General features: G+C 41.9%; 7 protein-coding genes and 1 long non-coding RNA gene across 19 annotated transcripts in view; 5 read left to right on the forward strand and 3 right to left on the reverse strand.

The window, feature by feature from the left end:
* Positions 1–8,796, forward strand: part of C10H6orf62 (chromosome 10 C6orf62 homolog) — a 15,231-nt gene extending 6,435 nt beyond the window's left edge. For both annotated transcript variants that reach the window (XM_067006668.1, XM_059077591.2), the window contains exons 4-5: positions 3,069–3,203; positions 7,395–8,796. In XM_067006668.1, coding sequence (XP_066862769.1) covers positions 3,069–3,203; positions 7,395–7,520 — 261 coding nt within the window. In that variant the 3' untranslated portion in view covers positions 7,521–8,796. The remainder of the gene's footprint in view (positions 1–3,068; positions 3,204–7,394) is intronic.
* A 2,145-nt stretch (positions 8,797–10,941) lies between these two features.
* ACOT13 (acyl-CoA thioesterase 13) lies at positions 10,942–24,376 on the reverse strand. Its single transcript, XM_059077595.2, has 3 exons — positions 24,123–24,376; positions 12,864–13,048; positions 10,942–11,195 (listed from the first exon to the last, which is right to left on the reverse strand). The coding sequence occupies exons 1-3, from the start codon at positions 24,201–24,203 to the stop codon at positions 11,039–11,041; spliced, it is 423 nt and encodes a 140-aa protein (XP_058933578.1). The 5' UTR covers positions 24,204–24,376; the 3' UTR covers positions 10,942–11,038.
* An 83-nt stretch (positions 24,377–24,459) lies between these two features.
* On the forward strand, positions 24,460–37,479 carry TDP2 (tyrosyl-DNA phosphodiesterase 2). The gene is made up of 7 exons (XM_059077587.2): positions 24,460–24,779; positions 24,866–24,951; positions 29,408–29,581; positions 30,313–30,404; positions 32,388–32,515; positions 34,077–34,247; positions 36,530–37,479. The coding sequence occupies exons 1-7, from the start codon at positions 24,615–24,617 to the stop codon at positions 36,809–36,811; spliced, it is 1,098 nt and encodes a 365-aa protein (XP_058933570.1). The 5' UTR covers positions 24,460–24,614; the 3' UTR covers positions 36,812–37,479.
* A 2,941-nt stretch (positions 37,480–40,420) lies between these two features.
* Positions 40,421–116,162, forward strand: KIAA0319 (KIAA0319 ortholog). Its single transcript, XM_067006651.1, has 21 exons — positions 40,421–40,603; positions 65,082–65,241; positions 70,438–71,192; positions 74,376–74,568; positions 77,193–77,291; positions 78,692–78,789; positions 79,670–79,757; positions 80,731–80,823; positions 82,159–82,291; positions 89,915–90,143; positions 93,793–93,916; positions 94,801–94,933; positions 95,933–96,081; positions 97,527–97,678; positions 99,323–99,461; positions 100,145–100,304; positions 104,570–104,712; positions 106,642–106,764; positions 108,013–108,103; positions 110,626–110,717; positions 113,247–116,162. Exons 2-21 carry the CDS (start codon positions 65,187–65,189, stop codon positions 113,423–113,425), a joined length of 3,228 nt encoding a protein of 1,075 aa, XP_066862752.1. The 5' UTR covers positions 40,421–40,603; positions 65,082–65,186; the 3' UTR covers positions 113,426–116,162.
* On the reverse strand, positions 106,047–150,029 carry ALDH5A1 (aldehyde dehydrogenase 5 family member A1). 8 transcript variants are annotated; one of them, XM_067006662.1, is made up of 11 exons: positions 149,547–150,024; positions 143,454–143,537; positions 141,082–141,252; positions 139,554–139,670; positions 137,779–137,922; positions 133,801–133,944; positions 131,644–131,802; positions 127,763–127,932; positions 125,269–125,327; positions 123,139–123,319; positions 106,047–106,239 (listed from the first exon to the last, which is right to left on the reverse strand). In XM_067006662.1, exons 1-11 carry the CDS (start codon positions 149,871–149,873, stop codon positions 106,062–106,064), a joined length of 1,734 nt encoding a protein of 577 aa, XP_066862763.1. In that variant the 5' UTR covers positions 149,874–150,024; the 3' UTR covers positions 106,047–106,061. The 8 variants fall into 8 exon arrangements, with proteins under 8 accessions (XP_066862763.1, XP_066862764.1, XP_066862765.1 ...); XM_067006663.1 differs by lacking the exon at positions 106,047–106,239 and adding an exon at positions 117,427–118,364; XM_067006665.1 differs by lacking the exon at positions 106,047–106,239 and adding an exon at positions 120,845–122,536.
* On the forward strand, positions 118,197–127,016 carry LOC131764426 (uncharacterized). 2 transcript variants are annotated; one of them, XR_009337820.2, is made up of 3 exons: positions 118,197–118,346; positions 122,126–122,205; positions 126,858–127,016. It is a non-coding gene; the product is annotated as an uncharacterized lncRNA (long non-coding RNA). The 2 variants fall into 2 exon arrangements; XR_010835136.1 differs by lacking the exon at positions 126,858–127,016 and adding an exon at positions 123,102–124,440 and having other exon boundaries at positions 118,207–118,346.
* A 4,364-nt stretch (positions 150,030–154,393) lies between the features above and the next one.
* On the forward strand, positions 154,394–205,273 carry GPLD1 (glycosylphosphatidylinositol specific phospholipase D1). Of its 3 annotated transcripts, none has more exons than XM_067006660.1 (26): positions 154,394–154,541; positions 154,978–155,060; positions 157,798–157,853; positions 166,212–166,290; positions 170,124–170,221; positions 170,914–171,024; positions 171,808–171,856; positions 172,498–172,552; positions 178,112–178,219; positions 178,672–178,699; positions 178,803–178,942; positions 181,787–181,852; positions 183,452–183,572; positions 185,589–185,725; positions 187,816–188,002; positions 191,321–191,431; positions 193,009–193,083; positions 193,183–193,339; positions 194,007–194,148; positions 194,948–195,053; positions 195,142–195,235; positions 197,935–198,111; positions 198,450–198,610; positions 199,791–199,817; positions 200,191–200,241; positions 202,886–205,271. In XM_067006660.1, the coding sequence occupies exons 1-26, from the start codon at positions 154,516–154,518 to the stop codon at positions 202,970–202,972; spliced, it is 2,532 nt and encodes an 843-aa protein (XP_066862761.1). In that variant the 5' UTR covers positions 154,394–154,515; the 3' UTR covers positions 202,973–205,271. The 3 variants fall into 3 exon arrangements, with proteins under 3 accessions (XP_066862761.1, XP_058933580.2, XP_066862762.1); XM_059077597.2 differs by having other exon boundaries at positions 154,440–154,541; positions 183,449–183,572; XM_067006661.1 differs by lacking the exon at positions 154,394–154,541 and having other exon boundaries at positions 154,888–155,060; positions 202,886–205,273.
* On the reverse strand, positions 204,940–236,480 carry MRS2 (magnesium transporter MRS2). The gene is made up of 11 exons (XM_059077585.2): positions 236,133–236,480; positions 234,230–234,303; positions 231,725–231,761; positions 230,062–230,174; positions 227,725–227,898; positions 225,762–225,892; positions 224,641–224,757; positions 216,649–216,801; positions 216,281–216,398; positions 208,107–208,220; positions 204,940–207,562 (listed from the first exon to the last, which is right to left on the reverse strand). Exons 1-11 carry the CDS (start codon positions 236,320–236,322, stop codon positions 207,452–207,454), a joined length of 1,332 nt encoding a protein of 443 aa, XP_058933568.1. The 5' UTR covers positions 236,323–236,480; the 3' UTR covers positions 204,940–207,451.
* Positions 236,481–243,793: the final 7,313 nt, after the last annotated feature.

Raw genomic sequence — 243,793 nt, forward strand, 5'->3', positions numbered from 1 at the left:
ATTACATTTATTTAAAGACTCAACTAAGCTAAGTATTAGAAGGCTTATTTTAAGCTAATTGCTTAGGAATATGAAAATTGTCATTGAAAAAATTTTGCATTTATCCATTACTACGAAGTATCTTTATAGTGCTTTTGGGTGTGATAGGCAAATGGGTATACTCCTCGTGTCCCCATGGTAATGTTGCTACACATTAGCCCAAATTATCATTCCTTTTTCTAAGATTCATTTGACGGTAGTAAGTTGTAAAGATAATGCATAGGCTAAATAGAGGTGAACATATTATATATTTGTGTCTTTTGATAGATGACATCTGACTAACATGAATGTACTGGAGAATTTAAGTTGAATATAAAAGGCAGGAAGACGGGAATGGAGAAGGCATGTTTACATATAGTTATCAGGGCATGTCTTACACATCATCCGTAACTGCTCTCCAGAAGCACTGCTAGGATTATTATCATTATTATTATTATTTTAGTTCAGAATTTCCCATTGGAAAAATTTAGGTCCACCTATCACAGTATATTTTTGAATTTCTCGTACCCTGTCTTTTCCTCTGAGACCTTTTTAAAAGAATCATTGTATGAAAATAGTCTTGTCTCAAGTAACTTTTCTTTGAAATCATGGCTGTTATATTGAGTGTTGACTGTGCTAGGCTGTCTCTTAAATATATACATTGAATCTTAGTCCTTACAATAAACTAGGTAGATAAGGGACCTCCTTTTGCAAAGAAACTGAGTTAGAGATTAGGTAAATAATCCAAGGTCATGCAGTTAAGTGGCAGTCAAGACGTTAAGTCTAGACTGACTGTAAAGCTTATGCTCTTAATTCGCTACCCTGTACTGTGGAAAGCTCCCCGAATGATAAAACCTTAACTTACAGACTGAATATAAGCAGTAGGATATAGGTAATAGCTTTATAATTTCAGAATTCTACTGCAGTAAATAAGGTAACAATGTAAAAACAAATACACTTCTCTGAAGTAATTTACTACACATAAATATCCTGAATGAGAAGCTTTATATAAAAATAATATAGTTTTTTCTCTCAAGATAGATGAGAAAAGGAAAAGTAAACTTTAACTCACTCACTTTTTTTTTTTTGACTCGAAGCAGTTTAAAATCTGAATACATCAGTCGTGAGATTTAATAGGAACCAGAGTAAAGATTGTTTTAAAATATCCAGTTCTACTGTATTCATAGTGCTGTGAAGTACAGATAAGTACTAGTAAAGTAGATCTCTTCTTTCCTCTTCATCCTTCATGCTGTTGCTTTAGGTTAGCTCTTCATCACACTATTAAAACATTCATGACTTTTCTTCCAGGAATTATTTCTTACATGGTACCTATGAGAGTTTTCTTTTCAGTGTGGACCATTTCTTCCCAAATCTTTGGATATTCAAATAGGATAGAATTGAAGTGCCATAGAAATACAGGCAAGGCCTTTTCCAGTCTCACTCACATCTCTTTTCAGTGTGATACTCTACTGGCCTCTTCCATCCACCCTGATATTTGCCATATTGAAACACTTGAGGCTTGCTTTGTTGAGCAGTGTCTTGATCTTGACACTTGTGTTTGTGTAGGTTCTGTTTCCTAGAACGGCATTTTCCAAATTACTTAACCATTACTGTTTTCCCCAAGGAAAATTACTGTCATCTTTCAAGGCCCAATCCAAAATCACCTCCTAATATTGCATTCATTGTCTACTCTGTTAATTATTCCTTCTTTCTTCCCATAGCACTTTAACAGTAAGAACCCATTTTAGGTTTTTTTTTTTTTTACAAATAACCACGTCTTATTCAGGGAAAGATTGGAAGCATGTTAGGTTTTATATTTCTATGTGCTTTTCCTCTTCAGCAGTATGTGAGTCCTTTAAGGTTGAGATAGTCTTATTCATATTTTTCAGTATCTAATAACATGCTTTTTGTATTCTGAGTTCAATAAATATTTGAAGTGTGCAGAGGTACAATTCAGTATATTATCCTTTACATACAGTAGTACATAGGGGGTACCATGTCATCTTTTGTGTTATGGTTTATGAGAAAAACTACTGTGTAGTAAAATCCTAGATAGCAGGAACTGATGTTTTTTCCATGTTAGTATTTTCTGCCTTGACATAATAGAATAAAGATTGTTTGAACTGAATGGACTAATAATTATTTTTACAGTTCACTATCTAAATATCAGATTAAGGTTTCCAGGTTTCTTGAACTCCCGTTAGCCTGGTGTTGTCACCTAGCATTTGGCCTCTTCACAGACATTTTGTGGGAGGATTGTGTGAATCTTCTTTATGTTAAAAGAGTAAAAGAATATTATGACTGACTTGATAACTGTTATTCATAACATAAAAAAAATTTTTTTAATCATCTGAAAAAATACATATAAAATTTTTTTAAAATTTGAGGGGTTCCTGTATCCTCAGATGCTCATACTTGTGAGGATTGGAAGCATATTTCAGGTGTGGGCTTTACATTTCGTTTACTCCTCTTAACTGATGGGTTAGAGCCCTGTTTTAAGTCTAAAAAAGTTATGGGATTTGCACAGGTCGTTTAAGTAGTGAGATGTGCAGCTGGGATTGGAATATAAATAGATTTCTTTCCAAGAACCATCTACAGTGTTCCTTATATGTTATAATAGGAAGAAGGGATGTGTCATTGGGCTTAAAGTACTAAGGTAAGGAGTCTTGAGCTGAGTGGGTTTGAAAATCTGATTTTATGATATTTGGCTTAAAATCATTGAGTATTAGGATTTAGTCAATTTGGTATAGTTTTTCTTGAAGGTCAAATTATGAAGTGCTATCCAGTAGAACTTTCTGTGATGAAGGAAATCTGTATCTCAAGAGACTGTTTAGAATGGAGGCCACAAGCCACATGAGACTATTGATCATATTGATATGTGGCTAGTACTACTAAAGAACTGAATTTTAAATTGCATTTAATTAATATAAATTTAGCCTCTATTGGTTACCATACTGCACAGCACAACTCTATGCATATGAGTGCAGTTGATGTTTCAGGTGGTATAACATGTTTGTGGTTACACATAAACATTTATATTTCTTAATTAGGCCAAATTTGAGTTTCATCATGGTGACTATGAAAAACAGTTTCTGCACGTACTGAGCCGAAAGGACAAGACTGGAATTGTTGTCAACAATCCTAACCAGTCAGTGTTTCTCTTCATTGACAGACAGCACTTGCAGGTAAGCTGTTTTTTAGAGTTTTTTTTTTTTAAACTACATAAGGGCTCATTTTAAAAGCTTATTGGTTAGCAAACTGTTTTCTATATGTTACTTAATTCTGTTTTGCTCCTTCAACATGGCATTAATTTTGAAGTTACTTAAAAACCAAGAAACAGACGTCCTGACCTTAACCTAGAACAATGGTTCCCAAACTTTGCTGCATATTAGAACTACCTAGGGAGCTTTTAAAAGTCATGATTCCAGTGTGCAATAATCAGACTCTTTACTTTGAATAAAATCCTCAAGTGATTGATAACACATTATGTTTTGAGAAGCACTGGCCTAGTAGACCTTTTAAATAAATATCTGAAAGGATGAGGCACATCTGTTTTTAAAAGGTCCACATGTGTTTTAAATAAGTACTTCCAATTTAAATAGCAATCCAGGTATTCCAAATTGATTTTTATTCTGTAAAATGTTTATTCTTAGTAATCTAAGCCTAAATATCATCACTTAGAATTTATAGTAGATAATACTTTGTTATTAACCTTTAAAAATGGCATCATTTTAATTCATTTAGCATTCATTCAACAAATGAGCGCTAAGTGCCAGGCACTGTACAGCAATGAACAAGTTAGAAATTCCTTTGGGGTTGACATTCCATTGTGGGAGACCTAGAAGTAGATAAGCAAAATATATAGTTAGATAGTGATAAGTGCTAAGAGAAAAGGGGGAATTACATAAACTGTTGGGTGTGAATTCTTAGGTGGTGTCACCAGAGAAGGCCTCATTGAGAAGGTGATTTAAATTAAGACATTTTAAAAGTACACTATTAATTGCATTGTAGAACATTTTTGTTTTTATTTAAGAGCAAGTCTATGCAAAAGGTACTAGAAAAATAGAAATGGGAATCATACTGCTACCGTCAAGGAGCTGATAGACTGACTGCTTGGGAAGATTGTACATTTTCCATCTTGTAAAAAGTTTAGTAATTATGGTGTAGGTACAAATAAAAAACTGGGAATTAAGAAGAAGGTTAATTTCACTGGAAGCATCTGATAAAACTGATGGAAAAACCATACAATTTAGGTGGGGTGTTTTTGGTTTTGACCTTTTTGTTCTCAGTTTCTTCACCTCAGCTCTCCTTTGGTGAATACTTTTTAGTTGACTCTTTTTTCTTTTTTAATCGCCTGTAGTGTACTTTGAGTTACTTGTTGAGAAAATACTGTATAGCAGGGTATTGACTTATATTGTGGAATCCACAACAGAGATTTTTAGTCATAGAAGATTAAATAATAACATACACTAGTGTAGCAACTTCATTTTCACGTGAATATATATGAGATCAGTAATACTATATAGAAATAACTAGTGAATTGAAGGAGTTTCTTGGCTAAGTTAACGAATTATCTCTTTTTATGTATCGAGGTCAGATATTCTTAATGTTTTAGGAAGCAAACAGCTTGAATCCTTTTAATGAAAAGAAAATGATAAGCTCAGAAGCTAAATTTGTGTTGTAGGTAGGGTGTGACCAGTAGTCTCAGTTTGTCTGGAATGTCCTGGTTTTAATACTGTGAAGTCCCAAGTCCTAGAAACCCCTCAGTCAGTCCTGGGCAAACTGGGATCACTGGTATCCCCTAGTTGTAGATGAATTTGTTCTCAGTGCTCTTAGTCCTCTTCTTCTACTCAGGTTCTGTTCTCGATCTTCATAAGCTGGAGACGTGTTGCTGTATTTGCATTATATGGAAGAATCAGCCTCCACTAGTTCATGAGGGAATTGCTATAATAGTGGTGGCCACCACTTATAGTATACAGTTGATGCTTGAACAGTTCAGGGGTTAAGGGTGCCAACCCCTGTACAGTTTACATATGACTTTTGACTCCACATGAACTTTTAACTAGTCTACTGTTGACTGGAAGCCTTACTAATAATGTAGGTCGATTAACACGTATTTTGTATGTTATGTGTATTATATATTGTATTCTTAATAAAGCCGAACAGAAGATGTTAAGAAAATCATAAGAGAAAATACTTAAAGTACTGTCCTGTATTTACTGATACTTGTTTATGAATTTTATTTACAAGATGAATTGTCAGTAACTACAATATTTTATATGATACAAAACACTAGGTGTTATATTAGTAACATCTACTAATTATATTAGTAACATTAGGCATCAAAAAGGATAATGTGAAAAAAAATTCATATTTATTTACAGGTATAATGATCCATATATTGATAATGAAGAAGTGCAGTATGGTTGCTTTGTGGCAGCCTAGTGTAATTGATATGATTGCTTCTTGGTAGCCTACCTGTCCACTAACGAATGCTAATGAATGAATCGTTATGAAAGTTTTATGGCATACAGTATTATAGTCATATTCATAATACAGTATTAGAAACATTGTAACTTTTTTTTTTTTTTTTGGTGGTACGTGGGCCTCTCACTGTTGTGGCCTCTCCTATTGGGGAACACAGGCTCAGCGGCCATGGCTCATGGGCCCAGCCGCTCCGCGGCATGTGGGATCCTCCCAGATGGGGGCACAAACCCACGTCCCCTGCAACAGCAGGCGGACTCAACCACTGCACCTCCAGGGAAGCCCTGTAACATTTTTTTTAAAAGCCACTTACAGGCTATGTCATTTCTCCAGTTGTGAGAGAGGCATACTGTATGGTAATGTAATCCTTTGAAAGCAAAGCAATAAAACAGGTAGGAAACTAACACATTAATTATATATTAAATGTCACTCACCTTATGCCTATGTAAGGATAGACTAGGGTCTGCAGTTGACCCTTGAATGACACAGGTTAGAGCTGCACTGGTCCACTTAATACACGAAGTTTTTTCAATAAATATATACTACGGTACTGCACAATCTGCAGTTGATTGAATTCATGGTTGGTTGAATCTGCTGATCTGGAACCGTGTATATGGAGGGAAGACTAAACTATATGCAGATTTTCAACTGCAGGTAGGGTCGGTGCCCCACCCCCCGTGTTGTTCAAGGGTCATCTGTACATATATTTTATGCATTCATGACACACTTAACTTTTTTTGATATTTCTAGTCTCTTGTTTGTCTGTTTTTTTCAAATTATCACAGATCTCCAAAATTTTTCCAGTATATTTATTGGAAAACATTTGCATATAAGTGGACCTGAGCAGCCCAAACCCACGTTGTTCAAGGGTCAACTATATTATGTACCAGACTCTCTATTAAGAGCTTTATGTATATGAGCTCATTTAATCCTCACAACGGTCTTCTGAGGTGTAGATCTTACTTCTCCCATTTTATAGCTAAGGAAATCAAGAAATTAAGAAATTTGATAAAAATCATCTAGCAGAGATCTTCTGCCCTTTATATCCTAATATACATGATAAGGGCTAGAGCAAAAAAGAATTTTGAATGCGCAGTGGTATAGAGGCACATGCCTAGAGTCTGAATGGTCAGTCATAGGTTGTTTTAAAAGTTAAAATAAAAAATATATATGTATAGGTTCATTTACATATGTAGGTAGCTAGTCTGCTTCAGACATTGGCAAAGGCAGTCTTTCACCTTTTTTTTTTAAGAGGTGCTATAGTGAAAAGATGCAAAACTTTGAAGGCAAGTTCTGGGTTCAGCTTTCGTCTTTCACTTACTAGCAGTGGTTATTTGTGAAAGCACCTAGCACTTGTTTATCAGATGTTAGATGTTAAAATGGTAACTGCTTCTTAAAAACTACTTAGAGTTTGATTTAACTGTTAATACTTTGGTCTTCTAGTGCTTTCCCCCAGGATATGCTTAAATCTTTACCTATTTCTAATCTCTCTGCTGTCTTCTCTCACCACATCTGCTGTCTTTCTGTGATTGCAAACCTCTATTCAAATCTGTCTCCATGAAATGCTTTTAACCCTAATTTCTTTTAGCAAGTAGTCTGTGTTTGACTTTCCTAACTTTCAGTTTTTTATTCTGCATAAACTCTGTAAACATTTAGTTTATAATCATGTTTACTCTGTTTTCTTTATATTTTGTATGGCAAGGTTCTGTCCTATTTAGGCTAAGGTCCCTATGGATGGGAACCATAATTTTTTCCCTTACTCTATATGCTTTGTTACTGTGTCCATAAGTGCTTAATAAATTGTGGGAGATGGACTTCATGTGATAATCAGTCATTTATGTTAAAGTTTATTAAGTTTATTAAGAATATTAAAAAAATTTTTCCCCTTCCAGACTCCAAAAAACAAAGCTACAATCTTCAAGTTATGCAGCATCTGCCTCTACCTGCCACAGGAGCAGCTTACCCACTGGGCAGTTGGCACCATAGAGGATCACCTCCATCCTTATATGCCAGAATAGAGTGCTGACCAGCAAAATGGAGATCAGAGAGTGCAGCAGCAGTTTTTTTTCTTTTTTTCTTACCACTTTATTCTTTCAGAGTTTAAAGAAAATGGACTCATGCACAGAACACTATGCATTTTGAAACTTGTTCATCCTGGATTTTTTTTTTTTAATCATTTGTATCTCAGAACTTAAATTAGATGTCTTCTGCACAGACTGTGTGAAAGAAGATGCTTTGCATATTTGCTGCACTGCATCAGCATCTTACTAAAAATGTGAAATGAAAGGACTATTGTACACTGAAATGCTTAAATGTATCTGAAAGCACAAGGTGATACTCATTTTTGATAGTCTTTCCATTTGTGCTGGTTTTTGCCTCTTTGACATCTGTCATCAGTATTTGGAGGGTGAGAAGTGAATGTAACAGGTATAAATAACATTTTAAAAACTTACAGCTTTGCTATAATCACATTGTTCCAGAGCACTGTCAGATTCATTCTAATGACCAGAAGTGGTTGTTTAAAAAAAAAAAGAAAAAGAAAATACAACCATGGGAAAGAAATCTTAAATGAAAAAAGCATCTCATTGTAGGCATTCTTGCCTCATATATTACTGGGCCATGTTTGTTTCCTGGTACTCATAAATATATGTATTTTATTTCCAGATCTCTTTCCCCAAGTTGCTGTTATGAAAGAGCATTCTGCTGAGTGTGGATACAGTTATACACATTAAAGCAGATCTGGAGTCTGAAGTAGCTAAGCAGCTATAAAACTGAGAAATACATTCATAGCTGCAGAAACTATAATAGGTAGCAGACTTTCCTTTTGGTTTTTGTTTTGTTTTTTGGTTTTAAAAAGAGATTTTTATTATAAAGGAAAAAATTCCAGTGAATTGTGCAGAAATACTGGTTTTTACAACACCCTAAAGGAAAACTTAGGGTTTTTTGAAGTAGAAAAGTTACTAAAGTTGGGATCTTAAATTGTGAAAACATACAAAAACACCATTGAGTGTCAAAGTTCTAAAAGGAGAACTCATTTTGTGCAATGAACATAAGGAAAGACTACTGTATAGTTTTTTTTGTTTTTTGGTTTTATTTTTCTTTTAAATGAAGAAAAGCTTTGCTTAAGGGTTGCATACTTTTATCGGAGTAAATCTGAATGATCCTACTCCTTTGGAGTAAAACTTAGTGCTTACCAGTTTCCAATTGTATTTAGCTTCTGGTTGGAATTTGAATAAATGAAAACCTAAATAAAATAGGTGAAAGTTCCCTGACTATTCAGGTGAATACACAAAACTCGAAGTGGTAACTTTTCTTCTAAGTCGCTTGGGTACCCGTTATTGATGACCTTAGGAGGGTTTATAAACATGGCTAAACAGTAAACTCAGAAGAGAAGTTGGGTTTATAATTTAAACAGGTATGGGAATCGACATTTTGTCAGCTTTTAACAGTTATCATCCTGGCCTTATGCCTGGCTTCATGGAAAAGAAAAAAATATTAATTTCAGAATAATTTTTCACATGTTTTCTGATCAATTTAAAATTAGAATCTATTTGAAATTAACACTTTCTCATGGCTGGGTACTGTTCTAAGTTCTTATCTTAACCTAACAACCCTGAGGGCATCTAGATGATGCAGAGGTTTAGGAACTTGTCCACACTCATTGTGAGTAGGAGAAGATTTAAAACCTGGCTGTCTGGCTCTGTAGAGTTAAAGTTTTTATTTTAGAATAATTTTAATTGGGAAAGTTATAAGTAATACAGAAAGCTCCTGTATAAACTTCACCCACAAAATGACTCTTGACATTTTGACATTTTGTCTTTCTCCATATATTTATATGTTTTCTGAATCATTCGGGAGTTTGATCCCTTCCCTCTCGGTACTACATATATCCCAAGTACAAGGATATTCTTATTCCTACAGTAAAATTATCAAACTCAAATGTAATGCTGATATACTTTAATTTACCATCCATATTTCAGTTTTGTTGATTGTCTTCCTATCTTCGATTATGTGTTTTTTTTTTTAAATATCCCTATAGTTAGTACAGGATCATTGCATTCAGTTGTCATGTTTCTAGTCTCCTTTAATCTTGAACAGTTCCTCAGCTTTTGTTCAATGACCTTGACAGTTTTGAAGAGTACAGGCCAATTTTTTAAAACACAGTGTCCTTATTTTACATTTGAGTGATGTTCCTTCATGGTTAGATTTGGATTATGTAACCTGGCCAATGCCCAATGTAAGTACCTTATGCCCCCTAAAGTTAATATCCAGAAACACACTGTCAGTGTACACTGTTGATTTTCATTTTAATTGGTCAACGTGATATCCTATTTCCCCATTTTATAGTTATTATTTTATATATCTACCCCTCCACATTTACCAGCATTCTGTTACAAGGAAGAGCTCTCTTGTCTCTGCTGTTTATTCAATATTATTACCTAAACAGTATGGACTCCCTTTTCAATGCTGTATAATTTTCATGCCTCATCATTTTCTTGAGCACTTCCTTACTTTCAAAGCACAAGATATGTTCATCTTGTAATTTCCCTATCTCAGCCCCCAGCTCAGAAATCAGGTATTTCTCCAAGGAGCCCAAGTTACTTTAGTGGGAAATACTAGATTGGGTTTCCTCTGTGCTCACTGCTACTATCAAGTCAGCTTCTGTCCTTTCAGCAGACAGATAAGCATGTATTCTAATACAACCAAAGGATAATCAACCTTTAACTGTTGACTGTGTTTCCAGTTTCCAAAGTTGCTTTGGAACTTTGATCTTCAGTCATGAAATGTTAACTAAGACCCCCTGATGGCAGAAACCAACTACTATGAATGCCATGGTCAGTAAAACTTCGAGAAATGGACTAAACAATTTGTGAATTTGGTCTTTGCAGTACTGCAGATTGGGAGATTCAAGATCTGCATGGTTTTATCCTAGGTACGAGAAAAGGGGCTAATATGCTCCCCCACCACTATAAAATATGCCAATCCTGTAATAAATTCTCAATCAGAGAAAAGCAGTGCACCCACTGGACTATTTATCACTAATGTGCTTAACTTTGTTGAGGACTACTCGGTCTATTTTATTTTCCAATGTGGCCTATGGTTCATCTATTGTGAAGCTCCATAATCTTAAAATTGGGTTAAAAAAATGTAACATTTTAGAGCTGAGAAGGACCTACAATTTGTTAAGGATTAATCGTTAATTTGTATTCCTCCTTTATCTTAATATTGAATTTTAGTTTCAAGGTAATCTTATCTCAAAATGGCCCTGCTAGCTTTGCTTTACCTGTTTTCAAAACACTCTGAGCTAAGAATGTTTTCATCCAAGTATCATGTATGATTATAAACTAAAACTAAAGAGGCTTGGAATACAGACAACTCTATCCTGTATTTCGCTTGATCTCTATGGCATTTTCCCCAAAGAAAATATTTCTTAACCACTTCTGGTTGTGCTGATTTATTTTGAAAATTATATTTGTTCAAGTCAGATTTACTCTGGACATTCATTGTTGAGTTTCTTTAGGTCACCCTGCTGTTCTCAGTTTCCCAGGTGTTTTGTGTGTCTGCCTTGTGCTATTAATTTTCCCGTGGCCTTGTTCGTCAGATCCACAGAAAGAAATGCAAGTGTTTTTCCTTGCTTCAGAACATGTGCTGTAATCACTATATCTTCTCCCATTTTAGCAGGTGACATGTACCTTGAAAAGAAATATTTAAATTTAGTTAACAGCAAATAGTTTTTAAAAGAGTTGTGTGCATCGCATAACAGTCTTATGTTACTTATTTACTCCTAAATAGTTTAAGAATAATATCCTTTCTAATTTGAATGGCTGGTCCTGACCGAGTTATATCTTACTGATTCCTTATGCACACAAATTTCTTTTCCCAAAAATATAGGAAGGGATTTTCAACTGCCCCCGCCCCCCCCCCCACTGCCCATTTTTTTTCTTTAGTTTCCCACTTCATATGTATTTGGGGCTAGAGATTTCCTTGAGCCTTCACTTAATTGGCTTAACTTTCTAGGTGAAGTAACACTTAGTGTTAATATCTTGTCATATCAATATGTAGAATTTATTCAACTCTAAAATGATGTAATAAGAACTGTAAGGAATTAATATGAGGCCCTTTTGAATCTCAGGCACCTCTTGATGGTGGCCAATACTTTGGCAACACACACTTTGAAAGGCCAAAATTATGTCTGGCTTATTAAAAAATCCTTTAGGATTGTAGCAGCAGTATCTTAGATGATCATGAAATGCAGTGCTAGGTTAGAACATCTCTCTGCTCATAATAGAGGGTTTTAAGGCAAAGCAGAGTCATCAAGTCTTACCCTCATCATGTGCAATAAGGTAAGGACTGCTGAACAGGCTCACCAGTGCCCAAGCAGATCCTTCTTTTTGTACGTCTTAATTTCAAAACACCATTTGCATCTCGTCCTGTGATTTGCTTACTGCACTCAATTTATTTCCATAGCAGAGAGGGACTGAAAGTTAAGTTAGCCTAAGAAAAGATTTAAATTGTTTAAAAACCTGATAACTGACATTATTTCCATTGCCCTTGTGATATATCACATTGGCTTTCCCACCCTAACCCCTCCCTGCCTCCCCTTCCAACAAAAATCTTTCTTCTCTTGCTTAGGTGGAAAAATCAATTGTCTTGAAACTAAATCGCCGGGCCCTGCACTCTAGTGAGTGGGACACTGGCAACAGTACTAGTTAATGTGGGAATTTAATGTTTTGCATCTGGAAGTGTTTGACCCCTGCAGGCATTTTCACAACAGTGAGTGACAAACCTGACATCTGGGGTTCTGCTTCCTTATCATGAGAGCACGTCTGTGCAGTTGCAGGAAAACGTGAAGTACTGCAAAACTGGACATTTGTGTTCACCTTGTTACAAGGCAATGGCGATGTATACGGGAAGGTTTCCTCAACTTTTCTTTTTCTTCTAGCTTTTCTCTATAGGTACTCAGTACAACCTTCATGAGACATCTGTACAAGTGGCACTTTTAAGGATTGTATGAAAAACAGTTACAAACCGTGAGTTTGTGATGATGTTTTTCCCCACCAGTATGCGTATTAGAAGCTGAATGTTTGCCTTTTTGAGTGTTTAGATCATTCCCCATTTATTACTGGTTATATTACCGATTACTTATTATTACTGATCTATATTGTACTTGGAAATTAATTCCTCTAGTTCTAGATTCTAAAACCATGGAATATTTTAAGGCAAATCTATAGCTGCATTTAAGGATGACCAGCTGAGGGCACCTCATGCTTTATTTATGTTACAAATGTGTTTAGTCTCGGTTGTTGGAAATGAGTTACCACATTAGAAAGGGTTATTCGGGGTACAGTTTGGATACGTACGTTATGTTCATGTCGACACTGACTCCGGGTGCTCCCCTTTCTGTGCACAGCAGAGCATATGTTGATACGACATCCACTAAGGTGGCTGTCATGCCACCGTGGAGGGTGCCCATTTTATTGGTATGCTGCTCTTCTACTTTCACTTCACAAATCACTTTCCCAGGGACAGCAGAAACAACCGTCACCTAAGTGTTAAAAAAAAAGAATTTTGAATATTTGGTGGTATTAGAAAAGCCCAAACAGCCTAATAAGAACTATCACTGGATTAAACCAAGTCACCCCAAAAAAGTTGATTCAAAAATTGAAAATCAAGTTACCCAATCTCTCTCTGATAGAAATTAGCTCTGATGTAAACTGTTTTGAAATAAAAAGGAATATTTAGGGAAAAAACAGGAGTAGTTTTTCTTAATCTCCACTCCTCTGCAGAAATCAAACATTCCGTCTGAGCTTTTCAGCCTTATGTACAACAACCTGGCATCTCTTAATGTCTCCTTAGAAATTTTGCACCAACAAAGCCAGCTGGTCCTTGTGATCTGTTAACCCATTATAGCTTTAATTTGGATGTTCCCTAGTTTTTGCACAAAGTAGTTTTTTAGAATGACTTCCTAATGAATGGTTTAAAACCATTTACTGGAAGAAATTGAGTAATTCAATGCATTACTAGAATTAATAAGCTTACACCACAAACCTATTTTAATATTAAAAAAGTTTGACAGAATCCAGCAAAGTTAAATTGCTGCTTTTAAGGTCCTGCCCCATTTATAGTATCATAATGAAAAAATTATATGAAAGATAAAATGTGGAACAATGAATTTAAAATGTTATATCAAACATCTTTAGAAAGGAAACTTAAAGAAAAATAATAGAAATGTTTCTTATATCCTATCTAAATTACTAGGAAAAAACATCATAGATAATATTTAGAAGCTGGAACTAAACTGTGAATGGAATGTGCTGCATCCAGCAACGTAATTCTCACCGTCACTAGAAGTGTTCACGCAGAATATGGATGGATATTTGATGTGTCTGTAGATAGAGGAAAGGATGTCTCAAGCATTAAATGGTTTAATTCTAGATAACTACCATTTATTGAGCACTTTCATGTCAGGCACTGTGCCAGAGTCTTTCCCTATGCTATATAACAAGGAAGGGATTATTTCCAGTTTGCGTAACTTAAATTCAGAGTGGTTTACTCTCAAGGTCACCCACGATGTGACAGAACTGAGATTCAGATCTAGGTCTGTCCACCTCCAAGTCCCCTAGTTGCTAACTATAGAATCTCTAGGTATTCAGCGGCTTTTATGCTCCCACCAGGAAGACATTTCGGCATTTCACAAACTATGAATTTAGTTGTTTGCTGTTGTTTATCCCCTAGAAGGCTCTGATGTAAAACACAAACAGAACTATAAAATATGAACCATCCTAAATAATGTGTCATGTTTTGCTTAATGGGTAAATCAATGGAAAAGTAAACGTTAGAACGGGATCAAGTCTATTTATACAATAAATGACCTAGCCACAAGATGTCCTCATAAACTAATAATACACACCAAGCAAGCTCAAGGTGTAAACTCACCTTATTGGGGGCATTTACCTGAGTCTATCAAGCACTGCAATCTAAAGATGATCGAAAAAATAAATAAAAAGATGAACGAGATCAAGTCCCTGCTTTTAAGGGGTTCCCAGTCTAAAAGAATAGAGACACATGCACACTGCAGTAGAGCGAATTACTGCAGACAGGATAAATACAGGTTGCTGGAAGTAAGATCTTACTTATCAAAGTATGTTTTCAGGGAAGAGACATTAGGAAAGGCATCCTGGGGAATTATTTGTGGATTGAAGGACGGGCGGGAAGGAGTCAGGCAGGTGAAGACAGGAAAAAGCCAGGCAGTTCAAGAAATAGAATCTAATAGGAAAGCATCACAGTCACCAAAGGCAGTTTAGTATAATTTTAAGGTATGGTGTGTTTAGTAGAGGTAAGTTCTTAAAGTTCCATTTTATTATCTAACTTTGGCTGGGATGACAAAAGGTAAAAAAATGTCAATTGGATTTTCTACTGCAGGCTGCTGACTTTGTTTTTTGGTTTTTTTGGCTGCATCAGGTCTTAATTGCAGCATGAGGGATCTTCGTTGCAGCGTGTGGCCTCTTGCAGCACACGGGCTTAGTTGCCCCACAGCATGTGCGATTTCAGTTCCCTGACCAGGGATCAAACCCATGTCCCCTGTGTTGGAAGGCGGATTCTTAACCACTGGACCACCAGGGAAGTCCCCCCAAATACGGATTTTAATTTGTATCTTTTCCTACAACTTGAAAGGACAAATGACAAACTAAGATACAAAACTGGTTGAAAAGGTATGTTGGAATAGAGATACTTTTGTACTGGTCAGCCAGATATGGCAGAGAAATGCTTTTATATGTTGTCAATTGTTTTTGGTTTTTTTGGTTGGGCTGCATGGCTTGTGGGATCCTAGATCCCTGACCAGGGACTGATCCCGGGGCCCTCAGCAGTGAAAAGTGTGGAGTCCTAACCACTGGACTGCCAGGGAATTCCCTGTGTTGCCAATTCTTGTCTCCCTCGGTGAAAATAAGTAAACCAATGGAAGACAACAATGAAGGGATGTCCTACCCAACCTCCCAGGACTAAGAAACAGTCTTGCGGTGGAAGAAACCAATGGAGAGCTACCTGTCTGATGAAGAATGGGGCTGGGGAAGGACACTATTTAAAAAAAAAAAAAAAAAAAAAAGATCTCAGTCAAGATATAGGCTGTAGAGAGCACACGTGTTTATTTGGTTGTTGACTATGGCTAACCTTGTGCTTACAGACCATGCTCAGAAAGAAATGTACGTGCATTGTCTTACAGGCATTGAGACCCTGTCTCGATCCTCACAAATCTTTGAAGTAGACAGTGTTATCTCCATCGGACCCACGTGTCTCTGGCTTAACCACTATGCAAAACTGCCTCCCCTCACATCTCACCTGGACTGCTGCAGACAACTAGGACCTCATGCATCGGGAGGAAGATGGGTGTGTAGGCTTTTACGATGCCACGGCATCAGAAATATAGCTGCCATGGCCCCAATGATCCTGCAGGTTGGATGACTGCAATAGATTGGCAAGAACTTTTATGGCTCAGCCCAGTCTGACACAACAGACTCCTCAGTTGAGCGTAAAAATGGTCTTAAATGGACATGCGCTCATTTAATCATCTGCCCCTTTTCTGTATGGCTTGCAGTGTTCTGTCTCTTCCCTGCACCTCAGGCATTTACATGAGTTTATATGACTCATGCTACTACAGCATCCCCCCTGCCACCCCTGACCTGCAGGCTCAAATTCCATCACAGAGAGAGATGCTTCAGGTGACGAACACAGGCTCGCCTTTCCTCACTTAGCTTTTCAGTAAAGACGTTGAGAAGGGATCCCTAATAGTCAACAGCAATGAAGGGGACACTCCCTAAAAGGAAGCTCTGCCCAGACCCCAGAATTATTCTTAGGCCTTGAGGTTTCCAGTCTTTCTGGTCTTTAAGAGTCACCGCCTCCTTGGGACTGCTGCTGATGCTGAGCAGCACACACAGGGCCTCTGCTAATGCATAAAGAAACATATGTCTCTGGCTCTGTAAGGGTGTCTCTAACGGGCCTCAAGGAGTGTGGCACGTGGCTTGAGAAAACCTGCACGCGTGTAAAAATGTGAGTCAGCCAAGGAGATGGAATGCGAAAGACCACGTGTATGCACAAAAGCACAGAGAACAGCTAATATTAGTGGATGAGAATTTTGTGTATTTGTAAAGGAGGCTGTTTTCAAAGCAAGTTGCCCTGATGATGGACACGGCTGATTTCATATGTGACACAGTGCAGATACCAGAGGAAGTGTGTCTGAGGATAATGTAAAAATGCACCTGCATATAAGCAGGAAAAGAGGTAAAGAGTAAGATAGAAGGTGGCAGTGTGATGGGGTGGCAGCGGCAAGAAAAATAGTTGGAAATTATGTTAAGGGGCCATAAAAGGGCATAAGCTATTCAAGAATTGTGGTTCAGCCATGCTGCTGTATCAGCCCAACATTTCAGTTTTATTTCAGTTTTATAATAGATCTATGTTTTAGTAGCTTAATTACACAGGTGACTAGACCAATAGTTAAGAGTACTAGCTCTGGAGCCAGACTTAGAGGCAAGATCCTTTTTTTAAAAAATTGTTTTTGGCTGCCTTGGGTCTTTGTTGCTGTGCGGGCTTTCTCTAGTTGCAGGGAGTGTGGGCTTCTCTTCTGTTGCGGTGCGCGGGCTTCTCATAGCAGTGGCTTCTCTTGCTGCGGAGCACGGGCTGTAGACGTGTGGGCTCAGTAGTTGTGGCGCATGGGCTTAGTCGCACGAGCTTAGTCGCTCCGCGGCATGTGGGATCTTCCCGGACCAGGGCTCGAGCCCGTGTCCCCGGAATTAGCAGACAGATTCTTAACCACTGCACCACCAGGGAAGCCCCGTAGGCAAGATCCTTAACTGAGGTTTCCTTAGCTGTAAAGTGGAGATGATAGCACTACTCTCCTAGAGTTTTATAAAGATGAAGATAAAATTCAAATTAAGTTAGAACGGGGCCTGGCATATCATAGGTGATTAAAACATTTTAATTCTCATCCTTATCAAAGTTGTGACTCAAACACAACCATTAAACTGAAAGTTGGTTTGGATAGTTTCACACGGATTTGCTTAAAACTGCCCAGTTGGAATTGTTTCTGTTGCCAAGATCAAGGATGACTTAATTACTAAATTCACTGGATGCTTTTCAGCCTGTCCCTTACTTGACCTCTCAGCATTCTGCAACATCTAAACCGTTTTCTGGCCTTTCCTGAACTCCCAGTTCACACCTCCGGATTCTTTTCCTTCTCCACTAGCCACTCCACATCCCCTTTGCTGGCTCTTATTCTGCAATGCCCGCCAGGAGTCAGAGGGTCAACTAATCATTCAGACTCACAAGCCCACCAAAGGCTACACTTGGTGCCAGTTTCACTCAGGATACAGGACAGTTTCTCTAAGGTTAGGTACTATAATACAATGTTAACACACAGGCGGGGAGTGACGACTTGGGTTTAGATCCCCCTTACTAGCTGTGAGGCCTTAGAAGAGTTAAGCTTCTATTTTCTCATGTGTAAAATGGGGATAATAACAGTACCTGCCTCATCAGGTTGTCGTGAGGATTAAATGAAATAATGTAGGTAAAATGTTTAGTGCAGCATCTGGCTTAGAGTGCTCAATAAATGTTAGTTATCACGGAAAAGGCCAGAACCATGAAGATGACTCCAGCCCGCTTGCTTCTCAGAACTTTCCCTCGGCTTCTTTTTAGAGGCCTGAACAACCCTGAAGGTGCTTTTCTGGAGGTGAATATGATCCTTTCTCTGCAGTTCAGTTCCTTTCTCAGCATGCCCCAATGCACCTGACTCATTGTAAAAGTCCCAGCTACCAGATAAACAGCAAAGTCCCCTGATATGAGTGCTCGAGATGTATGTAGCAACTCTGCAAGATGGGAATAGTAATAAATCTAATGAGTGATGTAAGCCATGACCAATTTAAGGTAGTTAGATAAAAGGCCTGCTCAGGGCAAATACCCCGGTATATAGAACTGCCCCAAACCTTGGAGTCAGCACTCCTCTTTCCCTCCTATCTCACTATCCAACTCATCAGCAAAGCCTGTCAGCTCTAGCTTCAGACAAATCCTGAACGCCAATCACTTTCCCAGCCCCCATCACCTACTCATTATACTTCCACCTGAATCCAAGCCATCATTCCTCTCCAGCTGTTACAGAAGCCTCCCAAATTATTTCCCTACTTCTGCCCTTGCCCGCCTTTTGTCCATTCTCAGTCTTAGCAACAAGAGTGCTCCTTTTAAAATGCAAGTCAGGTTATATGACTCTTCTGTTCAAAACTCTCTAAGGGAACTCCAGTCCCCTCAGAGTAAAAACCGAAGTCCTTGCACAGTGAAGCCATACGTGGTTAGCTCATCTCCAAATCATCCCTTCCTAGTCTCCTTGGGAATCCTCTTGAAACGCTGCAAGCAGACAGTGTGGTAAAGTCCCAGGGCCTTTATATTTGCTGTTCCCCTGCCTGGATCAGTCTTCCCCTTGGAGTATCTATTACGTGCTCAGATCTTTACTATTTCAGTGACATCTTCCAAGATGACAGTATTTAAAACTGAACTTTCAAAAACATAATTCCACAGGAATATATATATTGCAGGGAAAAATACTCTCCTGTCCCAATATTGCCTATCATTGCTCTCTGCTTTATTTTCTTTTATAGCACTTATTACCATCTAACATACTATATATTTTATTTATTTATTTTGTTCAGTGTTTGATTTACCACAATACAACATAACTTCCACGAGTGGTAGGGTTTTTGTCAGTTTTGTTCATTGGTATATCCCTGGTGCCGAGAATGGTGCCTGGCACATAGTAGGTACTCAAACGTTTGTTGAATGAATGAATACATTCAAATCTGAAGGTCAACTAAGAGCATTCTACAACAATATGCCCAACATTTAGTAGCTTCAGCAACTGATTGAACAAACCCGTAGGGAGTATCTTCTATGTGAAAGGCATTCTTACTAGGCACTGACAAGTGCTTATTAAGCATCTGCTATGGACTTGTTCCCAAAGAGCTCTCAGTGAGGAGAGGGAAGACAGAAAAAGCAACAGATATTTTCAATAATGTATAGTAAGTCCTATGATAAAAGTTAGCCAAGGTATAGAAGTGAATCAGAGGAAGACAGTTGGAGATGCCAGGGAAGTCTTTCTAGGGACAGTGGGTGCTATTTGAAAAGGACACTGAAAGATAAAAGTAAAAATGGGGGCCAATTGGGTCAAAGGTAGAGGATCCAAAAATAGAGAGTGTACGAACCAGTAGAGCTATAAGAGAAAACCAAAAATAAAAGTTAGCAAATGGGTGCCATGGGAGGCAAAACAAAGCCCTAGGGAAGAGCTACGAGGAATTTTATTAAATACTCCCTGAGGATTTAGCCAGCTGAACAACTACTCTTCTTCACTGGAGTGGTGGTGATGGCGAGAGATGTGCTAAGAGTCCCTGTATTTTGTCCCAAAGGCTGGCAAATGGCAGATCTTATCAAATTATTCTAGAATGCCTATAAAGGTGGATGCTGTGAAGGCCTCTGTCACATCAATCACATTGGCAAGATTTCTCTCAAAGACAACTTCTCTGCTGCCTTGAACCTGGAAAAGAGGGGCTAATAGAGAAGGAACTTCCTCACCACCTACAGACTCAGGACTGGGGCCATCCACTCCTCCAGATCTCCTCTCAAGAGGGAAAGCACAAACTTGGGTAGAATTTTTGCAGCTGATCTAGTTTGGAATGTAGTACCTGAATAGAGTCATTCCCAGGAAGGAATTATGCCCTGCAGGAATGTAAATATGGTGAGCCAGTTATGATAAAGCCACAAGTCAAACAGCAACAAAGAAGTTTAAATAATCTCTCTTCACTGAGGAACAGTATTCCAGAAATATCTATTGGCATATCGTGTTGATAAATTTTAAATAATATTACTGTCCTTTTGTGGTAGATCCAAAGCCTCAAAGTTTTTCTAGTAAGTATAAGGTCAATTCTTACCTTCCTAATCATTTCTATAGTCTTCAAAGGCTCCTTATCTTTCTCAACCCTGTATGTCCTCAAGGTTCAGTCCTAAATCCTTAATGCTTCTCTCTAGTCTGTGTTCTTCCTTTTGAGACATCTCATTCACCTACACATCTTCACCTCTCATTTCCACAAGGATGACTCTACACAATTGTACCTTGCTTCGGAACTGCCCTCCCTTATTTCTTTGTGTGTTGGATTCCACATGGTGTTTCCAGATCTCACCCGAGATATGTTCTTCCACATGTGTTATTGTGGGGGAAGGAGTTCCACTGGCAAGTAACTTAAACATAATAAGGTTAAACATGTTTATCACAGAACTAGTCAAAAGTTTTAAGACATAAAAGGGATATAATGGCTCCACTCAGAGGAGATAACATAGTGTAGCCAAATTCAGAGAGACAGACTGTAGATGAGGGCCAGGGCTCGGGAAAAAAAGGGAATGAGAAGTTATTGTTTAATGGGTAGAGTTCCAGTTTTGCAAGATGTAACTCTGCTATGGACTTGCTCCCAAAGAGCTCTCAGTGAGGAGAGGGAAGACAGAAAAAGCAACAGATATTTTCAATAATGAATAGTAAGCCCTATGATAAAAGTTATCATAGGAAAGTTCTGGAGATGGATGGTGGTGATGGTTGTAAACCATGTGAATGCAATAATTACTACTGAATTGAATAATACGGTTAAGATGGTGAACTTTATGTTATGTGTATTTTACTACAATTTTAAAAAGGGGGTATACAACATCAATGTTTTCTGAAATTATTTATTCATAGGACTCTTTTTTCTCAGGGCACATCTGATGGGACTGTTCCTTGGAACCCACTTTTCTCCTCTCCGAGATGATAAACTCCTAGAGGGCGAGGAATTGTGATTGGCATTTCTTTATAACCGACAGTACTTAGTTTGTTGACTGATTTAAAAGTGATCTTATAGCAAGAACAGGACACTTTCTTTTTCTGGCTTAAAACAAAGTCATTTATTAGATTTTGATTCTGTCAGTTGGCAATTTAGGCTGGGCTCAGCCAGCCAGTTCTTCTGTCAGGCTTGCCTGGACTCTTGTTTCTACAGGCAGCTGGCAGATTGCTAGGAGCTGGTTGACTTAGATGGCATAATTCACATGTATGGTGCTTGGTGCTGGCAGTTGGCTGGAGTGATGGGAGTGACAGACCACATGTAGGACATTTATTTTGCATGTTAGTTTTTCTGTATCAGTGTTTTATAAAAGATAGGTTTTGTGGGTATTTATAAACACTGATAAAACAGAGGTTTTAAAAAGAGAACAGGCTTAAATAAAGAAGTTCTAATGTAGGATCTCATGCACTGACTTGACATCTGTACCAGGACTAATTTTGCAATTTGCCTTTTTCAACAGATCATTTTTAGAGGAACAGAAAGTCACCAACATTTATGATTCTATATGCCAGGTCAAAACATCTGTCCAAAAATCAAAATCCCCACTGGAATATTATCAGCCAAATTTTCAAGTGTTATTCTACTTGATTCATTGACTTTGTGGGAGTGGGTGATGGAGCAGCCTTGACACAATAGTACTGTACATCTCACTTGCTTCTTACACCCAGAAACATTATTCCTTCTCACCTTTGCAAAAGCAATGAGGTATAGAGAACAAGTGTGTCTGAGAGACCATATACATCTTTACTCCAATTTAGTTTTAACAATATTCTTGCATTTTAAAATCCTGCACTTAAAAGTGAGCATTTCTTGCCTTGAAAAATCTCTGGTGTCATATTTAAATCACCAAAGGGACAATTCTTTGACATAAAATAATTATGTCAGTCAAGGTCCAGTGAGGCGCAAAAACCACACTAGTTATATTAAGAGACTTGAAAGAATTGTTGGGACTTCCCTGGTGGCGCAGTGGTTAAGAATCCGCCTGCCAAAGCAGGGTACACGGGTTCGAGCCCTGGTCCGCGAAGATCCCACATGCCGCGGGGCAACTAAGGCCATGCGCCACAACTACTGAGCCTGTGCTCTAGAGCCCGTGAGCCACAACTACTGAGCCCGCGTGCCACAACTACTGAAGCCCGCGCACCTAGAGCCCGTGCTCCGCAACGGGAAGCCACTGCAATGAGAAACCCGTGCACCGCAAAACGAAGAGTAGCCCCTGCTCACTGCAACTTAGAGACCCAGTGCAGCCAAAAAATAAACTAATTAATTTAAAAAGAATTATTAACCAGAGATTTAGAGAAAGACCACATTCTGTTCCATGCCAACACATGTAGAAATCGCATGATTTGAACAACCAACTCAAACTTCAGTGCAAAGATATGGTTTATATATTCTTATAAAGAACAACAATGTAGCAATTTATCTAGTTTTGACCTAGGACAAAATGAATGATAAGAGGATGGTTTAAGTGTTCAAAACCTCAGCACTGTTGACGTTTGGAGTGGGTGATTCTCTGTCGTGGGGACTGGGGAGGGAACCTGTGCAGTGCGGGATGTTCAGCAGCATCCCTGGCCAATAGCCAGTAGATGCCAGTCCCACCCCTCCCGCCACACTCCAGTTGTGATGATCAAAAATGTCTCCAGACACTGTCAGATGTCCCATGCGGAGCAAAACTACCCTCAAATGAGAACCACTGGTCTAGATCACGTTACCTTAAAATTTATGGTAAAAGAAACCATGTTCACGACTGGATTTATAGATCACTAAGCATAAACCTGTACTTTAGCCTGAGCAACTCTTCCCACACGAAAAGTAGACAACTACAAAATCCATTTTTGATAAAATTAACAAATACAGAGCACCTACTATGATACTAACCTGTGCAGTTAACATGGTAGCCACTAGTTAGTTACCTGTCAGTATTGAGCACTTGAAACATGGCTAGTATGAATTGAGATGTGCTGTAAGTGTAAAATTCACACGGGATTTCAAAAATTAAGTACAAAAAGTTAGTACTCTTTCCTACTGATTACATGTTAAATATTTTGGATACAATGAATTACTTAAAATATTTTACTAAGATTAATTTCACTTCTTTTAAAAATGTTTATAATATTGTAATAATTATATAATGTTACGATTATAAAATTATTATTATAAAATACCTCATTCAAAATGGAGTTGGGAAGCCCTAAAGGGGGAACTTTCCCCCACTTACCACTCCTCCCAGCTTACTTTATAAACCCCAGCAGGAAAAAGGAAGATTTTTCTTGTTGTTGTCCAACAACAACCCAGCTGCTGAGAAACCTCCGCAACTCAACCAATGAGACGACCACAGCCCCAGCTCTCCTCTCCTCCAGCGAACTTGTTTAAAACAGCTCCTCTCAACTTTGTCCTCTCCTCCCTATAAAAGAACAGTTGAGGACCTGCCTATGGTTGGCCACAGTTTGCATGGCCCAAAGTGCAATTCCTCTGCTATTTTTGCTGGCTAAGCCATTTTGCTGGCTAAGCCACTTACGTTTTCGTTTTAAAGACTGACAGATCAATGTAGGCACACCTAGCACATAACTGTGATCCATTAAAGCAGTAATTATTATTACTACGGTGAATTTAGGGACGCAGTCCAACAGAATCTAGCCAGAGACAATTTATTCAGCGCTCACCACGAACCAAGTATGGTGCTTTCTTTCCCTTCATTAGAAACCGCGCCTTCGCCTCTAATACCTTTTCCAAACTTCTGTCAAAACCGAGAGCCTTGCCTGAGAACTTTATCGCCTCCAGCAGACTCTTTGCCTTACAGCTCATCGTGGACCGTTCGCCGGCTCCCAGGCCCCACTCAAGAATGATTCTTGGAAGAGCAGTGAAGCCCGGAAATTCGCAAAAGAACAAGGACAGAAAGGGCGAAGGGTTTGCAGCCTTCTGGGTCCGCGACGCGCTCCAAGTCCGCACTCGCGCGCACCCCCGGCCACGGTGCCACCGCGCTCGCGCACTGACGTTCCGCACCTCTTTGTGACCTCCCGCGCACGCGCTGTTTAGCCCTCGCCCACCCGGGCCCGCTTTCCTGTTGCGCAGGCGCGCTGTCGTCCTCCGAAAGCGGAGCGCGTTTCCGCACGAGGCGGTTGATGCGCGAGCGCTGGGGCGCTGGGCGCCTGCGCAGAGCCCCAGGCGTCTCCCAGCTCGGCCCGGGTTAAAGGGAGGTGAGCTGGCGGGGATACCATGGAGCAGAAGGGCGGTCCGGACGGTGCACCGGAGGCTGAGCGGGAGGAGGGAGAGCCCGAGGTGAAGAAGCGGAGACTTCTGTGTGTGGAGTTTGCCTCGGTCGCGAGTTGCGACGCCGCCGTGGCTCAGTGCTACCTGGCCGAGAACGACTGGGAGATGGAAGTACGCTTTCGCTGCTTCTCTATTTCCCGCTCTTTACTTTGGTCCGTGCAGCGCACACGTCCCATCCCTGTGTCTTTGTTTTGCAGAGAGCGCTGGACTCCTACTTCGAGCCGGCCGTGGAGGAGAGCGCTTTAAAAAGCCATCTTGAGAACACCTCTGAACCCGAGTCCTGGTGAGTGATGACGGGGCGGGGACCACTTCGGGTGGAGGCAGTTTGTACCGGGTTGCGTTGGGCATCCTGGGACGTGCCGTCCAGTTGGACGGGCGGGTTTGAGTAGAGGCACGTCTCGCCTCTGAATAGCGGGAGGCGGAGGGTTTTTGTTGGTGCGTGGGATGGAGACGCGTCCCAGCAGCGGGGCTGACACTTCTCTCCCGAAGTCCAGGCTGTCACTTCGAAGGTACTTTGGAGTCGGGGGGTGGGGGAATATCTGAAATGTAATTTTTTGACTCCAATTTTAGGGAATATGTAAGCAAGAGTTTCGAAACCAATGAATGAGGCAAAATCCTCTACTGAGGAATGGTAACTTGGAAGTCTTCTTGCTTCTTATATTGTTGTTGTTTATTTACTCTCTGCCGCCCGGCCAGGATAATAGTTTTTATAAACTGTACTTCTGCCCCTGTTATTCCAGTGCTCCCTCCCCAATTCATGCACTTCTGCTCTTCAAGTCCAGGTGCCTTACAGGTTCCTCCACGGTTTGACCATATTTCTGGGTTCGTTTCCTTTCACATTCTCTTTCCTACCCTACAAAACTTCCAGGCATACCAAACTTTCCCTTTCTCCAGTGGGCCATTTTTTCTTGCCTTTCAACCTTTGTAAAGATGTTTATTATCTCTGCTTAGAACGCTTTTCTTCCTCTTTCCTTGCTAAGTAACATTTATCTTAAAAGTCTAGCTTAGACATGACTTGTCTTCAAGAAGCTTTCCCTGATTTCCCAAGTCTGGGTAAGGTTCTCCTCTTAAGTAATTCTGTATAGCATCATGCGTGACAACTTAGTTCATATTATAATCGCTATTTAGTATTTTATATCTCCCACTAGACTACACATTTGGTGAAGACAGTATCTGTTTCATACATTGTTGATTTCCCACAGTCTCACACAATATTTGGCATGTAATAAGCTCTCAATAAGTATGAATTGAATATATAAAGTTCTCCCAGCTGTATGGGCAGCCTCTGCAGTGAACTGTTCATAGTAGATACTCTTTTCTCCCTGTGATTTTTTCAGCTGCACTGTCTTTTAGATGTGATAAGATCATTTCATTAGGCTCCTTTCTCCGTCTGCCTGGCCTGTTGTTGGGGAATTGTCTACCCATCCACAGTGACATATCTCTGGCTCCCATGTTGTATTAGCTAGAGCCAGTTAGATTAGTAGGTGTTCACCTAGCCCGTGCTAGCCAGTCAGATCCTCTCTCCTGGGATTAGGATCAAGAGTGTTTAGTGAATCTTCTTGTCAAGCTGGGACTGTACATGTTAACTCAGTACCTGTGGGGGACCCATACCCATACTCTTTTGTGCATGGGGAAGCTGAGAATGCTAGTCTGCAGAGAGGGAGTGAAACCGAGGGAAGCTGAGTAGGATTGAGAGAGAGCCTTGATCGAACTTCCATAGGCATAGCTGTGTTCCTGTACTTGGCTCTGGGACATGATTGTTTCCTTGTGAATCCTTTTGTTTTACTCAGACTAGCCTGTGTTAGTGTCTGTTAGTTGTATCCTAAATTGTAGTCAGTAAAGAAATTGGAACAAAGGAGGTGGAGTTCCTGAAATCGTCCCTCAAAAAAAAAAAACGTGGGTGGAGCTGAGTAATGGTGGGGTAGAGGACGGATAGGAGTCCCCTAGCCCAGAATCATGAATTGGCAGAAAACAGGCAAAGTGACAGATGAGGCTGTGGTCTGTTGTCTCTTGGAACTCAGATCAAATGCCAGTGAGAGTGAGGCTTTATCTATAGAATAGAATAAGAATCCACACTGATATAAATACCTTTGTCCAGAGAGGGTGATGCAAGAGGGAAGAGATATGGGAACATATGTATATGTATAACTGATTCACTTTGTTGTAAAGAAAAAACTAACACACTATTGTAAAACAGTTATACTCCAATAAAGATGTTAATAAATAAATAAATAAATAGAATAAATAAAATGCATTGCAAAATAAATAAATACCTTTGTCCAGGAGTGAAGGGAACACTTTCCCTCACAGTAGAATTCCAACTACTAAATGTTGCAGGCATGTGAGAGTTAGAAAAAAAATCACCATTTGGGAACTATCTTGATAGTAATTATCTCAGACAGGAATCATCAATGGACACTAAAACTAAGGGACTTGCCTGGTGGCACAGTGGTTAAGAATCCATGTGCCAATGCAGGGGACACGGGTTTGATCCCTGGTCCAGGAAGATCCCACATCCCACCGAGCAACTAATCCCGTGCACTACAACTACTGAGCTTGCTTGCTGCAACTACTGAGCCCATGTGCTGCAACTACTGAAGCCCGCACGCCTAGAGCCCATGCTCCCCAACAAGAGAGGCCATTGCAATGAGAAGCCCACGCACCACAACAGAGTAGCCCCTGCTTGCCGCAACTAGAGAAAGCCTGCGCGCAGCATTGAAGACCCAACACAGCCAAAAAACTTTTTTTAAATAAAATAAAATTAAAAAAACTAATAGGTAAAAGTTGATGAGAAACAAGACATTTACATAGTCTCCAAGTACCTACCCACAAAATACTTATTACATGGGAGGAAATCATAACTCTGCAGTGGAGAAACCAAGGGATCAAAGTTAACGTGACCAGTACTGGAGACAAATCCAATACTGTTGGATCAGGCCTCCTGACCTGATGCACTGAGGAGGACACCCTATCACTTCTGTGTCATTCCTGCCAAAAAATACACATCCTCAGAAAACATCAGACAAACCCAACCTGAAGGACATTCTACAAAATAAATGGCCTGCATTCTTCAAAAACATCAAGGTCAGGAGAGACAAAGACCGAAGAACTCTTCTGGATCAAAGGAGCTTGAAAGAAACATGCCATCTCAATACAACATGTGATCCTGGATTAGGACATTACTGGCACAATTGGCAAAGTTTGAATAGATCTTTAAATTATAACATTGTATCAATGATAATTTTCTGATTTTTGATAATTGTACTAGGGTATGTATGTATGTCCTTATTTTTAGGAAATGCATTCAAAAGTATTTATGCAAATGTTTCAGAATAAAAAGAGTAAAGCAAGTAAATGTTAAGTAAAATGTTAACATTTATCTGGATGAGTGGTGAGTAGAATTCTTTTAACTGTTTTCTGAGAGTCTAAAATTATTTCAAAAAAAGTTTAAAAGTTAACTAGACTTACGGTGATCATTTTGCAGTGTATACAAATATTTAATCATTATATTGTGTACCTGAAACTAGTATAACATTATCTGTTAATTATACCTCAATAAAAAAAATTTTTTAGGAGTTTCCTGGCGGTCCAGTGGTTAGGACTTGGCTCTTTCACTGCTGTGGCCCGGGTTCAATTCCTGGTTGGGGAACTAAGATCCCAAAACCTGCGTGGCATGGCCCCCAAATTTTTTTTTAATTCAAAAATAAATTTTTAAAAAATAAGTTAAAATATTGGCACTACATTTATTAAAATTATAAATACAAAACCCTAGTTCTTAAATTTGTGTGTATTTTATAAATGCTTAGCAGTTGCTTTTTAATAATGTTTGTCCCTCCACTCAGATGTCTGGGCCTTGGTGGGAAAGGTGGGGTCAGGCAGACCTGTGGGCTGGAGCCCTTACACACGGTCTCTCCAGCATGACAGAGTAGTCAGATTTCTCATGTAGCAGCTCAGGGTTCTTGTTGCACAGAGTGTTCCAAAAGGCTTGAGTGAAAGGTACAAGGCTTCTTATGGCCAAGCCTCAGAAATCCCAGAATAATCCTTCTCACTATATTCTATTGGTCAAGCAAGTCACTAAGGTCCAGATTCAAGGGGAGGGGTATTAGTTGGACTTCACCTCTCAGTGAGGGGAATAACAAAGAATTGCAGCCCTTATTTATCTGGCACAGTGAGATCTTATTTCAAATGTGATTTAAAATGAATCCAGATAGGGGGCTTCCCTGGTGGCACAGTGGTTGAGAGTCCACCTGCCGATGCAGGGGACACGGGTTCGTGCCCCGGTCTGGGAAGATCCCACATGCCGCAGAGCGGCTGGGCCTGTGAGCCGTGGCCGCTGAGCCTGCGCGTCCGCGTCCGGAGCCTGTGCTCTGCAATAGGAGGGGCGACAACAGTGAGAGGCCCGCATACAGCAAAAAAAAAAAAAAAAAAAAAAAAAAAGAATAATCCAGATAAATGTGGAAATCTTACATTACTCAGTCTGATTTGGGGTCATAGTTTATCAAATCATTTTAATGACCTATGTCATTGAGGGATATTGAGTTGGTTCTAAGTGAGCAGACATTTGGATAATCTATTTTTCCTCACTCATCAGATGATTGCTCTTCTATAGGGAGATACTTTTAGGACTCTTAAAATTTATTTACCTGTCAAATGAGGGCTACAGAGAGTCACAAAATATTTTTTAAATCAGTCAGTTTATAGATTATTTGCAAAGTTGTGTTTCATTCTTATCTTGCCAGTGTTGACCTAACCAAGGAAGAAACAAGTGATTCCATTAGTTCTAAAACCAGCACATCTGAAAATGTTCAGCAAGAAGATGGCAGCATGTTCTCTTTCATCACCTGGAATATTGATGGATTGGACCTAAACAGTCTGCCAGAGAGGGCTCGAGGGGTGTGTTCCTATTTAACTTTGTAAGTATTATTACATCTGTTTCATGGTAACGTGATAATGTGTCTTACCTGCCTACAAGGAGGGTAACAGTTCAAGGTTATGGGCTTTGGTATCGTTCCTGACTTCAGAGTCCAGCTCTCAGAGGAAACATCTGAAGGAATTGGGAGTGACTGCCTCTGGGAGCAGGATTGTGGCTTGGGATACAGAGGGAACACTAATTTTTGTTCATAGCCTTCTAGTACTGTTTTATTTACTAAACTTTGTGTATAATTATAGCTATGAAAAGAAAATTACCCAAAGGATTCGTATCTGCCACACACTAGCTCTGTGACCTTGTCGAACTATTTGTAAGCCACTTCAGTTCTCCAGAGCTCAATTTTCTTCATCATGGATAATAACTGTTTCAGGAGGATTGAAGAAAATAACACTTAAAGCATCTGTTAAGAGTGAGGACCATTGTAGGCTCTTAATATTATTAGTTTCTAGTGTCAGTGATTCCTGTTCTTCTAACTTTGAAGGGTTGTCATGTATATGTTTTTTAAAAAAAATTTATCTTTACAGTATTATGTGTTAAATAGCACAGGTCTTTCTCATTTTATAGTTATCAAAGGTCAGCATAAATATTGAATATTAGGTGTCCTCGAGGACTATAATTTTGTGTTTCTTTTATGCTGTGGCATTTTCCCAATCCAGGTAGCTGCAAGTGAAATGGTATACCTTATATTTTTCATAACTTGATGTGTTTAATTAGGTACAGCCCAGATGTGGTATTTCTACAGGAAGTTATTCCCCCATATTTTGCCTACCTAAAGAAGAAAGCAAGTAGTTACGAGATTATTACAGGTAACAGTTTTCCTGTTACTTAACTTGTCTTTTTCTTTGAAAAACAAGGTGAGAGATAAACCAAAGTTAGACAATTGGAACATAGGAAAAAGCACAAATAAAGTAAGTTTGAGAAAAAGAAGTCAGACACAGGATACTAAAAAAATCATAGGAGAATATGTTACATATGTGGAAAAATGGTTGAAATGGATGATTTTTCAGGAAAATATAAATTGCTAAAATTTGAGGCACTAAGTAGCTTTTTGGTGAAATCAGATTGTTAGAAAATGTTTAAGTGTGGTGATTGCATTGTGGTTATGCTTTTTCAAAAACCCTTTATTTATTTCTTTTTATTTATTTTGTTCTTTTTCTACCTTTTTGCCCTGAATATTTTAGTTTTTGATTTTTCATCTATTTTGTTTTTACTAAGTGCATTTAATATACCACTTTGACTTCATTTCATGACTTTTGGCTAAATCTCATGTTTTCTTTGACTTCCACTTTTACCTAGTGTATGATTTTAATTTTGATTTACTATTTTTTTTTTTTTTTTTTGGTGGTACGCGGGCCTTTCACTGTTGTGGCCTCTCCCGTTGTGTGGAGCGCAGGCTCCGGACGCGCAGGCTCAGTGGCTATGGCTCATGGGTCTAGCCACTCCGCGGCATGTGGGCTCTTCCCGGACCGGGGCACGAACCCGTGTCTCCTGCATCGGCAGGCGGACTCTCAACCACTGCGCCACCAGGGAAGCCCTTGATTTACTTTTTAATCCAAAATTGCTTAAGGGAGGGTTCTCTCTATCTGCCTTTCTCTCTCTCTCTCTGCAGGACAACTTTTCTGCATTCTCTTGGGGATTCCTTTTGCCTGTCTTCTGTTTTGGTTATCTTGTTTTCTGAATCCCATGCTTTCTTCCTTGTTTTACTTCCTCATTTTATTGGAGCACATTCTCTGGTCACTTTCTAAGAAGTAACACATGGGGAGTCAAGTTTTTGAATCCCAGCCTATTTGGAAATGCCAATGTTTTATTCTCATAGTTCCTTGATAGTTTGGCTGGACAAAGATTTCTAGGTAGAAATTCATTTTCCCACAGAATTTTGAAGGCATGATTTCATTGTTTTCTAGTTTCCGTTATTGATGATTAGCAGTCTGATGCCATTCTGATTCTTGATCTTTCCTCCCCCCCCCTTCCCGCTCTGGAAGCTTTGAGGCTCTTCTTTTTAACTCCAGTGTTTTGGGGGTCTTTTTTTCATTTATTATGCCAAACAATTGGTAGGACCTTTCAATCTGGAGATTTGTGACCTTCAGTTCTGGAAAATTCTTTTTTCTGTCTCTGTCTTCTTTCCTCCTTCCCTCTCCATCCTTCTCCTTCCTCTCCATCTCCTCCTCCTTTCTTCCTGCTGGACTCCCCACCTGCCATCTTTCTAGTCTGCTGCCCTCCTCCCTGCCCCTCCCTTTCCCATTCTTCCTCCCTTCTCTCCCTGTTCCCCCTCCATTCTGATAAACCAGTTATGACTTTTCCACCTACTCTGTTCTCTGAAAAACTTGGAAGCTTTCATTCATTGTCCCTCCATTTCTGTTCTTCTTGCAAGTTTATACCTTTCTAAATTTTTTATTCACTTACCGGGATTTTTCTGGTTCTTCCCGAGTGAAAAGTAACTGCATGTCAAGTTGCTTCAGTTTAAGTCTCATCTCTGAGATGAGACTGCCTTTCAGAAATTTTTCAAATTTTTATGTTTGGTATTAGCACTGTTAACTGTTTTGGGCACTTATGTAAATTCATTTTTACATATGTATTTTCTTCCATACTTCCAGTTACACTTTTATATTTCTTCCATACTTACAGAGGGACTTGGTTGGCCATCTTCAACTGTTTTGAAATAATAGTTTACTTTTAAGATTTATATCCATTTAAATATCTATACCTGCTTGTTATAAAATTTTCAGTAGGGGAGCTTGGGATAAACTGCAGATACCCCTGATCTCTCAGCCTAAATTCTTTTCTGCAAGCATTTGAAGGTCATGAAGAAGGATATTTCACAGCTATAATGTTGAAGAAATCGAGATTGAAATTTAAAAGCCAAGAGATTATTCCTTTTCCAAATACAGAAATGATGAGAAACCTTTTGTGTGTGCATGTAAGTAATTTTTTTTAATTGACTGTTTTTTTTAAAAAAAGAATTAACTATTTTTTTCATAGTTCCATGATGGTGTCCTTTTTAAAAAACCATTGTCTTTAGAAAAATATTTACTCCTCACTTATAGGTTCTTTTATATAGTCTTAAAGAACTTTATAAATTAAATTTTTCATACATTTCAAATATAGACAAACTGTAAAAATAAAATCCTTGATTCATTAGATGTTTTCTTTATATATAAGAGTTTGCTAACATTCCACAGTTGCTTCCTAAAGTAGTGTTTTTTTTTTTTTATTAAATGCACTGTACTTGGTACTGTGTTGTACTCTGTGAGTCTTACAAAAATGAGTCACATAGATCTTGGTCTCATAGAGCTCATAGATTAGCAGGGGAGAGATTGTATGTATAGTGCGAAAAATAAACGAAAGGCATAAATGCCATGGGAGAGGTATAATGATATGCCATGGAAGTTTAGAGAAAGGAAAAATGATTTTCAGCTACATTGTTTAGTGAAAGCTTCATGATGGAAGTTGTGTTTGAATTGGGCCCTGAAAAATATGTAAAATGTAGACATTAAGAACAGTGCAGGGCTTCCCTGGTGGCACAGTGGTTGAGAATCCGCCTGCCTATGCAGGAGACACGGGTTCGTGCCCGGGTCCGGGAAGATCCCACATGCCGCGGAGCGGCTGGGCCCGTGAGCCATGGCCTCTGAGCCTGCGCGTCGGGAGCCTGTGCTCCGCAACGGGAGAGGCCACAGCAGTGAGAGGCCCGCGTACCACAAAAAAAAAAAAAAAAAAAAAAAAAAAAAAGAACAGTGCAGGTAGCAGAACCACCGTGAGCAAACTTTTGCAAATTGCAAATAGCAGGGTATGTATATATGAAAGAGGGCATGTATAGCTATAAACGAGCCTTCTATTCAGTGAGATGTAGAGGGCACAAAGAGGGTAGTATGACAACAGGTTGGTAAAGTAGGTTGGATCCAGATTATAGGAGATCATGAATGCCCAATGTGAAGAATTTTAACTGGACTCTGCAGGCAATTCGTTTAAATAATGACAGATCTTACATCGTTGGTATCTTAATTGCAAATGGTAAGTGATTCTCATTCATTCATTTAACTGACATTATTTTGAGTTACCTATGTGCCAGGCTCTCGGTGACATAGTAATAAATAAAAGAGCCATCTTTACTTTCAATTGACTCAGGGCTTTGTAGGAGAGAGATAATTGTGCTGCAGTTCGATCTAGGGGACTTTATAAACAGTCTACACAGCGTGCTGTAGGATAGGGGAGGGAGCCACTGATGCCTGGGATGCTGGGGAAGGGCTCACAGTGGAGTTGACGTTCGAGGGAGGTTTTGAAGTATTAGTGGGTACTTGCTCAGTGTTCTTTGGGAGTATTCTTTGACCTTTAAGGATAAGCACGGTGCTGATTATGTAGTTTCACTTTAGTAAATATTGATAAATACTAATCAGTTGAATAATCACTGATTCCGTTAACAAAGTTCAGTGTTAATTGTTAGTGGATCATTTTAACAACTCTGATTATTTATCTTGTTGCAGGTGAGTGTGTCAGGAAATGAACTTTGCCTTATGACTTCTCATTTGGAGAGCACCAGAAGACATGCTAAGGAACGAATGAATCAGTTGAAAATGGTTTTAAAGAAAATGCAAGAGGCTCCAGAGTCAGCTACAGTTATATTTGCAGGAGATACAAATTTAAGGGATCAAGAAGTGAGTGATGAAGTCATTTCAGTGTTTATGGGAAGATTGTTGCTGTGGAAGCTAATTTAGGTTTCTTTTGACTAAAGCTATTAAAGTAGGACTTTCATCTGTTCATAATGTATAAGTGACCTTGCGGATGCAATTCAGCAAATGATTATTTAGCCTGTGCTACTTGCCTAGCACAGGGGAAGCAGAGGCAGAAGGGGCTGTTACATTATTGGGTGAAAACATATATATGGTATATGAAACAGACAACACAAAACAGTATATATTGACTAACAAGAGGGGTATAGAGAAAATGATGATTAGAAGAATTTAGAAAAGGTCGTTTATTTGCAGTTTCTTAGCTGTAAGGTAAGAAGAACAGAAAGATTTGACCAACATAGCTGTCCCTAACTCTTTTCCTTCTGGATTTTCTTTTTTCAACCTTTTTACCTTCATGACATTGGATTTGGCAGTGATTTCTTGGCTATGACACCAGAAGCACAGACAACAAAAGAAAAAATAGATAAGGTAGACTTCATCAAAATTAAAAACTTTTGTGCATCAAAGGGTATTATCAATGGAGTGAAAAGGCAACCCATGGAATGGTAGAAAATATTCGCAAATCATATCTGATGAGATATTCAGAAAATACAAAGACCTCCTACAATTTAAAAAAAAACGCAGGAAAAAAAAAAACCACCTCATTATAAACTGGGCAGGGGACTTCCCTGGTGTTCCAGTGGTTAAGAATCTGCCTTCCAATGCAGGGGATGCAGGTTCCATCCCTGGTCAGGGAACTAAGATCCCACATGCAGCAGGGCAACTAAGCCCACACACTGCAACTACTGAGCCCACGTGCTGTGGAGCCCACACACCACAGCTAGAGAGAAGCCAGCACACTGTAATGAAAGATCCCGTGTGCCACAACTAAGACCCAATGCAGCCCAAAATAAATAAATACAATTTTTAAAAAAAAGGGCAAAAGATTTAGACACTTCTCGAAAGAAGATATACAAATGGCTAGTAAGTTCATGAAAAGATGTTTAACATCATTGGCCATTAGAGAAATGCAAATCAAAACCATGAAGAAGTACCACTTCACATCCATTAGTATGACTGTTATAAAAAAACAAAACAGAAAATAACGTGTTGGCAAGGATATGGAGAAATTGGAACCCTTGTGCACTGCTTCTGGGAATGTAAAATGGTGCAGCTGCTGGGGAACATGGTGTAAGGATTCCTCCAAAACTTAAACAGACTTTCCATATGATCCAGCAAGTCCACTTCTGGGTGAATACGAGCAAGTAAAAGCAGAGCCTCAAAGGGATAGTTGTGCACTTGTGTTGGTAGCATTATTCACAGTAGCTAAAATATGGAAACAACCTAAGTGTAAGTGTCCATTGACAGATGAATAAACAAAATGCATATATTGATACATGAAATAGAGTATTATTCAGCCTTAAAAAGGAAGGCAATGTTGTTGACACATGCTGTAATGTGAATGAACCCTGAAGACATTATGCTAAGTGAAAGAAGCCAGTAACAAAAGGACAGATGTTCATGACTCCTCTTATATGAGTTTCCTAAAGTAGTCAAATTCATACATACAGGAAGGAGAATGGTGGTTGCCAGGGGCTGGGGGGAGGGTGGAATGGGGAGTTCGTGTTTAATGGGTAGTTTCAGTTTGGGACATTGAAGAGGTTCTGGAGCTGGATGGTGGTGATGGTGGCACAATCGTGTGACTGGCTGCACATCATTAACTGTAATGTTAAAGCCGTAAATTTTATGTATACTTTACCACGATAAAAAAAATTTTTAAATCCTAGAGTGAATGGGGGGAAAAGTTAATGTTGTTAGTAAATTTCAAATAAAACTGAAGGCCTTTGACATTATTGGATCGTATAAGTGGTATACTTCTCAATTTATAGATTAGAGTAACAGTTTTGCCTTCTTTACACTTAATGTTCATTTTTTTAAAACTACTAATAGCAATAACTGAGTCCATGGATTTTCAGTCTTCTGAGTTTTATCTGACTCCCAAAGTTAGGAAGCTACTTGTGGCAGAAGAGAAGGGGCAAATTTCAGACCTCTCTGTCTGTCTGGATATTTTTATATTACCTAATTATTATCATGCAGTGAGATAATTTTATAATATATCTAGTTCTATCTAGTTTTGCATTTGTGCATTAGTGAATAATCTGTGGCATTCTGATTTGAAAAGTAGCACTTAGATGTGGTAATGGTAAAGACCTTTTTAATATAAGGGAAAAAAGACTGAAAAGAGTTTTCTTTCTTTTTCTTTTTAGGTTACCAAATGTGGTGGTTTACCCAACAACATTTTGGATGTCTGGGAGTTTTTGGGCAAACCTAAGCATTGCCAGTATACATGGGATACACAGATGAACTCGAATCTTGGAATAGCTGCTACCTGTAAGCTTCGTTTTGATAGGATATTTTTTAGAGCAGCCACAGAAGGCGGCCACATTATTCCCCGAAGTTTGGACCTCCTTGGGTTGGAGAAACTGGACTGTGGTAGATTTCCTAGTGACCACTGGGGTCTTCTGTGCAACTTAGATGTGATATTGTGAGCTACTTTTCAAATACGGGTTTTAAATGCTCTGAGCAATTTTGTTCTGTTTTGCAAATACACTTGCTACCTGTCTGCAGAGGTAGTTTAATATGGAGGAATTAATATACTGGATCATTGTAACAAAAGAAAAAACGACTGATCTTATTTTGTGTATTGTGTCCTCAGATTTCAGAACTAAATCTTAGTGTTTATTTAAACGAAAGCATACCTGTGTTCAGAACGTGAGCCCTCTGAATGAACGGTCACAAGGGCTGTTCAGCTCCTACAAGCTCTGGCTTGGAATAGTGCTCACAGCTGCTGGCGGGATCTGCATTTAAATAGATGGCAGCTATCCTACATCCGACTTTTGGTCAGCTAACAGTGCCTAATTGGTAAGCTAGAAATGATTTTAAATCCCTTAATTTTTAAAAATTCATGTTTGTAGTTATGTCACCAACAGAGGCAAAGTTAGGCTTGATAATGATTTAAGTCAGTTTCATAGAGACATTGGACTTTTTTTCTAAGTGAAAAATAAATGTGTAAAAAGAATTAGGCTTTTAGTTTTGCTACTTGTAAAACTGAATTTTTTTCAAGACGTGAATGAGGAGCACTTCTACATGTGCTTTAAGGAAACATTTTTTTCCCATAAGAGAATGTACTTTAAATAAAGAATTCTGCTTGTTTATAGTTTGTTTTAGTATGTTTTTGTGCTCATGATGGGATTGAAGTTTTTACCTGCTTCCTGTTTCTGGCTCCACTGCTACTGTTTCACCTTTGTGTGGAAGAAAACAGCTTTCCACGTTGCTTCTCACTCTGCCAAGTATTGCCAAGAATATATCGACTTCCTCAGTATATAAAAATGACAACTGGCGGTAATAATTAGAATGAGAAGTGGCAGAAACTTATTTTCATCAGGGGTGTCAAAATTAACAACTAAAACACCTTAAAAAAGACAAGCTGGGCTTTCCTGGTGGCGCAGTGGTTGAGAGTCCGCCTGCCGATGCAGGGGACGCGGGTTCGTGCCCCGGTCCGGGAGGATCCCACGTGCCGCGGAGCGGCTGGGCCCGTGAGCCATGGCCGCTGAGCCTGCGCGTCCGGAGCCTGTGCTTCGCAACGAGAGAGGCTACAACAGTGAGAGGCCCGCGTACCACAAAAAACAAAAAAAAAAAGGACAAGCTGAATTTATATATAACATATGGTTTGTCGTAATGGAAAAGTTTTATATGTTAATCATAATTTTAATCATTTAAAATGAGTATTAAGGCTAATATTTTAGCATGTATTACAGAAGCAATAGTTCATTTTTGTGGGAAAAGGATGTTTTTGGCATAAATTGCTTATTCACTTGGGAAACATTAAGTTAGAACTCTACCACACTTCAAATTACAAAAAAAAAAATCTAAAAGTGAAAAGCTAAATATAAAATATGTAGTGTGTATTAGATTAAATAATTATCAAATTGTTTTAAAACTGGAAGGAGTATCATTTTCTTTTTATGACTCAGCATCCAAGTGAAATACCTTCCCATTTACTCCTTATAGTGACAAAATCTAAGAAACAAATTCTAAGTGAAGGGAATAGGAACAAAACTACTTTTGGTCTGCTTTCAATGGGCAATAGTTCTCAAATAATGCAAGAATTAAGAAACTACTAATATGCAGTATCTAGACCTTTTACTTTGAATCTCAAGTTTTCTCAGTATAGTAGCTTTGTGTACCTTACCCCCCTTCTTGGTGAAATTCCAAATCAGAATGTTATGTATCAATATATATCAATATATTGTTATATATCAATGTTATATATATGCTAAGCACCATCTTTGCCACTGATACAGAATGTACTTGAATCTTGCTAGGCCTGTTTCTCCCACCTTTTCAAAAAAAGATAGTTCCTTGTCTTTTATTGTGCAGTTTATTAAGAACAAATGTCCCAACCAACAACATATAAAAAGCAGACGAAGTCAGAAAGGCTGTACTAAAAATACATCATTGTATCCTTAGTATTTACTATAGTGTCTGGCATGTAGCAGGAGCTCAGTAAATGCTGAAATGAAAGACAGTGCCCTTACATTTGTGTCCTAGGGAGGCAGACTAACATTTTCATAAGTCAGTACCAAAATAGATATTATATGTATTATATATATCAAAATAGATATTCATTGTAATGGCTCTGAATTTAGAAGTCTAGGCTAAGCTTATATGTTTGTAAGTATGTATATATGTAAAGACTTTAAGCCCATGTATTAATGATTTAATTTTTATTTAAAGACTCCTGGGAACGGGCTTGTTGTCTGAGTACATCAGATTTATTGATGTGGTGAGAAAGGTCACTCTGGGGGTACAGTGGAATGCCACTGTGAGAAGAGAAAGGATGGAAGTGTCTTGTAAGGTTCGGGTTCCCTTTGAAGGAGGGTCTTGGAATCAGATTGGTACTGTTGCTTACTCTTTCAGAGACAGGTTAGGAGAAGCAAGGACTAACTATGGACTGGGTGCTGTCAGGAGGCAAGGAGAATTCAGCAGCGGGGTATCACCAGTTACGGATGAAAGCAGCGCAAAGCAAAGGGGGCATCCGTGGTAGGAAAGCAGTAGTCATTCAAAGAGGGGGTTGTTACGTCATTTTACAACTGCTGCACGTCTTTGGGGGAAATATTTCCTGTTAATTTTGCTTCTGGCTTAAAATCTGTGCCTGTCCTCCCAGCCCGATAATTGGCAGGGTTGCCTTTTTCTTTTTAGTCCAAACTGATTTTGACTCTTTCAGTCGCAGGCGGTTTTTATTCTTTAAACGTGCATTTTCTTTTAATCCCCACAATCATCCTAAAGGAATGCTATTACCATCTCTGTTTTTTATAACTGACAAAACAGGTTTAGCAAGTAACTCATCCAAGGCCCAGCCCTAGCCAGGCAGTAGCCTAGTAGGGGCTTGTTTATCAGGTCTAAGCACCGTACTGTAGTCATGGGGATGTGCAAGGAATGCTTCAGGAATGCCCTGGCTTCCTTTTGTGCCCTGTGTTACCATACCTAGGTGCATGACTCTTTCTTACAAGAAAACAGTATAAATACAAGGAAGAGTCTTCCACATGAGTTTTCTATTGTTCAGATGATCACCTTCCCATAGATGCAAATGTAATCTAAATACTTTGGGCACCTGGTTAACCTATAAAGCGTGGGGTTGATCTGGGCCCCTCCTAACACCTGTTTCCATCCTCATTCAGAAAGCAACACGTGCTCAAAACATAGTAGGGCCTAAAGAGGCTCCCGCCGGAGCAGTGGGACTTGTGCGTGTGGGGAGACTTTGCTTCGGGGGAGACATTTGCAAAGGGGTTTTGACCCAAGTGGTGTGCTCGCGCCTCCCTAGAGCCACCCTGGCCCGCGGCATTTGGAAGAGGCACTCATCCCCCAGGCCGTTTTGACGGCCACGGTGGCCGTCAAAGTGTTGGTGAAGGAAAGGAGGTGGGGCATGCAGGCCGCCCTGCTGCACCGAAAGCCTTCTGCTTGGTCGCCTGCGGGGTGGGAGTCCGTCATCTGGGTACCCATCTTTAGAGCCCGAGCTGGGAGTCGGGAGCTAGGCGAGGACTGCTGCCCGCCCATCCCTGGGGGCGCGTGTGCGCGTGCGCGTGCGTCGCCGTGGTAACGGCGCAGCGGAAAGGCGCTGAATCACGGGCGCGCGCTTTCCCAGCTCTAGCAGAAGCTGATGCGGGGGGCGGACGGGGCTGCCCTTCTGGTTGCATCCTGACTAGACCGGGGCTGACCCCGGCGGGCCTGGCAGGCCTGGCGCAGAGGAGCGGTGCCCAGGATCCCTGTCACTACTGGAGGTAAGAGCGCAGCAGTAGCCTCATTCTGTCGCCGGTTTGGGCAAGAGTCTCTCCTCGGGGGCTATATCCTGGGGAAGAGAAAGCGTTTGGGTTTGGCTTGGATGGGGCGGTACCTCCTCACAGATGCGCCTGCCAGTGTGTAAAGTGTGTGTGTGTGCGTGCGCGCGTGTGTGTGTGTGTAGGGCCGGGAGACGAAGAAGAGGAGCAGGTGGGACGGCAGGTAATGCTCCTAGCCAGCTGCATCGAATAGAGCTAGTTTTAGTGCGTCCAGCGGCGCCTCGATGCAGGATGCCACTTCCCAGCCCGTCTGGCGATTGATGGGAAGGGAGGGCAGCAAGTAGGCAGGTTGTGCCAAAGAAAAATAAAATCAAGAGGCCCTGAGTTAGAAGGTGACTTTCTTAAGGTTCTTCTGAACATCTAGGAAAGGGCTTTTCTTGATTGCTGCAATGATTGATTGTTTCTTAGTAGGGTGGAGTCGAGGAAATTTGCATATTTTCCCAGTCTCATAAATTGCATTTCTTAGACCTGTAGAATCGGTTTTCTTTAAACTTCGTATGTGATCTTTGCTATTATTTGCTAAATTCATTTTGTCTCTGTATCTTACCATAATCTGAAGCTTGAAACCTTTGAATGGCTTTTTTTTCTCTTTCCCTTTGAACTTCCTCCACAGAATGGATATGAATCACGGTATTATTAGTCAAGAGCATAAACCTAAGATTATGAAAGTCATCATTTTTTCGATCATTCATTCTCTTATGTATATGGAGAGAGAAAAGAATATGATATACCCACTCATATCCATTTTTATTGTTAGATTTCTCATCTAAACATTTTTGTTTGTGGGTTAAATGTTAGTGGTTTTTCCAGTGCTTAAATAGAAAAATTGAATGATATTTTTGATGATAATAATAGAAAAAGTAAATTTTAGACAACCCCCCCAAAAAAAGAACAAGAATTTTTATTAGTGTTTATTTCTTTATTCCTGAAATGCATGTTAAATGTCCATATCTTTCAAATTGTTTATTATAAGAAGACCACAATCATTGAGACTCCAGAGATTATGCCAAATGTAAAATTTCATTTTGTGCTTATCATTTTACATAATTTTTCGTACAGATGAGGAAATCTGGAAATATCAGTTCAGCTATAGACTTAGGCGTCATACAGAAAGCTGAATTCCTCTGTAATTTGAAAAAGAAAAATATATAAAGACTTTTTAGAACCACAGGTGATAGAAAGATTCATCACACCTTTGCCATATAAAATGCCAAGTCAGGGAATTCATTTCCTTTCAGAATAACAAAAATAATTCAGCCAAACTCTTTATGTATTAAAGGTAGTCAAAAGAGAGCTTCAGTAATTTATTAATGTGCAAGAATGGATTTGCTGTTAAATTTTCTTGACTTAATCTTTTTCCTAGCCAAACAGATAAAGCAGCATTCTCTTTAAATAAATCTGTAGGACCAGGCATGACTGTTTCTGGGGCCATGATGTATTCATAGATTGCCAGGTCAGATGGCCTGGGTTTGGCCATGGCTCTGCCACTTAATGGCTGTGTCACATTTGGCAAATTCCTTAATTCCTCTTAGCCTCAGTTTTTTCATCTGTAAAACAGGGATAATAATAGGACCAACTTAATGAAATTCCTGTAAGAACTAAATAAAACAATATGTATAAGAGCTCTTTGCTCATTGCCTGGTATGCAACTAACTTCAATAAAAGTTAGTTGGGGGCTTCCCTGGTGGCGCAGTGGTTGAGAATCCGCCTGCCGATGCAGGGGACACGGGTTCGTGCCCTGGTCCGGGAAGATCCCACATGCCGCGGAGCAGCTGGGCCCGTGAGCCATGGCCACTGAGCCTGTGCTCCTCAACGGGAGAGGCCACAACAGTGAGAGGCTCGCGTATCACATAAATAAATAAATAAAAAATAAAAGTTAGTTGTTATTGTTATTCTTTTTAAAAATAAATATATTTATTTATTGGCTGCATTTGGTCTTCATTGCTGCAGGGGCTACTCTTCATTCCCGTGGGCAGGCTTCTCATTACAGTGGCTTCTCGTTGCGGAGCACGGACTCTAGGCACGTACACTTCAGTAGTTGTGGCACGCGGGCTCAGTAGTTGTGTCTTGTGGGCTCTAGAGCGCAGGCTCGGTAGTTGTGGTGCACGGGCTTAGTTGCTCCACAACATGTAGGATCTTCCCGGACCAGGGATGGAACCCGAGTCCTCTGAATTGGCAGGCAGATTCTTAACCACTGCGCCACCAGAGAAGTCCCATTATTGTTATTCTTGATGTAAGTTTTCTTTTAAGGAAATGTTTTCTATGTCTTCAAAATAATTTCTCACTAAAAATACAATTATTTTGATGTGACCAAAACTTGTTCTGGTTTATGTCAAATCATCATAAAATGCATAAATTTTTCCTTGTAGCATCTTTGCAACAACAATAATAAATATAATAATTACAATCTTAGAGGCACGTCAATTCCAGGTAATTATATTTGATACCCTAAGGAAGGAACTTTGCTTTAGTAGGCCTGGAATAATTGCTGGGTTATTGTTTTATTTGTTTTTTAAAATCTGTATTTTTAGATACTATTTATGTGAATTCCATAGTGAGAAACTTTCTTATTTATTTCTATTAAGCAGTAAATATGGTTGGACCAAAATATCTATTTTTGCATCATTTGACAGAGTCTTTTAACCAGAGGTGTTTGAATTTCAAAGTAAGTCTTCTTAAATGACACACAGGTGGATAAAGATATGGTATTGGAGTTTTAACTCTAATCCCTTCCAAATAACCTTGGTAGAATATGTTATCTGTTGGAAAATGTTACTATGTCCAACCTGCTGTGCAGTCTATTCCTTAAGTTCAAATAAGCAAGGGATCCTAGTAAACTAAACGATGTAGCTATAGTAACAGGATAACTCCAACCTCAAAATGAATTTTCAGAGTTGGTTTTATTGCATGCTATAATGTAAAGCACCAGAATTATTAAGTATCGAGGGCAAATTAACTCCAGTGTGCCACCTACAAATTTTACTACTTTTTTAAAAATATATAAATTTATTTATTTATATTTGGCTGCATTGGGTCTTCATTGCTGTGTGCGGGAGCGAGCGGGGGCTACTCTTTGTTGTGGTGCGTAGGCTTCTCATTGCGGTGGCTTCTCTTGTTGCGGAGCACGGGCTCTAGGCGCGTGGGCTTCAGTAGTTGTGGCGCACGGGCTTAGTTGCACCACGGCATGTGGGAAACTTCCCGGACCAGGGCTCGAACCTGTGTCCCCTGCATTGGCAGGCAGATTCTTAACCACTATGCCACCAGGGAAGTCCCGCCACCTACAAACTTTAAATGTTACAGTGTGTAGAATGTTTTTTCATGTGGTGGTGGGGAAGTAGGGCTTGCTCCTCTCTAGGATAACAATCCTGTTATTCTAACATTGTGATTATCAGCATGTCTTACCTTTTTTTTTTTTTTTTCTATCCTCATTAAAATGAAGTGTAGGATGTCTTCTGGTCAATATAACATAGTTGCCTGTCTTCAAAATTTTTTCAAAAGAATCTCTTAAGATGACTTATCTTCAATAAAATTATTGGCTTTACCATCTCTTTCAGTATGTTTGTACTTATCAGGAGGTTGAAATATTTTATTAATTTAGTATCTTCAGGCTCCTTGTCTTAAAGCTTCAAGACATTCAAACTCTAGGTGCCAAATGCTCAACACTTTATTGTTGTGTGGGAAAAGCTTCTTTCCAGACACATATGTGTTTAATGCTGCTAGCAGCTAACTAGTCTTCACTCGTTTATATCAGGCTTTCCTAACTACTCCTGTGCAGCAACCGCTCCTCCCCAAATCAGGAGAAACTTTTTCTGACCTCATTTTACTAGACCTCTTCCACCCAGTTGACCATTCTCACTTTCCTGAAACAAGAACTTCTCTTGCTTCACAAGTTCCATCCTTCATTCCCCTCCTAGGGTTACTCTGTAAAGCAGATATATGAACATGTCACACCTCTGCTTCAAAAATCTTCAATGTCATGTCCATCAGTGGATGAATGGATAAACAAAATGTGGTCCTTCAGTCAGGAAAATGAAGGACATTGTAACACATGTTACAACATGAATGAATCGTGAAGATGTCATGCTAAGTGATATAAGCCAAATACAAAAGGACAACATTGTATGACTCTACTTATATGAAGCATCTAGAATAGTCAAATTCATAAAGATAGAAAGTAGAATAGTGATTACCAGGAACTGCCAGAGCAGGTAATGTTATGGTTCAGTGGGTACAGAGTTTCAGTTTGGAATGGTGAAAAGTTCTGGAGATAAACAGTGGTGGTGATGGTTGTGCAAGAATGAATGTACTGAGTGCCACTGAATTATACACTTAAACATGGTTAAAGTGGCAGATTTTATGTTATATATATTTTATCACAATAACAAAAAAAATTTTTTTAATCTTCAATGTCTCCCCACTGCCTACTAAATGAAGTGCCGACTTCTTAGTGTGACCTGGACAGTATTTACTATTCCTTCTTGGTTCACGTTTTCATCCTCTTATCTACATATTCTACATTCGCACATATTCTACATTCCAGCCATATGGAACCACTCAAAATATGCCATCCCTTGCAGGATCCCATGCTTTCTCTGTGTAGTCAGTCCCTACAGCCTAGAATGCCTTTCTTTCTTCGAGAAGCAACCACTCATCCCCCAGGATAGAGCTTACATGTAATGTTTCTGAAGTCTTCCCTCGAGTCCTCAGTTCCTCTTGCTTTGATGGTAGTCTAGCTTGTGGCTATGCCTCCACAATGTCCCTTATCCCATTACTGTATCCTATGAGCTTCTATAGAGCAGGGACGTTTTATTTTTTAAATGCATATTTTCTTTAAAAGAAAAACAGGGCTTCCCTGGTGGCGCAGTGGTTGAGAATCCGCCTGCCGATGCAGGGGACATGGGTTCGTGTCCCGGTCCGGGAAGATCCCACATGCTGCAGAGCGGCTGGGCTCGTGAGCCATGGCCGCTGAGCCTGCGCATCCGGAGCCTGTGCTCCACAACGGGAGAGGCCACAACAGTGAGAGGCCCGCGTACCCGGAAAAAAAAAAAAAGAAAAACAAAACTGAAGTTAATGTTTCCATTCTTCTCCAGAACTACATAAGACCTTAGTATACTTTAATCTGCCCCTCATCTTTCACTTCACTATTGTTTAGCATTTAGTTTTGGGGTAATATTTTTATTATTATTTCCAACACTGTTAGTCAATTTCTACCTTACTGATGCTTCTTCTGTCCATCTGTGCAGTTTTCCTTTCATAGCTCTTTTAGTGAGGATCTATAGGTAGGTATACTCTGTGTTTATGTAAAAAAAAAAAAAAAAAAAAACCACCCTTATTTTATTGTTACTCTTGAATGACAGTTTAGTGAGTATAAAGTTCTAGGTTGGCAGTTTTTGTCCTTCAGGACTTTTGAAGATGCTATTTCTGTTATCTTCTGGCATCTATTTTTTGCTGATAAATCATGTTGTCAGTTTAATTCTTGCCCCTGTTAAGATAATCTGTCTCTTGTCTCTGGTTCTTTATAAAATGGAATCTTTGTCTTTGTAATCTTTGTCTGCAGTTTCATTTCAGTGAGAATAGGAATAGAATTATTATTTTAACCTGCTCAGTACTTCTTGTACTTCCTGGATATGAAGATTTTTGTCTTTCATTGGTTCTAGAAACTGCTTGGCCATTATCTCTTTACATTTTGTCTCTTCCCGGTTCTTTTTACTTTTTCCTTTTGGAGTCATCAGAAAATGTATATTGGACCAGTTTTTACTTCAGGACTCTTATTCCTGCCTCTGTTTTGTCAATTTTTTATTTCTTTGAATTGCATTTTGGGTTACTTCCTCATACAATATAGCTTTCATTTCAGTTCACTGATTTTTTTTTTTTTAAGTTCATTGAATTTTAAAATCCAGTGGCTTTATTTCTAACTACACAACTTCTGATTTGGATCTTTTAAACTATGCCCATAAAAAAATCTTACTAGGGCTTCCCTGGTGGCGCAGTGGTTAAGGATCCCCTTGAGCCCTGGTCCGGGAAGATCCCACATGCCGCAGAGTAGCTTAGCCCGTGAGCCACAGCTGCTGAGCCTGCGCTGTAGAGCTTGCAAGCCACAACTACTGAAGCCTGCATGCCTAGAGCCTGTGCTCTGCACCAAGAGCAGCCACTGCAATGAGAAGCCAGCACACTGCAACAAAGAGTAGCCCCTGCTCACTGCAACTAGAGAAGAGCCCACGTGCAGCAACGAAGACCCAACACAGCCATAAATAAATAAATAAATATCTTACTGTACTGTTACTTTATTATGATTTTTGTCTCCTCTCTTCACCTTAATGTGTTTCACCACTTCAAACATACTTATTTTGTAGTGTCTCTTAGGTGTACTTTTACTTCTTTCTTTTTTCTTGCTCCAATTTATTACATCTGCCACCTCTCCTTTGTACTGGTTTGCTCCCTAGCTTGTATTACTTTTGTTTTTAGGGTGGTTCATCTTCAGTGGGGATTGTTTTTCTGGTGGAGTTCTATGTGCTCTGTGTTGACTGTCCTTCTAGACAGATTTTGCATTGCTTCTGCATAAGAGCTTAGCTATGTGTTAATAAAAAAAAAAAAAGTTTTGTTGTTGTTGTTATATATACATATGCTCCATTTAGCCTGGAAATGGAAGTTATAAATTAGTTCTGTAAGGGTTGTTAAAAGAAAGTCCCCGTAAAGAGGCATATCTTGGCAATCCTTCCTCTTTTTGCTTTCAGTCTCATCATGACATGCCTCTGGTTTCTTCTAGCCCCTCTTGTAGGATGCATTAGTCCTTCTAGGCTGCAGTGGTCTTTGTGAGGCTCCTCATAATATTTTATAATGTCAATAGATGTTCAGCTACTTTCCCTCTGCATTAGTCTTTGATAATATCTAATTCCTTAATTGACCCAAATTATTTTTGTCCCTGCGTTTGAAACTAATATTGTATTTTCCCTCCTTCTCTTTCTGTTTTATAACCATTCCCATTTGGTTTTTGTCTTTTGAACATTCAAGTAGATTTTCCTTCTAGTTAGGAATATATAGTTATCATAATGGCATTTCTTAAAAAGTAATTCCCATCCTTTGTTTTGTTACTCCTAGTTTGTTACAGAGTAAGGCCTAATAAAAAGTCAATTTGTTACCGAGTCCAAGCTCGCTCTGCTCGTTTGCGGCAAGACAGGCCAATAAATCGGAGACAAGGTGCTGAAGCAAGGAATACGACTTTATTCGGAAAGCGGGCAGACCGAGAAATGGCCGACTAACGTCTCAAAATAGCCATCTTATCTGGGTTTGGATGCCAGTTACTTTTATAGCACAGAGATGGGGAGGAGACGAGGAAGTAAAGTAAAAAGGCCGTACGTTTTGCAAATATCTTCTGGAATGGCCAGACTCCTGGAGGGGATGTGTTAATTTCTTCTTTCTTGTAGCCATTCACAGGTGGACAGGGTCCGGATATTTCCCTGAACAAAGGCACTTTGGTTTAACATTCAAGCAGAGGGTCAGGGTTCCCCAGGCAGGCCATTATGGACAGACAGTATCCTTTTAGTGAACAAAAGCAGCGGAAAGCAAGTTAAAGTAAAAGAAACAGATGCAACATGTAGTCAGATTTGGTTCTTCCCTGTTACAATTTTAGTTTATATATTTTAGATGATTTTTGCTTTATAATGAGTATGAGAATCTTCCATTGTCTTTTCTTCTCATTCCCCAAATATCCTTGTATATTTCTGCCTGTTTAGTTTTTGCAAATGGATATTGTTAAGTACTTTAAAGCATTCTGTTGAGTTTTAATTCATTTTGTTTCTTTGTTAACCTAATATATTATTATCTTAATTTAATACCTATTGTCTTTCCAGGTTATACAAGGTTTCCCTCCCCAATTATTCGTATCTCCCATTATCTCTCCCAGTGCAGTTTTATTATTGTATTTAAAGATATTCTCTGCCACATTGTAAGTCTTTTTGCATATTTGTAATGCTTCTGGCCAGGCCTAGGAATGGGATCTCTCTCATTAGTGCTCTTTCTGTCTGTATATCTGTCTGTTTTGTACAGAGATGCTGTTGCTTCAAAGAACTTTGCTGATCTTCACCAGCCTGCTTGTATTAATCCTAGTGCTGATGTTTCTTTCGTTAATTTGATGAGTTTAATGATAAGGAAACATCTGGTGTTACTCCTTCCACCATCTCCTAAATCATCTGATTCTTTTATTTTATTTTATTTTTTGGCTGCACCACACAACATGTGCGATCTTAGTTCCCTGACCAGGGATCGAACCCATGCCCCCTGCATTGAAAGCGCGGCGTCTTAACCACTGGACGGCAAGGGAAGTCCGATATAATCTGATTCTTAGAACATTATTAAAGGAGGGATTTGACACTTTTTTTTTTTTTGCGCTTGTATTTTCTCCTATTTGTTCCCTGGTCTGCCCTTTGGAGCTTCACAGAATCTGTTCACTCCCCATTCCACATGAATCCCCTTCCTGTGTTTAAAAATCAATGCTGGATCATGTTTCCCTTAATTCTGCTTGATCTCCTAATAGGAAGTCATCTTATACTGTAATTGTAAGGCATTATCTCTGTTGTCAGTAAATTCCTGGGTAATCCTCTGTGTTGATTAGCACATGTTTTCTAGAACTTATTTTACTTTATCAGCTTCCAGTGGAGAAATTCAGAGCATAGATTTCACTACTGAAAAATTGCCAAGTTTTTACCTTCTTGGCGAGGCATCTAACTACATGTATTGTCTGAGTTTCCTCTGCCTTACCTCCTTGTTTTGTTGGTGAGGATTTGGGGGCTTGAGAGCCCCTTGTAGATGCAGGAGCAGTGGGTCTACACCTCTTCTACAGGTACTTTCTCAGCTGCTTTCTTTTCAAGACTACTCTCCAGGCTCAGGCAGGTCAGGGGTGAAGGAGTGTGACTCATGAAGAGTTTATCAATTGCCTTGGCAAGGGAAAGCCCTGAAAGTGAGAAAGATCAGGAGAAAGCAATCCTGACTCAGTTTCATCCTTTATATTCCTTACCCACTGAAACTTAGAGGCTTGTTGTAGAGAAACCGGAAACTAACTTCTGATTAGTGAACCGCAGAATTTCAACGGATTCAACCAGAATATTCTGTGTACCTGTTGGGGATGACACATATCTATCTTACCTCTCAGATTCTTCATGGGAGCTTCAGATAATATGAAGTATGTAAAATTGCCTTGTGAATAAAAGGGCTATTATAAATGGCTATTATGTTGATGAATATTACAAACCATTTTTCAAATGTTCTTGTTACTAATAGGATAGATTATTAACTGACAATATTCTACCTTCTTTCATTTTGTCCCTTTTCTTTCATAGGGAATAAGTGAATAATCATTTCTTTAATGTCAGAAAGTTAAAATTCTAAAGGTGAACTCTTTTTTTTTTAATTGAAGTATAGTTGATTTACAATGTTGTGTAAGTTTAAGGTGTACAGCAAAGTGGTTCAGATCTTTTTTTTTCAGTTCTTTTCCATTATAGTTTAATACAAGATATTGAATATAGTTCCCTGTGCTATACAGTAAATCTTTGTTGTTTAAAGGAGAGCTCTTTGACCAGCTAATCATAGGCCTGCTGATAAATGAAACTGAAAGATTGAACAGTCTCAGAATTGATAAACAGTTTGCCTGATTCAGAAGTTTGGTAATCACCAGCTGTCTTCAGAATTTGATGCAAAGCAGATTCACTGTCATTGACACCCAGGACGTCTGGCATCTGAACTTGGACATCACAGAGCACAAACTGGGTTTTCCCCCAAAGCCTCTGGCAGACGGTGTCTGCACTGTCTCTGGCCTTTCCCTGTGCATGTTTTCTAAAGGTGATGGTTTAGTTATTAGAGCACAGGACAAAGCATTTATTTAGGTAGCAGTGTTGGCCCCATTAGTAAGAATTAAATTTAAGGAGAAGGAAAAGTGCTGAGCCGATTGAAAGCTGAGCTACTCCCATAATTAGGGAGACTGTTTAAAGCCCCATGATGTGTACACTTAAGGTTTCACCTTCTGAAAATTTTCCTCTTAGTTTAGGAACAGTATCTCCAGGAATATAAAACTCTGGTGTTATTTATAATACAAGGACCGTGAGACAGTGTGTTCATTTGCAGCAGTTTAGAAAAGATGGTAAAGTGTATATCCTAGGAATCAGTACATAAAGAAAATAAATATAAATGTCTCTTACCTTTTCTTCCTCCTCACATACGACCTTTCACTGAATGCTGTCCACCCGACCTTTGAGTTGTTCTCTTACCTGTTTCCTCCAGTTACTACTTGCAGAAAATCACCACTTCCTTTCTAACACTGCTTTGACTCTCCTGGAGTGCAGGGTGCACAGATGGTAACCCATGGCCTGCAGCCACCCCTGCGGTTAAAGGCTGCCTCAGCAAAGACAGTTTTTGTCACAGTAGTGGCTGATAAAGCAAGGAATGAAGGGTAATAAAAGACAAGAGAACACTCCGGCAGCCCCCAGGGGCTAAGCTGAAATAGCAAAATACAGCTCATCTTGTTTGAGTTCACTGGCTCTGAAAAGCAGCAGTTTACCAACCAAGTTTTGTTAGCCAGTAAACCACAAACAGGACAAATTATAAACACAGTCTGTTCTGAGTTGCCTGCAGGAAAATGCTGTCCAGAAGATCCATTGGGATCTTTGAAATGAGGCCCCCCTTTGAGCTGTTTTCATTTACCTCAGACAGGCAAGCTGCAACTTGCTTTTTTTCTGAGCCCGTAGAAGCATTTCACTGCAGCATTATTGATAAAAGCCAAATATCAGAAACAACCTAATGGCCTAGCAATTCGGGAATGGTGAAGTCAGTTATAATAATCACCTCAATGGGATGTTGCAAAATAACAAGAAGGAATAATGAAGAAGAAAGTATCAATAGCAGTGAAGGATACTTTTGTAATAGAATGTTAAATGAAAACGGGACCCTGTTTCTCTAAGAGGGTAGCTTTGCTGAAGTATACTGGCTGGTTTACTGGCTAACAAAACTTGGTTGGTGAACCCCTGCTTTTCAGAGCCATTGAACATGCTTTATAGCTGTTCCCACTAGCTATCTAGTATGATTTCATCGTAATGTTTTTAGTGTACATTTTTGATATTCTAGTTAAAGAACAAGTTATTTCATTCACTGAACCTCCATCCGGCCAGTGTGCCGGAGCTTGGGGCACAAACGACAACCAATAAAAGGCAGTTCTTCTGAGGTTTTGCACTATATCATTTTAAAAATCATACTTTTCCCCTTGATCAGAAATGTTATTGCAGAAATAATGCAGCACCTGAGGAACAGCAGAGTTTCATCACGAAGTTCATCCTTCATAGCTCATTCTGGCTTTTCATTTCAAAAACTAGCAGCAGCCACAGTAAACCATCACCATTCAACGTCTATAACTTCTGGCTACAGCGTACCTTGTTGTGGATTGGAGGTTTCAAATATTCTGAAGTCCTTTGTCACTAATTCTACCTTGGTTCTGACTTGGCTGGTTTCCTTTGGGCCGAGGTGAAAGAAAATCCCGTGTCTGAAGACCTGAGTTATTCTTTCTTCTCACTGTAAAATGGTTGGCTTTTTTTTTTTTTTTTTAATCCTTAAACTTAGAGAATGCTTTCTGTTTTAGGTACTCCACAGAGTCAATAATGGGACAAGGTGGGAAAATTTCAGAAAGCCCTTCTGTTGAAAAATATAAAGGATGATGTTATGGGTTGCGTGTGTCCTCCCCAGAAGATATGGTGAAGTACTAGCTCCTGGGACCAGTGAGTGGGACATTATTTGGAAATAGGGTCTTTGCAGGTGTAATTGAGTTGAGCTGAGGCCTTTAATCCAATATGACCAGTGTCCTCATAAGAAGAGGGGAATTTGGACACAGAGGCAGCCAGGGAGAATGTCACGTGACAACAGAGGCAGAGACTGGAGTGATGCAGCTGCGAGCCAAGGAATGTCAATGACCGAGGCAAAGAAGGATTCTACCCGGAGTTTCAGGGGGAGCGTAGCCCTGCTGACACCTTGACTTCAGACATCTGTCCTCTAGAGCTGTGAGAGAATAAATTTCTAATGTTTTAAGCCACCCAGTTTGCTGTGCTTTGTTATAGCAGCCCTAGGAAACTAACACAGATGGTAAAAGCAAGGATTATATTCCATATTTTTTTAAATTTATTTTTATTTTTAAAGCTATTTCTATTTATTTATTTGGCTGCATCGGGTCTTAGTTGCAGCATGCAGGCTGTTCGTTGTGGTGCACGGGCTTCTCTCTCGTCGTCTGGCTCGGGCTCCAGAACGCGTGGGCTCTTTAGGTTGCAGCACACAGGCTCAGTAGTTGCGGCGTGTGGGCTTAGTTGCCCAGCGGCATGTGGGATCTTAGTTCCCCGACCAGGGCTCAAACCCACGTCCTCTGCATTGGAAGGTGGATCCTTCACCCCTGGACCACCAGGGAAGTCCCAGGATTATATTCAATAAGAAAGCACTTGGATGAGCGCCTGAGGGAGCATAGAAATGGATAAGGCATTGTGGACCTGTTCATGCTTTTAAGACCCTAGAGGACAATGATGCTTCAGAACTTTTGTATGAGTCAAACACAACATATTAAAATTAAAACAATTTAAAGAAGAGAACTTACAGGCTAGAAAATAGGAACACATAAGGTTACTTAGAAAACTTTTTGCATTGAAAGCAAAAGAATTTAAAAGTGGGAAAATTCAGAAAATATTTGATGATTAAGTATGTTTGTACATTTTAAGTGCTAAAAACAACCTGGGCCTGGCAAATAGGAAGCACTCAATATATATTACCTGTTAGTATCATCAGCTGTTATTTCACCTGTTCATTCAGTTTTTTTGTTTGTTTGTTGGGGTTTTTTTTTGCGGTACGCGGGCCTCTCACTGTTGTGGCCTCTCCCGTTGCGGAGCACAGGCTCCGGACGCGCAGGCTCAGCGGCCACGGCTCACGGGCCCAGCCGCTCCGCGGCACGTGGGATCCTCCCGGACTGGGGCACGAACCCGTGTCCCCTGCATCAGCAGGTGGACTCGCAACCACTGCGCCACCAGGGAAGCCCCGTTGTGTTGTATTTTCTTCCATCTGTTCATATGTCCTGCCTAGCTTTCTCCTTTATTTATTTTATTTATTTTTAATATTTATTTATTCGGTTGCACCAGGTCTTAGTTGAGGCACGCAGGCTCTTTAGTTGTGGCATGCAGGCTCTTTAGTTGTAGCATGCAGACTCTTAGTTGCATGTGGCATCTAGTTCCCTGACCAGGAATCGAACCCAGGCCCCCTGAATTGGGAGCATGGAGTCTTAAACACTGCACCACCAGGGAAGTCCCTCCCCTTTATTTTAATTTTTTATTTTTCAATGGGAACATAGGAAAGAGAGGAAATAGATGTATTGATATGTCCAGTCTGCCATCTTGAACTAGAAGGTTTTCTTTTTATTCTCAGCTTGCCAAAGTCCTATTAATGAAGCTCATTTCCCCCCAGGAAGATTAATGTGAATATATTTCCTGTGCAGGCTGGGTCTCTGGGCAGTCCTTGGAATAATGGTGACCCTTGTCTCCAGGATCTGCCTATTTAGAGAACTCAACTGCTTCGAACAGCAAGGATGGAACCATCCCCCTTTAAGGAACACCTAGGGACTTGGTCTATTACTATAGCATCCTGCTTATCTCAAGCTTTGAGGATAAAGTAGGTGTGTTAAGTAGCTATGATTAGAGAACCATAAGACAAGCACCTACCCCAAAATATCTACTATACTGCCATCTGTCAAAAGTACCTAAAATAGCCTTTGGTCATCAGGAATCTCTGTGCGACAATGCTAGCATCCTCATAAAGAATACAAGCTTAAGGCTTAAACAAGTAATAACAGCCAACATCTTTGCCTGGAAGCTTGGGTTTATAGAAACCTGAAGGGAGGGGATTGATGGACGGGAAGGGGAGAACCGGACCAAGACTCCCTAAAAGGGGAGAGAAGCCTAATTATGTGCTTCTTCATTGTCCTGTGTGCCCACGCTGGCTGATCTCATGTTGCTTCTGTTTCTTGCTTTGGAATGAAATACTGAAGAGAATTGGCAGCAGGAAGGTAAGGCCTTTGCCTGCACAGGCACAAGGGACAGCAGTTCTTTAGGGATAGGTTGAGGATAGAAAAACACAATTATAGATTGTCAGCATTCCCTTCAGGGCAAAAACCGAAGAGGCCCTCATGTTTGGAATCTTCCTAGCTAAGATGAAAGCCAAGCTCTGAAGGGCTGCAGCCCTGCTTACAAAAATTGACTTTTAGAAAATTTCTGAAGTAAAATTGCATATTTTTTCGTGTCTCAATGTCAAGTTCAAGAAGCCTGACTCTCCTACTCCCCTCCAATGTTGATACAATATATTGAAAATAAATTTCTAATTTTTCCCCCAGTGGTAACTTATTAACCAAGGATATACAGAACAGGATTTTAAATCAATTAATCTGGTAGTGTTCCAATGAGCAGCAATCAGAATCCACTTAATTACAGTTTTTGTCAGTTGAGCCTTTTAATCAGTCCGGAGCTATATTTGGTTTGCCCTGGCTGAAGCAGCCAGGGAGTTGCTACTGTGTGATTTGCACCCCTGCTGACAGCAAAATGTGGCACTGTCAAGATCAGAAGGCCTCCCTGCGGGTCCATCTGACTAGATGAGAGCTGTTGTTTATGGAACCGTTTGAAGATGGGCCAATCCCTGCACATACACACATCTCCCTTCTCCTACTCAAGTTCGCCACTCGGGCAATTCTTAACCCTCTTCTCTTTCCTTTATACTGCCTCCCTTGGCGTTTAAGCAGTTCTGTGGCTTTCAATACCAACTCTATGGCTCCCCATTTATACCTCCAGCTCCTGCCTCCTCTGAACTCCAGACATGTTTATCTGGTGCCCCGTTCAACACTCCACTTGGATGTCTTGGGTTGGTGCCATTTCAGGTCATGGCAACCCCATTCTTCCAGCTGCTCGGTCATCCTGATCACTTGTCTTGGTCTCATACCCTACATCCCATCCAACAGCAAATCGTCAGGCTCTCCCTGCAAAATAAATCAGGAATCTGACTCCTTCTCAAGACCTTCACTGTTACCACCTCGGGGCAAGACGCCATGCCCCCACCCACATAACTGCACGGCTTCTAACTTAGCTCTCTGCCTTCTACACGCTGTTCAACACAGAAGCCAGCAGCTGAGGGAGCTAATCCTGCAACACTTCCCATCTCAGAGGCAAAGCCAAAGGTCCCTCGTATTGACCTACAAAGCAGCGTGGCCTCCATTGCCTCCGTAACATTGCCTCCTGGTGCCTTCCCATTTTCTAGCCATGCTGACCTTCTTGCTGTTCCTGGAACACAGGGCACATTCCCTCCTCCAAGCCTTTGCATTTCGTGTCCCCTCTGCCTGGAACTCTTCTTTCAGACATCCACGTGTTTCATTCTCTCATCTCTTTTAAGACTTGGCTCAAATAGGACCTTCTAAGCTAATGAATTCTTCAGCTGTGTCTCTTCTGCTCTTTAACACATCTGTTGAGCTTTTGATAAGCAAAAAATGTTATCTTGTTATTTTTATACCTGCGCTTGGTTATTTTTCAAATCTGCCAGGGTCTGTGTGTGTGTGTGTGTGCACATCTTATACCTTACTTTTTCTTTTCTTTCTTTAAATTTTTTTTTTTTTTTTTTTTTTTGTGGTACACGGGCCTCTCACTGTTGTGGCCTCTCCCGTTGCGGAGCACAGGCTCCGGACGCGCAGGCTCAGCGGCCACGGCTCACGGGCCCAGCCGCTCCGCGGCATGTGGGATCTTCCCGGACCGGGGCACGAACCCGTGTCCCCTGCAAAGGCAGGCGGACTCTCAACCACTGCGCCACCAGGGAAGCCCTCTTTAAATATTTTAAGCATCTTATTTTATATTTGTATGCCATGATTTCATTATTTGAAAAGCTCGGGGACCTGATCCTCTTGTCTTTCTTTTATATTACCTTTCTTCATGGTGCCTGTGTATTTTGTAATTTGGAATTCTAAGCTCATGTTTGTCTGGGTTCGCTCCAGGGGTTGAGGAGAGTTCTTCCAGAAAGGATTTATCATTGCCTCTGCCAGGTATGTGTGGGAATTACCAACCCAGGACCACTTAAAGGTAATTTCTCCCCTTGAGATTAATTGGACTAAACTTGTAATGAAAAATGGAGCAAACCTGTGGTTGTCAATTCTCAAAGGAGAATTATTTCTTTCCAGAGAGCACAGTGGCCGGATTTTTTTTTTTCTAGTTCATCCTTTCACCCACAAGGATGCATCTCTTAAAGGTTCCTGGTTTTATGAGGCACCTTAGTTCCAACACCTCATCTCGAATGCACCCAAGGCTCTAACTTCTGTCTGTGTTGTAGCCATGAAACTCGTGTCTCTAGGTTCTAGAGATCAGATAGCTCATGCAGCTGCTGCTTCAGCATCGGCTTTCCAGCTTTCTGTTTGTTTTCAGCCTTGGGGGATTTCGCTTATATTCTTGTGAATGCAGTTATATATTTAAAAGGTGTTTGTTATATTTTCCCCGGTAATTTCAATATTTTGCTGTGTTGCCATTTTGCTAGACATAGAAATCCAGACTTTCCCCATGCATGTGTAATACTGTTTTCTTTTTAAAATCTGCATCTTTCATGTAATACTGGACCATAGACTTCATAGTAATAATACATGGATGTTATACATCCATGGGATGTACAATAATATTAAGTTATACCCTAAGATTGGATATTATTGCTTTTATAAATTAGAAGAAAACCCAATTAGCTTTTTTTTTTTTCTTTTAATGGAGAGAGACACATAAGGCAGTACAGAATAGTGGAAAGAACATGTTCTCTGGTGTCAGACATACCTGGATTGGGTTCCAGTTCTTGGACATTTTAGCTTTTCTGAGCCTCGGTTTCATAATCTATAAAATGGAATAATATGCAATTGGAGGGGTTACAGAGGATTAAAATGAGTGCATGTAAAGTGCCAGGGACATTATGAAATAAATGGAATTTTTACAAATGTTAATGTACTTTTCATACAATGTTATATTTGTGGTGATAATGTAGCCTTGGGATGTGTCCCGAGGGGACGGAGCAATGACTGAAGCTTGGAGGTTATGTTTGGGAAGCTGAGGAAGGCTTCTTAGAACTGGCTTTTGAGCTGGCTATAGGCAGGGTAGGGGAGGCTGGTCGATGCTGGAAAGAGGACTGGGAAGAGGGGAACATGGAGAGTCATGTGATGAGTTTGCTCTCCTTTCTCAAGGTGTCCTGGCATATTTCAGGGATTTATACTACTGCCTCCAGTCGTCATCTGAACCATCTGTGTAAGATGCACGCAGTCACCGTAGTTCCAGGAGGCCTGCCTGGGGCCACGGGATGCTTCCTACTTGGTTGACCTGAGTTTATTGGTCACAGCTACTACAGTGACTTTTTCTTTGTTTTTTTTAAAAATAAATTTATGTTTTAAATTTTTGGCTGCATTGGGTCTTCGTTGCCGTGCGTGGGCTTTCTCTAGCTGCGGCGAGCAGGGGCTACTCTTCGTCGTGGTGCACAGCTTTCTCATTGTGGTGACTTCTCTTGTTGCAGAGCATGGGCTGTAGGCGCGCAGGTTCAATAATTGTGGTTCACGGGCTCTAGAGCACAGGCTCAGTAGCTGTGGCGCACAGGCTTAGGTCGCTCCGTGGCATGTGGGATCTTCCCGAACTCAACCACATGACCCCACTATGCTGTAGGGGGTGTTGGGAAATGTAGTCTTTTAGCTAAGTACCCTGGTGCCCCAAATAATTATCTGAATCTTATTACTAAGGAATAAGGGGAGGACACTCACTGAATAGACACCAGCAGTCTTTGAGCCTCACTTTTCCTGCATATCCTTGACCCTCACCCCTTTCTTGTCCAGGACAAGATGTGCGCCATCATTCCTTGTTGAATACATTTCTGTGCCTTGCTCTTCTCTGAGCTCAGCCCATTCCTAGGGCTCATTTCCTCTCTAACACCATCCCTGAGCCTTACGTCATCTCTGAGTCAGTGATGTCATCACCATCATCCAAAGAGAAAGAACAGTCGGGGTGAGGCTTCCAGGATGGTCACAGATGACAGTAAGCTCAGAGATGGGGTGATGTTCAAGAACATGATTAGGCCAGAAATATCAGGAATCCGAAATAACCATTTTACATACGGCTTGGTCATTTTTTTTTTTATTTTTTAAATGCTCTGTTAGAACAACCATGGCAAAATACCTAAGCCTTCTTTAAAAATGAAAATATAATTGTATTTTATTAATACAAAGGTAAGATGTATTCATTGTATTAAAATAGAAAATACAGATAAGAGAGGAAGGAAAAAAGGAAGAGAAAAGAAATCATCAGAAGGGAGAAAAAAATTACTTTCACCTTGGGAAGGGCATTTCTTTCAGATCTTCACGTGTATGAAGTTGATCCATGCAGAGTTTATGTAAGGATCTTTGCATCTGTACTATTTATAACGTTTTGAACTTGTTAAGCCCTATTTTACCGCTCAGATTCTGCTCTTTGACTGAAATTTTTAGGAAGCTAGTGAGGCTTTCTTTGTGAATTCTTTAATATTTTTCTTTCCCTTTAATGAGAACATGAAACAACGGGAAGGGAGGCGGAGGCAAGCAGCAGGAGAGGGCATGATTCTATCAAGAGAGTCAGGCAATTCCGAGATTGAATAATAAGGAAAGAGGGGAGGTCTTCTTAAGTAACCCAGAGCACAATGTTCTTACTTCCGAGAACCATAGAGGAGGACTGGGGCAGCTCCAGGGCAAGTCTGAGGTCCAGAGTCTCAAGACTGACTCTAAAACTCAGTTTCCTTTTGTGTAAAATGGGAATAATAAGAACCCCTACCTCAGAGAGAGTTATTATCAGGATCAGAAGGGAGAATATATGTCAAAGCATGATTTAACTCATGAGGTACTCTGTATCAGCGATCCGCAACCTTTTCGGCACCAGAGACTGGTTTTGTGGAAGACGGTTTTTCCACGGATGGGCGGGGGATGGTGGATGGTTCAGGCGGTAATGCGAGCGGAGGGGAGTGAACGGAACCGAACGGAACCGGCAGATGAAGCTAACCTCGCTCGCCTGCCGCTCACCACCTGCTGTGCAGCCCGGTTCCTAACAGCCTGCCAACCGCTACCAGTCCACGGCCTGGGGTTTGGGGACCCCCTGCTCTATATGTATTAAAAAAAAAAAAAAAAAAAAACCTAGGGACTTCCCTGGTGGTCCTGTGGTTGGGACTTCACCTTCCAATGCCGGGGGTGTGGGTTCGACCCGTGGTCGGGGAGCTGGGATCCCACATGCCTTGCGGCCAAAGAGCCAAAACATAAAGCAGAGGCAATGTTGTGACAAATTCGATAAACGCTCGAAACATGGTCCATGTCAAAAAAAAATATTAAAAAAAATACAAAAAACCCTGTAGGGCTTCCCTGGTGGCGCAGTGGTTGAGAGTCCGCCTGCCGATGCAGGGGACACGGGTTCGTGCCCCGGTCCGGGAGGATCCCACGTGCCGCGGAGCGGCTGGGCCCGTGAGCCATGGCCGCTGAGCCTGCGCGTCCGGAGCCTGTGCTCCGCAACGGGAGAGGCCACGGCAGTGAGAGGCCCGCGTACTGCAAAAAAAAAAGCCCCTGTAAACTTAGAGCTAAAAAGATTTTTGATAACATGAAGTCCATAAGCCTTTTAATGTTGAGGAAATGGAGATGCATTGTTTGCTTATATTAATGTACTGAATAAAGGAACCTTACAGATGATGTTGAGAATAGGAAATGCTTTTGTTGCTGAGCACTGTAAGTTTGCACTAAGATAACTGCTTTCCAGAGCTTTCCGGGTTACAATATGTTTGTGAAGGTACATTGCACAAGGGCGTCTGCCAAAGGGTCAAGGGTTTGGAAATCTGGCCGACAGCCCATTTGCCAGGCTGTGTGCCTTTGGAGCAGTGTCTGCCCAGAGATGCACCTTTTATTAATTCGGCTGAAGGTACCCTATGGTATGGCAGGGGCCCAGTCCTTATCCGTGGGGTTCCTGACCAACTGCCCCTAACTGACAGCACCTTTGCTACCGTGGGCAGTGTCTTGGCAGCTGGCTGAAAGCCATCACGGGAGGGCCAGTTGCTGTTCTCCTGCCTTTTAGGTAGGGCATGGTCAATTACTGCAGACAGGAGATGGCCAATCTTTTCTTCTATCCACTTCCCATCCCAAACCACACTTTCCTTGCTGCAGGGCGAGGAAGTTATTAGTGGCAAACTGTTTGCACCAGGAGGCGGTCTCTCTCTGGGTTGTTAGGCATGAAGCTTATGGGAAGCTTACTGAACGTTCACATTCTCCCCTTCGCCTTATTGGAAGCTCATGTTCTGATGACCCCTGTTATCCTGACACAGAGAAACGTTATTCCCGCCTCCTGAACTTACCTTCGGTCACCTGCACTCTGGTTCCTTTCCAGTCTCTTGACCTAACTCGGCTCGGTAACACAGAACCCCTGGAGGCCTCTTTTGACCTCCGCCGGGCACTGGCCAGTGATGCTTGCAGGCTGGGCAAGCAACCTTGTTCCAAGTGGTCAATGACAGAGCCGTCAGCACAGTTCAGTGGGAGGCCTTCTTGTGATTTGAGTTGTTTCTTGAGGAAGACTCAAAGCAAGGTCCAGCAGTTCCCAAGCCCTCCTTCTACAGGATGCTGGGTTTGCCTGTTTTAATAGGCTCCTTGTTCTTTCTGGTTGCCTCTGATAAAGTTAATTCATATATCAGGACCTTCAAAGTGGAAGCTGCCCCGGTGGCCCGGTCCACATTCACAAATCTAAACCACAGTCAGCCTGATCTCAGGTGGCCTTGGTCAGCAGCGGCTTGAAGCGGGATCTCAGTTCCCCGACCAGAGATTGAAGCCAGGCTGTGGCAGTGAGAGCACTGAATCCTAACCACTGGACCATGAGGGCCAGTGGCTAGTGACAAGGCCCTGGCTTGTCTACTTTGTAGAAATGCATTTCAACAAAGAGATGGAAAGTAGTGAAACAAGTAAAGTGTTTATTAGGAGGGAAAAAATAAAAGTACATGTGAATAGACACACATGGGCAGGCTCAGAGAGACAGTTGTGCCTTCGTGGTAGTTTAAATCACTTATATGGGGTGTTTCTTCTGGGTTTCCTCTGGCCAGTCATCTTGCGTTGCCTGGCTCTGAGTCCACAGTTGGTTATAACTCAGGGTCCTCCCCTGTGTGCATCTGCATCTCTTAGCCAAGTTGGATTCCAGCTCGGAGGCCTGTGGAAAGGTTGACATCACCTATTATGGGGTGACGACCCCTCCCTTTTGCTCCCCCCGCCCAGGAGGCTTTCTGCACAGGTGTAGTCAGGAAGGTCTTGACCTCCAGAATGAGGAATATGTGGTCTTTTTATCTCTTATCTGGGCAGGACTGAGCTCCTCTCTGCTCCAGCTATTATCTTTGTCTTGGAGTTTCTGTCCACAGGCGACAGACAGACTCCAGCTTCTCAGCCTGGGGCCCATCTATCTCCTGCCTCAAGCTGCACTTCTGGGAAATGCCTGTCAAGGAACCCTCAGATACACCAATCGCAAGCCTCCAGCTCAGCTTAGCTAGCTCACCTTACCCTAGAAAGTAGGACCTGCTTGCCTTGTAAGGAAATCCCCGACCTCCTAGCCAGTCATGCCCTGTTTCCACGTTGCCACTTCTAATGTTCTATAAAACTCACTCTTGCCCAAAATCCCTCAGGAAGTGGTCCAGCGCTTATGACGTCCTGTACTCTCCCAATCCGGGGATTGTTTCCCCTTGAATAAAGGACACAGCCAACTCATCACTAAGTAGTTTGTTTTGTCATTTGATACCCCTCGCCTCCCCTAGATGACCACATCATTTTTTCCCCCCAATTTTGTGTCTTTTAATAACATATATATAGAAAAATACACAATATATTGGTAAAGAGGAAAAAAAATCACCCAAACTTCAATGTATGAACCTAAGTACTGTTCAGTGTGTGAACCCAAGATTGAGTTCCTTCCAGTCTTTCTCCAGTGATCATAGTTTTTCTGGTTGTAACCATAGCAAAATGTAAATCTATGTCTCTGGTGGATCTTTGTCATTGTGCTTGAACACAGGGTATCCAAAAAAAAAAAAAAAACTGGCTAATTTCTGCAATATAAGGAATTTATTTAAGCAACATTAGTTTCTGGGAAACTGGGGAAAAAAGGCTGGAAACTACACAGCCAGGAATGTGACAGACCTAGTGCAAGGAAGATGCTACTCTGTTGTCACCGGGCACAGAAATCTCACCTGCATGGCCAGCAGTGCTAATGCTGGGGTCTCAACCCAAGGCTGGAATCACTGCTGCTGCTCTGGAAATTAAATACCACTGTAGGACCCTTCCACCACCGCCCCCCCTGGGTGGAATCGTGCACTCCCTGTAACCTCGAGTCACCAGTTTCTGAGGGTGTCTGGTTGTTCCAGGACAGCACTTTGGGTTCAGAGGACGTCATGAAAGCAAGGATGTGGCATTTTCAACTACTATAATGGGAGGAAGACCCTGTCTGTTATGGAATTCTCCACGTCATTCTTAAATGACTAGTTGGGAGGCCTCTGCTGGGGTGTCCCACTCTTTGTCATTCCTAGATCACGTGTAAATTTCTAAATGTACTGAGATGCTTCTGGAAAGGGGGCGGGAAGCAGGAAGGTGATGAGTCTTGTTCTCTCCTAAAAGAACAAGTGTAAGCTGTGTGGGTGGGGAGGGAACAGGAATGGGCGGGGAGAGGGCGGTGTGCACTAGGACTCGACTCTAGTTTACCATCACATACCAGCTTGTAACTCACAGCAAGGCTCTGGCACACCCGAGGAAGCCCTTATCTAGGTGTGCTTACTCCTGGAAGCCTTGTTACATATTTGAAATAACAAATACTTGGAGTCCAGACCTCCTCCTACTGGTTCTTCTTCAGCCTTGAGCAAATCAGTGAACTTTTTTGAGCGTCAGTTTCATCATCTTCGGACTATCGAAAGCATAGATTATAATATTGCCTGGGTTGTTGTGAAGATCACATTGAAGAAAGTGCCAGGCAAAAATAAAATGCTAATATTACTCTAGTTCATTGAATCTAAGATGCGGACGATTGGAAGAGCCATCATTATTGTAAATACCAGGAAGGAAGAAAGAAATCCTGTCAGTTATACCACAGCACATCACTTTCTTATCCTGTAAACTATTTCTACACATTGAAAGAGATTTTGGCGGGTTGCTTCGGCAGATTTTTATCCTGAGTCTTTCTTGTGCATATATAAAAAGGAAATATAAGTGAATATACATTAAGGTATTTTTAAATTTCCTGACAATATTTGTCCATTTCTGCTGAGTCACTCGTCAAAGCACTTAGTGAGGTCTGTGTGTTTTCTGCACAATTTTGCCTCTGTGTCGTCCTGAGCACTGGGGATGCAGCATTTCTGAAAAGAGTGCTTCACATTGCCTCCCTTCAAGCCTCTGACACCAGTTCTGCATAGTCCACGTGTGTGTACAAGCAATGGCATTATCCTCTGCCCAGTTTTTGGCCAACTTAAGACATCCCAATTTCAGAGATGGTAAAGCATGAAAATATTTACGTGTTAGAATTGATGAAATATAGTAGTATGATTGACTCTATTGCATTCCCTAGGTTTGGCTTATAAAGGGAGAAAGCATAAGAAACCCTTTGCCCCTTCTTAGGAACTGTACTTGCTATTTGAACAAACTTCAGTGGATGGTTTGCCTGAGATATGGTTGTCAGGGTGGGGAAAATTTCCCCCTTCCCCTCTTGGTCCTTTTGGCTGGTCAAATAATTAAAACGACATAAGGCAGATTAACAAGAGAAAACCAAATTTAATTGCTTATGAACAGGAAATCCACATAATGTGAGAGATTCCAGGTAAAATGAGGTATATATGTCATCCTGGACCAAGGAGAAGGGGGTAGGGGTCTGGGACTTCAAAGGGAAGGAAGGCAATTCACAGGAAGATGAAAAAGAGCACGTGTGGTAAACACATGTTTGCTGCATCATACAGAGACAGAAGAACACAGAGAGGAATCTTAACAAACAGACTTTGCTAGGTTCTTCCCTGTCTACCACACCTAGTTCACATTATAAATAAATATATATATTTATTTATGGTGAGCGGTCCCTTCCTGGAACAGGTCTTCTATCTAAATCCTTTTGGGCAGTTAGGGGGAAGGTCAAAGATTCTTCCTGAATCCTTCAGACCTTGACTGGTTCCAGCTTGAAGTAATCCACATGCCAAAGTGGCACATCTTGGCGTGTCCTGCCCTGAACCCCACTATGGCCCTGGGATGTAAACAAGACAGGCTTCCCATTGCCATGAATAAATAATAGAAATAGCTTTGTATGTTTCTGCATTTACCTGTTCTTTTCTTCCTTCCTGTCTCTTTTCTGTTTTTCCTTTGAAGTTCTTGAGGCCGACTCTGGTTCCTAAGAAACATCAAAGGAAGCCTGCACCAAAGACCCCTCAGGGCCGACTCTGAAGCCTGCTTCCACCCACCGTGTGAGGCAAAATGGCTCCCCCCACAGGTGCGCTTTCTTCATTGCTGCTGCTGGTGACCCTTACAGGTAGGAAACCGTTACCCAGGAGACACCACCAGACATCACACTTGGACCTCCTATCTTTGGCTTAAGTAACTCAGATCAACCTGAGGAGGTGAAGGTGCTGTGTGTTTGCTTTCCAGTAGACTTATTTCACGTATAAAAAGGCAGACCTCATGCATAAGTGGTTTCTGGAAACAGGCATTTAAATTTTTTAGCATGACTATTTTGGGGAAAATAAAATCACATTTCATATATACTAGGAAAACTTCATGTATTTATTTAAAAGAATTGCATAGTAGATCTTTCTTGGAAAGCAAATGACAGACTTTTATCGAAAATCTTTATTTTCATATAGTCTGTTTGCTTATTGTGGACACACCATGGCATAAAATCATTGGTGAGCATCAACTCTGATGATTCATGGCCCAACTAGGCCAGCCAAGCCAGCCAAGCCCCTTTGAACTTACCAAAGATTGTGGATGGAGATGTGGCCAGGGAAACTGGTTTTATATCGGGGGTTTGTCCAAGTATGGTAAAACCATGCTGAGGCTTCCCTGAGAATGACCCTTGTTAAAATGTGGTTTCCTGGGCCCCATCCAGACCTACTGAATCAGAACTTCTAGTGGGTGTGACCCAGGAGTCGGAAGCATCTAAATTTTTATAAGCACAGTTTTAGATCATACAAGGGCCACTTCAGGAAATATTACAATTGGGAAAGCCCTATCATTTCCTGCAGATTACTCTCCCCACTTCATCTGTCCATCTTATTAAACTCACCACTTCTTAGTATGCAAGGCCAGATGTTCCTTTATTCCATACTTAGTGTACTCTATACTCTGGAAAATGCTGTCGTTAATGTTTGAGCCCTCTTCTCTCTCTCTCTCAAATCCCCACCTTTTCACTGCTTTTTGTCTTTTTCTTTTGAGGTGTTTTGCATTAATTCAAAGTTCCTGAGTTACTGAGCCCAAATAATGTTATTTAGGGTTTGTCTGTCTTTTCTCTCTATCCTCATTACCTTTGACAAGATGCTAACCGATGATTTTATTGATTTATCAACAATCATGGAGTGCCTACTGTGTTCATGGATTGGGCTGGCAATTTGTAGAGGGGACAAACATGTGAGTGTTTCCGGTCTCTTCAAGAACGTTCTTTGAGTGAGTCTAATAGATTCTAAAGTTATTATGGCAACTTGGCCCAAAGGGAGAATGGTTTAGTTGTTGGGAAACCCACCTTTTCAAACTTCTTTCTTTAGCGTTCAGATCTCTGCTTAAGGTATGTATATCTAAACAGTCCATTCAGGTGATTTTTTGCAGAACAAAATGATGATCTTCCCAGAGGTATTGGGTTGGCCAAAAAGTTCCTTTGGATTTTAAGTAAAAATAAAAGACACATTTTTCATTTTCACCAAGAACTTTATTGAACAACGTATTCACCATTTTGTTCCACTACATTTTGCCATTTTTCAGGCAACTTCATAATTCCATCTTCCCAAAACTTTTTATTTTTTTGAGCAAAGAACTGTTCTAGGTGCCTTTTACAGTCTTCCAGGGAATTGAAATTTTTTCTGTTAAGAGAATTTTGTAAAGAATGAAATAAATGGAAATCCGAAGTTGCAATGTCTGGTGAATATGGTGGATGAGTCGGAACTTTCCAGGTAAGCTGTAACAGTTTTTGCCTGGTCATCCAAGAAACATGAGGTCTTGTGTTACCCTCATGGAAGATTATGCATTTTCTGTTGACTAATTCCAGACTCTTTCATGGAGTGCTGCTTTCAGTTGGTCTAATTGGGAGCAGTACTTGTTGGAATTAATCGTTTGGTTTTCCGGAAGGAGCTCATAATAGAGGACTCACTTCCAATCCCACCATATACACATCACCCACTTTGGATGAAGACCGGCCTTTGGTGGGGTTGGTGGTGGTTCATTTTGCTTGCCCCATGATCTCTTCTGTTCCACATTATTGTACAGTATCCACTTCTCATCATCTGTCACAATTTGTTTTAAAACTGGAATGTTTACGTTACATTTCAGTAGAGAATCACATGCAGAAATATGGTCAAGAAGGTTTTTTTCACTTAACTTCTGTGGAACCCAAACATCAAAGCGATGGACATAACCAGGCTGGTACAAATGATTTTCAACGCTTGATTTGGAAATTTTGAGTATGTCGGCTATGTCCTGCGTGGTATAACATTGATTGTTCTCAATTAATGTCTTAATTTGATTGCTATCAACTTCAGCTGGTCTACTGGACCATGGAGCATTGTCCAGTGAGAAATCTCTAGCACAAAACTTAGCAAACCACTTTTGACACGCTCGATCAGTCACAGCACCTTCTCCATACACTGCACAAATCTTTTTTTGTGTTTCAGTTGCATTTTTACCTTTCTTGAAATAATAAAGCATAATATGCCGAAAATGTTGCTTTTCTCTTCCATCTTCAATATTAAAATGGCTACACAAAAATTCACCAATTTTGATAAGATTTTTAAAAATGCACGCTGATATGACAGCTGTCACAACTGAATCTAACAAAATTGTTTCCAATGAAGTCAAAGACAACTAAGTGCTACTACAGCCGTCTTATGGAAAAAAACCAAACGAACTTTTTGGCCAACCCAATAAATGGCGATCTCCACCTTCAACCTGATGGAAAACTGCTTTAAGCTTTGTGTTGAAGGTTCCTGCCATGCTTCTCACCCACGTGTAACAATTTGCTTATTCCAGGATCACAGCCTTTTCCCTGTATAATGGTTTCTGTGACACAGTTTTATAAGTTGGCTTTTAAGCTTCTGGTGGCCAGAGCCAGAAATGAAACATGATAGTTCTTATGAATCATATTACCCAATAGGAGAGGACCCAACAGTTGTTCAAGGGAAATAAAATATATCCTGCCATTTGTGTTTGAAAGAAATTTCTAGTTTGAGTCTTCATTTAAAGGCCCCTTCATTTAAAGGAATGTAGTGATATCTTTACAAAAAAGGACACTATTTGTGAAAGTAGAGCTGGGAGTTGGAGATTACCTGCCTATTTTCATCATCTCTTGACCTTAATTAGAAATGCTATTTTGTTATGTTCAGCAGAATTATTTTCTTTCCCTCTCTCTGTATCTGAGACTAAGCTTTTCTTTAGAAAATAAAAGGCTAAAACTATTGAGGTGATTTTTTTTTTTTTTAAAGTAGATTTGGCTTGAGAAAATGTCATTTCAATTGAATTAAAGTGGTTTGTTGCTAGCTTATTCATTGGGAAAGATGTATATTTATTATATCTAAATCTTATTGAGGGCTTCCCTGGTGGCGCAGTGGTTGAGAGTCCGCCTGCCGATGCAGGAGACACGGGTTCGTGCCCTGGTCCGGGAGGATCCCACATGCCGCGGAGCAGCTAAGCCCGTGAGCCATGGCCACTAGGCCTGCGTGTCCGGAGCCTGTGCTCCGCAACGGGAGAGGCCACAACAGTGAGAGGCCCGCATACCGCAAAAAAAAACAAAAACAAACAAACAAACAAAAAAACATAAATCTTATTGAATTGGACCAATTAGACTTTCCTGTAGAGTCAGTTGTTAGTCACTGAATGATTCTCAAAAATGTATAACAATGATGATATGTATACAGGTGAAAAAAATTAAGATGATTGTTATACTGTATTTAACCATTTCTCTTGCCTCCAGTTAGAAGTAATCTGTCATTATGAAAAATGTAACAGTTATTAAGAGAATGATCAGTGAGGAGCCCTCACTAGAAAAGAGAGCCTTTGCTGTCCTGAGTTCTGCAGCAGAACAGTTGCTCATCAAACTATATGTGGTGAGGGACCAATTTGTTTTTATTTCCAATCTACCACCCGACAGATTCTTTGGTAAAAAAAAAAAATCAACAAACAATTTCTACTGAAAGAAAAATGCACAGTGTAAAAGTTGTGGGTTTCAGTTTTATTCAGGGACTTTCCTGAAGACTATAGCCCAGGAAACAGTCTCTCAGTAGCTCTAAGGGAACTGTTCTGAAGAGATAGGAGGAGAAGCCCATATATATATGATTTGGGGCTAGAGAATACGTGCAGTCAGGCACACATTTTAGTAAACGATTACTGCTAGTCACAAGGAACAGGTATCTCAGCTGGTGATTTTAGTGCTTTTCTATGTCTGGGAAGATGCAAGAATCTGGGCTTATTAAAATTCTTCCTAAGATATGCATCTAAGTATGTATGGGGCCTGTTTGTCCCAAGCACAGAGCGCCTCATCCTGTTTCTCATCCTGAATTCACTTCTGGGTGCACTGTCAGTGACTGCAGTGGGTAATGACTTTATCCTTGTAGAACTGGACGCTGGGCAGCATTCTTTGTTTTACAAAGTAAACAAAAAAGCAGAAAAGTGATTTTTGTCCTTGGATGTCAGGGAATGACAAATTGCTACAGAGGTTTCTAAATGCCCCAGTTGCCCTTATTCTTTATGGACTGGTCACAGAGTTTGTGACCTGCTCCACTGTGTCTGCAGATCACACTTCCGTAGCACTACTCTCCTGCCTGCTGTATTTGCCAACTGGCAACATTTGTAGTTCATGCTTCAGAATGTGCTTAAAGCTAGTTGTTATAGACCTATATTTAGGACAAGTTTTTCTCTCCTTTGATATGTCATCAGAATTGATCTGTCAGCAGAATAACCTGAGATGTTTAAAAATTCAATTCACGGGCTTCCCTGGTGGCGCAGTGGTTGAGAGTCCGCCTGCCGATGCAGGAGACACGGGTTCGTGCCCTGGTCCGGGAAGATCCCACATGCCGCGGAGCGGCTAAGCCCGTGAGCCATGGCCGCTGAGCCAGTGCGTCCGGAGCCTGTGCTCCGCAATGGGAGAGGCCACAACAGTGAGAGGCCCGCATACCGCAAAAAAAAAAAAAAAAAGAAATTCAATTCACAACATGACATTGTTCCTAAAGTAAACCTTTATAGCTGGGTTTTGGGTGAGGAGCAAAATATTATCGTGTAAAAGCAATCCACACGTAGAAAAGAATGCCTCTCTTCGCCAAGTGGAGTAACATCATATAAAGAGAGAGGATGGACAGTTGGATGGACAGGTGGGAGAATCTATGGATGGGTGGATGGGGGTGAAAGGATGGAGGGGGCTGTTGATGGATGGGCTCTAAAGCAGTGGACTTTCTATAGGAGGTGCTGGTGGTTTATTTGCTTACCAGAAGTGATATGCCTCGCTTCCTCACTGGAGACTGCGTGTTTGTAGGTTGTGCCTGTACGCAGTGCAGTGAGGGGAGGACGTACTCCAACGCCATCATTTCTCCTCACTTGGAAACTAGCAAAATCATGCCAGTGCCTCAAAGCACCCCCGTGGTAGACTGCACATCTGCCTGCTGTGACCTGCACAGCTGTGACCTGGCCTGGTGGTTTGAGGGCCGCTGCTACCTGGTGAGCTGCCCTCACAAAGAGAACTGCGAACCCAGAAAGATGGGCTCCATCAGGTCTTACCTGACCTTTGTGCTCAGGCCCGCCGAGAGGCCCGCACAGCTGCTGGACCACGGGGAGGTGATGCTGAGCAGGGGTTCCCCGTCCGGAATCTGGGGGGACTCACCTGAGGATATCAGAAAGGACCTGGCCTTCCTGGGCAAAGGTCGGGGCCTGGAGGAGACGTCTGAGTACTCAGACGGCTACCGGGAGCTGGAGCAGAGCCTCTTCCCGCCCATCAGCGAGCAGGAGCCCCGAGGGAGCGCCGAGTACACGGACTGGGGCTTGCCGGCCGGTGGCAAGGGAGGTTTCAACTCCTCTGCTGGAGACAGCCCAGCAACCTCAGCGGCGAAGCAGCAGGAGGACCCGGACCCGGTGCACCCTAAGCTGAATGAGTCGGCATGGACCCCGGCGCCGAAACCCTCCCCCGGAGGAAGCTTTTTGCTTCCCTTGGTCACTACTCCACCTTCCGGAAAGGAACTGCCGGGAGAGACGTTTCAGCTCCAGGAGCAATCCAGCAACAGCTCTGGAGAAGAGGTGGGTGTGGCTGGTGTGTGTAGGAGAGGGTGGGAGGGGCTGAGTTCACTTTCAGAGCCCGGCCCTCATTAGGACACACGTCACGCGAAGCTTCCTTTTGGGGGCACCTAGTAAGGTATCATCTAAAAAGATGACTCTCAGAACCTTCCGAACAAAACATCCTCTTCCTCTGTTGTGCACTCGTGACCAGACTGTTTAAAAGAGCAGCTATTTCCTCTGCCTTCACAAGTCAGCCACCTAATGATGATTTAGTGCTTCTCCTTAGAGATGACTCTACTGGTATCTCAGATGAATGAGGTTTTATAGAAGTTTCTGGAGCCAGCCCATATACACAGCGCGTGTAGCCAGAGGCTTTGCAGATCTCTCGTGGTAGGTTTTGTAGGAGCAGAAAAAAAATTTTTCTCCTTTCCTTCTGAGTTTTTTGGTTGGGGTAATAATTAAATTGACGTAAAATAGGTTAACAGGAGAAAAACAAATTGAGTTTTGTATGTATTGGAGACCCCATAAAAATATGAGCGGTGACCAAAGCAGGAAGGCTTTGTATCTTTTAAACAAAGAAACAATCAGTCTGTGAAGAATTGACAAGCCAAAGAGGATTAGGCTTGGGGTAATAAATTGGTGACAAAGTATCTGTTAAAGATAAGTATCTGAAGCATATTAACATTTTTAAGAGTTTGAGCAAAAATGCATTCAAATCAGGCAGCATCCAGTATAGCAGATATAGAGGAGCTCCGAGGAGCTGTACAAAATGAAAAACTTTTTTAGGCAGGAGTGAAAAAAAGGAATATAAGGCAAAAATGTGGGTTGGTTATTATAAGCTTACTTTCCTTTAAGGGGTAGTAGGGGTTTATCAAGCAGATTACCTCAATTACCTTATTCCTGATTGACTGGTTTAAGATTCCATTTCTGGGAGAGCTGAAACTGTAATTAAGTCTTGGTTTGGGGGCTTAACATAAACGACTCTATTTGGGGCCTGTTGCTTTAACACGGGGTTTGTTTCTACAGCTTTCTCAGCCCTAAATTTCCTCTCTGTGGCGATAAGGATACCTTCTATTCCTCCTGGTACAGTGTTTTATTTTCCACGAAAGTACATATTTTCCCCTATAGTCACAATTAAATTTTTTTGAGCTGCATTAAGTTGTAGATAATCCTTGAAAGGAAGGGTACCTTTTGCATGGGAGATTTGTCTCCTGCTTTCAGGGGGGACAAAGGAGGGTCAGAGTGTCCTTCTTGCCCTGGCTGTTGCTCAAGTACCTTTCATTCAGAATAATCAGCATGCCAAAGTGCTATATTTTATTTTATTTTTTTTTAAATTTGTTTTGTTTTGTTTTTGTTTTTGTTTTGTGGTACGCGGGCCTCTCACTGTTGTGGCCTCTCCCGTTGCGGAGCACAGGCTCCGGACGCGCAGGCTCAGCGGCCATGGCTCACGGGCCCAGCCGCTCCGCGGCATGTGGGATCTTCCCGGACCGGGGCACGAACCCGTGTCCCCTGCATCGGCAGGCGGACTCTCAACCACTGCGCCACCAGGGAAGCCCAAAGTGCTATATCTTAGAGTGACATTCTGACCCCCTACAGTTTCTTCAAGACCCAACAGGTTCTGAGGTTGCTGGAAACTCACCAGTGATAAGAATCAGTTGGATAGGAGGAGCAAGATACTAAGGAGAGAACATAAGTTGTACAGAACTTTCCATGAAAAACACAGGTGAAAAGAATGGGAGCCTTTGGGAGAGCAGACATACCCAAAACAGAGGGAAGGTTCACGTGCTAACAGCAGCAGGTCTGGGAGATAGAGAAGGAGGCTGCACTGTGGGGAAAGTAGCTGGGAGCTCAGAGACTGCTCATTTGGGAAATACCAGGACAAGCTGAGGCTGTAGTGTGTGGATCAGGAGAAGCCGAATGCAGTGGCAGTAAAGTGACCAAAGGACAGGTCATGGGAGAATTTAATGTATTTCAAGATACAAGAGAGCAAATCAGAATGTAAAGGGACATAAACCAATTAAGATTTTTTTTTTTTAAAAAAGGAAAATATTATTTAAGATATCAGTGCTTAGGTTAGAATAAGTGAAGAAAGCTGGATTGAATTGACTAGACATTATTATCTCAACCATTAACACTTGCTAAACATTCTTTTAAGCAGTGAGATTATCAGCTTTTTTCCTGCTTTGATATGTATTTCGTTTCAAAGTTTTCATATTTTTCTGTCCTTGTACTTGTCTTAAACATTCTTAAGACTTTCAATTAAAAAATAAAGTAGCAAAGATTAACGGTGTTCTTTTCCCCCATCCCTGAGTATTAACACATTTTACCTTCTTTTATGTAGCTAAGTGAACTGCAGAAAAGAGTAGCTGTGTTTTCAGTAAATATCAGCGCCCCCCTCTCTAGATAACATTTGAGTTACAGCTTTTCTTTCTGTGGATCTCACACTTCAGCTGCCCCTTTGGGTCTCCTATCTTCTTAGCCTGAGTCTTACTTACCTGGCTCCATTGAGCCACTGGCAGTTGAAGCTCAGAAGAGCATTTTAGGGCTTTCCTGGTGGCGCAGTGGTTGAGAGTCCGCCTGCCGATGCAGGGGACACGGGTTCGTGCCCCGGTCCGGGAAGATCCCACATGCCGCGGAGCGGCTGGGCCCGTGAGCCATGGCTGCTGAGCCTGCGCTCCGCAATGGGAGAGGCCACAGCAGTGAGAGGCCCGCGTACCAAAAAAAAAAAAAAAAAAAAAAAGGAGATCATTTTATTATCATGTTGTGAGATTTTCCCCCGGCACATAATTTTAAAACTTTAAGTTGGATAACCCTATAACCATAATCTTAAATTATAAATTATATACAATGGATGATATGAATAGACATCATTTACTGTAGAAACCTGTTCATTGTTGAATTATCTGATTGTCTTCAATTATTGCTACTCTAAGTATTTTCTCTCTTTTTATCTTCAGTGTTTTCTGTATGTGTATGTTTGCCTATAATAATTCTCCAACCCAGAGTTGCCTTACATTTTTAGCAGGCAGCAGAGAATATTTAAAAGAGATGGTCTAGAGTTCCAGTGGTTTGCAATGTTAGACGTGGTTTTTCAAATGCTACTGAATCTAATTTTTGAAAAAGTCAATGACATGGTGTTGTCTTAAAGAGTGCCACCTTTGTTTTTTCCCCCATAACAACTTATCCTTGTAATCGATCTCCTAGGTCCTAATGCCTTCCCATAACCCTTCTCCAACCAGCCTGGAGTCCAGCCCGGCCGCCATGGAGAAAAGCCCAGTTCTCACGGTCACCCCGTGGAGCACAGAGCATGGCATTTCACCCCTTCGCACTAGCACCCTCCCCACTGAGTCCACCCCGTCTCAGCAACCTGTATCTGCTCCTCCTGCCCCCAGGACAGGTAATTTAAAACACAGAACTGGCAGAAATATACTGAAGACATGCGGTAGAATATAGTAGTGACAACTTGGAAAGTTTACTCATTCCCTCCGGGCACGTTTTTGAGCATCTGTTGTGCGCCAGAAATGATGCTAGGCTCTGGGAATAAAAAGATGAAAAGATGTTGTCTTTTCCCTCCTGGACTCTATAGTCTAGAGGATGAGGCTGACAGACAAATAGACGCTTTGATACAGTACAGTAAGTACTTTGAGAGGCTGCTACAGGAGCAGAAAAGGAGCAGCCCAGCTGACCGGCTCAGAGGGGCCACACAGAGGCCTTTCCAGAGGTGGTAACGCTAGGATAGATGAGCCAGCAAAAGTGGAGTCAGCATGCTGTTCAGGTCGAGGGAGCGACACGTGTAATAACAAGAATGATAATGACATTTACTGAGCACTTACCCAGGGCCAGGCACCACGCGTGGCATTTCCCGCCCATCCTCTCATTCACTGCCTGTGCCAGGGACCAGGGGGACAAGAGCTCAAGTGGCATTTTGGGAAGAATTATAAGGGGTTCAGTATGGCTGACACTGATCATGTAAATGGAGTGGAAATGGCAAGGTCTGAGTCTAGAGTGGTGAGCAGGGCAGTATTTTGAAGGATCCTGTGTTCTGTGCTAAGGAATCTGTGCTTTACTGGATGAGTAGAGAGAATCGCTGAATGATTTGAAACAGGAGAGTGAAATGATCAGACTGATATCAAGAAAATAGTATGGGGTTGACCTGAAGCAAGAGGATCCACTAAAAAAAAAAACTGTAGTTAGTGGTTGCAGGGATGGAGGGAAGGAACCAGATGCAAGCGATATCAGAAGGGCAGAATCATTCGAATTTGGTAAGTGGTTGAAGGTCACGATGAGGGTAAAAGGACTCTAAGATCTAGGAACACATGGAACTGAAAATTAGATGAGTGTTGGGCTGAAGATAAAGGACTAGGTGGCCTCAGGTGTAGAGGTGATAGTTGAAGGCCCTCCAGGGAGAGCCTCGGGCTGGGCTGGGGAGAGGCCCGAGGGGTGGAACTTTGGAGCTGTCATTGTATTAGGAGCCGGGAGAGTAGGAGGAACCTATAGAGCTGACTGAGTGGCGGTGACAGAGAGGTAGAGAAAGAGGAGAGCGTGGACTGAGAGAAGGAGAGAGGAGAGGGTTCCACGCTGGAAGAAGTGATGAAGGGGCCGTGTGTTACAGGAGGATTGAAAAGCTCCCATTAGATTTACTACTAAAGAAGTTACTAGAGACTTTCGTCATGTTTCCTGAGCCTTTCTGTGGGTAATGTACTTTGAGGATTACCCTCTCTTCTTTGGTTATTTACTTTGATCCTGAGCTTCAGTAGAGAGAAGGATAATGGTGGAGGAACTGTACAGTAGATGGAAAAGGAAACTGGCCTGGGAATTAGCATCCTTGAGTTCTAGTAGTACCTATTGCATAGAGTAGTTAGAGGATGAAATGAATTGATAATCTTCACGTCCTTGGAACAGAGCCTATCAGAGTTTAATCTTGTAGATAAGTGGCTGTTGAAATAAATACAGTTTAACTTAGTTAGATATTGGTGGAGCTATTGCTAATGATCCACATAGCCTCAAGCAACTTATATTGCCTCTCCAGGGCTCAGTTTCTTTATCTGTAAAATGATGGGTTTGGACCAATATCCTTTTTAGGTCCACAATTGCTGATTTTTCTTGAAAAGAGTCGGTAAAGTGACAGAGAAGAAGAGCCAGAGAGGGCGGCGAAGCCTCTGCAGCTGGTCCAGGAAGGCACTCGAGGGACCGAGCACAGACTGAGAGGAGTAGAGTTAAATGAGCCACATCTCCATCTAACATCTCCAGGCAGCTAGGACCTCTAGAGAGCACTCAGCTTTTTAAAAAATCTTTGCTTTTCTCTATGTGATATCTTGACGTATCTCAATTGTACTGTACAAGGGAGACTAATGTCCAGTTGAGTTAAGCCAATTGAACGTATCAATATAATCCTGGTTATAGAGCAAGGAAACAAGCTTTGTTCTGAATGCTGATTTAGTGACTAAGTGCTTCTGATGAGAGTGGATGTGCCTGCTGCTTGATTTAAAATAGGCTTTTTATATCGAGGTTCACTGGCTTTTCTCTTGGAAAGGTTCCAAGAGCAAGACCATTGCAGTAATTCACGGGGTTACTATCAGAACTGAGTGGCCTGTGATTAACGATACAGAAACACTTATGATTACACTCCATCTTTTTAAGACTAAAAATAGCACATACCAGGGGGTCAGGCAAAGCTGGAAGCAAGAGAGAAAATAGACCCAATCCGCAGTACACTACCTGTTTTCACGCAACTCTTGTCACCGACACCTTGCTCAGTCGATCTGAAGCATTATTTTCTCCACAGTGCCTACTCACGTTGACAGTTTTAAATTTATGTAATCTACCCTGCAACATAATATAGGGCACAGTTCAGTTACTAGCCAGAGGGAAAAAAGTATCTTCGATAAAATCTCATGAAGAACTATTACAAAAATATGTGTTATTTTATTTTGTGGATACTAAAACCAAATCTATCATAGGGCAGTAATTTAACATCATTGCAGTATGTGATGAAATGTACTATTTCTGATTAACTTTTAGTGAAAGAACTCATGGTGTCTGCTGGTGATAACCTAATAATAACTTTGCCGGAAAATGAAGTTGAACTGAAGGCGTCTGTTGTGGCAGCGCCACCTGCAGGTGAGAGTTTGACTTTCCTCTGGGACCAGTAGGGGCCCATTAGGTGTGGCCTTAAGGTGTCTTTACTGGTTATTTACAACTTTGATTCATTTTCACAACATAGTGAATGTCACTCTCGAGTGGATGACAAGGCTTTGATGATCATAAGCTTTAAAGTTTATTGAAATAGTTTAAAATGGAGTGAGAGGAGAGGAATTAGATACAGCACATTTCCTTTAAGTGGTCAGGATAGAAAGTCATACATATCTGATGATGCAAACAGAGTGACATCTTAGAACAGGAGAGGTTTCCTTGTAATAACCCACAGAGCCTGGGAGAATTCCACTGTCAGGTGAGGGAGGTAGCACGTGCACAAAGGTTGTTCGCAGATATTGTAGCGGCGGCACGTCTCTCAGGTTCTCAGGATCCTCACACCGGTGGTTCAAAAAAACGTTTAAAACTCTTTCTTCTGCTGACCCAGCACTCTGCTCTTCAGCAAACGTTTGACCTATTCCTGTGACCTGTCAAATGCATTCTTTCTTAAAGTATATTCTTTTTTTTTTTTTTTTTTTTTTTTTTTTTTTTTTTTGCGGTATGCGGGCCTCTCACTGTTGTGGCCTCTCCCGTTGCGGAGCACAGGCTCCGGACGCGCAGGCCTAGTGGCCATGGCTCACGGGCTTAGTTGCTCCGCGGCACGTGGGATCTTCCCGGACCAGGGCACGAACCCGTGTCTCCTGCATCGGCAGGCGGATTCTCAACCGCTGCGCCACCAGGGAAGCCCAAAGTATATTCATTTTTAAGGTGTTTGAATATTTCGCATTCAGGTTAGTTCCTTTATTCATTTTTCCCTATCACACACGGATCAAAATTTAAGCATAGATGTTAATATTTGGCATCTGTCATTTACTCCTTTCAGCTGAGGGTAACTCGTGCTTTTTAACTATTACTAGAATCACAAGGTGGAAGACAGCTTCATCTTAACATAAAGAGATTTAATCTGTTCTTACGGCCTTATATAAACCCCTACGACAGATGGAATGAATTTAAATCTCCTTGCCTTTTATTAAAAGGAGAAACGTACAGTGGATTATACTGTGTTAAAATTTATACGTATAGTCAGGTGTAGCAGTCTGGAAGGAAAGTCATCAAATGCTAACAATGAAATTAGGGCAATTTTTTAAAAACTTTCTATATTTTCTAAATTTTTATAAGTTGTATGTTCTTATAATAACAAAGAAATTTTACATTAAAAAGATGTAGATACTTTACTGTTCCTTACTTGGATGATAGTTGAAAAGTTGAGTGCCGTATATCTAAATTAATTTCTGCTAGTAGATTGAAGACTGTAATTTTCCTCCCTCTACCCAGATTGTAGTGACTTCTAAGAGTTTATAACTACTCATATTTTTCTTTCCTCTCAGAAACAACCTACAACTATGAATGGAGTTTAATAAGCTACCCTGAACACTACCAAGGTGAAATAAAACAAAGACACACGCAAACTCTTAATGTCTCTCAGGTAAGTAACTGGTAACCGGTAGTAACGGACAGTGTACCTTAGAATTCAGGTAACACCTTCTTAGATGTTGAACCTAGAAGTCTCTCTTACGATTAAGATGAAAAGAAGAGTATAAATGAATCAAGTTTCAAGCATGTAGGTAGACAGGTAGATTTAAATAAAGGGGCTTTCGGGATCTTTTCCTTATTTGACTTACTTGGCATATCGGCCCAGGGAAGAGAGGCTGGCCCAGGCTGGTATGGGTCTCTGTAGTGAGGTTAAAGCCGGTGTTCCAACTCTCGCTCCCTTTGCAGTGTTAGAGACCTTCTGGTCATCTCTGATTCTTAGTTTTTTTTCTAGGATTGCCAAAAATTCCATTCCAGTTCACATATGGTTTGACTACCAAATATCGCTCCAAGATATAAGCCCTCCCAAGAAGAAATGTTCCCTCTTCTTGGCCCATAGATGATGATCTTCTCTTCATTTCTGATACTGCACAGCTACTGGTGCAACATGAGTTAGCATCACCCCCATGCCACCAAGCGCTGTTTCTCGAAGTCTGGTACCCAGACCATTGACAGCTGACCCACCAGAGCTACTTGGTGAAAATGCAAGATTGCCATACACTCAAGTTTGAGAACTGCTGCCCTCGGTTGGTCCATGTCACCTATGCCTCTGTAAGGCCCGTGAACATCTGTAACTAAGCTGAAGGCCTTCCTGGGTGACCTTCGGTGTTCCAGAGTATAGGCTTCAGACATGTGGCAGTGTGTCCACAGGTCCTGAGCCCCTTCTCTATGCTGATTCCAGGAGAACGGCTTCTGGAATATTTAAGGATTTTCTAGGCAGTGGGCCCATCCTGTTGTTTGCATGTTTATCAGTATAACTTTTCTTTATCTTGCAGTTGTCAGTAGGACTTTATGCCTTCAAAGTAGCCGTTTCTAGTGAAAATGCCTTTGGAGAGGGATTTGTAAATGTCACCGTTAAGCCAGGTAAGCCTGTGTAAGAGGACAGCCTCCTGTTGTACAGGTTTATCTCAATTTTGGGTGCCTGAATTACATGGTAATATATTGTTTTAGTTTTACATTAGGCTCCATTGTAGAGAAAACATGCAAAGATTATGGGGTGTCTTTCTTTCTTCTTTCTGTATAATTCTTAGTACTTGCTTGACACTGCTGGGTAAGGTTGCAAGGTTATTGCTTGCTGTTCTTAGGTGTGTCGGTAGCCTCCTCCGCCTGGCATTTGCTGTGTTCAGCCTTCTACCTCCATTCCCCGTGACTCAGCTTGTCCTTAGGTGAAGGGAGCAACTCAGGGGTCAAGGGAAATGTATGCCATGGGCTTTCAAGCCCACCGGTCCTTTCACGCCACCACTAGTCCATAGGTCAGTGCACTGGTGTGAATTAGAAATAGCGGCCCTTTGTCTGGGTGGGCACAGCCCTAGCCCAGTGCATGGAGCATGGGCCTTGAGCCTCTGCCACCCCCTCCTCTGGGCACAAGGGATGTGGGCCAGCTCAGTGCCAACCTCCCCTCCAGCCTCTTCCCCAGGGGCTGACAGCTCCCCATTTTGCACATTCTGCCTGGTTATTCTGAGAGCTAAACGTGGTTGGCGGGGGTGGGGCCGGGGGGCGGGGCTCCAAAGAGTCAGGAGCCAGCTAATCGTAGGAGCTGGAACCATACTCCGTTGCTCCTCTTTTGCAGTTGCTGCTCAGGTTCTGTGACCCACCCCTTGCTTGTTACTACATGTGTTCATTGAGCCTGGGCTTTCATACAAAAGCCTAAACCTGCAGACATGCTCCTAAAATGTATAGGGAGGCTCCAAAACATTAAAAGTACTTTCCATAGTTGAGGCCTGCAGGATAAACACCTTCCGGACAGGATATTTATAACCAGTTTTTGAAAATCAGATGGTTTATTTGGGTGGTGCCAACTTGGGCTCAGCCCATGTCCTTTTTTTCTGTCACGCAGCTGGAAGAGTCAACCTGCCTCCCGTGGCAGTTGTTTCTCCCGAGAGACAGGAGCTCACTCTGCCTCTGACGTCGGCCCTCATCGATGGCAGCCGTGGGTATCCTGCCATCCTCCAGGGGGCTTTGCCCTCTGCACTGTGAGACGTAATGGGAGGTCTCTATGGAGGCTGTGAGGACTTATGGGCTAACTCACCAATAGAGGAGCATCTATCTGTATCTTCAAGTGCTTCAGCTCCTTTAGCACAACTTCTCTGTCTTAGGCTGAATTTCCCTTCAGTTATGTCTCATTTGTCTATGAAAAAATTCTTTAGGGTCTAGCTATTTGATCGGAATTAAAGCGATTATTAAAGAATCTCCTTTCGAGGCAGTATATGTGATGAGCAGTTGGAAGTCACTTTTTTTTTAAAATTATTATTTATTTTATCTATTTATTTTTTTTGGCTGCGTTGGGTCTTTGTTGCTGCACACGGGCTTTCTCTAGTTGCGGCGAGCGGGGGCTACTCTTTGTTGCAGTGCACAGGCTTCTCATTGCGGTGGATTCTCTTGTTGTGGAGCCCGGGCTCCAGGTGCGCAGCCTTCAGTAGTTGTGGCACGAGGATTCAGTAGTTAGTTGTGGCTCGCGGGCTCTAGAGCGCAGGCTCAGTAGTTGTGGCGCACGGGCTTAGTTGCTCTGCGGCATGTGGGATCTTCCTGGACCATGTCCCCTGAGCTGGCAGGTGGATTCTTAACCACTGCACCACCAGGAAAGTCCCTAAAGCCTGTTTTAAATGAAAATATTTACATGAGAAAATACATTACATTTTGATTCCTCTAATTCAGTGCGATTTAGTTACAGGAAACTGTTCAGGATTATTAATCTGTTGCATGAACTTTTCTTTCCTTAAATGAATTAGATGAAACTGGCTCCCTTCCAGGTCTAAACGTCTGTGATTCTACTTAGTACATTTTGTTTGCTGTCTTTTAAAGTAGAAATAGGAGGTTTTCATGTAGGGTACTACCTTTATCTGGATTTACACTTAATGATTAGGGTAGTAAAAGGTGTTCTGTAATTATACAGAAGCATCTCAATTCTTTATGAATCTGTCAGTTCAGATACCTATTTGAATTATCAGTAAGATATCGTGTGCTGTAGTTGAAGTGAGTTTTTAAAAAAAAGCAGTAGTGTCTGTCACTTTGCTTTTTAAATTCACACCTGAGTCGAAACACCCTCACTCAAATCTGGTGGAAATCCAGGAGAAAAATCATAATGATAATTTAGAGAGAAGAAGTAATCCTCCTTCTAACACATAATATATGGCCATTGAAATCTGTGCAATTATATAATTTCATATAAAATCAAATGTAAACCCCAATAATGTAAATTACAAAATTTATGTTTTAATATTCTTGTATTTAATTCTAGTTTTCATTTATTTGTCAATCTTTCTAGACAGTACAGATGATACTAAAATAGTGAGTTATCACTGGGAAGAAGTTAATGGGCCCTTCCAAGAGGAGAAGACCTCAGCTGATACCCCCGTCTTACATCTGTCTAACCTTGTTCCTGGAAACTATACTTTCAGGCAAGTGGGTTCGCTTTCCAGCACTGATAGTTTGACTATTTCCGATAGATGCCGATAGAACATTGTGCTTCTTTTCATTCTGATCAGAGGCAGATTTCGTTTCCTCTGGGGTTTTGGTTGTCAGCCACTTTATACTCTGATCCCATCATCAATAATATAAATTACAAGTGTGTATTTATTGGAAACCTTTGGATTTGGTTGTCAGGAATAGTATGGGATGGCATCTATTTTGCTGTGTTGAGATATGTGACAGAAAGTTGCTATCTTCAGAGTGAAAGTGAGGCAGATATATATGATTTACCTGTTTCTTTATCTTTTTACAACTTTTAAAGATATAACTGAAATGTAATAAACTGAACATATTTAAGGTATAACATTTGATGAGTTTTGACATTTGCATACACCTGTCACACCATTGTCACAGTCAAGATAATAAACACTTCCATCATCCCCAAAAGTTTTCTCATGCCCCCTTGCAATCCAAACCTCTCTCTATGCCTGTCCTTGGGCAACCACTGACCTGCTTTCCCCCACTTTAAATTATCTTGCACTTTCTAGAATTTCACATAAATGGAATTGTACAGTATGTGCTCCTTTTTGCCTTCTTTCACTCATTTGCTTCTTTCACTCAGCAAATGATTTTTGAGATTCATTCATGGTGTCTCTATTGATGGTATGTTCCTTTTTGTTGCTGAGTACTATTCCAATGTATGGATATACCACAATTTATCCTTTCATCTAGTATGGACATTGGGTTGTTTACAACTTTGAACTATTACAAATAAAGCTGCCATGAACATTTGTGTACAAGTCTGTGTGGACATGTATTTTCATTTTTGTGGAGTAAATACCCAAGAGTGGAAAGGCTAGGTTCTATGGTGAGCTTATGTATAACATTTTAAGAAATTGCCAAACTCTTTTGCAAAATGGGTGTATTATTTTATATTCCCACCTGTAGTGGATGAGAGTTCCAGAACTCACCAACACTCGGTATAATCAGTCTTTTTAATTGTATCTAATTTGATGGGTGGTTTTATCTCATTACAGTTTTAACTTGCATTTTCCTGTTGACTAATGATATTGAGCATATTTTAGGTGTTTACTGGCCATTCATATAACTTCTTTTGTGAAGTCTCCATTCAGATCTTTTGCCTGTTTGAAAAATTACATCTTACTTAGTTGTAAGACTTTTATACATTCTGAAACAAGTTCTTTATCTTATATATGTGTTGTGGTTATTTCCCAGTATATGACGTTTTGTTCTCTTAATGGTATCTTTTAAAGAGCAAAAGTTTTAAATTTTGATTGTCTGATTTATCAAATGTTTCTTTTATGTTTCATGCTTTTTGTGTTCTATCTAAGTAACCTTTGTTAAATCCCAAGATTGCAAAGATCCTGTTTTTTTGCTAAGTTTTATAGGTCTAGGTTTTATTTTTAGATCTGTGATCTATTTTGAGTTATTTTTATGTATTGTGTGAGATTTTTTTTTTTTTTTTTTTTTTTGCGGTACACGGGCCTCTCACTGTTGTGGCCTCTCCCATTGTGGAGCACAGGCTCTGGACAGGCTCAGCAGCCATGGCTCACGGGCCTAGCCGCTCTGCGGCATGTGGGATCTTCCCGGACCGGGGCACGAACCCGTGTCCCCTGCATCGGCAGGCGGACTCTCACCCACTGCGCCACCAGGGAAGGCCTTGTGTGACATTTTTGAATGTTAAATCAACCTTGCATTCATGGGATAAACCCTATTTGATCATGGTATTCTTTTTAGGTAGCATGGGGTTCAACTTGATAATATTTTTGTCAGGATTTTTATGTCTGTCTTCATGAAAGGTTTGGTCTGTGCCTTCTCTCTTTCTTTCTCTCTGCATTGTCACAAGGTTTTGATATGAGGATTATACTGGCCTAATAAAACAAGTTGACCAGTGATCCATCCTCCCTTATTTTCTGAAATACTTATGAACAAGTGGTGGTATATCTTCCTTGCAAGTTTTATAGAATTCACCAGTAAAATCATCTGGGCCTGGAATTTTCTTTCGGGGAAAGTTTTGATAACAAATTCAATTTCTTTAATAGATGTAAGCCTATTTAGATTTTCTGTTATTTTTTTAAATTTTTCTTTTTAATTTAATTTAATTTATTTTTATTTTATATTGGAGTATAGTTATTAACGATGATGATTTTTAATAAGTTGTATTTTTCAAGAAATTCATCCATTCCTTCTAAATTATCAATTTTTTTGGCATAAAGTTGTTCATAGTATTTTCATATTATCCTTTCATGTCTGTAGGAGCTGTACTGATAACCTCTTTTTCATTTCCAATATTGGTGATTTGTGTTCTTTTTCTCTTGGTAAGTCTAATTAAGGGGGTTGTTAATTTTGTTTATCTTCTCAAGGAACCCTAACTAGAAGTGTTTTAATTATATTTACCTGTTTTCTAATTTGTTCTTTTCTGCTCTTTACTATTTCCTTACTTCTGTTTGCTCTCGATTACTTTGTTCTTTTTCTTCTAACTTCTTAGAGTAGAATCTTGGTTCATTCATATTGGAGCTTCCTTAAAAGCTTATAAATCTTTCACAGGTATAATTTTCCTCTAAGTGCTGCTTAGCTGTACCCCACACATTTTAGCTTATTATATTTTTAAGACCTCATATACTGCTTTAAGAATCTGATGATTTCAGAGAAGGAGCCCATACATATGTATTTATGAATCCTCAGAAGTCTAGCCAGGTTAAGAAACTCTCAAGCATCTGACTGGATTCATCTTTGACTAAAAAGTCCACAGAGGTGCTCTAAAGTGCTTTAGATTTTACACATGTCGTAAAAACTTCTGTTTTGGTTTATTGGACATCTCAGCTTAAGAAGCAGGTTACTCCATTAGGATAGCTATTATTTAAAAAATGGAAAATAACAAGTGTTGGTGAGGCTGTGGAGAAATGGGAATCCTTGTGCATTGCTGGTAGGGATGGAAAATGGTAGAGCTTCTGTGGAAAACAGCAATTCCTCAAAAAGTTAAACATAGAATTGCCATATCTGCAATCTCACTTTAGATATATACCTCATAGAACTGAGAGCAGAGACCCAAATAGATGCTTGTACACTATCTTCGTCCATTCAGGCTACTGTAACAAAAACAACCATAGACTGGGTGGCTTTTAAATTATTATGACAGAAATTTATTTCTCCTACCTCTGGAAGCTGGGAAGTCCAAGATCAAGGTGCTGGTAGATTTGGTCTGTGGTGAAGGCGCTCTTCACATGGTTTATAGACAGCCATCTTTTCACTGTGTCCTCCCATGGCAGAAGGGGTAAGGGAGCTCTCCGAGGTCTCTTTTGTAAGAGTACTAATCCCATTCAGGAGGCCTCTGCCCTCATGACCTAATCACCGGCGGAAGGCCCCACCTCCAAATACCAGTCGCATTAGGGTTTAGGTTTCAACATGAGTTTTGGGGGAACAGAAAACATTCAGTCTCTAGCATACTCCAGTGTTAATAGAACAACACAAATGTCCATCAACCGATGAATGCGTAAACAAAATGAGGTATGTACATACAAAGAGATATTATTCAGCCTTAAAAAATTGAACTTCTGAGGCATGCTACAGCATGGGTGAACTTTGAAGACATTTGGTTAACTGAATGAAGCCACCTACAGAAGGTCAAATATTGTATGATTCCACTTAGGTAAGGTGTCTAGAGTAGTCAAATTCATAGAGATAGAAAGCAGAATAGTGATCGCCATGGGGTGGTGGTAGGGGGGAAATATGGGGAGTTAGTGTTTAATGGGTACAAAGTTTCCGTCTGGGTTGATGAAGCAGTTCTGGAGATGGATAGTGGTAATGGTTATACAATAATGTGAATGTACTTAACGTCGCCGAATTGTGCACTTAAAAATGCTTAAAATGGTAAGTTATATATACTTTACCCAATAAAAAAAAAAAAAGAAATTTACCTAGCTCTGAAAGCTTATTTTATTATTGAGTGGATTTCTGGGAATCTATAGGCCTTGTAGAGTGAGTAGCCACATGGGACATCCAGTGCTCATGTGTGGGTTTTTCTTTTTAAAACTTTATTTTTTTAAGAGCAGTTTGAGGTTTACAATAAAATTGAAAGATACAGAAATTCCCCGTATGTCCCCTGCTCCCCACATGCTCAGTCTCCCTGTTATCAACAGCACTCACCAGAATGGTTCATTTTTTACCAAGGATTAACCTACATTGACACATCATAACCACCCAAAGTCTGTAGTTTACCTTAGGGTTCATTCTTGGTGTACATTCTATATGTTTGGGCAAATGTATCATGACAGATGTCTATCATTATAGTATCATACAGAGTATTTTCAGTGCCCTAAAAGTCCTCTGTGCTCTGCCTATTCATACCTCTCCTTTTCTCCCTCCTCTGGTAACAACTGACCTTTTTACTGTCTTCATAGTTTGGCCTCTTTCAGAGTATCATACAGTTGGAAGTATATAGTAAGTGGCCTTCTCAGATTGGCTTCTTTCATGTAGTAATATGCATTTAAGATTTTTCCGTGTCTTTTTACGGCTTGATAGCTCATTTCTTTATGGTGGTGAGTAATATTCCATGGTCTGCATGCACCACAGTTTATTTATTCATTCACCTACTGAGGGACCTCTTGCTTGCTTCCAAGTTTTGGCATTTGTCAGTAAAGCTGCCATAAACATTCATGTGCAGATTTTTGTGTGGACAGAAGGTTTCAACCCCTTTGCGTAGATACCAAGAAGCATGATTTTATGGTAAGAGGATGCTTGGGTTTTTTGTTTGTTTGTTTGTTTTTTTGGTGGCCTGTTTTGTGGCTTATTAAACATACATTGTACATTTGGTTTGGCCATTGAGGAGGAGAATGCATTTAAAAATCAAAATAAAGTAGCTTTTGTTTGTTTGTCCAAGGTAAAACTAGGTGGCCATTGTGGGCGTGACTTCAGACACATTGGTGTATTGCTGAGGACTTGAATTTTCTGAACTTTATGGGATCTAAGGACACCACCAGTCATTCTCAAAACAGTATCTGCTAGTAGCTTCCAGCTGCAACCTTATTGTCTGAAAGTCATCACCTCTTATAGAGTATGTTTAGTTTTGTAAGAAATTGCCAGACTGTCTTCCAAAGTGGCTGTACCATTTTGCATTCCCACCAGTAATGAGTGAGCGTTCCTGTTGTTCCACATCCTCACCAGCATTTGGTGTTGCCAGAGTTTCAGATTTTGGCCATAGTATAGGTGTGTAGTGGTATCTCATTGTTGTTTTAATTTGCATTTCCCTGATAACTGTATGATGTGGAGCATCTTTTCATATGCTTATCTGCCATATTCTTTGCTGAGTATGTATTTATACTAGTTTGATCCCTGGTTGGGGAACTAAAAAAACGTGTCATGTATTTATTTTTAGTTTACCACACTGGCCTCCATTTCTTCTTCCTCCAGAAGAAATATAGGTTTCAAGAGACAAGTAACATTGCAGGTGTTTAAAAAAATGATATTTTCTTCTTATAATAAGAATAATGCATGTTTGCTATAAAAATAAAAAACAGAATGTATCTAGAAGCAGAAAGAAGGAAATTAAATACCTCCCATAATTCCACTACCTAGGAATAAACATCCTTAAGAGTATAGTACTTATATTTATGGTCCTTTTTCTATACACATAAACTTAAAACTTTTGTTCTTACTTGGATCAAAATGTGTAAGATGGGGCTTCCCTGGTGGCGCAGTGGTTGAGAGTCCGCCTGCCGATGCAGGGGACGCGGGTTCGTGCCCCGGCCTGGGAAGATGCCACATGCCGCGGAGCGGCTGGGCCCGTGAGCCATGGCCGCTGAGCCTGCGCGTCCGGAGCCTGTGCTCCGCAACGGGAGAGGCCACAACAGTGAGAGGCCCGCGTACTGCGAAAAAGAAAAAAAAAAAAAAATGTGTAAGATGTTTTACAAGCTACCTTCTATATTTTCTTCTAAAATTTAAAAATTTTGTCTTTCATGTTTAAATTTTATCCATCTAGAATTGATTGCATGTCTACCGTGGTTAGATCCAATTTTATTTGTTCCCACATGGATAATTGGCCTGTTGTCCCATTACTGTTTATTGTCTGTCCTTTCCCAATCTGCAAGACCACATCTCTTCTCTATCAAATTGTCATGTATGAGTGGATCTGATTTTGGATTCCCATTAATTATGGATATCTGTGTCATTAAATATTCTGCAACATCATGTTTGATGCTGATACATTTTAGAAAATTAATTTAGCCCCATTATTCAATGTTTGGGGGAACATTCTTACAGTTAAATTTTGGAGTGCAAGTAAAATTTCTGGGTCAGAGGCCTGTATGTTCTTAAGGAGTTTGATATATGTTGCCAAATTATTGTCGACTTCTTATCCGAGGGTTTTGCTAAGGTAAACTTGTGGAAACTTTATGACATAAAAGTCTAAGGGGACTTCAAAAGTTATTTTTAAAAGTCTTTCTATAACACTTTACTTATTTATTGGGGTAAAATTTATATACAGTGAAATGCCACTTTATGAGGTTCTTTTGATTAATTTTAATTTAATGACTCTTTACCCGTCTCATAGAGACAGGCCTACTTTTTGTTATTTTTTGGTTGTTTGTTTGTTTGTTTTAGTTCCCCAACAAGGGATCAAACCTGTGCCCCCTGCATTGGGAGCACGGAGTCTTAACCACTGGACCGCCAGGGAAGTCCCAAGGCAGGCCTACTGCTAACCCCATTTTACTAGGAAGAAATTCCCTTAGAGGCCCAGAATGTGTCCTGACTCAGCCTGGTTGAGGAGGAAGGACCTTAGGTGTTTGGTTTGCTGTCAGAGCGAGAACTGGAGTTTGCACCTTGGTTGTATGGAGTATGTGGGATAGAGGCCCAGACTGTGGGGGCCCCCTGTACAGGTACCTTACCTACAAATGAGGCCTGTGTTCTTTCCAGAGCTTCCTTCTCATATTCCTGTTTACACCTGTTACACATGCATCGCTGCTCCAAACTAAATCTTAGTCCCAGGAGAATGAAGTGACCTTATTTCACTGATCCAGTTGCCACGTCACCAGTGAGTTTACTACAGGAGGGTCAGTGCAGCTCTCTGTGTTGTTTGTGTTGGCAGAGTATCGTTTGTACTTCAAAGTGCTTAATCCTAAAATTGCTTTGCAAGGAGTGTCCTCAAAACACTTAATATTAAGTCCTCTGTAAAAGAATGAGAAAATTAAAACGCTTTGTAGCTGAAAATTCTGGAGTGATTTGCCCGTCTCTACATGCTCAGGCCTGAAGGCAGGACCTAAAGCCGATACATTTTGAGTCACAGGTGGTAGAGAGAGGCTTCTGTGTTGGCTGAGGATGGTTTCTTCATCCAGCATCTCAAAGAATAATGCGAAACCCATATAAAATAAAACTCTATCATGTGAATATATTACTAGCTAAAAATAAAGTAAATCAACAGCAGCAAAGAAAAAAATATAGCCTCAGGTCTCTCTTCTTTCCTCAGCTTCATCCTCAAATTTCTATTTACACCTGCTCTCAGTTGTTCTGAGAAAGGTACCATAGGCAGACTAAATTGACCACTTGCCTTGAGATTTGGCATGTTCATGCAGTGTAATAGCTTCCTCTCCTTTTCATAGATTGACAGTTACAGACTCAGATGGAGCCATTAGCTCCACAACAGCAGCCCTAATGGTCAACAGTGCTGTGGACCATCCACCAGTTGCCAATGCGGGACCGAATCAGACCATAACTTTGCCCCAAAACTCCATCACTTTGAATGGAAACCAGAGCAGTGATGATCACCAGATTGTCCTCTATGAGTGGTCCCTGGGGCCCGGGAGTGAGAGCAAAGAGGTGGCCATGCAGGTGAGTTCTCCGTCCTGCCTTCAGACTTTTATTTGTCTGTCTGTGTGTTCATCTGTCCATCCATCCATCCATCCATCCATCCATCTCTCTATCTAAAATATTGGTACAAGGGGGCAGCTAAATTCAGAAAATATGTTTTATAAAGTTGTCTGATATATTACAACTATTAGAAGAACAGCTAAACTCACAAATCTTCCAAATTTATGTCACTTTCCTTCACCCACTCTATATAAGCCCAGGATAGCAACTAAGCAGCTCCTATACAGACAACTTGACCTTGAGGTTAGTTTGGGAAAAGTCTGACCCAACATTTGCTACAGAAATATTATTTTAATATTAGGATAAACCTTAGGAATAATCTAATCTAAACCTCATTATAAGAAAATTCCCTTTTATTTTGTTTCTCCTATTTTTAGAAACTGCATGCTACCTTTTCTGGATCCAGTGGTCTCTTGTTAAGATGTTTTTGTATTTACCTTTTGATTTGTTCAGATTGTGAATATATCTGTCTAAAGTCATAATAACCTTGAAACATTGCTGTATCTGTATGCATGAGTATGTGTGAGCTGTTCGCTTATTCTACTTCTGGTGATGGCCAGAACTAACCAGCTTGGTATTTTTGAAGTTATGTTATTATTTAAGAGTTTAATGGAAGAAAGATAGTACCTTACATTACCACCTTCCTCTTCTCCTTCAAACTCCATCTCACCAGTCCAAGACAAATTTCTCATTAGTGTTTATGGTGAAGTCAGACATTCCATGAAAACTGACCTCCTTTACGTTTTGATATTTCTGGAAAGTGCTTTGTGATTGTGATGAATTAAAAATGCTTGGTTGGATGCATGGGTCTTGAAAGAGCCGTGAGTCCTCTAGATACCCTTGGAGAACACTTGGTACAGAGTTCATCTCTACCTAAAAGTTGCGGCAAATGCTATGTTTGCTTCTGTTGGGTTTAAGAATTCGCATTTGGTGGGCTTTGGATACAAACAGGAAGATGGGTATTTTGTATTTTCTCAGTTAAAAAATATTCCAAATTTTCTTTCCCTAATTGCTGGGAAGTATGTGCCCAGAGCTAATGCCTCAGTACATCCAAGTCTAATGAACATGTATCCAAAGGAAGTCACTAGTGCTGGGCTGCAGACCTAGCCTCGCTGCTCTGAACACCTGCCCATCTGCTGCAGACACTCTCAGATTATCCACAGTAACAATGTCACTGCCTTGTGATTGATTGATAAGATGTCAAAAGGGGTGATGCTTTTTATGAATTGGGGCAATCGCAAAGATCAGCTCTTAAAGCAGCCTCTCTTACACTAGTCTAAAAATCACCAAGGCAAGCTGCAGAGGCTGTGCTTTGCTCTGGGGAGGGCACAGAAGGTCACTGAAGCCTGTGCAGCTACCTGAATCATAGGCTGCTTTGAGGGCTCTCAGTGAACTAGTCTGCTCAGTTCGCATTTGCCACAAGATTCCTTTGTATTGTGTGCGTAAGCATTCATGTAACCATATTAATTTTGAGGCACATATTATTAGGAAATTATACTTTATAGAGCTCTTCAGAAAAAAAGTACTTTGCTCTATTGAGTCATAGTAGGGAAAAGCCCTTTTTTTAAGTTCTTAAAAGAACGCATTTCAAATTTCAGAAGTTCCCCTTGTGATAACACACTTGATTTTCTATCCATTTTTTGCCCATTTTTTCCACTAAAACTCTAAAACACACACACACAGGGACTTCCCAGGTGACACAGTGGTTAAGAATCCGCCTGCCAATGCAGGGGACACGGGTTCGGGCCCCTGGTCCGGGAAGATCCCACATGCCGCGGAGCAACTAAGCCCGTGAGCCACAACTACTGAGCCTGTGCTCTGGAGCCCCCGTGCCACAACTACTGAGCCTGCATGCCACAACTACTGAAGCCTGCACCCCTAGAGCCCGTGCTCTGCAACAAGAGAAACCACTGCAATGAGAAGCCCACACACGGCAATGAAGAGTAGCCCCGACTCACCACAACTAGAGAAAGCCTGCGCACAGCAACAAAAACCCAACGCAGCCAAAAAGAAATAAATAAAACAGATACATTTATCTTTAGACAATCTTGGGATCTGTGAAAATAAATAAATTATAATAGGACTTAAAGTTAAAAATCCTTTTCAGGATGCCATGAACTTCAAACATAGGCAATAACTGGAAATATTACCAACAACACAGCAGCAACAAAATGAAAGGGTATTAACCTGTAGGCGATAAGTAGCTAGCTACTATATACTCAATTGAAAAAATGCCTTATTGAAAATTTTTGTTGTCGTAGAATTTTAAAATTTTATTTTTACAGCAAGGACTTACTGTATAGCACAAGGAACTATATTCAATATCTTGTAATAACCTATAATTGAAAAGAATATGAAAAAGAATATATATATATACACATATATATAACTTAATCACTTTGCTATATACTTGAAACATTTTAAATCAACTATATACTTCAGTAAAAATTTTTAAAAAAGAAATACATGCAAAAAATTCAGTTCAAAAGATGACAATAAATGGAGAAAAATAACAAAATTTATTTATTTATTAATTTACTAATTTTATTTATTTTTGGCTGCACTGGGTCTTTGTTGCTGCGCGTGGGCTTTCTCTAGCTGTGGCGAGCGGGGGCTACTCTGCGGTGCATGGGCTTCTCATTGCGGTGGCTTCTCTTGTTGCGGAGCACCGGCTCTAGGCACGCGGGCTTCAGTCGTTGTGGCACGTGGGCTCTAGAGTGCAGGCTCAGTAGTTGTGGTGCACGGGTTTACTTGCTCTGCAGCATGTGGGATCCTCCAGGGCCAGGGCTCGAACCCGTGTCCCCTGCATTGGCAGGTGGATTCTTAACCACTGCGCCACCAAGGAAGCCCACAAAATTTATTTTTGGTTATAAAAGTAATACATTAATTACCTCCTGTGGTTAAAAACAAACTCCAATTCTGATAAAGTGAAAATACACCTTGACCTCATCCAAGTCTCTTTACTCAAGATAATTACTTTTATGAGTTTAATGTGTGTGCATACAGAATCTCCTTTATGTGTTTGCATACATGTATATGTGCATGTAGCAAATATCCATCATGCTGTATCCATTGTTTCACAGCTTTCTTTTTTTGCTTCATAATATGTGTTTGACATCTTTCCACTTTATTCTTTATAAATCTACTTTATTCTTTTAAACTTTTTTTTCAATTAGCATCCCACAGTGTATTGTGGTGGGTTTGGCCATTCCTCTGTTGGTGATTGTTTAGAACGTTTCCATTTTTTTTTGGTGTCACAGGCAATGCCTCAGTCAGCACCTATGGGCGAGTCTCCATAATTATACACGTGGGCATTTCTCTAGTGTAGATACTCAATAGAAATGCTGGGTTGAAGGGCATGTTCTTTTAACATTTGAATGGATGCTGCCAGATTGGCTTCCCAAAAGGCCACATTAGCTTATATTCTTTCAACAGCATCTGAGGATATACAATGGACTTTAGATTCCATTTTCCTGGGACATTCACTTTTTTTTTAAAGCAGGATCTCTGCATTTAGTAAAATCACTAGTTTTTCATTATGTCATGCTAATTACTTGTGCTTCTTTAATATTGTTTTTTCTTTTTCATTGTTGTATTTGCTGTTACTTAGGGAGTAGAGACACCGTACCTTCATTTGTCTGCAATGAAGGAAGGAGATTATACATTTCAGCTGATGGTAACAGATTCTTCAAGGCAGCAGTCCACAGCTGTGGTCACTGTGACTGTCCAGCCTGGTAGGTGAGATGGGAAAGGGATTTAGCCCCAGAGATTAAAACAGAAATGACGTCTGGGCTTCTGGGCTTCAGACCAGCCAAATTTGGTACAAATTCTCTAGATCTTTGAACTATCAAGAAATCAGGGCTGCAGGAGCTGAATCTTAATATCAAGGCAATTTGCTCTTGTGGTTCTGAATTATGTCCTGGCTGAGTCTCAAAACCATGGCATGAGAGACAGAATGAGAGCTATCTCCAGAGTCACTTTGGGCTCTGATGCCATGCCCCACTCTGCTGCAAAGTTCTAGGGCATTCTTGAAGAGGCTGGTAGTTACGTGTGACTTGATACTCAGAGGGCTTGTGGCCAGACATGGGGGAATTAACTACAGTTCCACTCCATGACTTTTAAGGTATTTTTAAAGAAACCAAAGGTGTACATATTAGGGAACAGTATTTCTTGCTGCCTGTAACCCCCATCTCAAACTTACAATTTTTAACTCTTGGGTCAGCTAGGAGACTGCAGTGCTTCACCCCAGGATTCCCAAAGGACAGGGCATGCTCTAGGAGCTGCCTGAGCTGAGTATGAGTAATTTGCTTAAATCAAGAAATCGGGGGGGGGGGGCTTCCCTGGTGGCGCAAGTGCTTGAGAGTCCGCCTGCCGATGCAGGGGACGCGGGTTCGTGCCCCGGTCCGGGAAGATCCCACGTGCCGCCGAGCGGCTGGGCCCGTGAACCATGGCCGCTGAGCCTGCGCATCCGGAGCCTGTGCCCCGCAACAGGAGAGGCCACAGCAGGGGGAGGCCCGCGTACCGCAAAAAAAAAAAAAAAAAAAAAAGAGAGAAATCAGGGGATGGCAGACTTAATGCAAAGAGATAATCTTTCTTCACACCGTTTCTATAATTCTAGAACACAACAGGCCTCCAATGGCTGTTGCCGGCCCGGACCAGGAGCTGGTCTTCCCAGTGGAAAGCACCACCCTGGACGGCAGCAGGAGCAGTGATGACCACGGCGTGGTTTTCTACCACTGGGAGCATGTCAGGTAGTCAGCCCCTCTCATCGCTGAGCGCTGCGTTCACTCCCTGGAGGGGTGCTCATATCACCCCTGCTCTGGAGGGTCTAAATTAAACAGTCAGCTTGAGATTGTTGAGGAGTCAGTATTTAAGCACATTTCTAGAAGTGGCCAGGGAACTGTTGATTGGATTCTGCATCAGGCGTGGATAGGCAAGATGGACAGTCGTTGACAGTGGAGAGAGGTGGAGCTGGGGCAGGTGGACAGGGTAGTCTTGGTGTGAGGTGAGCTTCGTGACAGAAGAGGTGCAGGAGAACCTGGGTGGGGTCCCCACTCAAACCACGTGCAGTGACTGTAGACAACGGAAGGGCAGAGTTTAAGGGGATTCCTTTAGCCTCCAACATCTTCTGTGCTGTACATGCTTAATCTCATGGAATCCTAGGTCAGTTCTTAAGAGGTAAATGATAATATTATTCCCATTTTAAAGGTGAAGAAACTGAGGCTTGCAGAGATGAGTGAGTCACAGGGTCCCCGGTTGCCCAGATAGTAAGAGCAAGAGCCGAGGCTCAATCCTGGGTCTTCCTGGCGACAAAGCCCACGATTTCACGACTCCACTGTAGTGAATAATTCCTCTTGAGCCGGGAGATCAATCACCTGGCTCCCTCTCTCCTCCTCCACGCTCTCTCGAACGATACCTGAGGATTTCAGATGATTTTATTCAAAGGAGAAACAGGGATAGTTTATAAGGCTCCATTGTGATCATTTCACTGACAGTTCAATTTTAAAAAACCGGAGACTCCAAAATCCTCTTCCCAGGAATCCAGCAGCCTCTGTCTGAAATAGGCTTTCACTTGTGACTCTTACATAGAACTAGAGAATCTAGGTGAATACAAAATTATCTTAGAATTCTCTAGATGGTATATTATTATTGCTGTGAAAAGAAGCATTTATAAGGACACAAACAACATACCTGCCGTCGTCAGAATCCTATGCCCCCTGCCTTTTGTTAATGACTGTCCTGTTTCACAGAGGCCCCAGCGCAGTGGAGATGGAAAACATCGACAAAGCCATAGCCACAGTAAGCGGTCTTCAGGTGGGTACCTACCACTTCCGTTTAGCGGTGAAAGACCAGCAGGGACTGAGCAGCACGACCACCCTCAGCGTGACCGTGAGGAAGGGTGAGTCAAGGCAGAGGGCGCCTTCTCGGAGGAGGTTGGGCTATTCAGTCCCACAGACCCGAAGCCAGGCCATGGTCATCCGGAAACGTTAGTGTTTGCTTATTGGCCGTAGCAGATACCGAACTCTGCTTGGCCAAGCAAAGGTCACTCTTCTTCTGTCCACGTGCACAGCATTTCCTTTTGTTGGTGGAGCGTGTGTCCTAATAGCTTCATTCTCCTTCTGCGATTACTGGCAACTAAAGCCCCATGTCCTGGTGACCACATGATGCTTTGCTTTCTCTCTTCCTTGGAAATCTAAGAGCAGAGATGGTTTCAAATTCCATGTTGTTTCTTAACATGAAATGTGTGGTCCAGTCTTATGACATCCTGCTTTATGTACTTGTCCCTTTTTTCTTTTCCACTTGACCGTGAGCTGGTTGAAGCCCTTTGTTTCACATATTTCTGTCTCTTCCATGTGGCACAGTGCTAGACTCATGGCAAAGCAAAGATGTTGGTTACTTCAGTGAATGAATAAATGATTATGATGTATGGAAGATCAGAGGTGTAAAAGAGCATGGCTGGATGGGAAAATCCATTCACCAGTATTATGGACCAGCAAGAGTGTCAGTTCATTGGGGAGGGTGACTGAGACAAAGGCAGAAGCTCAGCCTTGAGGTATCGTATGTGTCATGTGTCACGCTGAGGAGTTTGGACTTTATTTGCTGGGCAGTTGGGAAAGGATGAAACAGTTTTATCAGCACGGTGACATCGATTTGAGTTTTTTTCAAACGTCTTATTATGGAAGTTTTCAGCCATATATAATAGTAGAGTATGGGGACACGTGCATAAAAGGGGGTGGTTGTCTTAAGTTCCAGTTTTGAAGCTCAATAGGATCTAGAGATTGTTTTTTATAGAAGGATTTTAGGGCTTACTCATTTTACTGCCGGTCTATTTCTATTCTTTCTAGCCTTTTTCCCTGTTAGCGACAATGGAATTAAGCCTCCTCAGTGCCAGATTCTCCCCACTGCCCTGAATCCTCCCTCTTCAATTTACTTAGACAAGCAAGATTTGGCACTGTTAGAAACAAAACTATTTCTGTGGCCAGATAGTGTGGACCAGTACAAAATAATCCATAGCATATTCTAAACCAAAACATTTTCATTCTGCAGACCCTGAACATAAGTAAGATCATGATTTCTCTTTTTTAAAAAGAGAAAAAACTGTAATGATAATAGAAAACTGTCCAGCATATAGGCTGCCAAATTACAACTAGCTAAGTGCAAAAAGAACTTTAAGAAGGGCTGTATATTATCTAATGGGTATTTGGGGCAGGAAATGATGCTTTCTGGATATTTTAAATGTACATATCTGCAAGGTGGAATAGTCATGGATAGTTTGTGATACACTTCTATCACAAGTGTTTTAAATCAATTTCTTTGCTTTCATTTCTGCTATATTTGACTTAGAAAATAATAGTCCTCCCAGAGCCCAGGCTGGTGGCAGACATGTTCTTGTGCTTCCCAATAACTCCATTACTTTGGATGGTTCAAGGTCTACTGATGACCAAGGAATTGTGTCCTATCTGTGGATCCGGGACGGCCAGAGTCCAGCAGCTGGAGTGAGTACTTGGAAGAGAATTGCCCCTGGACCACTAATCACTATGTCTGTATTAGTTTGCTAGGGCTGCATAGCAAAATAGCATAGACGGGGTGGCTTAAACAACAGGTATTTGTGTTCTTCCATTTCTGGAGGCTGCGAAGTCCAAGATCAAGGTGCTAGCCAGTTTGGTTCCAGATGAGAGCTCTCTTCCTGGTTCTCAGACAGCTGCCTTCTTGCCGTGTCCTCACAGGAGTGGGGTGAGGGTTGGGGGCGGGGGAGAGAGAGAGGAGAGAGGGGAGGGGAGGGGGAGAGAGAGAGGGCTCTTGGGTGTTTCTTCTCATAAGGACACTAATCCTATGGGATCAGGACCCCACCCTATGACCTTATTGAACCTTAATTACTTCTTAACAGACCTTATCTCAAATAGAGCCACACTGGGGGATTAGGGCTTCAACAGATGAGGGAACACAGCTCCATAGCAATGTCTCTGTTATGACCTCATCTCCCTTTCCGTGGTCCCCACTAAGGTGTTTATGCGTCTAGGTTTCTTCTGAGGGCTGGAGGCAGCAGGCTGCTGTTCAGTTTAAACAAATCTGAAGTCCCTTCCGACTTTTTCCTTGCCCAGACTTTGCGTAGGGTCAGAAACCATACCCCGGAGGGACCTGGAAACCATGTCTTCTCATGGGACTCATTTCTGCTCCTTAGCTTCCCCATTGTTCCTATTTTGGTCCAAATGGATTCTTTCCTTTTCCTCAACATTGTACCAGATAGGTCAGTAGATCGAGGATTGCTATTCCCATTCCCTAAGTACAGAGAATGAGATGCAGGGATGGAAAGTGACTTGGCCAAGGTCAACTAACTCATCCTTAGTCAAACCAGATAGACCTAGGTATTTAGCTCCTGGCAGGCCTTTTTCCCCATTAGATCACTCTGCCTCTTAGGCTGTAAATTTAGGTACATCTTCATTCCTGCTGTTGCTAAGGACTTGAGAGATGCAAATTTACTCTTGGAGATGTACTGAAGGAGTGGTCCCAGGGAAAGAACTGAAAATGCTTTATAATTTCTGAAGTAGCTCTGGAATGAATACTGTTCAGCCAGATGGTGGGTTAGCTTCTAAGTGTAATTATAACAGCTCTCTGATCAGAGCCCTTGTTACCACCCTCTTCCGTTAGCAAGTTCAGAGCGAGGGTCTGGGAGATTCTTCTCGAATTCTTTGAGCAGAGATGTTGCTCCTCAGGCTCTTGGGTCATTTGAGAAGGTGAACCTGATACACCATGAGGAAACCCAAGATGAGAGCACTGTAAAACTATCTTTGAAAATAAGACCCAGAAAACTCTTCAAAGAGAGTGCTTCACCCTCCAGGTCTCTGCCCTAATTTCGGTGGTTTCCCCCTCTGTAGGGTAGAATTTGGTAATCCCTAGAGAGCCCTTGGGAAGCAGCTCAGCTCACAAAGTCCTGTCTGCGGATTGTGCCTCCTGGTGCTTTAAAAGTGGAAGAGACGCTGAGGATTACCCGAACCTTCACTAACCCACCACCTTGCTTCCTCTTCACCCTGCCCCTTAGAATCATGCATGCGTGACAAAGACGGGACCCCGAGGTTTGGGATCAACAGAGGCCCAGGTTGGGAGCTGACTATTGAATCGTGAACTGGGTTATTTCTCAGGATGTCATGGATGGCTCTGACCACAGCACGGCCCTGCAGCTCACCAACCTGGTGGAGGGGGTCTACACTTTCCACCTGCGAGTCGCTGACAGTCAGGGCGCCTCAGACGTGGACACTGCCACCGTGGAAGTGCGGCCAGGTGCGCTCACAGGCTTCCGGGCCTGGGTTTGTGAGGCTGGTCCGTGAGCGGGGCGCGGCAGGGAGGGGTCAGCCTTTGGGGCTCCTTGCAGGTGACAGTGGAACCCAGTGTGGGAAGCTGGGCCCATGTGGAGGTTTTCTCTGCCTGTGGTTATCTATCCCCAAACAGATCCAGCCTGCTAACTCATTAGGGAGAATTGGATCTGGCAGCAGGACTCCCTGGTCACTTTGGTTTTCCTGCCAGAAGACAAAGACCTAATGTGAGGTGAACACGAGGCCTTTATTCCTGGGAGCGTGAAGAGGGCAGCCCCAGCAAGGTGGCCACACCGACCCCCAGCATAAACTGGGCCGGGCCTGCAGTGCTCAGAGAGATAGTTCTCTTACCAGGCGCGAGGAGGTGTGTGAGGTCCCAAACTTTCACGTGAGGCCAGAGGCAGACTAGGCACACCTCCTTATCACCTGGAGAGAAATTAATAGACAGCAAGCTGATATAAAAGAAGGAAGAAGTACTCTCGGATAGTGGCCCCTGTGGTACTTGGAAGAACTGACCTGAGCCCTAGAACCTAAGCGTAGAAATTACACAGGGGTCATTTAAAGCTCTTTAACTATTATGCAGGCCTTGCTCGTCCTATTATCAAGCCTGGGGTTTCCAAGTGGAAAGCCCATGTCTTCTCATTTCCCCAGACCCGAAGAAGAGCGGCCTGGTGGAGCTGATCCTGCAGGTTGGCGTTGGGCAGCTGACGGAACAGCGGAAGGACACGCTTGTGAGGCAGCTGGCGGTGCTGCTGAATGTGCCGGACTCGGACATCGAGGTTCAGAAGATTCAGGCCCACTCGGATCTCAGGTACGAACTGCACAGGCCAGCCTGGAGCTCGTCAGTTCCTCTCTCGTTCTGTGTCTTTGCAAGCACGTTTATCCCATTCATATTCTTTTTTTTTTCTCAAAGGGAAGCAGTAAGGACAACATCATTATAGGTCCTTCCCACAAGTCTCGGTAAATGTTTGTTGATTGAGAACGTTCTGGATGAAGGCATATAGGTGTCATCAGAGGGCGTGCACATGGTCTCGGGCACGCACGGGGGATGCCTCACAGCCAGACTGCATCCCTGCCCCGTGTTTAGGGGCTGAGACTTCTCTCAGTGTGAGAGGATTATGGGTTACCGTTGCTGTCTTCTGAGGGTCTAGAATGTTCAACCTCTTCCTTGATTTCTTATGAGATTTACAATTTTAATTGAGTTTTTAAAAAACTCTTGGGCTTCCCTGGTGGCGCAGTGGTTGAGAGTCCGCCTGCCGATGCAGGGGACATGGGTTCGTGCCCCGGTCCGGGAAGATCCCACATGCTGTGGAGCGGCTGGGCCCGTGAGCCATGGCCACTGAACCTGCGCGTCCAGAGCCTGTGCTCCGCAACGGGAGAGGCCACAGCAGCGAGAGGCCCGCTTGCCGCAAAAAAAAAAAAAAAAAAAAAAAAAAAAAAAACTCTTATCCAACCTATGAACAGTGAAGTGGGATGGGGAGAGAGAGAGACAGACAGACAGAATATGGGAATAAAAACCTACTATTCATAGCAAACCCACCTGCCAGTTTTTGTCAGCTATTCTGTTTAGGTTTGCTTTGCAGATAACTGAAATTTACTTAGAAAAATAATAATTTAAAAATATTAGGTTTTTTTTTTTTATGGAACTCTTTCTAAAATGGATCATACATTTCCCTTTCTTATATCAAACACTGAACCAAACACATCTGAAAATCAATAAAACCAAAAGTTGTGCCTTTGAAAGATCAGCAAAATCGATAAAGCTTTAGCTAGAATGACCATGAAAAAGAGAGAAGACTCAAACTGCTGAAATCTGGAATGAAAAGGGACATCACTACCAACCTTATAGAAATGAAAAGGATTATACTATGAACAACTATATGTCAACAAATTAGTTAACCTCAATTAAATGGACAAAATTCTAGAAAATCACAACTATGAAAACTGGCTCAAGAAGAAATAATACATTTTAATAGACCTATAACAAGTGAAGAGATTGAATCAAAAAACTTCCCACAAAAACTAGGACCAGATGACTTCACTAGTGAATTCTACAAAATGTTTAAAGATTTAATACCACGGTCACAAACTCTTCCAAAACATAGAAGAGGAGGGAACACTTCCCAACTCATTCTATGAGGCCAGTTTTACTCTGATAGCAAAACTAGACAAAGATATCTCTCTCTTTCTCTCTCTCTCTCTCTCTCTCTCTCTCTCTCTCACACACACACACACACACACACACACACACACACACAATTAACAGACCAATATGCCTTATGAATATAGAAGCAAAAAACTTCAAAATATTATCTGCATCCAGCAACATATTATTTATTTATTTATTTTACTGAGCTATAATTGACATATAACATTGTGTAAATTTAAGGTGTACAACATGTTGATTTTGTACACTTATTTATTGCAATTGATTACCACCTAGAGTTAGCTAACACCTCTATCATGTCACAAAATTATCATTTCTTTTTTGTGGTGGGATCTAGTGTGTGTGCAAGAGATCTAGTCTCTTAGCAACTTTGATTTTATAATACAGTATTGTTGTCTATAATCACTATTGCTGTACATTAGATCTCCAGGACTTATTTATATATTGGTTGCAAGTTTCTACCCTTAAACATCTCCCCAGTTCCTCACCCCCTACCCTCAGCCCTGGCAACCACCATTCTACTCTCTGTTTTTATGAGTTCGGCTTATTTAGATTCCACATATAACTGATATACAGTGTTTGTCTTTTTCTGTCTGGCTTATCTCACTTAGCATAATGCCCTCAAGGTCCATTCATGTTGTTGCAAATGGCTAGATTTCCTTCTTTCTCATGGCTGAATAATATTCCATTATGTATATATACCACATTTTCCTTATACATTCATCCACTGATGGACATTTAGGTTATTTCCATATCTTGGCTATTGTGAATAATGCTGCACTAAACATGGGAGTGCATATCTCTCTTCAATATCCTGTTTTCGTTTCCTTCGGACATATGTCCAGGAGTGGAATTGCTGTATCCATCCAGAAATATTTAAAAGGATTATGCACTCTGGCCAAGTGGGATTTATCCCAGCACTGCAAGGGTGAGTAAACACATGAAAATCAGTACATATAGTAAACCATATTAATAAAGGACAAAAACCGTATGATCATCCTAATAGACATGAAAAGGCATTTGACAAATTTTTTTTTGAAAAAAACACTTGTAGGTTGAATGGTGTCTCCCAAAAAGATATGTTCCACCCTAACCCCTAGGACCTGTGAATGTGTCCTTATTTGAAATAGTCGTTGCAGATGGAATTAGTTAAGATGAGGTCATACCAGAGTAGGGTGGACCCTTAATCCAACATGACTGTGTCCTTATAAGAAAAGAAACACAGAGACAGACACACAGGGAGCCTGCCATGTGATACTGGAGGTAGAGATTGGAGTGATGTGTCTACAAGCCACAGAATGCCAAGGATTGCCAGCAACAGCAGAAACTAAGAGAAAGGCATGGAGCAGATTCTCCCCTAGAGCCTTCACAGAAGATGGTCCTACCAACACCTTGATTTTGGAATTGTAGCCTCTAACACTGTGGGAGAATAAATTTCTGTTGTGTTAAGCCACCCAGTTTGTGGTACATTTTTATGGCAACATTTGGAAACGAATACAGATTTGAATAAAATCTCTCCAAAGAAAATATACAAATGCCAATAAGCACGTGAAAAGATGCTCAACATCACTAGCTATTAGGGAAATGCAAATCAAAATCACATTGAGATACCACCTCACACCCACCAGGATGGCTGTAATCCGGAAGACAGACCATAACAAATGTTGGCAAGTATATGGAAAAATTGGAACACTCATACGTAGCTGATGGGAATGTAAACGGTGTAGCCACTGGGGAAAACAGTTTGTCAGTTCCTCAAAGTGCTAAACGCAGAGCTACCACACGACCCAGTAATTCTGCTCCCAAGAGAAATGATAAACATATGTCTGTATGAAATCTGGCACGTGGGAGTCTCAGGAGGGAGGAGATATGGGGATATATGTATATGTATAGCTGATTCACTTTGTCATAAAGCAGAAACTAACACACCATTGTAAAGCAATTATACTCCAATAAAGATGTTTAAAATAAAAAAGAAATCTGGCACGTGAACATTCACAGTGGCGTTATTCATATAGCCAAAAAGTAGATACAATCCAAATGTCATCAGCTGATGAGTGGATAAATAAAATGAGATATATTCATACAATGGAATAATATTTGGCAATTCAGAGGAGGGGGAAATACTGGTATATGCTGCAACTTGGATGAGCTTTGAGAACATCATGCTAAATGAAAGAAGCCAGATACAAAATGCCTCATATATGTTCCATTTATATCAAAAGCCCAGAATAATTAAACCTACAGAGACAGAAAGTAGATTAGTGTTTGGCAGGAACTGGGGGGCGGCATGGGAGTGGCTGTTAATGGGTGTGGAGTTCCTGTGATGATGGAAATGTTCTGGAATTAGATGGTGGTGTTGGTTGCACAACTTTGTGAATATACTAAAGGCCACTGAATTGTACACTTGAGAAGGGTGACTTTGGGGAGTTCCCTGGTGGCCTAGTGGTGAGGATTCTGGGCTTTCACTGCCTTGGCCCCAGGTTCAATCACTGGTCTGGGAACTGAGATTCTGCAAGCTGCACAGCACCGCCAAAAAAAAAAAAAAGGGGGGGGTGACTTTTTATTGTAAGTGTATTATTATATCTGAACAAAAAGGTAAAAATGAAGATGTGTCTGAAATTTCTCATCCTGTGTGTGGTTATGTCTGTTTGCACACACATATACATTGTGCCTTTTATCCAAAGGTCTCTCTATCCTCAGCTGAACTCTGGGACCAAAGAGCCTTTATTTGTGAATAGAAACCGATAAATCCCTTGGCCCTCAGAATACACCCCTATGTCCTTGCCAAGCGGCACAGCTGTGGCCGTCTGTCTTCTCAACCCCACAGGTCGGATGGCTGGAATGGACGTGTCACATTGGTCACTGCATAACCGTGTGGCTGGCCTCTCTCTCTGTCTCCTCTGCAGCACCGTGATTGTGTTTTGTGTACAGACTGGGCCACCTTTCAAGGTCCTCAAAGCTGCGGAAGTGGCCCGAAATCTGCACAGGCGGCTCTCAAAGGAAAAGGCTGATTTCTTGCTTTTCAAAGTCTTGAGGATTGACACAGCAGGTATGTCCGCATCAGAAATATTCTTTTTTATTTTTAGTTTTAAAGTTCAAGTAATGTAAACACCTAATTGTTGTATATTCAAAATTGGATTCCACTGGACTAGACATCCCATCCAATTAAATGCAATGGGAGTCTTATAGAAACATAAGTAACTACCCAGGTTAAAGGAAAAGATTTTTCGGAGGAGGTGAAATATGATTTGGTTCCTATATGGTGGGACAGTAGCCAGGTCTCATAGTCTTTTTTGACTTAAGTAGGAATGAAGTTCAGTATTTTATTATCTTTCCAATTTCTCCATGTCAACCCCTACGGGAATATTCTAAAAGAATCAGATTTGCTGATCATGGCTATGTTTTACTGGCACAGAAAGAGGACATGTGGACATCTTTGCTTTAGCATCCAGGGATTTGTTTTGCATTTATTTCTCCAGCTGGTTTCCTGCAACATACGTTTGCCAACTATGCTTTCTTTGTCTTTGAGGGAAACTGGAGGAAAACAACGGTTATGGTCTGTTTTTAAAACCATACTCTTTCATACTGGTCATTGTCAGAGATTTCATACTTAGTTGGTCAGAACAGTATTAAAAGACAGATAAGTGTTATTGGTTGGAAAAGCCATGTTTATATAATTTATTGACCTGGGACATCGTGCCTGAGGTTGTGAACATGGTGTTATGTAGACTCTTGGAAATTTAAGATAGCTTTTAAGTGCCTTCCAGTGGTACCTCTTTTCTTAGTGGCTTGCCTTCCGCCTCTTCCTGGCACCAAACTCATTCATATGTGTGGATGGAAATGTGGTCTTTATCTCTGTCCAGATCTCTGTCCCCACCTTCCAAGGAACATGAATCCCTTATTATGTTAAAGGGGTCATTTCAATAGACACTGGGGACTGTGATACCATTTGGGGAGTAAAATGTAATTTGTTTCAGATGTATACCTATCCACAATTGACTTTCTTTGTAATATGGAGTAAATTAATTTTTTAAGAACTTTTTTTCTAGCTACAAAAGTAATGTTTATTTATTGTAGGAAATTTGGAATATCCAAGATGACAAAAAAAATTAGAATAATCCTTTAGATTCTAGAGTCTAGAATTCCCACCATCCAAAGATAACTTTTGTTAATATTTTGATGTTTTTCCTTCTAGTTCCCCCATCTCTAGAAACACGTAATACAATCAGGATAATTTGATATATAATTTTTTAGCCTGGTATTTAACTTCAAATCATATTATGATCATTTTCTCAAATCTTGTAAAATTCATCCCTCAATAGCATATTCATGACCTCACAGTACTCCATCCTAGATATGTTCCACAACTTATACAACCAATCCTCTACTCACAGACCGTCAGGTTGATTTTAAATAATGCTGCAATGGGGCTTCCCTGGTGGCGCAGTGGTTGAGAATCCGCCTGCCGATGCAGGAGACACGGGTTCGTGCCCTGGTCCGGGAGGATCCCACATGCCGCGGAGCGGCTGGGCCCGTGAGCCATGGCCGCTGGGCCTGCGCGTCCGGAGCCTGTGCTCTGCAACGGGAGAGGCCACAACAGTGAGAGGCCCGCATACCGCGCAAAAAAAAAAAATAATAATAATAATGCTGCAATGTAGATAAATCTTTGTGCTCATCCCCAGTCATTTCCACTGGGTAAATTCTTAGAATTTCTCTTTCTTAAGCCAAAGGGTGCTACGTTTCTGCTACATGATTAAGGCTTTTGTTTCACAGCGCAGGTGTTGGCATATTTCTGCCATTTGCTTCCAGATGAGATTGTCGACTCGAGAGACTTTCCCTGGGACCCCTGTTCATACTGTAGGAGTCTCTTGATTCAACGAGATGCCTCTGTTCAGGGTCTATGCTATGAAAAGACACAGCTGAAGCCAGGGAGCCCCTTTTCTCCATGGTGACCTCTGCCCCACTCGCCTCCTTGCAGGGTGCCTCCTGAAGTGTTCTGGCCATGGTCACTGTGACCCCATCACAAAGCGCTGCATTTGCTCTCAGTTGTGGATGGAGAACCTGATCCAGCGTTATATCCAGGATGGGGAAAGCAACTGTGGTGAGTCCTGGTGTGGTGGTGGCTTTGGGTGAGGAGCCTTCAGACGAATCATTCTGAACTGTCAGAAAGACCTGCCTAGCTTTGCAGCTGTAAATTTCAACCCTTTTCTCACCCAAAGCCAAGCGGACGAGCTCACGTGGTGATGGGTTAAGATCCTCCCACAGTTCACCTTGGAGGTGTGTCTAAGGCTTTTCGTAAAACTTCCAGATGAGGAGATTCACCTTGGCGGAGCAGATTTGGCTAACCATCGCTGGCATTGCTGAGAAGGTTGCTTCGGGCTACATGGTCCCCATTTCCAGATTGCACCTGCCTTGACTTGAGCTTGAGAGTGACCTACTGGTGAAGTGGTCCCTGGTGTGGACCTGGCTGGAATCAGATGAACAAGAAAATTGGCCCATTCTTCCAGGCTGTCTGCCCAAGCAGGCACCAGAAATTGGAACCACTGCCTCAGCTGGCCAAGCTGGTGCCCTTAAGTCTCTTCTGAGGAGGGAACTGTATTTCAATGCCAGTCTGTTCCTAAGAGTAATTTTGTTTTCTTGGGGATGTAGATGGACATAACTGGCTGAAAAATTAGGACGAGCTGACTGCCAAATTTTGTTCCCACTCTCTACTACATAAAAATTTGAAAATAGCCAGCCCTTGGATTGTTATTCCAAGGAGCATATATAACATTTAATAGAGGTAAACCTTTTGTCTTTGCTCCATTGGTTTCTCTCTTCCTGCGTTGCTGGTGCAGAACTTTTTACCCTGAATTTCCACAAGGATGTGGGGGAAGTGAAGATCAGGTAGCTTCTGATTGGCTGTCTGGCTCTGTGAAAAGCATCTTCATGTCATAGGTGACCATACAAATACTTTATTTGCTTTATTCAAACCAGGCCAGAACTAGTTTTGAAGTTCTGTGATTCTGGAATGAATATTTTGATGTGACTTTCATGGGTGTTTAAGAGGCCTTATTACTTCTTAACTGATGAATTTATTTTTTTCAGATTATTCTGTTCTCAGGTCAGTGTGAAATATGTGCTCCATGAGGTCCCTGAACCAGTTGGATGAAAGTCGGGTGGTTTTAAGTTGTTCTTGACTTATTTGTATTTCACCTTGCTTAGGCTCTCGACGAGCCTGGCGAGGTGGTAGCAGCACCACAGATGGCTTTGCTTGTAAGGGCTCAGAAATATTCATTGTGTGTCATTGAAATAAAGCTGTTTTGCAAATGGTATGTAACATGTCCACTCTGGCTTTCTTGTTTTTCAGAGTGGAGTGTGTTCTATGTGACAACATTGACTCTAACTCTTGTCGTGCTAACAGGGGGTTTAACTTGGCTTTGCATCTGCTGCTGCAAGAGGTACCTGGCACGCTTACTTATGTCTCTTTTTTTTTTTTTGCACTTTATTGATTTACTTATATATTTTTTCACCCATTTGTTTAGTATGTTGTTTATTATTGATTTGTAGGAGCTGTTAACATATCAAGGATCATAACTCTTTCTCCCTCATACATTTTGCTAAATCTTTTCCAAGTTTATCATTTAAATAATACCAATATTGTTTTTATTGGGTTTTCTATATGGATTTCTTTTATTTCTAGGTACTCAATTTTCTATGATATTTATGGTTCCTGGCCTTGGTATTATACTGAAAAATATTTCTTTACACAATCCAAAAGTCTTTTTAATATTCTCTTTTAATTCACTTGTATTTTTATATTTACATTTAAAATTTCTGGAGCATTTCAGTACACAGCATGAAGCATATGTATGAGATTATTTTAGTTTTGTTTTTCCAAACTTTCCCAACACAATTAATTGAATGATTTCTCCACTGATTAAAGTCACTTCTATGATGAAATTGTTTATGGATTCCCTATTCTACCCAATTTTTAATCTAACGGTCCATGTACCATGTGTCCAGTCCTGCACATTTTATAACTACTTATGACTATATTTTATTAAAAATAATAGAATATTTTGATGAGTGGTAAGAAAAACATTCCCTCACTTTTTCACTCTGAGATCACTTTTTAAAAAATAAATTTATTTACTTTATTTGATTTATTCTTACTTACGTCTTTGAAATGAAGACGCAACATGGAAGGTGATATGACAGTTTTAGCAGCTTTTGCTCGGGTTTGTGGAGCTGCTGAACTGTTTGACAGTCACTCTTTTTATGAAGAGAAACTCGACCTTAAAAGTACTTTATAATGCATTCTTTCCCACGAGGCTTATGTGCCTAGTTAAATAGAATAATACTAGAGATGGCTTTTTTTCATTGCAGCTCTCATATTTTCTAGAAGATTCAGTGATTCTGTATCAAATCTAATGCTCTTTTCTATCAGTCTCGCATTATGTTCACTAGAACAGTACCTAAGTGGCCTGACTAATCCATCCTAGGTAGAGAAAGGAGTTGTAGAAGTAGACTGATCCAAATGCTAGATTTACATTATTTTACGTATGTGAAGCAACAATCTAATCTACCTGAATTCTGTTTCATAAATGCAAAACTTTAAGCGAAGTGAATACTATCACCAAAGAGAGGTTTTGCTTTAGATTTTTCCTTCTTCTTTTTTCCCATGGAGCTGACCTCTGAGAAGCCCCAGAGCTGCCTAATTGTCCGAACCTTCCCTAACCCCATGCTTGACCCTCTATAAGGAGATTTGTAGGAACAGTGATTACTCAAGTCCTTAGAAGACAGCATTGGGTCCACTTTCCTATATGGAACTCTATAAATTCTCTCCAAAGAAGACATGATAAAAAGAAATAATGGTTATACCATAATAATAGTTATTTTTCAGAGATCACTTATCAATTTTTTTAGTTTTATTTGTGGTTTTATTTTCCCAAAGGTAGGACTGGTGAAAGAGAGCACAGGCACTTAGAGGCCTCCATCCCATTAAGTTTTCCCAGAACCATCTGGGATGATGGTCACCGTGCTGTGCTTGGCTTTAAAAATTCTGCAGCTTTGTGACATTTGTATCAAGTAGATGAGGATGATGTTGATGAGACTGATTGACTGTGAGCATTTATTAAGTATTTGCCATTGTGATGAGTGGTTCTAAGTGCTTTTTGTGTATTATCTTATTTAGTCCTCCTATCAACCATATGAGAAAGGGACTATTCTTACTCCCATTTTACAGGTGGGAACATGGAATCACAGAGGTAACAAAAAATGATCTCAAAGACACCCCGATAGTAAACCCAGGGTTAGAGGCCCATGCTGTTAATCACCAAAGCTATCAGAAAATTGCCTTTGTTTGTTCTCTACATATCTTACCATAGTGTTGATGTGTATTTTCAAATTATCCCCTGAAGCATAGGATGAGGTACATAGGATCAGCCCAGTTGTTTTTATGTGTTGACTGAGTTATTGCTTATTCCTTTGGGGGAGTTTATTATAATTTCTGTTGGTTTTTATTTCCGACTGCCAGTTACATCATCTTTTCATTCCTGCATCTTTGGACATCTCAGGATAGTATAGGTTCAGGGGAAAACTTACTAATCCAGGTTTTTATGAGGAAGGAATGACTCATGGAGAAAATGTTGCTAGGCCAACACACAGGTATTGAGAGTTTCTGGAAAGGTCCCTGGCACCTCAGCCTGAGGATTAGGTGGGAGCCTGCAGTTAGGAGAGTGATAGCAGTATGGCCGTTCTTACTCTGACATGTGTTTCTTCAAGATGAATGTTGTACCTCAGACTCACCAAACTCAGATCTGGCTGTGTATGCATATCCTTAATAAAAGATGCCAATTAATAGAATGTTATAAATTCTAAAGGCAAAACATTTCCTTTGGTGTCCTCCATGTGTTTTAAATCCTGGATCCTAGTTACCCTTTCTGAGAATCTGAGTTGACCTTTTCTTTGTTCTTTTCAGACGAAAAAGGACTAAAATAAGGAAAAAAACAAAGTACACAATCCTGGATAACATGGATGACCAGGAAAGAATGGAGCTGAGGCCCAAATATGGTAAGGCAGCCTCCAAGATGATTTCCTGGTGCCTTTCCATTATTGGATCCAGGTGTCTGAGTGTCACCGTAGGTGAAGGGAGAACAGCAGGCTGGAGTGGGCACTTTAACCGGAGAGGAAGTTCAAGGCTGGGATTCTGTGAAGAAAATCAACCTACTTCAATCCCGGGGTTATGCTACCTGGGAGGCGATAGTTGTATTATGCATGTAATGAAATCTTGGCAAAGTGCTCTGAGGCATGAATGGGTGAGGGATAGGAAATGCCTATTATTGGTCGAACCAAATGACCCCAGGAATAAGACTGCTTTTCAAACAGGTGTCCCCAGTGCCTGGCTTTTCTCTACTCGTGGTTGGAGGGTGGGGCCTGTGATGCGGTTTCACCCTGGCTCATCTCTGAATGCTGTTCCCTTTAGGTCTGCCACACACAAAATGCCACAAAATAACATTTGGACTTCAAAACCAAACATTTTTCAGCATCTGCATTAGCTAATCAGCCATGTGTATAGATGGACACAAAAGCTTTTACAAATAATTGACTTTGTTCACTGCATGAATTGATCCCCATGCTGAGAACTACCTCTTGCCCACCTCAGTTAACTCTCTGATTCTCACTTATGAACTCTTGGAGACTAAAGGAACCTTCTCTGGCCCTCTGAGGCTGCTTAGCACTGATTCTATGGACTTGTCATAATTCTGGATTGATGACTAAGTTGATTCTTACAGAGGGCCATAATCACTTTCGAAGTTGTGAGATGCAGAAAGTTGTCCACGGCAAATGTCATGTATCTACCCTCTGCACAGACCCTGAGTTAGGCCCTGGAGATGGGGAGGAGAATGAAGCACAGGGCCTGCCTTGGGGCGCTCAGAGCCCAGGGGAGGATAATTACACCAGAATCAGGGTCCTACAGAAGCCGGACGATGCCCTGTAGGAACATAGGGGCCAGGATGACTGAGCACGTATGGAGAGTGTGGTTCGGGCCTTTGGCAGGGGAAGCTTCTCAGGAAACCCACATAGCGTGCATTTATCAAGCGCTCACCCTCTGTATTACATAATTAATATCAGAGGTGTTATAAAGAGACTTTGTACCTAAGAGCTCAAAGCGCTTGTGGGTGCGCTGTCTCACCCACCTGTCTCCTACGGTGCACTCCCCCTTCTGACAGGCCTGTTTCTACTCACAGTCCCCCTGTGCTCCTCATTACCAGGCTCTAAACCTCAGACACTGGGGCTTGGTCCAGGATGCCTGGTCCCCACTCCAGCCACTCCACCTTACCTAATCTCTTGCCCTCTTTCCTCATCGTTCTCACCACCACCCTAGTTCAGACCCTTGTGATCTCACCTGTGGACTAATAGTAACAGCAGTAATAGTTAGCAGGTACTTAATGTGTAGGAGGTACCATTCTACGCACTCCACCACTGGATTCCAATCCTGCCAACAGCTCTATGATTATCCCCATTTTACAGAAAGGGAAACTGAGGCACAGAAAAGTTTAGCAACTTGCCCAAGTAACAGAGCTAGTAGGCGCCAAAGGCAGGTGGGACGGGCCGTCTGCTCCAGAGCCTGGGCTCCCTTCCTCCATGCTGTGCTGCTCCGTGTGTGTGGCTGGCTCTCCAGTTACTCCTCTTTCTCCCTTCTGTCCTGCCACTGGGTTTTAGTAATATCTTAAAACAACATTTTAATCGTGTCACTCCTTTACTAGTAGGACAAAATCCAAGCTTCATGGCTTCCCTTGGATTCATGTGCTTTTCTGTGAGGTCCCAGCCTCTTTTTTGTGCGTGTGCATTTCCTACGTGAATCATTTGCTCCAGACTGCTTTCTGCGAATATTTCTGGATGCCTCCGCATACTCCACGCTCCTCCACTGTCCTCCGGTCCAAACCCTTCACTCTCTTCAAATCCCATCCTGTGTAAACCATCCCTGAAGCTTATAAGTGTGTGCTTATCTCTTCTTGATTCATGTAAAATTTATTTTTAAAACTGTCTTGCCTGTCATGAACCCTCATCTCGTCTTTGTCTTACATCCTTAGCTAGACACTATAAATTCTTTGAGAGCAGGGGTCACATACCTGTCTCTTCTCTTATTTTAACTCCCAGCAATCAAATATTCTACTAAAAATATTTGATGGGAACAAGTGGTAAAATCATAATGGTTTTCATTTATTGAGTGCTTACTAAGTGGTAAATGCCGGCAAGAGCTTTACATGCACGAGTTCACTTAACCCTCCCCATAAACCTGTGGAGTAGATGCTTTGTTATCTCCTAATTTAATAGACGAGGAGACTGAAAGCCCAGAGAGGTTAGGTACCTTGCACAGGGTCACACAGCTGGCGAGTGACAAAGCTTGGGCTCAAGCTCAGCAGTGATTCCAAAGCCCCTGTTAATACTCACTAGGAAACCCCAACCACCTGCTGCGTTGTGAGTGATCGTTTTGCGTGTGCAGCACGCATGGCTCCGTGCATGGGACCAGAATGATGGACAGCTGGGAGGGAAAATGCCCTTCCCCCCAAGATGCATCTGTCTGCTTCTCCCTAGGTATTAAGCACCGAAGCACAGAACACAACTCCAGCCTGATGGTGTCTGAGTCTGAGTTCGACAGTGATCAGGACACAATCTTCAGCCGAGAGAGGATGGAGCGAGGGAATCCAAAGGTTTCCATGAATGGATCCATCAGAAACGGAGCTTCCTTCAGCTGTTGCTCAAAGGACAGATAATGGGGCGGTTGTGAAATGGAAGGATGCCACAGGAATCCTGTAATCCAGGACAGTCAGTGGGCGTTAAAAACAAAACGAACTCTTGTTAGAATAGCGTGTTCCCATCCTTTCACACTGGGCTGGAGGTGTGTCCCCGTATTTTAAAAGACCTGTCTTCCTGGGGTTTTTGAGACACAAACCAAAACAAAAACATTGCTCTTTTAACTGAGATGCTTGTCAATGGGAATAAAGGTTGGGTAAGACGCTAAGGTATATACTTAAAAGAGTTTTGTGTTTCTGTAGCTGGCACACTGTTATGTCCCTATGTTAAGAGAAGGATTAACCTGTTTCTATCTGCAGACCCTTGTGGAAGGTGAGTTCAACATGATGTAAAGAGGGCCAGTTTCTCTTAGGAGCTGTGACTGCCTTTAAAGATGACTTTCCAAGCGTAGTTTCTGTCGTAGGACCCTTGGAGTCCGAGGGCTGGTGTCTATATATATATATATAAAAGATACTTTATCTGAGGAATGGATTGTCCTCTATCCAGCAAGTTTTCTGTGCTGAAGAGACACCCATACAGAGCCCAGCTCTTCTGTTTTCGCTGCTTCCCTACGACCAACCGCCATTTCTGTGCTCTCTCTAGAGAGCAGCTCTTGGAAGTTCAAGAGCTAAATAAGAATTGTATTCTGAGGACTGGAGGCAACAGAGCGGGAGGTGGGGTTTGCTGACTTGTAGGTTGAAGGTTGAAGGTAGCATTTTAGCATGTTTCACCTTTTCTTTCTCTGAGAAAAACAAGCCACACCGAGGCCTCTCTCAGCCCCAGTTTACATGAAACACAAGAAAAGTGATTATTAATTCCTTAGACATTTACTGAGAATGTGCTATAGGCCATGCATTTGGACCTCTATCAGTAGGAATAAAGACTCAGCAACTTTGTAATATATACAGTCGGGCCTCTGTGTCCATGGATGCAGGACGCGTAGAGATGTGGGCCCCGTGGATGCAGAGGTGGGAGGGTGGGGGAGGGCCGACTGTATTCCCAAACTCTGAAATACGATCAGTCTTCATGAGGATGGTGTGCGTATGATACTCGGCCCCTACAGATACTTTCCCTAATAACTTGACATAGATATCTACTTCATATGTTTAAAAATATATTAAACCATTTTCTACTAAATATCTTATTTTAAATATATGAAAAAAAAAAAATTAAAGCATCCCCAACCACAGAGCAGCACCTCAGAGCAAGGACTTGGAGTTAATTGCAGCCTGACAAGTTGGTTCGCTGCTGATCGTTCCCCATCCGCCCCGTGGTCCTGAGGCTGGGGGCCTGGGTGGTGCCCTTGGCATTCTTTGTGGAGAGATTAGAATGAGAGGTGGGGCCCGTCACAGACAAGCGTGACCACACCTAAGCAATATTCTGTTGCACAAGCTTCTGTCACACGAGGGGAAAACTAGGATTGCTTTGCTATGACTAAGTGGAGAAGCAAAGTGATTAAACTGTCAGGTTTAAATCATCAGGACAGGACAATAGAGAAAACAGTTCCTATGGGCCTTTGAAAAAAATTAAGCTTTCCAGTGCTTTTGTTCTTGCTGCTAATATTCATCCTCATGAGACCGTCTTATTTTTAATTATTCTGCTTTATAGGGAATGGCCAAAAAAAAGGTAAAAAGCACAGGAGTGTGATTTTATTTTTAAAATAATTTCTCTGTTTATGTCTACACTTTCTGTATATCCAGCCAGTTCAATACTATCGATGGTGTTAGAAGGAAAATGTGATGCTTTTTACATGAATATTTAGCTTCATACACTTAAAATCTGCCCTACCCAGTGGCCAGGGTTATATTATTTTTGTGCACAACTGGAAATTTCTGGCACAGAGGATGGCAGCCTAAGTATGAGGTCAGTAGAACACAGCGATGGAGAAGGGAGTGATCATCTGTTAAGTGCTATGTACATAATACATGTATTTTACATACTCCATTGACCCTTACAGTCATTCTGGGAAAGTAGGTATTCTTCTCCTGTTGCACCTAATGAAGGCCCAGAGAGTTTAAGTAACTTGCTCAAGGTCACGGCCAATTAGTGGTCGATCTAGGAATCGAATGCAAATTTTGTAAGCTGCAAAGTCCATGCTTTCCACCCTCCTCCCCTACGCAAAGAACTCCCACCTCCAACTACTGGAGGGCAAATTCTGGTGGACCTTTTGGACCACTTGGAAGTTCTGTTCCTAGGACCAAGGATTCCCTTTGTGAAGAAATCAAAAGACAAAGGGAGAGAAGCCTGCCTCATCTGTTATGTTGGATCACCCCCAGGGCCACCCCTCCAGGTCACTCCTCCTTTTCTGTCTCCAGCCCGGCTGGTCTGATCTTTCCACCACAGATGAATCTTGAATCTATGGTGGAGCAGAAATAAAGACCACACCAGTGATCAGAAAGTGGGTCCTCTCTTGTTATCAGAGGAGCAGAGCGTGAGGTGGAATGGCAGCCAACATTCTTCTCTCGTGCACTTTGCATTAAGGGCCTTGGGAAGATGAAGCTTACTAGGAGCTCAGGATAGATGAGAAAAGCAGGGCCCGAGAATGTGGGAGGGGGCATCGGTAGGGCTCACAGGCTGACAAGATTCTTAGCTGCTTTGGCTGAAGTCTTGGTTTTATTTTTTTAATGTTATCTTTCTCCCATGTATTGACAACGTATTATTTCCAATTTAACACTATTAAACATATATGCTAATCTGAATAAAGGTGTCTGTATTCTCTGTAATGCCTCCTTGTTGTTGTGGAAGATGGGAATACTTATTCTTCATGCTTCTGTGTGGAGGGATTTCTCTGGAGTTGGAGGCAGCAGGCTGGCCCACGACCTGTTTTTGTGCAGCTGGTGAGCTAAGAATGGTTTTTACATTTTCAAATGGTTGAAAAAAAAATATTGTGTGACACGTGAAACTCACATGGAATTCAGATGTCAGTGTCCATAAATAAAGTCTTACTGGAACACAGGCACACTCATTCATTCCTTTGTGCTACAACAATAGAGGTGAGTAGTTTCAATAGAGCTGTGTCCCAAGCCTAAAATATCTACTATCTGAACGCTTACAGAAAAAATTTGCTGGAGCCTAGAGCAGCACCCCTGGCTCCCTCCTCCCCATGGGGGACAGGATTCAGGGAGGCACTGAGAGTGCTCAGTGCCGCCTGTCTTCTCTCCCCTGCTTAGATTCGGCTGCCTGCCGGCTGCCAAAAGAATACATTCCCCTGGTTTCTCTGACAGTAATGGGTAATCTACCCTTTGCTGGAAAATGCCTAAGTTGGGGGAGGTGCAAATTAGATTAAGGGGTGTGTGTGCTTAAACTACATCCCCTAATCTAGTTTCCATCGTCCGTGTGACTCTTGCGTGGAAAAATTGGTATAAAGATCGTATGAACGGTATGTATTTCCTGGTTTTGAGACTGTGTTAGTTATATAAGATGTTAAGCTCTGGGGGAAGCTAGGTGCAACTTCCTGTGAAGTTATAATTACACTGTGCCCTCTGTATCCGCAGATGCAGAACCGCGGATTCGAAGGGCCGACTGTACAGTGCTATTTTGCATCAGGGACTTGAGCATGGGTGGATTTGGGGATCCATGGGGGTACTGGAACCAATCTCACACGGATACTGAGGGACGACCGTATTTAAAAATAAAAAGTCAGAAGAGTTCGAGGGGAAACATACAGATTCATGATTAATCGCGAAACACTAGAAGCGTTTCCATTAGTCGGGAACAAGTTTGTTGTTGTTTTTTGCTTTTTTTTCGGTACGTGGGCCTCTCTCTGTTGTGGCCTCTCCCGTTGCGGGTCACAGGCTCCGGACGCGCAGGCTCAGCGGCCATGGCTCACGGGCCCAGCTCCGCGGCATGTGGGATCCTCCCAGACCGGGGCACGAACCCGTGTCCCCCGCATCAGCAGGCGGACTCGCAACCACTGCGCCACCAGTGAAGCCCGGGAGCAAGTTTTTTAAAAAGGCAAAACCATCATTTCTCCTACTAAATGGTCCATAAAGCCTCTTTTGAGATGAGCTTAGCGAACAGCCGAGCTTCCTTTATTTGAAGCCTACATGGTGAGAGTTACGACCTCTGTTCTCCTGAAGATGAGCCCAGAGTTGCAGTGCTGAGTCTTAGCACAACAGGAAAAAGCACATAGCCTTATATAATCTGACAGAGCATCTGAAAAAAACATCCTTGTCCACGAAACCACCGGGACAGTGCTGCTGTCTGTGGTCTAAATTGTGGCTACTCCTTCCTGGTTAGCTGATAAAATGGATGGATTATAGGTAAATTTACAGACCACCAATTTCCAAATCCATTTCCACTCATTTATAAATAGCGCACAAATAGAATATCCCTGTAGCCTTTCAACACTTAGACCTTGCAGGACCTGTTCTTTTTCCAGACAGGTTTCCCACACTTGATAAATGAAAACCACATTAATTTGCTTTTTAAATTTGTTGCAAGCTAAATCAGAGATAAAGCAGCTGTAACAGGTGGAAATTTCCTGTTAGAAATAGTAGGAAGATGAAAATACACTTGCTTCTAAGCAGAGGACTAGGCCAAGCATTGAACAAACCCACAAATTGAGAGTATAAAAAATAAACAGAAACTTCAAGTAAATAGAGTCGGGCGACCAGAAGGGGGAGCTCTCACACCCTGTGATGATAGTAAAGCCCAACAGGAAGAAGGAAGACTTCTCTTTCCTGGTAAGGACTCAGCCAATGAAAAGTCATGAAGTTTTTAATTATAACCCTCCCAACTTCCCTTCCCTCCGTGTAAAAGTGTTCTTCCCTTGCTGGGCAGGGGCTTGCAAGCGGCTCCCCGTGGCTGCAGGCGCTGTGTTGCAATTCTCTGCCGAGACCGAATAAACCCATCTTTGCTGCAGAAATATCTGGGAGTCTGTTTGTTTCAGGTCAACAAGAGGTAAGTGGATCGTTTCTCCTGGTAACAAAGTAATTTTAAAAATCAAAAGCAGGTTTAAGAGAAATGCCTGCAATAAATGGAATGACAAAGGAAGATGTGTGTTTTTTCTTCCAGAGAAAACCTTACCTTTGTTCACGGCCTACTGATAGATACAATTTGGATTCAATGAGGCCACGTGAAATTTCTTAGAATATAAATGAATACTGGATGAAAATATAAGATATGCTGTTTAAATAATTAACAGTGATTATACCTGAATGGCAGGGTTTCAGAAATGTCTTCCTCATACATTTCTGTATCCAAAAAACCCGACCTTTGAAAAAAGTACATAATGGATAACAGTGGCACATGTAGAGGAGAGAAGCTGGTGAATTTGAGAAAGCTGGAGGCTACTCCTTTCTTAGGCAACCACGCCTGCAAACCAGGTAAATTCTCAATTTAGTTCAGCAAACATTTAATGAGCGCGAACCATACGACAGGCCTGTTACCAAGTTTAAGTTTGTACTGCTCACTGCACGACAGGCCAATAATCAAGAGACAAGGAATAACGACTTTATTCGGAAAGCCAGCAAACCGAGAACATGCCCCAAAGAACCATCTTGCCTGAGTTAGAATGCAGGCTTCTTTTATAGTAAAAGGGGAGGGAGTGAGGTCAAACATTTCCTGGTTCGGGTCGGCCTCTGTAGGAGAGGTGTTCATTTCTTCCTCCCCGCAGTCATTCGCAGGTGGGCCTGGTCAAGATGTTTCTTGTGAGCTAAACAAAGGTATGTTAGCTTCATGCTCATTACTTGGGAAGCAGGGTTCCCAGAGATGGGCCGTTATGATAGTTTAGGCTTATAGGCAACATCTCTTTAGTGATTAACTTGTAATAGAATGCAAAATGTTCTTCCCAGTTAACAGGCCGTCCTGTAGGAAGGTACTAGGGTACCAAATTTCACAGGTGGGTTTCCTGCCCAAGAGATTCATACACTAGTCAAGGGAGTACCATTTATACATGTAGGAGAGGAAAAATAATTTTCCGTCTACCTTTCTGAGTTCTTGGCTGAGACCACTGCAATGAAAGATTAACAAGAGAAGGACATATTAACATGTATATCTCATGTAAACATGGGACACACTCAGGGAGAAATGCGTAACTAACTCGAACAGGTGGCTTAAAACTTCAGCTGACACAGCATTTCAACAAAGAACAATAAATCTCTGGAGAAATGACAGAGGAAAGCAGCTGTAGGCTTTCAAGGGCGGAGAGAAACGCTAGTTAGTAAAATTTGTTATTTAGATTCCAGGCTGATTGGGCCTGAAGTTGTCTCTGGGAATTAACCTTTGTCCTTCCCTACGAGGGGAGCACCTTTAGAAATCTGTATCGTGCTTTTAGGCAAATGGAGGGGGAAGGAAAGAGAGAGGGCTTTTCTTGTATCTGCTTCTTAATTGCCTTCAGCTCACAAAAAACCTACGCCAAAGTGGCATCTTTTGGGGTGGCATGTCCTGAACTCCTACAGTCATATTTTGGGGTGGCATACATATCCAAACTGGTCTAACAATCTCCAAAGTAAACTCAAATGATGAACTGGCAAGAAAAAAACCCACAAACCAGAAACCTTGACATAAAAAGAGGAAATTCTGTTAATTCAACCTTTATTAATTACACACACACAACTCAGCTGACAAGACATTGACACACACATACAATTATCAAAAACTGGAAAAATGAATTATGTGCACGTTTAAAAAATAAAATATTTCCACACTTCCAACCACACTTATTCCCAAGTTTTATCCCATAAAATACAGCACGAAAAAAATCACAGCATAAATATCATTCAAGTAAAATGCTATCTACCATAGCTGCTCGTGAACAATTAAAACCCTGGGCTCCAGCCTTCCGAGAAGGCAGTCATGTGGCACAGTTTAAAGTTCATGATACAAGTTTACAATAAAATAGATTTATTTGCATTGTGCTTCTGATCTTTACTTTCACTGAGTCTTTCCATAAAAATAAAGGTAGATGAACCAGCGCTTGACATAAAATTGTTATTTAAAAGCTACTCAAATGGATAAAGGTAATAGGTACAGAGGAGCTTTTTAAATGAGAATCCCTGCATAGCTGGGGAAAGTAAATTGAGAAGTGTTTTCTTCAAGGCCAATAGTAGACTCCCATTCTCTGGGTAATTTCATATGAGTTATGTGATAATTGCTGGGAAGTTCTTGGTGAGCATTCACTGGAGCAAGGCCCAGAAAAGTACTTTTTACACAGTAGGTGTTCAGTAAAATGATATAATGCCTCATAAATGAGGGAAGGTCAATATCTGAGCCTCTTGGTTTAGATCGGGGTTGGCAAATTATTTCTGTAAAAAGCCAAAGAGGGTTGGCAAATTATTTCTGTAAAAAGCCAAAGAGTAAATACTTTAGGCTTTGTGGGCAATACTCTCAGTGCTGCAGATACTCAGCTTTGCCAAGAAAGTAGCCATAAATCATATGGTAAATGAATGGATGTGGCTGGGTTCCAATAAAATTTTATTTCTGGACACTGAAATCTGAATATCACAAAATTTTCACATGTCATGAAATACTACTCTTTTGATTTTTTTCCCCCAACCACTCCTTTGGGAATATAAAAACCATACTTAGCTCTGGGTTGTACAAAAGCAGATGGCAGGCCAGATTTGGGCTGTGAGCCAACCCCTGGTTTAATGGTCCTTTTCTATTTCTAAAAAATCCATCACATATGGTTAACTTATTGAAAAATAGCGCCTAGAATGTTCATTTAAAAATACTTCTCTGTTTTCCCCACCACCCAGAACAATTTTACTAAACAGTAAGCTATTTCCTTTTCAAATTATTTTAATTCCACAATTAATCAAAGATATTGGAATGAGTGTCTGGCCCTCAATTTATGTACCTGGTGAGCCAAATATACTAGAAAACTCAAAATCTGCCACCCAGCCAAGACATTCACTGATTTACAAAGTTACAAATGTATTTGAATGTATTCCTCCAAACATTTCAAGCACCAGTATTCCAGACTTCTAAAAACTAGTGTTAGAGCATTTTTATTGTTCATAGAAAACAGATGGACACACCCAAATATTAAGTAATTAGGGTGTTACATAAAACAACCCTAAAACTAAAAAGTAGAAATTCACAGTCAATACGTTGTGTACGTGATTCCGGACAGGGTGTGAGCAATGCACGTTACCAGGAGGTGGACTTCAGCTCTTTCCTTACTGGGCCTTAGGGGCGATGGCTGATGTAACCCAGGGCAAACACAAGGCAGCTCCAGGACTAGCCGTGGTACTTTTGTGCACAGGGACCTCTCAGACCTTTAGCTGTTCAGCTCCCCATGGCTCAGTGGGGGACGCTACATCCCAGCTGGGTCCAGGAGTGACTGCCTCTAGCACTACTTTCATTCACGTTTTCCTTCTACTCCCCAGAATGTCAGCGAAGTGAGCACACAGAGAGAGTGGAAAAGGAGGCGCTTCATCCTGGTCTTTTCCACCAGGAACAGCTTTTATTCCCTTTCCTTGTAGATCAGGACAGACGGAGACAGGATACAGAAAAGCCTAGCGTGTTTTTAGTCAGAGTTTTCCTTTCAGAGTGACAGGAAACAGTGGTCATAGGGGGTTTGTTTTTGTTTTTGTTTTTTAATGGTGAACTATAAAAAGTCTTACTGGATAAAAGGTGGCTGAGGGCAAAACCTCATGCCCCTTCCAGTTGGCAATGACGGAAATTCTTTTTCCTTTTGGGATTATTGTCATGAAAGTGCTTTTGCTCTTTTGCAGGTGAAGGAGCAGCACTTCATAAGAACAGAAATAGCAGGCTACAGGTGACAAGCCCTCACTCAGGCTCAGGTGCTGGGCAGGTGGGTACCAACCTCCGCTCACCTTGGCAAAGCCACTGCCGGACACCCAGGCGGGGCTGGGAGGTGCTGCTCATAATAATGACGACTCCTGCACTTACACTGAATTTTTACTTCTTGGCAAACACTTGCACTTTCTCTGAGGCTCCAAGTAGCCCATGGATGACCTAAATAAGGCATGGATAGAGTCTCCACTGTCCTGAGGGGTCGGCGTGGGGGCGGGGAGCGGGGAGGGGTTGAATGGCACATGCATGGGGACAAAGCCAGGCCGTTACTTGTGGGCCATCCATCCCACCAAGCTGCTGCTGCTGCGCTTTATGTTCAGGCTCATTTCCTAACGGAAACAACATGACATGGAAAACAGCACAGAAGTGAAAAAAACCTTTAAGCAGTTCATTTAGGACAATGGAGACTTCAATTTAAAAAATGGTCGAAAAAGGGAGAGGGGTTCCTTCATGTCGCAAAGAAACACAGGCAATTCCGTGCCATTTCTGAAGTCTTAAAACGTGAGTGGTTCAGCCTCTGCGGCAACACCCCGGAATACCCAGCAAGTGTCTTTAGTGCGCCCAGGCAGTGATGCAGCCGTGACCGTGGGGCTGCAGGGGCCGGCTGGCCTCACGCCGCGCTTTGCTCTGAGGCAGACGGGCTCGTGATGGGGTCCAGGGCTTCGTTCTGTAAACCCTACGCTGCTTCTCGGGGAGTCTGCGGCCTCAGGCGCATGGCATATATTGGTCCCTAGTCAGGTAGGGGGAGGGGGAGGATTTGCATCTGCTGAAGATTATGAGGATTAGATGAGCTTTAAAAAATTCCTAATTCAGATACCCTATGGGCTTATTTAAAATAATGGATGGCGTGTCCCCATACGTGTAGGGAAGCTTCCTTTTTTTATTTTTTTAAAGAACTAAAGAATCCTATAAGCCTCCAAAGCACACGTACTTGAGCTCCAGGTACTCATCGATGCCATACTTGGAGCCCTCTCGCCCAAGGCCAGACTGCTTCACCCCACCGAAAGGGCACTCCACGGAGGAGATCAACCCGTCGTTAACGCCAACCATGCCGACTTCTAGCCGCTCCGCCACCCTCCAGATCTGGGCTGGGTCTTGGGAGTAAAAATAACCTGTCATGGGGATAAAGGACATGGATGTAGAATAGTCATTAAAGCCAGCGGTCCTCAACCTCTTTGGCACTGGGGACTGGTTTCATGGAAGACAGTTTCTCCGTGGACAGCAGGGGGAGACGGTTCAGGCAGTAATGCGAGCGGTGGGGAGTGACGGGAACCGGCAGATGAAGCTTCCCTCGCTCGCCCGTCGCTCACCACCTGCTGTGCGGCCCGGTTCCTAATGGCCCGCGGACCCCTGATTAAAGACATGTCTACAGCTGAGGATGCCACGGGAGCGTCTGCCTAGTCGCGCGGGCCTGGAACCCTCCCTGCTCCCACGTGGAGCCCCGAGTTGGTCCTGTGCACGTCTTCGTCTCCCAACCTTTGGAAATCATCTTCCTGCTGCTTTTCCACTCTTGCTAGCGCTCTCACCATCTGCTATCAGGACCGTAATAGTCACCAACGCAGCTCCTGTGGCCTCCTGTTCAATGCATCCTGCACACGTCTGTTAGATTATCCACGTGATATTTTTAATCCCAAACTTTCCAGTGACTCCTTGTTACCTATAAATAAGGTTAAATTTCTGGTGGGTGTTTGAACTCTCCCTAATGTGGTTTCAGACAACGTTTTCAGCTTTATCTTCCATTACTGTGGGCACCAACCATTGTCACCAGACTTGTCCACCCAATCCTCTTTGTCCTATTTGACTTCACTTCTTAACACCCTTGGTCCCCCTCTGCCCAGAATCTCTCTCCTCCGATCTCTGCACAACCGGAATCCTGCCCATCTTTGATGACCTGGTTCGGAGTGTGGCTTCCTCCAACATCCATCCCATCGAGAAGGGACGAAAGGAATACCAGACTCAGCGTTACGGAGGCACTTGTGCGCACCTTACTCCGGCGTTAGGCTCTTTGAGTAGGGGCAGACTCGGTCTCAGCAGCAGAGTAAGGGACCCTACAGTGTGTACGTCCTTCCTCTGGTTATCAAGAGTTCTCTTCCACCCAGCGGGGAAGCTCCAGTAGAGCACAGCTGTATCTTGTATCTTCGTCAGCACTTCATTCACTCTGGATGCTAAATACACATAGGTTGAGTGCGTTTTTTTAATGCCTTATTTTTTTTTTAATAAAGTCATTATTTATTTTTGGCTGTGTTGGGTCTTCATTGCTGCACGTGGGCTTTCTGTAGTTGTGGCGAGCGGGGACTACTCTTCGTTGCAGTGCGTGGGCTTCTCATTGCGGTTGCTTCTCTTGTTGCGGAGCACGGGCTCTAGGTGCGTGGGCTTCAGTAGCTGTGGCACGCGGGCTCAGCAGTTGTGGCTCGCGGGCTCAGTAGTTGTGGCGCACAGGCTTAGTTGCTCTGCAGCATGTGGGGTCTTCCCAGACCAGGGCTCGAACCCGTGTCCCCTGCGTTGGCACGCAGACTGTTAACCAGTGCGCCACCAGGGAAGCCCTTGTTGAGTGCATTTATGCACATATAATTTTGTCAGGGTCATAGGGTACGTTCTGTGGCCACCTTGTCCATGTCAAGAACGGCAGCTACTCTGTGAGGCTCCGTGTGCTGCCTTCGCTTCCGTCATTGCCCCTGATGCTCTCTGTGAGGTCGGGCGCTCTTTTGTTCAGGCTTCCAGGAGCCACACAAAATGGGAGGAAAAGCCCTTGGAATTTCCAGGCATCGAGCCTCTGGGAACATGGGACTTACAGGGTGCGAGTGATTCTCCACCTGAAACATGGCACTGCTTCTTCTCCCACGACCATACCCAGCTCCAATCAGGGAGCCCCCATCCTGCATCCGGGAATGAGGCAAAAGAACACGGACTTGCACAAGCCCACCCTCGCCCCTGGGAAAGCAATGAAACACATGCTCCAATGAAGTTGCCTTCTCAAAACCCAGGGTGACGTTTAAAAGGCCACCGTGGCATCAGCTGGAGAAGTGATTGTGACAGCTACCGAGCGAGGATGGACGCCTACCTGCCAGCCCGACGTCGGCCACGTTAGCGATCGCCACCGCCTCCTCCTCTGTATCAAACCTGCCAAAGTCAAGATGGGTCATCAGCAAAATCCCTAAGGGGAGAGTAAGGAAAACCAGCTGATTTCCTCGTTTCCCAAATAAGGGCGAGGGGTTAATCAGAGCTTTGCAGAGAGTACAGAGGAAAACACCATCACTCACTGCAGCTGTGCAGAGTTCAAGGCTAGCGAGCTCAGATCAACACCAGTTCATCTCTAGGAGATCGGGAGACACACAGGGAACTGCGGAGTATTCAGAATGTCGAACAAAATGCCTTAAGAAAGAATTACGTCTCTTGCTGCCTACTAAGAAGAAAAACATGTACCGATCAGACTTCCCTGGTGGTCGGGACTCAATGCTTTCACTGCTGTGGCCCCGGATTCAATCCCTGGTTGGGGAACTGGGACACCGCAAGCCACAAGGCGGGGCCGAAAAAAGAAAAAAGAAAGAAATGTACCGATCATAACAACTACTTTAGAAGCAGCCATAATGTAGGAGAAGGAAAACATCCAGAGGCCACTGGGGCCCAGGGCTGTAGTGTCGGCCCCACCACTTATGCTCTGAACAGTGTGACGGTGCTGGGGGTCTGTTCCCCTTGGAAATGAGACTGCTAGTATGGAAGCCTTATGCAGTCTCTTCCAGCTTTATCATCGTATTTCTGGAACAACATTTCAGAGGCCTTTTTCTGTTGCCCCAGAACTGTAACTGGGGGCAAAACGTTGTCTGCATCCCAGTTCCTCAATTCAGAGGTCCAGCAGCAGTGGCAGCCAGCCAGCCAGCCCTCTGAAGGCACTGGGCAGAGCTGGCAGACCCCAGCCAATGCAAGAGGACAACTGGGAGAGAAGAGAGCACTCTGGGGGAGGGCAGGCCAAGGAGGGTGACCCCAAGAGAATTATTTGTTCCGAGGATGACCAGCTGTGTCTCCCAGGGCTTGGCTCTCCACCTGTAGAGAGCAAGCCATTCTATCCGCCAGAGAACAGTAAACAGGGCATCACCTATGTCCTCACTGCCCACCTGTCCCTCGAAAATGCAGTCATCGGGACTTCCCTGGTGGCACAGTGGATAAGACTCTGAGCTCCCAATGCAGGGGGCCCGGGTTCGAGCCCTGGTCAGGGAACAAGATCCCATATGCGTGCCGCAACTAAGGAGCCCGCCTGCTGCAACTAAGGAGCCCGCCTGCTGCAACTAAGGAGCCCACGTGCCGCAACTAAGGAGCCCTGGAGCCACTAAGACCCAGTGCAACCAAATAAATAAATAAATAAATAAAAAGAAAATGCAGTCATCACATCATCAGTTGTGACATCCTTAAGGATTTTCACCTTTCTGTGCTAACGTGGGTGGTGCTTCCACCACCCTGTGTCCCAGAAGAAGTGTGAGACTGGAGACCCCTAGTAACAACTGTGTCCCCCTCCCTGACCTAATGCTTTATTTACACAACAGCAACCATAATGATATCAGGCAGTGTGCTAAGTGCTTTACGTACATTATGTCATTTAACGCTTACAACTGTCCTGTGAGGCAGGTACTAGTTTTTATTCCTTTTCCCATCAAGGACCCTGAGGCTCAGAGAAGTTAACTTGTTCAAGGGGACACAGGTATGAAGTAGCGAAGCCTGAATCTACACCCAACTCAACTCCAAAGCCTGCATTCCTAACCACTGCATCCTTTTGGAAAATGCCAAGTTCATACTCCAGGTAAAAAAATTTTTGTTAAAACAAAGAAGGTGAAAGTTCTCCAAGTGGTTCATTTCCCCAATGTCAGATTAATCTATACATGTCATTAGCAATGGAAGAGAGAGAAATATTTGGAGAAATAATGACCAAGAATTTCCCAGGACTAAACAAACACTTTAGACATGAAAAAAAGACATTAGGACCTCCGACTGAAAAAGCTCACAGTGTGCCATACCCAAGCTACCATGGTAAAATTTAAGAATGTCAAAGGCCGTGAGAAATTTTAAAAGTCTCTAAAGAGAAAAAGCATATCCCTTCACCGGAGTAAGAACCAGGTGTCAGCTTTCTCAGTGACAACCCTGAAAGTAAGTAGACCAAGGTGTGACATCTTAAAAGTGTTGAAGCTGAATTTTATGCAGGTAAATTATTATTTACTTGTGACTGTGAGATAAAAGGTCACATAAGAACACAGAGTTCATTTCCCACAGACACCCTTGAAAGAACTCTTAAAGTATGTACTTCATTACAAAGAAAAATGAGTTCAGCAGAAAGCAAGAGAGCAAAGTAGAGAATTTGGTAAATTTTGTGGTCTAAAGAGGCAATAATAGAAACAACGTTTTTTAAATGTTACATTGAACTTAGTGCTTCCACTGATACAACCCTGCTCTCTACTTCAGCCCATGCCCCACCCAGGCCTCAAACGACACATGAACTGGATTTCTCTCCGGGTTTCCTTTTCCTTTCCTATCCTTTCTCCTGTCTTCCGACCGCTGGATGACCTTACTTGATAACGGGTGCCACAGGCCCGAAAGTCTCTTCCTGAGAGCAGAGCATGTCTCGGGTGACGTCGCTGAGCAGGGTGGGCTCGAAGAAATTTTTTCCAACTTGATGTCGCTTCCCGCCTGTCACAACGGTGGCCCCTTTGGAAATGGCATCACTCACATGTTTCTCTACCTGTGTGAAGAGAAGAAGAAGAGCCCTTGGGAAAGGTGGTCGAGGATACTTGGGAAACGTTTAAACTTCAGAAAACTGTAACTGGGTTTCTTTCTTTTTCCAATAGGTTAATGTACCCTGGTCCCTTCTGGGTAGAAAGAACCAAATACACAGAGGTACAGAGGCAAGAGGGCACATGGTGTGTACCATGCTGTCTCCTCCCAGCTCTGTGATTTTTCTGGCTGTTTGCTCTTACAGTTTGTCTAACGGTCTAATATACATATGCCCATGTCTTTGCAGGCCTGATGCTCAGCTGTCTTCCTGGGATTTGTTCTCATCTCCTTCCTGGGTTAGTTCCAGGCTCCTGCATCCCATGTTGTTCTCCCTGGATTTCACTTTCATTTTGTTCTAATACATTCTGCTCGAGTAGTTGTTTCAAAAAAGGTGCACTGAAAATGGTTTACCTTCAGAGTTTTCTGACACTGCATGTCTGGTGTTTTACCTTGCATTGGTTGGTGATGGAATTTGGACCCAAAGTAATTTTCCTTCAGAACGTTGAGTGCAGGTTTGATCCCGGATCAGGGAACTTAGATCCCACGTGCCAGCAGTGTAGCCAAAAAAAAAAAAAAAAAGTCCTCACTCCTTTGTGGGTTTGTGGTAGCTTTTCCCGCCTCTGGAAGCTTCTTGAATATTCTGGTATGTTCCTGACATTCTAAAATTTTAATGAAACATATCTGGGTTTTTCTTTTTATTATTCTTCTTGGCAATTGACGCAGTCTTTCAATTTCTAAGAATCGTTATATTCCCCTAGCGCTAAGTTTTCCTCTAGTATTTGATAATCCTGTTTCTTCCATCTCACGTGTTTCTTTCTAGAGTTCCTATTACTAAAATGGATACACCCCTCACCTCAGATCAATTTCTTTGTGCATTCCTGCCATATTTTTCATCTCTTTGTCTTTTGCTTTAAATTCTAAGAGCTCTCCTCGATTTTGTCTTCCATCTTCATTACTGAGTTTTAAAAAGATTTTGACCACCATGTTTTCAATTTCTAAAAACATTCTTTCTAGGAGTTCCCTGGTGGCCTAGTGGTTAGGATTCCAGGCCTTCACTGCTGTGGCCCGGGTTCAATCCCTGGTCAGAGAATTGAGATCCCACAAGCTGCATGGCACAGCCACATAGATAAATAAAAACGTTCTTTCTTGTTCTCGTTGCTTCGTTTTTCATAGAACCTGCTTCTCTTTTGTACTATCTTCTCAGAACTCTTGGAGGACAATACTATGAGATTCCTAGAAAAACTGCTGTCTGTTCACAGAGTCATCTACTTCCTTGAGGGTCAACTGTTCTGTTTGTTCTTCTTGACCCTCTGATGTGCTATGGGTTTTCCTCTAGGGCTGTCATGATTCTTGGTTGTTCATCTTTCTAATGAAGGATGGGGTTGGTTAATTTCAGTGGGTGACATGGGTGACCTCTGCTGTTTCCAGTCTCTTCCCCGAACGAGAGGGACAACGGCAAGCTTGGGTTTATATCACTCGGAAGGCTTCACTTTAGGGGTGGCCCCACCAAGCAAAGGGCAAAGGCAGGGGAGCTCCTCTTTGGCGTGCCTACCCTCACTCTTCAAGCTCTACTCCCCCCTAGGCTGGCTGCTCTATTTCTTCAGAGGCATTTTCCTGCCCAGAGCAAATGCCTCTGTTACGTTGTCTGTATTGGTGGTGGGTGGAGGGAAATGACCCAGAAAACTGTGCAGAAGTAGAACCAATTAGCACTATTTCTCCCCTCCTCCCACTGCTACCCTCTACCCCAGCCATTTCTAGAAAAGCTCCATCCTAGAAATGACACCCATTTCCTCTGCAGGCTTCCCCTGGGCCTGTCTCATCTGCTTTGACTTTTCTGTTAGCACGATCCCTGCTGCCTTCCAGAAGCTCATCACAATCCATGGTCCACTGGAGTCTCCCCTGCCTCCCACTCTCAGCGGAATATGCTGTAGGATTTCAGAAGAGATAAATGTAGGCGTGGGCACAGTCTGCCATCGAGATTCACCCTTTTGAAATCCTCACCCCTTCTAATGCTCTAATAGGCCACTGTCTGCAACAGGTCCCCATTAGCTTACTTTCTATGATTTATATCTCTAAAAATACCTCTCTTTAACATACTTAACAAGGCCCCATTCTATCTGACCTCAAATAGAATATGCTCTGTCCTCCTCCTGTCACATTAAAAGTGATGTGCACTTCTTCCCCCCAGGTATTTACCCTGTGACTGTATGTACACTAAAGCCAGCACAATGGATTGTTTTCAGACAAGATGTTTTCTGCTAAACTCCCAGAGGAAAAAAAAACAAAAACAAAAAAAACCCTTCAACTGTAGTTGCTTGAGGTCCTAGGAGACAGCGTCCTCTAGAGAGCAATGTCTATACAATCACTTTGGCAAGAATAACAACAAAATCTCCAGACAGGTTTCCCAGTCTGCAAACTAGCAATGACTAGGGCACTAAATGCCTGGGCCCTACTCCAGACAAATTCACTCCCAATCTCCTCAAGTAGGACCGAGGCATCTGTAGTTGTTAAAGGTACTGGGTGGGTTAAGAACGAGCCCTCTGGGACTTGAACCACAGCTGGTACAGAGTCAAATTTTCTTCACTGGCTGAGTGCCCAGGGTCCAAAGCCATCTCAAAAATGCAGGTGGTACCCATGTAAACTTTAATGTATGTTCTTTATCTAGAGGTAGAGAATCCCAAGGCAATAACTAGAAATGTTATCAGAGTTCTGTAAAACCCCAGTCCTTCCTTGGTGTCTACTGGGGAAGGCACCAGACATGATCTTCAGCCAAGCAGACTGCCTACTGGGTCAGGGCAGCCATGCCGGGGCTTGGTCCTCAGGGGGCCGATGAACAGCGATAGGGCTGTGCTTCCCACCTGGATGCTGACCTGGCTCTAACTTGATTTTGGTTCCTCAGGTGACCCAGGAGGCTGGCTGTGCCCCCTTTTTTCCCCCACATACAACCTCCAGCCTCCATTTTCTACTAAAATTCTATTGAAATCCTTTCTACCAAGTAAGGACTTAACCTAGGGAGCATACTGGATGTTTGGTATTATAAGAAACCTCCTTGTAAGTAACTCGAAAGAGGATTATTTTTTTTAAACAGTAGCACAAGAAGAGAAAACTCACCTCGCTAGTAGTCAAGATAGTGACATTATTTGAACAAACAAATCCTTGCTTAAGGAGTTTCCCTTTCTAGCCATCTCTAAATCTTAAACATGATTTCTGTGGCTCTACATCTCCTGCCAGGATGTTTTCGCCAAGGATTCTTCTGCAAGGGCGTTTTGTTTTCCATGTTTTCAGCCAGCAGTTCAGCTGAAACATAAACGATCTCAAAAACAAAGCCTCTTTCCTTTCCTTTAGGTGTTCCAAAAATTAAAGAACTTTGTATTTCAGGATCTTAATTCCTAAGGCAGCAGGAGAAAGAATTATCACCACTGTCAAAGAAAATTTAGGGAGGGCAGTAGGAGAACAGAAGTGACAGATCTCGTGGACACTCAGTGAAATGACGGAGGTGGAAAAGCTTATAACCACGTGGTGCCACTCAGTTTATACAAATTGGCAGAAAATCAGTTGTTTTCCCGATTTCTCCATTGTTTCCAAAACCACCTTGCTGGGTACGTTACCAGAGTGGTTTTGCTAGTTAATCTTCTGATACTGAAACCATGACATTGAACAGACAATAAAACGAACTTACCTTTTCTACAGCTTTCTCATTAATTAACGGGCCTTGAGTAGTTCTCTCCTCAAATCCATTACCCACATGCAGGTTTGTTTTAATTGCCTCGGCAAATTTTTTCACAAAGGAATCGTGGATACCCCTTTGCACCAAGAAACGGTTTGAGCAAACACAAGTCTAGACAAAAAGAAACAAACTCACGCTGACAGTTTGTTGGAAGCTATTGACCCAACCAATAACCGTGTGACTGCTGCTACCTCTGAATGTGAATGTACTTTCCCAGGTGATTCCTGTCCTGTGTTCTAGCTGCTGTGTTCCTCCCCACGTGGGCTTGGCCCTAAAGACAAACGTGCTGAGTGCATGTACTTCTCCAAGCCCCGCTACAGCCGCCACATCTCTGTGGTTAAACAGGTAAGCGAGGAAAAATATCTGTGCACAAAAAAACAAAAAGCCACCTAACCCAGGTTTTTTTGAATGGCTCCTATTGGAAAGAATAAAACCAACACAAGAAACTGTAACTCCCTGAGACAGTGATGCTGCAGTGACAGCAGAGCTAGAAGGAAAGGGATTCAAAGGCTAACTAACATCCACTTATTAAACCTTTCAAATGCTTGGTGGAATCCGAGATTTTGAAAATGGACGCAAGACCATTCTTCCGTGTCAGCCAAAATTATTGAAAAGCCCTTTGCTTAGTATTTTTTCTAATTAGACCTAGTATTTAAAAATTATGTAATATAAACACATTACAGGAAATGTAGTTACCCTTGATACGTTTTCTTCTTGGCTTTTTTTTTTTTTTTTTTTTGCTTTTTTCTTAATCGTGTATTTTTCTAATAGAAACAAGCCTATAGATAATTTTGTATCCTATGCATTTTTATTGGCTTAAAGCAGTACACCCCGAAGTTGTAGCTTTATAAGTGTAACTCTGAAGGTTACACACCTTGCCATTTTGTGTTTCTAAAAGGAAACATACCTGTTTCTGAAACAGCCAAGCTTATTAGGTTATGTGAAAGGAGAAAAATTAATTACCAAAGGCCAAAACAAGGATGAAAACTATTTAATATGGAATACTGTACAACATTTCACCTTTTTTCCCCCCAGATAACCTTTCAGGAGTTACCATTCCATTTCTGGAATGCATTTAAAACTGCTTAGTGATGGTACTCCAAGACAAAGTGCTTAAGAATATTGTATAAGAAGCCAGGATCCTGGCAACAGCTTGGATAGAAGTTGGGAGACTGGGCCCTAGGTTCACAGTCCCAGATCCTGAACCCAAGGATGTATGACTTCAAGTCAATTAGTCTTTCTAGAGTTTCATGTCTTCAGCTGTAAAATGCAAGGTTTGTGTCAGATAACTGGGAAGGTCCCTGCTAGATCTAATGCTCCAGGATTCCCTACAAGGTGTGAGCTCAGGCCACCACTCTCCTAAGGACAACGTGGACCCTCCTTGGGCCACTGTAGTGTGTGTAGCCCTGTAGTGGGTGCCTGTCATGCCCCCTCCATCTCGGGAAGAATGAGATCCAGGCAGCAGGGTTTTGAGTTTTTCAAGGCTCCATCTCAACATTTTCCCCCCTTCTTTTCCTTAATACTGGGGGCCTGGGCTTCCCTGGTGGCGCAGTGGTTGAAGGTCCGCCTGCCGATGCAGGGGACACGGGTTCGTGCCCCGGTCCGGGAGGATCCCACATGCTGCAGAGCGGCTGGGCCCGTGAGCCATGGCCGCTGAGCCTGTGGGTCCGGAGCCTGTGCTCCGCCACGGGAGAGGCCACAACAGTGAGAGGCCCTCATACCACCAAAAAAAAAGACTGTGGGCCTCAGACCCTAGGTGTTCAGGCTATTTTGTGTCTGAGGAGATGTTTAAACCTGTGCAGCAGAGAAAAGCCCAGTGAGGTAAAACTATGAAAATAACCAGATTCAAAGAGGAGATGAAAGATGAGAAGAGAGAACGATTTGGTTAAAAGGCATCTGCTGTTCAGGAAATGCCTTGAAGGCAGGGATGATACCTTATTTCTCTTTGGACCCTCTGAGCCTAGCAGAGTCCCAGGCAAAGAGGGGGCACTTACTAAATAACCTGATGAAAGAGGACGTGGACAAAGAAAGGGGAGTGTCCTCCCAGGAGGTGAGGAAGCGGGTAGGATATGTAAAACACACAACCCAGAAAAATGCCCTGGGACTCACCTGTCCAGAGTTCCTAAATTTCGATGCCATGGCCCCGGCGACAGCCTGGTCAACGTTGGCACTGTCGAACACGATGAATGGGGCATGGCCGCCCAGCTCCATGGACACCCTTTTCACAGAGTTTGCCGCATGATGCAACAGGACCTGGGAGCACATGAGAGCATGCTGTGAGCACCGAATCAACTACACGGACCGGTAAGCCTTTGTTTCAAAAAATTACCCAGTAGTGGAAAAAGCCAGGTGCACAGTCATGTATACGAGATGACAGTTTGCATAAGAAAAGGGGAAAATACGAATCTATATGTATTCATATTTGCTTGTATTTGGTAAAGAGACACGAGGAAGATAAAGAAACTAAAAATTACTTATAAAAGGGAGGAAATCAGGGACAGGGGTGAGGGTGAAACTTCTGAATATAAACATGTTTATATTGTCCCGATTTTTGAACCATGTCAATGTATGACCTATTAAAAAATTATAAATTTGTTATGGTAAACATTAAAAATTATGATACAACTATCATATTATAGAGACATGCTAATAAAATCACCCATAACCCCATAACCCATAGCTTACCACTGATAAAATCTTAAGATATATCCATCCAGAATTTGGCCACACACACCAGGGACATGTGCCTTTTTTTTTTTTTTTTAAGAAAACAGGATGGTAGAGTTACACAGCTTTATAACCTGCTTTATCTTCCCAATTAGTCATATATCTGGAACATCATAACATGCTCACAACACCTTAAACACACCCATATCAGCGTGTGTTTCTAGAACATCCTTTAGCTGCTTGCCTAGTATTCCACTGCAGAGCTATTCATTCATTTATTTCTTCAGCCCCCATCTGTTGGAAATTTAAATTGCTTCCAATTCCTTGCTATTAAAACAACACTGCAATTATTCCCTCAGTATAAATGTGTAGAAGTAGAATCACTGTAACGACAACAAAAAAAAGTGTAATCACTAGCTCAATGCACAACTGTAAGGCTTTTTGATACATATAACTATTAGGCTTTAAATATCCAGGAAGAGATTCTTATGGCCTAGGAAAGCTGCCCAGGGATGTTTGCTTTATTACACTATAGTAGGTCTTTGTCCAGTCACAGCTACGAGAACGATGAACCCACTTGGATGGTTCAAGTGAAACGAACAGTGGTCACAAGCCCAAGGTCACTCCAGGACTGGTCCCTGTGATACACAGCTCTGGGTTTTATGAGAGGTCTCTTAGTCAAAATTCAGAAAAGCTGGAAAATTGCTTCAGTGCTGGTACTTCTCTATATGCCCAGATGTTAATATTCCAGCAATGAACTAGTAAAAACGGTCTTCTCAATGAAATGTTACTATTCAACAAAGTAGTACAGGTTTTAAGATTAAACCTGTTTCTTTTTTTAAAATTTATTTTATTGATGTAGAGTTGATTTACAATGTTGTTAGTTTCTGCTGTGCAGCAAAGTGATCCAGTTATATATACATATATATGTACATGTGTGTATATACTTTTTCATATTCTTTTCCATCATGGTTTATCACAGGATACTGAATATAGTTCCCTGTGCTATGCAGTAGGACCTTATTGTTTATCCAGTCTGTACATAATAGTTTGCATCTGCTAATCCCAAACTCCCACTCCATCCCTCCCTCACCCCCCACCCTTGGCAACCACAAGTCTTTTCTCTATGTCTGTGGGTCTGTTTCTGTTTCGTAGATAAGTTCATATTTTAGATTCCACATATAAGCAATATCATATGGTATTTGTCTTTCTCTTTCTGACTTCACTTAGTATGAGGATCTCTAGGTCCAACCATATTGCTGCAAATGGCATTATTTCATTCTTTTTTATGGCTGAGTAGTATTCCACTGTATATACGTACCGCACCTTCTTTATCCATTTATCTGTTGATGGACATTTAGGTTACTTCCATGTCTTGGCTATTGTAAATAGTGCTGCTATGAACATAGGGGTGCATGGTATCTTTTCGAATTATAGTTTTGTCTGGATATATGCCCAGGAGTGAGATTGTTGGATCATATGGCAACTCTATTGGATCATAGTTTTTTTGAGGAACCTTCATACTGTTTTCCATAGTGGCTGCACCAGTTTACACTCCTACCAGCAGTGTAGGACGGTTCCCTTTTCTCCATACCCTCTCCAGCATTTATTTGTAGACTTTTTAATGATGGCCATTCTGACCGGTGTGAGTAAACCTATTTCTTTATTTTCTTTTGAATTTTTAAGAAATGCTCTCTGCCAGGCCATTGATTTTTCTGACTCTGCTCGCTCTTTGGTCGGTTGCCTCCACCTGTGTCCTCGGACTGTGTCTTCTTGCTACTCAGTGCCCATGATGAGGGCTTGAACCTGGCTCTGACCTTCATGACCCCTGTGGCACTGCCTTCAGTCCTGCTAAGTCTTAAGGAATCCTTTCTGCTCCAGTTTCTCCTGCTGACCTTCTCAGGATCTCAGCTTTCAAAGCCCTAGGAAGGGAACGTGAGTGCCCAGCTCATCTCTCTATGGCCAGGTCACTCGTCCTAGGTCACTGGCCAGCCTATGAATCTGTTTTCCTCGGGTCAAATGACCACTCACGGTTGAATTCTCTGTGGGGGAACAGATGAGGTATTATGTGCTATAAAGCATGGCTGCTGTCCCCGCAGCAGGCCCCGGGAGGAGTGGTCCCCCCTGGAAGGAGTGAGGGCAGGGCAGCATCTCCAGAACAGGCTGGCCGAATGGGGTTCAGTAGAAGCAAGATTCTATGTGCCAAGGTCAGGAGCTCAGCCACTGATCCTCTGCAAAGATCAGCTCAGAAGAGGCCCTTGGCTATTCCGTGATTCCTATCACTCTTCCCTTTAAACCACTTGAAGTGAATCACTGTCCTGTGTAAATAGTTTAAGAGGCACAGTTGGACTTGGCAGGAACATGGTCGACATTTTCCTTCGGGGTCTATCCAATGGGGATAGTTCACTGAGCAAAGCAAGGTTGAGTAATGAGTGGCTGGCCTTTGCCCAGCATCTGAGAATTTCTCTGGCTTCAGTGGCAAAGGTTTACAACCCTTTTTCCCAGGCCTCTCTCTTTTTCTGTAACTATTGATATCTTGAAACCCTCTGAGAGAAAGTTCTCTCTGCAAGATCCATTGATCAGGGTGGTATCAGTTTATGGATCTAAAAATTCCTGCTTCTGGAATGAGTGGCGGGCTTCCCAAGTGTGAGTTTATGGCATGACAAATGTGGTTACGGTTGGGAGCTACTAAAATCGCTTTATTCTCTCCTGCTTCTCATGGTGTCAAAGAATGACCAGTTTCACCAAAACTTTCAGATTAGGTTTATATTATTTTTATCTGATATATGTTTATGTACGTCTCTAGCATGAGTGTGTGTGTGTATATATAAATACCAGCAGAAAAAAGTATACTATCTGGAGATAAACACCATAAATAAGAACTTTTGTTCTCTGCTTTTTTCCTCTTTTGAACATTTAAAAGGATAAGTAAAAATGCACTCACAGGCACACAAATGAAGTTTTCGAGAAAGAACTTTTCAACATATGAGGGGGGAAAACAAACAAACAAAAAAGACCTTTCTGTTTCTGTAAGCACCTTTATACTAAACACAATTTTTGTTCAATTCTAAGACATCCATTTCTTTAATTCTAGCTTATGAAAGAAACATGCATTCCAGAGTTATGGGAATTCCAAAGTTATGGACAACTTTCAGCTACTTCACGTGCAACAGATAATGGGAACCTTGTCTACCCCTAAACTTTCAGTTTTCTCAAATAGAAACCTAGGTCATGTCACAATAAGGAACAGCATCCAAATATCTCCAGAAAATGATTGGACGTTATGTTATGGGACAGAGCTTTTACCACTCTGCCAGAAATCTTCCTACAAATGGTGATCGAGGTGAAATAGTATTTTGATACTCTATAAAGACAAGATAGTAGAATGCCATTTGTTTTTTTGAGACTTGAGTCACATACCTTTCCGGTGGCTGTTGAACCAGTAAAGGAAATTTTAGACACTAGGGGATCCGTGCAAAGTGCTTCCCCTACTTCCTTGGCCTTCTTTTGAGAGCAGGGAATAACGTTGTATACACCCGGAGGAATTCCAGCCTGGTCTGCAAGCTGTAAAGAGAAACAGCAAACATGGCAGCAAATGATCAAACTGGAAAAACAGGAGAGAGAAATAAATAGATGTTTTAATCTAAAAAGTAATGGCAAAAAAAAAAAAAAAAACTAGGCTGACTTTAGGGACAGAATATATTTGGAACTGAAAGAAGATTCTTAATAGTGCTAATGTGATATTAATATGAATGTGTTGGAAGTTTCTGTATGAATTTAAGCACTATTTTATTGTGTGAGTGTGTGTGTGTATGTGTGTGTGTGTGTGAGAGAGAACACACACACACACACACACACACATATATATATATATTTCCTAGCTCTGACACTAAAAGGCCTAGAAGCAATGACCAACTAGTAGCAATGACCATCCCTAGTGCCCAAAATGTAGTCTTAAAATATAATTTCCTACCAGAAGAAATAAGGGCTTTCTGCAAAAATGGTTAATCCCAGGTCCGAGGCAAGAAATATACATAATACGTCTAAAATATCTTGTCATACTAGCAAGGAAGGTCTCAACGACTGTTAGAGTTCTGTTAAAAGATAAAAGCCAACTGGAAGAGGCTGCCATTGGCCAAAAATGGGGGAAATCTGAGCTTCATCAAGGATAATAACCACAGAAAACTGAAACTCATCAAATAACGTTAAAATCTACTAGCACATAATGCTACAAACAAACTAATTGGGGACCTTAGGCAGATGACAGGAATAGATGCATTAATTTGGAGAACTGTAAATAAAAAGAAAGAATCAAACATACTGCCTTTCCTATGGGAATTTACCACTGGGTAACCACACAGGAGATGCTGGGTAACTTTGATGTATAGAAGTGGTCTGGTGAATGAATGAAAGAAAAAGGGAAGCATTCAAATATCACCATTTTTGCACTCCTGATGAATTAACAGACTGCGCAGCATTGCACAGCAATGGCTGCAAATATGAAAACAGAGACACCCAGACATTACTCGCCTCCTGACAAAAGGACACAAAATGGGATCGAACCCAAGTCTAAGGAAGCGTCTGGATGCAGCTGCCAGTCTGTGGAAAGTGCAGCAGACAGAGGAACACGGCGCATGGTGTGCCATCTGCAAAGCCCAGATTAGGGGGAGCTCTACCGGTCAGGTGTCTTGCTTCTTCAAAAGATAAATTGTAAGGGACAGAAAAGGATGAAGGGGAATGTGTAGAATAGACGAAACTCATCAAACATTCCCAATTTTTAAAAAAGTGAAGGCCACTGCAGGAAGCCTGAATTTTACTCTGAGACACATGAGAAGCTATTAGAGGGTTTTAAACAGAAGAACAAGATCTGACTGACGCAGATTGAGCTGGAGAAGGGAACGGTAAATAAGAGGTGCCCTGAATCTGAGAAATGCCCACATTTTAGTCACATTACTATGACTTAGTAAAAATGATGGCTAGATATCATTTTTAGGGTAGCCTAAATAATACATTGCCTACAGATGACAAAACTCCCGCATCTGTTATTTTTTCTAAAAAGAACATCAACTGGGTTAAAAATAATGGCTAGTGAATTAAAACACAACACCATCAAACAGGAGACACAGGCAAAGAAGGTTTCGAAAGTCTTCTGTCCCAGATAACGTCCTTTTTTTGGACTCTGTGCAGAGGCTCACCGCGGCCAAGGCCAGGGCAGAGAAGGGCGTGTCCTCGGCAGGTTTCACCACTACCGTGCAGCCTGCTGCCAGGGCGGCCCCCACCTTCCTCGTGATCATGGCGCTGGGGAAATTCCACTGGATCAGAAGAGAGAGGAGGTAAGTGAGAGGAAGGACTGCCCTCTGGTCCAAAGGCAGGCAGGTCAGGAAGTCAGCCAGCAAGTTCCAGTGCACAACTGCCTGGCAAAGGTGCTCTTGCACAGATGAGCTCTCAGAACACCGGGCACCTGCTGACTGCAGGGACTGGGGAGACAAAGGCTCATAGAGACAGGAAACATCTTCAGAGTTTAAAACAGTACAATATCATCTACACTGGGGACAGCCAACTTTCTCTGTAAGAGACCGAGTAGTAAAAATTTTAGGCGTTGTGGGATGTGCAGTTTCTGTCACGAGGACTCAAGACCACAGACAGTACAGTATGTATATGAATAGGCGTGCCTCTGTCCCAATAAAACTTTATTTACAAACACAGGCAGCAGGCTGCATTTGGCCTGAGGGCCATAGTTTGCTGACCCTGTGGGGGGAAAATATTAGCAAAGGTGATTTTGAAAATGGTAGATGATATATTACTTTCCTCTCTCTATGTATTTATAGATAACTCTCTGTACACATCTGTGTATCTATAGTAACAATGTTTTATTTCAGCAAAAACTCATAGAGTGCTTATTCTGTCCCAGGCACTGTTCTAAGCACTTTTAAACTATAATTAATTAAATCCTCATCACAACCCAATGAGGTTGGTATTTTTCTCCTCATTTGCAGGTTTGGACAAAGTGTGAGACAGAGCAGATAAGTAATTTGCTCAAGGTCACACAGCTAATGGAGAGTCAGCTCTGAGTCAAACCTGGTCAAGTCTAGGCAGTTCTCTGCAACGGTGGTGAGCAGGGAAAGATAAGCAGTCTTGAGACCAGCTGGCAGACATTGTAGAGAAGTTAATATGGGATCTAGAAGGTGGACCCAAGAAAGGCAGTTCATGTAGAGAAAGCTGGCTGCCCCACAAGTATACTGCAGCCCTATCCAGGCAGACACAGTATCTTATCTTTTAGCCTTTTTACTTTCAGAACCTGGCCCAGTGCCTGCTGGTAGATACATAAATACTTTGCTGTTGATGATAAGCATTAAATTAAGCATAAAATTTTCTCAAAACTATAGCACATTTAAAAATTCTCAAATCTTGTCTTTTTAAAAAATGATAAATACCAGATGATCTTTTTAGATGTACTAGGCAATGCCAAGAAGAAGCCTTTATGCTAAGTCAGAGGAGCCCCTGGGTCCTCCAGTGGGTCATCCCCCTTCTGCAGGCATTAGAAACGCCCCCTGGCCACCACCACACCTCTCACACCTATCACAGAGGACTAGGAAACACACCTCCACATGCAGCAATGGCATCAGGAAGCCAAGAACAGGTGACAGAGCTAACAGGATAAGCACACCTGCTCAAACCCCACTCAACCTCCTCCCCGAGGATCTCGCAGATCCTGCCACATACTGGGGTGATGACTGCGGCCACACCGAGGGGCTGCTTGAGGACCAGGGCCCGTTTTTCTTTTGCTGGGGTGTAGATAATGTCTCCGTAAACGCGGCGGGCTTCCTCTGAAAACCACTCCAGGAAATTTGCAGAATAGAGAATTTCTCCCTGTGCCTCCTTTAGTGGCTTTCCCTAAATTAAATCAGAAAAGGACAAACTCATCACCTTCTAATAACGAAAGCGTGATTCTGAGTTTCTAAATTCTTCAAGGATGCAAGCAGAGCAGAAAAGTCTCCCGTTACAAAACACACAGGGTAGTAGAGAAATTTCTAATGAGAATTGGAATATTTCCTGCCACATCAGTAAACAAAGGATGTCACAGTCATCGGCGATTTGCAGCCCTCCAATGTGCGCTGGTGAGCCCTGAGTGAACTAAGGATGTGAAAATACAGGATACTGGCCGCAGAAGGCTGAGGTGCGTATCAAAGGAATGATTTCAGTGAGCCCAGACTCTTGCATCCTCCCATACAAAGAAAAGCGCTAAATTCCTTGACTTGGGATCTGGTTTTCTTTACAATAATCTTTTGACGTTCAGACTACCTGCTCTTTGTTGCAAAGCTTCTGTATAACCTGGCTCTGCGCTTCACCTCCTCAGAGCAGTTCTCTCAGGGTTACTTGAGATGCTGCCTCCCGGGCTTGAGGTCCTAAAAATTCCCGCGGAATAAAACAAAACTCTCAACTTTTAGGTTGTGAATATATTTTAAGTAAACGCTAACCTCAGTGTGAGTCGTAGAAAGCAGAATCACAAATGGTGATGGAAGGAAGCCTGCCAGGCTGATAGGAATTGAGTAGGATAATCAAATAGCTTAGAAACCCCATTAGGGGACTGTAGATAGAGAGGGACTTTAGGGGGCTTTGGGAGACCACAGTAAGGTTAATGATCACTCAAGGAAGTAATGGGAAAATCCTGAAACAATGTGGGCTTGCTTGACGCCTAAAGCCGAACAAGTCGCTTAGCATCAAAGCCAGATTGGCTTGCTTAACAACAAAATCAAGCAAACTTGATGAGGAACAAAATCATACAACAGAAGCATGAGACGTGCCCCGATACAATAAAACAATGGTGGCATGAGACCTACAACCTGCCCAGTGGTGTCATCAGGTTAATGACTCCCAGCACATGCTCTGTGCACACAAAAAATCATTTATGGAAAGGACATTTCAAAGTGAAAGACCCTCATTGTAGTGAGACCTGAAATAATTTTTCCGAAGTGCCATGACAGTCCTGGCCTGACCCTGTAGGGACAAAAAAAACCCAAAGTGGAGGCGGGGCCGATGACGGAAACATGCTACCTACTCAAGAAAGACAAACAAGGTCTTCTCCCCCTCCCCTCTCTTCCTCTGATTATAAAAATGTAACCCACTAAGTACTTGGGCCAGTGCGATGCTTGCCTGCCCACTTGTAAGCCTCACAAGCAACCTATTCTAATATATTACTTAAAAAAAATAAATTTATTTATTTATTTATGGTTGTGTTGGGTCTTCGCTGCTACACACGGGCTTTCTCTAGTTGAGGCGAGTGGGGGCTACTCTTTGTTGCGGTGCATGGGCTTCTCAGTGCGGTGGCGTCTCTTGTTGCAGAGCACAGGTTCTAGGCGCACGGGCTTCAGTAGTTGTGGTGCGCGGGCTCTAGAGCGCAGGCTCAGTAGTTGTGGCACACGGGGTTAGTTGCTCTGCGGCATCTGGGATCTTCCCGGACCAGGGCTCGAACCCCTGTCCCTGCATTGGCAGGCGGATTCTTAACCACTGCACCACCAGGGAAGTCCTCAATCACTTCTTATCTATCATTTTGCCTCTCGTTGAATTGTTTCTGCACTGAGACATAAAGGACCAGGCTCCTTGGAGCGCCCCCCTCCCCGCCCAAATGACACCTAACGGTTTCAAGACCACCCTGAGCCACAATCGTCATTTGCATTCTCAATGTGTTTATAATTAGGAGGAGTCACGTAGAACTACCTCTTCAATTTTTTTTCCTTCTAATATCTTCTAAATGTTGTGAGCGGTGGAAAGTAATTTATTAGAGCAACCAAAAAACTGGTACCTTTGAAAATGTACAAAAACAACATGAAAAGTCAAAGCAGTCACATGCTAAAAACCTGGAATGGTGGAAAAGCAGTATTCACATAGTTCCACTCAAAATCTATTTCTTGCATATTATTAAAATAGGCGTGCCTCATTTTGTGCCCCAAATAAGAATTAGCTGATATCTGATCATTGGCAAGGAATTCACGTTTTCGTTAGCTACAGCACTAAAGTTAGAGGCTTCCCCATGCTTTAGTCTAAGAACTCCTGGACAACTTCTTCAGGTAGTTAAGTTAGCGTCCTGAACTTACACTTTCAGCTGTGATTATCTTGGCAAGGTCATCCTTATTTTGTATCATTAAGTCGTACCATTTCCGAAGTAAAGAACTCCTCTCCTGAAAAAGAATTTAAAAATAAATAGTAAAATGCCAAGTGTAAGAGAGACTATTAAATAATCTTCAGTCTCCTAAAATATTTGCTGTGTGGTCTCATTTTGGGGGAGACATACATTGACTTTTCCTTTTTTTTTAAATTGAGGTGTAATTGACATACATTATATTTGTGTCAGGTGTACAGATCTTTCTTTGATAAGTGATAACAAAGATCCAATTTCAAGTTGCATCTAACAAGGTGTGCGGAGTCATAAATTGTAAGGGAGAAAAAAGTTCTGTGGAACAGCTGTTATTATTTACGGTAAATATGAATAAGTTGAATTTCACCACACTAAGGTATAGTTCCTTACTTAAAAAAAAGTTATGTTTGGGCTTCCCTGGTGGCGCAGTGGTTGAGAATCCGCCTGCCGATGCAGGGGACGCGGGTTTGTGCCCCAGTCCGGGAAGATCCCACATTCCGCGGAACGGCTGGGCCCGTGAGCCATGGCCGCTGAGCCTGCGCGTCCGGAGCCTGTGCTCCGCAGTGGGAAAAAAAGTTATGTTTAATTGCAGTGAAATACACATAACATACAATCTGCCATCTTAATCATTTTTAAGTGTGCAGTTCAGTGGCATTAAGCACATTCACAGTGTCGTGCAACAGTCACCACCGTCCCTCTGCAGCATGCTTTTCATCTTGCAGAACGGAGGTCTGTACCTGTTAAACAATAACTCTCCACTCCCCGCAGCCTCTGACAACCACGATTCTACTTTCTGCCTCTATGAATTTGACTACTCTAGGTACCTTATATAGGTAGAATCATACAGCCTTTGTCCCGTGACTGGCTTATTTCACTCAACACAGTGTCCTCAAGTATAGTTCTTTATTTTAACGACTCACTGGCTAGTTAAATTTGTCCCACAGACTGGGGTGGAGGTTGCAGGGTGTGTAAGGCATCTGAAGGGGTTTTGCACACTTAGGAGGAGGGCCCAGGCACAACACCGTGGATGTACTTGATGCCACTGAACGGTACGCTTGCAAATGGCTAAAACGGTAAATTTTATGTTATGTACATTTTATCACAATTTTTAAAAATTTCCAAAGATAAAAGGATGAATGAATAAATTGGATTATTAAGTATATTATGGAAGAAATGGTTTCTTAAAAAAATTTTTTTAGAGGAACTCATATAAAACCATTAAAAAAAAGAGGGCCTTGGGGCTTCCCTGGTCCTCCTGCCGATGCAGGGGACACGGGCTCATGTCCCGGTCCGGGAAGATCCCACGTGCCGCGGAGCGGCTGGGCCCGTGAGCCATGGCCGCTGAGCCTGCGCGTCCGCTCCGCAACGGGAGAGGCCACAACAGTGAGAGCCCCGCGTACCGCAAAAAAAAAACCAACTACTGAAAACAAATACAGGAAAATATCAACATATGTTAATTGTGAGAATTGGGACTATAGGTTCTTATTATGTTCTTTGCATGTCTCTGTAGCTTTTAAATTTATTAAAATAAAAAGCCAAGAAGGGAAACATTTATTAAACTATAAAGGAGTGAGTAGTTGAAAAAAAAAAAAGAGGGCCCAGAGAATCCAGGTCAACCAGGCCACACAGAGGTGCCCCGAAGGAAGATGTGCCCCCGAGCTCTGGCTTCCTGCATCCGAACAGGTGTATCCGAAGCAAAGGAGAATCTTTGGTTTATTCCTACCTGCCTGAAAGGTTGCCCACAGCAACGAGCAAACCCGGTTTGTCATTCTGTCACCCTAATCCATCCAGCAGGTGTTAAGATTTCAATTATTTTCTCATTCCACTCAGGAGCAGGGAGCCTGAGACTGTAAACACCACTAACCATCTTTCTCTGGGTTCTTGCCCTTCCCTATTTTGGATAAGCTAATAAGCTTCGTTATCTGAGCTCTCAAGGGTGTTGTTGAGATGAAGTCTTCTGAATCTCAAACCCCCAGAAAACAGGCACTGACAGCTCTTAAAACAGTATTACTACAGAAAGTTCACCCTCACTCTGCAATACTGGTTAAGAATCTGATGACTGTGGGCCTGTGTGCTGTGACTTATTCTGGGTAAGAAAGGACAGACTCAAATCTAGGAGGCCCGGCCTAGAGAAAAAAAATGAAATATGAGTAAATGGCCTGCAAGGAATAGAGCACCACACATAGTCTGAGAGAGAATGAGGGCAGAACATGGAACAGCATGAGAATGGTAAGAATAAAAAGCAGATTCTGCTTGCTGGCAGAAAACCCAAGGTGCGGTCTGAACACAGAAACCAGCAGAGGCCACCAATTGCCCTCAGTGTACACAGCCCGTGTTATGGGTTAGTTGCGCCTGCCCAGAAAAGGTGTGTTGGAGTCCCAATTCCCAGCACCTCAGAGATGGGGAGATGGGGTCTTGACACAGGTCATCAAGTTAAGACGAGGTCGTCAGGATGGGCCTTGTTTGGAGATGGGGTCTTGACAGAGGTCATCAACTTAAGGTCATCGGGATGGGCCCTCACCCACTAGGACTGATGTCCTTATAAAAAGGGGACATTTGGACAAGACAGAAGCATGCACAGAGGGAAGATGACACAGAGAGACACAGGGAGAAGATGGCCATCTATAAGCCAAGGAGAGAGACCTGGAACCGTTCCTTCCCCCAGAGCCCTCAGAAGGAACCAACCCTGCCGACACCTTGATTTCAGGCTTGTTGCCTCCGGGACTGAGATGACACGTTTCTGTGGTTTAAACCACCAAGTTTGTGGTACTCTGTGACGCCAGCCCCAGGAAACTACTCCAGCCTTTGTAAGGAGCTGAGTACGTGTGCAAGACTCAGACAGGGGGCTGGGGAGGCTGGCGGTGGATGGAGTAACGTGGGGCTCAAATCCCAGACCCTCCACTTGAGCAAGAGTGAAGTTACAGAACCAGGAGCCTCCATAAGCCAGTTTCTTCATGCACAACATGGCTCGACTATCTACCTCACAGGGCCCTTGAAAGGACTAAACAAAACGCACGTGAGGCACCAAGAACAGTACTCAGCTGTGGAAGGCGCAATAACGGCCCTCAGAGAGGTCCTCATCCTAATCCCTGGAACCTGTGAACATATTACTTTACAAGGCAAAAGGCATCCTGCCGACGTGAGTGAGTTAAGGACCTTGCGGTAAGGAGATGAGCCTGAATTACCCAGGTGGGCCCGGTGCAACCACAAGGATGACTATAAGAGGCAGAGTAGATGTGATACAGAAGTAGAGGTGGGAGTGCTCTGGGGCCACAGACCGCGGACGGCTTCTAGAAGCTGCAAAAGCCCAGGAAAGCCCTAGAGTTCCTGAAGGAGTGCAGCCCTGCAAACCCGTTTTGGACTTCTGACCTCCAGAACTGTAAGAAGAAGTTTGTGTTGTTGCGTTTTGTTAAGTCCCTGAGTTTGGGGTGATTCGTTACAGCAGGCCACGAGAAAGTAATGTATTAGCTTATAAGGCGGTCGGGAAACGCGTCAGTAGCCATCTTTCCCTGAACTCCCTCCAGGAGTTCACAAGGTGGAGAAAGGAGGTCATAAAACGCGTGAAAAGAAAGACGTGAAGTAATGCAAAAGATGTCGAGGGGAAGGGCGAGACGAGGGTACGGGCCACGGTACGGGTTCAGGGGAGAGTGATGGAAGGCTGTGTGGTCCAACGGGCACCGTGGCAGAAATAATACATGAGCCAGACCCCGGGAATGGCGGGCTGCGAGTGGGCCTAGAGAGGGAAGCAGAAAATAGCTAGGGGGCAGCGGGGAGAGCAGCAGAGGCCTCGGCGCAAGAAAGCTGCCTTTACAAGCTGCATTTGCGCCCCACCGTCCAAGCTGCAGAGGTGGACCCAGCAGAAAGCCGATCCCACCACTTCCTTAGTAAGATGCTCCAAGGTCCTTTCAAGAAGCTCCAGGGGCTTCCCTGGTGGCGCAGTGGTTGGGAGTCCGCCTGCCGATGCAGGGGATACGGGTTCGTGCCCCGGTCTGGGAGGATCCCACATGCCGCGGAGCGGCTGGGCCCGTGAGCCATGGCCGCTGAGCCTGTGCGTCCGGAGCCTGCGCTCTGCGACGGGAGGGGCCGCAGCAGTGAGAGGCCCGCGTACCACAAAAACAAAAAACAAACAAACAAAAAAAAGCTCCAGGGAAGACCACCTGACTGCACCTGGAAGGGCTCCAGGGCACGTGTAACACCCCTGCACGGCAGGCTTGAGGCTGCGGGCGCTGGTGGGGCCCCACAACAACGGCAGAGGGCCCAGGGCTCAGCCCCGATGCCCACCCTTACTGTAAGCTCGCTATTCCCACAGCTGTAAGCGCATATGCGTGTTGTCTCTAGTTGAGGCCTCCCTCTCCTGACTCACGTAGACAACATCCTACTTAACACCCTCATTTGGTGACTAACAGCATCTCAGACTCGATGTGTCCAAAGCTGAGCCTCGATGTCTTGTCCCAATGCTGCACCTCTCACCCCCTTCCCGTCTCTGGGTAGTTACTCCTTCCTTCCAGTGGCTCTGGCCAAAAGCCCTGGGGTCGTCATTCCGTCCTGTCTTTCTCTCACAGCTCATCTGTAATAATCTGTCAGGGAATCCAGTTGCCTCTACCTTCAAAATATATCCTTTATCCGAACACTCCTCACCGCCTGAACGGCTCCCACCCTAGTGCAGGCCCATCAGCGTCTCCCACATGAATCACTGCCACAGCCTCCTAGCCCTCTGGGCTTCCACCCTTGCCCGCCCTCCGCCCTTCAGTCTATTCTCAGCGCTGTGAATAGACTGAAACCCCTTGAAATGGAGCCCCGCCTCACTCGCAGTAAAACCCCACTTAGTCCTTAAAATAGCTCCGTACGTACATAGCCCACTGGATCCAGCACCCTCCTCCTAAGACTCTCCCCCCATGTTAGCCCCCCCAGCACACGGGCCTCCTTGCTGATCTACACCTGTATCGGGCACGCCCCTGACTCAGGATTTTTGCTCCAGCTGAATTCCCTTGCCTCCTTTGGTCTTCGCATCTCCCCGCCCCAATTCATGTAACCCCCCCAGTACCTCAGAGTGTGACTGCATTTGGAGATAGGGTCTTAAAAGAGGTTATTAAGGTTAAATGAGCTCATTAGGGTGGATCCTCAGCCAATATAACTAGTGTCCTCACGAGACTAGGACACTGACAAGTTCAGGGGGAGGAACGTATATGTGTTTAGCTATGTTTTGTTTACAGGTTAGAACTCCCCTCCCACCCCTCACCCCCAAGTGAACTCCAAGAGGGCGGGAATCTTTCTTTTGTTGATTGCTGTATCGCAAGCACCTCCCACAGTGAGTGGCATAGCAGTTGCTCAGACAATATCTAATGGATGAATGAAAGCTACGACTGCCTCAGGTACTTGGACCTGACTGCTGGATTTGTATCTTCCTTCAGAGGGAGGATGCTGAAGGACAGGGTGGACAGTCACTTCACTGGGCTGACTCCAGGTGTCACATAATAAATGCTCTAACAGCCCCCATCCCGCACCCCCAATTCTCCATTATTCTCTGGGTCAGTTAGTAGATGGAGCTCTCTCATCAGGCCTCAAACCTGGAGACTGGTCCCTTCCCCTGCCCGATCCTTTTCCCCAGTTCTCTCCACTGCCGAGTTCGTGACTCGAGCCCGGGGCACTCACTACCAGACTCCTCGTGGACCACTGAAGCAGCCGGAGAGGTGCTTCAGATGCTCTGAAGTCACTCGTGCTCTCACCTTCCTTCCCTGACCCTTCCCGCCCTCCACCGCCAACACACATACACAGACGCACGCACGCACCGGCCTGCTCGCTTGTAATTGCATGTTGGTGTTCTGCTTCACCTACTGGATATGTTATGAGGCTTGAGGCCGGGGCTGCGCTCCCTAGCGCCGGCACAGGGCTAGGCACAAAGCCGACGCTCCGAACGGATTTGTTGACCGGCTCTTTTCTTGTTACCATGACTTTCCTCGTGGTGTATCCCGGAGCATTGGGGAGGGGAAGGTGACAGCTAGTTTCACTAGAAGGCAAAGCCCGATCGCCCCCTGGACCCGCGCGCACTCACCTTGGCCGAGACCCCCCTCCAGCTGCAGAAAGCCTCGTAGGCGGCACGCACGGCGGCGCGGGCCTCGGGTACCCCGCAGTCGGCCACCAAGCCCAGCTCGGCGCCGCTGGCCGGGTCGTGCACCGGGAAGGTGGCGGCGGCCGAGAGCCAGCTGCCGCCCACGAAGCCGTCGGTGCGCAGCAGGGCCGGGGAAAGGCCCGCCGGGCCCCTGGCGTAGCCGCGAATCCGGGCCACCGGGTAGTCGGCGCGGGGGCGGAGGACCCGGCTGGGAGGAGTCCGCGGGAGGTGCAGGGCCAGGCAGCTCCGCAGCCGAAAACAGGTCGCCATGGCCCAGGTGGCGGTGGCGGCGGCAGGAAGCAGGCAAGCAAGCGTGCGCACCCGAGTGCAGGGATCCAGGCGGTGGCGGCGGGGACGCGCCGGGAGGCGGCGGACGCGGGCTGATGGCGGCCGAGACGCGGAGCAGCGCCCTCTCCCCGCGCTCTTCGCTCTGCATCTCCGCGCACTCCGGACCTTAACCCTGAGCGCCGGGCGGCTTGGCTTCCTGCGCGACCTGGGAAGGGTCGCTGGGAGAGGCACCTGAGGACCGCTGTGCCGTCACCTTTGTCCCTCTCGTTTGTCTAACTTTTTCTTAGCCCCTCAACCGTTGCAAGAGAACCGCTGCCTCTCCCCACCACTCCCCCAACCGGCATTCCCCCGCCACCGGAATTTGTGCTTGGCCCGTGGATATGCTGGTGTCTGCCCCAGCTTCTAAGGACATGATCACGATTCTTTATTGCCATAGCTCCTGTGCACTTAGGATTTGGAGCGAGGGTTTCGTGGCCCACCGTTCTGCTGCCTGGATGCTTTTCTGGGTGTGTGTCTAAGTGTTCTCTCCATTAACTGGGAGCAAGCAGGGGTGCCCATGATATAAGCGCCTTTGGAGGCGAACAGACTTGGATCTAAGCTCAGAATCTGTTGTTGGCAAGCTGTGTGACCTTCTACAAGTTATTTAACCTCCTTCCTCTCCTTTGTAGAATGGAACAATACCTACCCCATAGGTTTGTTGTGATTTAACGTATAATGCTTAGTACAGCATTACTCAGTACGTTAAATTCAGCAGTGTTCAAAGCCATGCTAGCTGCCCTGGTTCAAACAGCTAGTAAGACTAAAGTTAGGACACCTACTTGTCAGTGGGACCATTTTGTCAAAATCAATCAACCAGGGTATAATCACAATTAGACTTGGCCTAAAACCCTGGAAGTAGCAAGGAAGCCTCAACTTCAATGAGGATAAAAATAAAAATAGCAGCCCTATACTCGGAATTTGTGGGTTCAAATGAAGCCTAACTCTAGGCGTTGATTGGATCACTAGTCTCAAAAAACTCCCCTTCTGTATCTCTCCTGAGTGGAGAGTCTTTTGCTGGCTTTTGCAGAGCCTGTGGGCTCTTCACCCTTTCTAGATTTTTATTTGCAAAAGGCCGAGGCGGTACTTTATATTTTGACTTTGGTTTTTGCTGAGTCACTGTCACTTAGTCTTGAGTCAGTCACATTTGGCAGAAATGGGAATAGCACTTAATTAAATAGAGTTTTTGTGTGAGTGGGTTCACTTTTTGGTTCTGTATTCTACTGAAGGAATGGGGAGGTGAGAGGCAGTCCTGATGGAGACCATAGCTGGTTGGGTATCACATTCGGGACTGGGGAGCTGGTGTACTTCCATCTACTGCCTGCAGAGGGAGCTCTACTGATAGTTGATTTCTAAGGGTTGGGGAAATCCATTCTGCTGAGCAAAGACTAAGTCCTAGAAAAGTGAAGTCCGCAGTGGCTGCCCCTCTCGATCCAAAATTACTGTGCTTATTTTTTTCAAGGTTCTATTTCAAACGGTGCCCACTCTGCCTAGGGCCCATAGGACTTTTAGGGGAACACAAAAATGTTGATCTTCTTATAAAATCAGAATTAAAAAATAAGCTTTTACGTTCAGTATTAATATATTAACCTTTATACCAATGCAGATGTAAAATGTGATTTACTTATTTACTTATTTTTGTTTGCGGTACGCGGGCCTCTCACTGTTGTGGCCTCTCCCGTTGCGGAGCACAGGCTCAGCGGCCATGGCTCACGGGCCCAGCCGCTCCGCGGCATGTGGGATCTTCCCGGGCCGGGGCACGATCCCGTGTCCCCTGCATCAGCAGGCGGACTCTCAACCACTGCGCCACCAGGGAAGCCCTAAAATGTGATTTTTAAAAAATTTGTTTATCTTTATGAAGGAAGGGACCCTCCACCCCACCCCAACCAAGGCAAAAGTGCCCAGGGCCTAGGAAATTCACCATGTCCCCTGCCCTTCTCCCCAACTCACTGTTCTGTGCTCTTTGCAAGTTCCCATTTAGAGTGGGAAAAATTCCCTCCTGATTCCGGGCTTGCTTCTAGGCCCGCCCAGAGCCGGCCAGTTGTGTTCACCAGGGCTTAAAAGGATAAGACCACCAGGTGACAGGGACCTTTCTTCCTTTCCCCTTGGCTTTCCCCTGTCCTGAGCACCTCCACCTCTACTTCTCACTTTCTCCATCCTCTCTTCCATTCACTATAAGGGCACTATGATGAGAGGGACATATTAGACTGTGCAGAAGTGATCTGAAATTGTCTGCTTTATCTCAAAAGTTTCTGGACCTCAAAATTGTATCTCATTTAACTGCACAAGGAGACCCACCTTCACTTCAAAAGTCCTACCCTGTGTTGGCTTCGTACACAAATCTAAATTGTTATAATAGGTATATTACTGTATATCTGAGTGTAAAGTTTTTATTTTTAAATTCAATAAGGAATATAGTTACTCAATAGAAGTCTAAGGTGCATCTTTTAGAAAGGGAACATTTCTTTTGAATGATAATAGTTAACATTCATTAAACACTTACTGTATACCAGTCTCTTTTCAGCATGTTACCTATATACTCATCTGATCTTCACGGCAACCCTATATGGTAGGCATTATTATTCCCATTTTTATGGATAATTTTATAAGTAAGGAAACAGGCAAAGAAACTTAGTAACTTGCCCAAGGTCACCCCAACAGAAGGTAGCAGAACAGGGACCCAAATGAAACCCAAGGCCTTGTGGCTCTCAAGCCTGTGTCTCCCCACTCATTCCTTAATATACCTGCATGTTTACTTCTCAGCTTGTGTCTCTATTTCCAGAGAAGCTCTAAATGGTAGACTCATGATGTCTATTTTATAACAAAGCCACCTGTATTAGGAAAAGAGGGCGTGGGGTAGAAAGAAAAACAATTCCATACACCTTTGTCAGGTAGTTTTCTTAATATTGCCAGCTCTATTTTAACTTTAAAAGTCATATCTTTGTTACAAGCAGCATTGTCCTACAAAGGCCCTATCTCATCACCATCACACTGTACTGCCTAAGCAAATAATTCCCTCCCATTCTATTACATACCTAAAATTAAGTCATTCTGAATCTTAAACACAAAAAATGTATGTAATGAGAAATTTGGCATTAATATGGCTTCGTTACTGAACCCTGAACCCATTTCTTTCTCTGGTGCTTTTTGGATAGGTTGTTTTATTAAACCTGATGAGATATTGTCTTCAGGCAGTGTTACATTTTCCCTGTCGACCCTTTGCAACCCTTTACTGTTCTCATTCACTGAATACTCCTGGGTCTTCTGGGCTTACCAGAGCCCTAAGTTATAATTGCCTCCCCCTTACTTGGAGGCTTTGGAAGGCCCGGAGTGAGAGGGGAGCAAACTCCATGGCCTCTGATGGCCAGAGGGGCATGGCAACCTGTACACGTTGTGTGTGTGGTGAGGGCTGGAGGACGTGGGGAGAGCACCCTCTGTCTGTGGAGGGGAGACTGCTGGCTCTTCAGCTCCAGATGTTGGACCGGGGCACGAACCCGCGTCCCCTGCATCGGCAGGCGGACTCTCAACCACTGCGCCACCAGGGAAGCCCTTGTTTTGCTTTTTTAAAGACAGCTAAAAATCTGGGTTTCTATGTGGATTATCCCCGTTAAATAAAAAAGTTGGCCTAAATTTATAAAACACCCTATTTGCCAAACAAAACACATCAGCTTATGGCCTCTGACCTACAAACAGTCAGGAGCAGCAGGGCCTCATGCCGTCAGGGTTGAGGGGAGAGCTCTAGGATTCCTTTCCTTGGGGCTTTGCAGAAGCAGAGTTATGGTTACAGAGGAAACTTGCCAGGCAGCTAAGGGTCTCAAGTCATACCATCTTCTGTTCTCTTCCGTTTGGCTAACCTGAGAAGGAATACCGTGTCCTCCCACTCTTTTAAAACCTCCCTTCTTGTTTTTTTGTTTTGTTTTGTTTTGTTTTTTTGCGGTACGCTGGCCTCTCACTGTTGTGGCCTCTCCCGTTGCGGAGCACAGGCTCCGGACGCGCAGGCTCAGTGGCCATGGCTCACGGGCCCAGCCGCTCCGCGGCACCTGGGATCCTCCCGGACCGGGGCACGAACCCGTGTCTCCTGCATCGGCAGGCGGACTCCCAACCACTGCGCCACCAGGGAAGCCCTCCCTTCTTGTTTTTAAGGTATAATATGCGTAATTCGAGCTTTAAGATCACCATTTCTATGAAGAGTTAAACCTAATGTTTCCCATGGGTTAAGTTCTACAGATTGGATACTTTGTCAGGTGTATTCTGAGCCTAGCATTTTCCGAATCCTTCTTTCTTGGTCCTAAATCTGTCTCTCCCCACTTGCCCCACCAGTCCCCACCCACCGACAGTGGTATCGGCATCTTTCTTTGGGCTGCAGGAATCTGACCAGGCAGCAGGCTCTCTATAAGCCCTATAAGAATAGCCAGAGATAAAAAGACCAGGAGTGGTTGCTGTTGTGTAATCAATCCCACACAAGTGTTATAATTTGTTGCCAGATACTGAAAGAGAAGTTGGTTCAGCTGATTATCATAAAAGCTTTCCCAGCACTTGTGGCTTCGGAGGCTAAGGAAACAGGGTAACCAGATGTACGCGTGGAAAGATGCAAGAGAAATCGGCTCTTGTAAGGTGAGGTGGTCCGCGATATACTGATTATCAATAGAGACAGCTGAGTCTTTTTTCATTTTAAAGAAAGCAAAGACTATTTAGAGACAACTTTGCTTGTGTCTGCGTCCAGATTTCATGTTAAAAAGAAATCCAGGGGAAACCGGGGTCAGAAGATGGGAATGCACTACCTGAGGCGTTTCGATTTCAGTTTATTGCTTTTTTTTTCTTTCCCAGGTGGAGTTTGTTTGCTGTTCTGGTGAAGTTAAACAGTAGCTAAACAGTTGACTTATTGGAAAGTGATATTATTTTGAAATGAGACTGGGTTTCCCGTGTCAGTGACCTGCTTAGCGGGAGAGCAGTGGGTCTGGGCCAGGATTTCAGACTCCGTGCTGCCGCAGCTCTGAGCATTTCTCGTCACCATAGGAGCAGGGAGTAATGAGAGCATGTCTGCTTTCAGATTCTGGTCAGGAGTGCTGATCGCACTGGGCGCCCTCTGTCCTAGAAGTTCACCGTGTGGCATTTCAACACACTTAGAAATAGGTAAGTGCCGACCCCTTGTCATGGTATTAAGGCCAGTATATCTGTCAGAAATGTTAAGGAAGGGATTTAAAGTCTAGCCCGTGTATTGATAATGAGTTTCCCTGCTGCACTGAGCTGTGGCGCAGTGGGGAAGAAAAAGCCAGAGATGGAGTCGTCCAGGATTGGGGGTTGACTATTGGGGTGAGGTCTGTGGAGGAGCAGGAAGCCTCTTTGGTCATTGGGTCCCTGGCTGTTTCTCCGCGTGGGGAAATAAGAACTGGATAAACTAGGGGTTCCCATGAAGCAGAAGAACTGACAAGAGTGGGAGAGGAGAAAGACGGGTGGAATATGGTAGGAGTGAGGAATTTATGCTTGTTTTTACATTTCCAAGCATATGTAAAGGACCAAGTGTGGCCACGGGAGTGGGTCCCCTGAGTCAAGTGGCTTTAAAGATGGTTGGCTTTAGGGAGGGCAAGGAATGGTCCCTGGCACTAGGAATGCCCAGAATGATGGCAGGATTTGGGGAACACAGGGGTACAGCAAGCTAGTGCCTGTGAGCTCAGGGGCAAAGGCTGAGTTACCTGGATATAGGTAAATGGTAACACAAAAAGTTGTTTCTTGGACAAAATGTATTTGTAATGTTTTTTTAACTCTTTAGATAAAAACAATAACACTATTTTATAGTTATGCTACTTCCAGAAGATTCAAAGCAGAACAAGATTGCAAATAAATTATGAAAATTTATCAATGCAAAACAGACCTAGAATATTGAGCTCAGCTGGGCAAGAACTATATTATCACAGAATTCTATGATTTGAAAGGACACTAGAGGTCACTGAGTCCAGTTCCTTTATTTTACAGCAGAGGAAACTGATCCCAGGGAGATTTCACAGCTCACTTGTTAGTGCCCTGGTCAAGAATTACATATCCTGACAGCTGGGCCAGTGTTCTTTCCATTAAACATCTATTGCTGGGCTTCCCTGGTGGCGCAGTGGTTAAGAATCTGCCTGCCATTGTAGGGGACACGGGTTCGAGCCCTGGTCTGGGAAGATCTCACATGCCGTAGAGCAAGTAAGCCTTGTGCACCACAACTACTGAGCCTGCGCTCTAGAGCCCGCGAGCCACAACTATTGAAGCCCTCGCACCTACAGCCTGTGCCCCGCAACAAGAGAAGCCACCGCAGTGAGAAGCCCACGCACCGCAGTGAAGAGTAGCCTCCGCTCACGGCGACTAGAGAAAAGCCCACGCGCAGCAACGAAAACCCAATGCAGCCAAAAATAAATTAAATCAATTTATTTTAAAAACCAAACATCTATTGCTAAAAGGGAGTCAGGAGACAGTGGAAAAGGAAATTGGACCCAGGCTCTGGTACCAGCTCTGCTGTAAACTGCATGCATGACTCTGAACAATTCACTTTCTTTCTCTTCCTCTTCTGCAAAATGAGGGGGAGGAACTTCTTAATGAATTCTAAATTATTTTGCACATCTAAGTTCTCTGAGAATGAAATTGCTGAAATTATAGCAGTGGGCCAAAGAAGAACAAATATAAGTGGGAATATTCAAGTTTTTAATCTTTAGATTTTAAAAATTAGACATGAAATCTAAAAATTTTTAAAAATCAGATAATTCCTTATGTTTCTTCAGTAGTTGCAAGACAAAGGTGCTGATAATATGTTAATATATATTAATCTAATATATGCTCAATATAAAACATGTAAAAAAAAATAAACATGTTTATGTGGACATAATTGAAGGCAACTCCTAATCTGCATACTGAATATTTTTATATAAAAGGTGATTAAAACAACACGTATTTACTAATAACTTAGATTTCATAAATATCCTGGTTCTTGGTTTCTCCTCTTAATGTGTAGGCCTGTGTGGATGGTTGACATCTATGGGAGTTAATTATTAGAATTGGCCTCACTCAGTGATTTGGTTTTATAAATCCCTGGAATTCTATATACAGGTTATTTGTGTGACCTTGTTTCTCTTATGGTATAAATGCTTATAATATGGTGGAGGCTATATTTTTGTTGTATGAATTAAAAAAAAAATTGGATGTGACTTCCAGTAGAAATAAGGTGTCACCTTTGAATGTCTCTTCATAATTAGTGTTCGTCTTCCTATTGCTTCTAAAGAGATTCAGGGTGTGGGTGCGCGTATCCTATGGGTGTGGGCATGTGGGTGGAGCAGGCGGCTTTTTGAGACTTTTTTCGTCCTTCTGAAGTAGCCCAGTGATGAGGAAACTCTTGAGGGACACTGATTCAGTCCATGGTTTAGGCCCTGTATTGTATTTCCTACTTGGGTTTATCTCCCCCAGCGGGCTGTTGAAGCAACGTCTGATGACAGCTTCTGTTTATTGAGCTCCTGCCGTTGTGTCAGCCATGAGCTCCTCACTTAGCCTTTATTTTCTGTGATCCTCTTAACAAACCTGTAAGGTGGATATTATTTATTTAATGTTACATAGGTGGGAACTGAGGCCTGGAGAGGTTAAGTAACTTACCCAAGGTCCTAAGAGCTAGTTAAGCAGAAACTTTAAATCGTCATGCAATTTTGATTTGTATTATAACAATATAAATATTGTTTGAATCGAATTATAGCTAATGAAAATTACTAGTACAAAGTTAACTTTCATTTCCCACTTCCTTGACAGTTACAACCACAAAATTATATAATTTCCTTTTAAAATGATCTCTAGGAAGTTCTGTTTTCAGTTACAGTTGAATTTAATTGATTTATGTATTTATTTCTCTCAGGTCACAGAGCTCTGGAGTTTCTCCACCTTCAGGATAGGACTGTTAACTACAAAGAGGTAAGAAATTTGATTTTTTTTTTTTTTTCTTCCTTGGGCATTAACTTTCTCTCATAGGTGACAAAGGTCCTAACAGATATTGAAATAGTAATTTTGAGAGTCATTTATATGTCTTTATAAAACATTAATATTTGGGGTTAAATGAATATGTCTCCTCTAGCACAACTTGAACATATATAATTATTTAAATAATATCATTGAAATATTTTAATTATATTAATGATAGTTTGAAAAATATTTGAGAGCATTTAAATTTAAATCTTATTTGTTCTTATAACGAAAGGTTATACCTAAGATGAGCCATTTATTTTCCACTTCTTATCTCTGTGTGTTGTATAAAAATTGCATCACCGTGAGAAGAAGGAAGTATTTATTGAGAAGTATGCCTTGAGATAATCCGTCCAATTTTTCTGCCTACTGTATTCTTCATAGGACTAGCTCATGGCTCACCTTTCACCATCCTCACATTAGTTGAACCCATTCTGGCCCTATACACTATTTCTAGTCCTATAGCTAAATAAAACTTTGTGACAAAGATGATTCTTAAACATTACCTTTGAGAGAAGTGGTTAAATTCCCTCATGACATCAGAACTGGATCAAATTATTTACCAGTGAGTCTTGACAATCCAGTATGGAAATCAGTATGGTTAAAAACAACAACAACAACAGAAAATTGTTGAAATCTAGCATCATCCATAAATCACTTTTAGTCATTAGTTTCAACTTCCTTATTCACCAATTTAACAGGCCCTCTAGGAAAAAAAACAGCATTTATATTTGATTGTCATCTTCCTTGACCCTGATAGAAAGTCGACAGGAAAGAGGAGAAGCAAGAATCTAATCCATGGTGTGAACAATCAATCCTGGGCAGAGTGATTTTCTAGTAGAGGCATTCAAGCGCCTGTCACTAACTTACAGCATGTTAAATGGACACACATACTTCCCATCAGCATTGGTCCTAATCCAAATACTGATATCATCATTGGAAATGCCCTGAGGACACACACCTCCCCCTTTTAACTTATGAAGACAGATAGGGATTACTTTACCTTTTATCATGTTGTCAAAAAATCCCTTCTCAAGGATTGGTGATCTATTTTATATCTCCATATGTGGGACTCTTTGGAGTTTCTCTTTCTCCCTACTAGAACCTGCTCTTTGGTGACTGCTGGACTCATCGGTCCAGTTTGGTGAAAGGATACAGAGGGAGGTTTCCCAAAGGATGCTAGACAGACCCCCACAGGCTGGCGGTATCTCAGCAAGCCCTGAACATTCGGGGTCTGAGTTTTGTTGGTTCTGGGATTATCATTGGCTGATACATCCAGAGGTGACTACATTTTAATGACTTTGACTTACCCTAATCAAGTTAATAAGAGACTAATGCATAAAGCTGAGAAAACCAGCTTATTAAGTGAGAAGAACTGTAAGAACCAAGTGTACCTCACATTGGTGCTAATTATTGCCCTGATTTTATTCTCTTTCTACAACAATAAACAGAATGTGGTATGTTAACCAGGAAGTCAAAACAATGGTATTTGGTTGGTTGCTGTCCTCTCTTTGCTCTGCTCCTCCCTCAATGCCCAGAGAATAGATTTCGTCTTTTCTGATTATAGAACTAGTAGAAACTCATTGTTAAAAAAAAAAAAAAAAAATCTTAGAAATAACCAATGTTAACATTTTGCTTTAAATCATGCCAGGCATTTTCTCTGCATTTATTAGCGCTTTCTCTCTTTTTTTAAGTTATGCATTATTCTGTAAACTTGCCTTTTTTGTCATTTACCATATCAGAGATCTAGTCATATATCTGTTCATGTCCATATCAATAGACATCTTCAGAATAATTTTAAACCATTACATACTTTTCTGTACCATAATTCATTTAACCAGTTCCTTATGTTAACTTTTTATTTTGAAATAATTTAAAACTGTAGAAGAGTTGAAAAAATTAGACAAATAATTCCTGTATGCCTTTTACCCAATTTCCCCAGTTGTTGATAACTTATCCTATTTGCCTTTTGAGCCTCTGTATACGTATTGATTTTCCCCTGAGCCATTTGAGAGTTAGTTGCTGACGTGGTAATCATTACCCTTCAACACACCCTTGTGTACAGTAGCTCCCCTCATCCTCAGGGGATACATCCCAAGACTTTCAGTGGATGCCTGAAACCGTGGATAGTACCGAACCTCATATATACTGTACTTTCCTATATATATGTTCATACTTATGATAAAGCTTAATTTATGAATTAGACATCATAAGAGAAACAACAATGACTAATAAAGTAGAACAATTATAACAATATACTGTAATAAAATTATGTGAATATGGTCTTTCTATCAAAATATTGTACAAATTTAATGTCTTTTCCATTTTATCTAAGCACTTAATCACACACTGTGGCTGTAACTTTTACAGTTTGAGGTGCAGCAGCAAAATTAGCACAAATTTCCTTTTCCTTCTTCACAATTTCATGGCTAGAAGGTTTGTTCTTACTGTACAGTAGTTCTTCCTGTATATCTTACTGTATATCAAACTCATCATACACTTTCTTCCCTTATTAAGTCTACAGTGTTCACCTTTTCACTTAAAGGAAGCACTTTACAGTTTCTCTTCAGCATATCCTAATTGCCAGCATCATTATTCTTGTGCTTTGGGGCCATTATTGAGAAAGATAAGAGCTACTTGAACCCAAGCACTGTGCTACTTGATAGTAGATCTAATAGTGGAGACAAATGGGCAGGATATACTGGACAAAGGGATGATTCACATTCCAGGCAGACAGAGCAGGATGGCTCGAGATTTCATCATGATACTCAGAACGGCACCCAATTTAAAAACTATGAATTTTTTATTTCTGGAATTTTCCATTTAATATTTTTGAACCATGGGTAACTGAAAACAAGGAAAGCAAAACCATGGATAAGGAGGGACTATATTTCCTAAAAACAAGGGCACCATATATATACATATATGTAACTACTACGTGTATCTATATAACTACAGTATAATAATCACAGTCAGGAAATCAACATTGAAATAACACTATCACCCAATCCTCAGGCTCTTACAAATTTCACCAGTTGTCTCAATATACTTTATGGTTCCAGGAGCATGTGTTTAGTTGTCTGATCTCCTCCAACATGTAACAGTTCCTCAGGCCTACCTTGTCTTTATTGTCCTCAATAGTTTGAAAAAGTACAGTCCAGTAACTCTGTAGAATGCACCTTCATTTGGTTTTGTCTGATGGTTCCTCATGATTAGATTCTCCTGCAGGTTATTTCTGGGCAGAAATATTATAGACCATTGAAGTGATGCTGTATTCTTCTCATTGCCTTTTACCAGAAGGCACATGATGTCAACTTGTACCATTTCTGAACTTTTATTTCAGCTATCGTATTTTTCATTTCTATAGTTTCCATTCAGTTCTTCTTTATATCTTCTATTTCTTTGACTCTTTTGTTTGCTTCAACTGTGTTTGTAATTGTTCACTGAAGCATTTTTATGATGGCTGCTTTAAAATATTTGTCAGATAATTCAAAAAATTCTGCCATCTCAATGCTGGCATCTACTGATTATCTCTTTTCATTCCTTTTGACATCTTTCTAGTTCTTGGTATGATGAGTGATCTCTGATTGAAACCTGGACATTTTAGGTATTAGCTTATGAGACTCTGGATCTTATTTAAACTTATTTTAGTTGTCTTCTTCTGATACCACTCAGGTCGGGAAAGGGGTCAGGGGACACTGCCTCCTAACTGCCAGCTGGGGTTAGAATTCAAGGTTCCCCACTGGGCCTGCCCTGATGCCTCTCTGGCCAGGAGGGGTAGGAGTACCTAATTGCTGCTCCTCACCATGGCCTCTACTGATGTCAGAGGCAGAGGTGGCCTCTTATTACTGGCTGGAGGTGGATGTCCTGACCTCCCCTGGGCTTCTTCTGACACTGCCTCCCTCCCCAGTGGGGATGGGGAGAGATTCCTTGTTACTGCCAGTTGGAATTGGATGCCTAGGCTCTCCTCGTGGTCTCACTGACATCAAAGGGTAGCGGTAGGGGGCAGGATGGTAGGGATGAAAGTCCTGGCTCCCTCCTTAGCCTTTTCTGATACCACTGTAGTTGGGGTGCTGGGACACCTTACTGCAGCCTGGTGAGGGGACAAGTCTAGGTTCTCCACTAGACCTTAGCTGGTGGTGAGGAAGGGTGGGGCCACAGGTTTTTCTGTGATGTTTCCCTGGAGTAGAAAGGTTATTGTGTAGAAGTCCTCTGTCTTGCTAGGCTGTCTGTTTCCTGGTTCTATGGCTAGAGAGAGCAGGCTTTTATTGTGGCATTGTTTTGTTCTGTCTATACCCATTGGAGTTTCTTGGTGGCTGGCTTTTCCATTATCCAGTTTGGGATATAGGAAGTAAAAAGAAAATCCACAGAACTCACCACAGTGTTATTCTTCAGGTCCTGAGTTTCTTAGCCAATCTACATACTTATCTCCACCTTTGAGTCATCTTATATTCGTTCTGTATACAATGCCCAGGGTTTCAGTTGTATTTAGCAAGAAGAATAGGGAAAAGTACACTCACTTCTGGAAGCAGAAGTCCTATTGATGTTAATTTTATCACTTGGTTAAGATGGTGTCTGCCACATTTTTATATTGGAAAGTTAATAAATATTTTCTACTTTTAAAATTAATTAGTAAGTAAATATTTTGTGAGGAGATACATTGAAGTAATGTAAATATCCTGTTTCCCCTCAAACTTTTTAGCATCCATTGCTTATTCTTGCCTGAAATAATTTTGATGGTTGCCAAATTGTTTATCTGATTCCATCATTCCTTCTAAATTTATTAGTTAGCATTCTGCTGTAAGGTAGAGCTTTTCCTTATTCCCCATTTATCTATTTCTTTATATTAGTATACAGTCATGGATTCCTATTTTATTCAGTGGTTTATATCACATTACTAACTTTATTTATCTTGATGCTCAAACTGTCCCACATTTCACTTGAAGTTGGCTTTTGTGTCTGTCACACACAAAAACATCTCCAGTTCCAACCCATCAGCACAAGATTTATTCTAGCTTTCTCCATGTGTGTATCTGTAGCTCCTTTCTCCAACAGTGAGAAACCTGGCCTCCATCATCCTCAATATATATTCTTACACGCTAGATCTCCTTGTATGTGATCCATTACCTGGCAAATCCCTTCAGCCCTGGCCCTGCTAGTCGAATCCCCTTGGCCCAGAAACAAACAAACAAAAAACCAGGGAAGACACACATGACCAAGAAAGGGTTAATATCCTTAACTGTTCATGTATTTCATTGAAATTTCTTTATATTCAGATTTGGAAATGGATTCACTTTTATGGTCTATTTTTTAAAATTATTTTTTCATTTTTTCCAATTTCATATGTGAAAATGGTATTTTGTTATTGGTTTAATAGACATTTAAATGATTTTACTATTAATGAGGTTAATTATATTTCAAGTGTCTACTGACTATTTCTATTGCCTCTTCTGTGAATTGCCTATGTCTTTTTTTTATATATAAATTTATTTTATTTTTGGCTGCTTTGGGTCTTTGTTGCTGTGAGAGAGCTTTCTCTAATTGGGGTGAGTGGGGGCTGCTCTTCATGGCGGTGCGCTGGCTTCTCATTGCGGTGGCTTCTCTTTCGGAGCATGGGCTCTAGGCATGTGGGCTTCAGTAGTTGTGACGCATGAGCTTAGTTTGCTCCACAGCATGTGGGATCTTCCTGGACCAGGGCTCAAACCCATGTCCCCTGCATTGACAGGAGAATTCTTAACCACTGCGCCACTAGGGAAGCCCTTGCCTATTTCTTTTGCTCATTTTTCTATTACGATACTAATCTTGATGTGAAGAATGGCTTATTTATTAAAGATAGTAGCCTGTCGTGTGTCAAGTGATTCTTGTGGTTATTTATTTTTCTCTTAAATTTGTTTCTGATGCTTTTAACCATGCAGAAACATTTAAATTTTTGTGTAGTTAAGTGTGTCATCTTTCGTGGTTTCTGCCTATATGTTTTCCTTAGATATATCATTCCCACTCTGAGATTAAACAAGTATTCACTTAAAATGTGTCTTGTTAATTTCATGGCTCTATTTTTGACATTTAACTCTCTAATTCATCTTGTATCATTTTGACATAATGCATGACAGGGATCCAGTGGCCTGTTATTGGTAATGTGAACTTCAAGTCAGCGTCACCTAGGCTAAGTATGGATTCCCTGCAAAAATGGAATACTCATTGCCGTGGGATTGTGCTAACACAATTGTTGATTACTCCGTCCTTTATTCATCTCTATCATGCATTAAATTATTATCTATGCTTGAGTCTGCTTCTTTACTCTTTATTCTGTTTCGTTGATCTGTCTCTTTTGGTTCTGATATCATACTGTTTTAATTTCTGTAGCTTAAAAATACATTTTTATATCTGAAGGATACCTCCTCCCTCTGTACTTTTTTTCCCCCCTAGCAGTTTCTTGACTATTTTTCTGACACCTTTACTTTTAAAAATTTACTTTAGAATTATTTTTCCCTGTTAAATAACACAGCCTCACTGGGAGATGCAGATTCCACAAGTCTTAATGCATATAAAGTGAAAAACAGTGGCTGGAAGGTAAATATTCAATAAGGTTAATTATTACTTTTAAGTGGCAAAAGTCCAACTCCAGCTATCTTTAGAAAAGAAGGAGACTTTATGGGTTCATGTAACTGATAGCCCTGGGAAAGAGCTGGACCGAGAGGTCTAGATGGTGCTCTCTCTCCCAGTGGAAGACACTGGCCATCCAGGACTCAACCTCTAAGTTTAAAATCCCTGACGAGAGGAAGGTATCTTCCCCACAGCTCTAGCTGAGAAGTCTTGGGGAAAGTTCTAGCTGAACTAGCTTCCATCAAATGTGCAGCTCTGAGCCAAGCACTGTAGTGGGAGTGGATATGCTGGCCTTTGTACCCCTATGGTCAGCCTCACTGATCAGTATGGAAGAGATTCTGTCTTTGGAAGACTGGGGATGAGACACTGCTTGAAAAAGCAGAAACAAAAAGTGGATGATACTATATTTCCTTATGTTTTAAGTTCTTTGAGGTACTTCTTTGTTGCTTTCATATATAGCCTATGTTATTAGTAAGTCCCTACCGAAAAATTGAAAAGTTGGAGTGTCAGACTTCTACTTTGCCCATGGTGTCAGAGTTCATTTGCAGATCATGGAAACCCCTCTGGCTAGCATATTCTGAGAGGGGCATAAGACCATGTATTAGGGGATTCAGTGCTGATAAACTGTGAGAAATGGAGGAGCGAGCTCTAAGCTGAGTGTCCAGAACGGATTCCCAGGAAAACATGCAGAACTGGCCTGCCAGGGCCACCATGCAATCAGGCAGCCACTGTCCCATTCACTGGCTCCACGTCCAGCTGTCTCCTGTGCGGTTTGGGAAGGGAGAAGCCACCACCTTGACTGTTGGCTCTGGGGTCTCATCACCTCAGCCACCCTCCGTACGAGCAAAATAGATGCCCTGCACTCTGCCCGTGATCACCTGGGCCCCCTCCACCTTTGCTGCGGAAACGCCAAGCACTTCCATGCTGGCTGAAGGAGCAAAAGAGGGAGGAGTGGGCTCCTCGGTAGAGGCTGGGAAATGTCGTCTTCATTTTCTCGACTCTGGCGTGCATCTGGGCGCAGCCGTAATGGGGTCGGAATGGGGTGGAGTGAACCAGGCCACCAAGGAAGAATGCTGGAGAGAACACCTCTACCGCTGGCCTGTACATCATTTTAAAGGGGGAAAGGATATTTTTTAACCCTTCAAAAGGTGATAATCTTAACCTTTAACTTATAAAGGATATAATCTTACTCTAAATCACAGGTAGCAACTCTAAACATGTGTGTGTGTGTATATATATATACACACACACACACACACACACACACATATATATGTATATATGTCTGTATTTTTCTCATTTCACTGATTGTCACTAGATCATTGAAAATTTTACCACAAACCAGTTCTGGGTCAGTGAAATAGCCTTGGGGAAATCCTGCTCTACTGGGTGGACAGAAAAAGTGAAAGGAGATAAAATTCAAACAGGTGACTTTTGCTACTACTTAATCAGCCTGTCTGCTTTTGGTAGGAAAGAACTTGAAGTTATATGTGGTAGGGTGCTGTTTGGATTATACATGAATTTTTATAATTTCTTTATTTACGCCTTCCTTCCTGCACTCCTTCCTTCCATCACCCTCCTCCCCGCCATCACCCTCCTCCCCGCCATCACATTGTTCTAACTTCCCATACCTGGAGATTGACTGGGCCTGCTTTTCCCAGACTCTTGACGCTTGCCCTCTAATCTCTCTATTTTCCTGCTCCCCAGCTCTTACTTGAACACCAGGATGCATATCAGGCTGGAACCGTGTTTCCTGACGCCTTTTACCCCAGAATGTGCGAAAGAGGTAAGCTGAAGATTTATAGATCAAATGATATCACTTTTCCTTGGTTGATAGGAATAGCTAGGACTCAAAAAAATAATAATAATAACACATTATATTTTCCACTATTGTTGACCAATGACTTAGGTGCATTTTCCATTTAACCAAAACTTACCTGCTTAAGCATAGAAATTCTGAAAGCTTTATTCTAAGCACCCTGACTTGCTTTCCTGCTTCATGGCAGTAAGAGAAAAACATTTTGAAAGAAATCAAAAGGTCTGAGTTTTTGTTCCTTCTATGTTGTCTGTTAGCATGTGACCTTGAAAAAGTCTCAGTTTCCACGTCTATAACACAGTAATATCTAATTAATTACTATTTAATTAATAGTAATCATTACTGCCTGCTTTGCAGCTTTACTGAACTGCTGTTGCCATTAATGCATGTTATTTTGTCAAGTCTTATGCAAATCCAAGGTAGTGTTATTAGTGAACTGGGCTTACGAGTTGTTTCCTTCAGGGCCCCCGGAGGCATAGAAGATATACTCAAACTGAATAATCTGAGGGGAGTTTTATAAGGGGACAGTTCACGAAGGTGTGGACAGGATACAAGAAAATTGCAGGGCATAGTGCAGGGGAGGGGGCAGACACAGCTGCAGGGAGAAGGTCGCTTGATGGGGCCGGACCTTGAGTCAGGGACGCAGCCAGCCCCCTGTGGCCCCACAGAAGGGCAGCTGGGAGAGTGAATACCCCACCATCTCTCTCCTCCTTTTCTCTGATCTCCTGTCAGTTCTCCCCATTGGCCAAACCCAGCCCACCCCAAGCCAGAGGACAAAGTATTCAGCTGAAGCAGGTCACCTCAGAGGAACGATGCAGGAGGGAGAAGGATGGAAAGTGAGTCTGGGGGGACCAGTGAAAGACATCCAGTACTTGGGTTGCTACATAAACCATTTTTGGAGTCTTCGGGTCATCAGCCATTATCTCATTTTTTTCCCAATACAGTGATACATTTAAAGTCAATGAAATGTTTAGAGCTACTCAAGCCTCTAGTTATGAAGCCAGATAACTCAGCTTTTGTGTTTCTCTGTTTGTACGGTTTTTTTTTTTTTCCTGTTTCCCTCTTCGTCTGTTCAGTATCCTTTCTCTGTCCGATTATTATATTTTGCCTGCTTGTTGTAGTTCTTTCTAATAATAGAATAACCTATTACTTCTAATTTAGCATTTCCCAAACTGTATTTAGGAGGCTTTAATGTCTCTTGATATTTTTAACAGCTTCTTGATATCTTACACAAAAAAAGAAGTAAAAATGATTTTTTTTGTCAATTAAATTTGAGATACTTTTGCTTAACATATGCCCTTTTTAGAGACCAAAAAACCCCAACACAATAATAAAGTTTCTGAGAAGAGTGTAAGAGGAATGCAAACTCCAGCATTTTCTCTCTCTTTTTTTTTTTAATACATCAGTAGATAAGATATACCCTCTTATCTGTTATAAAGATTGGGACCAGTATGTGACTGAAGTGAAAAGGTCAATTAGAATTATAAAACATGTACCCATTGCATGGAATTTCACGCAGACTCCTCGATTTTTCTCAGTTTTTCTCAATCTTACCTTTCTCTCATACATATCTACTTCAACAGTTTTTTCATCTTTGGTGATTCACTTTTTTTTTTTTTTTTTTTTGGTACGCGGGCCTCTCACTGTTGCGGCCTCTCCCGTTGCGGAGCACAGGCTCCGGACGCACAGGCCCAGCGGCCATGGCTCACGGGCCCAGCCGCTCCGCGGCACGTGGGATCTTCCCAGACCGGGGCCCGAACCCGCGTCCCCTGCATCGGCAGGCGGACTCCCAACCACTGCGCCACCAGGGAAGCCCCGTGATTCACTTTTATTGCATCTTTCGAAAGGACTTAAATTTCTTAGATACTTAGTTGCCAAAGAAGCCACTTTTTAAACTCATATTTCATCAATTTACCTAATTAAATTCTATCATCATAGTAACAAGGACAATTGACTTAATAAACAAGATTAGAAACAGACATGGCTGACCTACCATAAGCTATAACAGAGCCATGGGGACCGAGATGCTTGGGCCCATGCACAGTGTGGCCTGCCAGTTGCCAGCATCCAGCAGTCCTGGGATGTGGCTTTCCTTCGCTTCCAGTCCATGTGATTTACAGAGGGAACAAGGAGCTTCGGTTAATCTGGCAATTTGGTTAAATGAAGTTTTGTCAAAAGAGCTACTGCTATACTTAATTCTGGATTTTTGCTGTATTCTGTAGAATAGGAATGGTAAGTTTATCTCTAGGAAAACTTGGAGAAAATCAGATTGCTTAGTTACAACTTCTTTGAAAATCATTTTCAGAGAAACCAATGATTTAAAACTGGTTAGTAGGTCCTTGTTGTTTATTTATATATATATATATATAAAATAGTGTATATCTGTTCAGCCCAAACTCCTAAATTATCCTCCCCCTCTCTTTTCCTTTTGTAACCATAAGTTTGTTTTCTATGTCTGTAGATCTATTTCTGTTTTGTAAATAAGTTCATTTGTATCAAGCACAGGGAACTTATATAACCTATAATGGAAAAGAATCTGAAAAAGATGTATATATATAACTGAATTACTTTGCTGTATACCTGAAACTAACACAACATTGTAAATCAACTATACTTCAATTAAACAAAAACCGATTAGGTTATTTTTAGTTTAACAACAGTGTAAAAAAGTTGACCTGAGAGATCTGACTCTGGAGTTTTGCTTTTGATGGCCCCTGTGACATGTGACACTCCATGAAGAATCTGGCACTTGAAGATTTTGTCAGTTCCTGTCTTTTTCACCCCTCCTGCAGGAATAAAGAGGCATATGGGACACCCCATTTAAAAATATTATAAACTCAAATGCTTGAAAGTCTTTGGGGTATCTACTTTTGTCTTTTGTGCTGTTAGGGAGGCTGACTGTGATGGAAAATAAGATTGAAAAAAAAAACGCCAAAACCAAAAAAAAAAAAAAAAAAAAGGACAACTTATCTCCTTAGCTTTAGGGCACAGAACTTAAACACTTCCAGCTTCTCTTGCAGCCCAGCTGTTTCCAGATGCTATGAGCAGTTAAGGCTCCTTTTTCTTGTTTTTTTTTACATCTTTATTGGAGTATAATTGCTTTACAATGGTGTGTTAGTTTCTGCTTTATAACAAAGTGGATCAGTTATACATATACATATGTCCCCATATCTCCTCCCTCTTGCGTCTCCCTCCCTCCCACCCTCCCTATCTCACCCCTCTAGGTGGTCACAAAACACCCAGCTGATCTCCCTGTGCTATGCGGCTGCTTCCCACTAACTATCTGTTTTACGTTTGGTAGTGTATATATGTCCGTGCCACTCTCTCACTTTAAGGCTCCTTTTTCTTTTGACTGGCCCTTCTGTTCTAGAGGCTTCCTTGGAACATTGACTCAGGAAAATAAGAGGCTTGGAGGGAAGGCAAAGGGACGCAGCAACACATCAGCTGGTGGTGGAAGATTTGATTGAGAATGTCCAGCGTTTTTTTTTTTTTTTTAACATCTTAATTGGAGTATAACTGTTTTACAATAGTGTGTTAGTTTCTCCTTTACAACAAAGTGAATCAGTTATACATATACATATGTTCCCATATCTCTTCCCTCTTGCGTCAGAGAATGTCCAACTTTTTTTTTTTTTAACATCTTAATTGGAGTATAACTGTTTTACAATAGTGTGTTAGTTTCTCCTTTACAACAAAGTGAATCAGTTATACATATACATATGTTCCCATATCTCTTCCCTCTTGCGTCAGAGAATGTCCAACTTTTTAAGGAGGAATTCTGAGGGTTGCTTTTGTTTTGTCAGGACAATTCCATGAAGTGTCAGAGGTCACTCACTGGACTCCATTTCTTAATGCAAGCATTCATTATATCCGGGAGAACTACCCCCTTCCCTGGGATAAGGTAGGCACAGCCTCTAACCCTAAAGATACTCAGTTCCTGCCAAGTTCCTGCCTTTCTGCTCCTGCATTCACCCCATTTGTGACCCGCAACCCCACCCCAGACTCTGTGAGGGCTGCTCACCGTTGTGCCCTGCAGTGCCAAACACAGCACGGTGGGACATAGTAGATGGTTAGTTAATACCTGAATAAATGATGGTTTTGTGTTTGTGTTTTGAAATTTATACCTTCAATTTTGTGTGTGTGTATGTGTGTTACGCGGGCCTCTCACTGTTGTGGCCTCTCCCGTTGAGCGGCCATGGCTCACGGGCCCAGCCGCTCCGCGGCATGTGGGATCTTCCCAGACCGGGGCACGAACCCGCGTCCCCTGCATCGGCAGGTGGACTCTCAACCACTGTGCCACCAGGGAAGCCCTATACCTTCAATTTTGTCTGAAATAAATGATGCTTTTAAAGTTTGGGCTATGTCACTTGGTCATTTTGTTCTAATAGTAAATTAATCTGAAAGCAGTTCCAAGGCACTCGAAAACGTTTCAAAAAGTCCTTTGTGTTTTTTGGGAAACTACAATATACCTGTCTCTGATTTTTTTGTTAAGTCTCAATGATGGAAATGAATTCATCTGTATTAATCCTTTGATAAGATTGTTATAAAATAACCCCCCCACACACACACAACTCTAATTTGCTCATTTGGCAGGACACAGAGAAATTGGTAGCTTTCTTGTTTGGAATTACCTCTCACATGGTGGCAGATGTCAGCTGGCATAGCCTGGGTATTGAACAAGGATTCCTTAGCACAATGGGAGCCGTGAGTACATACCCTTAGGTTAATAGCTTTATGGGAGTGATGCTGTCATACCCAAGATCCAAAACTGACCCTCTTAGGAAAAGGAAAACTTTAGGTTATTCGGATTCACATGGAAACAAGACTTTGCCCAAAGCGGTATTTGTTAGATTTCCACCTTTCCTGTTCATTCCTCTTACTCTCTCTGCTTCCCGGATAAATTCATCCACGTGGGTAGAATGACTAATGTGCACTGAAAACAGCGATGCATGTGATATTCTGTTTTAGTCACAAACAGTATTTGAGAAATTGTATGTTTTATTCAAGCTGTACCTCTTAACAAAGGTATAAATACCTACTACTTGGTTCTACCGTATTTAAAAGTAAGTTCACATGTTTTTATTTTCTTTCCTTCTTACTTTTCTATATGAGGATGCCATATCACCACTAAAAATTGTGATCTTACCTGGTGGCTTAGCTTCTGAAAGTCCCCTCTGGTCATTCATTGATATTAATACCATTCTGAACCAACTTTAAACTTGCACTTAGTAGAGATTTTCCATGCATCCTGTTCGATGCAGATGTCTGCAGTAGCTTTATCTGTCTCAAGATACTACGTATACAACTCAGCTGCCAATATCATTTTTTAACAAATAAAGCAATAAAATTAAATGTTGCTTTGAAAAGTGAGTCCATCCACTAGGCATTCTCAACAATCATTGGGTTAGGCTGTCATCTCCTCACTACTCGCTTCATTGTGGGCTTTAGTTTGTGAGATATACCAAATGGGTCTCTTTTTTTCCTCAGATTGATTTTCATGGCTCCTACTCTGAGGCACATCTGGCTGGTGATTTCGGTACTGTTTATTTACATTTACCAGATTTTCTTTTGCCCTAGTTATATTTCACTTGCAGTCACTATTGTACCTTAAATGTGTATTTTCTTAATCTCTTGCCACTAGCTTTCTATTTTAATATTGTGGTTTGTTTGGAGTACAGGAACTCCTCATTTCACATAGAGATGTACTTCTGTAAAGTTGCATGTTTTTTTTTGGTAAAAAAACCCATTACATTTTATCATTTACTTGTGTCGTTATTTTAGAAAAACATTGCTTTTTAAATCAGATTTAAATTCATTGCCTAGTGTCTCCTAATACTTTAGCTTTAAATTGGTAAACTCCATCTTTTTTTTCTATAGCAAATTACCTTTAAATATACAAAGTATTGGTGAGTGGTGTTTATTTACAAGAACCCTTATGGTCCTTTTTAAAGTAAAAAACCTTTTGGTTATACGGGTGACTCTTTCTTAATTCATATGTTTCACTAAAATTTTAAAAGAACACTTTTTTTTAAAGACGTGCTTATACCTAAAACAATGAATGGACACGTATAACAATGTGAAGAACTAATAATCTGGATTGTGCAAATTTGTGTTCAAAGAAGCATGCTATGTGTTGTCATTAACTCACCAGATGCAAATATTTTTCTCATATCATAGGAGGAGACGTGTTGAGCCAATTTGAGTTTAATTTTAATTACTTCTCACGGCACTGGTAAGAGCAACGTACATTTAAATGTGTGATACCCAAATGGCAGTTAGGAGCTTGACTATTTTTTCCTTAGGAAATATAACTTGCAGTGTAATTAGGAGCCTTTTGCATTTGTAAATTTTGAAAAGTAAAACTAAAGATTAGAATAGCCTAAGTAGATTCTTTTAAAAATTTGTGAATTATGCCAAACATATAAAATAATGTATTTTTATAAATAAAATAATAAGATGATGCACTCTGTGTGGGTGCCACCTAGCTTAAGAAGTAGAGCATTGCTGGTATCTAGAAGCTCCAAGTCTTTCCTGCTCTGTCACATCACCTTTTCTCCCACCAGATATAATCACTACCCTAGGTTTTCTTAATCATTTAGTTGCTTTTCCCTATAGTTTTACTACATGTAGCTATATCCATATGCAAAATATTATATGGGTTTTCACTTTAGAGAAATAGAATTACACAGCATGTATTTTGCTTAAAATTAAAATTAAATTAAATTAGAATTTAATGTGATTAAACTTAAAAATGTTTTTGCTTAAAATTATTTCTCTGACATTTAATCATATTGATATGTTCGGCTGTATTTCCTTGATTTTCACCACTATATGGTCCTCCATTGAGTGAATATACCAAAATGACTTGGCTTCATTCTAATATTGATGGATGTGTAAGTAGTGTAAAGTGTTTTTGCTTTACACATAGTGTTACTATGTACTTTTTTGCACATGTATTTTTGCACCAGAGGAGAATGTCTTTCAAGCAAGTGGCGCCAGAAGTGGAATTGCTGGGCTGTAGGGCTTATGCATGTTTAACTTAAGTAAATAATCCCAGACTGTCATTCAAAACGGCCTTCCCAATTTGTACTCCCATCAGCTTTGTTCTGCTTCTTGTGTGTTCTCCAATACTTGGTATTGTCCAGCTTTAAAATTGTTCTAACCTATTTGGTGTGTAATGGTATCTCCTTCAAGTTTTAACTTGCATTTCCCAGACTACTAATGAAGTTGAATATTCTTTTGTATTTTATCGATTGTTTGCATTTCATTTTAAGTGAAAACCTTTTGTTTGGTTTTTAGCCTATTTTTCTGTTGGGTTGTCCTTTTTATTTCTGAGTATTCTCTGTATATTCTGGCTTCTAATCTTTGTCCGTTTATCATTTATTTGTTATAAATAGCTTTTTATAGTTTGTGGCATGTCTTTTTACTTTCATTGTATCTTTTTTTTTTTTTTTTTTTTTTTTTTTTGTGGTACGCGGGCCTCTCACTGTTGTGGCCTCTCCCATTGCGGAGCACAGGCTCCGGATGCACAGGCTCAGCGGCCATGGCTCACGGGCCCAGCCGCTCCGCGGCATGTGGGATCTTCCCGGACCGGGGCACGAACCCGCGTCCCCTGCATCAGCAGGCGGACTCTCAACCACTGCGCCACCAGGGAAGCCCTACATTGTATCTTGATAAACAGAATTTGTTAGTTTTAATGTAGTTGAATATATCAATCCTTTCTTTTGTAATTTGTACTTTTGATGTCTTATTTAAGAAATCCTTCCCTACCTTGAGGGAATGAAGTTATTCTCCTACGTAGCCTTCTAAATCATTTATAGTTTCATTTCTTAACTTTATATCTTTAATTTACCTGGAGTTAGTTTTTTGTATATTCTGTGATAGAAATTTTACTTTTTTCCTGTAGAGATAACCGATTGTCTCAGAACCATTTATCAATAGTCTGCCTTTCCTCACTGATCCATAATGCCCTCTGTGACGTAAATTAAAATTCCGTACATATGCAGGTCAGTTTCTGGGCTTTCTATCATGTTCTGTTGGTCTAATTGACTTTCCCTGAGCAATACTGATTTTTAAAATTACAACAGCTTTAATATATTTTGACATCTATTAGGGCTGATTTCCCAACCTGTCCTTTTTCTTCAAGTGTACCTTGTCCATTCTCTTGTCTTGGCTCTTGGTAGGATCAAGTTGCCATGTTCCAAGAAAAATCTTGTTGGAATTTTGTTTAGAATTCTATTGACTCTAGAGATCAATTGGAAGAGAATTAACAATTTTGCAATATTGAGTCTTCTTATCCAAAAATATGCTATATGTTTTATTTAAGTTGCCTTTAATGACTCTAAAATTTTATAAGTTTTTCCATCAAGGTCTTACACATTTTATTAGACTTAGTACCATAAATGGTAACTTTTGGAAACAATTGTATTTTCTAATTGATTGCTGGTGTATAGAAAGAAATGTAAGTGACTTTCTAATTTTGATTTTGTATCTAGCAACATATCTTAGCTATCTTATTCTAATTATCAGGAGATTCTTTTGAATTGACTCACAATTCATAATCTACAAATGGTAACAATTTTTTGAAATTCATTTATTTATTTTTGGCTGTGTTGGGCTTCGTGGATTTTGCTTTTCCTTTTCAGTCTTTATACCCATAATTTCTTTCTTGCTGTATCATATTGGCTGGTATTTCCAGTACAGTAGAAGTGGTGATATTGAGCATGCTTTTCTTGTTCTTTATTGTAAAGAAAATGCTTTCAATGTTTCATCAAGTTTGCTGTCGATTTTTGGGAGTATCCTTTATCAAATTAAGGAAGTTTCCTTCTATTTCTAGTTTGTCAGTAGTTTTTATTATAATTTCATGTGTATTGAACTCTTATTCTTCATCTGTTGAGATAGTTATTTGTTTCTTACTCTGTTAATATAGTGAATTATACTAATCTATTTGCAAATATTAAATCAACTTTACCTCCAGGTACAAAGCCAAATTTGCAAAGCTATATAATCCTTTTTTATATTTGTTTCATCTCTTCTCACTGTTTAGGGTTTTTGCATCTATTTTTATGAGTTAGTTTGTACTGTAACTTTCCTTCTATCCATGTTTCGTTTTGCTATTAAAGTTAACCTGGCCTCATGAAATCAGGTGGGGAGTATGCCTTTCTTTGCTATTTTCTGGAAGTCTGTGTAAGATTATAACTTTGTTTCCTTGAATGTTTGGTAGAACTTGTCTGTAAAGCTATCTAGGCCTGATGTTTTAAAAAGTAGGAACTTTAAAAAAACTTTTTAAATGGTTTTAGGACTGTACAGTTTTTCAGTTTCTTCTTAAAGAGTTTTATATTTTTCTAGGACTTTTCCTTTTTGTCTAAGTGTTTAAACATTTTGGCATAAGGTAGTTCATAATGTCTTATGGTTTTTTTCTTGTTTTATTTGAACCTATGTTCCTTTGTTATCCATAATGTTTTTTTATCCTGCCTTCTCTTATATTCTTAAACAATTAATCATGTCTAATATTTTTCAGTTTTATTATTTAAAAAATACACTTTTGGCTTTGTTGATCCTCTTTACTATATGTTCTTTTTCTCTTTCATTATTTTTTCTCATATTTATTTTCTTCCTTTTACTTTTCTTTGGTTCCTGTGAAATTTGAGTCTTGATTTTAAGGTCTAGCATATGATTAATTTTTATCAATTTTCCATCTGTATTGAAGATAATGTTAATTCTCCAATTTTTGATTTAGTGTTATATATATACTTATTAGCTCAAGCTTATTAAATGTACTGCTCAAATCAGAAGATTTGTAAGCTATAAGTAAGATAGTCTTACTATTTTTATCTGGTTGGTCTAACAATTACCGAGAAACTTGTTTAAAAATCTCCCCCTGTGATGGCTGAATTTTTCAGTTTCTCCTTGTAGTTAGTTTGCCATACATGTGTTTGAAGATATGTTGTTAAGTATATTCGAGTTTTAAAGTCTTATAATTTTCTAGTGAATTGAACTTTTTATCTGGTGACTGTTTATAACTCACAATGCTTATTGCCTTCAAGTCTGCTTTACCAGATATTACTGTAATTACTTTTTGCTGTTTGTTTTTCCTTCAAATGTTTACTAAGCAGTCAGGTGACATAACTCTATCCCTCAGTCCCAGCCTCAGCCCCTGAGCATGGAGAGCTGAGAGTTGGGAGGGGTGCTTACAGAACAAAGAGGGAGTAGAGCTGGGGGCTTGGCAAGTTGCCCATTCCCGTCCCTGGTCCATCTGCCTTAGAGCTAAGGGAGGCCCCAAACCAACAAGTCACTCCCAGATCAGATGAGGCCAGCTGGCCTTTGGATGTCCCAGGAAGAGGTCGTGATCGCAGTGACACGAGGTTTCCCCCTAACTCTCCACACAAGGTCATCTGCACCGGATTAGACATCCATTTCAAATTGTGCGTCATTGGGGACCTTGTCTTCTTTTGGTTGTATTCACTGGTGCTTGAATTACTCGATGCTGGCATTAGAGTTGCATTTCTCCAGAGAAGGTTTGTCTTGCCTTCTGCATGCTACCTCAAGGCACAACCTGGGACCACATTAAGTTACTTTCAACCCTTGAAGTTTTTCAAGGTTTGAAAACTGGCATGAATGAAAGACAAAACATTTGTGGGGCTGGGTAGTTGTTACCAGTTCTCAGGGGAGATATTTTTCCCTCTCTTTATCCTTTGCCAAGATGAAGATAGGCAGGTTTCTTTGCTGTCCTTGTTGGTATGTTGAGTTTATTTCTAGCTAGTATTCATGCAGAAGGTATAGCCTTTAATGAGGAGTTTCCTCTGAGATGGCCCACTTTTGGTATTTGGTGGTTCCTATACTTTATCTCCTGTCTCCTGCATACCACACAGCTGTCAAACAAACAAACAAAGGAAAACAGAAAACTCCTAGGTTCCCAGGTTTAGCAGATGTCTCCAGGGCAAAAGCTGGCTTTCCCACACGCTTACCTCCCAAAGTTTCCAGTTTCAATTTGTATTTGGCTTTTGGAAAAATTTCATTTTCTTGATAGCTTGGTGATTCATCTAAACAGATATTTTTGTTATTTTGTCTAGCGTTTTAAGCTATGTTTATGGGGGGGGACCATTCTGGTGCACTTGTGAAGTAAAAAATGGAAATCTCAATAGATTCCTTCTTAGAAATATACTAAAATCAGGTTTTATTGGTTGTGACTTCTGTCTGGTATATTCTATGGTTTTTTTAAATAAAGATAAAAGATAACAGTATAAATCTAATTTTTAAAATGCTGCTCTTCTTCCAACTGAAATAACTAATATCTGTAAACCAAAAGATTGACTTAGAATTCTTTTTTTTTTTTTTACTACCTTCCACTGTGTACTCTGAAAGTAGGATGTTGGGGTAAGGAGCCATTTCTGGTGTTTTTAGAACAATGATTCTTGAGGGTAATTCAACTCAAAAGAATAAAAATACTTTATATTGCTCCTTGAACTCTGAATTCACAAAACTAAACATTCTTTTTATATTTTATAGTTACTTACCTTTGTATAAATATTTGATTAGGGTACCAGTTTGCTCTGCAGCATTGGGGAAATTATTGAACTTTTCTATGCCTTAGTTTCCTTGTATGTGAAGTAGGACTTTGATAGCGCCAAGCACTAGGGGTTGTTGGTAGGATTAAATAAATAATGAATGTAAAGCCCTTTGCATGGTGTCTGGCACATAGTAATCCTGGAATAACTGGTAGCTGCTACTGCTGCTGTTATTATCTTCAACTTCAGAATCAAAACAACTCGCATTCTAATGCTTTTCTCAGGTATGTGCCTGTTGAAGATCTCCTGGAAATTTATAAGAAACTCTATGGCCGAGCAGTCATCACCAAAAACGCCATTGTTGACTGTTCATACCTTCAGTTCTTGGAAATGTAAGTGTAACTAGAGGAATATTTGCAGTCGATTTTTTTTTTTTTTTTTTTTTTGTGGTACGCGGGCCTCTCACTGTTGTGGCCTCTCCCGTTGCGGAGCACAGGCTCCGGACGCGCAGGCTCAGCGGCCATGCCTCACGGGCCCAGCCGCTCCGCGGCATGTGGGATCCTCCCGGACCGGGTCACGAACCCGTGTCCCCTGCATCGGCAGGAGGACTCTCAACCACTGCGCCACCAGGGAAGCCCCTGCAGTCGATTTTTATTGTGACTTCCTTAACACACGTTCCAAAGTTTTCGTTTTCTGAGAGTGGATATTGGATTTATGGATTTTGCTTGTTCAAAGGAAGTTGCTTGATAGTTGATATATGTTGCTGGAATCTTTTCTTCATTAATTTGCCTCATTTCTTTGCGGAAACCACCGCTCACAGTCAAAATTATTGCTTATGTTGCAGGTATGGCGAGATGTTAGCTGTTTCCAAGGTAAAGGCATTTATTCTTCAAAATCTTAAAGCGTTATAAAGATACCATGAGAAGCACTTGATTCATTTATTTATTGACTTATTTTTCTTTCTCTTTGCCATAGCTTTATCCCACTTATTCTAGAAAGTCCCCGTTTTTGGTGGAACAATTTCAAGAATACTTCCTAGGAGGACTGGATGATATGGCATTTTGGTCCACTAATATTTACCGTCTAACAAGTTTCATGTTAAAGAATGGGACCAGGTGAATTCTTACTCTATTTCTCCTTCCAATCACTCCCTGCTTTGCTACCCTGTCCCCAACATAACTCTCAGGTTTTTCAATTGATCAAATGAAGAACAAGAAAGTCTCATGAAGTGCTATCCTATTCTAATCGAGAAGGAAAAGAATGGGACTTCCATGATGGTCCAGTTGTTAAGACTCTGTGCTTCCAATGCAGGGAGCATGGGTTCGATCCCTGGTTGGGGAAGTTCTGCATGCCACGTGGTGTGGCCAAAAAAAGGGAAAAAAAAAAAAAAAAAAGGAAGGAAAAGAATGGAAACTGTTTTCTCAAAATTCCAACTAGCTCCCATCTGTTTAGGTTTGCTGATGTCTCTCCTGTCTTAGGGATGAAGAGGTAGATATTGCAAGGTTCGTGGTCTGGGAGAAATGGCTCAGGTGGGAAGGAATCTGCTTCCACAGCTGCACTGCATCTGTTTCTTTTGGGAGACCCCATGCTGTGGGCTGGGGTGTCTGCCTCCCCAAGCTCCAGCAGTGGATGTGGCCATCCTCCTCTCCACCCGATCCAGCTCTCAGGGCTCCAGGGTTTAAAAGGTTACTTCACCTAACCCCCGCACTCCAAAATGAAATCGGAAATGAATGCATTTGTAAAGCTCAGCCTTCTGTTGGAATTTGACATCTAGCCCAGATGGGACAGTTGCTTAACCTCCAGCTCCTTTTCTGTTCCTCCCCAGCACACCTAGGACAAGCGTCCATCAGAGACTCAGACGGCATGTAGACCAGGGTAGACTGGTCTTGTCCCCAGTTCCAGCTGTAGTAGACATTTTGGCTCTCACCGAATCTGTTCATGGCCTTGGGGAGCCAAGGTTCCCTGAGGGATCCTCTGGGTGAGGATCATAGGAGGGTTGGACTTTATGAGTTCAGGAGCCTGTATAAGCACAGCTCCAGAATAGTGTAGACTGGATGATAAGCCTTTGCCCTTAAAACATTTGCTGGTATTCAAAGAATGCTAACCATAATTATATATTGTTTTATATTATATATACAACATATATATATATATATGTATATGTATATACAACACAATTATATATATTGTGTTGATTTGAAACAAAATTCCCTTTGAAAAATTCGACCTTAGCCTTGCTTTTAAGACTCGGCAAGTAACAGTGTGGCAGATGGAAACCATCTAATATAAATAGCACTTTTAATAGTGAAAATTAACCTTCATTAAAATCCCCAAGCTCTAGTATGGCTGTGGGTGTTTCAGTCCGTGTGAGTTGTAGAGAGGATGAATTTTGGAATTTAAGAGACGCGTCACTCTCTATTGAGCTATCCCAAGCAAATTGTTAAATCTCCCTAAGTCTTAGTTTCCTCATGCATGAAGTGTAGGCAGTAATAATTCTATCTTTCTCATAGGGCTATTGTGAGGAGTAAATGAGATCACTCATGTAAAGGGTTTAGCCTACAGTAAGCACTTGATAAATGTGGGCTACTAGTAGTAGTGTTAGAAAAAAGTTAAGTTTATATTGGAGGGATTCATAACACATGGCCATGTTAGAGTGCATGACCTACATTTATTTATTTTATAAGGTCCAAGTGTATTGATCCTTAAATTGGAAAAATAATTTTGGTGTCTGTCTTTGGCTCAGTTGTCCAACATAGCTACGGAAAGTTATGTAGCTGGAACTTATCCTTTAATTAGGAGGAGATAACTGAGAAAGAACAGATTTCTTGTCTCTTGATCTGTCTTAATTTATCAAGGCAGAAAATTCCATGAATTGATTGTATCTTTATAGACATTTGCAAAGAAAGATTCATCAGAATTTATGCAACTTTATGGGAAATTTGGAGAATGCTCCAAAGAAAGACAACACAGACTCATGACAGAAAGAAAAGCATACGTATTTTCACATTATAACCACTTCTTAACTTACTAATACGTGATCTTCCAAAGCAAATTTGTGTTACTTGAAACTCATAGTATATTTTCCTAAAGAAACAGTGAAATAATGGTAGTTATGTTCCCAGCCAGAACTCTACTTAACTCAAAAAGTATTTGTAACTCTAGTGCTAATCTTGTAAGGCTGCCGTCTAAATCCTGGTGGTGCAGAAAAGAGAATTTGAGGAAAAACCTTTTCCTCAGCTTAAAGCTGGCCCTAAGAAAGATTTTGATGGGAAAAGTTTGCCTTCGGCTTCTTTCACCTCTTTTCTGAATTCCTTTTCCAGCAGCCAGTCCTTTTGCCCCAGGTTCATACTTCCTTCATGCTGCCCCGAAACTCCCTCAGTGACCTCCAAAGCTTTGTCTGCTTCAGAATCGTCTTCATTCTGGAAGAGACTCTTACAGTGTGATACCCACCCCCTTAGTGCTTCTGTTCAGTGTTAGGGAGAAAGTTCACCTCTTACGTTCTATCCGCAGCCTTTTCACTTGTAGAAAGGGATACTTAGTTACCTATTTAAGTATTCGTTTATAAGTTTTTGTTTTTAAAGGAATGAGAATGAGAAATTAAAACATTGAGCATAGAGGGGCAAAAGGTGGCCCGGTTGGGAATCAGTTCCTTTCCGTCTCTAACTCTGAGATGGTTCATGTCAGCAGGGAGAACTCAGCAGGTGGAATCGGGAGGGAAGGGGAGGCTGTGAGTCTAGGGTGACCGGCCGTGTGGCGCTGCCTGTGTTACCGTAATAGCACCTGCTTATGCACCCTCATCAGGTAGGACTCAGGCCCTTTATCGGTCCTGCCTGGCTAAGTCATAATACCTCTGCATGAAGACTTTTGGAGGTGGTTTGAAATGTTACACTGATTCTCAGAAAAATTCATGCTTGAAAAGAAGGTAGAAAACTGCCTAACTCATTTGACTATTTCCCCAGTAACTGCAACCTACCTGAGAACCCTCTGTTTATCTCATGTGGCAGCCAGCAAAACAATACCCACGGGTAAGTGGATTCCGAAATGGCTCATAGAAAAAGAACAGCTCACTCACTCAGAGGGGTGATCAGTAGACTCTGAAAGCAGGGGCTTTGTAGACACAGGTTCAAATTCCAGGGCTGCCATTTACAGCTGTGTGATTTTTAAACAAGTCGCCTAATTATTTTTTGAGCTGCAGCTTTCTCCTTTGGCAAGCTGGAATAAATACATATCCATACGCCCAGAATTATGGTATGGATTATGTGCGAGAATGGATGTAAAGCAATTAGCACATTAGTAAGTTGCTTCTTAACTGGTAAATGATAGTTAATAGTATTATTAGTATCACCATCATTATTGTTATTATTCATAAAGCTTGGCCAAATTCCACCCTGAAAAAGTAATCATCACCAAGACAGGGTGGGGAGAAGTCCTCTCAGTTAGTTTCTGAGGAAGAGGGCCAGAGGATCTGCTTTGTATTCTAAGGGGTGGTATTCCCTGCTGGACTCGGGTACCAACCACCAACCATTCATTCATGCATTTAATAACTATATTGATCCTAATAAATACTATTACTAATAATACAATTACAATAAAATAGTACAAATTATCAAATAATATTTCCTCATCATTATGTGCCAGGAACTAGTTCAGGCATTTAGAGACTTCATTGTGAACAAGACAGAAACAGTTTCTGCTCTCAGAGGATGGCGGGTGGATGGGCGCCGAACAAGAGCTTGTAAATGCCCTTGAGTATTAGGAAGGACAAGTGTTGGGTGATCAGGATGTACCACAGAGTGTCCTAACTCAGTCACAGGAGACTTCCTGTGAAGAACTGATGCTTCAACCAAGATGTTTAGGGTGAGCAAGTGTCCGATACTCAAAAAGAGGGCATTGCAATAAAAGATGCTAAGGTGAGAGAGAGCTCGGAGCTTCCAAAGAACTGAAAATGTGCAAAAAGTGTTCAGGTAAGCCCTCACTTTTTAATTTATGTGAATTAGGTAAGTTTTGTTTTGTTTTTAATTAAATTGAACGCCTTTAGGTTAGGTTTGCAAGCTCTAGATTGTCGGGATCCCTACACTGGCTGGTATCTTATGCGGACCCCCTTTGTTCATTTGTTGCTCAGCTTCCACTGTAAGCATTTCTGAAACCTGTCTGGCTTCTTTAGGCATCTGATTGGTAGACTGGTTAAAACATATGAATTTGAAAATGTATTTTTATTGTATAATTAATTCTTGCATGTCTTTAAGGATAAATCAGTCCACCTGCATACTGGTTTCCCAAACAGCTATGACCTTTTCTTGGCCATTTGTATGAAATGTTGACTTTTGACTTCTTTTTTTTTAATCTGGAAGGAATTCAAACTTATATGCTTATAGAACTTATTTTTGTAAGGGCAGGCTTTTTCAACCTTGGAAATGTGTTTATTAAAAGATGTTGTGGAATCTCCTATAAAAGGTTTTCTAAAATTTTGGTTTTTTTGTGTTGCTGTTCCTTTAACTTGCAGATGTTAAAATTTTATGGCCTTTTAACCTGTGATTAACTTGACTATAGTTTCAACGCAGTTATTCAGAGGGAGTTGCTATTTCCTCAGTCTTAACCAGTTTATTCCTCTCTCTTTCCAGCAGCTCAAAAGTACAGAAAAATGATTTTCATAGAAACGTGACTGCAGCCCTAACTAAAGATATTGGAAAAAATATAAACTATACCAAACGAGGAGTGTTCTTTAGTGTGGATTCCTGGACCATGGTAAGAATTTTCGGCTTTTAATGGAGAGACAGGCACCTGCTGCTTCCTGTGATACCGCATTTTGTAGAGTCGCTGGTTGTTTAATCATTCATTGAAAGTCACCTGGGCATGAGCCAGGCTGGCAAGTATCCTTGGTCTCCAAGTCTGGCTTGTTTCAGAAACATCCTATGATGAGAGTCTGGACCTCAGTGGCCTTTGGCAAGCCAGGTGGAGCCCAAGGTGGCTGTGGGGCCAGTCCTGCTCTGTCCTTAGGCAAAGTGTGTCAGCAGTATTGTAGGCTCACTGTGCAAGGCCCGACACCAAGGGGACACCACTGCATATGAAGTTCCTCCACGAGATCATCTTAAGTGTCATTCCACCAGGGAGATAAAAGATGAAAGGGAAATAGCCTCTGACATTTAGAAAATTTCAGTCTAATAGGGGTGATAAATACAAAAATAACCATTTGTGAGTAGAATGCAACAAATCCTATGATTGGGGGTGGGGGTGGGTACATAGCCTCTCATGAGGATAAAAAATTATATCCCTACTATCAGAGAAGGCTTCATGGAGGAGGTGGCATTTGAGTTAGGCCTTGAATACTAGATGGTTTTTCATCAGTGAGCATATATTTCTGGTAGTGGGTTGGGAAAGTTTCATGATGTTTGGAAAGCTGAGTAGTCTTATTTGCCTGGAACACAAGATAAAGGGATACAAGGTATTTGCGAGAGTTGGGGAGGGAGAAGGGTTTAGACAACATTGTGAGCCGGGCAAGGACCCGGGCAGGGCCTGCTTCACAGGTCTGCAGCCTGCATGGTCACACAGAAGGCCGCCTCACTTGGTTTAATGCTCCGCTGTCATTGCTTTAAAATTCTTAATGACTTGGGAACAAAGAACTTTGCATTTTCATTTTGCAATGAGTTCTACAAATTATGTACCCACACCTAGACCCGGGAAGCTCTGTCAAAGCAACTCTCATTTGGTCTTGCAATGATGTGGAGCAGTCTCCTTCGCAAAGGGAAAATTGTGTAAGAGAAGGACTTTACATTCCCAAGGCCTGGGTGGTACCTGGCATGGTGCTTCCTGGATGAATGAGGACGCTAGAGCTGGGCAGCAGGTGGGCGATCTGCGGATGGCCTGCCAGAGGTGTTAGACTGGAGAAACGGAAGGCACGGTCCCTTCCTGCGGGGCCCTTATAAACCTGCACTTCTCTGGAGCCCGAGCTGTCCCGGGCTGTCCCATGGCTCTGAGCTGATTCTGCTCTGGGGCAGGCCCAGGACTTCTTGTTTGGGCTTATGTTACCCCTGGGTGGATTTCGAGTTGTGTTCCCTGAACTTGCATGGATTTGGTGCCTGGCCAGGTTCAGGGCCACCGCAGTCTGTATTTGTGTCTCTGCAGTAACTACGCTAAGAACAATTCAGCATCCCAAGCTGAGGGGCTTGCTGTCCCCTCATTTCTCTCGCATACAGCTTCCAGCACTCCGCACGTGACCCCTCGTGCCTGCCCGGTTTCTTGGGACTCAGAGCAAATCGAGCAGCCTCTCAATCTGAGTGTTGTTGGCAGGGTTTCTAGCATTCCTGGTGGTATTTCAGTTCATTTGTTTTTTGGGGAAAAAAAAAAAAAAAATATATATATATATATATATACACACACACAAATATAATTCCAGTTCTAGCTTTGAATGGACTTATCTTAAAAAAAACCTTTAGTTCATAACAATTATTTTGTTCAGTTACATTCTGCAAATTAATAGACCATCATCCTGACTTGGTTTAGGTTAATCCCACCTGACTCTTTCTTTCCGTGATGGCCCTGTGACCTCTAGGGCTGTAACTCCCATCTGTGAGCACACACTGGGGGTGTGATTTCACTCTCCTAATTGCCAGTCTTAAGTCGTCTTACTTGTTGATAGGAATCGATAGGTTATTTTTCAGCACTTGTGAAAACTTGTTTCCTAAAGTCTAATGCTTTGGGCCGGAAATGGTAGCATTGTTGATTATGCTGTGTCTTTTTCTGTCTGTAATCATTTTATTTCAGGATTCCTTATCTTTCATGTACCAGTCTTTGGAGAGGAGCATACAGGAAATGTTTACTGGCAGCTCTCAGCTACTGAAGTATGTTTCTAGCCCCTCAGCATCTTACTACTTGTCATTTCCCTACACAAGGCTCGGTTGGTACGTATGAGTTTATCTAATTCCTGAACGTTTTCATCAGTATTAATTTCAAGCAGTCATTCACAAATGTTTAAAATGGTGCCTGTTAGCACTTTATTTTCCAAGCAATTCATCATCAACAAAAACAGTAATTTGGGGGTTAAGTTCTGGTAAAGATAAAATTATCTCCTTAAAATTGGTCAAAAATATGTTTCAATACAAACAACTTTTACAATATTAAATAACCACAACAATAAACTATTACTTTATAGAATATTTGTAAAGCTTCAATGTTTTCGGAGATAGATTATTACAGATATCTAATGACATTAGAAAGATAAAAGCAGGTAGCTATTATGGTGACTGGACTATTATAACTTCATAAGGCAAAAGCCTAGCACACCACAATAATTTTATAAAGAGAATGTTAGGGATTCCTCTGATTTTAAAGATCAACTGTTACCAAACTGGACTCGGTCCGCTTGCCCCGATGCACAGCAAAGCCAATCTACTGATACCGAGCTGCGGTGAAGGAAAGTGGAGTATTTCTTGCAGGGCCCCAAGCAAGGGAGCTGGAGACAAGCCTCAGGTCCACTCCAATTTGGTCTTCGAGTTAGGGGTGTTTTTAAAGGGGGAGGCCAATGACGCTGGGATCACTCATCGTCTTGTGACATTTCTTAATCATACTGTCAGGGGTCAGGATGTTTCGGTTTATGATTCTCTGGCCAGGTGGTTCATGGCTCGGGGATCTGGTAGCTCGTCTTGGCCTGGAGAAACAACCTGAGTTTGTACGTGAATGATATCTACAACAGCCATTTTAGTACATTGACGATGTTATCGACAACAGCTGTTTTAGTCATCTGACTCTGGTTGATTAGTGTTCGGTTAGCACAGGACTGAGGTCAGAGGGGACAAGAAAGGGAAAAAAGTTTTGGATAGAAAGATTAATCATAAACTCGGTAAGGGAACTTGGTTTTAGGGGGACTCAGTTTCACAACCAAACAGCCCAAGGATATAAAAGCGACTATTTTCTGGAGGTTTTTGTAAAACCTCTCTTTTTAAACCACACTTTAAAAATCCAAAAACATTGCATTCCCTTGGAACAATATACTGACAGGCCTTCCTCTTCAGGCCGCTAATGCATTCAGCTCCAGCACAAGGAATGGGGGCGGTGAATGCCGTCTTTACTGGCCATTCATTTGTGAACAATGAATAGCTCTTCTTGGCTGCCTTCCTGAAAAGCCAAATGAGGGCCTCCTGCTGGGCTCTCTGCCACATGCGGCGGGGGTGGGGGGTGGGGGGCAGCACCGAGGTCCTTCCTGGGGGCCGTTACTGGCCGGAGTCCAGCCTCGGGAGTGCAGAGACCAGCAGTGTCTCCACGGTGTGCATCTGACCCAGTTCACCAGGCATCCCACCCATTAGAAACTGCTCTGCTCTTGTTCCTCTGTTCTGCTATTGATTCTTATGTGGCCATCAGAACCAGAATAAATAAATGACTTTTGGTCATTCCAGCCCCACCAGAGACATTTGAACCATTGACTCAATTTGTCCAGCTCTGTAGCTGGTAGGTTATGGACTCTCATTTAGAAACAGCCACTAAACCTGTTAGGCATTGAATTTTTTCCAATATAAGCCACCCTATGTAGCTATGGTAGAAATAAAGTGGTCTACCTACCACAAACTTGTCTTTGATCGGGTAACAAATTGAAAGGAGTTGAGCCGATTGTAAAGTAACCTGTGCCACTGGCCGATGGTGAAATTCCTCTCTGTTCTCAGGTGGAGCCTGGGATTGTGCTTTGGTTGCTCTGGGTTTTGCATGTAGGACAAAGTGCTTTTGTGAGGATGCTTTTTATGTGTTCAGGTTATATGGTCCAGAAATGCCCGGAGGCCTGGATTTGTCCAGTTTCGTTGTTATTTTTTCTGCCGGAGAACAAGGCTGAATCACACAAACAGTATAACCTCAGAGGTCAATATTCACAACAGTCATACAGGATGGAAAAATCCATGAGAGGGAGTTAAATTCTAGAATCCGGAAAGGAAAGGAGCAGGAGACAGTTTTACTCAAGAGCTCTCAGTAGACACTGCGGTGGGTTCCCTCTTCTTCCTTCCAGGGCGATGACCTCGGCTGACCTCAACCAGGATGGGTGCGGTGACCTGGTGATGGGCGCCCCGGGCTACAGCCGCCCTGGCCACATCCACGTGGGGCGCGTGTACCTCATCTATGGCAACGACCTGGGCTTGCCCCTCGTCGACCTGGACCTAGACAAGGAGGCCCATGCGGTCCTGGAGGGTTTCCAGGTGAGGCCCCCATCTCATATTTTCCCTTTTAGTGTCAGTAAGCCACTGCCCGCATTTCTCAGCAAACTCTTCCGGGATTAATGACCCATAGCCAGAATAATGAGAGTAACAAAGTGCTGGTGGCCAGCATTGGTGCCGTATTTTTCATGTTTAGAAGCAGGTTCACGTCATTAGTTGAGTGTTTAGTCCAATACCTTCCAGAAACGCCCAAACTATTTAGTGGCTTTGAGTACCCAATCAGAATGTGATATCTTGATAATATAAAACCTCGTTTGGTGTGTTTCTTTTAATATAAATAGTTTATCGTGTAAGAATTTTAGATTCACAGAGAAGTTGTAAAGACAGTACAGAGAGTTCCCATGTACCCTTGACCCAGTTTTCCCTGTCTTAACATCTTACGTAATTATGGCATACTTGTCAAAGTTAAGAGACCAACACTGGTAAAATGCTATTTTTTAAAAAAATGTGTTAATTTATTAAAAAAAAAAAAAACATTTATTTGTTTATTTATTTATTGCGGTACGTGGGCCTCTCTCACTGTTGTGGCCTCTCCCGTTGCGGAGCACAGGCTCCGGACGCACAGGCCCAGCGGCCACGGCTCACGGGCCCAGCCGCTCCGCGGCACGCGGGATCCCCCCGGACCGGGGCACGAACCTTTGTCCCCCGCATTGGCAGGCGCACTCTCAACGACTGCGCCACCAGGGAAGCCCTAGTAATTTATTTTTGGCTGCTTTGGGTCTTCGTTGCTGTGCACGGGTTTTCTCTAGTTGCGACGAGCAGGGGTACTCTTTGTTGTGGTGCGCAGGCTTCTCACTGGCTTCTCTTGTTGTGGAGCACGGGCTCTAGGCGTGCAGGCTTCAGTAGTTGTGGTATGCAGGCTCAGTAGTTGTGGCTCGCGGGCTGTAGAGCGCAGGCTCAGTAGTTGTGGTGCACGGGCTTAGTTGCTTCGCGGCACGTGGCATCTTCCCGGACCAGGGCTCGTACCCGTGTCCCCTGCCTTGGCAGGCGGATTCTTAATCACTGCGCCACCAGGGAAGCCCAACACTGGTAAACTGCTATTAACTAAACTCCAGACTGTTCAGGTTTCATTCCGTTGAGTCGTTATTCACCACCAGAGGAGTCCCACAGTGACTGTGCAGACGTTCCTCATGGAGGCAGCGTGAATTCCTCGTGGGAGCACTAGAGACCAGGAGGGTTTTCCTCCCTGACGTCTTCGGTATTAGTCCTTACATGAGCAATAAACAAAGAGGGGCCGACAGAGCCCTGCTACCAGCCACAGATGAGTATGGGGGCTTTGGTGACACTGCAAGCTCCAAATATCAAGCACCAGGGGAATTTGGGGTCAGATGGTTTCTTGCCCCAGACATACCGTTAAAACGTTCGCTGTGGAGTTAATGCTGTGAAAAAATAAGATGGCGCACCTGAACATACTTTAAATAATGAAAAGTCCAATGGTTTATAATCTAGGTTTTTAAAAAAATAAATTTATTCTTGGCTGCATTGGGTTTTTGTTGCTGTGAGCGGGCTTTCTCTAGTAGCGATGAGTGGAGGCTACTCTTCGTTGCGGTGCACGGGCTTCTCATTGCGGTGGCTTCTCTCGTTGCAGAACATGGGCTCTAGGTGCACGGGCTTCAGTAGTTGTGGCACACGAGCTCAGGAGTTGTGGTGCACGGGCTTAGTTGCTCTGCAGCATGTGGGATCTTCCCGGACCAGGGCTCGAACCTGTGTCCCCTGCATTGGCAGGCGGATTCTTAACCACTGTGCCACCAGGGAAGTCCATGTAATTTAGTTTAAGCTCTGAGCCTCTGAGTCCGAAAGGTGTTAAGTTGATGACCAGTGTAGGAGGTCACACAGTCCCAGAGGGACAGCATTTTCTGGAACCTTCTGACACCACAAGAGAAAGTTCCCAAATAAATCAGCTCATTCTTGTTACTCCTTTCTTCACCAAGCCATTCCCCTGTCAGACTGTGGTGTAAAGTGTAGTCCTTTGGTCTCCTGTAGACAAGGAATAAGAAAGGCAACTGCTTCCTGTGGATGAGAAATTCTCTCAAAGACACTTGGGGTGAGGAAGGAGGTAGCTCCATGCTCTCTTGTCCCAGTGACCTTTGATAATTTGGAAGATGGCCAGATTAAGGCATGTGCTAGGGATGGGAATCCTGTACTCATCCCTGGTCTGCAGTTAACCTCTCTGGTCCTTGTCTATAAAGTGGAAGATTAGGATAGATAAGCATTTGCCTACTTTGAGAATGCTGTGCTTTTCTTGCAATGATGGTTACCCTGCAGGAGGGCTTGATGGTAAAGCTGGTGATGATGAAACGAACCCATCTTCAGTTGGCAGGGACCCCTACTCACTGGTCGCCATACTGCCTCAATGTGCTTGTGCCCCGGGGCAGTCCTCTCTCGTCTATAAAGTTCCTGTCTTGTAGAAAGGGGCTGTGTTCTCAAATGCCATTGCACACAGGTATAGAGAGATTAGCCAACAAATAACAGATGTGGGTTCTGGGCCATGTGTGCTATGTGAGAAGCATCACTTGTGCAAGACTCTTCTTCATTGTTAGAGAAGTTGTGAAAGAATAGGAGAACCTCATGAGTTATTTTTAGGTCTAGGCTCATTCTAGACAGTAGGAGATGAAAGATCTAGAAAATCCACCTTGGAAGAAAATTGTCCCTGAATGGAGTGAATTTTCCATCGGTAAACCACAAAAGTAGGAGTAATAAAAGTATGTACGTTAATGAAATGCTTAGTGTCTACAGCGCTGTCATCGATAGAACTTTCCGTGATGATGGAGATCCTTTAAAGCTGTGCTGTTCAGTGCGGGAGCTACTAAGTGCTTTGGCTTTTGAGCATTTGAATGTGGCCAGTGCAACTGAAGAACTGTTGTGGTTTAATGTTAGGTAATTTAAAAGTAATAGCCACATTTAGCTAGTGGCTACCGCACTGGACAGCGTGGCTCTAGAACATCCTGAGTATTCGACAGATGTTAGCTACTGTTATGTGATTGTTATCTTGGATACTTTCCAAGAGGAGTCTGGTCCTTAACGTGGGGCATGATACACACCAGACCATTTTCTGAAAACCTAGAACTTTTAAGAACTGACATTCTTCTCTCCGGCACCTCATCTTCTCCTTGGGGCAGACAGATGAGCCTAAAACATCCTCAGGGCAGAGCTACCCATCTGGTGGGTCATGGATGTGTTACAGGCGGCTGCAGTTTTGTTCCTCAGCCCTGGGGTGCTGGGTGGGGTCCCCCAGGGAATCAGGTGTGCTCTTCTGGAGGTTGTGGCTCAGCCCAGGGGAAGTAACTGGTGCCTCTTCAGCCCTCAGGTCGCTTCGGCTCTGCCGTGGCCGTGCTGGACTTTAACAAGGACGGCGTGCCTGACCTGGCCGTGGGAGCCCCCTCGGTGGGCTCCGAGAAGCTCACGTACACAGTAAGGAGGCTGCTGGGGGGAGGGGGGGATGGTGGTGGATGGGGCGGGAGGGGAGGAGACAATGAGCGGAGGCTCCGGAGGAAAGCAGGCAGCAGGGGTGCCGGGCAGAGCTTTTGTGGGGACGTGATCCCAGCCCCCCATTCAGGTCCTTGATGGGACTCCAGTTACCTGGCAGCTCCTGTTCCTGCCTCCCTGGCCTTAGTTGGACTTCACGGGTGGCACCCCACCAGGTACTGTACTCTTCCTTGAGAGGCTGAATGATAGGGCATGCTGAATGCTGAATGATAGGGAAGGCAGAAATTCCAGCTAATCGATAGCTTCCTCTCATCACAGCAGGGAGGTGACTTCCTGGATCTTTCCTCTCATGCAAGGAACCCAACGGGTTCCCTCTCTTCTTACCGAGAGCAGAGATCCTGGGTCCTGGCCCACAGGGCTTTCCTCCCACAAGTCCTCCACACCGTAGCCAGGCACCGCGAGAGACAGTGGAGTCAAAGGCCCTTCGTTTCCCTCTCCCACTGCAGGCTCACCTCTTCCTCTCCCTCCTCACGCTGTTTCTAGTCCTGTGAACACTTTGTCATCCAGACCCATCAGGTGCCGTCACGTTAGGGCTGGTGCTCATCCAGCCCCCTCCGCCTGGAAAGCCCTTTCTCCCCTTTTTTCTGTAGGGGTGAAATGTCACTGCTTGCAGGAAGTGTGATCTAATCCCGGGCTCAGGAGACACCCCGTTGTCCTGTGCTCGCTGCACCTTTGTAGCTCCCCACGCTGTGGTGTCACAGCTGCCAACTGGCCAGCTTTTGGGGCGGAGAGAGGTTGGTCTCATCCATCACTGTGTACTCAGTCCTTGGTTCACCATGGAAGATAAATGCATGTAGGAGGAGTAGAGATGGACACAGGCAAGTTATAAGGTGAGAACTGAGAAGTAGCTCATAACACAGTAACAGCACAATCTGCATCCCAAGGCGAGTAAGCAGTACTGACACAACGTGTTAGTGTTTAGAGAAATAATGGGCTGGGCCGGGGGAGGAGCCAGAAACTGAGCTCAGCATTGAAGGGGTGGGGAGTTGAGTAGGTCATTCTGCAGATACACTGAGCAATTATGGATGGCAGATCCAGAGCAAGATGCTGGGGAGGCAAAGATAAAAATGACAGTTTCTGGGGCTTCCCTGGTGGCGCAGTGGTTGAGAGTCCGCCTGCTGATGCAGGGGACGCGGGTTCGTGCCCCGGTCCGGGAAGATCCCACGTGCCGTGGAGCGGCTGGGCCCGTGAGCCATGGCCGCTGAGCCTGTGCGTCCGGAGCCTGTGCTCCGCAACGGGAGAGGCCACAACAGTGAGAGGCCCGTGTACCACAAAAAAAAAAAAAAAAAAAGACAGTTTGTGCTTTGGGGGCTCTAATAGTCTGATGGAAGTGGCCAATACATAGGACTGGACACTGACTTCTGGCAGTAACTAAGCTCCTGACCCTACAGGGCTCTGATGGTGATTTATTTCATCATCAGTCACCTTTGTCTTGCTATTATTTAAGGTTCTCGGGTCACCACCAAGTCTTAACAATCGCCCTGTGGTTTGTCCTTGTCTAGGGTGCGGTGTACATCTACTTCGGTTCCAAACAAGGAAGACTATCTTCTTTCCCCAACATCACCATCTCTTGCCCGGTATGTTGAGCACATTTTACAGGTACAGAAAACTAGAACTCGCCATGTCCTACTTGCCTCAAGGGCTGAGTAAGATGTGTTTTCCTGTTTCCTCATTAGGACACCTACTGTAACTTGGGCTGGACACTCTTGGCCGCAGATGTGAATGGAGACAGTGAACCTGACCTGGTGATTGGCTCCCCTTTTGCTCCAGGTGGAGGGAAACAGAAGGGAATTGTAGCTGCGTTTTATTCTGGCTCCAGCCACAGCGACAAAGGTAGTGCTTGCTGGGGCTGGGGGTGGAATGGGAGGAGACCTCCACTGCTCTAGTCTATGGTGCCTTCTCTTGCATATGGGTTTTTGTCCTATTTTCCTCATTGCGTAGCATTTCACCTAAATTTTCTAACACTCTTATTCTTGCAGATGTTCTGGCAAATGATATGGATAGATTCACTGAATAAACAAAGAGGGATCCAGCGTGTAGGTCCAGATCCAAAGGAGGGGGCGATAGTTACTCTTAGTGTCTCAGTGGAATGGAAGAGTAGAAACACTCAAGCATCCCAGTGATGCTCTAACTGTCCAACAGGCCATTTTTTGCCATGCGGCTTGTGGGATCTTAGTTCCCCGACCAGACTGAACTCGGGCCCTTGGCAGCGAGAGCATGGAGTCCTAACCACTGGACTGCCAGGAAACTCCTAACAGGCCCTCTTTTTAAATAGCATCCTCCACTCCACAGAAGTGAGCTCTAGAAATGCATTGCTCATATGAAGCGTGAGTTCCATGTCTGACGTTGGGGTCCTGGGGACAGCATGGGGGCACGTAAGAGTTGTGGCAAAAACTCAGCCCAGTGGACCCGTTTCTCATTGTCCTACAAAAGGGGCCCACTCTTTCCATTCTGGTAGTCTTTCCCGCGTAAAGTAAAAGGCCCTGGTTGTCTCGTGTAGAAGAGCTGAATGTGGAGGCGGCCAACTGGATGGTGAGAGGCGAGGAGGACTTCGCCTGGTTAGGATACTCCCTGCATGGTGTCAGCGTCAACAACAGGACTTTGCTGTTGGCTGGGAGCCCGACCTGGAAGAACTCCAGTCGGTGAGCACTGATGTTGGGGCCCAGGGACCGGTGAGCACGAGGGGCACTGGGCGTGGGGTTCAGAGGAAGCAGCTAAGAAATTCTTACCCTTCAAGGAAACGCTAAGGCTCTGGGGCGAGGTTGCAAATGTTCCTTTTTAGACGTTTGAAAGAGAGATGGGTGTGTTAGTTTGCCAGGGCTGCCATACAAAGTACCATAGCCTGTGTGATTTAAGCAGCACGAATTGATGGTCTCATAGTTTTGGAGGTTAGAGATCTGAGGTCAAGGTGTCAGCAGGGTTGGTTTCTTCTAGGGCGCCTCTCCTTCGCTCACAGACGACCGGCCACCTTCTCCCTGTGTGTCTCACAGCCTCTTTTCTGTGCACCCATCCCTGGTGTCTTTCCCTCTTCTTACAGGGACACGAGTCATATGGGTCAGGGTCCCACCCTAATGACCTCATTTTAGCATGATTACCTCTTTAAAAACCTTATCTCCAAATGCCGTCATCACATTCTGAGGTACTGGCAGTTAGGAGTTCAACGTATGAATTTTGGGGGAACGCAATTCAGCCCGTAACAGTAGGCATCCCTCTATTTTGTCAGTCGGGAAGTAGAACGGTGAACCTCACACCTGGAGGGCCTTGATATTGGGATTCATTCTGAAAGCACCCCACGCTCATGCCTAGGATCACAGGGACCAGGCGCACACGGGGAGGGGGGCACGGGTGGGGAAGATGTGGGTCGTCTTTCCTTGGACCTCAATACCTGGCCAGCACTGAATCCTGTGCCCCATCAGCTAAGACCAGTGTGCTTCGTTCCAGTCTGGGCCATTTGTTACCCACTCCTGATGAGAAACAGAGCCCTGGACGGGTATCTGGCTATTTCCCGCCAAATTGCCAAAGCTGGTTTACCATTTCCGGAGACAAGGTATGACAGCCCCTCCCTCCCCAGGAAAGTGGACACCACAGAGAAAGTTTTCTTAGCTGTACTATATTGACTTACTGCTATTTCACAGGCAATGGGGAAACTGGGCACCTCCCTGTCCAGCGGCCATGTGATGATGAATGGGACCCGTACACAAGTACTGCTGGTTGGGGCCCCGACTCAAGGTAGGTCGCCCGCCATGAAACTTGCTTCCTTTTTAGTCATGTGACTCCCTGACCAAGTCACATTGGGGGAAAGTTAGGAGATATGGAGGCAGGCAGACCTGCGTTTGAATATTTCCTTTTCTCATTAATAGCAAGCTGGGTCACCTTGGGGAAGTTACTTTTAACTCCCTGAATGCAAAACACAGCTTATGATATCTACTTCAAAGATTTGCTGAAAATCACATGTGAAAGTAACCTGGTGTGTTTTTAAAGCTCCTATCCCACTGAGCTTGGAGACGGAGCAAATTTTATAAACCAGTCCACGAATAGGTCCACTCTGAGGGTGTATGTTAATAAAACATTATTTTGTTTAATTTATTGGCGAGTTAAAAGAACAAAACAAAAATCTACTCCCTCCGGGCTTCCCTGGTTGCGCAGTGGTTGGGAGTCCGCCTGCCGATGCAGGGGACACGGGTTCGTGCCCCGGTCCGGGAGGACCCCACATGCCGCGGAGCGGCTGGGCCCGTGAGCCATGGCCGCTGAGCCTGCGCGTCCGGAGCCTGTGCTCCACAATGGGAGAGGCCCCAACAGTGAGAGGTCCACGTACTGCAAAAAAAAAAAAAAAAAAAAAACTACTCCCTCCAAGAGTATAAAAGTAAATTATGCTTATTGTAGAAATTTGTGAAAATATAAGGAAGTATACAGAAAAAACCACCCCTGATCCAGATATTTTAAAGCCTAAACATACATGTTTTTTCACACCTAATATTTTATATCTTAAGCATGTTCCCATGTTAAATATTCTTCTAAAACATTACTTTTGATACCTGTATCACATTTTTTCCATATGCACATGCCAACATTTATTACCATCATCCTATTGCTAGAGGGTCTAATCTTAAGACTCTTACTACATATGGTGAAATTATTTTTCAGAAAGATTTTTGTTTCATACAATATATTTGAATAATACATAGAAGTGGATTGGGCAAAGGAATGGTGAAATCTTTCCTTGCATGAGTAAGGACACGGCATTACAACAGAAAGTTGCTGACTTAGCTTTGGAATAGTTTTTTTTCTCCTTTACAGAGTCTAGGTAGTGATTTCTAAACTCTTGCAACGCACATTACTAATACTGTCTCACCACTCTTGCTCCCAGAGTGCTGAGAATTAGAGCTTCCCAAATTTTTAGTTTCAGTCCCTTTACTGCCTTAATAATTTTCTCCATTATCAAATATTGTATAAAATACAGAAAAGGTTAATTATATATATCATGATATGATATATAAATGATGCTTTTTGAGATAATTACAAATTCACATGCAGTTGTAAGAAATAGTAGAGGTCATGTTACATTTTATCCAGTTTTCCCCAATGATGATAATCTACACACCATAACCAGTGTCACAACTGGGTTATCAAGATATAATCCACCAATCTTGCTCAGATTTTCCTATTTTTACTTGTATTTGGATTGTATTTCACCCACATAATTTGAAGGGGCCCAGACAAAATTAAAATTTGTTACCTAAAATTCTGGATAATTTTTCTTAACAGGAGAGCATAAAGCCAAGCACAGGGCCTTTCTCAGTATGGGGCCCCATGTGACTCAGTAGGCTGCAGATGCTGTGTTTATGTCCTAACAGCTTAGCTCCTTTGGGGTACTGTACCACTTCTCAAGCCCTGGAATCAGATTAGACACTGCTTATCCTCATTTCGATCCACACTGACTTTCTAGTGGTACCTGCATTTTACCGTAACAACCCATTACGATAAAATCCCAGTTTTGCAAAGATGTGACGTCATTGAAAGGAACGTAGGGATCTAATGTTGAAACCGTGACCCACCCCCAGCAGGTAGCTCATGTGGCGTCAGACAGATGTCATTGTGTTACCAGGAAAAGTTCAAGACACCTGCAGTATCCCCGCGAGTTCGCTGAAGTGTTTCAGTGTATAGTTGGGGAGTCACAGCTCTATGGACACGGATTAAGTTAAATGTGAAAAATCTGATCTACTTTCAGGGCAAGTTTGTGTAGGATGGTCAGGCTTGTCCCTCTCACCCTGTCCCCTGCCTCCGCAGGATCTCTGGGTCAGACTGTGGCCACTATACACAAGTTTGAATATTCAGTGAGGATTTTAGGGTGCTGATTAAAAACTACGAAGTACTTTCAGTATGAAAAAATAATACTCAATGATGGCAAGGTTGAAGTGAGATGGGAACTCATACACTGCTTGTGAAATGTAAATCGATATACCTTTTCTAGAAAGAGGTTTGGCAAAATGGCAAGAGCCCTTCCCCAAACCCAATGCTACGTGGGCCCCTTCTAAGAATCTGTTCTCAGAAAATACTCAGAACTATGGGGAAGGCTATTTATCACAGTATTAATTATAACAGCAAAAAGTTAAAAATGGCCTGAGCGTAAAAAGAATTTTATAATCTGCAAAAACCCCCATTAAAATGTGTGTATGTATATGTGTAAGTATATATCATTGTCCAGAAAGAAATATATGCTTTATATACGTTTTCTTCTTTATACTTTTTTTGGGGTGTTTCCCACACCTTTTATAATGATCATATATTAAAAAAAAACCCCTTGGCATTCACAAATTTGACTATCTCACAGTAATCCTGAAAGTCAGTGACACAAAGTAACCTATAACTTCTGTGTCCTATCTTCGTCCTTGTGATGGCAGCAGTTACCGTGCTGTGGTTTATTTCAGATGGCCTGGCTAAGATGGCATTCCTGACCACGACCTTGCACCAGGGTGGAAGCACTCAGGTGTACGCACTGACACCTGACTCGCAACCTTCTCTGCTTAGCACCTTCAGCGGAGACCGCCGCTTCTCCCGATTTGGTGGCGTTCTGCACTTGAGTGACCTGGACAACGATGGCTTAGGTAGGAAGGAACGGTGTCTTGGGCCAGTAAGTCCCTCGCTTAATTGATGAGTCCCCCTAGTTGGATCACCTAGGCTCTACCCTCATAATGAATCAAGACCAGAGCCCGATGCACAAGAGTAGTACTTTCTGAACGTGGTGACACGAGAGCCACCCACATCAACTACTATTAATGAATGATAACAGAAAACAAAAGTCTCTTGACTATGTTGGAATGAAATCAGGACGGACCTAGTAAAAGATGTCCTAATATTATTGGTGGAAGGTTGGGTCAGGGTCCAGTAGTGGAATAGTGACAGCAAGTAGATACTTCCTGCTGCTGGTTTTCATTGTTTACAGATGAAATCATCATGGCAGCCCCACTGAGGATCACAGATGTAACCTCTGGAGTCATGGGGGGAGAAGATGGCCGTGTCTATGTGTATAATGGCAAACAGGTCACCGTGGGCGACATGACAGGCAGATGCAAATCATGGGTAGCTCCATGTCCAGAAGAAAAGGTAACTGTTCTTGTACACAACTCCATACCATCCTGGGAAAGGATGGCTACTTGCTGATGCCTTAGTAAATTATGTCCACTATAGAACTCTTATTTGTTTCTGCCTGAGCTCAGGTAACCTGCCCCTTACCTGGGGTCAGGACACAAGCCCTTGCTTGGGTTTGTAGGCCCAGGCTGCCTGCTTGCCGGCAGTTCTGCAGTGTTCACCCCCCACAGCTGCAGTTGGATGTGGTGTCATATTGGTTCTTGGTCATAGCCGGCCACTGCTTGGTTAGGATCCCGCGGCAGAAGAAAACAGGCCACGGCCATTGGAGTTTCATGAAGACTCCCAATCTTTTTATTTCATCTTTCATTGCTTTGTTTTATTCCTTTTCTCAGGTGGGTTCCCTTAAGTTTCCTGGGTCTAAAACACTTGGCTGTTATTTTTAAACTTAAAAATTACTTTTTAAATTGCAAAAAATGAAAGTTTATTGTAAAAATATTAGAAAATACACAGTAGAAAGAAGAAAATTAAAATCTACCTAGAATTCTACTCTACAGAGAGAACGTCTATTAACCTTTTGATGTGTATCCTTCTAGTATTTTTTTGCTATGAACTTAATTGCTACCATTTGTGCACTATGCTATACATAAAAAATCTAATCCACATCAAAGCTGTTAATTTGGTATTTTATACCCATTATAAAGAAACTGAAGATTGGGGAAGGAAGTTGTTACAGGTCACACTGCTAGGAAATAGCAGAACGAAGACTTAAACCAAGAGCTGAATCTGAAGCGCGCTCTTACGCACAGTGTAGTGGGTATCTTATTAACCGTGGTGACCATATTGTACGTGATTTTGTATACAACTTTGTTTTCTATGCCTTCCTAGTCTTATACAATATATCTACCAGATACCTAGTATTTTATCTGTAGATAAACCAGTTTAATCATTATTTAAGTGATTATTATTAGTCACTGAGTCTATTTCAAATTTTTGCTGTTATAGTAAGATATTCACATATAAACATTTTTATACATCTATTTTTCTGAGCTAAACTATAAATGGAATTTCTGGTGACAAAGGGCTTCTCTAAAATGAAGAAATGTGAATGTAAGGGTGTAATTAAAATTGGTTTTAAAAAAAACCCCATGAACAGTAATAACATTAATAGTCTCCCTTTCTCATCACTTTCTTTCAGGCCCAGTATGTATTGATTTCTCCTGAAGTAAGTACCTTCTGAAAAAATGGAAGAAAAACTACCAAAAAAAAAAGCAGCCCTTCCCCTTATTTCAAGTTGATAAAATAACATGGTGGGTTTTTTTATAAATTTATTTTTGGGTGCGTGGGCTTCTCATTGCTGTGGCTTCTCGTTGCAGAGCATGGGCTCTAGACACGTGGCCTTCAGTAGTTATGGCTCGCGGGCTCTAGAGTGCAGGCTCAGTAGTTGCACGGGTTTATTTGCTCCGCAGCATGTGGGATCCTCCAGGGCCAGGGCTTGAACCTGTGTCCCCTGCATTGGCAGGAAGATTCTTAACCACTGTGCCACCAGGGAAGCCCCATGGTGCATTTTCAAAGGCTATTAATAGTGTGTTTTCCAGGCAGGCTCAAGGTTTGGAAGCTCTATGATCACCGTGAGGTCAAAGAAAAAGGTGAGTACCAAGACTGTACCACTTTGATATCTGCATTTGTTCTAAGGCTGGGATTTGGGGATGATCTCATTTTGTATGTATTTTAGATTTTTTTATTTGAAAAACAGGGACACACACACAAAAAACACTCACATAATCCCATTTTTTGGTGAAAAGTTTCCCTCACTACCCCTCCAATTTCATCCTCTACAGCAGGGGTCAGCAAATTACAGCCTGTAGGCCAACTCTAGCTTGCTGCCCGTTTTTGTATAGCCCATGAACTAAAAATGATTGACATGTTTGCAATGATCAAAAAATATATTTTGTGACACATGAAATTTATATGAAGTTCAACTTGCAGTGTCTCAAGTTTTAGTGGAATGGAGCCACGGTCATTCCTTTCTTTACAGCTGCTACTATACCGTTGATCAGTTGCCTCAGACTGACATCCCACAAAGCCTAACATATTATCCTGGGCCCTTCACTGGGAAAATCTGCCGACGCTTGCCCTATTGGCTAAGCACTGTTAATATTTTGGTTCTTTTTCTACAAGACTGTTTTTGTATGACTTGAGAAACATACACATGCAACTGTCTTTTAATGCCTCCTTCCAGACAAGTACATATAGAACTGATTCTTTTCAATGACTGAACAGTAATTTATTGTCTGGATGCACCATATTTCATTTCTTTAGTTTACTTTCTCATAGACATTTAGTTATTTCTCATAGTTATTTCCATTTTTTTTCCTGTTACAGACAATGCTCTAGTGAGCATTCTTGTATCTGTATCTTTATAATTTATAGCTTTATAATTGTGCAAATTTCTCTGCTGGTAAGATTCCTAGAAGACTGCTAGGTCAAGGGGTATGCACATTTGAATTTTTGATACAACAGATTAAATGGGTTTTATCTTAAAATATACAGCTAAACCACTGATTCCACTCATTTATTTTAGGATATGACATTGTATGGAATTATGCTAGGTTACGAGAGAGATAAAGTTAAGATTTATACACATGGGAAGTTAAATAAAATGCAAATCAGTATAGGATTAAATGGTAAAGATTAAGTGAACTATGGGAATGAAAGGCTAGGGAAGCCTTCAAAGATTTTCGAGTATAGAACCAGGTTTGTAGAGCCTGGTAGGTGCTGTGATCCTGGCTCTGGCTTGTGAGAACTGTGGTGAAACTGCCCTCTACGGGCCAACAGTTCAAGTAGCCCTTGGTGTAACTCATTTATAGGCAAGCTCGAAAGCAAATACTCAACCATTATTTATACCAACCGAAGGGGGTGGTATAGATCATCTAAAAGTATATCTGATTCCTTTTTGTAGAGCAATGCAAATTCATCTTCCTAATTACATTTCACAAGTGAAGAGTAAAACTACTCCACTTTCCCAACACATACCTGAGACTGGGGGCCCCTAAAGCACTCTGAGTGTAAAGATAAATCAAAGGTTATATTTTAAAAATGGACACAGACAATCTGAGGATGATCAGTGGGTGGCCTTCTACTTGAGTAAAAGTTATGACTTTGAAGACTCCTTTCTCTATGTGAGCATTAAGTACTGAACGAGGAACCAACCAGAACCAGGAGGACTCGGCCCTTACCTGAGTGGTACGCCACTGTCTTTCGGAAACCTCCTGTGGGGCTGCCTTCAGTCAGCCCGAGGGCCCTGGCGGAGCAGTGTTACATTGGGTACCAGAGAGGCAGACGAACCTGAGACCTGGTCCCTGCCCCCACGTTCTTAGAGTCTAAGTGGAAAAATGACACACCTGTAAGACCAGCAGGTCCATTTAGGACGACCAAAGGCAGTCAGAGATCCATGGAAGTCTATTGCTGGTGGAGTCAGGGAAGGCCTTGCAGGGCCCCTCGGGCCTGAGTGGATCTGGAAATTGGAGTAAGCTGACTGGGCAGAGAGGGCAAGAAGCAGGGGAAGACTTGATTTGAGGAATGAAGATGGTTTAACCAGGAAAGGGAGAGGAAACTTAGCTCACAGCCAAACTACAGGCAAATCCAGTAAGACACTAGTGTATTTTAAAAGATACAAGCAAAGGGTTAAGCATAGTACTTGACATATGGTAAATGCTCAATATGTTAGCCTTTATTTCTGGATTCCATTGGTAGTTTTCAAAATTAAGTCAATGAGAAACGTCACAGAAGGGTTGGTCATTTTATGGTCACACCTCATTTATCAGCCACGGTCCAGAAAAACTCTTGGTAGTTTCCAAAACTAAAATCCACCTCAAAAATATGTTTAAAAACTTGTACAAGCTTAGACCATTTTGAAAGACAGTTCCTAAAGTATTTCAAGCAGCAGGGGCAGAGTAGGTGGTTTGAACACACTGACGAAGGCCAGCCTGTTTGTGGAAGTCTTATTACTCCAGCTATGCCGTCTACACTGCACCACAGCTCAGATGCTGAATAAACATGCATAGACTCACTTCTCCTTTATGTACCAGAGAAGGGACTAGAGAACTTCCTCAGCTGTGGTTTTCTGAACCTACAGATCTGCCAAAGGGGTATTTAAGCTCAAGCCCTGGGGTCTGGCCAATGTCTTTACTCATCTTTATATTTCCGGAGCATAACATGATGCCTGGACTACAGCAGGAACTTAATAGATGTTATGAGCGGAAAATGAGTTCTGTTTTGTGTCCCCTACAGAACCAAGTTGTCATTGCTGCTGGAAAGAGTTCTCTGGGAGCCCGACTGTCTGGGGCGCTGCATATCTATAGCCTCGGCCAAGATTAAAGGTTTCACTCCAGTTTTCTAACCTGCCCCTCCCCCTCTCATGCCAAGTCATCTCCAGGGTGAGCGTTCTGGGGGACAGAGTGGTGCCATCCAGAGGAGCCTCGTAGATCCTACCACAGGCGGGGCTCCTGGGGGTGGAGACATACACACTAACAGCCAAACTATCTGGAAACAGGATACAGTAAGTGGGGACAACATCAGAAACATGTGAAACAGCAGATACTCTGGTTATTCATGTCCCCTTCCAAAGTTTGTTTCCTTTGTACCTAAACTTATTCCTAACTTGTTTCCTGTGCTCAGACCTGCTGTACAACCTATTTCCTCTTCCACATGGGTACCTGTGTCTTTCTGATGACTGGAAAGGCCTCTCTCTGGTTATCTCTTAGCAAAACCTCTGTAACAATTCTTCCTAAAAATGTCCTTTTAAAGTTGGTGACCCTTTCCAATCAAACCGAAAGCACAGTATACAGGAAAAAGGCACAGGGAGGAGAAAGAGTGAGGAGAAAAGTAAGGGGTGAGGCATAACCTCACAACTCCAAAATCATGTTGCAAATGATGTGGTCCTTTCTTATGAGGATGACTGTATTTTCAATGTTTCATATAGTGAAAGACAAATATAGAAAGTAAAACATCATCTTACTGTGCCCTCAGATGCTTTTGGAGAAATGACTGTTCCAAACAGCAGATGAACTAGCCTGAAGTCATCCCACGAAGCCTTGGGTGGCATTAGGCTGCCACAAGCTGTGCCAACAGAACTAGAGCAGAAAGAAGAGAGATCTGTCCTGAGCCAGAGGCTACTGCAAGGGACCAAGAGGAGTGAAGCAGGCCTTGGCTGCCCTTGTTTCTGGGCTGGTTTTAGCAGAGTAGATCTCATCTGCCAGTCCTGCAGAGTGGCATATTTAAGAGAAAGGATATGTACCATAGGATTTCAGCTTCACTAAAAATCTGCAGGCACTGTTATCCATAAACAGTAACTAGTTGATTCTCTATCTGTCAGGGTAGAACCTCCTTCTGACACTAGTGAAATGATACTAAAAAGCAGGAGAAAACAAAAAATGACCAGAGCCCTTCTCTTAGCTTCTCTAGAGGCAGTACAGAGACTGGTCAAAGGAGACAGGAATTCAGCTGGAGAGTAAGCTAAATCAGAAATCAAGGAAAAGCTAGTAGAATTACAATTGTGAGCATAAGGTGAGTATGTGTATAGGAAAACAGCATAAACAGGCACATACCTAGATAGGACCTCTGGATCACTCCTGGGACTGTCTCATCTTAAAGAGGTATACTAGCTGCATGGTTCCCCTACGGCACAGCAAAAAGCATACAAACACCGTGTGGTTTTTGGTTAACTATTATTGGCAGTTCAACCTATTTGAAGAATTATTTTTAATTAAAAGGAAGTTTATTTTTAGGGGACCAGAAATTAGTTGTAATTAGGAGTTTTTATGAATTGAGAAGTCTGAGTGTAGAACAAGCTAATGACACTGCATTTTAGTAAAGGCATGTTTTCACTATAGGATTAGGAGGATGCATATACCTTCATATTGCTATTATTATAGAAAGTGTTATGCTTTACTAAATGATAGGGCCTATGTTTAAAACATGATTATTCTTTACCTGAGGATTTTTATTTTCTCAATGCCTGAACATACCACATAGCAAGCAGCAGGAGGAGAAGGTTAAAATTTACAAAGTTAGAAGCAGGTTTTCATATAGGATATTAAACCATACTAACCCCATATTCAAAATTATGTAAGTTGTACTTCTACTGTGTATATGGCAAATATGTGAAAACCCAGCATACAGGAAAAAAGTCTAATACCTGATAGTCTAATGTGTTATCCTAATAGGTGGATTAAATTTTCACTCTACTAAGTATTAACTGTAGTTCTAAGCATTGATTCTGAAATACTTAACAAAAATACCTTAGGGAATTAATCTCTCCTGAACACAGACCTGAACTTATACAATTGAACTCAAAATTACCTTTATTTTAAGATATCAGAACACATTTACATATTTGCAATTTTTATCTATTACCTGTATATGCAAAAACTTCCATCAAGGCTTCAAGACTGGAATTGTTCTATGCCTTTGTATCACAGACCTACAGAGATGGGAAGTGAGTTTGGGAATAAACTCAGGTCTCTGAATTCCCTATTCCATGCTCCAACTGCATAGCTATTACTAAGGTAATGACAATAAATCCTGAATTTAAAGTGAGTTTAATATTGCAATTCCAAAACATAAAGCTTGTACAACTCTTGGAATAACTCACCAAAATAAATGGCTTTTTAATATGACTATTTAGTGGTTATCAGTCTATCAAGGAGGAAGCAAGTGTCAATAGCATCTGAAAATGACGTCTATTCTTGCCACATTTTCTTAAAGGCCTTACAAAGGCAATCTGTTAAGAATATCATTCCTTGTACTTATACATGTTAAACAGAATCAGAATGCCTGCTTACTCATAACTGAATGTTTGGTATTCTTTCACCTTACTTACAAATAGTTTACGTACTCTGTCTATTTAAATTCAAAATTTAAAACTGCTGAACTTTTTTTGACATAATCTGTTATTTGAGGGCTCTTTAATATAAGAAGCATCCTGCTATCTATCACCAAAGCAGAGCTAGCTGACATCTGGAAATCATACTTGATTTAATCACCTTCAAGAAATTTATAAACCCTTAGTACCTTCCCTTTGATAAGACTTATGAGGTAGTTGCATTTATTTTCCCATTTACTGATGCGACATGACTCATCAAAAATGTTTATGTAAGCTCACAAACTAAGCAACATCAGAAAGAAAAAAAGACCAAAATTCTATCCTATGCCTGATCTTAACCAAATCAAATTTTGCCCTCTGGACTTCCAATTCTTCATATGTCACAGTTAAGTGATATTTATTACCTTATTTTACAGTGATGACCTAAGATCAAAAATAGCAGCAGAGTGCTCTGAGGTGTACCAAAGAGGACTGCCCTGTGAAATATAAATATTGTCAAAGATACATCATCTTGGAAATCATCAAACAGATGTATGATGCTATTCACAGTCCAATAACCATGCCATAAAGCGTGCTCCAAGACAAGCCCAGCCTGTTTCATGCTATTCTAATATCCTCTCATAACCAGACACGGGAACAGGGAAAATTTAATACTTGTAACTTTGTTTTCTTTCAGATCAGCTACTAGGAGAGCATTTTTATTCCTAGCACTAAACCACCTGGTAAACGGACCCCTAAACTCCCTCATATGACATATTAGGGTATCAGGTATCCTCCAACATCATCAGGGTATGCATATTTATTTTATTACTAAATTTGTAGTGCAAGAGCTGCTCTGAACAGTCCAGAATCTTCTATGCACCTTTTGGAGGCAAATATAACTGTTATGTTCTATTGCATAACTGTACTTAACCTCCAGAAAATAATTTGGGTTGGCCAAAAAGTTCGTTCGGGTTTATAAACCCAATATTAAAAGAGGCAGAAGATGTTAAGTAGGACATGAGCTTTGAGACATACAAATATCAGTCATTTGTTTTAAACCCAAATCTGATTGTGAAAACAAAAAGGTATCACAATTTTAAAGTTTATCTACCCTCTTGTTTTAGGAAGCCCATCTGTCAACCTCCGAGGTGCAGGCAAATAGATTAACTAGGCTACATATATTTTCCTTTTTGGGGTGACATGTCTATCTGTTCTAAAAACCAGGGAATGACCAAAACAGTTATAAAGCAGTAATAGAATGGAAATACTTTCTTTCAGCTCAATTTCCAAAAGCTTTAATTATAGTCAAGCAAAGAAAAATAGTTTCATTGGTTGAGGAAGTAAAATTCTGATTAACTGGAATCTATATAAAGCTGACATTAAACTCATTTCCTTTTTTTTTTTTTATTCCTTATATAAAAAGGGGGCAAATACAAGAAAATAAGGTTATGTCAAAGACTGGTTTAAAGCACAAACTCCCAGAGTTTGTTTTAAGGTTAATATATATTCTGCTAGCTTTTCAGTCACCTGAGAGTGACAAATTCACAAGAACGTGATTCCTTGTACTAAGAACTATGGCTACCTGGTCTCGTAACTGTGGGCTTGTCAAGTTTCCAGGCTTCATTTGGCATGAGGTTGCACTTCTGTTGACATGTATAAATTAAATAAAATTGATACCACAATCTATTCTTGTGTTAAGTTAATCTCTCCATGCCTTACATGTCTATAAAAACAGCTTCTTAAGTTTGTAGGAAATAGAACTTTGGCCTTTTACAAAGCAAGTGCTTTGTTTCTTTACTCGGAATCCTGAAAATGCAATTAAGTTCTAGTACTGTGACTGCCATAATATTTTTAACATCAGACACTATAATTTAAATGTCAGTGATTTTTTTCCCCAAGTCTCTGACTCTTATAAAAGAAAATAACAGAAGAATATCAGAATTTTCCTGTGACTACCGTAAAAAAATAATTCAGTTTCCATCGGGCTGTGCCTAACGGTTTGTTACGACACTCCTGCTTGATTCAAGTCCATCCGGCCTGAAGCTGTGTTTCAATTCCGTCCTTCTATCTGCCTGCAGTGTCTTTTTAGGTAAAGAGGCCATCTAAATGAAGCAGAAAAATTCATAATTTTAGTGTGTCTGTTTAAAAGAAAAGCCACCAGTAAAACAATACGTTAACCACTAAAGGAGGAAAGGACTGCAAGCCATCTATCAGTGTCTTTTGAGTACTTGCTCCAGGGGTATAAACTATAAGTAGAAACGTAAGAAAAAGAGGTAACCTGTGTATCTTTTCCTATACACGATAAATGTTTTCTACATTTCAATTTTGGTTATGACAAAAGCTGCACCAGAAAGTTACTAACATCTGTCTAAATGTACAATGCTTGTCAGTGTCCCACACAGAATAAATTTCTAACTTATTTACTGTGCCAGGCCCTGTGCTCATAATTGCATTACACACATTATCTAATTCTCCCTTTAACTACACGAAGCAGGTGGCAGATGTGGAAACTGAGCGAGGCTTAGAGAAATTAAGTAACCTGCTCAGGGTCACAAAGCCCGTGACAGTTTAAGCCCAGGCCACAGGACTTCAGAGCCCAGGACTGTAGCCCCTCCGCGGTACTGCTGTGAACCAGACCCTTCATACCAGAGGAGGCAAAGGAGCTTCTAGCTGTCGTCCAAGGAATGACAGCAAGCGCCTCCAGATGAGGCCACTTCCCATAAACATAATTCCTGTGATCAGCCAAAACACTCTATGGTCCTAAAAGAGAACACACAGTTAATTTCAATCACAAAAGGTTAGTTTCCTTAGTGATAAAATTTCATGAACTTATCATTGCCCCAGAGTTTAAAAGAAACCTTCTGTTATTTGTACTGCTCTTTCCTATAGGAACTAAGAACAAATAGCACCCAGAGACCAAGCGTCAGAAAATAAATCAGAAGGAAAACATGATTTAAGAGTATTTTACAATCATCAATGAACCCACATTACTGCTTTTACTTTGTGTTTCCTTCCAGTCTGTTTACATTCACACAAATTTTAATAGTTATAATAGTTATAACCACATAGGACATACAACTTAATTTAAATTTTTTGCTTATAGCCACATTTGCCAAACTGTGAGCTGAGGTGTCCTGGCATTACAGCACCGCAGAATACTTTAAATTCTCAAGGAAATCACAGTGCCATCTGTGGAATACCATGAGAACTGCTACTCTTTAATTGTTTTGACCTACCTTCTTCATAAAAGAAACTGTAAGGTAACATGACAGAAACTTTAACATAATGAAAGAAACTTTTGGTCTAGGGATGCTGCAAAAAAATTACTAAGAGACTAAAAGCTTCATGAACCAAGAAAGTTTGGGAACCTCTGACTTACAGTGAACATTTTCCCTCACTGTCATTTTCTTTTCTTTCTTTTTTTTGGGGGGCCATGCTGCGTGGCTTGCAGGATCTTAGTTCCCTGACCAGGGATCAAACCCAGGCCCCCATAGTCCTAACCACTGGGCTGCCAGGGAATTCCACTCACTGTCATTTTCAGAATTGTATTATTTTTTGCAGTGTGATGCTTTTGAGTGCATGTGTGAATGTACAGAATCACAGAATTTATATTAATCTCCCACATGGAAGGAGTCTCAGCTACAGAAATGCCATTCGTTATTATCAACAACGGCTTGGTCTCCAGTGACTGCGAGCTCAATTTCCTCCAAAATGATCAGTAACCACAGATGGAAATTCAAGCCACTTATGAAAAAGAAATCTGCCTCCCTTTTAACATGAAATTAGATGTTAGACATAATTTATCAAGAAGACAAGTGCTAATGTGAGTTAACTGTTTGGATGAACACATTTCCAGTTATCCTAAACGAAGGCCCTAATTTATTAAGTAAAAATTATGTTTAAATGAGATTTAGCATACCCAGATTACCGTTGTTTTTTGCTATAGACTGGTTCTGTAATGCCCTATAAATCAAAAGTCTGGGAATGCTAAAATGTGATAAACTTGAGGTAAGCAAGTCCAAAATTCTATGTGTCATTAAAATACACACACAGCAGTGTGAGACCTCTAGGAGATTAAGGGAAGGGACAAGTGTCTAAGAGTTGGATTTTTAATGCCCCCTCTGCTGTGGGCGTGCCCTGCTAAGTATTGTATGTTTAAGCACCTACCTTTCAAACTCTTCATCTCTGCCACTGTTCAGTCTATCTACTCCTTAAAAATAAGATGCCTAGAACATCTTGATGTGCCAGAGGCTAAATAAGCACTAAAACTGATGGGGACATGTCAAAAGTACTCAGAAGTCAGCATGAAAGGAACAATTTGAACACCAAGATAAATAATGACAGCAGCGACAGATTATAACTCATTGACTAAAGTAAGACCCCATGAGTCCATACTGATACAAATGAATAAATAACTGAGAGAGAAGGAAGGCTCTACTTTACAAAGAATAAAAGTAGGAGGAGTGATGGAATTAGAAATCACCATGTGATAATCATCATTGCAGTATTTGATTCAGACATGAATCCATTTTGGATCAATTAGTGGATGCTGAAACTAGAGGGTACAAATTATCAGAGAACTGCAAATCAAAACCACAATGAGGTACCACCTCACACAGGTCAGAATGGCCATCGTGAAAAAGTCTACAAACAACAAATGCTAGAAAGGGTGTGGAGAAAAGGAAACCCTCCCCTACACTGTTGGTGAGAAATGTAAGTTGGTGCAGCCACTATGAAAAACAGTACAGAGGTTCCTCAGAAAACTAAAAATAGAATTATCATATGATCCAGCAATCCCACTCCTGGGCATATATCCAGACAAAACTATAATTCAAAAAGATACAAGCACCCTTATGTTCATAGCAGCACTATTCACAACAGCCAAAACATGAAACAAACTAAATGTCCATCTAGAGAGGAATGGATAGAGAAGATGTGGTATGTGTATACAATAGAATATTACTCAGCCATCAGAAAGAATGAAGTAATGCCATTTGCAGCAACATGGATGAAACTAGAGATTATCATACTAAGTGAGTCAGAGAGAGAAAGACAAATACCATATGATATCACGTATATGTGGAATCTAAAATATGGCACAAATGAACCTATCTATGAAACAGAAACAGACTCACAGACAGAGAGGACAGACTTGTGGTTGCCAAGGGGAGGGGTTGGGGGAGGGATGGAGTGGGAGGTTGGGGTGAGCAGATGTCAGCTATTATATAGAGAATGGATAAACAACAAGGTCCTACTGTATAACACAGGGAACTATATTCAGTATCTTATGATAAACCATAATGGAAAGAATATTAAAAACTGTATATATATGTATAACTGAATCACTCTGCTGTACAGCAGAAACTAACACAACATTGTAAATCAACTATACTTGAATTAAAAAAAAAAAACACTAGAGGGTACAAATTTGATGAATAGCAGAGTTCTTGCAAGATCCTGAATTCCACAGAGAAAAAGAGTAACTTCACAGGACAGAAAGTTGGCAGATACCACCTTAACCAAGTGATCATAGTTGGTGATACCAACTATGTATGTAACTTAGTATCACCAAGTAATGAGACAAACCGACATCAAGGGTCTCCTGATGGGATTCAATGTGAAGAACACACTGACACAATGTATAACCAGAATCTAATAATGAAGAAAGAGTATCAAGGGCCAAACAACTGACCTACATTCTTTTTGAACGTCAAGGCCATGAAAGACAAACGCCGAAAAACTGGCCTAGATTAAAGAAGCCTAAGGAGACATGACAACTATATAACAACACACGATCCAAGATTTTCTTTTCTTTCTTTCTTTTTTTTTTTTTGTGGTACGCGGGCCTCTCACTGTTGTGGCCTCTCCCGTTGCGGAGCACAGGCTCCGGATGCACAGGCTCAGCGGCCATGGCTCACGGGCCCAGCTGCTCCACGGTATGTGGGATCTTCCCGGACCGGGGCACGAACCCGTGTCCCCTGCATCGGCAGGCGGATTCTCAACCACTGCGCCACCAGGGAAGCCCCCGATCCAAGATTTTCTATGAGGCAAAGGGCTCTACTGAGCTGAGTGGTGAAGCCTGACCAGGGTCCACAGATTACAAAATAGTGTTGTTTCAATGTTAATTTTCTGGAGCTGTGGTTATGTAAGAGAATACATGTTTTTAGGAAATATATACTGAAATATCTAGATGTAAAGGAGCTTCATTTTTTGTTTACTCTCAAATGATTTAGAAAAAAGTATGTATATATTGATAGAATGATAGAGTAAATATGATAAAATGTTGCTGTTTGAAGAATCTGGGTAAAGGCTGTATGGTAATATTTGACTATTCTTGAGACAGTCTAGTATTATTTTAAAAAAGAAAAATGTTTTTCCTATCTTGGATTCACCATTGTAAATATTAACCCCAACTATACAAGAACAGGGAAACCTTGATATTCATAGATTTAATGAACATCTTTCAACTCTTCTCCAGGAACCCTGGAGATGTCCCTTGCGACTCTGGTGAGACACTATCTGAATCTTGCTCTGGGGGCAAAAGCCTAGCTCACTACTTTCTACTCAGATCTCATTACAACCAGAATTATTGCATATGCTGAAACTATCAGAAAGGAATTTCTAAAAATTATTTTTTTTAAAATAGGCATTTAGAGAAAAATATTAAGAGTGCACATAAGATAGAGTTAGCTTGTAGAGTGAGTATACGCACATAAAAATAGTTCTTAACAAAAATAATTTGGGAGAAAGACAGGAACTTAGAGTTCTGCAGTCACAAATTGGGGAATTTGCAAAGGTCTTTGGAAGTACCTTCTGAGAATGTCCAGGGTTGGTCTATGTTGCACAAGATATTCTGGCGACTACTGGACATTTAACTATATTTGGGCTCAGAAACCTGCAAGAGATTCCTATCACATTTAGAATAAGCCCAAACTCTTAGCATGCGCCACAAAATCAACATGCCCTCCCCCTCCGTCCTTCTGACCTTCTCCCTGCCTTTCTCCACTTGACACACCTCCCCTACCACTCTGGCCTTCTTGCTGTTCCTTCAACAAGCTCGGTGCACCCCTGCCTCAGTCTCACATGCATGGTTCCCTCTGCTTAGATCACCTTCTCCCCAGGCCTTCCCACTTTCTCTTTCCAGGTCTCTGCTCTAGGGTCACCTCCTCAGAAAGACCTTCCTCGACCACCCTATCTCTAGGATGCCCCTCATCTCACCTCCTGCTAAGTCTCTATCCCTTTACCTGGCTTTATTTTTCTTTATGGCACTTACCACCTAATATACCATGGATCTGTTTATTCTCTTCTACCTCACTGTAATGGAATCTCCGCAAGGGCAGAGACTCACTGTTATATCCCCACGGCTAAAAGCGGTGTTTAGTGTGCAACAGGCACCAAAAACCGTATCTGTAAGATGAATGAATGAAGCGTGTTGCATTCATTTTTCTTTCACATCTTATAAGGAGCATTAAAATGACTAATGCTGGGCTTCCCTGGTGGCGCAGTGGTTGGGAGTCCGCTGATGCAGGGGACATGGGTTCGTGCCCCGGTCTGGGAAGATCCCACGTGCCGCGGAGCGGCTGAGCCCGTGAGCCATGGCCGCTAAGCCTGCGCGTCCGGAGCCTATGCTCCGCAGCGGGAGAGGCCACAACAGTGAGAGGCCCGCGTACTGCAAATAAATAAATAAATAAAATAAAATAAAATAAAATAATTTAAAAAAATAAAATTAAATTAAAAAAAGACTAATGCTGACTTTGCTTCAGGGAGCTATGATCTTTTGCAGACTTTAAACAGCAACTGCAAATTTGAGGAACATGGCAAATGGGAAGTGTGGGATTATTTGGGCACATATAACCAGGGGAGTAATTTTACTCGGATGGGTTGGGGATGCAGTCAGGGAAGAGTCTCCTTGGAAGTAACACGTAAGTTGAGACCTGAGAGAGAAACAGATGTTAACTAGGCAAAAACAGGTGGATGCCGAGGAGAGACGTGTGGAGCCCCATGAGTAAGAATAGTGATGAATCAACCAACGGTGATGCAAGGTGTCTGGAGACAAGATGGGGATGTGGGTGCAGCAGACCGGGAAAAGCCCTACAGGCCAAGGAATCTGGATTTTTATCTTAATGACAATTAAAACCCCCTGAATAATTTTACACAGAAGAGTGACCATCAGATTTGCTTCTTTTAAAGACCACTTTATAAAAGTGAATAGTGGTCCTGATGAGATGACGTGGGTTGGACTTTAGCAACAGCCAGAGAGAGAGAATAGATCTGTTAACTAGGACACAGAATCCAGCGCCAGAGTGTGCCTGCCCAACGCACATGCAGATTCATTTCTAGAAATCTCACAGTAAGACATCTTCTGAAAGCACAAGCCTACAATGATATGAAAAACCCTGCAAGGGACTTCCCTGGTGGTCCAGTGGTTAAGATTCTGCCTTCCAATGCAGGGGATGCAGGTTCCGTCCCTGGGCAGGGAACTAAGATCCCACCTGCCACAGGGCAACTAAGCCTGCACGCCACAACTACACTTGCACTCTGGAGCCTGCATGCCTTAACTACTGAGCCTGTGCCACAACTAGAGAGCCCACATGCCACAACTAGAGAGAGGCCCATGTGCTGCAACTAGAGAAGCCTGCATGCCACGATGAAAGATACTGCATGCCGCAACAAAGACCTGACACAGCCTAATAAATGAATAATTTAATTAAAGAAAAAAAAAACTATGAGTTTTTTTTTTTTTGGAGCAAAGTGGAAAGTGCAAGTCTTGGGGACTAAATCCTAGTTCTGTTATTTCCTAGCTCTGTGCCCTTGGTCAAGTTACTAACATTTTCTGAGCCTCAGTTTTCCTACCTATAAAGCAGGGAAAATACATTCATTTTCAGAGTTTTGATAACTGAGTCAAATAAGGCATGCAACTGCCTGGAAAACTGCCTGACACACAAGAATTTTAAAAAAGAAAAAAAAAGAATCCCTCATTAACACTGCCTCACAGTGTACTACTGTTTTGTCAAACCTTTCCCATGTGTAATTACATGTTTTTGGGAGTCATAAGGTAACCTAGGCTATCTACGTTATAACAGAGTTTAACAATACGGCCATGAATTTTAAATGAGTTAGAGGTATATATTTTATTTCACTAAGGGAGTATACATGTTAAAACTTGCTTTTAAAAATCCACTGAAGGGACTTCCCTGGTGGCACAGTGGTTAAGAATCCACCTGCCTACAAGCAGCTCATGCAGTTTGATATCAAAAAAACAACCCACCCAATCCAAAAATGGGCAGAAGACCTAAACAGACGTTTCTCCAAAGAAGATATACAGATTGCCAACAAACACATGGAAGAATGCTCAACATCACTAATCATGAGAGAAATGCAAATCAAAACCACAATGAGGTATCACCTCACATCAGTCAGAATGGCCATCATCAAAAAATCTACAAACAGGGCTTCCCTGGTGGCTCAGTGGTTGAGAGTCCGCCTGCCGATGCAGGGGACCCGGGTTCGTGCCCCAGTCTGGGAAGATCCCACATGCCACGGAACGGCTAGGCCCTTGAGCCATGGCCGCTGAGCCCGTGCATCCGGAGCCTGTGCTCCGCAATGGGAGAAGCCACAGCAGTGAGAGGCCCACATACCGCCAAAAAAAAAAAATATCTACAAACAGTAAATGCTGGAGAGGGTGGGGAGAAAAGGGAACCCTCTTGCACTGTTGGTGGGAATGTAAATTGATACAGCCACTATGGAGAACAGTACGGAGGTTCCTAAAAAAACTAAAAATAGAACTACCATACAACCCAGCAATCCCACTACTGGGCATATACCCTGAGAAAACCATAATTCAAGAAGAGTCATGTACCACAGTGTTCACTGCAGCTCTATTTACAATAGCCAGGACATGGAAACAACCTAAGTGTCCACTGACAGATGAATGGATAAAGAGGGTGTGGCACATATATACAATGGAATATTACTCAGCCATAAAAAGAAACAAAACTGAGTTATCTGTAGTGAGGTGGATGGACCTAGAGTCTGTCATACAGAGTGAAGTAAGTCAGAAAGAGAAAAACAAAAACTGTACGCTAACGTATATATATGGAATCTTAAAAAAAAAGGTTCTTAAGAAACTAGGGGCAGGACAGGAATAAAGATGCAGATGTAGAGAATGGACTTGAGGACACAGGGAGGGGGAAGGGTAAGCTGGGACGAAGTGAGAGAGTGGCATGGACATATATACACTACCAAATGTAAAATAGATAGCTAGTGGGAAGTAGCCACATAGCACAAGGAGATCAGCTCGGTGCTTTGTGACCAACTAAAGGGGTGGGATAGGGAGGATGGGAGGGAGATGCAAGAGGGAGGAGATATGGGGATATATGTATATGTATAGCTGATTCACTTTGTTATAAAGCAATTATACTCCAATAAAGATGTTTTTTTAAAAAAAGAATCCACCTGCCAATGCAGGGGACACAGGTTTGAGCCCTGGTCTGGGAAGATCCCACATGCCACAGAGCAACTAAGCCTGTATGCCACAACTACTGAGCCTGTGCTCTAGAGCCCGCGAGCAACAACTACTGAAGCCTGCACACCTAGAGCCTGTGTTCCACAACAAGAGAAGCCACCGCAATGAGAAGCCCACAGACCACAACTAAGAGTAGCCTCCTCTTACAGCAACTGGAGAAAGCCTGCACACACGTAGCAATGAAGACTCAACACAGCCAAAAATAAAATAAAGTTCTCTTTTAAAAAATCCATTAACAAATTATCTTCAAAACATTAAAAACAACCTCTAGATTAGTGAAATAATACATTCTCACCTCCTCAAGGGAAGATTCCAAATTCATTCCAAAAGCAACTCCCATTAGTCCAAAGAGCGAAAGAGAGAAGGTTCCCATGGTCAACTGTAGGTTCAACCTCATCATCACATTACGGTGGCTGGCGGGGGAGGAGAACAACTGCTTAGTTCAGAAGATCTTACCAACTACATGCAGCAAATTCACTAAATAATGTATTAAAGACCACATGGATTAAAGATACACCTTAAAAAAAAAAAAAGACACTTCCATGTAGTGATGGTATAATTCTTTCCAAAATGGAAAAACAAAGCTATCCTTAAAAGCTTTATTACTGTGTATTATTTTATAAAGAAAATACTTCCTGATTGTTTTATACGAGGCCTTCTTACCTGTCCAAGTTGATGAATATGATACTCTGTGAATCATCAATCAGCGTCCTAAGTTCCCGAGCTGCATTGGAAAGATCCTCAGCTAATCGGTAGTAGTTTTCCAACAGCAACTCCATCTCTTCTGCATGGTCAATCCCAGCACTGCTCTTTTCACTTGAATTAAAAGAGTTAACATAATTAACATGCCCCCAATACATGCATTATACATATAGTACCACAGAACTTCCTGAATTAGTATAAAATATTCAGCTACCAGTGAAAAAACTACCCTTTTTGCCTTTACTATTATTGTGATTGAGGCCAGTCTGGGGTGGCTGTGCCAGCTGATCCTAAACATGACACAGGTAGTTGAGGACACATTTTCCATCCCTACACAGGCCTCACTGTATTCCAGTTACAGGAAAATGCAGACACGTGAATTCTGATGTATTAGTGCAAATCCCAAATCACTATCAGGTAAAACAAAACCAAAAATTAAAAATGAACATAAAGAGCATTTCCTTTCCAAGGTAAATATATAACATCATTTTCACACATGAAGTAAACGGTTTTTGAAAAATGTCAACACAGTCAGAGAGCGCAAGATGGCAGAGGAGTAGGACGGGAAGCTCACCTTCTCCCATAAATCAACATGTGGAATGACTCTCACAGAACACCTACTGAACACTGGCAGAAGACCTCAGACTACCAAAAGGGCAAGAAAATCTCCACATAACTGGGTAGGACAAAAGAAAGAAAAAAAGAGAGAGAGAGAAAGAGAAAGGAACCGGGAAGGGACCTGCTCCCAGGAGGGAGCTGTGAAAGAGGAAAGTTGTCAGAACTCTGGGAAGTTTCCTCACTGGTGGGGAGATCAGCTGGGACAGTGGGGGAGATTCAGAGCCTCGGAGGAGAGCACAACAAGCAGTTTGTGGAGGGCAAAGTGGAGAGAGCCCCGCACAGTCAGTTGGTGCCACTGCCCGGCACTCCCCAGCCTGAGACGGTCTTCCACTGGGGCGGGTGGGGGCTGGGTGCTGAGGTTCAGGCTTCGGAGGTCAGAACAGGGGAGAAGACTGGGGGTGGCTGCCCGAGGGGGCTAGGGTGTAGTGCGCCACCACTGAGGGAAGAAGCCCGGGCCCCCCAGAGAGGTAGGGCACCACTGCTGGGGTGGGGGGGCATAAGGAGAAGGGTGGGACCTCCATAGGAGCTTATTTCTCAGGCAGCAGGGCACCACTTACATGAGCTCTGGGGGCGGGCACAAGCCACCACTGCCATCTCAGGCTCCAGAGGTGGGAGCAGCCTGCCAATGCCGAGGGTCCCGTGACCAGGCATCAACTGCTGCCCCTGACCTCCTGGAGCGTGAGCGGGGCGCACACCTGCTCACCCTCTGACAAGGGGATAATGGCCAGCACACGCTGAGGAAAAAGATGGCAAGCATCCAAACCAAAAACAGCCCTCAAGCCAAAAAAATATTAAACCCACAATAGCTAAGCAGGAATGCTCCCACATATAAATAGCCCTCCAAGCCTACAGTAGATAATTGTTTCTCCTAAACTCACAAAGAGAAATATAAGCAAAATGAAGAAGCAGAGGAACCACTCCCAGTTAAAAGACCAAGAGAATTGCCCTGAAGGAACAAACAATGAAACAGACCTCTTCAGTCTAAAAGACACCAAGTTCAAAGAGGAGGTAATGAAAATACTGAAGGAATTAAGAAAGGCTATCAACAGAAATGCAGATGACTGTAAAAAGGAACTAGAAACTATAAGGAGGAGCCAAGAAAAATTAGATAATTCATTTGCTGAAACGAAAGCTAAGCCAAAGGCAATGAATAGCAGAATGAATAATGTAGAAAAATAAGTGATCTGGAAGACAGAATAATGGAAATTACCCAATCAAAACAGTAGACAGAAAACCAAATGAAAAAAAATGAAAGCAATATGAGACCTATGGGATAATATAAAGCATGCCAATCTATGTATAATAGGGATTCCGGAAGGAGAAAAGGGGATTGAAAATGTATTTGAAGAAATTATGGCTGAAAACTTCCCACATCTAAAGAAGGAAACAAATATCCAGATACAAGAAGCACAGAGGGTCCCAAACAAGATGAACCCAAACAAACCTACACCAAGACATACTATAATAAAAATGGCAAAAGTTAAAGAGGGGATTCCAAAGGCAACAAGAGAAAAACAAAGAGTTAATTACAAGGGAATCCCCTTAAGGCTATCAGCTGACTTCTCCACAGAAACACTGCAACCCAGAAGGGAGTGGCAAAATATATTCAAAGTTTTGAGAGGGAAAAATTTGCAAACTAAAATACTCTATCCAGCAAGATTATCATTTAGAATAGGAGGGGAAATAAAGAAGTTCTCAGACAAGCAAAAACTAAAAGAATACAGCAATACCAAACCTATCCTAAAAGAAATATTGAAAAGTCTTCTCTAAATACAAAAGAAGAAGATATAGGAAAGGGGAAATCACAGTTGAAAAGTAAATCACTTAAGTTAGCCAGTATACAGATCAAAAAGAAAAAAAAAAAACTTACTGTGAAAGGACGATAAACACAAGAAACAGAGAAATGATAAATATGAAGCTGTAAAAAAGGACTTCAAAATAATAAAATGTGGGGAAGGAGAGTAAGAAAATATAGATTCTTTTTTTTCAGAATGTGTTTGAGCTTATATGACTATCAGTCTAAAGCAAGCAGATACAGGAAGGGGTTAACATACTTGAAAAACAGGGCAACCACAAATCAAAAAAATATACTAGATCCACAAAAAAACAAAAAGAACACAAGCATAAAATAAAAAGAAATCATCAAACCACAAAAAAGAAAAACAAAAAGAAAAGGAACAACAACAAAAATCCATAGAATCAACTGGAAAACAAGGTTTAAAATGGCAATGGATACATATGTATCAATAATTACCTTAAATGTCAGTGGACTGAATGCTCAAATCAAGACGGAGTGGCAGACTGGATTAAAAAAACCAAGAGCCGACAATATGCTGCCTACAAGAGACGCACCTTAGGGTAAAGGACACACACAGGTTGAAAGTGAGGGGATGGAAAAAGATATTTCATGCAAATGGAAATGACAAGAAAGCAGGGGTTGCAAAACTCATATCAGACTATAAAATTGACTTTAAAACAAAGGCCATAAAGGAAAAGAACACTATATAATGGTAAAAGGATCAATACAGGAAGAGGATTTTACAATCATCAACATATATGCACCTACCATAGGAGCACCAAATCCATAAAACACTAACAGACATAAAGGAAGAAACTGAGTGGAATACAATAATAGTAGGAGATTTTAACACCCCACTCACATCAATGGACAGATCTTCTCGATAATCAATAAGGCAAGAGAGATCCTAAATGATGGAATAGGATAGTTAGACTTGATATTTTCAAGACATTACATTAAAAAAACCGAAAAACAGAATACACATCTTTTCAAGTGCACGTGGAACATTCTCCAGGATTGACCACATACTAGGGCACAAGACTAATAACCTCAACAAATTTAAGAGTATAGAAATCATTTCAAGCACCTTCTCTGACCACAACAGCATGAAACTAGAAATCAACCACAGGAAAAGAAATGAGAAAAAATAAATGATTATATGAAGACTAAACCATATGCTACTAAAAACCAATAGGTCAATGAGGAAATTAAAAAGTACCTTGAGGCAAACAACAATGAAAACACGACACAAAATCTATGGGATACAGCAAAAGCGCTTCTTAGAGGGAAGTTCATAGCAATACATGCCTTCCTCAAAAAACAAGAAAACATCTCAACAACCTAACATACCAACATAACATACCCCCTAAAAGAATTAGAAAAAGAAGAAAAACCAAAACCTAAAGTCAGCAGAAGGAAGGAAATAATAAAGATCAGGGAGGAAATAAATTGAGATTAAAAAAAACAATAGGAAAAAAAAAATCAATAAAACCAAGAGCTGGTTCTTTGAAGGGGTGAACAAAATTGACAAACCTCTGGCCAGGCTCACCAAGAAGAAAAAAGAGAGAACCCAAATAAGCAAATTAAGAAATGAAAAAGGAGAAATCTCAACCAATACCATAGAAATACAAAAACCCGTAAGAGAATACTATGAACAATTACATGCCAACAAATTTGACAATAGAAACTGACAACTTTCTAGAAACATACAGCCCACCAAAACTGAATCAAGAAGTAGTAGATAATTTGAACAGACCGATTCACTAGAAGTGAAATAGAATCTGTAAAAACAAAACAAAACTCCCTACAAACAAAAGTCTAAGACCAGATGGCTTCACAGGTGAATTCTACCAAACATACAAAGAAGAACTTATACCCACCCTTCTCAAGCTCTTCCAAAAGACTGAAGAGGAGGGAACACTCCCAAAGACATTCTATGAAGCCACCATCACTCTGATACCAAAGCCAAAGATACCACCAAAAAAGAAAATCACAGGCCAATATCTTTGATGAACATAGATGCAAAAATTTTCAACAAAATATTAGCAAACTGAACCCAACAACACATAATAAAGATCATACTCCACAACCAAGCAGGATTCATCCCAAGTTCATAAGGATGGTTCAACATATACACATCAATCAGTGTAATACACCACATAAAAGTAAAAAACCACATGATCATCAAAAGATGCAGAAAAAGCCTCTGACAAAATTCAAAATCCATTCATGATAAAAACATGGTAAAAGCCATTTATGACAAACCCAAAGACAGTATACCTAATGGTGAAAAGCTGAAAGCCTGTCCACTAAAATCTGGAACAAGACAAGGATGCCCACCCTCACCACTTCTGTTTAACACAGTATTGGAAGTCCTAGCCACAGCAATCAGACAAGAAATAGAAGGTATTCAAATCGGAAGGGAAGAGGTAAAATTGTCATTATATGCAGATGACATGGTATCATATACACAGAAAACCCTAAGGACTCCACACAAAAACTACTAGATCTAATAAGTGAATTCAGCAAACTAGCAGGATATAAGAAACTGGTTGCATTTCTTTACACTAACAATGAAATATCAGAAAGGGAATGTAAAAAACAATGCCTCTTAAAATCACACCAACAAACAAAAAACCCTAGGAATAAACCTGAGCAAGGAGGTGAAAGACTTACAAGCTGAGAACTATAAAACATTAATAAAGGAAATTAAAGAGGATTCAAAGAAATGGAAAGATATCCCATGCTCTTGGATTAGAGGAATGTTGTTAAAATGGCAATACTGGGCTTCCCTGGTGGCGCAGTGGTTGAGAGTCCGCCTGCCGATGCAGGGGACGCGGGTTCGTGCCCCGGTCCGGGAAGATCCCACATGCCGCGGAGCGGCTGGGCCCATGAGCCACGGTCGCTGAGCCTGCGCGTCCGGAGCCTGTGCTCCGCAACGGGAGAGGCCACGACAGTGAGAGGCCCGCGTACCACAAAAAAAAAAAAAAAAAAAAAAAAAGGCAATGCTACCCAAAGCAATCTACAAATTTAGTGAGACCCCTATCAAATTACCCATGACATTTTCCACAGAATTAGAATAATCCAAAATTTATATGGAACCATAAAAGACCCAGAATTGCCAAAGCTATCCTGACAAAACAAAAACAAAGCAGAAGGCATAACTCTTCCAGACTTCAGACAATACTACAAAGCTACAGTAAGCAAAACAATGGATCAATGGAACAGAATTGAGAGCCCAGAAATAAACCCACACCCCTACGGTCAGTTAATCACCTACAAAGGAGGCAAGAATATAAACAGGACAAAGTCTCTTCGGTAAGTAGTGCTGGGAAAGTTGGACAGCTGCATGTTAAGTCAATGAAGTTAGAACAAACCCTCACACCATGCAGAAAAATAAACTCAAAATGGCTTAAAGACTTAAACATAGGACACGACACCATAAAACTAGAACAGAGCAGAGGCAAAACACTATTTGACATAAATCGTACCAGTGTTTTCTTAGGTCAGTCTCCCAAGGCAATAGAAATAAAACCAAGAATAAACAAATGGGACCTAATCGAACTCACAAGCTTTGGCACAGCAAAGGAAACCATTAAAAAAACGAAAACACAACCTATGGACTGGGAAGTATTTCCAAATGATGAGACTGACAAGGACTTAATTCCCCCAATAAATTGCTCCTACAACTCAACAACAAAAACACAACCCAATCAAAAAACGGGCAGAAGACCTTAACAGACACTTCTCCAAAGAAGACATACAGATGGCCAGTAGGCACATGAAAAGATGCTCAACATCACGATTAGAGAACTGCAAATCAAAACTACAATGAGGTACCACCTCACATCAGTCAGAATGGCCATCACGAAAAACTTTACAAATAACAAATGCTGGAGAGGGTGTGGAGAAAAGGGAACCCTCCTACACTATTGGTGGGAATGTAAATTGGTGCAGCCACTATGGACAACAGTACAGAGGTTCCTCAGAAAACTAAAAATAGAACTACCATATGATCCAGCAATCCCAGTCCTGGGCATATACACCTGGATAAAATTATAATTCAAAAAGATACATGCACCTCTATGTTCACAGCAGCACTATTCACAATAGCCAAGACATGGAACAACCTAAATGTCCATCAATAGATGAATGGATAAAGACGTGGGGGGGGTGTGTGTGTGTATACACACACACACACATATATATGCATGCACGCGCACACACACACACAATGGAATGCTACTCAGCCACAAAAAAGAATGAAATAATGCCATCTGCAGCAACATGGATGCAACTAGAGATTATACTAAGTGAAGTCAGAAAGAAAGACAAATACCATATGACATCACTTATATGTGGAATCTAAAATATGGCACAAATGAACCTATCTACAAATTAGAAACAGACTCAAATGAACCTATCTACAAATTAGAAACAGACTCAAATGAACCTATCTACAAATTAGAAACAGACTCACAGACATAGAGAACAGACTTGTAGTTGCCAAGGGGGAAGGGGGGAGGGAGAGGGATGGACTGGGAATTTGGGGTTAGCAGATGCAAACTATTACATACAGAATGCTAACAACAAGGTCCTACTGTATAGTACAGGGAACTATATCCATCCAGTCTCCTGGGATAAACCACAATGGAAAAAAATAGAAAAAAAGAATGTAGGTATGTGTATAACTGAGTCACTTTGCTATATAGCAGAAATTAGCACACATCGTAAATTATCCTCCCTACCAAGGAGGATAAGAGGGAATGAAGCACTCTGTAAAAGACACTTATAAAGCATATTAGAGATAAACTGGCCTAAGAAGCAAAGCAAGCAAGAGTTACAAGAGTGATCAAGTTTCTGCTACTCTATCTGCTATAATATCAAGCGTTATAGAGCCTTTTATCTTAATCGTTCATTAGAATATAGATAACTAATTTCTCAAAATGTTGAAAAATCTGTACACACTATAGAAACTATGCACATTACAAAGGTGTCTGTATTAATCTCTGCTACTGATCTGCAAAGTACAAAAATGAAATATTTGGGGTATTTAAAAAGTCAACATTTAAACTTGGGTGTGTACACGAAGCGTAAATGATTCCTAAATTCATAAGAGATAAAAGGTTTATAAGATGAGACCGTTTTCATATTAACCAGACTTACAGAATCTGTGCCAGTGTCTCTACTCGCCTCCCTGCACCCCACCCTTTCCCTCCTCTCTCCCACTGAACTCTCCAGGTAAGTTATCTGGGTAGATGTGTATGTCACTTTGGTGGCCAGTCCTTTGAAGATAAAGGTAATGGTGTGTGTACAGTCAAAGCCCAGCATACTGTTGTGTACACAGTGTGCACTTAATAAGTCCTCATTAAATTCAATCAGATGCAATGTGGTACAGGAAATAGTGAAACAACTGGGGATGAAAAGTGCCTACATTCCTCTATCTCAGAAAAATGTTGTGTCCTCCCTAAAAAATCATCCTGAAAAAGACAACTGATGCTAAAAGAGAAACTAACACAGCATGACTGTCTGCTTACAAGACTTGTGCGTCACTCCACTTTGTCAGACAGAGCTCTTCCAGCAACTCTTCTTCATCCAAGATCTCCAGAATGGACTCCTTGAAGATTTTAATATCTGTTTCTAACTCTGACAGGCTGTAAGAGTAGTTGCATAGAAATGATCAATAACATAAACCTATAAAAGTATTTCCCTACAAGAATAGTGCCTTTTTAGTGTCTTATCAAGTAGATCCACTTGTAAATTCATGGTAAACACTGATTTATAAAACAATTTTTAAAATATTTACTATGCACTCTGAGAATCAATTTCCAACCCCAAAACTACATTAAGTGGTAAAATTAACCAATGATTTAATTTTCAGCATATATTATTACCTCAGAAACATATAATCACTGTGATTTAAGCTTCTGGGCTCAGAAATTTACCTTTACTCTTAATAAGTATGGCAGCGATGAACAGACTATTTACTTTTAATTCATAAAAACATCCTAATATTTTCAGACAAAGAACTACTGATTCAGGAATTTTAACTGTTAACTCCTGAATGGATTTTTAGGGGGTACAAATCCTGAGGGCATGTTCATTCAGTCTGCAATATAAATTAAAATATTATCCTTAAATTCTGGAATGCATTATGATAAACAAAAAAACCCATGGACCTTGGAGGGAAAGAAAATTGGATTTGAGTCCAGATTTGCTATTTAGTAGCTGTTAACGTTTAGACAAGTTACTTAGACCTCAGTTTTCTTATCTTCAAAATGAGGACCATGTCAACAGGATTGCTGACAGGATGAGATGACATCACACACATAAAAGAGACGGATACAGCGTTTCATGCAAAACAGCTTTTCAATAAACATTAGTTTGTGTGCCCCCTTTAGCTCAACTTCCCACCTAGGCTACTTAAAGTTATGAAAGACAGTGAAAACCAAATATGGAAATGAAGGTACTGAGAGTAAGTCACAAAGTAAAAAATGTCATTATCATTAGCAAGACTAGTTGGTATTTTTAAAACAGCTAAGAATTACACTAATTTTGGACCTGGATTTACATTAAACATTTCACTGTTAAGACTACTCAAAGAGAAGTTTAAGACATTTGTGTCTAACTCCCAACTTGTTAAATCACCCATATTTACCTTTTGCCATTTTGTAGTAAGATGTGCAGTTTGCTTCTGTCTATGGAAGAATGTTTGGGATCCACTAAAGCTTCCAATGTCTCAAGGATCAGTGGTTGCAAAATGCTAAGTTTCCCCTGAAGAGTGTTGATCTAGATAACAACATGACCTTTCATAAGAATTAAAACAATCTTTTTAGAATACTCAGGGTCAGTGAATCCTCTGATTAAATACAGAAATCTGTAATAGCTAGGAAGGCTGGTAACACTTCAGAACACGGCCACTGCTGGAATGCCCATCCCAGATGATTAAACTAGATCTCCTAGGTTAAAAGATAACAACGCATAATGTTGTTAGTAAGCTCCCATTTGGTTGCCAGGGAATTAACTCCCATAAGACTCTTCCCCCTACAGACACCAGACACTTATTATGAAAGGAAAGGAGGACTGATTAAAGAAAAGCTGTCGTTCTTTGGTTAAAACATAAACTTTACATCTGGTAAACAATACCTATGTTCTTTGTAAATAGGATACAGTTCAAAACTCCTATGAACAAGACTCTTTTGAAAACCAAAACATACCTTAAACTTTACAAAATAAACCTGAAAAGTGTATTTATTATTCGGGTTAATATAGGTACAGCAGGAATCAGTCAGCAGGTATACATTGATACAGCTATACGAGTTCTTAAAATATTAAAATTCTTCCATACCTGTTGGTAAACAGCGTAACAGCAGCTGAATTAAGCAGTAAGACTAATTAATAATGTAAATTCCAACATATACTACCCATCCCAGCATTAGCTCCTGAGAGCTTAGTCAGTCTGTGTAGCTTGCCACCGACCATTGTTTATACCTTCATTTCTTTCCGTTTTTTCCCTGCTTAGTAACTGGGCTTCAACTAGTCACCATCTCATTGGGTGGCACTAGCTGGTGCTATTGCCTCATTAACCTGAGTAAGGAACAGAGCCATCTCCTACTCCCTAAGAAGAGCAAGGCAGACAAAGAAGGGTGCCAGGTTCCACCAACCCCCACCCACCTCATGTCCCCTTTACTCTCCCCTCTTCTTCTCCCACTCCGGCTAGCATGCTCATGGCACTGACTCTTGCATGTAGCCAGCTCCTGAACAGTACTATCCTGACGAATAGGGGGAAGAAAAGATGATGAAAGATTTGTTGGGGCCAGGAAAGCAGTGACCATCCTTGTTCAGAGCCTGACATGATCCCCAGACACTCAATGATTACCAACTTAAAGGAGGAATCGTAAGAAGAATTGTACACGGTTTCTACGTCAAACTAGGTCTCAAACACAGGAATCATTTAGCTAGCTCAAAAAAAGGATTCACAGGGCTTCCCTGGTGGCGCAGTGGTTGAGAGTCCGCCTGCCGATGCAGGGGACACGGGTTCGTGCCCCGGTCTGGGAGGATCCCACGTGCCGCGGAGCGGCTGGGCCCGTGAGCCATGGCCGCTGAGCCTGCGCGTCCGGAGCCTGTGCTCCGCAACAGGACAAATCAAAGAATGATATGGAAACTATCAGAATGATGTGATGAAAGATTTGTGCTATAGTATTTATCATGTGCAAGCAGTTACACAACAGTTTAGAGAATAAAATGGAGGACAGTTAAAACCTTTGGATATGTTCATTTATATCATATTTAGGATAAGTATTTTGAATTAGCATCCCTGAATACACTTATTAAAATTGAACAACGGACAGACATCCTGAAATGAGCTTCACTGAATGTCATACATATGACTGTCAAAGAGACTCTATGTATACCATACCTAGAGACTTTAGATCTATTTGTTTGGGTCATGAAGTTTAAGAATTAAGTACTTTCTGCATATAAGACCCTTAGAAATGTTTTTATTTGGGGGGAGGGTGTGGTTAGGGAAAATGCTATTAAAACAATACCAATGCGTTTTCCTCCTCAACAGCACTGTAAAACCAGAAAACATTCAAGAAACTAAATAAAAACAGGCTTACCCGATATTGCAGGAGTGCTTCTATAGCTCTAAATTCAAAAGGTAAAGGGTATGTAACAAGTTGACCCTCTCCAGCCAACTGTGAAGGGAGTTCCCGGAACAGCCACCGCTCTAAATTTAAATTACGATAATCTAGTATCAGAAGACACTCTGGAGTTATCACAGCTTTCAAATACTGGGGAAAAAAAAAAAACACCAAAAAACATATATATATATATATATATATATATATATATATATATATATATATATATATATTACACACACACGCATATATGTAAGTTGTAGAGTTGTAGGGAAAAAATAACCTTCATAAAGTAGGATTTAATACTCTTAATTTTGGACTAAGCCTAAACCAAATCACTGTTTATTTGGTTTTACAAAAAAAGTCAAGACTTTTTTTTTTTTTTTTAAAGATAGGAAGCCTAAAATAAATCCAAGTCTTGATACCTCTAACTCAGTCTCAACAGAACTAGAATTAAACAATTATGTATTTATTAGGACTTCCAGGGTAATGATGAGAAATATAGAGAACAAAGGAAACAAGATAAGGTCTTCTTAAAAGTCAGGTATTCAGCAGACTTTTTTTTTTTTTTTTTTTTTTGCGGTACGTGGGCCTCTCAGTTGTGGCCTCTCCTATTGCGGACCGGACGCGCAGGCTCAGCGGCCATGGCTCACAGGCCCAGCCGCTCCGCGGCATGTGGGATCCTCCCGGACCGGGGCACGAACCCATGTCCCTTGCATCGGCAGGCGGATTCTCAACCACTGCGCCACCAGGGAAGCCCAGAGCAGACTTTTAGAAAAGATTTAATCATGATTAGTTTGGCTGAAATGGGAAAATTTCCTTTTTAAAATATCACCAAAACACATTAAGCTAATTCAAAATAATAAAGATAAAATGGTATCCTTAGTGCTCTAATTTAGAACACTATGAAATTAAAAATTTATCCTAAAAAGAAAGACATCTTTTATGTTAGAAGAGTAACACAGAAGAGTAGCCTGTGGCCACTGTATTTAGTGATATAAAAATCAAATTTTTCTTTCACATTTTTCCCCATTTTACAGCTGACCCTTGAACAACACTGGCTTGAACCACGCGGGTCCACTTACATGCAGGTTTTATTCAGTAGTAAATACCACAGTACCACACTCTCTGTGGTTGGTTGAATCGGAGGATGTGCAACAGCAGATATGGAGGAACCGTGACTATAAATTATATGTGGATTTCTGACCGTGTGGAGGTTCAGCGCCCCCGACCCCCACGTGGCTCAAGGGTCAACTATAATACGAACACTTTTATTCAGAAAAGTTGAAAAATTACACAGTGAATACCTATACACATACTAATTCGATGATACAATGAACATTTTGCTAAATTTGCTTTATCACATACTTCTCTAACTCTTCATTAAAAGAGGTTCTGTTTTGAAGGGTGCTAGCTATTGATAATAAAAGTGAAGAATGTGTTTTGGAGAAAAATAACTTGGGAAAAGACTGCTTCCCTTTTTAATTTTTTAAAAAATTAATTCTAGGGCTTCCCTGGTGGTGCAGTGGTCGAGAGTCCGCCTGCCGATGCAGGGGACACGGGTTCGTGCCCAAGTCCAGGAGGATCCCACATGCCGCAGAGCGGCTGGGCCCGTGAGCCATGGCCGCTGAGCCTGCGTGTCTGGAGCCTGTGCTCCGCAACGGGAGAGGCCACAGCAGTGAAAGGCCCGCGTACCACAAAAAAAAAAAAAAAAAAAAAAAATTAATTCTAGATAAATTGACAAAAACCTGCCATCAAAGACTTTTTGAACAAAGCAAGTCTCATGTCCACTGCAGGGCTGATACCGTTGAGACCTGTGTCCCCTCATCTATTTCCAAACCTTAAATGTTAGCCCACCAAAATAACTTAAAGCTTTCCATAAAAATAAAAATTTAAATTAAGACGATAAACTTTAGAGGATATTCTTAGGCTATTTGGAAAACCAGAATATATTCTTAGTAGCTGAAGTTACACTACAATTACACATAACTGTATACGACTGAAAATGTCTATTATACATCAAGATTCTTTCTCTTATTTCAGAAACTAGAGACTAAATTCAAACAGTAAGAATGGAGACCGAAGTCAGATCTTTTCCATCATAAATAGAGCAGTGCTGTGCCTGCCAAGCATATGTATATAATCCATGTAAAATTGAGTTTTACTCTTAACAACATATTATAAAATATTCCACGTTTCACACAGCTACTTTTATTACGAAATTACTTTTAACCTAGTTATTGATCAAGATAGTTAGGAAGTAACTTTCGTAAGACCGCAGTGGAGAACTGTATACGGAATACAGTCCTTTACCTCCATTCTCATGATAATCCTATTGCTTCTGGTTGTGATGCTCATTAAATGCTGAAACCTCAAATCTCTGGCTTGAAGACCTAATTCTTGATACAAGTCAGTTTTCTTCCTTTCTATAAAAGAAACATGTTCAACAAAGAGTGGGTAAACCAGTAAACCGAAAAGTTTAGATTTTTATATCAGAGTACCCCTCCCACCACCAAGATAATCTTCTACCACCACCAGAAACGAGAGCTAAACTGGGTCTTTTTCATACCCATTTCTACCTCAAAAACATACTCAGGCTAAATCTGGTCAAACTAATTTTTCCTTTCTCCTTTTAACCATACTTCATAAAATTCCTCTGTACTTAGAAAAGCCCCTTGCGACCAATATAAAAACCATAGCTATACATCATTGGAATTTACAGTATCAATTTCTAGCTCTAGATTCATGGATTTTAACATATGAACTGCAGAGAACTACAGTTCTATTCCCTATTTTTTCCTTACTACATTAGCAACTTCAGCATTTTAAATCTATGAACAGACAAGTTCAATTTTCTTTGTTCTTGGACTAATACAAAATGAGAAAATAAAGTCAGTTCTCACACTCGATTCTCCTACCTGAAAACTAAATTTATTACCTAAGAGAACACAAAACAGATGAAGAGACTCAAGACATGATGCTGGTAATAGTAGCATCTATTCTTGCAGTATCAAGCCACACCTGTGATAGAGCTCTAAGTAGAACCACCTTTTGAAGGAGATGCCGAGCCAAAAACGCCCAAAATGCTCCACTAGGATCTTAGCAACAGCAGAACAGGACCACGGGGTGGGAAGGACATGGGAGACCTGACCTGCACCTGAGGTCAGACAGTAAAGTAATGCTTGGTTTCATTTTAAAAAGTAACCATCCATAAGAGCCATCACTGGCAGAGTTCTATCTGACTGCCATCCAGTACCTTGTCCCTTCTGTCTGCTGTCACCCAGTGCTACTGCAATAACAGTGGTATTATGTGATTCTCTGCCTTCAACATGGTACAGGAGGAGAGGGACATGAGGACCGGGGCAGTGAAAGGGAGACTAAGGAAGAGAAACAAAAGGGAGAATAGTGTTTCTCTCTCAGCTGCACACCAGCCTACGCTCTTCCTTTAACATCCTGTTAGAGTGAAAGTGGCTCCTGACACAACACAGGTCAGGTGTTGCCAGTTCCAATTAGGACAGATGGGCAAGTGATGAAAAAGATCTCCTTCAGCACATCCATATATGCAAAGAATATTCTACTCAAAATATTGTAATTTCTTGACTTCCAGTGGGTTCACTCATTCACTGATGAGTGATTTAAAAGAAAATCACAGGGCTTCCCTGGTGGCGCAGTGGTTGAGAATCTGCCTGCTAATGCAGGGGACACGGGTTCGAGCCCTGGGCTGGGAGGATCCCACATGCTGCGAGGCCCGTGAGCCACACTACTGAGCCTGCGCGTATGGAGCCTGTGCTCCGCAACAAGAGAGGCTGCGATAGTGAGAGGCCTGCGCACCGCAATGAAGAGTGGCCCCCGCCTGCCACAACTAGAGATAGCCCTTGAAACGAAGCCCAGAAACGAAGACCCAACACAGCAAAAATAAATAAACTTCTACCCCTAACATCTTCTAAAAAAAAAAAAGAAAATTACAGATACTCACCAAAAGAAGTAACCTTTCCCCCTTTGTCAAATTTTGTCTGGAGAGAGATAATAAAATATTATTTTCTCCCAAATCAGTACACGACTTATGGTATCATATCATATGGTATTATAATCCTCTCAAATACTGAAATACAGATAAAAACCATAACTGCCCTTAAGTTAAATTCAGTTATGAGTTAAGGGTCAAAAAAAAATTCCCTTTCCCTCTGCTAGGACAAATCTGACCTTGGATTACTTGGTTCCCCAGGAGATGTGATAAAGCAGTGTCGGTTGTGTTACTAGGCAACAACGCTTATGGTAAAAGTGCCCAATGACTGGTGGACACACTGCTCTGGACTGGAAAGACTAAGAACAGACTCCAGACACCTGCGGGGAAGCCACGGTTCTGCCTTTCCCGAGTGTAGTGGTTCTTGTAACTGACTATGCTCCTTGTGGGAGCCCTGCATGTGTCTCTGGGATGGTTACAAGATACTGGCACTAGAGGGCCTGGGGATTCTAAGCCAAGGTGGATCTCACACCCACATTTGAGAATATCCTCTCCTCGCACCTGAGCTGTCACACAGGGGGCCACAGGAGCCCCTGCATGGCTGTAAGGACTTCTTTGGAAGAGAAAACACCTAATGCTGCCCTTCTGCACTTCCTATCCTTTATCCTTCTGAACAGACTGGGACCAAGTGTGGCTTATCTTGTGAATCTAATTATCTATGGGAGACTATGAAGTCTCTCTGGTGGGTGTTGCAGAATCAAATGTTTACAAAAAAGACCTCTTCTAATAGTTTAAAAAGAGGACACAATGCAGAAACTGTACTTATTTCCTATAAAGCAGAGGGAAGGTTTTCCTGTAATACTTGTATATAGTCAAGTTTGAAGATGTCAAATGATATTTAATGAATCACTAGGTACTGGGCTGTATTAATTACTATTAAATAAGCATTTTCAGGAAGACACACTCTAAGATACAGTTGTAGGTCCAAGTCCTGGGTTTTTACCATGGAAAATACACATGCTGTGTTAATAATAACACAATGAAACCTCACAATATATATTTCAGCTTGCTTCTCATGAGCAAAGATCAACAGGAATATATGAGTAACATAAAACATCAGAGTTCAAGGGAAATTTACATCAAGGGAAGCTTTATGTTTTGTGTAATACACACCAACTTTCCTCCTTACACTTATTTCACAAATATATACATCTGCTGCAGAAAATTTGAAAATAAAGATAAATAAAACTATTTGGTCACAAATTTTAGAGAAAACCATGCTAATATTTTACTGAACGTCCTTCCAGAATTTTTCCTATTAAATATATTCATGTTACACACACTTCTTTGCAGTCTGCCCTCCACTTTCAACTTAACAATGTGTGGTGAATAGTCCTGCATCTCAATATTTATATTTTTTCCTTAATGGGATTTTTTTGATTTAAAAAAAACCCACGAGATCATACAAACTGATTTAAAAAAAAAAATGTTTACCTTGTAATATAACTCACATTATTTCAAATACCATCAACTGATTTTAAGTGCTCTTGGTAGACAATGATTTCACCTGCAAAGAACCTTCTTTCAATATTTAACATCTGATTTTGTACTGTTAATTAAACTGGCTAACTCTTCCGGAACAGTGAATAAGAGTGATAACCCCCAGAACTACGTGTAAAAGTTATCTTGTTCTGTATAGTTGATAAAGAAATGTTCTTATGTTAGTAAGCCTAAATAATAAGGATGATATATAATGGCTAATACACACTGAATGCTTACCATGCGTGAGGTATTATTTTTAAGGGTTTTACATTATGTGAGTTAATTTAAATCTCACAATTCTATAAGGTGGGTACTTTTGCCCCCAGTATACAGGTGAGAAAACTAGGGCACAAAGATGTTATCATAACTTGTCCAAGTCCATCCAGTTAGTAAGAGACAGAGTTGACATCTGAATTTAGAAACTCTGGCTCAGAGCAAGCACTTTATTTTTCTCTCTCTAAATGTGTGTGTGTGTGTGTGTGTGTGTGTGTGTGTGTGTGTGTGTGTGTGTGTTTGTGTGTGAGACACACACATTTGTGTTATTTTATTCAATTTTTTTCTGAAAAAAAGAGAAAGCTGCAGAGATCATGACCCTTCAAAGCATGTTATTTGTGTTATTTTATTCAATTTTTTTCTGAAAAAAAGAGAAAGCTGCAGAGATCATGACCCTTCAAAGCATGTGGGTAATACACTGTGCTGCCCTCAAAATGCTTCTGCATATATTACATTGCATAGAACAGGTTCAAGCCGTTTTGTAATTAACAGCCTTCAAGGACTTCAAGCTCTGAATTGTGATTTGAGCCACCTGTTCTAGTATTAAAAGATGAGCTCTATAATCATTAGCAAAGTTTCAAGAGTGCTGTGAAGCAAACCTAGCTGGTACTCAGGTCACTGGCTAAGCAAAAGACAATGACTTATAAGGATTCATTATAAAACAAAGTAAGTAATATCATCAAACGGACCACACATACTCACCACAGTAAACACCGGGGCTACACTGGCTAAAGTGGCTTGAGAGACATCAGAAGTTCTATACCGGTGAATTTCACCTGAAAAACGAATCAGAGAATTCTTTGTGATAATATGACTGGTTTTCACATACAGCTAAGATACAATTCTCACAGTATGTGGAAGTCTTCAGACTATTTTACTATGTTTTGAATCTTTTTCCTGGAGGGAAAATAAGAAACACTCTTGTTAATATTTGTAGGTGATAATGTTAGGTTTGGCAATGAATGAGTAGCTTAGGTGAGGCATTAGAATAATCTATGGATTCCAATCACCCCTTTTCCTTTTTAAGTATTATTGACATTTTATAGTTGGATGAACAAGTGTATAACAATGTTCTGATATTAAAATGTTCATTCTTTTTTGCCTAGTTTAGAAAGGCTCTTCATGCAAGTTACATTGCTACAGTTTAGAAAACATACATTCCAAGAACCACCTGACCTTTCAGCATTCCAATATCAGGATTATTTGACGTATAAATTATGAAACCTGCTGATTTTACTTCTATGTATTAACTTCTTTTTCACAGATATACTTTAGAGTGAACATACCTATGAAATAACCTACTGCACTGGAACGGAGACCCCAGTGAACTGGAATAAAGACAAATCTTTATTTGAAAATAAACTTAATTAAAACATGTGATTTAAACTGAGCTGAAGTGAGCTCTCAAGTATAACCAAGTAAATTTCACGCCTGACAAAGGACACTGTTCAAAATACTAAACATAAGAGGAATGAACAGAATTCCTATCTACAGAACGTGTAGATATATTCTCATTTCTGATCTTATTCCTTCCTATTACATACATTTAAAGACATGTAATTTGTTACCACCTGAGGTTTGTTGGCTCCCTTCTACAAAATACAAACTATGTTATGAGGGTCAGCTGAATGAAGGTTAAAGAGCTACACATCAGCATTTGCTAATCAGTCACAAGTTAGATAAAATGTTACCGTCTAATGTTTTGTCCTAAAACATTAGATGGGCTGAACCTGGGTTCCCAGGCATTTACCAAACAAAGAAGGGAATACGAAATGTAAGCCAATTTGGAAAGACCCTCCTAATGGGTATGGGGAAGAAGGTGGAGATGGTGAGTTACTTCGGGAGCATTTTGAGAGGACAACTGAGAAACTTACTTGAGGACATTTTTTGCGAAGCCATATATTTTAATGCCTTCTGTTTCTCAGCAATATTAGCACCCACACTGTCACATTTGTGAAAATGTCAACGTATTACCGTCATGCTCTGTCATTCAGGGGAAAAACAATAACTCAAATTTCCACCCCGCTCCCCCCATCCCCCGACTCCTTCTGGCTGTGTTGTTACACAGTGCTTGGGGGAAAAAAATCAGATCTTTCTCAGAAGCAACTCTTCCCATTAAATTTCAAAGACTTCAGCCTCACTTCTAGGTGCGTCCCCACTGCTTACCTGGGCAACTGGACAAAGGTATAAATGTGTCCGTCCATAAGGAAGACACAGAACACAGGGAAGATACTTTAAAAAAAAAAATACTTCACGTAGAGAAGCCTAATCTTAGCTTCAGCACTATGATGACAGATAAGAGCGAAACTCTTTAAAATGTCTTTTCACAAGCGCACTTAGGCCGGGAGACTTGCAGCCGGGGCGGTGGGAAAGACAGAGGCCTGTCGGGTCGGGCTCTAGCTGGGCACAAGGCGCAGTGATCAGTCGCGTTCGGAGCTGGTGGGACGCAGCTGGGCCCGCGGACCTGTGCAAGGGGACAAGAGCCGGGCGCCCAAGAGGCCGAGGCCGGAGCAGCCACAGCCACGTGGGCTCCGGCGGTCGGGTCGGGGCCCTGGGGTCACGGCAAGCCCGGCGTCCGGGGGCTGCGGGGCGGAGAGGGGAGTACCTGTCGTGGGGAGCCAGCGGGGCCCGTACAGCGGCGCGGCCCACTTCCTTCCGAGCAGTTGAGCAGCGCGGCCGCAGGCGGCAACAGGGCGAGTCCCGGGGGTCAAGCCCAAGGCCAGAGCGCACAGGGTGCGCCGGGGCAACCTCACCGCGCGGGGCAGGAGCTGGGCCAGGCTCCGCAGGCATTCCATGGCGCTGGAGCGAGGAGGAGGAAGCTGCAAGACCCCAGCCCTTCATACCTGACGGTAGCGGAGCAGCCGGCACTACGCGACCCCGCGCGAGCGCCCAAGCTGCGGCCGCTGCCTACCGGGCATGTGCGGAGCGCGCCTGCGTCCAATTTCCCGCGCATGCTCGGAAGGTGCTTTGGGGGTGGGCGTCTCGTGTCCCTCGGCCAATCGGAGTTTGTCTCCTGCACCTGAGTCTAAACCTGTAAAGCATGTAGGGACCGGCTCGGGGGGCGGGGCGCGTTTACCTGCGTGAGTCGAACTATGTAACCTAGATTCGACCTTTAGGGCCTTGGAGCGGTCAGGTCGGCGCGTAGAGTGTCGATCATTTCTATTAACTAGTAATCGTTAAATGTGAAAAAATACCCAGAATGTATATAATGCTTTGCGGTCTCTGGGGCATTTTCATACGTATGATACAGTCTGCAATTTGGAAGTGAGGAAATTATGCCCATTCCCAACTCAATTTATATTTAAGTTTAATGTAGCAAAAATAATTAACCGTCATATGGAATGATATATTAAATTTTGCTAGTGAAGACTGAAGAACATAAACGCGTAGGATTTCTAGTCCGTATTTAATCAAATGTAAGATAGTATCAATTTCAAGGTGCCATTTTATATACCACCAAGAAAGAAAAATCGCTGATAAACTTTGCTCTCTAATTATATTATTTAAGAGTCATCCCAATTTCAGTCTGTAAAATAAAAAAAGTGAAGCTTAGAATTGATGAAATATAGTATATATACATCTTTTTAAAGTGCAAGTTAATAGACTCGTCCCTTACAAGGTAGAAATGCAAGGCAGACACAAGTTTCACAGATTCCCATTCAATCACTATGTATGAATACAGAGCTGAGGAAACACGAGAGAACTTTTCCCCCCCTGTAGGATATTGAGACTGAGGATGGATTAGGTGGCAGTAGACAGAGAGAAGGCTTCCAAAACAGGGGACATTTGACTTGAGCATTGAGGGCAAAGGAGGACTTCAAGCAGTGCTTCCTTGGCAGTGGGATGGGGTGGGGTTTGGAAAGTCTGGAAAAGAGCCCTGGGTATATAGTACATGGCTGGCAGATTTTTCATGTAACTAAGGGCAACAAGGATGAAATACATCTTTCAAGAACATTGTGTGCCTTCAGAGACATTTCTTGGAAACAATATGTGATAACTTTTTAAAAACTTAGTCCCCAGCATGAAGAGACAACTCTGTTTAAGATGACCCTTACAGAGCCTTAGAAAAACTCTGGGACATGGCCAGACACATGGCCTTAAAACTCATGTCAAGGATTTAGAATTTCATCTGAGAAGGGTGGGAGCTATTGCGGGGACTTTGAGCAGAGAAGTAAATCTGATTTATATTTAAATGGATTGTTCAGGCTGTGTGGAGAAGAGATTACAGAAAGGTAAGTGTGGAAGCAGCAAGATGGTGATGATGGTTTGGGTTAAGGTGGAGGTGGTGGAGAAGGGGAGACTGGATGGGTTTGGTGCTATAAACTGAAGGCTGAGTTGACAAGATTTGCAGATGGGATGTAAATAAAGAGGCACAGAAGCTGACTCCAAATTTTTTGGCCTAAACAACTGGGCAATCATGGTGCCATTTACTGAGCTAGGGAATTTGGGAGAGGAGCAAGTTTAGGTGGAGAGCAGATGATGGCTTGGCGTTTGTTTCCGGGCATGTTAAATTTGAGAGCTCTAATAGACAGATATCTAAGCATAGATATCAAGTAAGCAGTGTGGAGTCTGGGGAGATTTTGGAGCTAGATATATACACTTGGGACTATATAGAAATAAAGCCATATGATTGGGTAAAATCTCTTAGGAGGTGAGACAGGAAAGAGAGAAGTTCCTGTGATTCAGCTCTAGGTCCTCCAACATTTAATGGTTAAGAATCAAAGATGGATCCAGCAGAATATGAGAAGGCATGGCCAGGAAGGAAGAGTAAAATTAGAGAGGGTGGGATCCTTGAAGCTAAGTGGAGGAAGTGTGTCAGGAATGAGGAAGTGATCAGTTATGTCAAATACTACTGTTTGGTAAGTGAGAAATGAGATTTGTCTATAGTGGATGTGACGCTGTGGAGCTTACTGGTGATCTTGACAGGAACAGTTTTCAGAGAGTGGTAGGGAATGGGATCTGGATTATCACCTTCCTTTTTTTAAAAAATTCTTTTTTATTGGGGTATAGTTGCGTTACAATGTTGTGTTAGTTTCTACTGTTCATCACCTTCCTTTTCATCTCAAGCCATGACAGAATCCCCAAAGATTCTGCACCTATATAACACTTTGGCTTTAACATTCCTTAATCTCTTTCCTTACCTCTTGAGCTTCAAAGCACGTCAGACACCTAATCCCCCAGGATCACACTCTGGATTGTGTTCTCACCCAGAATTGTTTCATCTCAGAAATGTTATACCAGTTATGCACACCATAGCCTCCTGGAGGCTCTACACCCACGGGGATTATATTCTCCCATCAGACCCTTCCTGGATACTCTTCCTTCTCTACCCAGCCCAGATGATGTAACTGATCACTGAAACCACTAAGACTTGTACTCGGAGCATGTTGCACTCATGGGATGTAATCATAGAATTATTTTTGTCTCTTTAATCCTGCTGAGTGGGGCTAGTCTTTCTCTTGCCTCTTGAAAACTTGAGCCGGTTCCATGACTTCTCCGGTCTTTCAGTCCTATGTTCATTTTAGTCTCAATTCAGCAATTTAAAATATCCACTCCCTATTATGTTTAGTGAAATAGTCAGAAAAAGACAAATACTGCATGTTATCACTTATATGTGGAATCTAAAAAATAAAACAAGTGAATGAATATAACAAAACAGAAACAGACTCATAGATACAGAGAACAAATCAGTGGTTACCAGTGAGGAGAGGGATGTGCGGAGGGGCAAGATAGGGGTAGGGGATTAAGAGGTACAAACAACTATGTATAAAATAAATAAGCTACCAGGATACAGCACTGGGAATAGAGCAAATATTTTATAATAACTATAAATGGAGTATAATCTATAAAAATTTTGAATCACTACGTTGTGCACCTGAAACTAATATATTGTAAATCCACTATACATCAATAAAATAAAACATCCACTCCGTATACTTCAATTCAGTAATTTGCAGTGTCAGACCCAGTATACTCACCGCTGTTTCAATCTTCATTCAAAGGAAAGACTCAGTTCCTCTTTCCTTGTTAGGCCTGGGGGCAAATAAGAATTTGGGGTGTGGGTAGAGATTCTGGGCAGCTCCTCCTACCCCTTTCCCACTGCCTTTCTTAATCCATGGCTGCTGTTTCTGACTCTGCTGGGGCAGTGAAGCGAAGTTAAGAGTGAACCAGGGCTTCCCTGGTGGCGCAGTGGTTAAGAATCCACCTGCCAATGCGGGAGACCTGGGTTCAAGCCCTGGTCCGGGAAGTTCCCAAATGCCGTGGAGCAACTAAGCCCGTGCACCACAGCTACTGAGCCTGTGCTCTAGAGCCCGCGAGTCACAACTGCTGAAGCCCACGCACCTAGAGCCCATGCTCTAGAAGCACCACGACCAAGAGTAGGCCCCGCTCTCCGCAACTAGAGAAAGCCAGCGCACAGCAATGAAGACCCAACGCAGCCAAAAATAAATTTTAAAACATAAATAAGTTAAAAAAAAAAAAGAAAGAAAGAACTAAAAAAAAAAGAAAGTGAACCAAATGTGTTTATTGAAAGATGGCCCCGTGTTCTCTCTAGGCAGGGCAGATTTTAAGCTGATTTCATCGTGGGCATATTCACGTGGTCTCCAGAGGACCACCTCCCTCCCTCTCCCACCCCACTCCCCAACCCAGGGCCATCTGATTGCCATTGCTTTGATGTGGGCAGTGACCCTCCTGATCACTTTCAGATTCTGCCCCTTCTTGCCTCAGATGACCAGGTTCCTCTCTTCCTGACATGCTGCTCTTTGGGGGCAGGATCCCTTTAAAAATGACCCCAGATTGATATCCCTGTTGTCAGGTCTGCATCTAGGATTTCATGCACCTTTAGAGGGAGTGCAGTTACTTCCCGGCAGAGCTGGTCTCCCTTGCCCAGGTGTGAGTCTAGGATCTCTTCCAGCTCTTGGAGTGCTCTTAAGTTCCTCTCCCTAGGCTTGAAGTGAGTGGGCAACACTTCCCCTACTCCTTTCTCTTGATGGTCGTGGTAGGGGTGGGATTCCCAAGCACAGTTTTTTTTTTTTTTCCAAATCTTCCATATAATATCTGCCCCTAAGTCTTCACTCTTTCAATCCTTCTATATGGTGAGAGGTGAGAGGTCGAAGAGCTCTGTGATGGCTGCTCAGATTGTTCCCTGGGGAATTAGCATCTGGCAATCCATCTGGTAACTCACTTTGGTGCTGATACCCTATCTTGGCATCTCTGTGGAAGCACCTACACTCCTCAGCACCTTTGATTCTGTTGAACCTCTTTTATTTGTTTATGCAGTCATTTATTTCACAAATATTTATTGAGCGTAAACTTCATGCCAAGTATTATTTTAAGTTCTAGGGGTAGAGGAGTGAATGAAACAAGTCCCTGTTTATACTGAGTTGAATAGTGGCCCCCCCCCAAATTTATGTTCACCCAGAACCTCAGGATGTGACCTTATTTGTTTTTTGTTTTGTTCTGTTTTGGCTGCGTGGCATGTGGGATCTTAGTTCCCCGGCCAGAGACATGGAACCCACACCCCCTGCAGTGGAAGCACAGTCTTAACCACTGGACCACCAGGGAAGTCCCAGGATGTGACCTTATTTGGAAGTAGAGTCTACAGATTTAATTAGTTAAGGATCTCAAGATGAAATCATCCTGGATTTAGCGTGTGCCCTACAATGACTAGTGTCTTTGTCAGAGAAAGGAGGGAGATTTGGACGCACAGACCCAGATAGAAGTCCACCATGTGAAGATGGAGGCAGAAACTGGAGTGATGCTGCCATAAGCCAAGGAACACCAGAAGCTACCAGAAGCCAAAAGAGACAAGGAAGAATTCTCCCCTAGAGACCTCAGAGGGAGCATGGTCTTGCTGACCCGATTTTGGTCGTCTAGCCTCCGGAACTGTGAAAGACTAGTGTTCTGTTGTTTTAATCCACCTAGTTTGTGGTCCTTTGTTACGGCAGCCCTGGGAAATTCATAAGCTACATGTTTTCATGTAGCTTACATTCTAGTTCATTGGGGCCCATAAAATTCGCAGCCCTCAGTGCTGCCTGCCAATTATTTTGCCCTCTCTCAGTCCCTTCTTTTTTTCACTTAACACCTCCTTTGAATATTTACTGGTATCCTCAAACCTCTTATTCCAGCCAAGCTCTACTCCCTCTTAGCAGATGGAGTACTCTGCAGTCATTTAAGGTACAAAATAATTTTACAGTGTCAGGAAATACACTGATGTAGACCAAAAGCAAGTAAGACCTGTTATAATTTTATGTTTTCCTCTGGCTTAAGTTCTGGCTTTTATGGCTCTTTAATATTTGGCTTTGGAAATCAAATCAAAGCCTTCCCCCAAAATGTTTTGGGCCTTTAGGAGAAGTACATTCATTTCCTTTGGAGCCTCAGATGCATTTCTTGAAAGTAATTATATATTCTGGTCATTCTTCATCCCTTCAACCAATATTTCCAGGCACTGTATTTAGCTCTGGGAATATGAAAAGAGAGAGATGTGATATTTAGTCTCAAGGAGCTTACATATCAGAGACAGAAATTAAAAACATGATTTTACAGATAATTGTTTAATTTCACTTGTGAAGAGTACTATGAAAGAAGAGTACAGAGTTCTATGAGGACTTATAAGAGGTGGACCAACATAGGAGGCCACGGAAAGCCCTTCTTAGGAAGTGACAATTTGGCTGAGACCAGAAGGACGCATAAGCATTACCCAAATGAAGAGGAGAGGCTAAGAGAAATTTCCAACACGGGGAAAAATTGTGTGGGAAGATTAGTGTTCTTTGGCCACTGGAAGACCTATCAGAAGTGGCTGTGTCTGGAGCTCAAGTGATTCTAGATGAGGCCAGAGGGGAAGGCAGGGGCATATCATGCCAGGCTTTGCCAGCCAACTGAAAGAGTTTTGATTTCATTCTTTGAGAAGCGGGGACACTATTGAAGGGTTTTAAACTAGGGGAATGGATTTGGTTTTCATTTCTATTTTTTAATTTTTAAAAATGGTTATTTTTTGGCCATGCCACATGGCTTGTGGGATCTTAGTTTCCCAACAGGGATTGAACCCTCGCCCCCTGCAGTGGAAGCACGGAGTCTTAACTGGACCGCCAGGGAAGTCCCTCGATTTTCATTTTTAAATGGTCACTCTGGCTTCCCTTGGAGACTGGGTTATGGGGGGTGAGACGGGAAGCAGGAAGAGCATTGGGAGGCTGCTGCGGGCATCCGTAAGAGATTTGATGGGGGCTTGGATGAGGACAGGTGAAATGGATATGGAGAGGATAGACTGAAGAGTTATTTAGGACGTAGGGTGGGTAGGACTTGGTGACTGGGGAGAGGGAGAGGGCGTATTAGTTTGCTCAGGCTGCCATAACAAAATTCCACAGACTGTATGGCAACAACATAAATTTATTTTCTCACTATTTTGGAGACTAGGAGCCCAAGATCAAGCTGTTGGCAGGTCTGGTTTCTCCTGAGGCCTCTTTCCTTGGCTTGCAGATGGCTGCCTACTTGCTGTGTCCTCACATGGTCTTTTTTCTGCACACACACATCCCTGGTGTTTCTCTGTAAGTCCTAATTTCCTCTTCTAATAAGGACATCTGTTAGATTGGAGTAGGACCCACCCTAATGGCCTCATTTTTAACTTAATTACCTCTTTAAAGGCCTTATCTCCAAATATAGTCATATTCTGAGGTCTTGAGGGTTAGGGCTTCAAAATATGAATATGGGGACATAATTCATTCAATGCCAGAAGGTAAAGATGAAATCCATGACTCTGGGAGAAGTAAAAAACTGAATTATGGTACTGTTGACTGAGTTAGGGAAACCTGGAGGAAGAGATAGTTCAGAGGAAAGACTGGGAATTCTATATTGGACCTGCTGTGTTTGAGGCTGCCTAGTAAATAATCCAACTGAATAAACAGATCATTGGTCTGGAGCTAAGAATATGGGTTTATCTAGGCTAGACGGATAAATGTGGGGGATTTGGTGTATAGATAATCAGTGAGGCTACAGACGTGCAGGAGATTGCCTGGGGGCAGGGGGTGTATAATAAGGAGGGGAGAAAAGGGTCCAGATCACAGTCTCCAAGGCACACCAACCAAAACCGGAGTGATAGAGGAAGAGCCAGCAAAGGAGACTGAGGAGTGTGGGTACTTTGTCTGTTGTTAGCATGTACTGGCCTAAACAGCGGTGACCCCCAAATAAAATAGTGGAGTCACCCTGAAAGAACACTGCTTTTGACTATGGTGGCAGAGTAGTTACGGTGAGGGCCTAGAAGTTACTATAGCT

The sequence above is a fragment of the Kogia breviceps genome, chromosome 10, assembly GCF_026419965.1.
Source record: "Kogia breviceps isolate mKogBre1 chromosome 10, mKogBre1 haplotype 1, whole genome shotgun sequence".
Lineage (NCBI taxonomy): Eukaryota > Metazoa > Chordata > Mammalia > Artiodactyla > Physeteridae > Kogia > Kogia breviceps.

What these genes read in the sequence shown, in the direction of transcription:
- KIAA0319 (XM_067006651.1), top strand. Translation starts at nt 65,187, where the DNA reads ATGGCTCCCCCCACAGGTGCGCTTTCTTCATTGCTGCTGCTGGTGACC. An exon ending in GCTGCTGGTGACCCTTACAG is followed by an intron (nt 65,242 to 70,437) that starts GTAGGAAACCGT and finishes GCGTGTTTGTAG; the next exon opens with GTTGTGCCTGTACGCAGTGC. An exon ending in TCCTCCTGCCCCCAGGACAG is followed by an intron (nt 74,569 to 77,192) that starts GTAATTTAAAAC and finishes ATTAACTTTTAG; the next exon opens with TGAAAGAACTCATGGTGTCT.
- ACOT13 (XM_059077595.2), bottom strand. Translation starts at nt 24,203, where the DNA reads ATGAGCTGTAAGGCAAAGAGTCTGCTGGAGGCGATAAAGTTCTCAGGC. An exon ending in TTGACAGAAGTTTGGAAAAG is followed by an intron (nt 13,049 to 24,122) that starts GTATTAGAGGCG and finishes TTTAACACTTAG; the next exon opens with GTGACGGTTGTTTCTGCTGT. An exon ending in AGTGTCGACATGAACATAAC is followed by an intron (nt 11,196 to 12,863) that starts GTACGTATCCAA and finishes TTTCTTTTCAAG; the next exon opens with GTACATGTCACCTGCTAAAA.
- MRS2 (XM_059077585.2), bottom strand. Translation starts at nt 236,322, where the DNA reads ATGGAATGCCTGCGGAGCCTGGCCCAGCTCCTGCCCCGCGCGGTGAGG. An exon ending in AAGCACTCCTGCAATATCGG is followed by an intron (nt 225,893 to 227,724) that starts GTAAGCCTGTTT and finishes GTTGTTATCTAG; the next exon opens with ATCAACACTCTTCAGGGGAA. An exon ending in TTACTACAAAATGGCAAAAG is followed by an intron (nt 224,758 to 225,761) that starts GTAAATATGGGT and finishes CTACTCTTACAG; the next exon opens with CCTGTCAGAGTTAGAAACAG.
- TDP2 (XM_059077587.2), top strand. Translation starts at nt 24,615, where the DNA reads ATGGAGCAGAAGGGCGGTCCGGACGGTGCACCGGAGGCTGAGCGGGAG. An exon ending in GAAACCTTTTGTGTGTGCAT is followed by an intron (nt 32,516 to 34,076) that starts GTAAGTAATTTT and finishes ATCTTGTTGCAG; the next exon opens with GTGAGTGTGTCAGGAAATGA. An exon ending in CAAATTTAAGGGATCAAGAA is followed by an intron (nt 34,248 to 36,529) that starts GTGAGTGATGAA and finishes TTTTCTTTTTAG; the next exon opens with GTTACCAAATGTGGTGGTTT.
- GPLD1 (XM_059077597.2), top strand. Translation starts at nt 154,516, where the DNA reads ATGCAAGAGAAATCGGCTCTTGTAAG. An exon ending in AATTACTTCTCACGGCACTG is followed by an intron (nt 172,553 to 178,111) that starts GTAAGAGCAACG and finishes TGCTTTTCTCAG; the next exon opens with GTATGTGCCTGTTGAAGATC. An exon ending in CCTGGACAACGATGGCTTAG is followed by an intron (nt 198,112 to 198,449) that starts GTAGGAAGGAAC and finishes CATTGTTTACAG; the next exon opens with ATGAAATCATCATGGCAGCC.
- ALDH5A1 (XM_067006662.1), bottom strand. Translation starts at nt 149,873, where the DNA reads ATGGCGACCTGTTTTCGGCTGCGGAGCTGCCTGGCCCTGCACCTCCCG. An exon ending in TGGCCGCAGTCATCACCCCA is followed by an intron (nt 139,671 to 141,081) that starts GTATGTGGCAGG and finishes CTTCTGATCCAG; the next exon opens with TGGAATTTCCCCAGCGCCAT. An exon ending in ATGAGAAAGCTGTAGAAAAG is followed by an intron (nt 127,933 to 131,643) that starts GTAAGTTCGTTT and finishes CTCTTCACACAG; the next exon opens with GTAGAGAAACATGTGAGTGA.